The following is a 288,358-nucleotide window of genomic DNA, read 5'->3' as shown; positions in this document are numbered from 1 at the left end:
TTAGTGTTGAAAAACGACTTTTCGCACTTGTGTTGGTGCAGGAAACCACTTTTGCACTTGTATTAGTGTGGAAAAACCGCTTTTCAAACTTGTGTTAGTGTTGAAAAACCACTTTTCGCACTTATGTTAGTGTTGAAAAACCACTTTTCGCACTTGTGTTGGTGCAGGAAACCACTTTTGCACTTGTATTAGTGTGGAAAAAACACTTTTTGCACTTGTGATAGTGTTGAAAAACCACTTTTCGCACTTGTGTTAGTGTTGAAAAACCACTTTTCGCACTTGTGTTGGTGCAGGAAACCACTTTTGCACTTGTATTAGTATGGAAAAACCACTTTTCGCACTTGTGTTAGTGTTGAAAAACCACTTTTCGCACTTGTGTTAGTGTTGAAAAACCACTTTTCGCACTTGTGTTAGTGTTGAAAAACCACTTTTCGCACTTGTGTTGGTGCAGGAAACCACTTTTGCACTTGTATTAGTGTGGAAAAACAACTTTTCGCACTTGTGTTAGTGTTGAAAAACCACTTTTCGCACTTGTGTTGGTGCAGGAAACCACTTTTGCACTTGTATTAGTGTGGAAAAACCACTTTTTGCACTTGTGTTAGTGTTGAAAAACCACTTTTCGCACTTGTGTTAGTGTTGAAAAACCACTTTTCGCACTTCTGTTAGTGTTGAAAAACCACTTTTTGCACTTGTGTTAGTGTTGAAAAACCACTTTTCGCACTTGTGTTAGTGTTGAAAAACCACTTTTCGCACTTGTGTTAGTGTTGAAAAACCACTTTTCGCACTTGTGTTAGTGTTGAAAAACCACTTTTCGCACTTGTGTTAGTGTTGAAAAACCACTTTTCGCACTTGTGTTGGTGCAGGAAACCACTTTTGCACTTGTATTAGTGTGGAAAAACCACTTTTCGCACTTGTGTTAGTGTTGAAAAACCACTTTTCGCACTTGTGTTAGTGTTGAAAAACCACTTTTCGCACTTGTGTTGGTGCAGGAAACCACTTTTGCACTTGTATTAGTGTGGAAAAACCACTTTTTGCACTTGTGTTAGTGTTGAAAAACGACTTTTCGCACTTGTGTTAGTGTTGAAAAACCACATTTCGCACTTGTGTTAGTGTTGAAAAACCACTTTTCGCACTTGTGTTAGTGTTGAAAAACCACTTTTCGCACTTGTGTTAGTGTTGAAAAACCACTTTTCGCACTTGTGTTGGTGCAGGAAACCACTTTTGCACTTGCATTAGTGTGGAAAAAACACTTTTTGCACTTGTGATAGTGTTGAAAAACCACTTTTCGCCCTTGTGTTAGTGTTGAAAAAACACTTTTCACACTTGTGTTAGTGTTGGAAACCACTTTTCGCAATTGTGTTGGTGCAGGAAACCACTTTTGCACTTGTATTAGTGTGGAAAAAACACTTTTCGCACTTGTGTTAGTGTTGAAAAACCACTTTTCGCACTTGTGTTAGTGTTGAAAAACCACTTTTCGCACTTGTGTTGGTGCAGGAAACCACTTTTGCACTTGTATTAGTGTGGAAAAAACACTTTTTGCACTTGTGATAGTGTTGAAAAACCACTTTTCGCACTTGTGTTAGTGTTGAAAAACCACTTTTCACACTTGTGTTAGTGTTGGAAACCACTTTTCGCAATTGTGTTGGTGCAGGAAACCACTTTTGCACTTGTATTAGTGTGGAAAAAACACTTTTCGCACTTGTGTTAGTGTTGAAAAACCACTTTTCGCACTTGTGTTAGTGTTGAAAAACCACTTTTCGCACTTGTGTTGGTGCAGGAAACCACTTTTGCACTTGTATTAGTGTGGAAAAAACACTTTTTGCACTTGTGATAGTGTTGAAAAACCACTTTTCGCACTTGTGTTAGTGTTGAAAAACCACTTTTCGCACTTGTGTTGGTGCAGGAAATCACTTTTGCACTTGTATTAGTGTGGAAAAAACACTTTTTGCACTTGTGATAGTGTTGAAAAACCACTTTTCGCACTTGTGTTAGTGTTCAAAAACCACTTTTCGCACTTGTGTTGGTGCAGGAAACCACTTTTGCACTTGTATTAGTCTGGAAAATACACTTTTCGCACTTGTGTTAGTGTTGAAAACCACTTTTCGCACTTGCACCTGTGTTGAAAACCACAATTCCCATTTGTCTTCGTGTTGCAAAAGCACTTATCGCACTTGTGCTCATGTTGAAAACCACTTTCCACACATGTTTTAGTGTTGCAAACCACTTTCTGCACTCATGCTGGTGTTGTAAACCATTATTCGCATTTGCGTTAGTGTTGCAAAAACCAATTTCCACACAGGCTGGCATTGAAAACCACTTTCAGCACTCATGCTGGTGTTGAAAAGCACTTTTCCCATTTGGTTTGGTGTTGCAAAACCACTTTTCGCACCCGTGCTGGCATTGAAAACCACTTTATGCACAAGTGTTTGTGTTGAAAACCACTTTTCGCAATTGGTTTAGTGTTGCAAAACCACATATCGCACTTGTGCTCATGTTGAAAAACACTTTCCACACTTGTGTTAGTGTTGCAAACCACTTTCGGCACTCGCGCTACTGTTGTAATCCATTATTCGCATTTGTGTTAATGTTGCAAAACCACTTATCGCACTTGTGCTCGTGTTGAAAACCACGTTCCACACTTGTGTTAGTGCTGCGAAACCGCTTAACATACTTGCGCTCATGTTGAAAAGCACGTTCTGCACTTGTGCCTTTGTTGCAAAACCACTTTCCACACTCGTCCTAGTGTTGAAAACGACTTTTCGCATTTGGTTTAGTATTGCAAAACCACTTTCCACGCCGGTGATGGTGTTGAAAACCACTTTCCGCGCCCGTGTTGGTGTTGAAAACCACTTATCACACTTGTGTTAGTGTTGCAAAACCAATTTTCGCACTTGTGTTAGTGTTGAAAAACCACTTTCGCACTTCTGTTAGTGTTGAAAAACCACTTTTTGCACTTGTGTTAGTGTGGAAAAACCACTTTTCGCACTTGTGTTAGTGTTGAAAAACCACTTTTCGCACTTCTGTTAGTGTTGAAAAACCACTTTTTGCACTTGTGTTAGTGTTGAAAAACCACTTTTCGCACTTGTGTTAGTGTTGAAAAACCACTTTTCGCACTTGTGTTAGTGTTGAAAAACCACTTTTCGCACTTGTGTTAGTGTTGAAAAACCACTTTTCGCACTTGTGTTAGTGTTGAAAAACCACTTTTCGCACTTGTGTTGGTGCAGGAAACCACTTTTGCACTTGTATTAGTGTGGAAAAACCACTTTTCGCACTTGTGTTAGTGTTGAAAAACCACTTTTCGCACTTGTGTTAGTGTTGAAAAACCACTTTTCGCACTTGTGTTGGTGCAGGAAACCACTTTTGCACTTGTATTAGTGTGGAAAAACCACTTTTTGCACTTGTGTTAGTGTTGAAAAACCACTTTTCGCACTTGTGTTAGTGTTGAAAAACCACATTTCGCACTTGTGTTAGTGTTGAAAAACCACTTTTCGCACTTGTGTTAGTGTTGAAAAACCACTTTTCGCACTTGTGTTAGTGTTGAAAAACCACTTTTCGCACTTGTGTTAGTGTAGAAAAACCACTTTTCGCACTTGTGTTAGTGTTGAAAAACCACTTTTCGCACTTGTGTTGGTGCAGGAAACCACTTTTGCACTTGTATTAGTGTGGAAAAAACACTTTTTGCACTTGTGATAGTGTTGAAAAACCACATTTCGCACTTGTGTTAGTGTTGAAAAACCACTTTTCACACTTGTGTTAGTGTTGGAAACCACTTTTCGCAATTGTGTTGGTGCAGGAAACCACTTTTGCACTTGTATTAGTGTGGAAAAAACACTTTTCGCACTTGTGTTAGTGTTGAAAAACCACATTTCGCACTTGTGTTAGTGTTGAAAAACCACTTTTCGCACTTGTGTTAGTGTTGAAAAACCACTTTTCGCACTTGTGTTAGTGTTGAAAAACCACTTTTCGCACTTGTGTTGGTGCAGGAAACCACTTTTGCACTTGTATTAGTGTGGAAAAAACACTTTTTGCACTTGTGATAGTGTTGAAAAACCACTTTTCGCACTTGTGTTAGTGTTGAAAAACCACTTTTCACACTTGTGTTAGTGTTGGAAACCACTTTTCGCAATTGTGTTGGTGCAGGAAACCACTTTTGCACTTGTATTAGTGTGGAAAAAACACTTTTCGCACTTGTGTTAGTGTTGAAAAACCACTTTTCGCACTTGTGTTAGTGTTGAAAAACCACTTTTCGCACTTGTGTTGGTGCAGGAAACCACTTTTGCACTTGTATTAGTGTGGAAAAAACACTTTTTGCACTTGTGATAGTGTTGAAAAACCACTTTTCGCACTTGTGTTAGTGTTGAAAAACCACTTTTCGCACTTGTGTTGGTGCAGGAAATCACTTTTGCACTTGTATTAGTGTGGAAAAAACACTTTTTGCACTTGTGATAGTGTTGAAAAACCACTTTTCGCACTTGTGTTAGTGTTCAAAAACCACTTTTCGCACTTGTGTTGGTGCAGGAAACCACTTTTGCACTTGTATTAGTCTGGAAAATACACTTTTCGCACTTGTGTTAGTGTTGAAAACCACTTTTCGCACTTGCACCTGTGTTGAAAACCACAATTCCCATTTGTCTTCGTGTTGCAAAAGCACTTATTGCACTTGTGCTCATGTTGAAAACCACTTTCCACACATGTTTTAGTGTTGCAAACCACTTTCTGCACTCATGCTGGTGTTGTAAACCATTATTCGCATTTGCGTTAGTGTTGCAAAAACCAATTTCCACACAGCTGGCATTGAAAACCACTTTCAGCACTCGTGCTGGTGTTGAAAAGCACTTTTCCCATTTGGTTTGGTGTTGCAAAACCACTTTTCGCACCCGTGCTGGCATTGAAAACCACTTTATGCACAAGTGTTGGTGTTGAAAACCACTTTTCGCAATTGGTTTAGTGTTGCAAAACCACATATCGCACTTGTGCTCATGTTGAAAAACACTTTCCACACTTGTGTTAGTGTTGCAAACCACTTTCGGCACTCGCGCTACTGTTGTAATCCATTATTCGCATTTGTGTTAATGTTGCAAAACCACTTATCGCACTTGTGCTCGTGTTGAAAACCACGTTCCACACTTGTGTTAGTGCTGCGAAACCGCTTAACATACTTGCGCTCATGTTGAAAAGCACGTTCTGCACTTGTGCCTTTGTTGCAAAACCACTTTCCACACTCGTGCTAGTGTTGAAAACGACTTTTCGCATTTGGTTTAGTATTGCAAAACCACTTTCCACGCCGGTGATGGTGTTGAAAACCACTTTCCACGCCCGTGTTGGTGTTGAAAACCACTTATCACACTTGTGTTAGTGTTGCAAAACCAATTTTCGCACTTGTGTTAGTGTTGAAAAACCACTTTCGCACTTGTGTTCGTGTTGCAAAACCACTTTTCACACTTGTGTTAGTGTTGCAAAACAACTTTCAGCAGTCGTGCTTGTGTTGAAAACCACTTTCCGCACTTGAGCTGGTGTTGCAGAACCACTTTGTGCCGTTGTGCTTGCGTTGAAAACCACTTTCCGCACTTGATCTGGTGTTGCAGAACCACTTTTCGCACTTGTACTGGCATTGAAAACCACTTTTTGCACTTGTGTTGGTGTTGCAAAACCACTTTTCGCACTTGTGCTGGCATTGAAAACCACTCTCCGCACTTGAGGTAGTGTGCTAAACCACTTTCCACACTTGCGCTCGTGTTGAAAAGCACGTTCTACACTTGTGCCTGTGTTGCAAAACCACTTCGCGCACTTGTGTAGGTGTTGAAAACAACTTTTCGCACTTTGGTTGGTGTTGAAAACCACTTTTTGCAATTGTGTTGGTGTTGGAAATGACTTTTCGCACTTGTGTTGGTGTTGAAAAACACAATTCGCATTTGTCTTCGTGTTGCAAAACCACTCATCGCAGTTGTGCTCGTGTTGAAAACCACTTTCCACACTTGTGTTAGTGTTGCGAAACAGCTTTACATACTTGCGCTCGTGTTGAAAAGCACGTTCTACACTTGTGCCTGTGTTGCAAAACCACTTTCCGCACTTCTGCTAGTGTTGAAAACAACTTTTCACAATTTGGTTTATTATTGCAAAACCACTTTCCGCGCCCTTGCTGGTGTTGAAAAACCACTTTTGCACTTGTGTTAGTGTTGCAAATCCACTTTTCGCACTAGCGCTGGTGTTGAAAACCACAATTCGCATTTGTCTTGGTGTTGCAAAACCACTTTTCGCACTTGTGTTAGTGTTGCAAAACGACTTTTCGTACTTGTGTTAGTGTTGAAAACCACAATTCCGCAATTGGGTTTGTGTTGCAAAACCACTTATCGCAATTGTGTTATTGTTGCAAAAACCACTTTCTGCACTCGTACTGGCATTGAAAACCACTTTTTGCACTTGTGATAGTGTTGAAAAACCACTTTTCGCACTTGTGTTAGTGTTGAAAAACCACTTTTCGCACTTGTGTTGGTGCAGGAAATCACTTTTGCACTTGTATTAGTGTGGAAAAAACACTTTTTGCACTTGTGATAGTGTTGAAAAACCACTTTTCGCACTTGTGTTAGTGTTCAAAAACCACTTTTCGCACTTGTGTTGGTGCAGGAAACCACTTTTGCACTTGTATTAGTCTGGAAAATACACTTTTCGCACTTGTGTTAGTGTTGAAAACCACTTTTCGCACTTGCACCTGTGTTGAAAACCACAATTCCCATTTGTCTTCGTGTTGCAAAAGCACTTATCGCACTTGTGCTCATGTTGAAAACCACTTTCCACACATGTTTTAGTGTTGCAAACCACTTTCTGCACTCATGCTGGTGTTGTAAACCATTATTCGCATTTGCGTTAGTGTTGCAAAAACCAATTTCCACACAGGCTGGCATTGAAAACCACTTTCAGCACTCATGCTGGTGTTGAAAAGCACTTTTCCCATTTGGTTTGGTGTTGCAAAACCACTTTTCGCACCCGTGCTGGCATTGAAAACCACTTTATGCACAAGTGTTTGTGTTGAAAACCACTTTTCGCAATTGGTTTAGTGTTGCAAAACCACATATCGCACTTGTGCTCATGTTGAAAAACACTTTCCACACTTGTGTTAGTGTTGCAAACCACTTTCGGCACTCGCGCTACTGTTGTAATCCATTATTCGCATTTGTGTTAATGTTGCAAAACCACTTATCGCACTTGTGCTCGTGTTGAAAACCACGTTCCACACTTGTGTTAGTGCTGCGAAACCGCTTAACATACTTGCGCTCATGTTGAAAAGCACGTTCTGCACTTGTGCCTTTGTTGCAAAACCACTTTCCACACTCGTCCTAGTGTTGAAAACGACTTTTCGCATTTGGTTTAGTATTGCAAAACCACTTTCCACGCCGGTGATGGTGTTGAAAACCACTTTCCGCGCCCGTGTTGGTGTTGAAAACCACTTATCACACTTGTGTTAGTGTTGCAAAACCAATTTTCGCACTTGTGTTAGTGTTGAAAAACCACTTTCGCACTTGTGTTGGTGTTGCAAAACCACTTTTCACACTTGTGTTAGTGTTGCAAAACAACTTTCAGCAGTCGTGCTTGTGTTGAAAACCACTTTCCGCACTTGAGCTGGTGTTGCAGAACCACTTTGTGCCCTTGTGCTTGCGTTGAAAACCACTTTCCGCACTTGATCTGGTGTTGCAGAACCACTTTTCGCACTTGTACTGGCATTGAAAACCACTTTTTGCACTTGTGTTGGTGTTGCAAAACCACTTTTCGCACTTGTGCTGGCATTGAAAACCACTCTCCGCACTTGAGGTAGTGTGCTAAACCACTTTCCACACTTGCGCTCGTGTTGAAAAGCACGTTCTACACTTGTGCCTGTGTTGCAAAACCACTTCGCGCACTTGTGTAGGTGTTGAAAACAACTTTTCGCACTTTGGTTGGTGTTGAAAACCACTTTTTGCAATTGTGTTGGTGTTGGAAATGACTTTTCGCACTTGTGTTGGTGTTGAAAAACACAATTCGCATTTGTCTTCGTGTTGCAAAACCACTCATCGCAGTTGTGCTCGTGTTGAAAACCACTTTCCACACTTGTGTTAGTGTTGCGAAACAGCTTTACATACTTGCGCTCGTGTTGAAAAGCACGTTCTACACTTGTGCCTGTGTTGCAAAACCACTTTCCGCACTTCTGCTAGTGTTGAAAACAACTTTTCGCAATTTGGTTTATTATTGCAAAACCACTTTCCGCGCCCTTGCTGGTGTTGAAAAACCACTTTTGCACTTGTGTTAGTGTTGCAAATCCACTTTTCGCACTAGCGCTGGTGTTGAAAACCACAATTCGCATTTGTCTTGGTGTTGCAAAACCACTTTTCGCACTTGTGTTAGTGTTGCAAAACGACTTTTTGTACTTGTGTTAGTGTTGAAAACCACAATTCCGCAATTGGGTTTGTGTTGCAAAACCACTTATCGCAATTGTGTTATTGTTGCAAAAACCACTTTCTGCACTCGTACTGGCATTGAAAACCACTTATCGCACTTGTGTTAGTGTTGCAAAACCACTTTTGGCACTCGTGCTAGTGTTGAAAAGCACTTTCCGCACTTGAGCTGGTGTTGCAGAACTACTTTACGCACTTGTGCTGGCATTGAATACCACTTTTTGCACTTGTTTTAGTGTTGAAAAACCACTTTTCGCACTTGTGTTGGTGCAGGAAACCACTTTTGCACTTGTATTAGTGTGGAAAAACCACTTTTCGCACTTGTGTTAGTGTTGAAAAACCACTTTTTGCACGGGTGTTGGTGAAGGAAACCACTTTTCGCACTTGTGTTAGTGTTGAAAACCCACTTTTCGCACTTGTGTTGGTGCAGGAAACCACTTTTGCACTTGTATTAGTGTGGAAAAAATACTTTTTGCACTTGTGATAGTGTTGAAAAACCACTTTTTGCACTTGTGTTAGTGTTGAAAAACGACTTTTCGCACTTGTGTTGGTGCAGGAAACCACTTTTGCACTTGTATTAGTGTGGAAAAACCGCTTTTCAAACTTGTGTTAGTGTTGAAAAACCACTTTTCGCACTTATGTTAGTGTTGAAAAACCACTTTTCGCACTTGTGTTGGTGCAGGAAACCACTTTTGCACTTGTATTAGTGTGGAAAAAAACACTTTTTGCACTTGTGATAGTGTTGAAAAACCACTTTTCGCACTTGTGTTAGTGTTGAAAAACCACTTTTCGCACTTGTGTTGGTGCAGGAAACCACTTTTGCACTTGTATTAGTATGGAAAAACCACTTTTCGCACTTGTGTTAGTGTTGAAAAACCACTTTTCGCACTTGTGTTAGTGTTGAAAAACCACTTTTGCACTTGTATTAGTGTGGAAAAAACACTTTTTGCACTTGTGATAGTGTTGAAAAACCACTTTTCGCACTTGTGTTAGTGTTGAAAAACCACTTTTCGCACTTGTGTTGGTGCAGGAAATCACTTTTGCACTTGTATTAGTGTGGAAAAAACACTTTTTGCACTTGTGATAGTGTTGAAAAACCACTTTTCGCACTTGTGTTAGTGTTCAAAAACCACTTTTCGCACTTGTGTTGGTGCAGGAAACCACTTTTGCACTTGTATTAGTCTGGAAAATACACTTTTCGCACTTGTGTTAGTGTTGAAAACCACTTTTCGCACTTGCACCTGTGTTGAAAACCACAATTCCCATTTGTCTTCGTGTTGCAAAAGCACTTATCGCACTTGTGCTCATGTTGAAAACCACTTTCCACACATGTTTTAGTGTTGCAAACCACTTTCTGCACTCATGCTGGTGTTGTAAACCATTATTCGCATTTGCGTTAGTGTTGCAAAAACCAATTTCCACACAGGCTGGCATTGAAAACCACTTTCAGCACTCATGCTGGTGTTGAAAAGCACTTTTCCCATTTGGTTTGGTGTTGCAAAACCACTTTTCGCACCCGTGCTGGCATTGAAAACCACTTTATGCACAAGTGTTTGTGTTGAAAACCACTTTTCGCAATTGGTTTAGTGTTGCAAAACCACATATCGCACTTGTGCTCATGTTGAAAAACACTTTCCACACTTGTTAGTGTTGCAAACCACTTTCGGCACTCGCGCTACTGTTGTAATCCATTATTCGCATTTGTGTTAATGTTGCAAAACCACTTATCGCACTTGTGCTCGTGTTGAAAACCACGTTCCACACTTGTGTTAGTGCTGCGAAACCGCTTAACATACTTGCGCTCATGTTGAAAAGCACGTTCTGCACTTGTGCCTTTGTTGCAAAACCACTTTCCACACTCGTCCTAGTGTTGAAAACGACTTTTCGCATTTGGTTTAGTATTGCAAAACCACTTTCCACGCCGGTGATGGTGTTGAAAACCACTTTCCGCGCCCGTGTTGGTGTTGAAAACCACTTATCACACTTGTGTTAGTGTTGCAAAACCCATTTTCGCACTTGTGTTAGTGTTGAAAAACCACTTTCGCACTTGTGTTGGTGTTGCAAAACCACTTTTCACACTTGTGTTAGTGTTGCAAAACAACTTTCAGCAGTCGTGCTTGTGTTGAAAACCACTTTCCGCACTTGAGCTGGTGTTGCAGAACCACTTTGTGCCCTTGTGCTTGCGTTGAAAACCACTTTCCGCACTTGATCTGGTGTTGCAGAACCACTTTTCGCACTTGTACTGGCATTGAAAACCACTTTTTGCACTTGTGTTGGTGTTGCAAAACCACTTTTCGCACTTGTGCTGGCATTGAAAACCACTCTCCGCACTTGAGGTAGTGTGCTAAACCACTTTCCACACTTGCGCTCGTGTTGAAAAGCACGTTCTACACTTGTGCCTGTGTTGCAAAACCACTTCGCGCACTTGTGTAGGTGTTGAAAACAACTTTTCGCACTTTGGTTGGTGTTGAAAACCACTTTTTGCAATTGTGTTGGTGTTGGAAATGACTTTTCGCACTTGTGTTGGTGTTGAAAAACACAATTCGCATTTGTCTTCGTGTTGCAAAACCACTCATCGCAGTTGTGCTCGTGTTGAAAACCACTTTCCACACTTGTGTTAGTGTTGCGAAACAGCTTTACATACTTGCGCTCGTGTTGAAAAGCACGTTCTACACTTGTGCCTGTGTTGCAAAACCACTTTCCGCACTTCTGCTAGTGTTGAAAACAACTTTTCGCAATTTGGTTTATTATTGCAAAACCACTTTCCGCGCCCTTGCTGGTGTTGAAAAACCACTTTTGCACTTGTGTTAGTGTTGCAAATCCACTTTTCGCACTAGCGCTGGTGTTGAAAACCACAATTCGCATTTGTCTTGGTGTTGCAAAACCACTTTTCGCACTTGTGTTAGTGTTGCAAAACGACTTTTTGTACTTGTGTTAGTGTTGAAAACCACAATTCCGCAATTGGGTTTGTGTTGCAAAACCACTTATCGCAATTGTGTTATTGTTGCAAAAACCACTTTCTGCACTCGTACTGGCATTGAAAACCACTTATCGCACTTGTGTTAGTGTTGCAAAACCACTTTTGGCACTCGTGCTAGTGTTGAAAAGCACTTTCCGCACTTGAGCTGGTGTTGCAGAACTACTTTACGCACTTGTGCTGGCATTGAATACCACTTTTTGCACTTGTTTTAGTGTTGAAAAACCACTTTTCGCACTTGTGTTGGTGCAGGAAACCACTTTTGCACTTGTATTAGTGTGGAAAAACCACTTTTCGCACTTGTGTTAGTGTTGAAAAACCACTTTTTGCACGGGTGTTGGTGAAGGAAACCACTTTTCGCACTTGTGTTAGTGTTGAAAACCCACTTTTCGCACTTGTGTTGGTGCAGGAAACCACTTTTGCACTTGTATTAGTGTGGAAAAAATACTTTTTGCACTTGTGATAGTGTTGAAAAACCACTTTTTGCACTTGTGTTAGTGTTGAAAAACGACTTTTCGCACTTGTGTTGGTGCAGGAAACCACTTTTGCACTTGTATTAGTGTGGAAAAACCGCTTTTCAAACTTGTGTTAGTGTTGAAAAACCACTTTTCGCACTTATGTTAGTGTTGAAAAACCACTTTTCGCACTTGTGTTGGTGCAGGAAACCACTTTTGCACTTGTATTAGTGTGGAAAAAAACACTTTTTGCACTTGTGATAGTGTTGAAAAACCACTTTTCGCACTTGTGTTAGTGTTGAAAAACCACTTTTCGCACTTGTGTTGGTGCAGGAAACCACTTTTGCACTTGTATTAGTATGGAAAAACCACTTTTCGCACTTGTGTTAGTGTTGAAAAACCACTTTTCGCACTTGTGTTAGTGTTGAAAAACCACTTTTCGCACTTGTGTTAGTGTTGAAAAACCACTTTTCGCACTTGTGTTGGTGCAGGAAACCACTTTTGGACTTGGATTAGTGTGGAAAAACAACTTTTCGCACTTGTGTTAGTGTTGAAAAACCACTTTTCGCACTTGTGTTGGTGCAGGAAACCACTTTTGCACTTGTATTAGTGTGGAAAAACCACTTTTTGCACTTGTGTTAGTGTTGAAAAACCACTTTTCGCACTTGTGTTAGTGTTGAAAAACCACTTTTCGCACTTCTGTTAGTGTTGAAAAACCACTTTTTGCACTTGTGTTAGTGTGGAAAAACCACTTTTCGCACTTGTGTTAGTGTTGAAAAACCACTTTTCGCACTTCTGTTAGTGTTGAAAAACCACTTTTTGCACTTGTGTTAGTGTTGAAAAACCACTTTTCGCACTTGTGTTAGTGTTGAAAAACCACTTTTCGCACTTGTGTTAGTGTTGAAAAACCACTTTTCGCACTTGTGTTAGTGTTGAAAAACCACTTTTCGCACTTGTGTTAGTGTTGAAAAACCACTTTTCGCACTTGTGTTGGTGCAGGAAACCACTTTTGCACTTGTATTAGTGTGGAAAAACCACTTTTCGCACTTGTGTTAGTGTTGAAAAACCACTTTTCGCACTTGTGTTAGTGTTGAAAAACCACTTTTCGCACTTGTGTTGGTGCAGGAAACCACTTTTGCACTTGTATTAGTGTGGAAAAACCACTTTTTGCACTTGTGTTAGTGTTGAAAAACCACTTTTCGCACTTGTGTTAGTGTTGAAAAACCACATTTCGCACTTGTGTTAGTGTTGAAAAACCACTTTTCGCACTTGTGTTAGTGTTGAAAAACCACTTTTCGCACTTGTGTTAGTGTTGAAAAACCACTTTTCGCACTTGTGTTAGTGTAGAAAAACCACTTTTCGCACTTGTGTTAGTGTTGAAAAACCACTTTTCGCACTTGTGTTGGTGCAGGAAACCACTTTTGCACTTGTATTAGTGTGGAAAAAACACTTTTTGCACTTGTGATAGTGTTGAAAAACCACTTTTCGCACTTGTGTTAGTGTTGAAAAACCACTTTTCACACTTGTGTTAGTGTTGGAAACCACTTTTCGCAATTGTGTTGGTGCAGGAAACCACTTTTGCACTTGTATTAGTGTGGAAAAAACACTTTTCGCACTTGTGTTAGTGTTGAAAAACCACATTTCGCACTTGTGTTAGTGTTGAAAAACCACTTTTCGCACTTGTGTTAGTGTTGAAAAACCACTTTTCGCACTTGTGTTAGTGTTGAAAAACCACTTTTCGCACTTGTGTTGGTGCAGGAAACCACTTTTGCACTTGTATTAGTGTGGAAAAAACACTTTTTGCACTTGTGATAGTGTTGAAAAACCACTTTTCGCACTTGTGTTAGTGTTGAAAAACCACTTTTCACACTTGTGTTAGTGTTGGAAACCACTTTTCGCAATTGTGTTGGTGCAGGAAACCACTTTTGCACTTGTATTAGTGTGGAAAAAACACTTTTCGCACTTGTGTTAGTGTTGAAAAACCACTTTTCGCACTTGTGTTAGTGTTGAAAAACCACTTTTCGCACTTGTGTTGGTGCAGGAAACCACTTTTGCACTTGTATTAGTGTGGAAAAAACACTTTTTGCACTTGTGATAGTGTTGAAAAACCACTTTTCGCACTTGTGTTAGTGTTGAAAAACCACTTTTCGCACTTGTGTTGGTGCAGGAAATCACTTTTGCACTTGTATTAGTGTGGAAAAAACACTTTTTGCACTTGTGATAGTGTTGAAAAACCACTTTTCGCACTTGTGTTAGTGTTCAAAAACCACTTTTCGCACTTGTGTTGGTGCAGGAAACCACTTTTGCACTTGTATTAGTCTGGAAAATACACTTTTCGCACTTGTGTTAGTGTTGAAAACCACTTTTCGCACTTGCACCTGTGTTGAAAACCACAATTCCCATTTGTCTTCGTGTTGCAAAAGCACTTATTGCACTTGTGCTCATGTTGAAAACCACTTTCCACACATGTTTTAGTGTTGCAAACCACTTTCTGCACTCATGCTGGTGTTGTAAACCATTATTCGCATTTGCGTTAGTGTTGCAAAAACCAATTTCCACACAGGCTGGCATTGAAAACCACTTTCAGCACTCGTGCTGGTGTTGAAAAGCACTTTTCCCATTTGGTTTGGTGTTGCAAAACCACTTTTCGCACCCGTGCTGGCATTGAAAACCACTTTATGCACAAGTGTTGGTGTTGAAAACCACTTTTCGCAATTGGTTTAGTGTTGCAAAACCACATATCGCACTTGTGCTCATGTTGAAAAACACTTTCCACACTTGTGTTAGTGTTGCAAACCACTTTCGGCACTCGCGCTACTGTTGTAATCCATTATTCGCATTTGTGTTAATGTTGCAAAACCACTTATCGCACTTGTGCTCGTGTTGAAAACCACGTTCCACACTTGTGTTAGTGCTGCGAAACCGCTTAACATACTTGCGCTCATGTTGAAAAGCACGTTCTGCACTTGTGCCTTTGTTGCAAAACCACTTTCCACACTCGTGCTAGTGTTGAAAACGACTTTTCGCATTTGGTTTAGTATTGCAAAACCACTTTCCACGCCGGTGATGGTGTTGAAAACCACTTTCCGCGCCCGTGTTGGTGTTGAAAACCACTTATCACACTTGTGTTAGTGTTGCAAAACCAATTTTCGCACTTGTGTTAGTGTTGAAAAACCACTTTCGCACTTGTGTTCGTGTTGCAAAACCACTTTTCACACTTGTGTTAGTGTTGCAAAACAACTTTCAGCAGTCGTGCTTGTGTTGAAAACCACTTTCCGCACTTGAGCTGGTGTTGCAGAACCACTTTGTGCCGTTGTGCTTGCGTTGAAAACCACTTTCCGCACTTGATCTGGTGTTGCAGAACCACTTTTCGCACTTGTACTGGCATTGAAAACCACTTTTTGCACTTGTGTTGGTGTTGCAAAACCACTTTTCGCACTTGTGCTGGCATTGAAAACCACTCTCCGCACTTGAGGTAGTGTGCTAAACCACTTTCCACACTTGCGCTCGTGTTGAAAAGCACGTTCTACACTTGTGCCTGTGTTGCAAAACCACTTCGCGCACTTGTGTAGGTGTTGAAAACAACTTTTCGCACTTTGGTTGGTGTTGAAAACCACTTTTTGCAATTGTGTTGGTGTTGGAAATGACTTTTCGCACTTGTGTTGGTGTTGAAAAACACAATTCGCATTTGTCTTCGTGTTGCAAAACCACTCATCGCAGTTGTGCTCGTGTTGAAAACCACTTTCCACACTTGTGTTAGTGTTGCGAAACAGCTTTACATACTTGCGCTCGTGTTGAAAAGCACGTTCTACACTTGTGCCTGTGTTGCAAAACCACTTTCCGCACTTCTGCTAGTGTTGAAAACAACTTTTCACAATTTGGTTTATTATTGCAAAACCACTTTCCGCGCCCTTGCTGGTGTTGAAAAACCACTTTTGCACTTGTGTTAGTGTTGCAAATCCACTTTTCGCACTAGCGCTGGTGTTGAAAACCACAATTCGCATTTGTCTTGGTGTTGCAAAACCACTTTTCGCACTTGTGTTAGTGTTGCAAAACGACTTTTCGTACTTGTGTTAGTGTTGAAAACCACAATTCCGCAATTGGGTTTGTGTTGCAAAACCACTTATCGCAATTGTGTTATTGTTGCAAAAACCACTTTCTGCACTCGTACTGGCATTGAAAACCACTTATTGCACTTGTGTTAGTGTTGCAAAACCACTTTTGGCACTCGTGCTAGTGTTGAAAAGCACTTTCCGCACTTGAGCTGGTGTTGCAGAACTACTTTACGCACTTGTGCTGGCATTGAATACCACTTTTTGCACTTGTTTTAGTGTTGAAAAACCACTTTTCGCACTTGTGTTGGTGCAGGAAACCACTTTTGCACTTGTATTAGTGTGGAAAAACCACTTTTCGCACTTGTGTTAGTGTTGAAAAACCACTTTTTGCACGGGTGTTGGTGAAGGAAACCACTTTTCGCACTTGTGTTAGTGTTGAAAACCCACTTTTCGCACTTGTGTTGGTGGAAACCACTTTTGCACTTGTATTAGTGTGGAAAAAATACTTTTTGCACTTGTGATAGTGTTGAAAAACCACTTTTTGCACTTGTGTTAGTGTTGAAAAACGACTTTTCGCACTTGTGTTGGTGCAGGAAACCACTTTTGCACTTGTATTAGTGTGGAAAAACCGCTTTTCAAACTTGTGTTAGTGTTGAAAAACCACTTTTCGCACTTATGTTAGTGTTGAAAAACCACTTTTCGCACTTGTGTTGGTGCAGGAAACCACTTTTGCACTTGTATTAGTGTGGAAAAACCGCTTTTCGCGCTTGTGTTAGTGTTGAAAAACCACTTTTCGCACTTGTCTTAGTTGTGAAAAACCACTTTTCGCACTTGTGTTAGTGTTGAAAAACCACTTTTCGCACTTGTGTTGGTGCAGGAAACCACTTTTGCACTTGTATTAGTGTGGAAAAAACACTTTTCGCACTTGTGTTGGTGCAGGAAACCACTTTTGCACTTGTATTAGTGTGGAAAAAACACTTTTCGCACTTGTGTTAGTGTTGAAAAACCACTTTTTGCACTTGTGTTAGTGTTGAAAAACCACTTTTCGCACTTGTGTTGGTGCAGGAAACCACTTTTGCACTTGTATTAGTGTGGAAAAACCACTTTTCGCACTTGTGTTAGTGTTGAAAAACCACTTTTCGCACTTGTGTTAGTGTTGAAAAACCACTTTTCGCCCTTGTGTTAGTGTTGAAAAACCACTTTTCGCACTTGTGTTAGTGTTGAAAAACCACTTTTCGCACTTGTGTTAGTGTTGAAAAACCACTTTTCGGACGTGTGTTGGTGCAGGAAACCACTTTTGCATTTGTATTAGTGTGGAAAAAACACTTTTCGCGCTTGTGTTAGTGTTGAAAAACAACTTTTCGCACTTGTGTTAGTGTTGAAAAACCACTTTTCGCACTTGTGTTAGTGTTGAAAAACCACTTTTCGCACTTGTGTTGGTGCAGGAAACCACTTTTGCACTTGTATTAGTGTGGAAAAAACACTTTTCGCACTTGTGTTAGTGTTGAAAAACCACTTTTCGCACTTGTGTTAGTGTTGAAAAACCACTTTTCGCACTTGTGTTAGTGTTGAAAAACCACATTTCGCACTGGTGTTGGTGCAGGAAACCACTTTTGCACTTGTATTAGTGTGGAAAAACAACTTTTCGCACTTGTGGTAGTGTTGAAAAACCACTTTTCGCACTTGTGTTGGTGCAGGAAACCACTTTTGCACTTGTATTAGTGTGGAAAAACCACTTTTTGCACTTGTGTTAGTGTTGAAAAACCACTTTTTGCACTTGTGTTGGTGCAGGAAACCACTTTTGCACTTGTATTAGTGTGGAAAAAACACTTTTCGCACTTGTGTTAGTGTTGAAAAACCACTTTTCGCACTTGTGTTAGTGTTGAAAAACCACTTTTCGCACTTGTGTTGGTGCAGGAAACCACTTTTGCACTTGTATTAGTGTGGAAAAAACACTTTTCGCACTTGTGTTAGTGTTGAAAAACCACTTTTCGCACTTGTGTTAGTGTTGAAAAACCACTTTTCGCACTTGTGTTGGTGCAGGAAACCACTTTTTCACTTGTATTAGTGTGGAAAAACCACTTTTCGCACTTGTGTTAGTGTTGAAAAACCACTTTTCGCACTTGTGTTAGTGTTGAAAAACCACTTTTCGCACTTGTGTTAGTGTTGAAAAACCACTTTTCGCACTTGTGTTAGTGTTGAAAAACCACTTTTCGCACGTGTGTTGGTGCAGGAAACCACTTTTGCATTGGTATTAGTGTGGAAAAAACACTTTTCGCGCTTGTGTTAGTGTTGAAAAACATCTTTTCGCACTTGTGTTAGTGTTGAAAGACCACTTTTCGCACTTGTGTTAGTGTTGAAAAACCACTTTTCGCACTTGTGTTGGTGCAGGAAACCACTTTTGCACTTGTATTAGTGTGGAAAAAACACTTTTCGCACTTGTGTTAGTGTTGAAAAACCACTTTTCGCACTTGTGTTAGTGTTGAAAAACCACTTTTCGCACTTGTGTTGGTGCAGGAAACCACTTTTCCACTTGTATTAGTGTGGAAAAAATACTTTTTGCACTTGTGATAGTGTTGAAAAACCACTTTTCGCACTTGTGTTAGTGTTGAAAAACCAGTTTTCGCACCTGTGTTGGTGCAGGAAACCACTTTTGCACTTGTATCAGTGTGGGAAAACCACTTTTCAAACTTGTGTTAGTGTTGAAAAACCACTTTTTGCACGTGTTGGTGTTGAAAAACCACTTTTCGCACTTGTGTTAGTGTTGAAAAACCACCGTTTCGCACTTGTGTTGGTGCAGGAAACCACTTTTGCACTTGTATTAGTGTGGAAAAAACACTTTTCGCATTTGTGTTGGTGCAGGAAACCACTTTTGCACTTGTATTAGTGTGGAAAAAACACTTTTTGCATTTGTGATAGTGTTGAAAAACCACTTTTCGCACTTGTGTTAGTGTTGAAAAACCACTTTTCGCACTTGTGTTGGTGCAGGAAACCACTTTTGTATTTGTATTAGTGTGGAAAAACCACTTTTCGCACTTGTGTTAGTGTTGAAAAACCACTTTTCGCACTTATGTTAGTGTTGAAAAACCACTTTTCGCACTTGTGTTAGTGTTGAAAAACCACTTTTCGCACTTGTGTTGGTGCAGGAAACCACTTTTGTATTTGTATTAGTGTGGAAAAACCACTTTTCGCACTTGTGTTAGTGTTGAAAAACCACTTTTCGCACTTATGTTAGTGTTGAAAAACCACTTTTCGCACTTGTGTTTGTGTTGAAAAACCACTTTTCGCACTTGTGTTAGTGTTGAAAAACCACTTTTCGCACTTGTGTTGGTGCAGGAAACCACTTTTGCACTTGTATTAGTGTGGAAAAAACACTTTTCGCACTTGTGTTGGTGCAGGAAACCACTTTTGCACTTGTATTAGTGTGGAAAAAACACTTTTCGCACTTGTGTTAGTGTTGAAAAACCACTTTTTGCACTTGTGTTAGTGTTGAAAAACCACTTTTCGCACTTGTGTTGGTGCAGGAAACCACTTTTGCACTTGTATTAGTGTGGAAAAACCACTTTTCGCACTTGTGTTAGTGTTGAAAAACCACTTTTCGCACTTGTGTTAGTGTTGAAAAACCACTTTTCGCACTTGTGTTAGTGTTGAAAAACCACTTTTCGCACTTGTGTTAGTGTTGAAAAACCACTTTTCGCACTTGTGTTAGTGTTGAAAAACCACTTTTCGGACGTGTGTTGGTGCAGGAAACCACTTTTGCATTTGTATTAGTGTGGAAAAAACACTTTTCGCGCTTGTGTTAGTGTTGAAAAACAACTTTTCGCACTTGTGTTAGTGTTGAAAAACCACTTTTCGCACTTGTGTTAGTGTTGAAAAACCACTTTTCGCACTTGTGTTGGTGCAGGAAACCACTTTTGCACTTGTATTAGTGTGGAAAAAACACTTTTCGCACTTGTGTTAGTGTTGAAAAACCACTTTTCGCACTTGTGTTAGTGTTGAAAAACCACTTTTCGCACTTGTGTTAGTGTTGAAAAACCACATTTCGCACTGGTGTTGGTGCAGGAAACCACTTTTGCACTTGTATTAGTGTGGAAAAACAACTTTTCGCACTTGTGGTAGTGTTGAAAAACCACTTTTCGCACTTGTGTTGGTGCAGGAAACCACTTTTGCACTTGTATTAGTGTGGAAAAACCACTTTTTGCACTTGTGTTAGTGTTGAAAAACCACTTTTTGCACTTGTGTTGGTGCAGGAAACCACTTTTGCACTTGTATTAGTGTGGAAAAAACACTTTTCGCACTTGTGTTAGTGTTGAAAAACCACTTTTCGCACTTGTGTTAGTGTTGAAAAACCACTTTTCGCACTTGTGTTGGTGCAGGAAACCACTTTTTCACTTGTATTAGTGTGGAAAAACCACTTTTCGCACTTGTGTTAGTGTTGAAAAACCACTTTTCGCACTTGTGTTAGTGTTGAAAAACCACTTTTCGCACTTGTGTTAGTGTTGAAAAACCACTTTTCGCACTTGTGTTAGTGTTGAAAAACCACTTTTCGCACGTGTGTTGGTGCAGGAAACCACTTTTGCATTGGTATTAGTGTGGAAAAAACACTTTTCGCGCTTGTGTTAGTGTTGAAAAACATCTTTTCGCACTTGTGTTAGTGTTGAAAGACCACTTTTCGCACTTGTGTTAGTGTTGAAAAACCACTTTTCGCACTTGTGTTGGTGCAGGAAACCACTTTTGCACTTGTATTAGTGTGGAAAAAACACTTTTCGCACTTGTGTTAGTGTTGAAAAACCACTTTTCGCACTTGTGTTAGTGTTGAAAAACCACTTTTCGCACTTGTGTTGGTGCAGGAAACCACTTTTCCACTTGTATTAGTGTGGAAAAAATACTTTTTGCACTTGTGATAGTGTTGAAAAACCACTTTTCGCACTTGTGTTAGTGTTGAAAAACCAGTTTTCGCACCTGTGTTGGTGCAGGAAACCACTTTTGCACTTGTATTAGTGTGGGAAAACCACTTTTCAAACTTGTGTTAGTGTTGAAAAACCACTTTTTGCACGTGTTGGTGTTGAAAAACCACTTTTCGCACTTGTGTTAGTGTTGAAAAACCACCGTTTCGCACTTGTGTTGGTGCAGGAAACCACTTTTGCACTTGTATTAGTGTGGAAAAAACACTTTTCGCATTTGTGTTGGTGCAGGAAACCACTTTTGCACTTGTATTAGTGTGGAAAAAACACTTTTTGCATTTGTGATAGTGTTGAAAAACCACTTTTCGCACTTGTGTTAGTGTTGAAAAACCACTTTTCGCACTTGTGTTGGTGCAGGAAACCACTTTTGTATTTGTATTAGTGTGGAAAAACCACTTTTCGCACTTGTGTTAGTGTTGAAAAACCACTTTTCGCACTTATGTTAGTGTTGAAAAACCACTTTTCGCACTTGTGTTAGTGTTGAAAAACCACTTTTCGCACTTGTGTTGGTGCAGGAAACCACTTTTGTATTTGTATTAGTGTGGAAAAACCACTTTTCGCACTTGTGTTAGTGTTGAAAAACCACTTTTCGCACTTATGTTAGTGTTGAAAAACCACTTTTCGCACTTGTGTTTGTGTTGAAAAACCACTTTTCGCACTTGTGTTAGTGTTGAAAAACCACTTTTCGCACTTGTGTTGGTGCAGGAAACCACTTTTGCACTTGTATAGTGTGGAAAAAATACTTTTTGCACTTGTGATAGTGTTGAAAAACCACTTTTCGCACTTGTGTTAGTGTTGAAAAACCACTTTTCGCACTTGTGTTGGTGCAGGAAACCACTTTTGCACTTGTATTAGTGTGGAAAAACCACTTTTCAAACTTGTATTAGTGTGGAAAAACCACTTTTCGCACATGTGTTAGTGTTGAAAAACCACTTTTCGCACTTGTGTTAGTGAAGGAAACCACTTTTCGCACTTGTGTTAGTGTTGAAAACCCACTTTTCGCACTTGTGTTAGTGTTGAAAAACCACTTTTCGCACTTGTGTTGGTGCAGGAAACCACTTTTGCACTTGTATTAGTGTGGAAAAACCACTTTTCCCATTTGTGTTAGTGTTGAAAAACCACTTTTCGCACTTGTGTTCGTGTTGAAAAACCACTTTTCGCACTTGTGTTAGTGTTGAAAAACCACCGTTTTGCACTTGTGTTGGTGCAGGAAACCACTTTTGCACTTGTATTAGTGTGGAAAAAACACTTTTCGCACTTGTGTTCGTGCAGGAAACCACTTTTGCACTTGTATTAGTGTGGAAAAAACACTTTTTGCATTTGTGATAGTGTTGAAAACCCACTTTTCGCACTTGTGTTAGTGTTGAAAAACCACTTTTCACACTTGTGTTGGTGCAGGAAACCACTTTTGCATTTGTATTAGTGTGGAAAAACCACTTTTCGCACTTGTGTTAGTGTTGAAAAACCACTTTTCGCACTTGTGTTAGTGTTGAAAAACCACTTTTCGCACTTGTGTTAGTGTTGAAAAACCACTTTTCGCACTTGTGTTAGTGTTGAAAAACCACTTTTCGCACTTGTGTTAGTGTTGAAAAACCACTTTTCACACTTGTGTTGGTGCAGGAAACCACCTTTGCACTTGTATTAGTGTGGAAAAACCACTTTTCGCACTTGTGTTAGTGTTGAAAAACCACTTTTCGCACTTGTGTTAGTGTTGAAAAACCACCGTTTCGCACTTGTGTTGGTGCAGGAAACCACTTTTGCACTTGTATTAGTGTGGAAAAAACACTTTTCGCACTTGTGTTCATGCAGGAAACCACTTTTGCACTTGTATTAGTGTGGAAAAAACACTTTTTGCATTTGTGATAGTGTTGAAAACCCACTTTTCGCACTTGTGTTAGTGTTGAAAAACCACTTTTCACACTTGTGTTGGTGCAGGAAACCACTTTTGCACTTGTATTAGTGTGGAAAAACCACTTTTCGCGCTTGTGTTAGTGTTGAAAAAACACTTTTCGCACTTGTGTTAGTGTTGAAAAACCACTTTTCGCACTTGTGTTAGTGTTGAAAAACCACTTTTCGCACTTGTTAGTGTTGAAAAACCACTTTTCACACTTGTGTTGGTGCAGGAAACCACTTTTGCACTTGTATTAGTGTGGAAAAACCACTTTTCGCACTTGTGTTAGTGTTGAAAATCCACTTTTCGCACTTGTGTTAGTGTTGAAAAACCACTTTTCGCACTTGTGTTAGTGTTGAAAAACCACTTTTCGCACTTGTGTTGGTGCAGGAAACCACTTTTGCACTTGTATTAGTGTGGAAAAACCACTTTTCGCACTTGTGTTAGTGTTGAAAAACCACTTTTCGCACTTGTGTTAGTGTTGAAAAACCACATTTCGCACTTGTGTTAGTGTTGAAAAACCACTTTTTGCACTTGTGTTAGTGTTGAAAAACCACTTTTCGCACTTGTGTTAGTGTTGAAAAACCACTTTTCGCACTTGTGTTGGTGCAGGAAACCACTTTTCCACTTGTATTAGTGTGGAAAAAATACTTTTTGCACTTGTGATAGTGTTGAAAAACCACTTTTCGCACTTGTGTTAGTGTTGAAAAACCAGTTTTCGCACCTGTGTTGGTGCAGGAAACCACTTTTGCACTTGTATTAGTGTGGAAAAACCACTTTTCAAACTTGTGTTAGTGTTGAAAAACCACTTTTTGCACGTGTTGGTGTTGAAAAACCACTTTTCGCACTTGTGTTAGTGTTGAAAAACCACCGTTTCGCACTTGTGTTGGTGCAGGAAACCACTTTTGCACTTGTATTAGTGTGGAAAAAACACTTTTCGCATTTGTGTTGGTGCAGGAAACCACTTTTGCACTTGTATTAGTGTGGAAAAAACACTTTTTGCATTTGTGATAGTGTTGAAAAACCACTTTTCGCACTTGTGTTAGTGTTGAAAAACCACTTTTCGCACTTGTGTTGGTGCAGGAAACCACTTTTGTATTTGTATTAGTGTGGAAAAACCACTTTTCGCACTTGTGTTAGTGTTGAAAAACCACTTTTCGCACTTATGTTAGTGTTGAAAAACCACTTTTCGCACTTGTGTTAGTGTTGAAAAACCACTTTTCGCACTTGTGTTGGTGCAGGAAACCACTTTTGTATTTGTATTAGTGTGGAAAAAACCACTTTTCGCACTTGTGTTAGTGTTGAAAAACCACTTTTCGCACTTATGTTAGTGTTGAAAAACCACTTTTCGCACTTGTGTTAGTGTTGAAAAACCACTTTTCGCACTTGTGTTAGTGTTGAAAAACCACTTTTCGCACTTGTGTTGGTGCAGGAAACCACTTTTCCACTTGTATTAGTGTGGAAAAAATACTTTTTGCACTTGTGATAGTGTTGAAAAACCACTTTTCGCACTTGTGTTAGTGTTGAAAAACCAGTTTTCGCACCTGTGTTGGTGCAGGAAACCACTTTTGCACTTGTATTAGTGTGGAAAAACCACTTTTCAAACTTGTGTTAGTGTTGAAAAACCACTTTTTGCACGTGTTGGTGTTGAAAAACCACTTTTCGCACTTGTGTTAGTGTTGAAAAACCACCGTTTCGCACTTGTGTTGGTGCAGGAAACCACTTTTGCACTTGTATTAGTGTGGAAAAAACACTTTTCGCATTTGTGTTGGTGCAGGAAACCACTTTTGCACTTGTATTAGTGTGGAAAAAACACTTTTTGCATTTGTGATAGTGTTGAAAAACCACTTTTCGCACTTGTGTTAGTGTTGAAAAACCACTTTTCGCACTTGTGTTGGTGCAGGAAACCACTTTTGTATTTGTATTAGTGTGGAAAAACCACTTTTCGCACTTGTGTTAGTGTTGAAAAACCACTTTTCGCACTTATGTTAGTGTTGAAAAACCACTTTTCGCACTTGTGTTAGTGTTGAAAAACCACTTTTCGCACTTGTGTTGGTGCAGGAAACCACTTTTGTATTTGTATTAGTGTGGAAAAAACCACTTTTCGCACTTGTGTTAGTGTTGAAAAACCACTTTTCGCACTTATGTTAGTGTTGAAAAACCACTTTTCGCACTTGTGTTTGTGTTGAAAAACCACTTTTCGCACTTGTGTTAGTGTTGAAAAACCACTTTTCGCACTTGTGTTGGTGCAGGAAACCACTTTTGCACTTGTATAGTGTGGAAAAAATACTTTTTGCACTTGTGATAGTGTTGAAAAACCACTTTTCGCACTTGTGTTAGTGTTGAAAAACCACTTTTCGCACTTGTGTTGGTGCAGGAAACCACTTTTGCAGTTGTATTAGTGTGGAAAAACCACTTTTCAAACTTGTATTAGTGTGGAAAAACCACTTTTCGCACATGTGTTAGTGTTGAAAAACCACTTTTCGCACTTGTGTTAGTGAAGGAAACCACTTTTCGCACTTGTGTTAGTGTTGAAAACCCACCTTTCGCACTTGTGTTAGTGTTGAAAAACCACTTTTCGCACTTGTGTTGGTGCAGGAAACCACTTTTGCACTTGTATTAGTGTGGAAAAACCACTTTTCCCATTTGTGTTAGTGTTGAAAAACCACTTTTCGCACTTGTGTTCGTGTTGAAAAACCACTTTTCGCACTTGTGTTAGTGTTGAAAAACCACCGTTTCGCACTTGTGTTGGTGCAGGAAACCACTTTTGCACTTGTATTAGTGTGGAAAAAACACTTTTCGCACTTGTGTTCGTGCAGGAAACCACTTTTGCACTTGTATTAGTGTGGAAAAAACACTTTTTGCATTTGTGATAGTGTTGAAAACCCACTTTTCGCACTTGTGTTAGTGTTGAAAAACCACTTTTCACACTTGTGTTGGTGCAGGAAACCACTTTTGCACTTGTATTAGTGTGGAAAAACCACTTTTCAAACTTGTATTAGTGTGGAAAAACCACTTTTCGCACATGTGTTAGTGTTGAAAAACCACTTTTCGCACTTGTGTTAGTGAAGGAAACCACTTTTCGCACTTGTGTTAGTGTTGAAAACACACTTTTCGCACTTGTGTTAGTGTTGAAAAACCACTTTTCGCACTTGTGTTGGTGCAGGAAACCACTTTTGCACTTGTATTAGTGTGGAAAAACCACTTTTCCCATTTGTGTTAGTGTTGAAAAACCACTTTTCGCACTTGTGTTCGTGTTGAAAAACCACTTTTCGCACTTGTGTTAGTGTTGAAAAACCACCGTTTCGCACTTGTGTTGGTGCAGGAAACCACTTTTGCACTTGTATTAGTGTGGAAAAAACACTTTTCGCACTTGTGTTCGTGCAGGAAACCACTTTTGCACTTGTAGTAGTGTGGAAAAAACACTTTTTGCATTTGTGATAGTGTTGAAAACCCACTTTTCGCACTTGTGTTAGTGTTGAAAAACCACTTTTCACACTTGTGTTGGTGCAGGACACCACTTTTGCATTTGTATTAGTGTGGAAAAACCACTTTTCGCACTTGTGTTAGTGTTGAAAAACCACTTTTCGCACTTGTGTTAGTGTTGAAAAACCACTTTTCGCACTTGTGTTAGTGTTGAAAAACCACTTTTCGCACTTGTGTTAGTGTTGAAAAACCACTTTTCGCACTTGTGTTAGTGTTGAAAAACCACTTTTCACACTTGTGTTGGTGCAGGAAACCACCTTTGCACTTGTATTAGTGTGGAAAAACCACTTTTCGCACTTGTGTTAGTGTTGAAAAACCACTTTTCGCACTTGTGTTAGTGTTGAAAAACCACCGTTTCGCACTTGTGTTGGTGCAGGAAACCACTTTTGCACTTGTATTAGTGTGGAAAAAACACTTTTCGCACTTGTGTTCATGCAGGAAACCACTTTTGCACTTGTATTAGTGTGGAAAAAACACTTTTTGCATTTGTGATAGTGTTGAAAACCCACTTTTCGCACTTGTGTTAGTGTTGAAAAACCACTTTTCACACTTGTGTTGGTGCAGGAAACCACTTTTGCACTTGTATTAGTGTGGAAAAACCACTTTTCGCGCTTGTGTTAGTGTTGAAAAAACACTTTTCGCACTTGTGTTAGTGTTGAAAAACCACTTTTCGCACTTGTGTTAGTGTTGAAAAACCACTTTTCGCACTTGTTAGTGTTGAAAAACCACTTTTCACACCTGTGTTGGTGCAGGAAACCACTTTTGCACTTGTATTAGTGTGGAAAAACCACTTTTCGCACTTGTGTTAGTGTTGAAAATCCACTTTTCGCACTTGTGTTAGTGTTGAAAAACCACTTTTCGCACTTGTGTTAGTGTTGAAAAACCACTTTTCGCACTTGTGTTGGTGCAGGAAACCACTTTTGCACTTGTATTAGTGTGGAAAAACCACTTTTCGCACTTGTGTTAGTGTTGAAAAACCACTTTTCGCACTTGTGTTAGTGTTGAAAAACCACATTTCGCACTTGTGTTAGTGTTGAAAAACCACTTTTCGCACTTGTGTTAGTGTTGAAAAACCACTTTTCGCACTTGTGTTAGTGTTGAAAAACCACTTTTCGCACTTGTGTTGGTGCAGGAAACCACTTTTCCACTTGTATTAGTGTGGAAAAAATACTTTTTGCACTTGTGATAGTGTTGAAAAACCACTTTTCGCACTTGTGTTAGTGTTGAAAAACCAGTTTTCGCACCTGTGTTGGTGCAGGAAACCACTTTTGCACTTGTATTAGTGTGGAAAAACCACTTTTCAAACTTGTGTTAGTGTTGAAAAACCACTTTTTGCACGTGTTGGTGTTGAAAAACCACTTTTCGCACTTGTGTTAGTGTTGAAAAACCACCGTTTCGCACTTGTGTTGGTGCAGGAAACCACTTTTGCACTTGTATTAGTGTGGAAAAAACACTTTTCGCATTTGTGTTGGTGCAGGAAACCACTTTTGCACTTGTATTAGTGTGGAAAAAACACTTTTTGCATTTGTGATAGTGTTGAAAAACCACTTTTCGCACTTGTGTTAGTGTTGAAAAACCACTTTTAGCACTTGTGTTGGTGCAGGAAACCACTTTTGTATTTGTATTAGTGTGGAAAAACCACTTTTCGCACTTGTGTTAGTGTTGAAAAACCACTTTTCGCACTTATGTTAGTGTTGAAAAACCACTTTTCGCACTTGTGTTAGTGTTGAAAAACCACTTTTCGCACTTGTGTTGGTGCAGGAAACCACTTTTGTATTTGTATTAGTGTGGAAAAACCACTTTTCGCACTTGTGTTAGTGTTGAAAAACCACTTTTCGCACTTATGTTAGTGTTGAAAAACCACTTTTCGCACTTGTGTTTGTGTTGAAAAACCACTTTTCGCACTTGTGTTAGTGTTGAAAAACCACTTTTCGCACTTGTGTTGGTGCAGGAAACCACTTTTGCACTTGTATAGTGTGGAAAAAATACTTTTTGCACTTGTGATAGTGTTGAAAAACCACTTTTCGCACTTGTGTTTGTGTTGAAAAACCACTTTTCGCACTTGTGTTGGTGCAGGAAACCACTTTTGCACTTGTATTAGTGTGGAAAAACCACTTTTCAAACTTGTATTAGTGTGGAAAAACCACTTTTCGCACATGTGTTAGTGTTGAAAAACCACTTTTCGCACTTGTGTTAGTGAAGGAAACCACTTTTCGCACTTGTGTTAGTGTTGAAAACCCACTTTTCGCACTTGTGTTAGTGTTGAAAAACCACTTTTCGCACTTGTGTTGGTGCAGGAAACCACTTTTGCACTTGTATTAGTGTGGAAAAACCACTTTTCCCATTTGTGTTAGTGTTGAAAAACCACTTTTCGCACTTGTGTTCGTGTTGAAAAACCACTTTTCGCACTTGTGTTAGTGTTGAAAAACCACCGTTTCGCACTTGTGTTGGTGCAGGAAACCACTTTTGCACTTGTATTAGTGTGGAAAAAACACTTTTCGCACTTGTGTTCGTGCAGGAAACCACTTTTGCACTTGTATTAGTGTGGAAATAAACACTTTTTGCATTTGTGATAGTGTTGAAAACCCACTTTTCGCACTTGTGTTAGTGTTGAAAAACCACTTTTCACACTTGTGTTGGTGCAGGAAACCACTTTTGCATTTGTATTAGTGTGGAAAAACCACTTTTCGCACTTGTGTTAGTGTTGAAAAACCACTTTTCGCACTTGTGTTAGTGTTGAAAAACCACTTTTCGCACTTGTGTTAGTGTTGAAAAACCACTTTTCGCACTTGTGTTAGTGTTGAAAAACCACTTTTCGCACTTGTGTTAGTGTTGAAAAACCACTTTTCACACTTGTGTTGGTGCAGGAAACCACCTTTGCACTTGTATTAGTGTGGAAAAACCACTTTTCGCACTTGTGTTAGTGTTGAAAAACCACTTTTCGCACTTGTGTTAGTGTTGAAAAACCACCGTTTCGCACTTGTGTTGGTGCAGGAAACCACTTTTGCACTTGTATTAGTGTGGAAAAAACACTTTTCGCACTTGTGTTCATGCAGGAAACCACTTTTGCACTTGTATTAGTGTGGAAAAAACACTTTTTGCATTTGTGATAGTGTTGAAAACCCACTTTTCGCACTTGTGTTAGTGTTGAAAAACCACTTTTCACACTTGTGTTGGTGCAGGAAACCACTTTTGCACTTGTATTAGTGTGGAAAAACCACTTTTCGCGCTTGTGTTAGTGTTGAAAAAACACTTTTCGCACTTGTGTTAGTGTTGAAAAACCACTTTTCGCACTTGTGTTAGTGTTGAAAAACCACTTTTCGCACTTGTTAGTGTTGAAAAACCACTTTTCACACTTGTGTTGGTGCAGGAAACCACTTTTGCACTTGTATTAGTGTGGAAAAACCACTTTTCGCACTTGTGTTAGTGTTGAAAATCCACTTTTCGCACTTGTGTTAGTGTTGAAAAACCACTTTTTGCACTTGTGTTAGTGTTGAAAAACCACTTTTCGCACTTGTGTTGGTGCAGGAAACCACTTTTGCACTTGTATTAGTGTGGAAAAACCACTTTTCGCACTTGTGTTAGTGTTGAAAAACCACTTTTCGCACTTGTGTTAGTGTTGAAAAACCACTTTTCGCACTTGTGTTGGTGTAGGAAACCACTTTTGCACTTGTATTAGTGTGGAAAAACCACTTTTCGCACTTGTGTTAGTGTTGAAAAACCACTTTTCGCACTTGTGTTAGTGTTGAAAAACCACTTTTCGCACTTGTGTTAGTGTTGAAAAACCACTTTTCGCACTTGTGTTGGTGCAGGAAACCACTTTTGCACTTGTATTAGTGTGGAAAAAACACTTTTCGCACTTGTGTTAGTGTTGAAAAACCACTTTTCGCACTTGTGTTAGTGTTGAAAAACCACTTTTCGCACTTGTGTTAGTGTTGAAAAACCACATTTCGCACTGGTGTTGGTGCAGGAAACCACTTTTGCACTTGTATTAGTGTGGAAAAACAACTTTTCGCACTTGTGTTAGTGTTGAAAAACCACTTTTCACACTTGTGTTGGTGCAGGAAACCACTTTTCGCACTTGTGTTAGTGTTGAAAAACCACTTTTCGCACTTGTGTTAGTGTTGAAAAACCACTTTTCGCACTTGTGTTAGTGTTGAAAAACCACTTTTCGCACTTGTGTTAGTGTTGAAAAACCACTTTTCGCACTTGTGTTGGTGCAGGAAACCACTTTTGCACTTGTATTAGTGTGGAAAAACCACTTTTCGCACTTGTGTTAGTGTTGAAAAACCACTTTTCGCACTTGTGTTAGTGTTGAAAAACCACTTTTCGCACTTGTGTTGGTGCAGGAAACCACTTTTGCACTTGTATTAGTGTGGAAAAACCACTTTTTGCACTTGTGTTAGTTAGTGTTGAAAAACCACTTTTCGCACTTGTGTTAGTGTTGAAAAACCACATTTCGCACTTGTGTTTGTGTTGAAAAACCACTTTTCGCACTTGTGTTAGTGTTGAAAAACCATTATTCGCATTTGTGTTAATGTTGCAAAACCACTTATCGCACTTGTGCTCGTGTTGAAAACCACGTTCCACACTTGTGTTAGTGCTGCGAAACCGCTTAACATACTTGCGCTCATGTTGAAAAGCACGTTCTGCACTTGTGCCTTTGTTGCAAAACCACTTTCCACACTCGTCCTAGTGTTGAAAACGACTTTTCGCATTTGGTTTAGTATTGCAAAACCACTTTCCACGCCGGTGATGGTGTTGAAAACCACTTTCCGCGCCCGTGTTGGTGTTGAAAACCACTTATCACACTTGTGTTAGTGTTGCAAAACCAATTTTCGCACTTGTGTTAGTGTTGAAAAACCACTTTCGCACTTGTGTTGGTGTTGCAAAACCACTTTTCACACTTGTGTTAGTGTTGCAAAACAACTTTCAGCAGTCGTGCTTGTGTTGAAAACCACTTTCCGCACTTGAGCTGGTGTTGCAGAACCACTTTGTGCCCTTGTGCTTGCGTTGAAAACCACTTTCCGCACTTGATCTGGTGTTGCAGAACCACTTTTCGCACTTGTACTGGCATTGAAAACCACTTTTTGCACTTGTGTTGGTGTTGCAAAACCACTTTTCGCACTTGTGCTGGCATTGAAAACCACTCTCCGCACTTGAGGTAGTGTGCTAAACCACTTTCCACATTTGCGCTCGTGTTGAAAAGCACGTTCTACACTTGTGCCTGTGTTGCAAAACCACTTCGCGCACTTGTGTAGGTGTTGAAAACAACTTTTCGCACTTTGGTTGGTGTTGAAAACCACTTTTTGCAATTGTGTTGGTGTTGGAAATGACTTTTCGCACTTGTGTTGGTGTTGAAAAACACAATTCGCATTTGTCTTCGTGTTGCAAAACCACTCATCGCAGTTGTGCTCGTGTTGAAAACCACTTTCCACACTTGTGTTAGTGTTGCGAAACAGCTTTACATACTTGCGCTCGTGTTGAAAAGCACGTTCTACACTTGTGCCTGTGTTGCAAAACCACTTTCCGCACTTCTGCTAGTGTTGAAAACAACTTTTCGCAATTTGGTTTATTATTGCAAAACCACTTTCCGCGCCCTTGCTGGTGTTGAAAAACCACTTTTGCACTTGTGTTAGTGTTGCAAATCCACTTTTCGCACTAGCGCTGGTGTTGAAAACCACAATTCGCATTTGTCTTGGTGTTGCAAAACCACTTTTCGCACTTGTGTTAGTGTTGCAAAACGACTTTTCGTACTTGTGTTTGTGTTGAAAACCACAATCCGCAATTGGGTTTGTGTTGCAAAACCACTTATCGCAATTGTGTTATTGTTGCAAAAACCACTTTCTGCACTCGTACTGGCATTGAAAACCACTTATCGCACTTGTGTTAGTGTTGCAAAACCACTTTTGGCACTCGTGCTAGTGTTGAAAAGCACTTTCCGCACTTGAGCTGGTGTTGCAGAACTACTTTACGCACTTGTGCTGGCATTGAATACCACTTTTTGCACTTGTTTTAGTGTTGAAAAACCACATTTCGCACTTGTGTCGGTGCAGGAAACCACTTTTGCACTTGTATTAGTGTGGAAAAACCACTTTTCGCACTTGTGTTAGTGTTGAAAAACCACTTTTTGCACGGGTGTTGGTGAAGGAAACCACTTTTCGCACTTGTGTTAGTGTTGAAAACCCACTTTTCGCACTTGTGTTGGTGCAGGAAACCACTTTTGCACTTGTATTAGTGTGGAAAAAATACTTTTTGCACTTGTGATAGTGTTGAAAAACCACTTTTTGCACTTGTGTTAGTGTTGAAAAACGACTTTTCGCACTTGTGTTGGTGCAGGAAACCACTTTTGCACTTGTATTAGTGTGGAAAAACCGCTTTTCAAACTTGTGTTAGTGTTGAAAAACCACTTTTTGCACTTATGTTAGTGTTGAAAAACCACTTTTCGCACTTGTGTTGGTGCAGGAAACCACTTTTGCACTTGTATTAGTGTGGAAAAAACACTTTTTGCACTTGTGATAGTGTTGAAAAACCACTTTTCGCACTTGTGTTAGTGTTGAAAAACCACTTTTCGCACTTGTGTTGGTGCAGGAAACCACTTTTGCACTTGTATTAGTATGGAAAAACCACTTTTCGCACTTATGTTAGTGTTGAAAAACCACTTTTCGCACTTGTGTTAGTGTTGAAAAACCACTTTTCGCACTTGTGTTAGTGTTGAAAAACCACTTTTCGCACTTGTGTTGGTGCAGGAAACCACTTTTGCACTTGTATTAGTGTGGAAAAACAACTTTTCGCACTTGTGTTAGTGTTGAAAAACCACTTTTCGCACTTGTGTTGGTGCAGGAAACCACTTTTGCACTTGTATTAGTGTGGAAAAACCACTTTTTGCACTTGTGTTAGTGTTGAAAAACCACTTTTCGCACTTGTGTTAGTGTTGAAAAACCACTTTTCGCACTTCTGTTAGTGTTGAAAAACCAGTTTTTGCACTTGTGTTAGTGTTGAAAAACCACTTTTCGCACTTGTGTTAGTGTTGAAAAACCACTTTTCGCACTTGTGTTAGTGTTGAAAAACCACTTTTCGCACTTGTGTTAGTGTTGAAAAACCACTTTTCGCACTTGTGTTAGTGTTGAAAAACCACTTTTCGCACTTGTGTTGGTGCAGGAAACCACTTTTGCACTTGTATTAGTGTGGAAAAACCACTTTTCGCACTTGTGTTAGTGTTGAAAAACCACTTTTCGCACTCGTGTTAGTGTTGAAAAACCACTTTTCGCACTTGTGTTGGTGCAGGAAACCACTTTTGCACTTGTATTAGTGTGGAAAAACCACTTTTTGCACTTGTGTTAGTGTTGAAAAACGACTTTTCGCACTTGTGTTAGTGTTGAAAAACCACATTTCGCACTTGTGTTAGTGTTGAAAAACCACTTTTTGCACTTGTGTTAGTGTTGAAAAACCACTTTTCGCACTTGTGTTAGTGTTGAAAAACCACTTTTCGCACTTGTGTTGGTGCAGGAAACCACTTTTGCACTTGTATTAGTGTGGAAAAAACACTTTTTGCACTTGTGATAGTGTTGAAAAACCACTTTTCGCACTTGTGTTAGTGTTGAAAAAACACTTTTCACACTTGTGTTAGTGTTGGAAACCACTTTTCGCAATTGTGTTGGTGCAGGAAACCACTTTTGCACTTGTATTAGTGTGGAAAAAACACTTTTCGCACTTGTGTTAGTGTTGAAAAACCACTTTTCGCACTTGTGTTAGTGTTGAAAAACCACTTTTCGCACTTGTGTTGGTGCAGGAAACCACTTTTGCACTTGTATTAGTGTGGAAAAAACACTTTTTGCACTTGTGATAGTGTTGAAAAACCACTTTTCGCACTTGTGTTAGTGTTGAAAAACCACTTTTCACACTTGTGTTAGTGTTGGAAACCACTTTTCGCAATTGTGTTGGTGCAGGAAACCACTTTTGCACTTGTATTAGTGTGGAAAAAACACTTTTCGCACTTGTGTTAGTGTTGAAAAACCACTTTTCGCACTTGTGTTAGTGTTGAAAAACCACTTTTCGCACTTGTGTTGGTGCAGGAAACCACTTTTGCACTTGTATTAGTGTGGAAAAAACACTTTTTGCACTTGTGATAGTGTTGAAAAACCACTTTTCGCACTTGTGTTAGTGTTGAAAAACCACTTTTCGCACTTGTGTTGGTGCAGGAAATCACTTTTGCACTTGTATTAGTGTGGAAAAAACAATTTTTGCACTTGTGATAGTGTTGAAAAACCACTTTTCGCACTTGTGTTAGTGTTCAAAAACCACTTTTCGCACTTGTGTTGGTGCAGGAAACCACTTTTGCACTTGTATTAGTCTGGAAAATACACTTTTCGCACTTGTGTTAGTGTTGAAAACCACTTTTCGCACTTGCACCTGTGTTGAAAACCACAATTCCCATTTGTCTTCGTGTTGCAAAAGCACTTATCACACTTGTGCTCATGTTGAAAACCACTTTCCACACATGTTTTAGTGTTGCAAACCACTTTCTGCACTCATGCTGGTGTTGTAAACCATTATTCGCATTTGCGTTAGTGTTGCAAAAACCAATTTCCACACAGGCTGGCATTGAAAACCACTTTCAGCACTCATGCTGGTGTTGAAAAGCACTTTTCCCATTTGGTTTGGTGTTGCAAAACCACTTTTCGCACCCGTGCTGGCATTGAAAACCACTTTATGCACAAGTGTTGGTGTTGAAAACCACTTTTCGCAATTGGTTTAGTGTTGCAAAACCACATATCGCACTTGTGCTCATGTTGAAAAACACTTTCCACACTTGTGTTAGTGTTGCAAACCACTTTCGGCACTCGCGCTACTGTTGTAATCCATTATTCGCATTTGTGTTAATGTTGCAAAACCACTTATCGCACTTGTGCTCGTGTTGAAAACCACGTTCCACACTTGTGTTAGTGCTGCGAAACCGCTTAACATACTTGCGCTCATGTTGAAAAGCACGTTCTGCACTTGTGCCTTTGTTGCAAAACCACTTTCCACACTCGTCCTAGTGTTGAAAACGACTTTTCGCATTTGGTTTAGTATTGCAAAACCACTTTTCACGCCGGTGATGGTGTTGAAAACCACTTTCCGCGCCCGTGTTGGTGTTGAAAACCACTTATCACACTTGTGTTAGTGTTGCAAAACCAATTTTCGCACTTGTGTTAGTGTTGAAAAACCACTTTCGCACTTGTGTTGGTGTTGCAAAACCACTTTTCACACTTGTGTTAGTGTTGCAAAACAACTTTCAGCAGTCGTGCTTGTGTTGAAAACCACTTTCCGCACTTGAGCTGGTGTTGCAGAACCACTTTGTGCCCTTGTGCTTGCGTTGAAAACCACTTTCCGCACTTGATCTGGTGTTGCAGAACCACTTTTCGCACTTGTACTGGCATTGAAAACCACTTTTTGCACTTGTGTTGGTGTTGCAAAACCACTTTTCGCACTTGTGCTGGCATTGAAAACCACTCTCCGCACTTGAGGTAGTGTGCTAAACCACTTTCCACACTTGCGCTCGTGTTGAAAAGCACGTTCTACACTTGTGCCTGTGTTGCAAAACCACTTCGCGCACTTGTGTAGGTGTTGAAAACAACTTTTCGCACTTTGGTTGGTGTTGAAAACCACTTTTTGCAATTGTGTTGGTGTTGGAAATGACTTTTCGCACTTGTGTTGGTGTTGAAAAACACAATTCGCATTTGTCTTCGTGTTGCAAAACCACTCATCGCAGTTGTGCTCGTGTTGAAAACCACTTTCCACACTTGTGTTAGTGTTGCGAAACAGCTTTACATACTTGCGCTCGTGTTGAAAAGCACGTTCTACACTTGTGCCTGTGTTGCAAAACCACTTTCCGCACTTCTGCTAGTGTTGAAAACAACTTTTCGCAATTTGGTTTATTATTGCAAAACCACTTTCCGCGCCCTTGCTGGTGTTGAAAAACCACTTTTGCACTTGTGTTAGTGTTGCAAATCCACTTTTCGCACTAGCGCTGGTGTTGAAAACCACAATTCGCATTTGTCTTGGTGTTGCAAAACCACTTTTCGCACTTGTGTTAGTGTTGCAAAACGACTTTTCGTACTTGTGTTAGTGTTGAAAACCACAATTCCGCAATTGGGTTTGTGTTGCAAAACCACTTATCGCAATTGTGTTATTGTTGCAAAAACCACTTTCTGCACTCGTACTGGCATTGAAAACCACTTATCGCACTTGTGTTAGTGTTGCAAAACCACTTTTGGCACTCGTGCTAGTGTTGAAAAGCACTTTCCGCACTTGAGCTGGTGTTGCAGAACTACTTTACGCACTTGTGCTGGCATTGAATACCACTTTTTGCACTTGTTTTAGTGTTGAAAAACCACTTTTCGCACTTGTGTTGGTGCAGGAAACCACTTTTGCACTTGTATTAGTGTGGAAAAACCACTTTTTGCACTTGTGTTAGTGTTGAAAAACCACTTTTTGCACGGGTGTTGGTGAAGGAAACCACTTTTCGCACTTGTGTTAGTGTTGAAAACCCACTTTTCGCACTTGTGTTGGTGCAGGAAACCACTTTTGCACTTGTATTAGTGTGGAAAAAATACTTTTTGCACCTGTGATAGTGTTGAAAAACCACTTTTTGCACTTGTGTTAGTGTTGAAAAACGACTTTTCGCACTTGTGTTGGTGCAGGAAACCACTTTTGCACTTGTATTAGTGTGGAAAAACCGCTTTTCAAACTTGTGTTAGTGTTGAAAAACCACTTTTCGCACTTATGTTAGTGTTGAAAAACCACTTTTCGCACTTGTGTTGTTGCAGGAAACCACTTTTGCACTTGTATTAGTGTGGAAAAAACACTTTTTGCACTTGTGATAGTGTTGAAAAAACACTTTTCGCACTTGTGTTAGTGTTGAAAAACCACTTTTCGCACTTGTGTTGGTGCAGGAAACCACTTTTGCACTTGTATTAGTATGGAAAAACCACTTTTCGCACTTGTGTTAGTGTTGAAAAACCACTTTTCGCACTTGTGTTAGTGTTGAAAAACCACTTTTCGCACTTGTGTTAGTGTTGAAAAACCACTTTTCGCACTTGTGTTGGTGCAGGAAACCACTTTTGGACTTGTATTAGTGTGGAAAAACAACTTTTCGCACTTGTGTTAGTGTTGAAAAACCACTTTTCGCACTTGTGTTGGTGCAGGAAACCACTTTTGCACTTGTATTAGTGTGGAAAAACCACTTTTTGCACTTGTGTTAGTGTTGAAAAACCACTTTTCGCACTTGTGTTAGTGTTGAAAAACCACTTTTCGCACTTCTGTTAGTGTTGAAAAACCACTTTTTGCACTTGTGTTAGTGTGGAAAAACCACTTTTCGCACTTGTGTTAGTGTTGAAAAACCACTTTTCGCACTTCTGTTAGTGTTGAAAAACCACTTTTTGCACTTGTGTTAGTGTTGAAAAACTACTTTTCGCACTTGTGTTAGTGTTGAAAAACCACTTTTCGCACTTGTGTTAGTGTTGAAAAACCACTTTTCGCACTTGTGTTAGTGTTGAAAAACCACTTTTCGCACTTGTGTTAGTGTTGAAAAACCACTTTTCGCACTTGTGTTGGTGCAGGAAACCACTTTTGCACTTGTATTAGTGTGGAAAAACCACTTTTCGCACTTGTGTTAGTGTTGAAAAACCACTTTTCGCACTTGTGTTAGTGTTGAAAAACCACTTTTCGCACTTGTGTTGGTGCAGGAAACCACTTTTGCACTTGTATTAGTGTGGAAAAACCACTTTTTGCACTTGTGTTAGTGTTGAAAAACCACTTTTCGCACTTGTGTTAGTGTTGAAAAACCACATTTCGCACTTGTGTTAGTGTTGAAAAACCACTTTTCGCACTTGTGTTAGTGTTGAAAAACCACTTTTCGCACTTGTGTTAGTGTTGAAAAACCACTTTTCGCACTTGTGTTAGTGTTGAAAAACCACTTTTCGCACTTGTGTTGGTGCAGGAAACCACTTTTGCACTTGTATTAGTGTGGAAAAAACACTTTTTGCACTTGTGATAGTGTTGAAAAACCACTTTTCGCACTTGTGTTAGTGTTGAAAAACCACTTTTCACACTTGTGTTAGTGTTGGAAACCACTTTTCGCAATTGTGTTGGTGCAGGAAACCACTTTTGCACTTGTATTAGTGTGGAAAAAACACTTTTCGCACTTGTGTTAGTGTTGAAAAACCACATTTCGCACTTGTGTTAGTGTTGAAAAACCACTTTTCGCACTTGTGTTAGTGTTGAAAAACCACTTTTCGCACTTGTGTTAGTGTTGAAAAACCACTTTTCGCACTTGTATTGGTGCAGGAAACCACTTTTGCACTTGTATTAGTGTGGAAAAAACACTTTTTGCACTTGTGATAGTGTTGAAAAACCACTTTTCGCACTTGTGTTAGTGTTGAAAAACCACTTTTCACACTTGTGTTAGTGTTGGAAACCACTTTTCGCAATTGTGTTGGTGCAGGAAACCACTTTTGCACTTGTATTAGTGTGGAAAAAACACTTTTCGCACTTGTGTTAGTGTTGAAAAACCACTTTTCGCACTTGTGTTAGTGTTGAAAAACCACTTTTCGCACTTGTGTTGGTGCAGGAAACCACTTTTGCACTTGTATTAGTGTGGAAAAAACACTTTTTGCACTTGTGATAGTGTTGAAAAACCACTTTTCGCACTTGTGTTAGTGTTGAAAAACCACTTTTCGCACTTGTGTTGGTGCAGGAAATCACTTTTGCACTTGTATTAGTGTGGAAAAAACACTTTTTGCACTTGTGATAGTGTTGAAAAACCACTTTTCGCACTTGTGTTAGTGTTCAAAAACCACTTTTCGCACTTGTGTTGGTGCAGGAAACCACTTTTGCACTTGTATTAGTCTGGAAAATACACTTTTCGCACTTGTGTTAGTGTTGAAAACCACTTTTCGCACTTGCACCTGTGTTGAAAACCACAATTCCCATTTGTCTTCGTGTTGCAAAAGCACTTATCGCACTTGTGCTCATGTTGAAAACCACTTTCCACACATGTTTTAGTGTTGCAAACCACTTTCTGCACTCATGCTGGTGTTGTAAACCATTATTCGCATTTGCGTTAGTGTTGCAAAAACCAATTTCCACACAGGCTGGCATTGAAAACCACTTTCAGCACTCGTGCTGGTGTTGAAAAGCACTTTTCCCATTTGGTTTGGTGTTGCAAAACCACTTTTCGCACCCGTGCTGGCATTGAAAACCACTTTATGCACAAGTGTTGGTGTTGAAAACCACTTTTCGCAATTGGTTTAGTGTTGCAAAACCACATATCGCACTTGTGCTCATGTTGAAAAACACTTTCCACACTTGTGTTAGTGTTGCAAACCACTTTCGGCACTCGCGCTACTGTTGTAATCCATTATTCGCATTTGTGTTAATGTTGCAAAACCACTTATCGCACTTGTGCTCATGTTGAAAACCACGTTCCACACTTGTGTTAGTGCTGCGAAACCGCTTAACATACTTGCGCTCATGTTGAAAAGCACGTTCTGCACTTGTGCCTTTGTTGCAAAACCACTTTCCACACTCGTGCTAGTGTTGAAAACGACTTTTCGCATTTGGTTTAGTATTGCAAAACCACTTTCCACGCCGGTGATGGTGTTGAAAACCACTTTCCGCGCCCGTGTTGGTGTTGAAAACCACTTATCACACTTGTGTTAGTGTTGCAAAACCAATTTTCGCACTTGTGTTAGTGTTGAAAAACCACTTTCGCACTTGTGTTCGTGTTGCAAAACCACTTTTCACACTTGTGTTAGTGTTGCAAAACAACTTTCAGCAGTCGTGCTTGTGTTGAAAACCACTTTCCGCACTTGAGCTGGTGTTGCAGAACCACTTTGTGCCCTTGTGCTTGCGTTGAAAACCACTTTCCGCACTTGATCTGGTGTTGCAGAACCACTTTTCGCACTTGTACTGGCATTGAAAACCACTTTTTGCACTTGTGTTGGTGTTGCAAAACCACTTTTCGCACTTGTGCTGGCATTGAAAACCACTCTCCGCACTTGAGGTAGTGTGCTAAACCACTTTCCACACTTGCGCTCGTGTTGAAAAGCACGTTCTACACTTGTGCCTGTGTTGCAAAACCACTTCGCGCACTTGTGTAGGTGTTGAAAACAACTTTTCGCACTTTGGTTGGTGTTGAAAACCACTTTTTGCAATTGTGTTGGTGTTGGAAATGACTTTTCGCACTTGTGTTGGTGTTGAAAAACACAAATCGCATTTGTCTTCGTGTTGCAAAACCACTCATCGCAGTTGTGCTCGTGTTGAAAACCACTTTCCACACTTGTGTTAGTGTTGCGAAACAGCTTTACATACTTGCGCTCGTGTTGAAAAGCACGTTCTACACTTGTGCCTGTGTTGCAAAACCACTTTCCGCACTTCTGCTAGTGTTGAAAACAACTTTTCACAATTTGGTTTATTATTGCAAAACCACTTTCCGCGCCCTTGCTGGTGTTGAAAAACCACTTTTGCACTTGTGTTAGTGTTGCAAATCCACTTTTCGCACTAGCGCTGGTGTTGAAAACCACAATTCGCATTTGTCTTGGTGTTGCAAAACCACTTTTCGCACTTGTGTTAGTGTTGCAAAACGACTTTTCGTACTTGTGTTAGTGTTGAAAACCACAATTCCGCAATTGGGTTTGTGTTGCAAAACCACTTATCGCAATTGTGTTATTGTTGCAAAAACCACTTTCTGCACTCGTACTGGCATTGAAAACCACTTATTGCACTTGTGTTAGTGTTGCAAAACCACTTTTGGCACTCGTGCTAGTGTTGAAAAGCACTTTCCGCACTTGAGCTGGTGTTGCAGAACTACTTTACGCACTTGTGCTGGCATTGAATACCACTTTTTGCACTTGTTTTAGTGTTGAAAAACCACTTTTCGCACTTGTGTTGGTGCAGGAAACCACTTTTGCACTTGCATTAGTGTGGAAAAACCACTTTTCGCACTTGTGTTAGTGTTGAAAAACCACTTTTTGCACGGGTGTTGGTGAAGGAAACCACTTTTCGCACTTGTGTTAGTGTTGAAAACCCACTTTTCGCACTTGTGTTGGTGCAGGAAACCACTTTTGCACTTGTATTAGTGTGGAAAAAATACTTTTTGCACTTGTGATAGTGTTGAAAAACCACTTTTTGCACTTGTGTTAGTGTTGAAAAACGACTTTTCGCACTTGTGTTGGTGCAGGAAACCACTTTTGCACTTGTATTAGTGTGGAAAAACCGCTTTTCAAACTTGTGTTAGTGTTGAAAAACCACTTTTCGCACTTATGTTAGTGTTGAAAAACCACTTTTCGCACTTGTGTTGGTGCAGGAAACCACTTTTGCACTTGTATTAGTGTGGTAAAACCGCTTTTCGCGCTTGTGTTAGTGTTGAAAAACCACTTTTCGCACTTGTCTTAGTTGTGAAAAACCACTTTTCGCACTTGTGTTAGTGTTGAAAAACCACTTTTCGCACTTGTGTTGGTGCAGGAAACCACTTTTGCACTTGTATTAGTGTGGAAAAAACACTTTTCGCACTTGTGTTGGTGCAGGAAACCACTTTTGCACTTGTATTAGTGTGGAAAAAACACTTTTCGCACTTGTGTTAGTGTTGAAAAACCACTTTTTGCACTTGTGTTAGTGTTGAAAAACCACTTTTCGCACTTGTGTTGGTGCAGGAAACCACTTTTGCACTTGTATTAGTGTGGAAAAACCACTTTTCGCACTTGTGTTAGTGTTGAAAAACCACTTTTCGCACTTGTGTTAGTGTTGAAAAACCACTCTTCGCACTTGTGTTAGTGTTGAAAAACCACTTTTCGCACTTGTGTTAGTGTTGAAAAACCACTTTTCGCACTTGTGTTAGTGTTGAAAAACCACTTTTCGGACGTGTGTTGGTGCAGGAAACCACTTTTGCATTTGTATTAGTGTGGAAAAAACACTTTTCGCGCTTGTGTTAGTGTTGAAAAACAACTTTTCGCACTTGTGTTAGTGTTGAAAAACCACTTTTCGCACTTGTGTTAGTGTTGAAAAACCACTTTTCGCACTTGTGTTGGTGCAGGAAACCACTTTTGCACTTGTATTAGTGTGGAAAAAACACTTTTCGCACTTGTGTTAGTGTTGAAAAACCACTTTTCGCACTTGTGTTAGTGTTGAAAAACCACTTTTCGCACTTGTGTTAGTGTTGAAAAACCACATTTCGCACTGGTGTTGGTGCAGGAAACCACTTTTGCACTTGTATTAGTGTGGAAAAACAACTTTTCGCACTTGTGGTAGTGTTGAAAAACCACTTTTCGCACTTGTGTTGGTGCAGGAAACCACTTTTGCACTTGTATTAGTGTGGAAAAACCACTTTTTGCACTTGTGTTAGTGTTGAAAAACCACTTTTTGCACTTGTGTTGGTGCAGGAAACCACTTTTGCACTTGTATTAGTGTGGAAAAAACACTTTTCGCACTTGTGTTAGTGTTGAAAAACCACTTTTCGCACTTGTGTTAGTGTTGAAAAACCACTTTTCGCACTTGTGTTGGTGCAGGAAACCACTTTTGCACTTGTATTAGTGTGGAAAAACACTTTTCGCACTTGTGTTAGTGTTGAAAAACCACTTTTCGCACTTGTGTTAGTGTTGAAAAACCACTTTTCGCACTTGTGTTGGTGCAGGAAACCACTTTTTCACTTGTATTAGTGTGGAAAAACCACTTTTCGCACTTGTGTTAGTGTTGAAAAACCACTTTTCGCACTTGTGTTAGTGTTGAAAAACCACTTTTCGCACTTGTGTTAGTGTTGAAAAACCACTTTTCGCACTTGTGTTAGTGTTGAAAAACCACTTTTCGCACGTGTGTTGGTGCAGGAAACCACTTTTGCATTGGTATTAGTGTGGAAAAAACACTTTTCGCGCTTGTGTTAGTGTTGAAAAACATCTTTTCGCACTTGTGTTAGTGTTGAAAGACCACTTTTCGCACTTGTGTTAGTGTTGAAAAACCACTTTTCGCACTTGTGTTGGTGCAGGAAACCACTTTTGCACTTGTATTAGTGTGGAAAAAACACTTTTCGCACTTGTGTTAGTGTTGAAAAACCACTTTTCGCACTTGTGTTAGTGTTGAAAAACCACTTTTGCACTTGTATTAGTGTGGAAAAAATACTTTTTGCACTTGTGATAGTGTTGAAAAACCACTTTTCGCACTTGTGTTAGTGTTGAAAAACCAGTTTTCGCACCTGTGTTGGTGCAGGAAACCACTTTTGCACTTGTATTAGTGTGGAAAAACCACTTTTCAAACTTGTGTTAGTGTTGAAAAACCACTTTTTGCACGTGTTGGTGTTGAAAAACCACTTTTCGCACTTGTGTTAGTGTTGAAAAACCACCGTTTCGGACGTGTGTTGGTGCAGGAAACCACTTTTGCATTTGTATTAGTGTGGAAAAAACACTTTTCGCGCTTGTGTTAGTGTTGAAAAACAACTTTTCGCACTTGTGTTAGTGTTGAAAAACCACTTTTCGCACTTGTGTTAGTGTTGAAAAACCACTTTTCGCACTTGTGTTGGTGCAGGAAACCACTTTTGCACTTGTATTAGTGTGGAAAAAACACTTTTCGCACTTGTGTTAGTGTTGAAAAACCACTTTTCGCACTTGTGTTAGTGTTGAAAAACCACTTTTCGCACTTGTGTTAGTGTTGAAAAACCACATTTCGCACTGGTGTTGGTGCAGGAAACCACTTTTGCACTTGTATTAGTGTGGAAAAACAACTTTTCGCACTTGTGGTAGTGTTGAAAAACCACTTTTCGCACTTGTGTTGGTGCAGGAAACCACTTTTGCACTTGTATTAGTGTGGAAAAACCACTTTTTGCACTTGTGTTAGTGTTGAAAAACCACTTTTTGCACTTGTGTTGGTGCAGGAAACCACTTTTGCACTTGTATTAGTGTGGAAAAAACACTTTTCGCACTTGTGTTAGTGTTGAAAAACCACTTTTCGCACTTGTGTTAGTGTTGAAAAACCACTTTTCGCACTTGTGTTGGTGCAGGAAACCACTTTTGCACTTGTATTAGTGTGGAAAAACACTTTTCGCACTTGTGTTAGTGTTGAAAAACCACTTTTCGCACTTGTGTTAGTGTTGAAAAACCACTTTTCGCACTTGTGTTGGTGCAGGAAACCACTTTTTCACTTGTATTAGTGTGGAAAAACCACTTTTCGCACTTGTGTTAGTGTTGAAAAACCACTTTTCGCACTTGTGTTAGTGTTGAAAAACCACTTTTCGCACTTGTGTTAGTGTTGAAAAACCACTTTTCGCACTTGTGTTAGTGTTGAAAAACCACTTTTCGCACGTGTGTTGGTGCAGGAAACCACTTTTGCATTGGTATTAGTGTGGAAAAAACACTTTTCGCGCTTGTGTTAGTGTTGAAAAACATCTTTTCGCACTTGTGTTAGTGTTGAAAGACCACTTTTCGCACTTGTGTTAGTGTTGAAAAACCACTTTTCGCACTTGTGTTGGTGCAGGAAACCACTTTTGCACTTGTATTAGTGTGGAAAAAACACTTTTCGCACTTGTGTTAGTGTTGAAAAACCACTTTTCGCACTTGTGTTGGTGCAGGAAACCACTTTTCCACTTGTATTAGTGTGGAAAAAATACTTTTTGCACTTGTGATAGTGTTGAAAAACCACTTTTCGCACTTGTGTTAGTGTTGAAAAACCAGTTTTCGCACCTGTGTTGGTGCAGGAAACCACTTTTGCACTTGTATTAGTGTGGAAAAACCACTTTTCAAACTTGTGTTAGTGTTGAAAAACCACTTTTTGCACGTGTTGGTGTTGAAAAACCACTTTTCGCACTTGTGTTAGTGTTGAAAAACCACCGTTTCGCACTTGTGTTGGTGCAGGAAACCACTTTTGCACTTGTATTAGTGTGGAAAAAACACTTTTCGCATTTGTGTTGGTGCAGGAAACCACTTTTGCACTTGTATTAGTGTGGAAAAAACACTTTTTGCATTTGTGATAGTGTTGAAAAACCACTTTTCGCACTTGTGTTAGTGTTGAAAAACCACTTTTCGCACTTGTGTTGGTGCAGGAAACCACTTTTGTATTTGTATTAGTGTGGAAAAACCACTTTTCGCACTTGTGTTAGTGTTGAAAAACCACTTTTCGCACTTATGTTAGTGTTGAAGAACCACTTTTCGCACTTGTGTTAGTGTTGAAAAACCACTTTTCGCACTTGTGTTGGTGCAGGAAACCACTTTTGTATTTGTATTAGTGTGGAAAAAACCACTTTTCGCACTTGTGTTAGTGTTGAAAAACCACTTTTCGCACTTATGTTAGTGTTGAAAAACCACTTTTCGCACTTGTGTTTGTGTTGAAAAACCACTTTTCGCACTTGTGTTAGTGTTGAAAAACCACTTTTCGCACTTGTGTTGGTGCAGGAAACCACTTTTGCACTTGTATAGTGTGGAAAAAATACTTTTTGCACTTGTGATAGTGTTGAAAAACCACTTTTCGCACTTGTGTTAGTGTTGAAAAACCACTTTTCGCACTTGTGTTGGTGCAGGAAACCACTTTTGCAGTTGTATTAGTGTGGAAAAACCACTTTTCAAACTTGTATTAGTGTGGAAAAACCACTTTTCGCACATGTGTTAGTGTTGAAAAACCACTTTTCGCACTTGTGTTAGTGAAGGAAACCACTTTTCGCACTTGTGTTAGTGTTGAAAACCCACTTTTCGCACTTGTGTTAGTGTTGAAAAACCACTTTTCGCACTTGTGTTGGTGCAGGAAACCACTTTTGCACTTGTATTAGTGTGGAAAAACCACTTTTCCCATTTGTGTTAGTGTTGAAAAACCACTTTTCGCACTTGTGTTCGTGTTGAAAAACCACTTTTCGCACTTGTGTTAGTGTTGAAAAACCACCGTTTCGCACTTGTGTTGGTGCAGGAAACCACTTTTGCACTTGTATTAGTGTGGAAAAAACACTTTTCGCACTTGTGTTCGTGCAGGAAACCACTTTTGCACTTGTATTAGTGTGGAAAAAACACTTTTTGCATTTGTGATAGTGTTGAAAACCCACTTTTCGCACTTGTGTTAGTGTTGAAAAACCACTTTTCACACTTGTGTTGGTGCAGGAAACCACTTTTGCACTTGTATTAGTGTGGAAAAACCACTTTTCAAACTTGTATTAGTGTGGAAAAACCACTTTTCGCACATGTGTTAGTGTTGAAAAACCACTTTTCGCACTTGTGTTAGTGAAGGAAACCACTTTTCGCACTTGTGTTAGTGTTGAAAACACACTTTTCGCACTTGTGTTAGTGTTGAAAAACCACTTTTCGCACTTGTGTTGGTGCAGGAAACCACTTTTGCACTTGTATTAGTGTGGAAAAACCACTTTTCCCATTTGTGTTAGTGTTGAAAAACCACTTTTCGCACTTGTGTTCGTGTTGAAAAACCACTTTTCGCACTTGTGTTAGTGTTGAAAAACCACCGTTTCGCACTTGTGTTGGTGCAGGAAACCACTTTTGCACTTGTATTAGTGTGGAAAAAACACTTTTCGCACTTGTGTTCGTGCAGGAAACCACTTTTGCACTTGTAGTAGTGTGGAAAAAACACTTTTTGCATTTGTGATAGTGTTGAAAACCCACTTTTCGCACTTGTGTTAGTGTTGAAAAACCACTTTTCACACTTGTGTTGGTGCAGGAAACCACTTTTGCATTTGTATTAGTGTGGAAAAACCACTTTTCGCACTTGTGTTAGTGTTGAAAAACCACTTTTCGCACTTCTGTTAGTGTTGAAAAACCACTTTTCGCACTTGTGTTAGTGTTGAAAAACCACTTTTCGCACTTGTGTTAGTGTTGAAAAACCACTTTTCGCACTTGTGTTAGTGTTGAAAAACCACTTTTCACACTTGTGTTGGTGCAGGAAACCACCTTTGCACTTGTATTAGTGTGGAAAAACCACTTTTCGCACTTGTGTTAGTGTTGAAAAACCACTTTTCGCACTTGTGTTAGTGTTGAAAAACCACCGTTTCGCACTTGTGTTGGTGCAGGAAACCACTTTTGCACTTGTATTAGTGTGGAAAAAACACTTTTCGCACTTGTGTTCATGCAGGAAACCACTTTTGCACTTGTATTAGTGTGGAAAAAACACTTTTTGCATTTGTGATAGTGTTGAAAACCCACTTTTCGCACTTGTGTTAGTGTTGAAAAACCACTTTTCACACTTGTGTTGGTGCAGGAAACCACTTTTGCACTTGTATTAGTGTGGAAAAACCACTTTTCGCGCTTGTGTTAGTGTTGAAAAAACACTTTTCGCACTTGTGTTAGTGTTGAAAAACCACTTTTCGCACTTGTGTTAGTGTTGAAAAACCACTTTTCGCACTTGTTAGTGTTGAAAAACCACTTTTCACACTTGTGTTGGTGCAGGAAACCACTTTTGCACTTGTATTAGTGTGGAAAAACCACTTTTCGCACTTGTGTTAGTGTTGAAAATCCACTTTTCGCACTTGTGTTAGTGTTGAAAAACCACTTTTCGCACTTGTGTTAGTGTTGAAAAACCACTTTTCGCACTTGTGTTGGTGCAGGAAACCACTTTTGCACTTGTATTAGTGTGGAAAAACCACTTTTCGCACTTGTGTTAGTGTTGAAAAACCACTTTTCGCACTTGTGTTAGTGTTGAAAAACCACATTTCGCACTTGTGTTAGTGTTGAAAAACCACTTTTCGCACTTGTGTTAGTGTTGAAAAACCACTTTTCGCACTTGTGTTAGTGTTGAAAAACCACTTTTCGCACTTGTGTTGGTGCAGGAAACCACTTTTCCACTTGTATTAGTGTGGAAAAAATACTTTTTGCACTTGTGATAGTGTTGAAAAACCACTTTTCGCACTTGTGTTAGTGTTGAAAAACCAGTTTTCGCACCTGTGTTGGTGCAGGAAACCACTTTTGCACTTGTATTAGTGTGGAAAAACCACTTTTCAAACTTGTGTTAGTGTTGAAAAACCACTTTTTGCACGTGTTGGTGTTGAAAAACCACTTTTCGCACTTGTGTTAGTGTTGAAAAACCACCGTTTCGCACTTGTGTTGGTGCAGGAAACCACTTTTGCACTTGTATTAGTGTGGAAAAAACACTTTTCGCATTTGTGTTGGTGCAGGAAACCACTTTTGCACTTGTATTAGTGTGGAAAAAACACTTTTTGCATTTGTGATAGTGTTGAAAAACCACTTTTCGCACTTGTGTTAGTGTTGAAAAACCACTTTTAGCACTTGTGTTGGTGCAGGAAACCACTTTTGTATTTGTATTAGTGTGGAAAAACCACTTTTCGCACTTGTGTTAGTGTTGAAAAACCACTTTTCGCACTTATGTTAGTGTTGAAAAACCACTTTTCGCACTTGTGTTAGTGTTGAAAAACCACTTTTCGCACTTGTGTTGGTGCAGGAAACCACTTTTGTATTTGTATTAGTGTGGAAAAACCACTTTTCGCACTTGTGTTAGTGTTGAAAAACCACTTTTCGCACTTATGTAAGTGTTGAAAAACCACTTTTCGCACTTGTGTTTGTGTTGAAAAACCACTTTTCGCACTTGTGTTAGTGTTGAAAAACCACTTTTCGCACTTGTGTTGGTGCAGGAAACCACTTTTGCACTTGTATAGTGTGGAAAAAATACTTTTTGCACTTGTGATAGTGTTGAAAAACCACTTTTCGCACTTGTGTTAGTGTTGAAAAACCACTTTTCGCACTTGTGTTGGTGCAGGAAACCACTTTTGCACTTGTATTAGTGTGGAAAATCCACTTTTCAAACTTGTATTAGTGTGGAAAAACCACTTTTCGCACATGTGTTAGTGTTGAAAAACCACTTTTCGCACTTGTGTTAGTGAAGGAAACCACTTTTCGCACTTGTGTTAGTGTTGAAAACCCACTTTTCGCACTTGTGTTAGTGTTGAAAAACCACTTTTCGCACTTGTGTTGGTGCAGGAAACCACTTTTGCACTTGTATTAGTGTGGAAAAACCACTTTTCCCATTTGTGTTAGTGTTGAAAAACCACTTTTCGCACTTGTGTTCGTGTTGAAAAACCACTTTTCGCACTTGTGTTAGTGTTGAAAAACCACCGTTTCGCACTTGTGTTGGTGCAGGAAACCACTTTTGCACTTGTATTAGTGTGGAAAAAACACTTTTCGCACTTGTGTTCGTGCAGGAAACCACTTTTGCACTTGTATTAGTGTGGAAAAAACACTTTTTGCATTTGTGATAGTGTTGAAAACCCACTTTTCGCACTTGTGTTAGTGTTGAAAAACCACTTTTCACACTTGTGTTGGTGCAGGAAACCACTTTTGCATTTGTATTAGTGTGGAAAAACCACTTTTCGCACTTGTGTTAGTGTTGAAAAACCACTTTTCGCACTTGTGTTAGTGTTGAAAAACCACTTTTCTCACTTGTGTTAGTGTTGAAAAACCACTTTTCGCACTTGTGTTAGTGTTGAAAAACCACTTTTCGCACTTGTGTTAGTGTTGAAAAACCACTTTTCACACTTGTGTTGGTGCAGGAAACCACCTTTGCACTTGTATTAGTGTGGAAAAACCACTTTTCGCACTTGTGTTAGTGTTGAAAAACCACTTTTCGCACTTGTGTTAGTGTTGAAAAACCACCGTTTCGCACTTGTGTTGGTGCAGGAAACCACTTTTGCACTTGTATTAGTGTGGAAAAAACACTTTTCGCACTTGTGTTCATGCAGGAAACCACTTTTGCACTTGTATTAGTGTGGAAAAAACACTTTTTGCATTTGTGATAGTGTTGAAAACCCACTTCTCGCACTTGTGTTAGTGTTGAAAAACCACTTTTCACACTTGTGTTGGTGCAGGAAACCACTTTTGCACTTGTATTAGTGTGGAAAAACCACTTTTCGCGCTTGTGTTAGTGTTGAAAAAACACTTTTCGCACTTGTGTTAGTGTTGAAAAACCACTTTTCGCACTTGTGTTAGTGTTGAAAAACCACTTTTCACACTTGTTAGTGTTGAAAAACCACTTTTCACACTTGTGTTGGTGCAGGAAACCACTTTTGCACTTGTATTAGTGTGGAAAAACCACTTTTCGCACTTGTGTTAGTGTTGAAAATCCACTTTTCGCACTTGTGTTAGTGTTGAAAAACCACTTTTCGCACTTGTGTTAGTGTTGAAAAACCACTTTTCGCACTTGTGTTGGTGCAGGAAACCACTTTTGCACTTGTATTAGTGTGGAAAAACCACTTTTCGCACTTGTGTTAGTGTTGAAAAACCACTTTTCGCACTTGTGTTAGTGTTGAAAAACCACTTTTCGCACTTGTGTTGGTGTAGGAAACCACTTTTGCACTTGTATTAGTGTGGAAAAACCACTTTTCGCACTTGTGTTCGTGTTGAAAAACCACTTTTCGCACTTGTGTTAGTGTTGAAAAACCACTTTTCGCACTTGTGTTAGTGTTGAAAAACCACTTTTCGCACTTGTGTTGGTGCAGGAAACCACTTTTGCACTTGTATTAGTGTGGAAAAAACACTTTTCGCACTTGTGTTAGTGTTGAAAAACCACTTTTCGCACTTGTGTTAGTGTTGAAAAACCACTTTTCGCACTTGTGTTAGTGTTGAAAAACCACATTTCGCACTGGTGTTGGTGCAGGAAACCACTTTTGCACTTGTATTAGTGTGGAAAAACAACTTTTCGCACTTGTGTTAGTGTTGAAAAACCACTTTTCACACTTGTGTTGGTGCAGGAAACCACTTTTCGCACTTGTGTTAGTGTTGAAAAACCACTTTTCGCACTTGTGTTAGTGTTGAAAAACCACTTTTCGCACTTGTGTTAGTGTTGAAAAACCACTTTTCGCACTTGTGTTAGTGTTGAAAAACCACTTTTCGCACTTGTGTTGGTGCAGGAAACCACTTTTGCACTTGTATTAGTGTGGAAAAACCACTTTTCGCACTTGTGTTAGTGTTGAAAAACCACTTTTCGCACTTGTGTTAGTGTTGAAAAACCACTTTTCGCACTTGTGTTGGTGCAGGAAACCACTTTTGCACTTGTATTAGTGTGGAAAAACCACTTTTTGCACTTGTGTTAGTTAGTGTTGAAAAACCACTTTTCGCACTTGTGTTAGTGTTGAAAAACCACATTTCGCACTTGTGTTAGTGTTGAAAAACCACTTTTCGCACTTGTGTTAGTGTTGAAAAACCACTTTTCGCACTTGTGTTAGTGTTGAAAAACCACTTTTCACACTTGTGTTGGTGCAGGAAACCACCTTTGCACTTGTATTAGTGTGGAAAAACCACTTTTCGCACTTGTGTTAGTGTTGAAAAACCACTTTTCGCACTTGTGTTAGTGTTGAAAAACCACCGTTTCGCACTTGTGTTGGTGCAGGAAACCACTTTTGCACTTGTATTAGTGTGGAAAAAACACTTTTCGCACTTGTGTTCATGCAGGAAACCACTTTTGCACTTGTATTAGTGTGGAAAAAACACTTTTTGCATTTGTGATAGTGTTGAAAACCCACTTTTCGCACTTGTGTTAGTGTTGAAAAACCACTTTTCACACTTGTGTTGGTGCAGGAAACCACTTTTGCACTTGTATTAGTGTGGAAAAACCACTTTTCGCGCTTGTGTTAGTGTTGAAAAAACACTTTTCGCACTTGTGTTAGTGTTGAAAAACCACTTTTCGCACTTGTGTTAGTGTTGAAAAACCACTTTTCGCACTTGTTAGTGTTGAAAAACCACTTTTCACACTTGTGTTGGTGCAGGAAACCACTTTTGCACTTGTATTAGTGTGGAAAAACCACTTTTCGCACTTGTGTTAGTGTTGAAAATCCACTTTTCGCACTTGTGTTAGTGTTGAAAAACCACTTTTCGCACTTGTGTTAGTGTTGAAAAACCACTTTTCGCACTTGTGTTGGTGCAGGAAACCACTTTTGCACTTGTATTAGTGTGGAAAAACCACTTTTCGCACTTGTGTTAGTGTTGAAAAACCACTTTTCGCACTTGTGTTAGTGTTGAAAAACCACTTTTCGCACTTGTGTTGGTGTAGGAAACCACTTTTGCACTTGTATTAGTGTGGAAAAACCACTTTTCGCACTTGTGTTAGTGTTGAAAAACCACTTTTCGCACTTGTGTTAGTGTTGAAAAACCACTTTTCGCACTTGTGTTAGTGTTGAAAAACCACTTTTTGCACTTGTGTTGGTGCAGGAAACCACTTTTGCACTTGTATTAGTGTGGAAAAAACACTTTTCGCACTTGTGTTAGTGTTGAAAAACCACTTTTCGCACTTGCGTTAGTGTTGAAAAACCACTTTTCGCACTTGTGTTAGTGTTGAAAAACCACATTTCGCACTGGTGTTGGTGCAGGAAACCACTTTTGCACTTGTATTAGTGTGGAAAAACAACTTTTCGCACTTGTGTTAGTGTTGAAAAACCACTTTTCACACTTGTGTTGGTGCAGGAAACCACTTTTCGCACTTGTGTTAGTGTTGAAAAACCACTTTTCGCACTTGTGTTAGTGTTGAAAAACCACTTTTCGCACTTGTGTTAGTGTTGAAAAACCACTTTTCGCACTTGTGTTAGTGTTGAAAAACCACTTTTCGCACTTGTGTTGGTGCAGGAAACCACTTTTGCACTTGTATTAGTGTGGAAAAACCACTTTTCGCACTTGTGTTAGTGTTGAAAAACCACTTTTCGCACTTGTGTTAGTGTTGAAAAACCACTTTTCGCACTTGTGTTGGTGCAGGAAACCACTTTTGCACTTGTATTAGTGTGGAAAAACCACTTTTTGCACTTGTGTTAGTTAGTGTTGAAAAACCACTTTTCGCACTTGTGTTAGTGTTGAAAAACCACATTTCGCACTTGTGTTAGTGTTGAAAAACCACTTTTCGCACTTGTGTTAGTGTTGAAAAACCACTTTTCGCACTTGTGTTAGTGTTGAAAAACCACTTTTCGCACTTGTGTTGGTGCAGGAAACCACTTTTGCACTTGTATTAGTGTGGAAAAAACACTTTTTGCACTTGTGATAGTGTTGAAAAACCACTTTTCGCACTTGTGTTAGTGTTGAAAAACCACTTTTCACACTTGTGTTAGTGTTGGAAACCACTTTTCGCAATTGTGTTGGTGCAGGAAACCACTTTTGCACTTGTATTAGTGTGGAAAAAACACTTTTCGCACTTGTGTTAGTGTTGAAAAACCACTTTTCGCACTTGTGTTAGTGTTGAAAAACCACTTTTCGCACTTGTGTTGGTGCAGGAAACCACTTTTGCACTTGTATTAGTGTGGAAAAAACACTTTTTGCACTTGTGATAGTGTTGAAAAACCACTTTTCGCACTTGTGTTAGTGTTGAAAAACCACTTTTCGCACTTGTGTTGGTGCAGGAAATTACTTTTGCACTTGTATTAGTGTGGAAAAACCACTTTTCGCACTTGTGTTAGTGTTGAAAAACCACTTTTCGCACTTATGTTAGTGTTGAAAAACCACTTTTCGCACTTGTGTTTGTGTTGAAAAACCACTTTTCGCACTTGTGTTAGTGTTGAAAAACCACTTTTCGCACTTGTGTTGGTGCAGGAAACCACTTTTGCACTTGTATAGTGTGGAAAAAATACTTTTTGCACTTGTGATAGTGTTGAAAAACCACTTTTCGCACTTGTGTTAGTGTTGAAAAACCACTTTTCGCACTTGTGTTGGTGCAGGAAACCACTTTTGCACTTGTATTAGTGTGGAAAAACCACTTTTCAAACTTGTATTAGTGTGGAAAAACCACTTTTCGCACATGTGTTAGTGTTGAAAAACCACTTTTCGCACTTGTGTTAGTGAAGGAAACCACTTTTCGCACTTGTGTTAGTGTTGAAAACCCACTTTTCGCACTTGTGTTAGTGTTGAAAAACCACTTTTCGCACTTGTGTTGGTGCAGGAAACCACTTTTGCACTTGTATTAGTGTGGAAAAACCACTTTTCCCATTTGTGTTAGTGTTGAAAAACCACTTTTCGCACTTGTGTTCGTGTTGAAAAACCACTTTTCGCACTTGTGTTAGTGTTGAAAAACCAACGTTTCGCACTTGTGTTGGTGCAGGAAACCACTTTTGCACTTGTATTAGTGTGGAAAAAACACTTTTCGCACTTGTGTTCGTGCAGGAAACCACTTTTGCACTTGTATTAGTGTGGAAAAAACACTTTTTGCATTTGTGATAGTGTTGAAAACCCACTTTTCGCACTTGTGTTAGTGTTGAAAAACCACTTTTCACACTTGTGTTGGTGCAGGAAACCACTTTTGCATTTGTATTAGTGTGGAAAAACCACTTTTCGCACTTGTGTTAGTGTTGAAAAACCACTTTTCGCACTTGTGTTAGTGTTGAAAAACCACTTTTCTCACTTGTGTTAGTGTTGAAAAACCACTTTTCGCACTTGTGTTAGTGTTGAAAAACCACTTTTCGCACTTGTGTTAGTGTTGAAAAACCACTTTTCACACTTGTGTTGGTGCAGGAAACCACCTTTGCACTTGTATTAGTGTGGAAAAACCACTTTTCGCACTTGTGTTAGTGTTGAAAAACCACTTTTCGCACTTGTGTTAGTGTTGAAAAACCACCGTTTCGCACTTGTGTTGGTGCAGGAAACCACTTTTGCACTTGTATTAGTGTGGAAAAAACACTTTTCGCACTTGTGTTCATGCAGGAAACCACTTTTGCACTTGTATTAGTGTGGAAAAAACACTTTTTGCATTTGTGATAGTGTTGAAAACCCACTTTTCGCACTTGTGTTAGTGTTGAAAAACCACTTTTCACACTTGTGTTGGTGCAGGAAACCACTTTTGCACTTGTATTAGTGTGGAAAAACCACTTTTCGCGCTTGTGTTAGTGTTGAAAAAACACTTTTCGCACTTGTGTTAGTGTTGAAAAACCACTTTTCGCACTTGTGTTAGTGTTTAAAAACCACTTTTCGCACTTGTTAGTGTTGAAAAACCACTTTTCACACTTGTGTTGGTGCAGGAAACCACTTTTGCACTTGTATTAGTGTGGAAAAACCACTTTTCGCACTTGTGTTAGTGTTGAAAATCCACTTTTCGCACTTGTGTTAGTGTTGAAAAACCACTTTTCGCACTTGTGTTAGTGTTGAAAAACCACTTTTCGCACTTGTGTTGGTGCAGGAAACCACTTTTGCACTTGTATTAGTGTGGAAAAACCACTTTTCGCACTTGTGTTAGTGTTGAAAAACCACTTTTCGCACTTGTGTTAGTGTTGAAAAACCACTTTTCGCACTTGTGTTGGTGTAGGAAACCACTTTTGCACTTGTATTAGTGTGGAAAAACCACTTTTCGCACTTGTGTTAGTGTTGAAAAACAACTTTTCGCACTTGTGTTAGTGTTGAAAAACCACTTTTCGCACTTGTGTTAGTGTTGAAAAACCACTTTTCGCACTTGTGTTGGTGCAGGAAACCACTTTTGCACTTGTATTAGTGTGGAAAAAACACTTTTCGCACTTGTGTTAATGTTGAAAAACCACTTTTCGCACTTGTGTTAGTGTTGAAAAACCACTTTTCGCACTTGTGTTAGTGTTGAAAAACCACATTTCGCACTGGTGTTGGTGCAGGAAACCACTTTTGCACTTGTATTAGTGTGGAAAAACAACTTTTCGCACTTGTGTTAGTGTTGAAAAACCACTTTTCACACTTGTGTTGGTGCAGGAAACCACTTTTCGCACTTGTGTTAGTGTTGAAAAACCACTTTTCGCACTTGTGTTAGTGTTGAAAAACCACTTTTCGCACTTGTGTTAGTGTTGAAAAACCACTTTTCGCACTTGTGTTAGTGTTGAAAAACCACTTTTCGCACTTGTGTTGGTGCAGGAAACCACTTTTGCACTTGTATTAGTGTGGAAAAACCACTTTTCGCACTTGTGTTAGTGTTGAAAAACCACTTTTCGCACTTGTGTTAGTGTTGAAAAACCACTTTTCGCACTTGTGTTGGTGCAGGAAACCACTTTTGCACTTGTATTAGTGTGGAAAAACCACTTTTTGCACTTGTGTTAGTTAGTGTTGAAAAACCACTTTTCGCACTTGTGTTAGTGTTGAAAAACCACATTTCGCACTTGTGTTAGTGTTGAAAAACCACTTTTCGCACTTGTGTTAGTGTTGAAAAACCACTTTTCGCACTTGTGTTAGTGTTGAAAAACCACTTTTCACACTTGTGTTGGTGCAGGAAACCACCTTTGCACTTGTATTAGTGTGGAAAAACCACTTTTCGCACTTGTGTTAGTGTTGAAAAACCACTTTTCGCACTTGTGTTAGTGTTGAAAAACCACCGTTTCGCACTTGTGTTGGTGCAGGAAACCACTTTTGCACTTGTATTAGTGTGGAAAAAACACTTTTCGCACTTGTGTTCATGCAGGAAACCACTTTTGCACTTGTATTAGTGTGGAAAAAACACTTTTTGCATTTGTGATAGTGTTGAAAACCCACTTTTCGCACTTGTGTTAGTGTTGAAAAACCACTTTTCACACTTGTGTTGGTGCAGGAAACCACTTTTGCACTTGTATTAGTGTGGAAAAACCACTTTTCGCGCTTGTGTTAGTGTTGAAAAAACACTTTTCGCACTTGTGTTAGTGTTGAAAAACCACTTTTCGCACTTGTGTTAGTGTTGAAAAACCACTTTTCGCACTTGTTAGTGTTGAAAAACCACTTTTCACACTTGTGTTGGTGCAGGAAACCACTTTTGCACTTGTATTAGTGTGGAAAAACCACTTTTCGCACTTGTGTTAGTGTTGAAAATCCACTTTTCGCACTTGTGTTAGTGTTGAAAAACCACTTTTCGCACTTGTGTTAGTGTTGAAAAACCACTTTTCGCACTTGTGTTGGTGCAGGAAACCACTTTTGCACTTGTATTAGTGTGGAAAAACCACTTTTCGCACTTGTGTTAGTGTTGAAAAACCACTTTTCGCACTTGTGTTAGTGTTGAAAAACCACTTTTCGCACTTGTGTTGGTGTAGGAAACCACTTTTGCACTTGTATTAGTGTGGAAAAACCACTTTTCGCACTTGTGTTAGTGTTGAAAAACCACTTTTCGCACTTGTGTTAGTGTTGAAAAACCACTTTTCGCACTTGTGTTAGTGTTGAAAAACCACTTTTCGCACTTGTGTTGGTGCAGGAAACCACTTTTGCACTTGTATTAGTGTGGAAAAAACACTTTTCGCACTTGTGTTAGTGTTGAAAAACCACTTTTCGCACTTGTGTTAGTGTTGAAAAACCACTTTTCGCACTTGTGTTAGTGTTGAAAAACCACATTTCGCACTGGTGTTGGTGCAGGAAACCACTTTTGCACTTGTATTAGTGTGGAAAAACAACTTTTCGCACTTGTGTTAGTGTTGAAAAACCACTTTTCACACTTGTGTTGGTGCAGGAAACCACTTTTCGCACTTGTGTTAGTGTTGAAAAACCACTTTTCGCACTTGTGTTAGTGTTGAAAAACCACTTTTCGCACTTGTGTTAGTGTTGAAAAACCACTTTTCGCACTTGTGTTAGTGTTGAAAAACCACTTTTCGCACTTGTGTTGGTGCAGAAAACCACTTTTGCACTTGTATTAGTGTGGAAAAACCACTTTTCGCACTTGTGTTAGTGTTGAAAAACCACTTTTCGCACTTGTGTTAGTGTTGAAAAACCACTTTTCGCACTTGTGTTGGTGCAGGAAACCACTTTTGCACTTGTATTAGTGTGGAAAAAACACTTTTCGCACTTGTGTTAGTGTTGAAAAACCACTTTTCGCACTTGTGTTAGTGTTGAAAAACCACTTTTCGCACTTGTGTTAGTGTTGAAAAACCACATTTCGCACTGGTGTTGGTGCAGGAAACCACTTTTGCACTTGTATTAGTGTGGAAAAACAACTTTTCGCACTTGTGTTAGTGTTGAAAAACCACTTTTCACACTTGTGTTGGTGCAGGAAACCACTTTTCGCACTTGTGTTAGTGTTGAAAAACCACTTTTCGCACTTGTGTTAGTGTTGAAAAACCACTTTTCGCACTTGTGTTAGTGTTGAAAAACCACTTTTCGCACTTGTGTTAGTGTTGAAAAACCACTTTTCGCACTTGTGTTGGTGCAGGAAACCACTTTTGCACTTGTATTAGTGTGGAAAAACCACTTTTCGCACTTGTGTTAATGTGGAAAAACCACTTTTGGCACTTGTGTTAGTGTGGAAAAACCACTTTTCGCACTTGTGTTAGTATGGAAAAACCACTTTTCGCACTTGTGTTGGTGTAGGAAACCACTTTTCGCACTTGTGTTGGTATCGGAAACCACTTTTCGCACTTGTGTTAGTGTTGAAAACCCACTTTTCGCACTTGTGTTGGTGCAGGAAACCACTTGTCGCACTTGTATTCGTGTGGAAAAACCACTTTTCGCACTTGTGTTGGTGTTGGAAACCACTTTTCGCACTTGTATTAGTGTTTGAAAAAGCACTTTTCGCACTTGTTCGTGTTGAAAAACCACTTTTCACACATGTCTTGGTTTAGGAAACCACTTCTCGCACTTGTGTTCGTGTTGATTAACCACTTGCCTCACTTTGCCCACTTTTGAAAACAACTTTTTGCACTTGTGTTTGTGTGGGAAAACCACTTTTCACACGTATTGGTGTAGGAAACCACTTATCGCACTTGTGTTGGTGTATGAAAACACTTTTTGCACTTGTGTTGGTGAAGGAAACCACTTTTGGCACTTGTATTGGTGTGGAAAAACACTTTTCGCACTTAAGTTAGTGTTGAAAAACCACTTTTCGCACTTATGTTAGTGTGGAAAAACCACTTTTCACACTTGTGTTGGTATCGGAAACCACTTTTCGCACTTGTGTTGGTGTCGGAAACCACTTTTCGCACTTGTGTTAGTGTGGAAAACCACTTTTTGCACTTGTGTTAGTGTGGGAAAACCACTTTTCACACTTGTATTGGTGTAGGAAACCACTTTTGGCACTTGTATTGGTGTGGCAAAACCACTTTTCGCACTTGTGTTAGTCTTGAAAAAACAGTTTTCGCACTTAAGTTAGTGTTGAAAAACCACTTTTCGCACTTGTGTTAGTGTTGAAAAAACACTTTTCGCACTTGTGTTAGTGTTGAAAAACCACTTTTAGCACTTGTGCTAGTGTGGAAAAACCACTTTTCGCACTTGTGTTGGTGTAGGAAACCACTTTTCGCACTTGTGTTGGTGAAGGAAACCACTTTTCGCACTTATATTAGTGTGGAAAACCACTTTTCGCACATGTGTTGGTGTGGAAAAACCACTTTTCACACTTGTAATGGTGTAGGAAACCACTTTTCGCACTTGTGTTGGTGGAGGAAAACACCTTTTGCACTTGTGTTGGTGAAGGAAACCACTTTTCGCACTTGTATTAGTGTGGAAAAACCACTTTTCGCACTTGTGTTGGTGTAGGAAACCACTTTTGGCACTTGTATTGGTGTGGAAAAACCACTTTTCGCACTTGTGTTAGCGTGGAAAAAACACTTTTCGCACTTAAGTTAGTGTTGAAAAAGCACTTTTCGCACTTGTTCGTGTTGAAAAACCACTTTTCACACATGTCTTGGTTTAGGAAACCACTTTTCGCACTTGTGTTCGTGTGGAAAAACCACTTTTCGCACTTAAGTTAGTGTTGAAAAATCACTTTTCGCACTTGTGCTAGTGTGGAAAAACCACTTTTCGCACTTGTGTTAGTGTGGAAAAACCACTTTTCGCACTTGTGTTAGTGTGGAAAACCACTTTTCGCACTTGTGTTGGTGTAGGAAACCACTTTTCGCACTTGTGTTGGTATCGGAAACCACTTTTCGCATTTGTGTTGGTGTAGGAAACCACTTTTCGCACTTGTGTTGGTGTCGGAAACCACTTTTCGCATTTGTGTTGGTGAAGGAAACCACTTTTCGCACTTGTATTAGTGTGGAAAACTACTTTTTACACTTGTGTTCGTGTGGAAAAACAACTTTTCACACTTAAGTTAGTGTTGAAAACCACTTTTCGCACTTGTGTTAGTGTGGAAAAACCACTTTTCGCACTTGTGTTAGTGTGAAAAAACCACTTTTCGCACTTGTGTTAGTGTGGAAAAACCACTTTTCGCACTTGTGTTCGTGTAGGAAACCACTTTTCCCACTTGTGTTAGTGTGGAAAAACTACTTTTTGCACTTGTGTTAGTGTGGCAAAACCACATTTTGCACTTGTGTTGGTGTAGGAAACCACATTTCGCACTTGTGTTGGTATCGGAAAACCACTTTTCGCACTTGTGTTCGTGTTGAAAACCCACTTTTCACACTTGTGTTGGTGCAGGAAACCACTTTTCGCACTTGTATTCGTGTGGTAAAACCACTTTTCGCACTTGTGTTCGTGTTGGAAACCACTTTTCGCACTTGTGTTAGTGTGGAAAAACCACTTTTCGCACTTGTGTTAGTGTGGAAAAACCACTTTTCGCACTTGTGTTGGTGTGGAAAAACCACTTTTCGCACTTGTGTTGGTGTAGGAAACCACTTTTCGCACTTGTGTTTGTATCGGAAACCACTTTTCGCACATGTGTTGGTGAAGGAAACCACTTTTCGCACTTGTGTTCGTGTGGAAAAAACACTTTTCGCACTTGTGTTGGTGTAGGAAACCACTTTTCGCACTTGTGTTGGTGTCGGAAACCACTTTTGGCACTTGTGTTGGTGTCGGAAACCACTTTTCGCACTTGTGTTCGTGTGGAAAAACCACTTTTCGCACTTAAGTTAGTGTTGAAAAATCACTTTTCACACTTGTGTTAGTGTGGAAAAACCACTTTTCACACTTGTGTTAGTGTGGAAAAACCACTTTTCGCACTTGTGTTAGTGTGGAAAAACCACTTTTCGCACTTGTGTTGGTGTAGGAAACCACTTTTCGCACTTGTGTTGGTGTAGGAAACCACTTTTCGCATTTGTGTTGGTGTAGGAAACCACTTTTCGCACTTGTGTTGGTGTCGGAAACCACTTTTCGCACTTGTGTTGGTGAAGGAAACCACTTTTCGCACTTATGTTAGTGTGGAAAAACCACTTTTCGACCTGGTGTTAGTGTGGAAAACCCACTTTTCGCACTTGTGTTGGTGAAGGAAACCACTTTTCGCACTGGTATTAGTGTGGCAAAACCACTTTTTGCACTTGTGTTAGTGTTGAAAACCCACTTTTCGCACTTGTGTTGGTGAAGGAAACTACTTTTGGCACTTGGATTGGTGTGGAAAAACCACTTTTTGCACTTGAGTTAGTATGGAAAAACAACTTTTCGCACTTATGTTAGTGTTGAAAAACCACTTTTCGCACTTGTGTTAGTGTGGAAAACCACTTTTCGCACTTGTGTTAGTGTGGCAAAACCACTTTTCGCACTTGTGTTGGTGTAGGAAACCACTTTTCGCACTTGTGTTGGTGTCGGAAACCACTTTTCGCACTTGTGTTGGTCGGAAACCACTTTTCGCACTTGTGTTCGTGTGGAAAAACCACTTTTCACACTTAAGTTAGTGTTGAAAAACAACTTTTCGCACTTGTGTCGTGTGGAAAAACCACTTTTCGCACTTGTGTTAGTGTGGAAAAACCACTTTTCGCACTTGTGTTAGTGTGGAAAAACCACTTTTCGCACTTGTGTTGGTGTAGGAAACCACTTTTCGCACTTGTGTTGGTATCGGAAACCACTTTTCGCACTTGTGTTGGTGTTGAAAACCCACTTTTCGCACTTGTGTTGGTGCAGGAAACCACTTCTCGCACTTGTGTTCGTGTGGGCAAAACCACTTTTCGCACTTGTGTTGGTGTAGGAAACCACTTTTCGCACTTGTGTTGGTGTCGGAAACCACTTTTGGCACTTGTGTTGGTGTCGGAAACCACTTTTCGCACTTGTGTTCGTGTGGAAAAACCACTTTTCGCACTTAAGTTAGTGTTGAAAAATCACTTTTCACACTTGTGTTAGTGTGGAAAAACCACTTTTCACACTTGTGTTAGTGTGGAAAAACCACTTTTCGCACTTGTGTTAGTGTGGAAAAACCACTTTTCGCACTTGTGTTGGTGTAGGAAACCACTTTTCGCACTTGTGTTGGTGTAGGAAACCACTTTTCGCATTTGTGTTGGTGTAGGAAACCACTTTTCGCACTTGTGTTGGTGTCGGAAACCACTTTTCGCACTTGTGTTGGTGAAGGAAACCACTTTTCGCACTTATGTTAGTGTGGAAAAACCACTTTTCGACCTGGTGTTAGTGTGGAAAACCCACTTTTCGCACTTGTGTTGGTGAAGGAAACCACTTTTCGCACTGGTATTAGTGTGGCAAAACCACTTTTTGCACTTGTGTTAGTGTTGAAAACCCACTTTTCGCACTTGTGTTGGTGAAGGAAACTACTTTTGGCACTTGGATTGGTGTGGAAAAACCACTTTTTGCACTTGAGTTAGTATGGAAAAACAACTTTTCGCACTTATGTTAGTGTTGAAAAACCACTTTTCGCACTTGTGTTAGTGTGGAAAACCACTTTTCGCACTTGTGTTAGTGTGGCAAAACCACTTTTCGCACTTGTGTTGGTGTAGGAAACCACTTTTCGCACTTGTGTTGGTGTCGGAAACCACTTTTCGCACTTTTGTTGGTCGGAAACCACTTTTCGCACTTGTGTTCGTGTGGAAAAACCACTTTTCACACTTAAGTTAGTGTTGAAAAACAACTTTTCGCACTTGTGTCGTGTGGAAAAACCACTTTTCGCACTTGTGTTAGTGTGGAAAAACCACTTTTCGCACTTGTGTTAGTGTGGAAAAACCACTTTTCGCACTTGTGTTGGTGTAGGAAACCACTTTTCGCACTTGTGTTGGTATCGGAAACCACTTTTCGCACTTGTGTTGGTGTTGAAAACCCACTTTTCGCACTTTTGTTGGTGCAGGAAACCACTTCTCGCACTTGTGTTCGTGTTGAATAACCACCTGCCTCACTTTGCCCACTTTTGAAAACCACTTTTCGCACTTGTGTTGGTGTTGAAAAACCACTTTTCGCACTTGTATTAGTGTTGAAGAACCACTTTTCGCACTTGTGTTGGTGTCGGAAACCACTTTTCGCACTTGTGTTGGTGTCGGAAACCACTTTTACCACTTGTGTTAGTGTTGAAACCCCACTTTTCGCACTTGTGTTGGTGCAGGAAACCACTTTTCGCACTTGCATTCGTGTGGAAAAACCACTTTTCGCACTTGTATTGGTGTAGGAAACCACTTTTCGCACTTGTGTTGGTGAAGGAAACCACTTTTCGCACTTGTATTAGGGTGGAAAACCACTTTTTGCACTTGTGTTAGTGTGGAAAAACCACTTTTCACACTTGTATTGGTGTAGGAAACCACTTTTCGCACTTGTGTTGGTGTAGGAAAACACTTTTTGCACTTGTGTTGGTGTGGAAAAACCACTTTTCGCACTTAAGTTAGTGTTGAAAAACCACTTTTCGCACTTATGTTAGTGTGGAAAAACCACTTTTCGCACTGGTGTTAGTGTGGAAAAACCACTTTTCGCACTTGTGTTGGTGTAGGAAACCACTTTTCACACTTGTATTAGTGTGGCAAAACCACATTTTGCACTTGTGTTAGTGTTGAAAACCCACTTTTCGCACTTGTGTTGGTGAAGGAAACCACTTTTGGCACTTGGATTGGTGTGGAAAAACCACTTTTTGCACTTGTGTTAGTGTGGAAAAACCACTTTTCGCACTTATGTTAGTGTTGAAAAACCACTTTTCGCACTTGTGTTAGTGTGGAAAACCACTTTTCGCACTTGTGTTAGTGTGGAAAAACCACTTTTCGCACTTGTGTTAGTGTGGAAAAACCACTTTTGGCATTTGTGTTGGTGACGGAAACCACTTTTCGCACTTGTGTTGGTATCGGAAACCACTTTTCGCACTTGTGTTAGTGTTGAAAACCCACTTTTCGCACTTGTGTTGGTGCAGGAAACCACTTTTCGCACTTGTATTCGTGTGGAAAAACCACTTTTCGCACTTGTGTTGGTGAAGGAAACCACTTTTCGCACTTGTGTTAGTGTGGAAAAAACACTTTTCGCACTTGTGTTAGTGTTGAAAAACCACTTTTCGCACTTGTGTTAGTGTGGAAAAACCACTTTTCGCACTTGTGTTGGTGTAGGCAACCACTTTTCGCACTTGTATTGGTGTGGAAAAACAGCTTTTCGCACTTAAGTTAGTGTTGAAAAACCACTTTTCGCACTTATGTTAGTGTGGAAAAACCACTTTTCGCACTGGTGTTAGTGTGGAAAAACCACTTTTGGCACTTGTGTTGGTGTTGGAAACCACTTTTCGCACTTGTATTAGTGTGGAAAAACCACTTTTTGCACTTGTGTTAGTGTTGAAAACCCACTTTTCGCACTTGTGTTGGTGAAGGAAACCACTTTTCACACTTGTGTTCGTGTGGAAAAACCACTTTTCACACTTAGTTTAGTGTTGAAAAACCACTTTTCGCACTTGTGTTAGTGTGGAAAAATCACTTTTCGCACTTGTGTTAGTGTGGAAAAACCACTTTTCGCACTTGTGTTAGTGTGGAAAAACCACTTTTCGCACTTGTGTTGATGTAGGAAACCACTTTTCGCACTTGTGTTGGTGTCGGAAACCACTTTTCGCACTTGTGTTAATGTGGAAAAACCACTTTTGGCACTTGTGTTAGTGTGGAAAAACCACTTTTCGCACTTGTGTTAGTATGGAAAAACCACTTTTCGCACTTGTGTTGGTGTAGGAAACCACTTTTCGCACTTGTGTTGGTATCGGAAACCACTTTTCGCACTTGTGTTAGTGTTGAAAACCCACTTTTCGCACTTGTGTTGGTGCAGGAAACCACTTGTCGCACTTGTATTCGTGTGGAAAAATCACTTTTCGCACTTGTGTTGGTGTTGGAAACCACTTTTCGCACTTGTATTAGTGTTTGAAAAAGCACTTTTCGCACTTGTTCGTGTTGAAAAACCACTTTTCACACATGTCTTGGTTTAGGAAACCACTTCTCGCACTTGTGTTCGTGTTGATTAACCACTTGCCTCACTTTGCCCACTTTTGAAAATCACTTTTCGCACTTAAGTTAGTGTTGAAAAATCACTTTTCACACTTGTGTTAGTGTGGAAAAACCACTTTTCACACTTGTGTTAGTGTGGAAAAACCACTTTTCGCACTTGTGTTGGTGTAGGAAACCACTTTTCGCACTTGTGTTGGTGTAGGAAACCACTTTTCGCATTTGTGTTGGTGTAGGAAACCACTTTTCGCACTTGTGTTGGTGTCGGAAACCACTTTTCGCACTTGTGTTGGTGAAGGAAACCACTTTTCGCACTTATGTTAGTGTGGAAAAACCACTTTTCGACCTGGTGTTAGTGTGGAAAACCCACTTTTCGCACTTGTGTTGGTGAAGGAAACCACTTTTCGCACTGGTATTAGTGTGGCAAAACCACTTTTTGCACTTGTGTTAGTGTTGAAAACCCACTTTTCGCACTTGTGTTGGTGAAGGAAACTACTTTTGGCACTTGGATTGGTGTGGAAAAACCACTTTTTGCACTTGAGTTAGTATGGAAAAACAACTTTTCGCACTTATGTTAGTGTTGAAAAACCACTTTTCGCACTTGTGTTAGTGTGGAAAACCACTTTTCGCACTTGTGTTAGTGTGGCAAAACCACTTTTCGCACTTGTGTTGGTGTAGGAAACCACTTTTCGCACTTGTGTTGGTGTCGGAAACCACTTTTCGCACTTGTGTTGGTCGGAAACCACTTTTCGCACTTGTGTTCGTGTGGAAAAACCACTTTTCACACTTAAGTTAGTGTTGAAAAACAACTTTTCGCACTTGTGTCGTGTGGAAAAACCACTTTTCGCACTTGTGTTAGTGTGGAAAAACCACTTTTCGCACTTGTGTTAGTGTGGAAAAACCACTTTTCGCACTTGTGTTGGTGTAGGAAACCACTTTTCGCACTTGTGTTGGTATCGGAAACCACTTTTCGCACTTGTGTTGGTGTTGAAAACCCACTTTTCGCACTTGTGTTGGTGCAGGAAACCACTTCTCGCACTTGTGTTCGTGTGGGCAAAACCACTTTTCGCACTTGTGTTGGTGTAGGAAACCACTTTTCGCACTTGTGTTGGTGTCGGAAACCACTTTTGGCACTTGTGTTGGTGTCGGAAACCACTTTTCGCACTTGTGTTCGTGTGGAAAAACCACTTTTCGCACTTAAGTTAGTGTTGAAAAATCACTTTTCACACTTGTGTTAGTGTGGAAAAACCACTTTTCACACTTGTGTTAGTGTGGAAAAACCACTTTTCGCACTTGTGTTAGTGTGGAAAAACCACTTTTCGCACTTGTGTTGGTGTAGGAAACCACTTTTCGCACTTGTGTTGGTGTAGGAAACCACTTTTCGCATTTGTGTTGGTGTAGGAAACCACTTTTCGCACTTGTGTTGGTGTCGGAAACCACTTTTCGCACTTGTGTTGGTGAAGGAAACCACTTTTCGCACTTATGTTAGTGTGGAAAAACCACTTTTCGACCTGGTGTTAGTGTGGAAAACCCACTTTTCGCACTTGTGTTGGTGAAGGAAACCACTTTTCGCACTGGTATTAGTGTGGCAAAACCACTTTTTGCACTTGTGTTAGTGTTGAAAACCCACTTTTCGCACTTGTGTTGGTGAAGGAAACTACTTTTGGCACTTGGATTGGTGTGGAAAAACCACTTTTTGCACTTGAGTTAGTATGGAAAAACAACTTTTCGCACTTATGTTAGTGTTGAAAAACCACTTTTCGCACTTGTGTTAGTGTGGAAAACCACTTTTCGCACTTGTGTTAGTGTGGCAAAACCACTTTTCGCACTTGTGTTGGTGTAGGAAACCACTTTTCGCACTTGTGTTGGTGTCGGAAACCACTTTTCGCACTTTTGTTGGTCGGAAACCACTTTTCGCACTTGTGTTCGTGTGGAAAAACCACTTTTCACACTTAAGTTAGTGTTGAAAAACAACTTTTCGCACTTGTGTCGTGTGGAAAAACCACTTTTCGCACTTGTGTTAGTGTGGAAAAACCACTTTTCGCACTTGTGTTAGTGTGGAAAAACCACTTTTCGCACTTGTGTTGGTGTAGGAAACCACTTTTCGCACTTGTGTTGGTATCGGAAACCACTTTTCGCACTTGTGTTGGTGTTGAAAACCCACTTTTCGCACTTTTGTTGGTGCAGGAAACCACTTCTCGCACTTGTGTTCGTGTTGAATAACCACCTGCCTCACTTTGCCCACTTTTGAAAACCACTTTTCGCACTTGTGTTGGTGTTGAAAAACCACTTTTCGCACTTGTATTAGTGTTGAAGAACCACTTTTCGCACTTGTGTTGGTGTCGGAAACCACTTTTCGCACTTGTGTTGGTGTCGGAAACCACTTTTACCACTTGTGTTAGTGTTGAAACCCCACTTTTCGCACTTGTGTTGGTGCAGGAAACCACTTTTCGCACTTGCATTCGTGTGGAAAAACCACTTTTCGCACTTGTATTGGTGTAGGAAACCACTTTTCGCACTTGTGTTGGTGAAGGAAACCACTTTTCGCACTTGTATTAGGGTGGAAAACCACTTTTTGCACTTGTGTTAGTGTGGAAAAACCACTTTTCACACTTGTATTGGTGTAGGAAACCACTTTTCGCACTTGTGTTGGTGTAGGAAAACACTTTTTGCACTTGTGTTGGTGTGGAAAAACCACTTTTCGCACTTAAGTTAGTGTTGAAAAACCACTTTTCGCACTTATGTTAGTGTGGAAAAACCACTTTTCGCACTGGTGTTAGTGTGGAAAAACCACTTTTCGCACTTGTGTTGGTGTAGGAAACCACTTTTCACACTTGTATTAGTGTGGCAAAACCACATTTTGCACTTGTGTTAGTGTTGAAAACCCACTTTTCGCACTTGTGTTGGTGAAGGAAACCACTTTTGGCACTTGGATTGGTGTGGAAAAACCACTTTTTGCACTTGTGTTAGTGTGGAAAAACCACTTTTCGCACTTATGTTAGTGTTGAAAAACCACTTTTCGCACTTGTGTTAGTGTGGAAAACCACTTTTCGCACTTGTGTTAGTGTGGAAAAACCACTTTTCGCACTTGTGTTAGTGTGGAAAAACCACTTTTGGCATTTGTGTTGGTGACGGAAACCACTTTTCGCACTTGTGTTGGTATCGGAAACCACTTTTCGCACTTGTGTTAGTGTTGAAAACCCACTTTTCGCACTTGTGTTGGTGCAGGAAACCACTTTTCGCACTTGTATTCGTGTGGAAAAACCACTTTTCGCACTTGTGTTGGTGAAGGAAACCACTTTTCGCACTTGTGTTAGTGTGGAAAAAACACTTTTCGCACTTGTGTTAGTGTTGAAAAACCACTTTTCGCACTTGTGTTAGTGTGGAAAAACCACTTTTCGCACTTGTGTTGGTGTAGGCAACCACTTTTCGCACTTGTATTGGTGTGGAAAAACAGCTTTTCGCACTTAAGTTAGTGTTGAAAAACCACTTTTCGCACTTATGTTAGTGTGGAAAAACCACTTTTCGCACTGGTGTTAGTGTGGAAAAACCACTTTTGGCACTTGTGTTGGTGTTGGAAACCACTTTTCGCACTTGTATTAGTGTGGAAAAACCACTTTTTGCACTTGTGTTAGTGTTGAAAACCCACTTTTCGCACTTGTGTTGGTGAAGGAAACCACTTTTCACACTTGTGTTCGTGTGGAAAAACCACTTTTCACACTTAGTTTAGTGTTGAAAAACCACTTTTCGCACTTGTGTTAGTGTGGAAAAATCACTTTTCGCACTTGTGTTAGTGTGGAAAAACCACTTTTCGCACTTGTGTTAGTGTGGAAAAACCACTTTTCGCACTTGTGTTGATGTAGGAAACCACTTTTCGCACTTGTGTTGGTGTCGGAAACCACTTTTCGCACTTGTGTTAATGTGGAAAAACCACTTTTGGCACTTGTGTTAGTGTGGAAAAACCACTTTTCGCACTTGTGTTAGTATGGAAAAACCACTTTTCGCACTTGTGTTGGTGTAGGAAACCACTTTTCGCACTTGTGTTGGTATCGGAAACCACTTTTCGCACTTGTGTTAGTGTTGAAAACCCACTTTTCGCACTTGTGTTGGTGCAGGAAACCACTTGTCGCACTTGTATTCGTGTGGAAAAATCACTTTTCGCACTTGTGTTGGTGTTGGAAACCACTTTTCGCACTTGTATTAGTGTTTGAAAAAGCACTTTTCGCACTTGTTCGTGTTGAAAAACCACTTTTCACACATGTCTTGGTTTAGGAAACCACTTCTCGCACTTGTGTTCGTGTTGATTAACCACTTGCCTCACTTTGCCCACTTTTGAAAATCACTTTTCGCACTTGTGTTGGTGTTGAAAAACCACTTTTCGCACTTGTATTAGTGTTGAAGAACCACTTTTCGCACTTGTGTTGGTGTAGGAAACCACTTTTCGCACTTGTGTTGAAGGAAACCACTTTTCGCACTTGTATTAGTGTGGAAAAACAACTTTTTGCACTTGTGTTTGTGTGGGAAAACCACTTTTCACACGTATTGGTGTAGGAAACCACTTATCGCACTTGTGTTGGTGTATGAAAACACTTTTTGCACTTGTGTTGGTGAAGGAAACCACTTTTGGCACTTGTATTGGTGTGGAAAAACCACTTTTCGCACTTAAGTTAGTGTTGAAAAACCACTTTTCGCACTTATGTTAGTGTGGAAAAACCACTTTTCACACTTGTGTTGGTATCGGAAACCACTTTTCGCACTTGTGTTGGTGTCGGAAACCACTTTTCGCACTTGTGTTAGTGTGGAAAACCACTTTTTGCACTTGTGTTAGTGTGGGAAAACCACTTTTCACACTTGTATTGGTGTAGGAAACCACTTTTGGCACTTGTATTGGTGTGGCAAAACCACTTTTCGCACTTGTGTTAGTCTTGAAAAAACAGTTTTCGCACTTAAGTTAGTGTTGAAAAACCACTTTTCGCACTTGTGTTAGTGTTGAAAAAACACTTTTCGCACTTGTGTTAGTGTTGAAAAACCACTTTTAGCACTTGTGCTAGTGTGGAAAAACCACTTTTCGCACTTGTGTTGGTGTAGGAAACCACTTTTCGCACTTGTGTTGGTGAAGGAAACCACTTTTCGCACTTATATTAGTGTGGAAAACCACTTTTCGCACATGTGTTGGTGTGGAAAAACCACTTTTCACACTTGTAATGGTGTAGGAAACCACTTTTCGCACTTGTGTTGGTGGAGGAAAACACCTTTTGCACTTGTGTTGGTGAAGGAAACCACTTTTCGCACTTGTATTAGTGTGGAAAAACCACTTTTCGCACTTGTGTTGGTGTAGGAAACCACTTTTGGCACTTGTATTGGTGTGGAAAAACCACTTTTCGCACTTGTGTTAGTGTGGAAAAAACACTTTTCGCACTTAAGTTAGTGTTGAAAAAGCACTTTTCGCACTTGTTCGTGTTGAAAAACCACTTTTCACACATGTCTTGGTTTAGGAAACCACTTTTCGCACTTGTGTTCGTGTGGAAAAACCACTTTTCGCACTTAAGTTAGTGTTGAAAAATCACTTTTCGCACTTGTGCTAGTGTGGAAAAACCACTTTTCGCACTTGTGTTAGTGTGGAAAAACCACTTTTCGCACTTGTGTTAGTGTGGAAAACCACTTTTCGCACTTGTGTTGGTGTAGGAAACCACTTTTCGCACTTGTGTTGGTATCGGAAACCACTTTTCGCATTTGTGTTGGTGTAGGAAACCACTTTTCGCACTTGTGTTGGTGTCGGAAACCACTTTTCGCATTTGTGTTGGTGAAGGAAACCACTTTTCGCACTTGTATTAGTGTGGAAAACCACTTTTTACACTTGTGTTCGTGTGGAAAAACAACTTTTCACACTTAAGTTAGTGTTGAAAACCACTTTTCGCACTTGTGTTAGTGTGGAAAAACCACTTTTCGCACTTGTGTTAGTGTGAAAAAACCACTTTTCGCACTTGTGTTAGTGTGGAAAAACCACTTTTCGCACTTGTGTTCGTGTAGGAAACCACTTTTCCCACTTGTGTTAGTGTGGAAAAACTACTTTTTGCACTTGTGTTAGTGTGGCAAAACCACATTTTGCACTTGTGTTGGTGTAGGAAACCACATTTCGCACTTGTGTTGGTATCGGAAAACCACTTTTCGCACTTGTGTTCGTGTTGAAAACCCACTTTTCACACTTGTGTTGGTGCAGGAAACCACTTTTCGCACTTGTATTCGTGTGGTAAAACCACTTTTCGCACTTGTGTTGGTGTTGGAAACCACTTTTCGCACTTGTGTTAGTGTGGAAAAACCACTTTTCGCACTTGTGTTAGTGTGGAAAAACCACTTTTCGCACTTGTGTTGGTGTGGAAAAACCACTTTTCGCACTTGTGTTGGTGTAGGAAACCACTTTTCGCACTTGTGTTTGTATCGGAAACCACTTTTCGCACATGTGTTGGTGAAGGAAACCACTTTTCGCACTTGTGTTCGTGTGGAAAAAACACTTTTCGCACTTGTGTTGGTGTAGGAAACCACTTTTCGCACTTGTGTTGGTGTCGGAAACCACTTTTGGCACTTGTGTTGGTGTCGGAAACCACTTTTCGCACTTGTGTTCGTGTGGAAAAACCACTTTTCGCACTTAAGTTAGTGTTGAAAAATCACTTTTCACACTTGTGTTAGTGTGGAAAAACCACTTTTCACACTTGTGTTAGTGTGGAAAAACCACTTTTCGCACTTGTGTTAGTGTGGAAAAACCACTTTTCGCACTTGTGTTGGTGTAGGAAACCACTTTTCGCACTTGTGTTGGTGTAGGAAACCACTTTTCGCATTTGTGTTGGTGTAGGAAACCACTTTTCGCACTTGTGTTGGTGTCGGAAACCACTTTTCGCACTTGTGTTGGTGAAGGAAACCACTTTTCGCACTTATGTTAGTGTGGAAAAACCACTTTTCGACCTGGTGTTAGTGTGGAAAACCCACTTTTCGCACTTGTGTTGGTGAAGGAAACCACTTTTCGCACTGGTATTAGTGTGGCAAAACCACTTTTTGCACTTGTGTTAGTGTTGAAAACCCACTTTTCGCACTTGTGTTGGTGAAGGAAACTACTTTTGGCACTTGGATTGGTGTGGAAAAACCACTTTTTGCACTTGAGTTAGTATGGAAAAACAACTTTTCGCACTTATGTTAGTGTTGAAAAACCACTTTTCGCACTTGTGTTAGTGTGGAAAACCACTTTTCGCACTTGTGTTGGTGTAGGAAACCACTTTTCGCACTTGTGTTGGTATCGGAAACCACTTTTCGCATTTGTGTTGGTGTAGGAAACCACTTTTCGCACTTGTGTTGGTGTCGGAAACCACTTTTCGCATTTGTGTTGGTGAAGGAAACCACTTTTCGCACTTGTATTAGTGTGGAAAACCACTTTTTACACTTGTGTTCGTGTGGAAAAACAACTTTTCACACTTAAGTTAGTGTTGAAAACCACTTTTCGCACTTGTGTTAGTGTGGAAAAACCACTTTTCGCACTTGTGTTAGTGTGAAAAAACCACTTTTCGCACTTGTGTTAGTGTGGAAAAACCACTTTTCGCACTTGTGTTCGTGTAGGAAACCACTTTTCCCACTTGTGTTAGTGTGGAAAAACTACTTTTTGCACTTGTGTTAGTGTGGCAAAACCACATTTTGCACTTGTGTTGGTGTAGGAAACCACATTTCGCACTTGTGTTGGTATCGGAAAACCACTTTTCGCACTTGTGTTCGTGTTGAAAACCCACTTTTCACACTTGTGTTGGTGCAGGAAACCACTTTTCGCACTTGTATTCGTGTGGTAAAACCACTTTTCGCACTTGTGTTGGTGTTGGAAACCACTTTTCGCACTTGTGTTAGTGTGGAAAAACCACTTTTCGCACTTGTGTTGGTGTAGGAAACCACTTTTCGCACTTGTGTTGGTGTCGGAAACCACTTTTCGCATTTGTGTTGGTGAAGGAAACCACTTTTCGCACTTGTATTAGTGTGGAAAACCACTTTTTACACTTGTGTTCGTGTGGAAAAACAACTTTTCACACTTAAGTTAGTGTTGAAAACCACTTTTCGCACTTGTGTTAGTGTGGAAAAACCACTTTTCGCACTTGTGTTAGTGTGAAAAAACCACTTTTCGCACTTGTGTTAGTGTGGAAAAACCACTTTTCGCACTTGTGTTCGTGTAGGAAACCACTTTTCCCACTTGTGTTAGTGTGGAAAAACTACTTTTTGCACTTGTGTTAGTGTGGCAAGACCACATTTTGCACTTGTGTTGGTGTAGGAAACCACATTTCGCACTTGTGTTGGTATCGGAAAACCACTTTTAGCACTTGTGTTCGTGTTGAAAACCCACTTTTCACACTTGTGTTGGTGCAGGAAACCACTTTTCGCACTTGTATTCGTGTGGTAAAACCACTTTTCGCACTTGTGTTGGTGTTGGAAACCACTTTTCGCACTTGTGTTAGTGTGGAAAAACCACTTTTCGCACTTGTGTTAGTGTGGAAAAACCACTTTTCGCACTTGTGTTGGTGTGGAAAAACCACTTTTCGCACTTGTGTTGGTGTAGGAAACCACTTTTCGCACTTGTGTTTGTATCGGAAACCACTTTTCGCACATGTGTTGGTGAAGGAAACCACTTTTCGCACTTGTGTTCGTGTGGAAAAAACACTTTTCGCACTTGTGTTGGTGTAGGAAACCACTTTTCGCACTTGTGTTGGTGTCGGAAACCACTTTTGGCACTTGTGTTGGTGTCGGAAACCACTTTTCGCACTTGTGTTCGTGTGGAAAAACCACTTTTCGCACTTATGTTAGTGTGGAAAAACCACTTTTCGACCTGGTGTTAGTGTGGAAAACCCACTTTTCGCACTTGTGTTGGTGAAGGAAACCACTTTTCGCACTGGTATTAGTGTGGCAAAACCACTTTTTGCACTTGTGTTAGTGTTGAAAACCCACTTTTCGCACTTGTGTTGGTGAAGGAAACTACTTTTGGCACTTGGATTGGTGTGGAAAAACCACTTTTTGCACTTGAGTTAGTATGGAAAAACAACTTTTCGCACTTATGTTAGTGTTGAAAAACCACTTTTCACACTTGTGTTAGTGTGGAAAACCACTTTTCGCACTTGTGTTAGTGTGGCAAAACCACTTTTCACACTTGTGTTGGTGTAGGAAACCACTTTTCGCACTTGTGTTGGTGTCGGAAACCACTTTTCGCACTTGTGTTGGTGTCGGAAACCACTTTTCGCACTTGTGTTGGTCGGAAACCACTTTTCGCACTTGTGTTCGTGTGGAAAAACCACTTTTCACACTTAAGTTAGTGTTGAAAAACAACTTTTCGCACTTGTGTCGTGTGGAAAAACCACTTTTCGCACTTGTGTTAGTGTGGAAAAACCACTTTTCGCACTTGTGTTAGTGTGGAAAAACCACTTTTCGCACTTGTGTTGGTGAAGGAAACCACTTTTCGCACTTGTGTTGGTATCGGAAACCACTTTTCGCACTTGTGTTGGTGTTGAAAACCCACTTTTCGCACTTGTGTTGGTGCAGGAAACCACTTTTCGCACTTGTATTCGTGTGGGCAAAACCACTTTTCGCACATGTGTTGGTGAAGGAAACGACTTTTCGCACTTGTGTTAGTGTGGAAAAACCACTTTTCGCACTTGTGTTAGTGTTGTAAAACCACTTTTAGCACTTGTGTTAGTGTGGAAAAACCAATTTTCGCACTTGTGTTGGTGTAGGAAACCACTTTTCGCACTTGTGTTGGTGAAGGAAACCACTTTTCGCACTTATATTAGTGTGGAAAACCACTTTTCGCACATGTGTTGGTGTGGAAAAACCACTTTTCACACTTGTAATGGTGTAGGAAACCACTTTTCGCACTTGTGTTGGTGGAGGAAAACACCTTTTGCACTTGTGTTGGTGAAGGAAACCACTTTTCGCACTTGTATTAGTGTGGAAAATCCACTTTTCGCACTTGTGTTGGTGTAGGAAACCACTTTTGGCACTTGTATTGGTGTGGAAAAACCACTTTTCGCACTTGTGTTAGTGTTGAAAAAGCACTTTTCGCACTTGTGTTGGTGTAGGAAACCACTTTTCGCACTTGTGTTGGTGTAGGAAACCACTTTTCGCATTTGTGTTGGTGTAGGAAACCACTTTTCGCACTTGTGTTGGTGTCGGAAACCACTTTTCGCACTTGTGTTGGTGAAGGAAACCACTTTTCGCACTTATGTTAGTGTGGAAAAACCACTTTTCGACCTGGTGTTAGTGTGGAAAACCCACTTTTCGCACTTGTGTTGGTGAAGGAAACCACTTTTCGCACTGGTATTAGTGTGGCAAAACCACTTTTTGCACTTGTGTTAGTGTTGAAAACCCACTTTTCGCACTTGTGTTGGTGAAGGAAACTACTTTTGGCACTTGGATTGGTGTGGAAAAACCACTTTTTGCACTTGAGTTAGTATGGAAAAACAACTTTTCGCACTTATGTTAGTGTTGAAAAACCACTTTTCGCACTTGTGTTAGTGTGGAAAACCACTTTTCGCACTTGTGTTAGTGTGGCAAAACCACTTTTCGCACTTTAGTCTAGTAGGAAGACTAGGTCCCCCTGCACCCCACGGAGATATACTTCTAATCAGTGTTTCTAGATTGGAAAAAATGTGTAGAAAATGACTAGCTATGGCCCCAAGCTGAAAGAATGTCCCACATACCATTTGTATGCAAATTACTGCTGCCATTATCAAAAAAACGATTTTTGACATATCTCAGCCAATATTGCAGATAATTGAAAAATGAAGGTGTCTAGACCCATGTTTTGAAGGGCATAGATCATGATAGAACTATTCATAACATGATTACATGTGTCTATGGTATACTAGTATGCTAATTAGTGCTTTATTTACAAAATAATCACAGTTTTACGAAATAATAGACTCATATTAAGGTCCGTCTACACAGACGTTAACACAAAGTTTTATTTTTCTAAATATTACAACTGTCAAAATAGTCCTAGCACTCAATGTGACCACTCTTCTCTTGCTTGTTTTAGATAAACATCATTAGCATTAGTGATTCTACACTGAGTCAGTCATCATCATTTTCATCGAAATCGTCAGAGTCAAACTCTTCTTCTCCTTCCTCTTCCTCCTCCTCTTCGTGCTCTCCTGTGTTCAGAAGATCCACCAGTGAGGTTGGTAGGATGGGACCACTGGACCACATTGGTTTCAACAGTCCTTCATCAGTCCTTATCCATCCTTGCTCCTCATAAGGTTTTGGCTTTTCGATGATAGGTTGATCGGCTCTTTTGTACAATGCTACGCGGTGGTTCACACGCTGGATGTGCGGCTTCAGGGCAGACTGGCATGGAGGAAGGCGAGCCAGATCAACCTTGGACTTGGATGTGAGGGTCTTGTCCTCTCCCACCATTTTTCGTAGCAGCTTGGCACGGACAATGTCCACTGATGACTCGCGACTCTGGCCGTACATCACACAGGTGAATTTTTCTAACTGCCTCTCCACCTCAGGGTTGGCATCCCAGTTGTCACCCAGTTCACCGAATGCCCTGTGAAACCTGGGATTCTTCTCCAGCTTTTTCAAGGGCCCGACTTTTCCCTTCCCTTTGAAGGCACTGGTGCAGTCTTCTCCGCTGAACACATAGTACCCCAGGAGAGTGGCACAGTAGTCCTCTCCCAGGGATTCTGCCAGCTCAGAGACGTTGACAAGTTGGCGATGCTTCCCTGACCCTGTATCCAGGTACACCGTCAGCTTGATGTTGTGGGCATGGTGGAGCAGGATCAGGAGGATGTCTGTGTCCGGTGTTCTGACTACAGCGTTCTTGTATCCGATGGTAGCAGCATGATGGAGGTACAGAACCACCCTGGTATCAGTCTCTTCCTGGTTGCTGTAGATCGTGGGGAGTTCACGTACCTCGACCTGAAACACAAAAAGGCACCGCATTTCAATCACCAGTCACTGCCAGTTTCAGATCTAGACAAACATCACAGGTAATCACCTTTTTTTCAGGAAAAATTACAAATTGAATCGCCATTCACGAAGGGCTTTCAATTTTACCTTGCCATTCGTTGAGGCAAGTTGGTGGGCCTTCCCCTCCACGATCAGCACAGCCATCTCTGTTCTCTCCAGCCTGGTAGCTGCCTCTTGTCCACTCCACACTTTCAGAAGAAGCTGGCACATCTGCTTTTTGTTGTCGTCATTTGCAAGGAACATTTTGAAGTCATATGGCTTCCTGGTTGCTGGTCCAGCCAGAATGATCTTCTCTGAGCTGCCCCGCCTCAGCCTTTCCTGCGCTTTGATTGACTCAGGATGGTAACTGTCAGTGGAGAACAGAAAGTGCTGCTTGGCCACCATCTGATCAAGCACCTGCAAGCATATCTCACCACATGTTGGGGGAAGGTTGGCAAGGGTATGCAGCAGCGCCATTCCATCCTGGATGAACAGGGCATCCTTGGGGTATTGCAGATCTTGTGGTGTGGTGTCCTCTAAAAGGTAGTGCAGAATGGAGGCTTTGTTGGTTTTGCAGAAGAACCCATCTGGTGTCCCAAGGCTAGGAGGCACTGGCATCAGGCAGTACTTCATGAGTTCTCCCAGGTCTAATGGCTCATCTTGACTCTGAGACTTGACAAGGAGCAGGAATGCAAGGTTGCTTTGCTCCTGATACTGGATGACCTGGAATGTCTACCATCACTGTTAAATGACAAATAAGAAATCACGAATGATGTTAAAAGTGCCTGTGAAAGGAGGCTCTGAGTTTTCAGTGAGGTAACAGAGGTTCTGAGTCATGTTCTACACTAGGGTACTTTTTAGCTGACTAAACCATGTTTAGTGGCATCAAAAGTGCTAATAGCTAAAACATCTAAATTCTTCCACACTAACGTTAGCTATCTAGGCCAATGAAACATTGTGCTAAGTTACTGTAGCTAGCTCAGCTGTCGTGCCTCTTTCTGGTTCAATTCATATACAGAAGTCAACAGATATGTCTCATGTTTGGCATTAACAAAAGTTTAAGTTACACCGACATTAGGAACATACTGTACATAGATGAGGCTAGCTTTAACGTTAGCTAACATGGTGCTAGCTGGCTCAGCTGTTATTCTGCCTGTTTATGATTTCATGCAGAAACTGAAGTCAAGAGTGTGAGTAACATTATAGTTAGCATCTTACCTGGCTAGATTGGAGGATGAATACCAAGAACAACACACAGATGGAATGGAAGACTGAACTTTCAACTGAGGTATTCAATAACATCAACGTTACCAATTGATACGAGCGCGCGACATTACCAATTGATACGAGCGCGCGAGCGCGCATGTTACATGGATGGAAATGTAAAATGGCAGCTATAGCAGCACTAATTTGGATCTCTAGTCTGTCATTTCTGCACTGTGATTGGATAACATAAAAAAATATGTTTGGGAGTTAACAGCAGGAGTTGGTAGATTTTACGTGGGCTGGGTGAGAAACCTTTAAATAAGCAAGTGAAAATCTCTCGCAATACAAAGTCAATGGTGGGAAGAAAAGTTGAGTGGTACCAATGTTACTGCCAATGTCCCGCCCCTATGCAAGACTCAGGAGCATCTTGTTGACATTTAACCTTGAAAATACCTGGGTTTAGACCCCTTATGTACCATGTTAAGTTATCTGCAGTATTAACGTATCCTTATCATTTGTAAAACTGATTATTTTGTAATTACAGCATTAATATGCATACTAGTATACCATAGACACATGTAATCATGTTATGAATAGTTCTATCATGATCTATGCCCTTCAAAACATGGGTCTAGACACCTTCATTTTTCAATTATCTGCAATATTGGCTGAGATATGTCAAAAATCGTTTTTTTGATAATGGCAGCAGTAATTTGCATAAAAATGGTATGTGGGACATGTTTTCAGCTTGGGGCCATAGCTAGTCATTTTCTACACATTTTTTCCAATCTAGAAACACTGATTAGAAGTATATCTCCGGGGGGTGCAGGGGGACCTAGTCTTCCTACTAGACTACTTGTGTTGGTGTAGGAAACCACTTTTCGCACTTGTGTTGGTGTCGGAAACCACTTTTCGCACTTGTGTTGGTCGGAAACCACTTTTCGCACTTGTGTTCGTGTGGAAAAACCACTTTTCACACTTAAGTTAGTGTTGAAAAACAACTTTTCGCACTTGTGTCGTATGAAAAAACCACTTTTCGCACTTGTGTTAGTGTGGAAAAACCACTTTTCGCACTTGTGTTAGTGTGGAAAAACCACTTTTCGCACTTGTGTTGGTGTAGGAAACCACTTTTCGCACTTGTGTTGGTATCGGAAACCACTTTTCGCACTTGTGTTGGTGTTGAAAACCCACTTTTCGCACTTGTGTTGGTGCAGGAAACCACTTTTCGCACTTGTATTCGTGTGGGCAAAACCACTTTTCGCACATGTGTTGGTGAAGGAAACGACTTTTCGCACTTGTGTTAGTGTGGAAAAAACACTTTTCGCACTTGTGTTAGTGTTGAAAAACCACTTTTAGCACTTGTGTTAGTGTGGAAAAACCAATTTTCGCACTTGTGTTGGTGTAGGAAACCACTTTTCGCACTTGTGTTGGTGAAGGAAACCACTTTTCGCACTTGTGTTGGTGTCGGAAACCACTTTTCGCACTTGTGTTGGTCGGAAACCACTTTTCGCACTTGTGTTCGTGTGGAAAAACCACTTTTCACACTTAAGTTAGTGTTGAAAAACAACTTTTCGCACTTGTGTCGTATGAAAAAACCACTTTTCGCACTTGTGTTAGTGTGGAAAAACCACTTTTCGCACTTGTGTTAGTGTGGAAAAACCACTTTTCGCACTTGTGTTGGTGTAGGAAACCACTTTTCGCACTTGTGTTGGTATCGGAAACCACTTTTCGCACTTGTGTTGGTGTTGAAAACCCACTTTTCGCACTTGTGTTGGTGCAGGAAACCACTTTTCGCACTTGTATTCGTGTGGGCAAAACCACTTTTCGCACATGTGTTGGTGAAGGAAACGACTTTTCGCACTTGTGTTAGTGTGGAAAAAACACTTTTCGCACTTGTGTTAGTGTTGAAAAACCACTTTTAGCACTTGTGTTAGTGTGGAAAAACCAATTTTCGCACTTGTGTTGGTGTAGGAAACCACTTTTCGCACTTGTGTTGGTGAAGGAAACCACTTTTCGCACTTATATTAGTGTGGAAAACCACTTTTCGCACATGTGTTGGTGTGGAAAAACCACTTTTCACACTTGTAATGGTGTAGGAAACCACTTTTCGCACTTGTGTTGGTGGAGGAAAACACCTTTTGCACTTGTGTTGGTGAAGGAAACCACTTTTCGCACTTGTATTAGTGTGGAAAAACCACTTTTCGCACTTGTGTTGGTGTAGGAAACCACTTTTGGCACTTGTATTGGTGTGGAAAAACCACTTTTCGCACTTGTGTTAGTGTTGAAAAAGCACTTTTCGCACTTGTGTTGGTGTAGGAAACCACTTTTCGCATTTGTGTTGGTGTAGGAAACCACTTTTCGCACTTGTGTTGGTGTCGGAAACCACTTTTCGCACTTGTGTTGGTATCGGAAACCACTTTTCGCATTTGTGTTGGTGTAGGAAACCACTTTTCGCACTTGAGCTAGTGTTGCAAAACCACTTTCCACCCTTGCGATCATGTTGAAAACCATGTTCTACACTTGTGCCTGTGTTGCAAAACCACTTTCCGCACTTTGATTCGTGTTGAAAACCGCTTTTTGCAATTGTGTTCATGTTGAAAACCACTTTTTACACTTGTGTTAGTGTTGCAGAACCACTTTTCGCACTTGCTCTAGTGTTGAAAACCACAATTCGCATTTGTCTTTGTGTTGCAAAAACAATTTCCACACTTGCGCTGGCATTGAAAACCACTTTCCGCACACGTGCTCATGTTGAAAACCACTTTTCGCAATTGGGTTAGTGTTGCAAAAACCACATCCGTGCTCGTGCTCCTGTTGAAAACCACTGATTGCACTTGTGTTAGTGTTGCAAAACCACTTTCACATTTGTGTTAGTGTTGCAAAACCACTTTTTGCACTTGTGTTATTGTTGCAAAACCACTTTTCGCACTTGTGCTGGCATTGAAAACCACTCTCCGCACTTGAGCTAGTGTTGCAAAACCACTTTCCACACGCGATTATGTTGAAAACCACATTCTTCACTTGTGCCTGTGTTGCAAAACCACTTTCCGCACTTTGATTAGTGTGGAAAAACCACTTTTCGCACTTGTGTTGGTGTAGGAAACCACTTTTCGCACTTGTGTTGGTGAAGGAAACCACTTTTCGCACTTGTATTAGTGTGGAAAAACAACTTTTCGCACTTGTGTTAGTGTGGAAAAACCACTTTTCGCACTTGTGTTGGTGTAGGAAACCACTTTTCGCACTTGTGTATGTGTCGGAAACCACTTTTGGCACTTGTGTTGGTGTCGGAAACCACTTTTAGCACTTGTGTTCGTATGGAAAAATCACTTTTCGCACTTAAGTTAGTGTTGAAAAATCACTTTTCGCACTTGTGTTAGTGTGGAAAAACCACTCTTCACACTTGTGTTAGTGTGGAAAAACCACTTTTCGCAGTTGTGTTAGTGTGGAAAAACCACTTTTCGCACTTGTGTTGGTGTAGGAAATCACTTTTCGCACTTGTGTTGGTATCGGAAACCACTTTTCGCATTTGTGTTGGTGTAGGAAACCACTTTTCGCACTTGTGTTGGTGTCGGAAACCACTTTTCGCACTTGTGTTGGTGAAGGAAACCACTTTTCGCACTTGTGTTGGTCGGAAACCACTTTTCGCACTTGTGTTCGTGTGGAAAAACCACTTTTCACACTTAAGTTAGTGTTGAAAAACAACTTTTCGCACTTGTGTCGTGTGGAAAAACCACTTTTCGCACTTGTGTTAGTGTGGAAAAACCACTTTTCGCACTTGTGTTAGTGTGGAAAAACCACTTTTCGCACTTGTGTTGGTGTAGGAAACCACTTTTCGCACTTGTGTTGGTATCGGAAACCACTTTTCGCACTTGTGTTGGTGTTGAAAACCCACTTTTCGCACTTGTGTTGGTGCAGGAAACCACTTTTCGCACTTGTATTCGTGTGGGCAAAACCACTTTTCGCACATGTGTTGGTGAAGGAAACGACTTTTCGCACTTGTGTTAGTGTGGAAAAACCACTTTTCGCACTTGTGTTGGTGTAGGAAACCACTTTTCGCACTTGTGTTGGTGTAGGAAACCACTTTTCGCATTTGTGTTGGTGTAGGAAACCACTTTTCGCACTTGTGTTGGTGTCGGAAACCACTTTTCGCACTTGTGTTGGTGAAGGAAACCACTTTTCGCACTTATGTTAGTGTGGAAAAACCACTTTTCGACCTGGTGTTAGTGTGGAAAACCCACTTTTCGCACTTGTGTTGGTGAAGGAAACCACTTTTCGCACTGGTATTAGTGTGGCAAAACCACTTTTTGCACTTGTGTTAGTGTTGAAAACCCACTTTTCGCACTTGTGTTGGTGAAGGAAACTACTTTTGGCACTTGGATTGGTGTGGAAAAACCACTTTTTGCACTTGAGTTAGTATGGAAAAACAACTTTTCGCACTTATGTTAGTGTTGAAAAACCACTTTTCGCACTTGTGTTAGTGTGGAAAACCACTTTTCGCACTTGTGTTGGTGTAGGAAACCACTTTTCGCACTTGTGTTGGTATCGGAAACCACTTTTCGCATTTGTGTTGGTGTAGGAAACCACTTTTCGCACTTGTGTTGGTGTCGGAAACCACTTTTCGCATTTGTGTTGGTGAAGGAAACCACTTTTCGCACTTGTATTAGTGTGGAAAACCACTTTTTACACTTGTGTTCGTGTGGAAAAACAACTTTTCACACTTAAGTTAGTGTTGAAAACCACTTTTCGCACTTGTGTTAGTGTGGAAAAACCACTTTTCGCACTTGTGTTAGTGTGAAAAAACCACTTTTCGCACTTGTGTTAGTGTGGAAAAACCACTTTTCGCACTTGTGTTCGTGTAGGAAACCACTTTTCCCACTTGTGTTAGTGTGGAAAAACTACTTTTTGCACTTGTGTTAGTGTGGCAAAACCACATTTTGCACTTGTGTTGGTGTAGGAAACCACATTTCGCACTTGTGTTGGTATCGGAAAACCACTTTTCGCACTTGTGTTCGTGTTGAAAACCCACTTTTCACACTTGTGTTGGTGCAGGAAACCACTTTTCGCACTTGTATTCGTGTGGTAAAACCACTTTTCGCACTTGTGTTGGTGTTGGAAACCACTTTTCGCACTTGTGTTAGTGTGGAAAAACCACTTTTCGCACTTGTGTTGGTGTAGGAAACCACTTTTCGCACTTGTGTTGGTGTCGGAAACCACTTTTCGCATTTGTGTTGGTGAAGGAAACCACTTTTCGCACTTGTATTAGTGTGGAAAACCACTTTTTACACTTGTGTTCGTGTGGAAAAACAACTTTTCACACTTAAGTTAGTGTTGAAAACCACTTTTCGCACTTGTGTTAGTGTGGAAAAACCACTTTTCGCACTTGTGTTAGTGTGAAAAAACCACTTTTCGCACTTGTGTTAGTGTGGAAAAACCACTTTTCGCACTTGTGTTCGTGTAGGAAACCACTTTTCCCACTTGTGTTAGTGTGTAAAAACTACTTTTTGCACTTGTGTTAGTGTGGCAAGACCACATTTTGCACTTGTGTTGGTGTAGGAAACCACATTTCGCACTTGTGTTGGTATCGGAAAACCACTTTTAGCACTTGTGTTCGTGTTGAAAACCCACTTTTCACACTTGTGTTGGTGCAGGAAACCACTTTTCGCACTTGTATTCGTGTGGTAAAACCACTTTTCGCACTTGTGTTGGTGTTGGAAACCACTTTTCGCACTTGTGTTAGTGTGGAAAAACCACTTTTCGCACTTGTGTTAGTGTGGAAAAACCACTTTTCGCACTTGTGTTGGTGTGGAAAAACCACTTTTCGCACTTGTGTTGGTGTAGGAAACCACTTTTCGCACTTGTGTTTGTATCGGAAACCACTTTTCGCACATGTGTTGGTGAAGGAAACCACTTTTCGCACTTGTGTTCGTGTGGAAAAAACACTTTTCGCACTTGTGTTGGTGTAGGAAACCACTTTTCGCACTTGTGTTGGTGTCGGAAACCACTTTTGGCACTTGTGTTGGTGTCGGAAACCACTTTTCGCACTTGTGTTCGTGTGGAAAAACCACTTTTCGCACTTATGTTAGTGTGGAAAAACCACTTTTCGACCTGGTGTTAGTGTGGAAAACCCACTTTTCGCACTTGTGTTGGTGAAGGAAACCACTTTTCGCACTGGTATTAGTGTGGCAAAACCACTTTTTGCACTTGTGTTAGTGTTGAAAACCCACTTTTCGCACTTGTGTTGGTGAAGGAAACTACTTTTGGCACTTGGATTGGTGTGGAAAAACCACTTTTTGCACTTGAGTTAGTATGGAAAAACAACTTTTCGCACTTATGTTAGTGTTGAAAAACCACTTTTCACACTTGTGTTAGTGTGGAAAACCACTTTTCGCACTTGTGTTAGTGTGGCAAAACCACTTTTCACACTTGTGTTGGTGTAGGAAACCACTTTTCGCACTTGTGTTGGTGTCGGAAACCACTTTTCGCACTTGTGTTGGTGTCGGAAACCACTTTTCGCACTTGTGTTGGTCGGAAACCACTTTTCGCACTTGTGTTCGTGTGGAAAAACCACTTTTCACACTTAAGTTAGTGTTGAAAAACAACTTTTCGCACTTGTGTCGTGTGGAAAAACCACTTTTCGCACTTGTGTTAGTGTGGAAAAACCACTTTTCGCACTTGTGTTAGTGTGGAAAAACCACTTTTCGCACTTGTGTTGGTGAAGGAAACCACTTTTCGCACTTGTGTTGGTATCGGAAACCACTTTTCGCACTTGTGTTGGTGTTGAAAACCCACTTTTCGCACTTGTGTTGGTGCAGGAAACCACTTTTCGCACTTGTATTCGTGTGGGCAAAACCACTTTTCGCACATGTGTTGGTGAAGGAAACGACTTTTCGCACTTGTGTTAGTGTGGAAAAACCACTTTTCGCACTTGTGTTAGTGTTGTAAAACCACTTTTAGCACTTGTGTTAGTGTGGAAAAACCAATTTTCGCACTTGTGTTGGTGTAGGAAACCACTTTTCGCACTTGTGTTGGTGAAGGAAACCACTTTTCGCACTTATATTAGTGTGGAAAACCACTTTTCGCACATGTGTTGGTGTGGAAAAACCACTTTTCACACTTGTAATGGTGTAGGAAACCACTTTTCGCACTTGTGTTGGTGGAGGAAAACACCTTTTGCACTTGTGTTGGTGAAGGAAACCACTTTTCGCACTTGTATTAGTGTGGAAAATCCACTTTTCGCACTTGTGTTGGTGTAGGAAACCACTTTTGGCACTTGTATTGGTGTGGAAAAACCACTTTTCGCACTTGTGTTAGTGTTGAAAAAGCACTTTTCGCACTTGTGTTGGTGTAGGAAACCACTTTTCGCACTTGTGTTGGTGTAGGAAACCACTTTTCGCATTTGTGTTGGTGTAGGAAACCACTTTTCGCACTTGTGTTGGTGTCGGAAACCACTTTTCGCACTTGTGTTGGTGAAGGAAACCACTTTTCGCACTTATGTTAGTGTGGAAAAACCACTTTTCGACCTGGTGTTAGTGTGGAAAACCCACTTTTCGCACTTGTGTTGGTGAAGGAAACCACTTTTCGCACTGGTATTAGTGTGGCAAAACCACTTTTTGCACTTGTGTTAGTGTTGAAAACCCACTTTTCGCACTTGTGTTGGTGAAGGAAACTACTTTTGGCACTTGGATTGGTGTGGAAAAACCACTTTTTGCACTTGAGTTAGTATGGAAAAACAACTTTTCGCACTTATGTTAGTGTTGAAAAACCACTTTTCGCACTTGTGTTAGTGTGGAAAACCACTTTTCGCACTTGTGTTAGTGTGGCAAAACCACTTTTCGCACTTTAGTCTAGTAGGAAGACTAGGTCCCCCTGCACCCCACGGAGATATACTTCTAATCAGTGTTTCTAGATTGGAAAAAATGTGTAGAAAATGACTAGCTATGGCCCCAAGCTGAAAGAATGTCCCACATACCATTTGTATGCAAATTACTGCTGCCATTATCAAAAAAACGATTTTTGACATATCTCAGCCAATATTGCAGATAATTGAAAAATGAAGGTGTCTAGACCCATGTTTTGAAGGGCATAGATCATGATAGAACTATTCATAACATGATTACATGTGTCTATGGTATACTAGTATGCTAATTAGTGCTTTATTTACAAAATAATCACAGTTTTACGAAATAATAGACTCATATTAAGGTCCGTCTACACAGACGTTAACACAAAGTTTTATTTTTCTAAATATTACAACTGTCAAAATAGTCCTAGCACTCAATGTGACCACTCTTCTCTTGCTTGTTTTAGATAAACATCATTAGCATTAGTGATTCTACACTGAGTCAGTCATCATCATTTTCATCGAAATCGTCAGAGTCAAACTCTTCTTCTCCTTCCTCTTCCTCCTCCTCTTCGTGCTCTCCTGTGTTCAGAAGATCCACCAGTGAGGTTGGTAGGATGGGACCACTGGACCACATTGGTTTCAACAGTCCTTCATCAGTCCTTATCCATCCTTGCTCCTCATAAGGTTTTGGCTTTTCGATGATAGGTTGATCGGCTCTTTTGTACAATGCTACGCGGTGGTTCACACGCTGGATGTGCGGCTTCAGGGCAGACTGGCATGGAGGAAGGCGAGCCAGATCAACCTTGGACTTGGATGTGAGGGTCTTGTCCTCTCCCACCATTTTTCGTAGCAGCTTGGCACGGACAATGTCCACTGATGACTCGCGACTCTGGCCGTACATCACACAGGTGAATTTTTCTAACTGCCTCTCCACCTCAGGGTTGGCATCCCAGTTGTCACCCAGTTCACCGAATGCCCTGTGAAACCTGGGATTCTTCTCCAGCTTTTTCAAGGGCCCGACTTTTCCCTTCCCTTTGAAGGCACTGGTGCAGTCTTCTCCGCTGAACACATAGTACCCCAGGAGAGTGGCACAGTAGTCCTCTCCCAGGGATTCTGCCAGCTCAGAGACGTTGACAAGTTGGCGATGCTTCCCTGACCCTGTATCCAGGTACACCGTCAGCTTGATGTTGTGGGCATGGTGGAGCAGGATCAGGAGGATGTCTGTGTCCGGTGTTCTGACTACAGCGTTCTTGTATCCGATGGTAGCAGCATGATGGAGGTACAGAACCACCCTGGTATCAGTCTCTTCCTGGTTGCTGTAGATCGTGGGGAGTTCACGTACCTCGACCTGAAACACAAAAAGGCACCGCATTTCAATCACCAGTCACTGCCAGTTTCAGATCTAGACAAACATCACAGGTAATCACCTTTTTTTCAGGAAAAATTACAAATTGAATCGCCATTCACGAAGGGCTTTCAATTTTACCTTGCCATTCGTTGAGGCAAGTTGGTGGGCCTTCCCCTCCACGATCAGCACAGCCATCTCTGTTCTCTCCAGCCTGGTAGCTGCCTCTTGTCCACTCCACACTTTCAGAAGAAGCTGGCACATCTGCTTTTTGTTGTCGTCATTTGCAAGGAACATTTTGAAGTCATATGGCTTCCTGGTTGCTGGTCCAGCCAGAATGATCTTCTCTGAGCTGCCCCGCCTCAGCCTTTCCTGCGCTTTGATTGACTCAGGATGGTAACTGTCAGTGGAGAACAGAAAGTGCTGCTTGGCCACCATCTGATCAAGCACCTGCAAGCATATCTCACCACATGTTGGGGGAAGGTTGGCAAGGGTATGCAGCAGCGCCATTCCATCCTGGATGAACAGGGCATCCTTGGGGTATTGCAGATCTTGTGGTGTGGTGTCCTCTAAAAGGTAGTGCAGAATGGAGGCTTTGTTGGTTTTGCAGAAGAACCCATCTGGTGTCCCAAGGCTAGGAGGCACTGGCATCAGGCAGTACTTCATGAGTTCTCCCAGGTCTAATGGCTCATCTTGACTCTGAGACTTGACAAGGAGCAGGAATGCAAGGTTGCTTTGCTCCTGATACTGGATGACCTGGAATGTCTACCATCACTGTTAAATGACAAATAAGAAATCACGAATGATGTTAAAAGTGCCTGTGAAAGGAGGCTCTGAGTTTTCAGTGAGGTAACAGAGGTTCTGAGTCATGTTCTACACTAGGGTACTTTTTAGCTGACTAAACCATGTTTAGTGGCATCAAAAGTGCTAATAGCTAAAACATCTAAATTCTTCCACACTAACGTTAGCTATCTAGGCCAATGAAACATTGTGCTAAGTTACTGTAGCTAGCTCAGCTGTCGTGCCTCTTTCTGGTTCAATTCATATACAGAAGTCAACAGATATGTCTCATGTTTGGCATTAACAAAAGTTTAAGTTACACCGACATTAGGAACATACTGTACATAGATGAGGCTAGCTTTAACGTTAGCTAACATGGTGCTAGCTGGCTCAGCTGTTATTCTGCCTGTTTATGATTTCATGCAGAAACTGAAGTCAAGAGTGTGAGTAACATTATAGTTAGCATCTTACCTGGCTAGATTGGAGGATGAATACCAAGAACAACACACAGATGGAATGGAAGACTGAACTTTCAACTGAGGTATTCAATAACATCAACGTTACCAATTGATACGAGCGCGCGACATTACCAATTGATACGAGCGCGCGAGCGCGCATGTTACATGGATGGAAATGTAAAATGGCAGCTATAGCAGCACTAATTTGGATCTCTAGTCTGTCATTTCTGCACTGTGATTGGATAACATAAAAAAATATGTTTGGGAGTTAACAGCAGGAGTTGGTAGATTTTACGTGGGCTGGGTGAGAAACCTTTAAATAAGCAAGTGAAAATCTCTCGCAATACAAAGTCAATGGTGGGAAGAAAAGTTGAGTGGTACCAATGTTACTGCCAATGTCCCGCCCCTATGCAAGACTCAGGAGCATCTTGTTGACATTTAACCTTGAAAATACCTGGGTTTAGACCCCTTATGTACCATGTTAAGTTATCTGCAGTATTAACGTATCCTTATCATTTGTAAAACTGATTATTTTGTAATTACAGCATTAATATGCATACTAGTATACCATAGACACATGTAATCATGTTATGAATAGTTCTATCATGATCTATGCCCTTCAAAACATGGGTCTAGACACCTTCATTTTTCAATTATCTGCAATATTGGCTGAGATATGTCAAAAATCGTTTTTTTGATAATGGCAGCAGTAATTTGCATAAAAATGGTATGTGGGACATGTTTTCAGCTTGGGGCCATAGCTAGTCATTTTCTACACATTTTTTCCAATCTAGAAACACTGATTAGAAGTATATCTCCGGGGGGTGCAGGGGGACCTAGTCTTCCTACTAGACTACTTGTGTTGGTGTAGGAAACCACTTTTCGCACTTGTGTTGGTGTCGGAAACCACTTTTCGCACTTGTGTTGGTCGGAAACCACTTTTCGCACTTGTGTTCGTGTGGAAAAACCACTTTTCACACTTAAGTTAGTGTTGAAAAACAACTTTTCGCACTTGTGTCGTATGAAAAAACCACTTTTCGCACTTGTGTTAGTGTGGAAAAACCACTTTTCGCACTTGTGTTAGTGTGGAAAAACCACTTTTCGCACTTGTGTTGGTGTAGGAAACCACTTTTCGCACTTGTGTTGGTATCGGAAACCACTTTTCGCACTTGTGTTGGTGTTGAAAACCCACTTTTCGCACTTGTGTTGGTGCAGGAAACCACTTTTCGCACTTGTATTCGTGTGGGCAAAACCACTTTTCGCACATGTGTTGGTGAAGGAAACGACTTTTCGCACTTGTGTTAGTGTGGAAAAAACACTTTTCGCACTTGTGTTAGTGTTGAAAAACCACTTTTAGCACTTGTGTTAGTGTGGAAAAACCAATTTTCGCACTTGTGTTGGTGTAGGAAACCACTTTTCGCACTTGTGTTGGTGAAGGAAACCACTTTTCGCACTTATATTATTGTGGAAAACCACTTTTCGCACATGTGTTGGTGTGGAAAAACCACTTTTCACACTTGTAATGGTGTAGGAAACCACTTTTCGCACTTGTGTTGGTGGAGGAAAACACCTTTTGCACTTGTGTTGGTGAAGGAAACCACTTTTCGCACTTGTATTAGTGTGGAAAAACCACTTTTCGCACTTGTGTTGGTGTAGGAAACCACTTTTGGCACTTGTATTGGTGTGGAAAAACCACTTTTCGCACTTGTGTTAGTGTTGAAAAAGCACTTTTCGCACTTGTGTTGGTGTAGGAAACCACTTTTCGCATTTGTGTTGGTGTAGGAAACCACTTTTCGCACTTGTGTTGGTGTCGGAAACCACTTTTCGCACTTGTGTTGGTATCGGAAACCACTTTTCGCATTTGTGTTGGTGTAGGAAACCACTTTTCGCACTTGAGCTAGTGTTGCAAAACCACTTTCCACCCTTGCGATCATGTTGAAAACCATGTTCTACACTTGTGCCTGTGTTGCAAAACCACTTTCCGCACTTTGATTCGTGTTGAAAACCGCTTTTTGCAATTGTGTTCATGTTGAAAACCACTTTTTACACTTGTGTTAGTGTTGCAGAACCACTTTTCGCACTTGCTCTAGTGTTGAAAACCACAATTCGCATTTGTCTTTGTGTTGCAAAAACAATTTCCACACTTGCGCTGGCATTGAAAACCACTTTCCGCACACGTGCTCATGTTGAAAACCACTTTTCGCAATTGGGTTAGTGTTGCAAAAACCACATCCGTGCTCGTGCTCCTGTTGAAAACCACTGATTGCACTTGTGTTAGTGTTGCAAAACCACTTTCACATTTGTGTTAGTGTTGCAAAACCACTTTTTGCACTTGTGTTATTGTTGCAAAACCACTTTTCGCACTTGTGCTGGCATTGAAAACCACTCTCCGCACTTGAGCTAGTGTTGCAAAACCACTTTCCACACGCGATTATGTTGAAAACCACATTCTTCACTTGTGCCTGTGTTGCAAAACCACTTTCCGCACTTTGATTAGTGTGGAAAAACCACTTTTCGCACTTGTGTTGGTGTAGGAAACCACTTTTCGCACTTGTGTTGGTGAAGGAAACCACTTTTCGCACTTGTATTAGTGTGGAAAAACAACTTTTCGCACTTGTGTTAGTGTGGAAAAACCACTTTTCGCACTTGTGTTGGTGTAGGAAACCACTTTTCGCACTTGTGTATGTGTCGGAAACCACTTTTGGCACTTGTGTTGGTGTCGGAAACCACTTTTAGCACTTGTGTTCGTATGGAAAAATCACTTTTCGCACTTAAGTTAGTGTTGAAAAATCACTTTTCGCACTTGTGTTAGTGTGGAAAAACCACTCTTCACACTTGTGTTAGTGTGGAAAAACCACTTTTCGCAGTTGTGTTAGTGTGGAAAAACCACTTTTCGCACTTGTGTTGGTGTAGGAAATCACTTTTCGCACTTGTGTTGGTATCGGAAACCACTTTTCGCATTTGTGTTGGTGTAGGAAACCACTTTTCGCACTTGTGTTGGTGTCGGAAACCACTTTTCGCACTTGTGTTGGTGAAGGAAACCACTTTTCGCACTTGTGTTGGTCGGAAACCACTTTTCGCACTTGTGTTCGTGTGGAAAAACCACTTTTCACACTTAAGTTAGTGTTGAAAAACAACTTTTCGCACTTGTGTCGTGTGGAAAAACCACTTTTCGCACTTGTGTTAGTGTGGAAAAACCACTTTTCGCACTTGTGTTAGTGTGGAAAAACCACTTTTCGCACTTGTGTTGGTGTAGGAAACCACTTTTCGCACTTGTGTTGGTATCGGAAACCACTTTTCGCACTTGTGTTGGTGTTGAAAACCCACTTTTCGCACTTGTGTTGGTGCAGGAAACCACTTTTCGCACTTGTATTCGTGTGGGCAAAACCACTTTTCGCACATGTGTTGGTGAAGGAAACGACTTTTCGCACTTGTGTTAGTGTGGAAAAACCACTTTTCGCACTTGTGTTGGTGTAGGAAACCACTTTTCGCACTTGTGTTGGTGTAGGAAACCACTTTTCGCATTTGTGTTGGTGTAGGAAACCACTTTTCGCACTTGTGTTGGTGTCGGAAACCACTTTTCGCACTTGTGTTGGTGAAGGAAACCACTTTTCGCACTTATGTTAGTGTGGAAAAACCACTTTTCGACCTGGTGTTAGTGTGGAAAACCCACTTTTCGCACTTGTGTTGGTGAAGGAAACCACTTTTCGCACTGGTATTAGTGTGGCAAAACCACTTTTTGCACTTGTGTTAGTGTTGAAAACCCACTTTTCGCACTTGTGTTGGTGAAGGAAACTACTTTTGGCACTTGGATTGGTGTGGAAAAACCACTTTTTGCACTTGAGTTAGTATGGAAAAACAACTTTTCGCACTTATGTTAGTGTTGAAAAACCACTTTTCGCACTTGTGTTAGTGTGGAAAACCACTTTTCGCACTTGTGTTGGTGTAGGAAACCACTTTTCGCACTTGTGTTGGTATCGGAAACCACTTTTCGCATTTGTGTTGGTGTAGGAAACCACTTTTCGCACTTGTGTTGGTGTCGGAAACCACTTTTCGCATTTGTGTTGGTGAAGGAAACCACTTTTCGCACTTGTATTAGTGTGGAAAACCACTTTTTACACTTGTGTTCGTGTGGAAAAACAACTTTTCACACTTAAGTTAGTGTTGAAAACCACTTTTCGCACTTGTGTTAGTGTGGAAAAACCACTTTTCGCACTTGTGTTAGTGTGAAAAAACCACTTTTCGCACTTGTGTTAGTGTGGAAAAACCACTTTTCGCACTTGTGTTCGTGTAGGAAACCACTTTTCCCACTTGTGTTAGTGTGGAAAAACTACTTTTTGCACTTGTGTTAGTGTGGCAAAACCACATTTTGCACTTGTGTTGGTGTAGGAAACCACATTTCGCACTTGTGTTGGTATCGGAAAACCACTTTTCGCACTTGTGTTCGTGTTGAAAACCCACTTTTCACACTTGTGTTGGTGCAGGAAACCACTTTTCGCACTTGTATTCGTGTGGTAAAACCACTTTTCGCACTTGTGTTGGTGTTGGAAACCACTTTTCGCACTTGTGTTAGTGTGGAAAAACCACTTTTCGCACTTGTGTTGGTGTAGGAAACCACTTTTCGCACTTGTGTTGGTGTCGGAAACCACTTTTCGCATTTGTGTTGGTGAAGGAAACCACTTTTCGCACTTGTATTAGTGTGGAAAACCACTTTTTACACTTGTGTTCGTGTGGAAAAACAACTTTTCACACTTAAGTTAGTGTTGAAAACCACTTTTCGCACTTGTGTTAGTGTGGAAAAACCACTTTTCGCACTTGTGTTAGTGTGAAAAAACCACTTTTCGCACTTGTGTTAGTGTGGAAAAACCACTTTTCGCACTTGTGTTCGTGTAGGAAACCACTTTTCCCACTTGTGTTAGTGTGGAAAAACTACTTTTTGCACTTGTGTTAGTGTGGCAAGACCACATTTTGCACTTGTGTTGGTGTAGGAAACCACATTTCGCACTTGTGTTGGTATCGGAAAACCACTTTTAGCACTTGTGTTCGTGTTGAAAACCCACTTTTCACACTTGTGTTGGTGCAGGAAACCACTTTTCGCACTTGTATTCGTGTGGTAAAACCACTTTTCGCACTTGTGTTGGTGTTGGAAACCACTTTTCGCACTTGTGTTAGTGTGGAAAAACCACTTTTCGCACTTGTGTTAGTGTGGAAAAACCACTTTTCGCACTTGTGTTGGTGTGGAAAAACCACTTTTCGCACTTGTGTTGGTGTAGGAAACCACTTTTCGCACTTGTGTTTGTATCGGAAACCACTTTTCGCACATGTGTTGGTGAAGGAAACCACTTTTCGCACTTGTGTTCGTGTGGAAAAAACACTTTTCGCACTTGTGTTGGTGTAGGAAACCACTTTTCGCACTTGTGTTGGTGTCGGAAACCACTTTTGGCACTTGTGTTGGTGTCGGAAACCACTTTTCGCACTTGTGTTCGTGTGGAAAAACCACTTTTCGCACTTATGTTAGTGTGGAAAAACCACTTTTCGACCTGGTGTTAGTGTGGAAAACCCACTTTTCGCACTTGTGTTGGTGAAGGAAACCACTTTTCGCACTGGTATTAGTGTGGCAAAACCACTTTTTGCACTTGTGTTAGTGTTGAAAACCCACTTTTCGCACTTGTGTTGGTGAAGGAAACTACTTTTGGCACTTGGATTGGTGTGGAAAAACCACTTTTTGCACTTGAGTTAGTATGGAAAAACAACTTTTCGCACTTATGTTAGTGTTGAAAAACCACTTTTCACACTTGTGTTAGTGTGGAAAACCACTTTTCGCACTTGTGTTAGTGTGGCAAAACCACTTTTCACACTTGTGTTGGTGTAGGAAACCACTTTTCGCACTTGTGTTGGTGTCGGAAACCACTTTTCGCACTTGTGTTGGTGTCGGAAACCACTTTTCGCACTTGTGTTGGTCGGAAACCACTTTTCGCACTTGTGTTCGTGTGGAAAAACCACTTTTCACACTTAAGTTAGTGTTGAAAAACAACTTTTCGCACTTGTGTCGTGTGGAAAAACCACTTTTCGCACTTGTGTTAGTGTGGAAAAACCACTTTTCGCACTTGTGTTAGTGTGGAAAAACCACTTTTCGCACTTGTGTTGGTGAAGGAAACCACTTTTCGCACTTGTGTTGGTATCGGAAACCACTTTTCGCACTTGTGTTGGTGTTGAAAACCCACTTTTCGCACTTGTGTTGGTGCAGGAAACCACTTTTCGCACTTGTATTCGTGTGGGCAAAACCACTTTTCGCACATGTGTTGGTGAAGGAAACGACTTTTCGCACTTGTGTTAGTGTGGAAAAACCACTTTTCGCACTTGTGTTAGTGTTGTAAAACCACTTTTAGCACTTGTGTTAGTGTGGAAAAACCAATTTTCGCACTTGTGTTGGTGTAGGAAACCACTTTTCGCACTTGTGTTGGTGAAGGAAACCACTTTTCGCACTTATATTAGTGTGGAAAACCACTTTTCGCACATGTGTTGGTGTGGAAAAACCACTTTTCACACTTGTAATGGTGTAGGAAACCACTTTTCGCACTTGTGTTGGTGGAGGAAAACACCTTTTGCACTTGTGTTGGTGAAGGAAACCACTTTTCGCACTTGTATTAGTGTGGAAAATCCACTTTTCGCACTTGTGTTGGTGTAGGAAACCACTTTTGGCACTTGTATTGGTGTGGAAAAACCACTTTTCGCACTTGTGTTAGTGTTGAAAAAGCACTTTTCGCACTTGTGTTGGTGTAGGAAACCACTTTTCGCACTTGTGTTGGTGTAGGAAACCACTTTTCGCATTTGTGTTGGTGTAGGAAACCACTTTTCGCACTTGTGTTGGTGTCGGAAACCACTTTTCGCACTTGTGTTGGTGAAGGAAACCACTTTTCGCACTTATGTTAGTGTGGAAAAACCACTTTTCGACCTGGTGTTAGTGTGGAAAACCCACTTTTCGCACTTGTGTTGGTGAAGGAAACCACTTTTCGCACTGGTATTAGTGTGGCAAAACCACTTTTTGCACTTGTGTTAGTGTTGAAAACCCACTTTTCGCACTTGTGTTGGTGAAGGAAACTACTTTTGGCACTTGGATTGGTGTGGAAAAACCACTTTTTGCACTTGAGTTAGTATGGAAAAACAACTTTTCGCACTTATGTTAGTGTTGAAAAACCACTTTTCGCACTTGTGTTAGTGTGGAAAACCACTTTTCGCACTTGTGTTAGTGTGGCAAAACCACTTTTCGCACTTTAGTCTAGTAGGAAGACTAGGTCCCCCTGCACCCCACGGAGATATACTTCTAATCAGTGTTTCTAGATTGGAAAAAATGTGTAGAAAATGACTAGCTATGGCCCCAAGCTGAAAGAATGTCCCACATACCATTTGTATGCAAATTACTGCTGCCATTATCAAAAAAACGATTTTTGACATATCTCAGCCAATATTGCAGATAATTGAAAAATGAAGGTGTCTAGACCCATGTTTTGAAGGGCATAGATCATGATAGAACTATTCATAACATGATTACATGTGTCTATGGTATACTAGTATGCTAATTAGTGCTTTATTTACAAAATAATCACAGTTTTACGAAATAATAGACTCATATTAAGGTCCGTCTACACAGACGTTAACACAAAGTTTTATTTTTCTAAATATTACAACTGTCAAAATAGTCCTAGCACTCAATGTGACCACTCTTCTCTTGCTTGTTTTAGATAAACATCATTAGCATTAGTGATTCTACACTGAGTCAGTCATCATCATTTTCATCGAAATCGTCAGAGTCAAACTCTTCTTCTCCTTCCTCTTCCTCCTCCTCTTCGTGCTCTCCTGTGTTCAGAAGATCCACCAGTGAGGTTGGTAGGATGGGACCACTGGACCACATTGGTTTCAACAGTCCTTCATCAGTCCTTATCCATCCTTGCTCCTCATAAGGTTTTGGCTTTTCGATGATAGGTTGATCGGCTCTTTTGTACAATGCTACGCGGTGGTTCACACGCTGGATGTGCGGCTTCAGGGCAGACTGGCATGGAGGAAGGCGAGCCAGATCAACCTTGGACTTGGATGTGAGGGTCTTGTCCTCTCCCACCATTTTTCGTAGCAGCTTGGCACGGACAATGTCCACTGATGACTCGCGACTCTGGCCGTACATCACACAGGTGAATTTTTCTAACTGCCTCTCCACCTCAGGGTTGGCATCCCAGTTGTCACCCAGTTCACCGAATGCCCTGTGAAACCTGGGATTCTTCTCCAGCTTTTTCAAGGGCCCGACTTTTCCCTTCCCTTTGAAGGCACTGGTGCAGTCTTCTCCGCTGAACACATAGTACCCCAGGAGAGTGGCACAGTAGTCCTCTCCCAGGGATTCTGCCAGCTCAGAGACGTTGACAAGTTGGCGATGCTTCCCTGACCCTGTATCCAGGTACACCGTCAGCTTGATGTTGTGGGCATGGTGGAGCAGGATCAGGAGGATGTCTGTGTCCGGTGTTCTGACTACAGCGTTCTTGTATCCGATGGTAGCAGCATGATGGAGGTACAGAACCACCCTGGTATCAGTCTCTTCCTGGTTGCTGTAGATCGTGGGGAGTTCACGTACCTCGACCTGAAACACAAAAAGGCACCGCATTTCAATCACCAGTCACTGCCAGTTTCAGATCTAGACAAACATCACAGGTAATCACCTTTTTTTCAGGAAAAATTACAAATTGAATCGCCATTCACGAAGGGCTTTCAATTTTACCTTGCCATTCGTTGAGGCAAGTTGGTGGGCCTTCCCCTCCACGATCAGCACAGCCATCTCTGTTCTCTCCAGCCTGGTAGCTGCCTCTTGTCCACTCCACACTTTCAGAAGAAGCTGGCACATCTGCTTTTTGTTGTCGTCATTTGCAAGGAACATTTTGAAGTCATATGGCTTCCTGGTTGCTGGTCCAGCCAGAATGATCTTCTCTGAGCTGCCCCGCCTCAGCCTTTCCTGCGCTTTGATTGACTCAGGATGGTAACTGTCAGTGGAGAACAGAAAGTGCTGCTTGGCCACCATCTGATCAAGCACCTGCAAGCATATCTCACCACATGTTGGGGGAAGGTTGGCAAGGGTATGCAGCAGCGCCATTCCATCCTGGATGAACAGGGCATCCTTGGGGTATTGCAGATCTTGTGGTGTGGTGTCCTCTAAAAGGTAGTGCAGAATGGAGGCTTTGTTGGTTTTGCAGAAGAACCCATCTGGTGTCCCAAGGCTAGGAGGCACTGGCATCAGGCAGTACTTCATGAGTTCTCCCAGGTCTAATGGCTCATCTTGACTCTGAGACTTGACAAGGAGCAGGAATGCAAGGTTGCTTTGCTCCTGATACTGGATGACCTGGAATGTCTACCATCACTGTTAAATGACAAATAAGAAATCACGAATGATGTTAAAAGTGCCTGTGAAAGGAGGCTCTGAGTTTTCAGTGAGGTAACAGAGGTTCTGAGTCATGTTCTACACTAGGGTACTTTTTAGCTGACTAAACCATGTTTAGTGGCATCAAAAGTGCTAATAGCTAAAACATCTAAATTCTTCCACACTAACGTTAGCTATCTAGGCCAATGAAACATTGTGCTAAGTTACTGTAGCTAGCTCAGCTGTCGTGCCTCTTTCTGGTTCAATTCATATACAGAAGTCAACAGATATGTCTCATGTTTGGCATTAACAAAAGTTTAAGTTACACCGACATTAGGAACATACTGTACATAGATGAGGCTAGCTTTAACGTTAGCTAACATGGTGCTAGCTGGCTCAGCTGTTATTCTGCCTGTTTATGATTTCATGCAGAAACTGAAGTCAAGAGTGTGAGTAACATTATAGTTAGCATCTTACCTGGCTAGATTGGAGGATGAATACCAAGAACAACACACAGATGGAATGGAAGACTGAACTTTCAACTGAGGTATTCAATAACATCAACGTTACCAATTGATACGAGCGCGCGACATTACCAATTGATACGAGCGCGCGAGCGCGCATGTTACATGGATGGAAATGTAAAATGGCAGCTATAGCAGCACTAATTTGGATCTCTAGTCTGTCATTTCTGCACTGTGATTGGATAACATAAAAAAATATGTTTGGGAGTTAACAGCAGGAGTTGGTAGATTTTACGTGGGCTGGGTGAGAAACCTTTAAATAAGCAAGTGAAAATCTCTCGCAATACAAAGTCAATGGTGGGAAGAAAAGTTGAGTGGTACCAATGTTACTGCCAATGTCCCGCCCCTATGCAAGACTCAGGAGCATCTTGTTGACATTTAACCTTGAAAATACCTGGGTTTAGACCCCTTATGTACCATGTTAAGTTATCTGCAGTATTAACGTATCCTTATCATTTGTAAAACTGATTATTTTGTAATTACAGCATTAATATGCATACTAGTATACCATAGACACATGTAATCATGTTATGAATAGTTCTATCATGATCTATGCCCTTCAAAACATGGGTCTAGACACCTTCATTTTTCAATTATCTGCAATATTGGCTGAGATATGTCAAAAATCGTTTTTTTGATAATGGCAGCAGTAATTTGCATAAAAATGGTATGTGGGACATGTTTTCAGCTTGGGGCCATAGCTAGTCATTTTCTACACATTTTTTCCAATCTAGAAACACTGATTAGAAGTATATCTCCGGTGGGTGCAGGGGGACCTAGTCTTCCTACTAGACTACTTGTGTTGGTGTAGGAAACCACTTTTCGCACTTGTGTTGGTGTCGGAAACCACTTTTCGCACTTGTGTTGGTCGGAAACCACTTTTCGCACTTGTGTTCGTGTGGAAAAACCACTTTTCACACTTAAGTTAGTGTTGAAAAACAACTTTTCGCACTTGTGTCGTATGAAAAAACCACTTTTCGCACTTGTGTTAGTGTGGAAAAACCACTTTTCGCACTTGTGTTAGTGTGGAAAAACCACTTTTCGCACTTGTGTTGGTGTAGGAAACCACTTTTCGCACTTGTGTTGGTATCGGAAACCACTTTTCGCACTTGTGTTGGTGTTGAAAACCCACTTTTCGCACTTGTGTTGGTGCAGGAAACCACTTTTCGCACTTGTATTCGTGTGGGCAAAACCACTTTTCGCACATGTGTTGGTGAAGGAAACGACTTTTCGCACTTGTGTTAGTGTGGAAAAAACACTTTTCGCACTTGTGTTAGTGTTGAAAAACCACTTTTAGCACTTGTGTTAGTGTGGAAAAACCAATTTTCGCACTTGTGTTGGTGTAGGAAACCACTTTTCGCACTTGTGTTGGTGAAGGAAACCACTTTTCGCACTTATATTAGTGTGGAAAACCACTTTTCGCACATGTGTTGGTGTGGAAAAACCACTTTTCACACTTGTAATGGTGTAGGAAACCACTTTTCGCACTTGTGTTGGTGGAGGAAAACACCTTTTGCACTTGTGTTGGTGAAGGAAACCACTTTTCGCACTTGTATTAGTGTGGAAAAACCACTTTTCGCACTTGTGTTGGTGTAGGAAACCACTTTTGGCACTTGTATTGGTGTGGAAAAACCACTTTTCGCACTTGTGTTAGTGTTGAAAAAGCACTTTTCGCACTTGTGTTGGTGTAGGAAACCACTTTTCGCATTTGTGTTGGTGTAGGAAACCACTTTTCGCACTTGTGTTGGTGTCGGAAACCACTTTTCGCACTTGTGTTGGTATCGGAAACCACTTTTCGCATTTGTGTTGGTGTAGGAAACCACTTTTCGCACTTGAGCTAGTGTTGCAAAACCACTTTCCACCCTTGCGATCATGTTGAAAACCATGTTCTACACTTGTGCCTGTGTTGCAAAACCACTTTCCGCACTTTGATTCGTGTTGAAAACCGCTTTTTGCAATTGTGTTCATGTTGAAAACCACTTTTTACACTTGTGTTAGTGTTGCAGAACCACTTTTCGCACTTGCTCTAGTGTTGAAAACCACAATTCGCATTTGTCTTTGTGTTGCAAAAACAATTTCCACACTTGCGCTGGCATTGAAAACCACTTTCCGCACACGTGCTCATGTTGAAAACCACTTTTCGCAATTGGGTTAGTGTTGCAAAAACCACATCCGTGCTCGTGCTCCTGTTGAAAACCACTGATTGCACTTGTGTTAGTGTTGCAAAACCACTTTCACATTTGTGTTAGTGTTGCAAAACCACTTTTTGCACTTGTGTTATTGTTGCAAAACCACTTTTCGCACTTGTGCTGGCATTGAAAACCACTCTCCGCACTTGAGCTAGTGTTGCAAAACCACTTTCCACACGCGATTATGTTGAAAACCACATTCTTCACTTGTGCCTGTGTTGCAAAACCACTTTCCGCACTTTGATTAGTGTGGAAAAACCACTTTTCGCACTTGTGTTGGTGTAGGAAACCACTTTTCGCACTTGTGTTGGTGAAGGAAACCACTTTTCGCACTTGTATTAGTGTGGAAAAACAACTTTTCGCACTTGTGTTAGTGTGGAAAAACCACTTTTCGCACTTGTGTTGGTGTAGGAAACCACTTTTCGCACTTGTGTATGTGTCGGAAACCACTTTTGGCACTTGTGTTGGTGTCGGAAACCACTTTTAGCACTTGTGTTCGTATGGAAAAATCACTTTTCGCACTTAAGTTAGTGTTGAAAAATCACTTTTCGCACTTGTGTTAGTGTGGAAAAACCACTCTTCACACTTGTGTTAGTGTGGAAAAACCACTTTTCGCAGTTGTGTTAGTGTGGAAAAACCACTTTTCGCACTTGTGTTGGTGTAGGAAATCACTTTTCGCACTTGTGTTGGTATCGGAAACCACTTTTCGCATTTGTGTTGGTGTAGGAAACCACTTTTCGCACTTGTGTTGGTGTCGGAAACCACTTTTCGCACTTGTGTTGGTGAAGGAAACCACTTTTCGCACTTGTGTTGGTCGGAAACCACTTTTCGCACTTGTGTTCGTGTGGAAAAACCACTTTTCACACTTAAGTTAGTGTTGAAAAACAACTTTTCGCACTTGTGTCGTGTGGAAAAACCACTTTTCGCACTTGTGTTAGTGTGGAAAAACCACTTTTCGCACTTGTGTTAGTGTGGAAAAACCACTTTTCGCACTTGTGTTGGTGTAGGAAACCACTTTTCGCACTTGTGTTGGTATCGGAAACCACTTTTCGCACTTGTGTTGGTGTTGAAAACCCACTTTTCGCACTTGTGTTGGTGCAGGAAACCACTTTTCGCACTTGTATTCGTGTGGGCAAAACCACTTTTCGCACATGTGTTGGTGAAGGAAACGACTTTTCGCACTTGTGTTAGTGTGGAAAAAACACTTTTCGCACTTGTGTTAGTGTTGAAAAACCACTTTTAGCACTTGTGTTAGTGTGGAAAAACCAATTTTCGCACTTGTGTTGGTGTAGGAAACCACTTTTCGCACTTGTGTTGGTGAAGGAAACCACTTTTCGCACTTATATTAGTGTGGAAAACCACTTTTCGCACATGTGTTGGTGTGGAAAAACCACTTTTCACACTTGTAATGGTGTAGGAAACCACTTTTCGCACTTGTGTTGGTGGAGGAAAACACCTTTTGCACTTGTGTTGGTGAAGGAAACCACTTTTCGCACTTGTATTAGTGTGGAAAAACCACTTTTCGCACTTGTGTTGGTGTAGGAAACCACTTTTGGCACTTGTATTGGTGTGGAAAAACCACTTTTCGCACTTGTGTTAGTGTTGAAAAAGCACTTTTCGCACTTGTGTTGGTGTAGGAAACCACTTTTCGCATTTGTGTTGGTGTAGGAAACCACTTTTCGCACTTGTGTTGGTGTCGGAAACCACTTTTCGCACTTGTGTTGGTATCGGAAACCACTTTTCGCATTTGTGTTGGTGTAGGAAACCACTTTTCGCACTTGAGCTAGTGTTGCAAAACCACTTTCCACCCTTGCGATCATGTTGAAAACCATGTTCTACACTTGTGCCTGTGTTGCAAAACCACTTTCCGCACTTTGATTCGTGTTGAAAACCGCTTTTTGCAATTGTGTTCATGTTGAAAACCACTTTTTACACTTGTGTTAGTGTTGCAGAACCACTTTTCGCACTTGCTCTAGTGTTGAAAACCACAATTCGCATTTGTCTTTGTGTTGCAAAAACAATTTCCACACTTGCGCTGGCATTGAAAACCACTTTCCGCACACGTGCTCATGTTGAAAACCACTTTTCGCAATTGGGTTAGTGTTGCAAAAACCACATCCGTGCTCGTGCTCCTGTTGAAAACCACTGATTGCACTTGTGTTAGTGTTGCAAAACCACTTTCACATTTGTGTTAGTGTTGCAAAACCACTTTTTGCACTTGTGTTATTGTTGCAAAACCACTTTTCGCACTTGTGCTGGCATTGAAAACCACTCTCCGCACTTGAGCTAGTGTTGCAAAACCACTTTCCACACGCGATTATGTTGAAAACCACATTCTTCACTTGTGCCTGTGTTGCAAAACCACTTTCCGCACTTTGATTAGTGTGGAAAAACCACTTTTCGCACTTGTGTTGGTGTAGGAAACCACTTTTCGCACTTGTGTTGGTGAAGGAAACCACTTTTCGCACTTGTATTAGTGTGGAAAAACAACTTTTCGCACTTGTGTTAGTGTGGAAAAACCACTTTTCGCACTTGTGTTGGTGTAGGAAACCACTTTTCGCACTTGTGTATGTGTCGGAAACCACTTTTGGCACTTGTGTTGGTGTCGGAAACCACTTTTAGCACTTGTGTTCGTATGGAAAAATCACTTTTCGCACTTAAGTTAGTGTTGAAAAATCACTTTTCGCACTTGTGTTAGTGTGGAAAAACCACTCTTCACACTTGTGTTAGTGTGGAAAAACCACTTTTCGCAGTTGTGTTAGTGTGGAAAAACCACTTTTCGCACTTGTGTTGGTGTAGGAAATCACTTTTCGCACTTGTGTTGGTATCGGAAACCACTTTTCGCATTTGTGTTGGTGTAGGAAACCACTTTTCGCACTTGTGTTGGTGTCGGAAACCACTTTTCGCACTTGTGTTGGTGAAGGAAACCACTTTTCGCACTTATGTTAGTGTGGAAAACCCACTTTTCGACCTGGTGTTAGTGTGGAAAAACCACTTTTCGCACTTGTGTTGGTGAAGGAAACCACTTTTCGCACTTGTATTAGTGTGGCAAAACCACTTTTTGCACTTGTGTTAGTGTTGAAAACCCACTTTTCGCACTTGTGTTGGTGAAGGAAACCACTTTTGGCACTTGTGTTGGAATCGGAAACCACTTTTCGCATTTGTGTTGGTGTAGGAAACCACTTTTCGCACTTGAGCTAGTGTTGCAAAACCACTTTCCACCCTTGCGATCATGTTGAAAACCATGTTCTACACTTGTGCCTGTGTTGCAAAACCACTTTCCGCACTTTGATTCGTGTTGAAAACCGCTTTTTGGAATTGTGTTCATGTTGAAAACCACTTTTTACACTTGTGTTAGTGTTGCAGAACCACTTTTCGCACTTGCTCTAGTGTTGAAAACCACAATTCGCATTTGTCTTTGTGTTGCAGAACCAATTTCCACACTTGCGCTGGCATTGAAAACCACTTTCCGCACACGTGCTCATGTTGAAAACCACTTTTCGCAATTGGGTTAGTGTTGCAAAAACCACATCCGTGCTCGTGCTCCTGTTGAAAACCACTGATTGCACTTGTGTTAGTGTTGCAAAACCACTTTCACATTTGTGTTAGTGTTGCAAAACCACTTTTTGCACTTGTGTTATTGTTGCAAAACCACTTTTCGCACTTGTGCTGGCATTGAAAACCACTCTCCGCACTTGAGCTAGTGTTGCAAAACCACTTTCCACACGCGATTATGTTGAAAACCACATTCTTCACTTGTGCCTGTGTTGCAAAACCACATTCTTCACTTGTGCCTGTGTTGCAAAACCACTTTCCGCACTTTGATTAGTGTGGAAAAACCACTTTTCGCACTTGTGTTGGTGTAGGAAACCACTTTTCGCACTTGTGTTGGTGTAGGAAACCACTTTTCGCACTTGTATTAGTGTGGAAAAACAACTTTTCGCACTTGTGTTAGTGTGGAAAAACCACTTTTCGCACTTGTGTTGGTGTAGGAAACCACTTTTCGCACTTGTGTATGTGTCGGAAACCACTTTTGGCACTTGTGTTGGTGTCGGAAACCACTTTTAGCACTTGTGTTCGTGTGGAAAAATCACTTTTCGCACTTAAGTTAGTGTTGAAAAATCACTTTTCGCACTTGTGTTAGTGTGGAAAAACCACTTTTCACACTTGTGTTAGTGTGGAAAAAACACTTTTCGCAGTTGTGTTAGTGTGGAAAAACCACTTTTCGCACTTGTGTTGGTGTAGGAAATCACTTTTCGCACTTGTGTTGGTATCGGAAACCACTTTTCGCATTTGTGTTGGTGTAGGAAACCACTTTTCGCACTTGTGTTGGTGTCGGAAACCACTTTTCGCACTTGTGTTGGTGAAGGAAACCACTTTTCGCACTTATGTTAGTGTGGAAAACCCACTTTTCGACCTGGTGTTAGTGTGGAAAAACCACTTTTCGCACTTGTGTTGGTGAAGGAAACCACTTTTCGCACTTGTATTAGTGTGGCAAAACCACTTTTTGCACTTGTGTTAGTGTTGAAAACCCACTTTTCGCACTTGTCTTGGTGAAGGAAACCACTTTTGGCACTTGGATTGGTGTGGCAAAACCACTTTTTGCACTTGTGTTAGTGTGGAAAAACCACTTTACGCACTTATGTTAGTGTTGAAAAACCACTTTTCGCACTTGTGTTAGTGTGGAAAACCACTTTTCGCACTTGTGTTAGTGTGGCAAAACCACTTTTCGCACTTGTGTTGGTGTAGGAAACCACTTTTCGCACTTGTGTTGGTGTCGGAAACCACTTTTCGCACTTGTGTTGGTGTCGGAAACCACTTTTCGCACTTGTGTTCGTGTGGAAAAACCACTTTTCACACTTAAGTTAGTGTTGAAAAACCACTTTTCGCACTTGTGTTAGTGTGGAAAAACCACTTTTCGCACTTGTGTTAGTGTGGCAAAACCACTTTTCGCACTTGTGTTGGTGTAGGAAACCACTTTTCGCACTTGTGTTGGTATCAGAAACCACTTTCCGCACTTGTGTTGGTGTTGAAAACCCACTTTTCGCACTTGTGTTGGTGCAGGAAACAACTTTTCGCACTTGTATTCGTGTGGGAAAACCACTTTTCGCACATGTGTTGGTGCAGGAAACAACTTTTCGCACTTGTATTCGTGTGGGAAAACCACTTTTCGCACATGTGTTGGTGAAGGAAACCACTTTTCGCACTTGTGTTAGTGTTGAAAAACCACTTTTAGCACTTGTGTTAGTGTGGAAAAACCACTTTTCGCACTTATGTTGGTGTATGAAACCACTTTTCGCACTTGTGTTGGTGAAGGAAACCACTTTTCGCACTGTATTAGCGTGGAAAACCACTTTCGCACTTGTGTTAGTGTGGAAAAACCACTTTTCACACTTGTATTGGTGTAGGAAACCACTTTTCGCACTTGTGTTGGTGGAGGAAAACACCTTTTGCACTTGTGTTGGTGAAGGAAACCACTTTTCGCACTTGTATTGGTGTGGAAAAACCACTTTTCGCACTTGTGTTGGTGTAGGAAGCCACTTTTGGCACTTGTATTGGTGTGGAAAAACCACTTTTAGCACTTGTGTTAGTGTGGAAAAAACAATTTTCGCACTTAAGTTAATGTTGAAAAAGCACTTTTCGCACTTGTTCGTGTTGAAAAACCACTTTTCACACATGTCTTGGTTTAGGAAACCACTTCTCGCACTTGTGTTCGTGTTGAACAACCACCTGCCTCACTTTGCCCACTTTTGAAAACCACTTTTCGCACTTGTGTTGGTGTTGAAAAACTACTTTTCGCACTTGTATTAGTGTTGAAGAACCACTTTTCGCACTTGTGTTAGTGTGGAAAAACCACTTTTCGCACTTGTGTTGGTGTAGGAAACCACTTTTCGCACTTGTGTTGGTGTAGGTAACCACTTTTCGCACTTGTATTAGTGTGGAAAAACAACTTTTCGCACTTGTGTTAGTGTGGAAAAACCACTTTTCGCACTTGTGTTGGTGTAGGAAACCACTTTTGGCACTTGTATTGGTGTGGAAAAACCACTTTTCGCACTTGTGTTAGTCTTGAAAAAACACTTTTCGCACTTAAGTTAGTGTTGAAAAACCACTTTTCGCACTTGTGTTAGTGTGGAAAAACCACTTTTCGCACTTATGTTAGTGTGGAAAACCACTTTTCGCACTTGTGTTAGTGTGGAAAAACCACTTTTCGCACTTCTGTTGGTGTAGGAAACCACTTTTCGCACTTGTGTTGGTATCGGAAACCACTTTTGGCACTTGTGTTGGTGTCGGAAACCACTTTTCGCACTTGTGTTCGTGTGGAAAAACCACTTTTCGCACTTAAGTTAGTGTTGAAAAATCACTTTTCGCACTTGTGCTAGTGTGGAAAAACCACTTTTCGCACTTGTGTTAGTGTGGTAAAACCACTTTTCGCACTTGTGTTAGTGTGGAAAAACCACTTTTCGCACTTGTGTTGGTGTAGGAAACCACTTTTCGCACTTGTGTTGGTATCAGAAACCACTTTTCGCATTTGTGTTGGTGTAGGAAACCACTTTTCGCACTTGTGTTGGTGTCGGAAACCACTTTTCGCACTTGTGTTGGTGAAGGAAACCACTTTTCGCACTTGTATTAGTGTGGAAAACCACTTTTTACACTTGTGTTCGTGTGGAAAAACCACTTTTCACACTTAAGTTAGTGTTGAAAAACCACTTTTCGCACTTGTATTAGTGTGGAAAAACCACTTTTCGCACTTGTGTTAGTGTGGAAAAACCACTTTTCGCATTTGTGTTAGTGTGGAAAAACCACTTTTCGCACTTGTGTTGGTGTAGGAAACCACTTTTCCCACTTGTGTTGGTGTCGGAAACCACTTTTCGCACTTGTGTTAATGTGGAAAAACCACTTTTCGCACTTGTGTTAGTGTGGAAAAACTACTTTTCGCACTTGTGTTAGTGTGGCAAAACCACTTTTCGCACTTGTGTTGGTGTAGGAAACCACTTTTCGCACTTGTGTTGGTATCGGAAACCACTTTTCGCACTTGTGTTAGTGTTGAAAACCCACTTTTCGCACTTGTGTTGGTGCAGGAAACCACTTCTCGCACTTGTGTTCGTGTTGAATAACCACCTGCCTCACTTTGCCCACTTTTGAAAACCACTTTTCGCACTTGTGTTGGTGTTGAAAAACCACTTTTCGCACTTGTGTTGGTGTCGGAAACCACTTTTCGCACTTGTGTTGGTGTCGGAAACCACTTTTACCACTTGTGTTAGTGTTGAAACCCCACTTTTCGCACTTGTGTTGGTGCAGGAAACCACTTTTCGCACTTGCATTCGTGTGGAAAAACCACTTTTCGCACTTGTATTGGTGTAGGAAACCACTTTTCGCACTTGTGTTGGTGAAGGAAACCACTTTTCGCACTTGTATTAGGGTGGAAAACCACTTTTTGCACTTGTGTTAGTGTGGAAAAACCACTTTTCACACTTGTATTGGTGTAGGAAACCACTTTTCGCACTTGTGTTGGTGTAGGAAAACACTTTTTGCACTTGTGTTGGTGTGGAAAAACCACTTTTCGCACTTAAGTTAGTGTTGAAAAACCACTTTTCGCACTTATGTTAGTGTGGAAAAACCACTTTTCGCACTGGTGTTAGTGTGGAAAAACCACTTTTCGCACTTGTGTTTGTGTAGGAAACCACTTTTCACACTTGTATTAGTGTGGCAAAACCACATTTTGCACTTGTGTTAGTGTTGAAAACCCACTTTTCGCACTTGTGTTGGTGAAGGAAACCACTTTTGGCACTTGGATTGGTGTGGAAAAACCACTTTTTGCACTTGTGTTAGTGTGGAAAAACCACTTTTCACACTTATGTTAGTGTTGAAAAACCACTTTTCGCACTTGTGTTAGTGTGGAAAACCACTTTTCGCACTTGTGTTAGTGTGGAAAAACCACTTTTCGCACTTGTGTTAGTGTGGAAAAACCACTTTTGGCATTTGTGTTGGTGACGGAAACCACTTTTCGCACTTGTGTTGGTATCGGAAACCACTTTTCGCACTTGTGTTAGTGTTGAAAACCCACTTTTCGCACTTGTGTTGGTGCAGGAAACCACTTTTCGCACTTGTATTCGTGTGGAAAAACCACTTTTCGCACTTGTGTTGGTGAAGGAAACCACTTTTCGCACTTGTGTTAGTGTGGAAAAAACACTTTTCGCACTTGTGTTAGTGTTGAAAAACCACTTTTCGCACTTGTGTTAGTGTGGAAAAACCACTTTTCGCACTTGTGTTGGTGTAGGCAACCACTTTTCGCACTTGTATTGGTGTGGAAAAACAGCTTTTCGCACTTAAGTTAGTGTTGAAAAACCACTTTTCGCACTTATGTTAGTGTGGAAAAACCACTTTTCGCACTGGTGTTAGTGTGGAAAAACCACTTTTGGCACTTGTGTTGGTGTTGGAAACCAGTTTTCGCACTTGTATTAGTGTGGAAAAACCACTTTTTGCACTTGTGTTAGTGTTGAAAACCCACTTTTCGCACTTGTGTTGGTGAAGGAAACCACTTTTCACACTTGTGTTCGTGTGGAAAAACCACTTTTCACACTTAGGTTAGTGTTGAAAAACCACTTTTCGCACTTGTGTTAGTGTGGAAAAATCACTTTTCGCACTTGTGTTAGTGTGGAAAAACCACTTTTCGCACTTGTGTTAGTGTGGAAAAACCACTTTTCGCACTTGTGTTGATGTAGGAAACCACTTTTCGCACTTGTGTTGGTGTCGGAAACCACTTTTCGCACTTGTGTTAATGTGGAAAAACCACTTTTGGCACTTGTGTTAGTGTGGAAAAACCACTTTTCGCACTTGTGTTAGTATGGAAAAACCACTTTTCGCACTTGTGTTGGTGTAGGAAACCACTTTTCGCACTTGTGTTGGTATCGGAAACCACTTTTCGCACTTGTGTTAGTGTTGAAAACCCACTTTTCACACTTGTGTTGGTGCAGGAAACCACTTGTCGCACTTGTATTCGTGTGGAAAAACCACTTTTCGCACTTGTGTTGGTGTTGGAAACCACTTTTCGCACTTGTATTAGTGTTTGAAAAAGCACTTTTCGCACTTGTTCGTGTTGAAAAACCACTTTTCACACATGTCTTGGTTTAGGAAACCACTTCTCGCACTTGTGTTCGTGTTGAATAACCACTTGCCTCACTTTGCCCACTTTTGAAAACCACTTTTCGCACTTGTGTTGGTGTTGAAAAACCACTTTTCGCACTTGTATTAGTGTTGAAGAACCACTTTTCGCACTTGTGTTGGTGTAGGAAACCACTTTTCGCACTTGTGTTGAAGGAAACCACTTTTCGCACTTGTATTAGTGTGGAAAAACAACTTTTTGCACTTGTGTTTGTGTGGGAAAACCACTTTTCACACGTATTGGTGTAGGAAACCACTTATCGCAATTGTGTTGGTGTATGAAAACACTTTTTGCACTTGTGTTGGTGAAGGAAACCACTTTTGGCACTTGTATTGGTGTGGAAAAACCACTTTTCGCACTTAAGTTAGTGTTGAAAAACCACTTTTCGCACTTATGTTAGTGTGGAAAAACCACTTTTCACACTTGTGTTGGTATCGGAAACCACTTTTCGCACTTGTGTTGGTGTCGGAAACCACTTTTCGCACTTGTGTTAGTGTGGAAAACCACTTTTTGCACTTGTGTTAGTGTGGGAAAACCACTTTTCACACTTGTATTGGTGTAGGAAACCACTTTTCGCACTTGTGTTGGTGTAGGGAAACACTTTTTGCACTTGTGTTGGTGAAGGAAACCACTTTTGGCACTTGTATTGGTATGGAAAACCACTTTTTGCACTTGTGTTAGTGTGGAAAAACCACTTTTCACACTTGTATTGGTGTAGGAAACCACTTTTCGCACTTGTGTTGGTGTAGGAAAACACTTTTTGCACTTGTGTTGGTGAAGGAAACCACTTTTGGCACTTGTATTGGTGTGGAAAAACCACTTTTCGCACTTAAGTTAGTGTTGATAAATCCACTTTTCGCACTTATGTTAGTGTGGAAAAACCACTTTTCGCACTGGTGTTAGTGTGGAAAAACCACTTTTCGCACTTGTGTTGGTTTTGGAAACCACTTTTCGCACTTGCATTAGTGTGGCATAAACACTTTTTGCACTTGTGTTAGTGTTGAAAAATCACTTTTCGCACTTGTGTTAGTGTGGAAAACCACTTTTCGCACTTGCGTTAGTGTGGAAAAACCACTCTTCGCACTTGTGTTAGTGTTGAAAAACCACTTTTCGCACTTGTGTTGGTGTAGGAAACCACTTTTGGCACTTGGATTGGTGTGGAAAAACCACTTTTTGCACTTGTGTTAGTGTGGAAAAACCACTTTTCGCACTTATGTTAGTGTTGAAAAACGACTTTTCGCACTTGTGTTAGTGTGGAAAACCACTTTTCGCACTTGCGTTAGTGTGGAAAAACCACTCTTCGCACTTGTGTTAGTGTGGATAAACCACTTTCGCACTTGTGTTACTGTGGAAAAACCACTTTTGGCACTTGTGTTGGTGTCGGAAACCACTTTTCGCACTTGTGTTCGTGTTGAAAACCCACTTTTCACACTTGTGTTGGTGCAGGAAACCACTTTTCGCACTTGTATTCGTGTGGTAAAACCACTTTTCGCACTTGTGTTGGTGTTGGAAACCACTTTTCGCAATTGTATTCGTATGGAAAAACCACTTTTCGCACTTGTGTTGGTGAAGGAAACCACTTTTCGCACTTGTGTTAGTGTGGAAAAAACACTTTTCGCACTTGTGTTAGTGTGGAAAAACCACTTTTCGCACTTGTGTTGGTGTAGGAAACCACTTTTCGCCCTTGTATTGGTGTGGAAAAACCACTTTTCGCACTTAAGTTAGTGTTGAAAAACCACTTTTCGCACTTATGTTAGTGTGGAAAAACCACTTTTCACACTGGTGTTAGTGTGGAAAACCACTTTTCGCACTTGTGTTGGTGTTGGAAAACACTTTTCGCACTTGTATTAGTGTGGCAAAAACACTTTTTGCACTTGTGTTAGTGTTGAAAAACCACTTTTCGCACTTGTGTTGGTGTAGGAAAAACGACTTTTTGCACTTAAGTTAGTGTTGAAAAACCACTTTTCGCACTTATGTTAGTGTGGAAAAACCACTTTTCGCACTAGTGTTAGTGTGGAAAAACCACTTTTCGCACTTGTGTTGGTGTTGGAAACCACTTTTCGCACTTGTATTAGTGTGGCATAAACACTTTTTGCACTTGTGTTAGTGTTGAAAAACCACTTTTCGCACTTGTGTTAGTGTGGAAAACCACTTTTCGCACTTGTGTTAGTGTGGAAAAACCACTTTTCGCACTTGTGTTGGTGTAGGAAACCACTTTTCGCACTTGTGTTGGTGTCGGAAACCACTTTTCGCACTTGTGTTGGTGTCGGAAACCACTTTTCGCACTTGTGTTCTTGTGGAAAAACCACTTTTCACACTTAAGTTAGTGTTGCAAAACCACTTTCGCACTTGTGCTGGCATTGTAAACCACTCTCCGCACTTGAGCTCTTGTTGCAAAACCACTTTCCACACTTGCAATCATGTTGAAAACAACGTTCTACACTTGTGCGTGTGTTGCAAAAGCACTTTCTGCACATGTGCTCGTGGTGAAAACAACTTTTCGCACTTTGGTTAGTGTTGAAAACCACTTTTTCCAATTGTGTTCGTGTTGAAAACCACTTTTCACACTTGTGTTAGTGTTGCAAAACGACTTTTCGCACTTGCTCTTGTGTTGGAAACCACAATTCGCATATGTCTTAGTGTTGCAAAACCAATTTCCACACTTGTGCTGGCATTGAAAACCTCTTTCCGCACACGTGCTGATGTTGAAAATCACTTTTTGCAATTGGGTTAGTGTTGCAAAAACCACATTCCGCGCTCGTGCTCGTGTTGAAAACGACTTATCGCACTTGTGTTAGTGTTGCAAAACCACTTTCACATTTGTGTTAGTGTTGCAAAACCACTTTTCGCACTTGTGTTAGTGTTGCAAAACCATTTTCCGCACTTGTGCGCGTGTTGAAAACCAGTTTCCACACTCGAGCTAGTGTTGCAGAACTACTTTCCGCACTTGTGTTGTTGTTGCAAAAACCAATTTCCACACTCGTACTGGCATTGAAAACCACTTTTCGCAATTGGGTTGGTGTTGCTAACCACTTTCCGCATTCGTCCTTCTGTTGTAAACCACTTTTCGCGCTTGTGTTGGTGTTGCAAAAGCATTTTCCACACTTGTGCTGGTGATGAAAGCCACTTTCCACACTTGAGCTTGTGTTGCAGAACTACTTTCCACACTTGTGCTGGCATTGAAAACCACTTTCGGCACTTGAGCTGGTGTTGCAGAACCACTTTTCGCACTTGTGCTGCCATTGAAAACCACTTTTCGCACTTGTGTTAGTGTTGCAAAACCATTTCCGCACTTGCGCTGGCATTGAAAACCACTTTCCACACATGTGCTCGTATTGCAATACAACTTTTCACACATGTGCTCGTATTGCAAAACAACTTTTGGCACTTGTGCTGGCATGGAAAACCACTTTTTGCACTTGTGTTATTGTTGCAAAACCACTTTTCGCACTTGTGCTGGCATTGAAAACCACTCTCCGCACTTGAGCTAGTGTTGCAAAACCACTTTCCACCCTTGCGTTCATGTTGAAAACCACGTTCTACACTTGTGCCTGTGTTGCAAAACCACTTTCCGCACTTTGATTAGTGTTGAAAACCACTTTTTGCAATGTTGTTACTGTTGAAAACCACTTTTTACACTTGTGTTAGTGTTGCAGAACCACTTTTCGCACTTGCTGTAGTGTTGAAAACCACAAGTCGCATATGTCTTTGTGTTGCAACACCAATTTCCACACTTGTGCTGGCATTGAAAACCACTTTCCGCACACGTGCTCATGTTGAAAACCACTTTTCGCAATTGGGTTAGTGTTGCAAAAACCACATTCTGCACTCGTGCTCGTGTTGAAAACCACTGATTGCACTTGTGCTAGTGTTGCAAAACAACTTTCACATTTGTGTTAGTGTTGCAAAACCACTTTTTGCACTTGTGTTATTGTTGCAAAACCACTTTTCGCACTTGTGCTGGCATTGAAAACCACTCTCCGCACTTGAGCAAGTGTTGCAAAACCACTTTCCACACGCGATCATGTTGAAAACCACATTCTTCACTTGTGCCTGTGTTGCAAAACCACTTTCCGCACTTTGATTAGTGTTGAAAACCACTTTTTGCAATTGTGTTCGTGTTGAAAGCCGCTTTTTACACTTGTGTTAGTGTTGCAAAACCACTTTTCGCACTTGCTCTAGTGTTGAAAACCACAATTCGCATTTGTCTTTGTGTTGCAAAACCAATTTCCACACTTGTGCTGGCATTGAAAACCACTTTCCGCACACGTGCTCATGTTGAAAACCACTTTTCGCAATTGGGTTAGTGTTGCAAACCACTTTCTGCACTCGTCCTACTATTGTAAACCACTTTTCGCACTTGTGCTGGCATTGAAAAACACTTTTTGCACTTGTGTTAGTGTTGCAAAACCACTTTCCACACTTGTGCTGGCATTTAAAACCACTTTTCACACATGTGCCAGGATTGCAAAACCCCTTTCCGCACTTGTGCTGGCGTTGAAAACAACTTTTTGCACTTCTGCTAGTGTTGAAAACCACTTTTCGTGCTCCTGTTTGTGTTCAAAACCACTTTTTGCACTTGTGTCAGTGTTGCAAAACCATTTTTCTCACTTGTGTTAGTGTTGCAAAACCACTTTTCGCACTTCTGCTGGCATTGAAAACCACTCTCTGCACTTGAGCTCTTGTTGCAAAACCACTTTCCACACTTGCAATCATGTTGAAAACTACGTTCTACACTTGTGCGTGTGTTGCAAAACCACTTTCCGCACATGTGCTCGTGTTGAAAACAACTTTTCGCACTTTGGTTAGTGTTGAAAACCACTCTTTGCAATTGTGTTCGTGTGGAAACCACTTTTCTCACTTGTGTTAGTGTTGCAAAACGACGTTTCGCACTTGCTCTTGTGTTGGAAACCACAATTCGCATATGTCTTAGTGTTGCAAAACCAATTTCCACACTTGTGCTGGCATTGAAAACCTCTTTCCGCACACGTGCTAATGTTGAAAATCACTTGTTGCAATTGGGTTAGTGTTGCAAAAACCACATTCCGCGTTCGTCCTCGTGTTGAAAACCACTTATCGCACTTGTGTTGTAGTGTTGCAAAACCACTTTCACATTTGTGTTAGTGTTGCAAAACCACTTTTCGCACTTGTGTTAGTGTTGCACAACCATTTTCCGCACTTGTGCTGGCATTGAAAACCACTTTCTGCACTTGTGTTAGTGTTGCAAAACCACTGTCCACACTTGTGCTGGCATTGAAAACCACATTTCCACACATGTGCTCGTATTGCAAAACAACTTTTCACACATGTGCTCGTATTGCAAAAGAACTTTCGGCACTTTTGCTGCCGTGGAAAACCACTTTTTGCACTTGTGTTATTGTTGCAAAACCACTTTTCGCACTTGTGCTGGCATTGAAAACCACTCTCCGCACTTGAGCTGGTGTTGCAAAACCACTTTCCACCCTTGCGATCATGTTGAAAACCACGTTCTACACTTTTGCCTGTGTTGCAAAACCACTTTCCGCACTTTGATTAGTGTTGAAAATCACTTTTTGCAATTGTGTTCGTGTTGAAAACCACTTTTTACACTTGTGTTCGTGTTGCAAAACCACTTTTCGCACTTGCTCTAGTGTTGAAAACCACAATTTGCATTTGTCTTTGTGTTGCAAAACCAATTTCCACACTTGTGCTGGCATTGAAAACCACTTTCCGCACACGTGCTCCTGTTGAAAACCACTTTTCGCAATTGGGTTAGTGTTGCAAACACCACAATTCCGCGCTCGTGCTCGTGTTGAAAACAACTTATTGCACTTGTGCTAGTGTTGCAAAACCACTTCCACATTTGTGTTAGTGTTGCAAAACCACTTTTCGCACATGTTTTGGTGTTGCAAAAACCACTTTCCACACTCGTACTGGCATTGAAAACCACTTTTCGCAATTGGGTTGGTGATGCAAACCACTTTCCACACTTGTCCTACTGTTGTAAACCACTTTTCGCGCTTGTGTTGGTGTTGCAAAAGCATTTTCCACACTTGTGCTGGTGTTGAAAGCCACTTTCCGCACTTGAGCTTGTGTTGCAGAACCACTTTTCGCATTTGTGCTGGCATTGAAAAACACATTTTGCACTTGTGTTAGTGTTGAAAACCACTTTTCGTGCTCCTGTTAGTGTTCAAAACCACTTTTCGCACTTGTGCTGGCATTGAAAACCACTTTTCGCACTTGTTTTAGTGTTGCAAAACCACTTTTCGCACTTGAGCTAGTGTTGCAAAACCACTTTTCGCACTTGTGCTGGCATTGAAAACCACTGTCCGCACTTGAGCTCTTGTTGCAAAACCATTTTCCACACTTGCAATCATGTTGAAAACCACGTTCTACACTTGTGCGTGTGTTGCAAAACCACTTTCCGCACATGTGTTCGTGTTGAAAACAACATTTCGCACTTTGGTTAGTGTTGAAAACCACTTTTTGCAATTGTGTTCGTGTTGGAAACCACTTTTCACACTTGTGTTAGTGTTGTAAAACGACTTTTCGCACTTGCTCTTGTGCTGGAAACCACAATTCGCATATGTCTTAGTGTTGCAAAACCAATTTCCACACTTGTGCTGGCATTGAAAACCTCTTTCCGCACACGTGCTAATGTTGAAAACCACTTTCACATTTGTGTTAGTGTTGCAAAACCACTTTTCGCACTTGTGTTAGTGTTGCAAAACCATTTTCCGCACTTGTGCTGGTGTTGAAAACCACTTTCCACACTCGAGCTAGTGTTGCAGAACTACTTTCCGCACTTGTGTTGTTGTTGCAAAAACCACTTTCCACACTCGTACTGGCATTGAAAACCACTTTTCGCACTTGTGTTAGTGTTGCAAAATCATTTTCCGCACTTGTGCTGGTGTTGAAAACCACTTTCCACACTTGAGCTAGCGTTGCAGAACTACTTTCCGCACTTGTGCTGGCATTGAAAACCACTTTCTGCACTTGTGTTAGTGTTGCAAAACCAATGTCCACACTTGTGCTGGCATTGAAAACCACTTTCCACACATGTGCTCGTATTGAAAAACAACTTTTCACACATGTGCTCGTAATGCAAAACAACTTTCGGCACTTGTGCTGGCGTGGAAAACCACTTTTTGCCCTTGTGTTATTGTTGCAAAACCACTTTTCGCACTTGTGCTGGCATTGAAAACCACTCTCCGCACTTGAGCTAGTGTTGCAAAACCACTTTCCACCCTTGCGATCATGTTGAAAACCACGTTCTACACTTGTGCCTGTGTTGCAAAACCACTTTCCGCACTTTGATTAGTGTTGAAAACCACCTTCCGCACATGTGCTCATGTTGAAAACCACTTTTCCCAATTGGGTTAGTGTTGCAAAAACCACATGCCGCGCTCGAGCTCGTGTTGAAAACCACTGATTGCACTTGTGTTATTGTTGCAAAACCACTTTCACATTTGTGTTAGTGTTGCAAAACCACTTTTTGCACTTGTGTTATTGTTGCAAAACCACTTTTCGCACTTGTGCTGGCATTGAAAACCACTCTCCCCACTTGAGCCAGTGTTGCAAAACCACTTTCCACACGCGTCCATGTTGAAAACCACGTTCTTCACTTGTGCCTGTGTTGCAAAACCACTTTCCGCACTTTGATTAGTGTTGAAAACCACTTTTTGCAATTGTGTTCGAGTTGAAAACCGCTTTTTACACTTGTGTTAGTGTTGCAGAACCACTTTTCGCACTTGCTCTAGTGTTGAAAACCACAATTCGCATTTGTCTTTGTGTTGCAAAACCAATTTCCACAATTGTGCTAGCATTGAAAACTACTTTCCGCACACGTGCTCATGTTGAAAACCACTTTTCGCAATTGGGTTAGTGTTGCAAACCACTTTCTGCACTCGTCCTACTGTTGTAAACCACTTTTCGCACTTGTGTTGGTGTTGCAAAACCATTTTCCACACTTGTGCTGGTGTTGAAAACCACTTTCCGCACTTGAGCTAGTGTTGCAGAACCACTTTTCGCACATGTGCTGGCATTGAAAAACACTTTTTGCACTTGTGTTAGTGTTGAAAACCACTTTTCGTGCTCCTGTTAGTGTTCAAAACCACTTTTTGCACTTCCGTCAGTGTTGCAAAACCATTTTTCTCACTTGTGTTAGTGTTGCAAAACCACTTTTCGCACTTGTGCTGCCATTGAAAACCACTCTCCGCACTTGAGCTCTTGTTGCAAAACCACTTTCCACACTTGCAATCATGTTGAAAACTACGTTCTACACTTGTGCGTGTGTTGCAAAACCACTTTCCGCACATGTGCTCGTGTTGAAAACAACTTTTCGCACTTTGGTTAGTGTTGAAAACCACTTTTTGCAATTGTGTTCGTGTTGGAAACCACTTTTCACACATGTGTTAGTGTTGCAAAACGACGTTTCGCACTTGCTCTTGTGTTGGAAACCACAATTCGCATATGTCTTAGTGTTGCAAAACCAATTTCCACACTTGTGCTGGCATTGAAAACCTCTTTCCGCACACGTGCTAATGTTGAAAATCACTTGTTGCAATTGGGTTAGTGTTGCAAAAACCACATTCCGCGCTCGTCCTCGTGTTGAAAACCACTTATCGCACTTGTGTTGTAGTGTTGCAAAACCACTTTCACATTTGTGTTAGTGTTGCAAAACCACTTTTCGCACTTGTGTTAGTGTTGCAAAACCACTGTCCACACTTGTGCTGGCATTGAAAACCACATTTCCACACATGTGCTCGTATTGCAAAACAACTTTTCACACATGTGCTCGTATTGCAAAACAACTTTCGGCACTTTTGCTGGCGTGTAAAACCACTTTTTGCACTTGTGTTATTGTTGCAAAACCACTTTTCGCACTTGTGCTGCCATTGAAAACCACTCTCCGCACTTGAGCTGGTGTTGCAAAACCACTTTCCACCCTTGCGATCATGTTGAAAACCACGTTCTACACTTTTGCCTGTGTTGCAAAACCACTTTCCGCACTTTGATTAGTGTTGAAAACCACTTTTTGCAATTGTGTTCGTGTTGAAAACCACTTTTTACACTTGTGTTCCTGTTGCAAAACCACTTTTCGCACTTGCTCTAGTGTTGAAAACCACAATTCGCATTTGTCTTTGTGTTGCAAAACCAATTTCCACACTTGTGCTGGCATTGAAAACCACTTTCTGCACACGTGCTCCTGTTGAAAACCACTTTTCGCAATTGGGTTAGTGTTGCAAACACCACAATTCCGCGCTCGTGCTCGTGTTGAAAACTACTTATTGCACTTGTGCTCGTGTTGCAAAACCACTTTCGCATTTGTGTTAGTGTTGCAAAACCACTTTTCGCACATGTTTTGGTGTTGCAAAACCAATTTCCGCACTTGTGCTGCTGTTGAAAACCACTTTCCACACTCGAGCTAGTGTTGCAGAACTACTTTCCGCACTTGTGTTATTGTTGCAAAAACCACTTTCCACACTCGTACTGGCATTGAAAACCACTTTTCGCAATTGGGTTGGTGTTGCAAACCACTTTCCACACTCGTCCTACTGTTGTAAACCACTTTTCGCGCTTGTGTTGGTGTTGCAAAAGCATTTTCCACACTTGTGCTGGTGTTGAAAGCCACTTTCCGCACTTGAGCTTGTGTTGCAGAACTACTTTCCACACTTGTGCTGGCATTGAAAACCACTTTCGGCACTTGAGCTGGTGTTGCAGAACCACTTTTCGCACTAGTGCTGGCATTGAAAACCACTTTTCGCACTTGTTTTAGTGTTGCAAAACCACTTTTCGCATTTGTGCTGGCATTGAAAAACACTTTTTGCACTTGTGTTAGTGTTGAAAACCACTTTTCGTGCTCCTGTTAGTGTTCAAAACCACTTTTCGCACTTGTGCTGGCATTGAAAACCACTTTTCGCACTTGTTTTAGTGTTGCAAAACCACTTTTCGCACTTGAGCTAGTGTGGCAAAACCACATTTCGCACTTGTGCTGGCATTGAAAACCACTGTCCGCACTTGAGCTCTTGTTGCAAAACCATTTTCCACACTTGCAATCATGTTGAAAACCACGTTCTACACTTGGCGTGTGTTGCAAAACCACTTTCCGCACATGTGCTCGTGTTGAAAACAACTTTTCGCACTTTGGTTAGTGTTGAAAACCACTTTTCACACTTGTGTTAGTGTTGCAAAACGACTTTTCGCACTTGCTCTTGTGTTGGAAACCACAATTCGCATATGTCTTGGTGTTGCAAAACCAATTTCCACACTTGTGCTGGCATTGAAAACCTCTTTCCGCACACGTGCTAATGTTGAAAATCACTTTTTGCAATTGGGTTAGTGTTGCAAAAACCACATTCCGCGCTCGTGCTCGTGTTGAAAACCACTTATCGCACTTGTGTTAGTGTTGCAAAACCACTTTCACATTTGTGTTAGTGTTGCAAAACCACTTTTCGCACTTGTGTTAGTGTTGCAAAACCATTTTCCGCACTTGTGCTGGTGTTGAAAACCACTTTCCACACTTGAGCTAGTGTTGCAGAACTACTTTCCGCACTTGTGCTGGCAAAGAAAACCACTTTCTGCACTTGTGTTAGTGTTGCAAAACCACTGTCCACACTTGTGCTGGTGTTAAAAACCACTTTCCACACTCGAGCTAGTGTTGCAGAACTACTTTCCGCACTTGTGTTGTTGTTGCAAAAACCACTTTCCACACTCGTACTGGCATTGAAAACCACTTTTCGCACTTGTGTTAGTGTTGCAAAACCATTTTCCGCACTTGTGCTGGTGTTGAAAACCACTTTCCACACTTCAGCTAGCGTTGCAGAACTACTTTCTGCACTTGTGCTGGCATTGAAAACCACTTTCTGCACTTGTGTTAGTGTTGCAAAACCACTGTCCACACTTGTGCTGGCATTGAAAACCACTTTCCACACATGTGCTCGTATTGAAAAACAACTTTTCACACATGTGCTCGTATTGCAAAACAACTTTCGGCACTTGTGCTGGCGTGGAAAACCACTTTTTGCCCTTGTGTTATTGTTGCAAAACCACTTTTCGCACTTGTGCTGGCATTGAAAACCACTCTCCGCACTTGAGCTAGTGTTGCAAAACCACTTTCCACCCTTGCGATCATGTTGAAAACCACGTTCTACACTTGTGCCTGTGTTGCAAAACCACTTTCCGCACTTTGATTCGTGTTGAAAACCGCTTTTTCCAATTGTGTTCATGTTGAAAACCACTTTTTACACTTGTGTTAGTGTTGCAGAACCACTTTTCGCACTTACTCTAGTGTTGAAAACCACAATTCGCATTTGTCTTTGTGTTGCAAAACCAATTTCCACAATTGTGCTGGCATTAAAAACCACTTTCCGCACACGTGCTCATGTTGAAAACCACTTTTCGCAATTGGGTTAGTGTTGCAAAAACCACAAATCCGCGCTCGTGCTCGTGTTGAAAACCACTGATTGCACTTGTGTTAGTGTGCAAAACCACTTTCACATTTGTGTTAGTGTTGCAAAACCACTTTTTGCACTTGTGTTATTGTTGCAAAACAACTTTTCGCACTTGTGCTGGCATTGAAAACCACTCTCCGCACTTGAGCTAGTGTTGCAAAACCACTTTCCACACGCGATCATGTTGAAAACCACGTTCTTCACTTGTGCCTGTGTTGCAAAACCACTTTCCGCACTTTGATTAGTGTTGAAAACCACTTTTTGCAATTGTGTTCGTGTTGAAAACCACTTTTTACACTTGTGTTAGTGTTGCAAAACCACTTTTCGCACTTGCTCTAGTGTTGAAAACCACAATTCGCATTTGTCTTTGTGTTGCAAAACCAATTTCCACACTTGTGCTGGCATTGAAAACCACATTTCCACACATGTGCTCGTATTGCAAAACAACTTTTCACACATGTGCTCGTATTGCAAAACAACTTTCGGCACTTTTGCTGGCGTGTAAAACCACTTTTTGCACTTGTGTTATTGTTGCAAAACCACTTTTCGCACTTGTGCTGCCATTGAAAACCACTCTCCGCACTTGAGCTGGTGTTGCAAAACCACTTTCCACCCTTGCGATCATGTTGAAAACCACGTTCTACACTTTTGCCTGTGTTGCAAAACCACTTTCCGCACTTTGATTAGTGTTGAAAACCACTTTTTGCAATTGTGTTCGTGTTGAAAACCACTTTTTACACTTGTGTTCCTGTTGCAAAACCACTTTTCGCACTTGCTCTAGTGTTGAAAACCACAATTCGCATTTGTCTTTGTGTTGCAAAACCAATTTCCACACTTGTGCTGGCATTGAAAACCACTTTCTGCACACGTGCTCCTGTTGAAAACCACTTTTCGCAATTGGGTTAGTGTTGCAAACACCACAATTCCGCGCTCGTGCTCGTGTTGAAAACTACTTATTGCACTTGTGCTCGTGTTGCAAAACCACTTTCGCATTTGTGTTAGTGTTGCAAAACCACTTTTCGCACATGTTTTGGTGTTGCAAAACCAATTTCCGCACTTGTGCTGCTGTTGAAAACCACTTTCCACACTCGAGCTAGTGTTGCAGAACTACTTTCCGCACTTGTGTTATTGTTGCAAAAACCACTTTCCACACTCGTACTGGCATTGAAAACCACTTTTCGCAATTGGGTTGGTGTTGCAAACCACTTTCCACACTCGTCCTACTGTTGTAAACCACTTTTCGCGCTTGTGTTGGTGTTGCAAAAGCATTTTCCACACTTGTGCTGGTGTTGAAAGCCACTTTCCGCACTTGAGCTTGTGTTGCAGAACTACTTTCCACACTTGTGCTGGCATTGAAAACCACTTTCGGCACTTGAGCTGGTGTTGCAGAACCACTTTTCGCACTAGTGCTGGCATTGAAAACCACTTTTCGCACTTGTTTTAGTGTTGCAAAACCACTTTTCGCATTTGTGCTGGCATTGAAAAACACTTTTTGCACTTGTGTTAGTGTTGAAAACCACTTTTCGTGCTCCTGTTAGTGTTCAAAACCACTTTTCGCACTTGTGCTGGCATTGAAAACCACTTTTCGCACTTGTTTTAGTGTTGCAAAACCACTTTTCGCACTTGAGCTAGTGTGGCAAAACCACATTTCGCACTTGTGCTGGCATTGAAAACCACTGTCCGCACTTGAGCTCTTGTTGCAAAACCATTTTCCACACTTGCAATCATGTTGAAAACCACGTTCTACACTTGGCGTGTGTTGCAAAACCACTTTCCGCACATGTGCTCGTGTTGAAAACAACTTTTCGCACTTTGGTTAGTGTTGAAAACCACTTTTCACACTTGTGTTAGTGTTGCAAAACGACTTTTCGCACTTGCTCTTGTGTTGGAAACCACAATTCGCATATGTCTTGGTGTTGCAAAACCAATTTCCACACTTGTGCTGGCATTGAAAACCTCTTTCCGCACACGTGCTAATGTTGAAAATCACTTTTTGCAATTGGGTTAGTGTTGCAAAAACCACATTCCGCGCTCGTGCTCGTGTTGAAAACCACTTATCGCACTTGTGTTAGTGTTGCAAAACCACTTTCACATTTGTGTTAGTGTTGCAAAACCACTTTTCGCACTTGTGTTAGTGTTGCAAAACCATTTTCCGCACTTGTGCTGGTGTTGAAAACCACTTTCCACACTTGAGCTAGTGTTGCAGAACTACTTTCCGCACTTGTGCTGGCAAAGAAAACCACTTTCTGCACTTGTGTTAGTGTTGCAAAACCACTGTCCACACTTGTGCTGGTGTTAAAAACCACTTTCCACACTCGAGCTAGTGTTGCAGAACTACTTTCCGCACTTGTGTTGTTGTTGCAAAAACCACTTTCCACACTCGTACTGGCATTGAAAACCACTTTTCGCACTTGTGTTAGTGTTGCAAAACCATTTTCCGCACTTGTGCTGGTGTTGAAAACCACTTTCCACACTTCAGCTAGCGTTGCAGAACTACTTTCTGCACTTGTGCTGGCATTGAAAACCACTTTCTGCACTTGTGTTAGTGTTGCAAAACCACTGTCCACACTTGTGCTGGCATTGAAAACCACTTTCCACACATGTGCTCGTATTGAAAAACAACTTTTCACACATGTGCTCGTATTGCAAAACAACTTTCGGCACTTGTGCTGGCGTGGAAAACCACTTTTTGCCCTTGTGTTATTGTTGCAAAACCACTTTTCGCACTTGTGCTGGCATTGAAAACCACTCTCCGCACTTGAGCTAGTGTTGCAAAACCACTTTCCACCCTTGCGATCATGTTGAAAACCACGTTCTACACTTGTGCCTGTGTTGCAAAACCACTTTCCGCACTTTGATTCGTGTTGAAAACCGCTTTTTCCAATTGTGTTCATGTTGAAAACCACTTTTTACACTTGTGTTAGTGTTGCAGAACCACTTTTCGCACTTACTCTAGTGTTGAAAACCACAATTCGCATTTGTCTTTGTGTTGCAAAACCAATTTCCACAATTGTGCTGGCATTAAAAACCACTTTCCGCACACGTGCTCATGTTGAAAACCACTTTTCGCAATTGGGTTAGTGTTGCAAAAACCACAAATCCGCGCTCGTGCTCGTGTTGAAAACCACTGATTGCACTTGTGTTAGTGTGCAAAACCACTTTCACATTTGTGTTAGTGTTGCAAAACCACTTTTTGCACTTGTGTTATTGTTGCAAAACAACTTTTCGCACTTGTGCTGGCATTGAAAACCACTCTCCGCACTTGAGCTAGTGTTGCAAAACCACTTTCCACACGCGATCATGTTGAAAACCACGTTCTTCACTTGTGCCTGTGTTGCAAAACCACTTTCCGCACTTTGATTAGTGTTGAAAACCACTTTTTGCAATTGTGTTCGTGTTGAAAACCACTTTTTACACTTGTGTTAGTGTTGCAAAACCACTTTTCGCACTTGCTCTAGTGTTGAAAACCACAATTCGCATTTGTCTTTGTGTTGCAAAACCAATTTCCACACTTGTGCTGGCATTGAAAACCACCTTCCGCACATGTGCTCATGTTGAAAACCACTTTTCCCAATTGGGTTAGTGTTGCAAAAACCACATTCCGCGCTCCTGCTCATGTTGAAAACCACTGATTGCACTTGTGTTAGTGTTGCAAAACCACTTTCACATATGTGTCAGTGTTGCAAAACCACTTTTTGCACTTGTGTTATTGTTGCAAAACCACTTTCCACACTTGTGCTGGCATTTAAAACCACTTTTCACACATGTGCTGGCGTTGTAAACAACTTTTTGCACTTCTGCTAGTGTTGAAAACCACTTTTCGTGCTCCTGTTAGTGTTCAAAACCATTTTCCACACTTGTGCTGGTGTTGAAAGCCACTTTCCGCACTTGAGCTTGTGTTGCAGAACTACTTTCCGCACTTGTGCTGGCATTGAAAACCACTTGCCGCACTTGAGCTAGTGTTGCAGAACCACTTTTCGCACTTGTGCTGGCATTGAAAAACACTTTTTGCACTTGTGTTAGTGTTGCAAAACCACTTTTCGCACTTGTGTTAGTGTTGCAAAACCATTTTCCGCACCTGTGCTAGTGTTGCAGAACTACTTTCCGCACTTGTGTTGTTGTTGCAAAAACCACTTTCCACACTCGTACTGGCATTGAAAACCACTTTTCGCACTTGTGTTAGTGTTGCAAAATCATTTTCCGCACTTGTGCTGGTGTTGAAAACCACTTTCCACACTTGAGCTAGCGTTGCAGAACTACTTTCCGCACTTGTGCTGGCATTGAAAACCACTTTCTGCACTTGTGTTAGTGTTGCAAAACCAATGTCCACACTTGTGCTGGCATTGAAAACCACTTTCCACACATGTGCTCGTATTGAAAAACAACTTTTCACACATGTGCTCGTAATGCAAAACAACTTTCGGCACTTGTGCTGGCGTGGAAAACCACTTTTTGCCCTTGTGTTATTGTTGCAAAACCACTTTTCGCACTTGTGCTGGCATTGAAAACCACTCTCCGCACTTGAGCTAGTGTTGCAAAACCACTTTTCACCCTTGCGATCATGTTGAAAACCACGTTCTACACTTGTGCCTGTGTTGCAAAACCACTTTCCGCACTTTGATTAGTGTTGAAAACCACCTTCCGCACATGTGCTCATGTTGAAAACCACTTTTCCCAATTGGGTTAGTGTTGCAAAAACCACATGCCGCGCTCGTGCTCGTGTTGAAAACCACTGATTGCACTTGTGTTATTGTTGCAAAACCACTTTCACATTTGTGTTAGTGTTGCAAAACCACTTTTTGCACTTGTGTTATTGTTGCAAAACCACTTTTCGCACTTGTGCTGGCATTGAAAACCACTCTCCCCACTTGAGCCAGTGTTGCAAAACCACTTTCCACACGCGATCATGTTGAAAACCACGTTCTTCACTTGTGCCTGTGTTGCAAAACCACTTTCCGCACTTTGATTAGTGTTGAAAACCACTTTTTGCAATTGTGTTCGAGTTGAAAACCGCTTTTTACACTTGTGTTAGTGTTGCAGAACCACTTTTCGCACTTGCTCTAGTGTTGAAAACCACAATTCGCATTTGTCTTTGTGTTGCAAAACCAATTTCCACAATTGTGCTAGCATTGAAAACCACTTTCCGCACACGTGCTCATGTTGAAAACCACTTTTCGCAATTGGGTTAGTGTTGCAAACCACTTTCTGCACTCGTCCTACTGTTGTAAACCACTTTTCGCACTTGTGTTGGTGTTGCAAAACCATTTTCCACACTTGTGCTGGTGTTGAAAACCACTTTCCGCACTTGAGCTAGTGTTGCAGAACCACTTTTCGCACATGTGCTGGCATTGAAAAACACTTTTTGCACTTGTGTTAGTGTTGCAAAACCACTTTCCACACTTGTGCTGGCATTTAAAACCACTTTTCACACATGTGCCAGGATTGCAAAACCCCTTTCCTCACTTGTGCTGGCGTTGAAAACAACTTTTTGCACTTCTGCTAGTGTTGAAAACCACTTTTCGTGCTCCTGTTAGTGTTCAAAACCACTTTTTGCACTTCCGTCAGTGTTGCAAAACCATTTTTCTCACTTGTGTTAGTGTTGCAAAACCACTTTTCGCACTTGTGCTGGCATTGAAAACCACTCTCCGCACTTGAGCTCTTGTTGCAAAACCACTTTCCACACTTGCAATCATGTTGAAAACTACGTTCTACACTTGTGCGTGTGTTGCAAAACCACTTTCCGCACATGTGCTCGTGTTGAAAACAACTTTTCGCACTTTGGTTAGTGTTGAAAACCACTTTTTGCAATTGTGTTCGTGTTGGAAACCACTTTTCACACATGTGTTAGTGTTGCAAAACGACGTTTCGCACTTGCTCTTGTGTTGGAAACCACAATTCGCATATGTCTTAGTGTTGCAAAACCAATTTCCACACTTGTGCTGGCATTGAAAGCCTCTTTCCGCACACGTGCTAATGTTGAAAATCACTTGTTGCAATTGGGTTAGTGTTGCAAAAACCACATTCCGCGCTCGTCCTCGTGTTGAAAACCACTTATCGCACTTGTGTTGTAGTGTTGCAAAACCACTTTCACATTTGTGTTAGTGTTGCAAAACCACTTTTCGCACTTGTGTTAGTGTTGCACAACCATTTTCCGCACTTGTGCTGGCATTGAAAACCACTTTCTGCACTTGTGTTAGTGTTGCAAAACCACTGTCCACACTTGTGCTGGCATTGAAAACCACATTTCCACACATGTGCTCGTATTGCAAAACAACTTTTCACACATGTGCTCGTATTGCAAAACAACTTTCGGCACTTTTGCTGGCGTGTAAAACCACTTTTTGCACTTGTGTTATTGTTGCAAAACCACTTTTCGCACTTGTGCTGGCATTGAAAACCACTCTCCGCACTTGAGCTGGTGTTGCAAAACCACTTTCCACCCTTGCGATCATGTTGAAAACCACGTTCTACACTTTTGCCTGTGTTGCAAAACCACTTTCCGCACTTTGATTAGTGTTGAAAACCACTTTTTGCAATTGTGTTCGTGTTGAAAACCACTTTTTACACTTGTGTTCCTGTTGCAAAACCACTTTTCGCACTTGCTCTAGTGTTGAAAACCACAATTCGCATTTGTCTTTGTGTTGCAAAACCAATTTCCACACTTGTGCTGGCATTGAAAACCACTTTCTGCACACGTGCTCCTGTTGAAAACCACTTTTCGCAATTGGGTTAGTGTTGCAAACACCACAATTCCGCGCTCGTGCTCGTGTTGAAAACTACTTATTGCACTTGTGCTAGTGTTGCAAAACCACTTTCGCATTTGTATTAGTGTTGCAAAACCACTTTTCGCACATGTTTTGGTGTTGCAAAACCAATTTCCGCACTTGTGCTGCTGTTGAAAACCACTTTCCACACTCGAGCTAGTGTTGCAGAACTACTTTCCGCACTTGTGTTATTGTTGCAAAAACCACTTTCCACACTCGTACTGGCATTGAAAACCACTTTTCGCAATTGGGTTGGTGATGCAAACCACTTTCCACACTCGTCCTACTGTTGTAAACCACTTTTCGCGCTTGTGTTGGTGTTGCAAAAGCATTTTCCACACTTGTGCTGGTGTTGAAAGCCACTTTCCGCACTTGAGCTTGTGTTGCAGAACTACTTTCCACACTTGTGCTGGCATTGAAAACCACTTTTCGCACTTGTTTTAGTGTTGCAAAACCACTTTTCGCATTTGTGCTGGCATTGAAAAACACTTTTTGCACTTGTGTTAGTGTTGAAAACCACTTTTCGTGCTCCTGTTGGTGTTCAAAACCACTTTTCGCACTTGTGCTGGCATTGAAAACCACTTTTCGCACTTGTTTTAGTGTTGCAAAACCACTTTTCGCACTTGAGCTAGTGTTGCAAAACCACATTTCGCACTTGTGCTGGCATTGAAAACCACTGTCCGCACTTGAGCTCTTGTTGCAAAACCATTTTCCACACTTGCAATCATGTTGAAAACCACGTTCTACACTTGGCGTGTGTTGCAAAACCACTTTCCGCACATGTGCTCGTGTTGAAAACAACTTTTCGCACTTTGGTTAGTGTTGAAAACCACTTTTTGCAATTGTGTTCGTGTTGGAAACCACTTTTCACACTTGTGTTAGTGTTGCAAAACGACTTTTCGCACTTGCTCTTGTGTTGGAAACCACAATTCGCATATGTCTTGGTGTTGCAAAACCAATTTCCACACTTGTGCTGGCATTGAAAACCTCTTTCCGCACACGTGCTAATGTTGAAAACCACTTATCGCACTTGTGTTAGTGTTGCAAAACCACTTTCACATTTGTGTTAGTGTTGCAAAACCACTTTTCGCACTTGTGTTAGTGTTGCAAAACCATTTTCCGCACTTGTGCTGGTGTTGAAAACCACTTTCCACACTTGAGCTAGTGTTGCAGAACTACTTTCCGCACTTGTGCTGGCAATGAAAACCACTTTCTGCACTTGTGTTATTGTTGCAAAACCACTGTCCACACTTGTGCTGGTGTTGAAAACCACTTTCCACACTCGAGCTAGTGTTGCAGAACTACTTTCCGCACTTGTGTTGTTGTTGCAAAAACCACTTTCCACACTCGTACTGGCATTGAAAACCACTTTTCGCACTTGTGTTAGTGTTGCAAAACCATTTTCCGCACTTGTGCTGGTGTTGAAAACCACTTTCCACACTTCAGCTAGCGTTGCAGAACTACTTTCTGCACTTGTGCTGGCATTGAAAACCACTTTCTGCACTTGTGTTAGTGTTGCAAAACCACTGTCCACACTTGTGCTGGCATTGAAAACCACTTTCCACACATGTGCTCGTATTGAAAAACAACTTTTCACACATGTGCTCGTATTGCAAAACAACTTTCGGCACTTGTGCTGGCGTGGAAAACCACTTTTTGCCCTTGTGTTATTGTTGCAAAACCACTTTTCGCACTTGTGCTGGCATTGAAAACCACTCTCCGCACTTGAGCTAGTGTTGCAAAACCACTTTCCACCCTTGCGATCATGTTGAAAACCACGTTCTACACTTGTGCCTGTGTTGCAAAACCACTTTCCGCACTTTGATTCGTGTTGAAAACCGCTTTTTCCAATTGTGTTCATGTTGAAAACCACTTTTTACACTTGTGTTAGTGTTGCAGAACCACTTTTCGCACTTGCTCTAGTGTTGAAAACCACAATTCGCATTTGTCTTTGTGTTGCAAAACCAATTTCCACAATTGTGCTGGCATTAAAAACCACTTTCCGCACACGTGCTCATGTTGAAAACCACTTTTCGCAATTGGGTTAGTGTTGCAAAAACCACAAATCCGCGCTCGTGCTCGTGTTGAAAACCACTGATTGCACTTGTGTTAGTGTGCAAAACCACTTTCACATTTGTGTTAGTGTTGCAAAACCACTTTTTGCACTTGTGTTATTGTTGCAAAACAACTTTTCGCACTTGTGCTGGCATTGAAAACCACTCTCCGCACTTGAGCTAGTGTTGCAAAACCACTTTCCACACGCGATCATGTTGAAAACCACGTTCTTCACTTGTGCCTGTGTTGCAAAACCACTTTCCGCACTTTGATTAGTGTTGAAAACCACTTTTTGCAATTGCGTTCGTGTTGAAAACCACTTTTTACACTTGTGTTAGTGTTGCAAAACCACTTTTCGCACTTGCTCTAGTGTTGAAAACCACAATTCGCATTTGTCTTTGTGTTGCAAAACCAATTTCCACACTTGTGCTGGCATTGAAAACCACCTTCCGCACATGTGCTCATGTTGAAAACCACTTTTCCCAATTGGGTTAGTGTTGCAAAAACCACATTCCGCGCTCGTGCTCATGTTGAAAACCACTGATTGCACTTGTGTTAGTGTTGCAAAACCACTTTCACATATGTGTCAGTGTTGCAAAACCACTTTTTGCACTTGTGTTATTGTTGCAAAACCACTTTCCACACTTGTGCTGGCATTTAAAACCACTTTTCACACATGTGCTGGCGTTGTAAACAACTTTTTGCACTTCTGCTAGTGTTGAAAACCACTTTTCGTGCTCCTGTTAGTGTTCAAAACCACTTTTTGCACTTCCGTCAGTGTTGCAAAACCATTTCTCTCACTTGTGTTAGTGTTGCAAAACCACTTTTCGCACTTGTGCTGGCATTGAAAACCACTCTCCGCACTTGAGCTCTTGTTGCAAAATCACTTTCCACACTTGCAATCATGTTGAAAACTACGTTCTACACTTGTGCGTGTGTTGCAAAACCACTTTCCGCACATGTGCTCGTGTTGAAAACAACTTTTCGCACTTTGGTTAGTGTTGAAAACCACTTTTTGCAATTGTGTTCGTGTTGGAAACCACTTTTCACACATGTGTTAGTGTGCAAAACGACGTTTCGCACTTGCTCTTGTGTTGGAAACCACAATTCGCATATGTCTTAGTGTTGCAAAACCAATTTCCACACTTGTGCTGGCATTGAAAACCTCTTTCCGCACACGTGCTAATGTTGAAAATCACTTGTTGCAATTGGGTTAGTGTTGCAAAAACCACATTCCGCGCTCGTCCTCGTGTTGAAAACCACTTATCGCACTTGTGTTGTAGTGTTGCAAAACCACTTTCACATTTGTGTTAGTGTTGCAAAACCACTTTTCGCACTTGTCTTTGTGTTGCAAAACCAATTTCCACACTTGTGCTGGCATTGAAAACCACCTTCCGCACATGTGCTCATGTTGAAAACCACTTTTCCCAATTGGGTTAGTGTTGCAAAAAGCACATTCCGCGCTCGTGCTCATGTTGAAAACCACTGATTGCACTTGTTTAGTGTTGCAAAACCACTTTCACATATGTGTCAGTGTTGCAAAACCACTTTTTGCACTTGTGTTATTGTTGCAAAACCACTTTCCACACTTGTGCTGGCATTTAAAACCACTTTTCACACATGTGCTGGCGTTGTAAACAACTTTTTGCACTTCTGCTAGTGTTGAAAACCACTTTTCGTGCTCCTGTTAGTGTTCAAAACCATTTTCCACACTTGTGCTGGTGTTGAAAGCCACTTTCCGCACTTGAGCTTGTGTTGCAGAACTACTTTCCGCAATTGTGCTGGCATTGAAAACCACTGCCCGCACTTGAGCTAGTGTTGCAGAACCACTTTTCGCACTTGTGCTGGCATTGAAAAACACTTTTTGCACTTGTGTTAGTGTTGCAAAACATTTTGTCTCACTTGTGTTAGTGTTGCAAAACCACTTTTCGCACTTGTGCTGGCATTGAAAACCACTCTCCGCACTTGAGCTCTTGTTGCAAAACCACTTTCCACACTTGCAATCATGTTGGAAACAACGTTCTACACTTGTGCGTGTGTTGCAAAACCACTTTCCGCACATGTGCTCGTGTTGAAAACATCTTTTTGCACTTTGGTTAGTGTTGATAACCACTTTTTGCAATTGTGTTCGTGTTGAAAACCACTCTTCACACTTCTGTTATTGTTGCAAAACAACTTTTCGCACTTGTGCTGGCATTGAAAACCACTCTCCGCACTTGAGCTAGTGTTGCAAAACCACTTTCCACACGCGATCATGTTGAAAACCACGTTCTTCACTTGTGCCTGTGTTGCAAAACCACTTTCCGCACTTTGATTACTGTTGAAACCCACTTTTTGCAATTGTGTTCGTGTTGAAAACCACTTTTTACACTTGTGTTAGTGTTGCAAAACCACTTTTCGCACTTGCTCTCGTGTTGAAAACCACAATTCGCATTTGTCTTTGTGTTGCAAAACCAATTTCCACACTTGTGCTGGCATTGAAAACCACCTTCCGCACATGTGCTCATGTTGAAAACCACTTTTCCCAATTGGGTTAGTGTTGCAAAAACCACATGCCGCGCTCGTGCTCGTGTTGAAAACCACTGATTGCACTTGTGTTAGTGTTGCAAAACCACTTTCACATTAGTGTTGCAAAACTTGCAAAACCACAAAACCACTTGCAAAACCACGTTAGTGTTGCAAAACCACTTTTTGCACTTGTATTATTGTTGCAAAACCACTTTTCGCACTTGTGCTGGCATTGAAAACCACTCTCCCCACTTGAGCTAGTGTTGCAAAACCACTTTCCACACGCGATCATGTTGAAAACCACGTTCTTCACTTGTGCCTGTGTTGCAAAACCACTTTCCGCACTTTGATTAGTGTTGAAAACCACTTTTTGCAATTGTGTTCGAGTTGAAAACCGCTTTTTACACTTGTGTTAGTGTTGCAAAACCACTTTTCGCACTCGCTCTAGTGTTGAAAACCACAATTCGCATTTGTCTTTGTGTTGCAAAACCAATTTCCACACTTGTGCTGGCATTGAAAACCACTTTCCGCACACGTGCTCATGTTGAAAACCACTTTTCGCAATTGGGTTAGTGTTGCAAACCACTTTCTGCACTCGTCCTACTGTTGTAAACCACCTTTCGCACTTGTGTTGGTGTTGCAAAACCATTTTCCACACTTGTGCTGGTGTTGAAAACCACTTTCCGCACTTGAGCTAGTGTTGCAGAACCACTTTTCGCACATGTGCTGGCATTGAAAAACACTTTTTGCACTTGTGTTAGTGTTGCAAAACCACTTTCCACACTTGTGCTGGCATTTAAGACCACTTTTCACACATGTGCCAGGATTGCAAAACCCCTTTCCGCACTTGTGCCGGCGTTGAAAACAACTTTTTGCACTTCTGCTAGTGTTGAAAACCACTTTTCGTGCTCCTGTTAGTGTTCAAAACAACTTTTTGCACTTCCGTCAGTGTTGCAAAACCATTTTTCGCACTTGTGTTAGTGTTGCAAAACCACTTTTCGCACTTGTGCTGGCATTGAAAACCACTCTCCGCACTTGAGCTCTTGTTGCAAAACCACTTTCCGCACATGTGCTCGTGTTGAAAACAACTTTTCGCACTTTGGTTAGTGTTGAAATCCACTTTTTGCAATTGTGTTCGTGTTGAAACCCACTGATTGCACTTGTGTTAGTGTTGCAAAAACCACTTTCACATTTGTGTTAGTGTTGCAAAACCACTTTTTGCACTTGTGTTATTGTTGCAAAACCACTTTTCGCACTTGTGCTGGTATTGAAAACCACTCTCCGCACTTCTGCTCGTGTTGAAAACCACTTTTCGTGCTCCTGTTAGTGTTCAAAACCACTTTTTGCACTTCCGTCAGTGTTGCAAAACCATTTTTCTCACTTGTGTTAGTGTTGCAAAACCACTTTTCGCACTTGTGCTGCCATTGAAAACCACTCTCCGCACTTGAGCTCTTGTTGCAAAACCACTTTCCACACTTGCAATCATGTTGAAAACTACGTTCTACACTTGTGCGTGTGTTGCAAAACCACTTTCCGCACATGTGCTCGTGTTGAAAACAACTTTTCGCACTTTGGTTAGTGTTGAAAACCACTTTTTGCAATTGTGTTCGTGTTGGAAACCACTTTTCACACATGTGTTAGTGTTGCAAAACGACGTTTCGCACTTGCTCTTGTGTTGGAAACCACAATTCGCATATGTCTTAGTGTTGCAAAACCAATTTCCACACTTGTGCTGGCATTGAAAACCTCTTTCCGCACACGTGCTAATGTTGAAAATCACTTGTTGCAATTGGGTTAGTGTTGCAAAAACTACATTCCGCGCTCGTCCTCGTGTTGAAAACCACTTATCGCACTTGTGTTGTAGTGTTGCAAAACCACTTTCACATTTGTGTTAGTGTTGCAAAACCACTTTTCACACTTTTGTTAGTGTTGCACAACCATTTTCCGCACTTGTGCTGGCATTGAAAACCACTTTCTGCACTTGTGTTAGTGTTGCAAAACCACTGTCCACACTTGTGCTGGCATTGAAAACCACATTTCCACAAATGTGCTCGTATTGCAAAACAACTTTTCACACATGTGCTCGTATTGCAAAACAACTTTCGGCACTTTTGCTGGCGTGTAAAACCACTTTTTGCACTTGTGTTATTGTTGCAAAACCACTTTTCGCACTTGTGCTGGCATTGAAAACCACTCTCCGCACTTGAGCTGGTGTTGCAAAACCACTTTCCACCCTTGCGATCATGTTGAAAACCACGTTCTACACTTTTGCCTGTGTTGCAAAACCACTTTCCGCACTTTGATTAGTGTTGAAAACCACTTTTTCCAATTGTGTTCGTGTTGAAAACCACTTTTTACACTTGTGTTCCTGTTGCAAAACCACTTTTCGCACTTGCTCTAGTGTTGAAAACCACAATTCGCATTTGTCTTTGTGTTGCAAAACCAATTTCCACACTTGTGCTGGCATTGAAAACCACTTTCTGCACACGTGCTCCTGTTGAAAACCACTTTTCGCAATTGGGTTAGTGTTGCAAACACCACAATTCCGCGCTCGTGCTCGTGTTGAAAACTACTTATTGCACTTGTGCTAGTGTTGCAAAACCACTTTCGCATTTGTGTTAGTGTTGCAAAACCACTTTTCGCACATGTTTTGGTGTTGCAAAACCAATTTCCGCACTTGTGCTGCTGTTGAAAACCACTTTCCACACTCGAGCTAGTGTTGCAGAACTACTTTCCGCACTTGTGTTATTGTTGCAAAAACCACTTTCCACACTCGTACTGGCATTGAAAACCACTTTTCGCAATTGGGTTGGTGTTGCAAACCACTTTCCACACTCGTCCTACTGTTGTAAACCACTTTTCGCGCTTGTGTTGGTGTTGCAAAAGCATTTTCCACACTTGTGCTGGTGTTGAAAGCCACTTTCCGCACTTGAGCTTGTGTTGCAGAACTACTTTCCACACTTGTGCTGGCATTGAAAACCACTTTCGGCACTTGAGCTGGTGTTGCAGAACCACTTTTCGCACTAGTGCTGGCATTGAAAACCACTTTTCGCACTTGTTTTAGTGTTGCAAAACCACTTTTCGCATTTGTGCTGGCATTGAAAAACACTTTTTGCACTTGTGTTAGTGTTGAAAACCACTTTTCGTGCTCCTGTTAGTATTCAAAACCACTTTTCGCACTTGTGCTGGCATTGAAAACCACTTTTCGCACTTGTTTTAGTGTTGCAAAACCACTTTTCGCACTTGAGCTAGTGTGGCAAAACCACATTTCGCACTTGTGCTGGCATTGAAAACCACTGTCCGCACTTGAGCTCTTGTTGCAAAACCATTTTCCACACTTGCAATCATGTTGAAAACCACGTTCTACACTTGGCGTGTGTTGCAAAACCACTTTCCGCACATGTGCTCGTGTTGAAAACAACTTTTCGCACTTTGGTTAGTGTTGAAAACCACTTTTTGCAATTGTGTTCGTGTTGGAAACCACTTTTCACACTTGTGTTAGTGTTGCAAAACGACTTTTCGCACTTGCTCTTGTGTTGGAAACCACAATTCGCATATGTCTTGGTGTTGCAAAACCAATTTCCACACTTGTGCTGGCATTGAAAACCTCTTTCCGCACACGTGCTAATGTTGAAAATCACTTTTTGCAATTGGGTTAGTGTTGCAAAAACCACATTCCGCGCTCGTGCTCGTGTTGAAAACCACTTATCGCACTTGTGTTAGTGTTGCAAAACCACTTTCACATTTGTGTTAGTGTTGCAAAACCACTTTTCGCACTTGTGTTAGTGTTGCAAAACCATTTTCCGCACTTGTGCTGGTGTTGAAAACCACTTTCCACACTTGAGCTAGTGTTGCAGAACTACTTTCCGCACTTGTGCTGGCAATGAAAACCACTTTCTGCACTTGTGTTAGTGTTGCAAAACCACTGTCCACACTTGTGCTGGTGTTAAAAACCACTTTCCACACTCGAGCTAGTGTTGCAGAACTACTTTACACACTTGTGTTGTTGTTGCAAAAACCACTTTCCACACTCGTACTGGCATTGAAAACCACTTTTCGCACTTGTGTTAGTGTTGCAAAACCATTTTCCGCACTTGTGCTGGTGTTGAAAACCACTTTCCACACTTCAGCTAGCGTTGCAGAACTACTTTCTGCACTTGTGCTGACATTGAAAACCACTTTCTGCACTTGTGTTAGTGCTGCAAAACCACTGTCCACACTTGTGCTGGCATTGAAAACCACTTTCCACACATGTGCTCGTATTGAAAAACAACTTTTCACACATGTGCTCGTATTGCAAAACAACTTTCGGCACTTGTGCTGGCGTGGAAAACCACTTTTTGCCCTTGTGTTATTGTTGCAAAACCACTTTTCGCACTTGTGCTGGCATTGAAAACCACTCTCCGCACTTGAGCTAGTGTTGCAAAACCACTTTCCACCCTTGCGATCATGTTGAAAACCACGTTCTACACTTGTGCCTGTGTTGCAAAACCACTTTCCGCACTTTGATTCGTGTTGAAAACCGCTTTTTCCAATTGTGTTTATGTTGAAAACCACTTTTTACACTTGTGTTAGTGTTGCAGAACCACTTTTCGCACTTACTCTAGTGTTGAAAACCACAATTCGCATTTGTCTTTGTGTTGCAAAACCAATTTCCACAATTGTGCTGGCATTAAAAACCACTTTCCGCACACGTGCTCATGTTGAAAACCACTTTTCGCAATTGGGTTAGTGTTGCAAAAACCACAAATCCGCGCTCGTGCTCGTGTTGAAAACCACTGATTGCACTTGTGTTAGTGTGCAAAACCACTTTCACATTTGTGTTAGTGTTGCAAAACCACTTTTTGCACTTGTGTTATTGTTGCAAAACAACTTTTCGCACTTGTGCTGGCATTGAAAACCACTCTCCGCACTTGAGCTAGTGTTGCAAAACCACTTTCCACACGCGATCATGTTGAAAACCACGTTCTTCACTTGTGCCTGTGTTGCAAAACCACTTTCCGCACTTTGATTAGTGTTGAAAACCACTTTTTGCAATTGTGTTCGTGTTGAAAACCACTTTTTACACTTGTGTTAGTGTTGCAAAACCACTTTTCGCACTTGCTCTAGTGTTGAAAACCACAATTCGCATTTGTCTTTGTGTGGCAAAACCAATTTCCACACTTGTGCTGGCATTGAAAACCACCTTCCACACATGTGCTCATGTTGAAAACCACTTTTCCCAATTGGGTTAGTGTTGCAAAAACCACATTCCGCGCTCCTGCTCATGTTGAAAACCACTGATTGCACTTGTGTTAGTGTTGCAAAACCACTTTCACATATGTGTCAGTGTTGCAAAACCACTTTTTGCACTTGTGTTATTGTTGCAAAACCACTTTCCACACTTGTGCTGGCATTTAAAACCACTTTTCACACATGTGCTGGCGTTGTAAACAACTTTTTGCACTTCTGCTAGTGTTGAAAACCACTTTTCGTGCTCCTGTTAGTGTTCAAAACCATTTTCCACACTTGTGCTGGTGTTGAAAGCCACTTTCCGCACTTGAGCTTGTGTTGCAGAACTACTTTCCGCACTTGTGCTGGCATTGAAAACCACTTTCCGCACTTGAGCTAGTGTTGCAGAACCACTTTTCGCACTTGTGCTGGCATTGAAAAACACTTTTTGCACTTGTGTTAGTGTTGCAAAACCACTTTTCGCACTTGTGTTAGTGTTGCAAAACCATTTTCCGCACCTGTGCTGGTGTTGAAAACCACTTTCCACACTCGAGCTAGTGTTGCAGAACTACTTTCCGCACTTGTGTTGTTGTTGCAAAAACCACTTTCCACACTCGTACTGGCATTGAAAACCACTTTTCGAACTTGTGTTAGTGTTGCAAAATCATTTTCCGCACTTGTGCTGGTGTTGAAAACCACTTTCCACACTTGAGCTAGCGTTGCAGAACTACTTTCCGCACTTATGCTGGCATTGAAAACCACTTTCTGCACTTGTGTTAGTGTTGCAAAACCAATGTCCACACTTGTGCTGGCATTGAAAACCACTTTCCACACATGTGCTCGTATTGAAAAACAACTTTTCACACATGTGCTCGTAATGCAAAACAACTTTCGGCACTTGTGCTGGCGTGGAAAACCACTTTTTGCCCTTGTGTTATTGTTGCAAAACCACTTTTCGCACTTGTGCTGGCATTGAAAACCACTCTCCGCACTTGAGCTGGTGTTGCAAAACCACTTTTCACCCTTGCGATCATGTTGAAAACCACGTTCTACACTTGTGCCTGTGTTGCAAAACCACTTTCCGCACTTTGATTAGTGTTGAAAACCACCTTCCGCACATGTGCTCATGTTGAAAACCACTTTTCCCAATTGGGTTAGTGTTGCAAAAACCACATGCCGCGCTCGTGCTCGTGTTGAAAACCACTGATTGCACTTGTGTTATTGTTGCAAAACCACTTTCACATTTGTGTTAGTGTTGCAAAACCACTTTTTGCACTTGTGTTATTGTTGCAAAACCACTTTTCGCACTTGTGCTGGCATTGAAAACCACTCTCCCCACTTGAGCCAGTGTTGCAAAACCACTTTCCACACGCGATCATGTTGAAAACCACGTTCTTCACTTGTGCCTGTGTTGCAAAACCACTTTCCGCACTTTGATTAGTGTTGAAAACCACTTTTTGCAATTGTGTTCGAGTTGAAAACCGCTTTTTACACTTGTGTTAGTGTTGCAGAACCACTTTTCGCACTTGCTCTAGTGTTGAAAACCACAATTCGCATTTGTCTTTGTGTTGCAAAACCAATTTCCACAATTGTGCTAGCATTGAAAACCACTTTCCGCACACGTGCTCATGTTGAAAACCACTTTTCGCAATTGGGTTAGTGTTGCAAACCACTTTATGCACTCGTCCTACTGTTGTAAACCACTTTTCGCACTTGTGTTGGTGTTGCAAAACCATTTTCCACACTTGTGCTGGTGTTGAAAACCACTTTCCGCACTTGAGCTAGTGTTGCAGAACCACTTTTCGCACATGTGCTGGCATTGAAAAACACTTTTTGCACTTGTGTTAGTGTTGCAAAACCACTTTCCACACTTGTGCTGGCATTTAAAACCACTTTTCACACACGTGCCAGGATTGCAAAACCCCTTTCCTCACTTGTGCTGGAGTTGAAAACAACTTTTTGCACTTCTGCTAGTGTTGAAAACCACTTTTCGTGCTCCTGTTAGTGTTCAAAACCACTTTTTGCACTTCCGTCAGTGTTGCAAAACCATTTTTCTCACTTGTGTTAGTGTTGCAAAACCACTTTTCGCACTTGTGCTGGCATTGAAAACCACTCTCCGCACTTGAGCTCTTGTTGCAAAACCACTTTCCACACTTGCAATCATGTTGAAAACTACGTTCTACACTTGTGCGTGTGTTGCAAAACCACTTTCCGCACATGTGCTCGTGTTGAAAACAACTTTTCGCACTTTGGTTAGTGTTGAAAACCACTTTTTGCAATTGTGTTCGTGTTGGAAACCACTTTTCACACATGTGTTAGTGTTGCAAAACGACGTTTCGCACTTGCTCTTGTGTTGGAAACCACAATTCGCATATGTCTTAGTGTTGCAAAACCAATTTCCACACTTGTGCTGGCATTGAAAACCTCTTTCCGCACACGTGCTAATGTTGAAAATCACTTGTTGCAATTGGGTTAGTGTTGCAAAAACCACATTCCGCGCTCGTCCTCGTGTTGAAAACCACTTATCGCACTTGTGTTGTAGTGTTGCAAAACCACTTTCACATTTGTGTTAGTGTTGCAAAACCACTTTTCGCACTTGTGTTAGTGTTGCACAACCATTTTCCGCACTTGTGCTGGCATTGAAAACCACTTTCTGCACTTGTGTTAGTGTTGCAAAACCACTGTCCACACTTGTGCTGGCATTGAAAACCACATTTCCACAAATGTGCTCGTATTGCAAAACAACTTTTCACACATGTGCTCGTATTGCAAAACAACTTTCGGCACTTTTGCTGGCGTGTAAAACCACTTTTTGCACTTGTGTTATTGTTGCAAAACCACTTTTCGCACTTGTGCTGGCATTGAAAACCACTCTCCGCACTTGAGCTGGTGTTGCAAAACCACTTTCCACCCTTGCGATCATGTTGAAAACCACGTTCTACACTTTTGCCTGTGTTGCCAAACCACTTTCCGCACTTTGATTAGTGTTGAAAACCACTTTTTGCAATTGTGTTCGTGTTGAAAACCACTTTTTACACTTGTGTTCCTGTTGCAAAACCACTTTTCGCACTTGCTCTAGTGTTGAAAACCACAATTCGCATTTGTCTTTGTGTTGCAAAACCAATTTCCACACTTGTGCTGGCATTGAAAACCACTTTCTGCACACGTGCTCCTGTTGAAAACCACTTTTCGCAATTGGGTTAGTGTTGCAAACACCACAATTCCGCGCTCGTGCTCGTGTTGAAAACTACTTATTGCACTTGTGCTAGTGTTGCAAAACCACTTTCGCATTTGTGTTAGTGTTGCAAAACCACTTTTCGCACATGTTTTGGTGTTGCAAAACCAATTTCCGCACTTGTGCTGCTGTTGAAAACCACTTTCCACACTCGAGCTAGTGTTGCAGAACTACTTTCCGCACTTGTGTTATTGTTGCAAAAACCACTTTCCACACTCGTACTGGCATTGAAAACCACTTTTCGCACTTGTGTTAGTGTTGCAAAACCATTTTCCGCACTTGTGCTGGTGTTGAAAGCAGAACTACTTTACACACTTGTGTTGTTGTTGCAAAAACCACTTTCCACACTCGTCCTACTGTTGTAAACCACTTTTCGCGCTTGTGTTGGTGTTGCAAAAGCATTTTCCACACTTGTGCTGGTGTTGAAAGCAGAACTACTTTACACACTTGTGTTGTTGTTGCAAAAACCACTTTCCACACTCGTACTGGCATTGAAAACCACTTTTCGCACTTGTGTTAGTGTTGCAAAACCATTTTCCGCACTTGTGCTGGTGTTGAAAACCACTTTCCACACTTCAGCTAGCGTTGCAGAACTACTTTCTGCACTTGTGCTGACATTGAAAACCACTTTCTGCACTTGTGTTAGTGCTGCAAAACCACTGTCCACACTTGTGCTGGCATTGAAAACCACTTTCCACACATGTGCTCGTATTGAAAAACAACTTTTCACACATGTGCTCGTATTGCAAAACAACTTTCGGCACTTGTGCTGGCGTGGAAAACCACTTTTTGCCCTTGTGTTATTGTTGCAAAACCACTTTTCGCACTTGTGCTGGCATTGAAAACCACTCTCCGCACTTGAGCTAGTGTTGCAAAACCACTTTCCACCCTTGCGATCATGTTGAAAACCACGTTCTACACTTGTGCCTGTGTTGCAAAACCACTTTCCGCACTTTGATTCGTGTTGAAAACCGCTTTTTCCAATTGTGTTTATGTTGAAAACCACTTTTTACACTTGTGTTAGTGTTGCAGAACCACTTTTCGCACTTACTCTAGTGTTGAAAACCACAATTCGCATTTGTCTTTGTGTTGCAAAACCAATTTCCACAATTGTGCTGGCATTAAAAACCACTTTCCGCACACGTGCTCATGTTGAAAACCACTTTTCGCAATTGGGTTAGTGTTGCAAAAACCACAAATCCGCGCTCGTGCTCGTGTTGAAAACCACTGATTGCACTTGTGTTAGTGTGCAAAACCACTTTCACATTTGTGTTAGTGTTGCAAAACCACTTTTTGCACTTGTGTTATTGTTGCAAAACAACTTTTCGCACTTGTGCTGGCATTGAAAACCACTCTCCGCACTTGAGCTAGTGTTGCAAAACCACTTTCCACACGCGATCATGTTGAAAACCACGTTCTTCACTTGTGCCTGTGTTGCAAAACCACTTTCCGCACTTTGATTAGTGTTGAAAACCACTTTTTGCAATTGTGTTCGTGTTGAAAACCACTTTTTACACTTGTGTTAGTGTTGCAAAACCACTTTTCGCACTTGCTCTAGTGTTGAAAACCACAATTCGCATTTGTCTTTGTGTGGCAAAACCAATTTCCACACTTGTGCTGGCATTGAAAACCACCTTCCGCACATGTGCTCATGTTGAAAACCACTTTTCCCAATTGGGTTAGTGTTGCAAAAACCACATTCCGCGCTCCTGCTCATGTTGAAAACCACTGATTGCACTTGTGTTAGTGTTGCAAAACCACTTTCACATATGTGTCAGTGTTGCAAAACCACTTTTTGCACTTGTGTTATTGTTGCAAAACCACTTTCCACACTTGTGCTGGCATTTAAAACCACTTTTCACACATGTGCTGGCGTTGTAAACAACTTTTTGCACTTCTGCTAGTGTTGAAAACCACTTTTCGTGCTCCTGTTAGTGTTCAAAACCATTTTCCACACTTGTGCTGGTGTTGAAAGCCACTTTCCGCACTTGAGCTTGTGTTGCAGAACTACTTTCCGCACTTGTGCTGGCATTGAAAACCACTTTCCGCACTTGAGCTAGTGTTGCAGAACCACTTTTCGCACTTGTGCTGGCATTGAAAAACACTTTTTGCACTTGTGTTAGTGTTGCAAAACCACTTTTCGCACTTGTGTTAGTGTTGCAAAACCATTTTCCGCACCTGTGCTGGTGTTGAAAACCACTTTCCACACTCGAGCTAGTGTTGCAGAACTACTTTCCGCACTTGTGTTGTTGTTGCAAAAACCACTTTCCACACTCGTACTGGCATTGAAAACCACTTTTCGCACTTGTGTTAGTGTTGCAAAATCATTTTCCGCACTTGTGCTGGTGTTGAAAACCACTTTCCACACTTGAGCTAGCGTTGCAGAACTACTTTCCGCACTTGTGCTGGCATTGAAAACCACTTTCTGCACTTGTGTTAGTGTTGCAAAACCAATGTCCACACTTGTGCTGGCATTGAAAACCACTTTCCACACATGTGCTCGTATTGAAAAACAACTTTTCACACATGTGCTCGTAATGCAAAACAACTTTCGGCACTTGTGCTGGCGTGGAAAACCACTTTTTGCCCTTGTGTTATTGTTGCAAAACCACTTTTCGCACTTGTGCTGGCATTGAAAACCACTCTCCGCACTTGAGCTAGTGTTGCAAAACCACTTTTCACCCTTGCGATCATGTTGAAAACCACGTTCTACACTTGTGCCTGTGTTGCAAAACCACTTTCCGCACTTTGATTAGTGTTGAAAACCACCTTCCGCACATGTGCTCATGTTGAAAACCACTTTTCCCAATTGGGTTAGTGTTGCAAAAACCACATGCCGCGCTCGTGCTCGTGTTGAAAACCACTGATTGCACTTGTGTTATTGTTGCAAAACCACTTTCACATTTGTGTTAGTGTTGCAAAACCACTTTTCGCACTTGTGCTGGCATTGAAAACCACTCTCCCCACTTGAGCCAGTGTTGCAAAACCACTTTCCACACGCGATCATGTTGAAAACCACGTTCTTCACTTGTGCCTGTGTTGCAAAACCACTTTCCGCACTTTGATTAGTGTTGAAAACCACTTTTTGCAATTGTGTTCGAGTTGAAAACCGCTTTTTACACTTGTGTTAGTGTTGCAGAACCACTTTTCGCACTTGCTCTAGTGTTGAAAACCACAATTCGCATTTGTCTTTGTGTTGCAAAACCAATTTCCACAATTGTGCTAGCATTGAAAACCACTTTCCGCACACGTGCTCATGTTGAAAACCACTTTTCGCAATTGGGTTAGTGTTGCAAACCACTTTCTGCACTCGTCCTACTGTTGTAAACCACTTTTCGCACTTGTGTTGGTGTTGCAAAACCATTTTCCACACTTGTGCTGGTGTTGAAAACCACTTTCCGCACTTGAGCTAGTGTTGCAGAACCACTTTTCGCACATGTGCTGGCATTGAAAAACACTTTTTGCACTTGTGTTAGTGTTGCAAAACCACTTTCCACACTTGTGCTGGCATTTAAAACCACTTTTCACACATGTGCCAGGATTGCAAAACCCCTTTCCTCACTTGTGCTGGCGTTGAAAACAACTTTTTGCACTTCTGCTAGTGTTGAAAACCACTTTTCGTGCTCCTGTTAGTGTTCAAAACCACTTTTTGCACTTCCGTCAGTGTTGCAAAACCATTTTTCTCACTTGTGTTAGTGTTGCAAAACCACTTTTCGCACTTGTGCTGGCATTGAAAACCACTCTCCGCACTTGAGCTCTTGTTGCAAAACCACTTTCCACACTTGCAATCATGTTGAAAACTACGTTCTACACTTGTGCGTGTGTTGCAAAACCACTTTCCGCACATGTGCTCGTGTTGAAAACAACTTTTCGCACTTTGGTTAGTGTTGAAAACCACTTTTTGCAATTGTGTTCGTGTTGGAAACCACTTTTCACACATGTGTTAGTGTTGCAAAACGACGTTTCGCACTTGCTCTTGTGTTGGAAACCACAATTCGCATATGTCTTAGTGTTGCAAAACCAATTTCCACACTTGTGCTGGCATTGAAAACCTCTTTCCGCACACGTGCTAATGTTGAAACTCACTTGTTGCAATTGGGTTAGTGTTGCAAAAACCACATTCCGCGCTCGTCCTCGTGTTGAAAACCACTTATCGCACTTGTGTTGTAGTGTTGCAAAACCACTTTCACATTTGTGTTAGTGTTGCAAAACCACTTTTCGCACTTGTGTTAGTGTTGCACAACCATTTTCCGCACTTGTGCTGGCATTGAAAACCACTTTCTGCACTTGTGTTAGTGTTGCAAAACCACTGTCCACACTTGTGCTGGCATTGAAAACCACATTTCCACACATGTGCTCGTATTGCAAAACAACTTTTCACACATGTGCTCGTATTGCAAAACAACTTTCGGCACTTTTGCTGGCGTGTAAAACCACTTTTTGCACTTGTGTTATTGTTGCAAAACCACTTTTCGCACTTGTGCTGGCATTGAAAACCACTCTCCGCACTTGAGCTGGTGTTGCAAAACCACTTTCCACCCTTGCGATCATGTTGAAAACCACGTTCTACACTTTTGCCTGTGTTGCAAAACCACTTTCCGCACTTTGATTAGTGTTGAAAACCACTTTTTGCAATTGTGTTCGTGTTGAAAACCACTTTTTACACTTGTGTTCCTGTTGCAAAACCACTTTTCGCACTTGCTCTAGTGTTGAAAACCACAATTCGCATTTGTCTTTGTGTTGCAAAACCAATTTCCACACTTGTGCTGGCATTGAAAACCACTTTCTGCACACGTGCTCCTGTTGAAAACCACTTTTCGCAATTGGGTTAGTGTTGCAAACACCACAATTCCGCGCTCGTGCTCGTGTTGAAAACTACTTATTGCACTTGTGCTAGTGTTGCAAAACCACTTTCGCATTTGTGTTAGTGTTGCAAAACCACTTTTCGCACATGTTTTGGTGTTGCAAAACCAATTTCCGCACTTGTGCTGCTGTTGAAAACCACTTTCCACACTCGAGCTAGTGTTGCAGAACTACTTTCCGCACTTGTGTTATTGTTGCAAAAACCACTTTCCACACTCGTACTGGCATTGAAAACCACTTTTCGCAATTGGGTTGGTGATGCAAACCACTTTCCACACTCGTCCTACTGTTGTAAACCACTTTTCGCGCTTGTGTTGGTGTTGCAAAAGCATTTTCCACACTTGTGCTGGTGTTGAAAGCCACTTTCCGCACTTGAGCTTGTGTTGCAGAACTACTTTCCACACTTGTGCTGGCATTGAAAACCACTTTCGGCACTTGAGCTGGTGTTGCAGAACCACTTTTCGCACTAGTGCTGGCATTGAAAACCACTTTTCGCACTTGTTTTAGTGTTGCAAAACCACTTTTCGCATTTGTGCTGGCATTGAAAAACACTTTTTGCACTTGTGTTAGTGTTGAAAACCACTTTTCGTGCTCCTGTTAGTGTTCAAAACCACTTTTCGCACTTGTGCTGGCATTGAAAACCACTTTTCGCACTTGTTTTAGTGTTGCAAAACCACTTTTCGCACTTGAGCTAGTGTTGCAAAACCACATTTCGCACTTGTGCTGGCATTGAAAACCACTGTCCGCACTTGAGCTCTTGTTGCAAAACCATTTTCCACACTTGCAATCATGTTGAAAACCACGTTCTACACTTGGCGTGTGTTGCAAAACCACTTTCCGCACATGTGCTCGTGTTGAAAACAACTTTTCGCACTTTGGTTAGTGTTGAAAACCACTTTTTGCAATTGTGTTCGTGTTGGAAACCACTTTTCACACTTGTGTTAGTGTTGCAAAACGACTTTTCGCACTTGCTCTTGTGTTGGAAACCACAATTCGCATATGTCTTGGTGTTGCAAAACCAATTTCCACACTTGTGCTGGCATTGAAAACCTCTTTCCGCACACGTGCTAATGTTGAAAATCACTTTTTGCAATTGGGTTAGTGTTGCAAAAACCACATTCCGCGCTCGTGCTCGTGTTGAAAACCACTTATCGCACTTGTGTTAGTGTTGCAAAACCACTTTCACATTTGTGTTAGTGTTGCAAAACCACTTTTCGCACTTGTGTTAGTGTTGCAAAACCATTTTCCGCACTTGTGCTGGTGTTGAAAACCACTTTCCACACTTCAGCTAGCGTTGCAGAACTACTTTCTGCACTTGTGCTGGCATTGAAAACCACTTTCTGCACTTGTGTTAGTGTTGCAAAACCACTGTCCACACTTGTGCTGGTGTTGAAAACCACTTTCCACACTCGAGCTAGTGTTGCAGAACTACTTTCCGCACTTGTGTTGTTGTTGCAAAAACCACTTTCCACACTCGTACTGGCATTGAAAACCACTTTTCGCACTTGTGTTAGTGTTGCAAAACCATTTTCCGCACTTGTGCTAGTGTTGAAAACCACTTTCCACACTTCAGCTAGCGTTGCAGAACTACTTTCTGCACTTGTGCTGGCATTGAAAACCACTTTCTGCACTTGTGTTAGTGTTGCAAAACCACTGTCCACACTTGTGCTGGCATTGAAAACCACTTTCCACACATGTGCTCGTATTGAAAAACAACTTTTCACACATGTGCTCGTATTGCAAAACAACTTTCGGCACTTGTGCTGGCGTGGAAAACCACTTTTTGCCCTTGTGTTATTGTTGCAAAACCACTTTTCGCACTTGTGCTGGCATTGAAAACCACTCTCCGCACTTGAGCTAGTGTTGCAAAACCACTTTCCACCCTTGCGATCATGTTGAAAACCACGTTCTACACTTGTGCCTGTGTTGCAAAACCACTTTCCGCACTTTGATTCGTGTTGAAAACCGCTTTTTCCAATTGTGTTCATGTTGAAAACCACTTTTTACACTTGTGTTAGTGTTGCAGAACCACTTTTCGCACTTGCTCTAGTGTTGAAAACCACAATTCGCATTTGTCTTTGTGTTGCAAAACCAATTTCCACAATTGTGCTGGCATTAAAAACCACTTTCCGCACACGTGCTCATGTTGAAAACCACTTTTCGCAATTGGGTTAGTGTTGCAAAAACCACAAATCCGCGCTCGTGCTCGTGTTGAAAACCACTGATTGCACTTGTGTTAGTGTTGCACAACCATTTTCCGCACTTGTGCTGGCATTGAAAACCACTTTCTGCACTTGTGTTAGTGTTGCAAAACCACTGTCCACACTTGTGCTGGCATTGAAAACCACATTTCCACACATGTGCTCGTATTGCAAAACAACTTTTCACACATGTGCTCGTATTGCAAAACAACTTTCGGCACTTTTGCTGGCGTGTAAAACCACTTTTTGCACTTGTGTTATTGTTGCAAAACCACTTTTTGCACTTGTGCTGGCATTGAAAACCACTCTCCGCACTTGAGCTGGTGTTGCAAAACCACTTTCCACCCTTGCGATCATGTTGAAAACCACGTTCTACACTTGTGCCTGTGTTGCAAAACCACTTTCCGCACTTTGATTAGTGTTGAAAACCACCTTCCGCACATGTGCTCATGTTGAAAACCACTTTTCCCAATTGGGTTAGTGTTGCAAAAACCACATGCCGCGCTCGTGCTCGTGTTGAAAACCACTGATTGCACTTGTGTTATTGTTGCAAAACCACTTTCACATTTGTGTTAGTGTTGCAAAACCACTTTTCGCACTTGTGCTGGCATTGAAAACCACTCTCCCCACTTGAGCCAGTGTTGCAAAACCACTTTCCACACGCGATCATGTTGAAAACCACGTTCTTCACTTGTGCCTGTGTTGCAAAACCACTTTCCGCACTTTGATTAGTGTTGAAAACCACTTTTTGCAATTGTGTTCGAGTTGAAAACCGCTTTTTACACTTGTGTTAGTGTTGCAGAACCACTTTTCGCACTTGCTCTAGTGTTGAAAACCACAATTCGCATTTGTCTTTGTGTTGCAAAACCAATTTCCACAATTGTGCTAGCATTGAAAACCACTTTCCGCACACGTGCTCATGTTGAAAACCACTTTTCGCAATTGGGTTAGTGTTGCAAACCACTTTCTGCACTCGTCCTACTGTTGTAAACCACTTTTCGCACTTGTGTTGGTGTTGCAAAACCATTTTCCACACTTGTGCTGGTGTTGAAAACCACTTTCCGCACTTGAGCTAGTGTTGCAGAACCACTTTTCGCACATGTGCTGGCATTGAAAAACACTTTTTGCACTTGTGTTAGTGTTGCAAAACCACTTTCCACACTTGTGCTGGCATTTAAAACCACTTTTCACACATGTGCCAGGATTGCAAAACCCCTTTCCTCACTTGTGCTGGCGTTGAAAACAACTTTTTGCACTTCTGCTAGTGTTGAAAACCACTTTTCGTGCTCCTGTTAGTGTTCAAAACCACTTTTTGCACTTCCGTCAGTGTTGCAAAACCATTTTTCTCACTTGTGTTAGTGTTGCAAAACCACTTTTCGCACTTGTGCTGGCATTGAAAACCACTCTCCGCACTTGAGCTCTTGTTGCAAAACCACTTTCCACACTTGCAATCATGTTGAAAACTACGTTCTACACTTGTGCGTGTGTTGCAAAACCACTTTCCGCACATGTGCTCGTGTTGAAAACAACTTTTCGCACTTTGGTTAGTGTTGAAAACCACTTTTTGCAATTGTGTTCGTGTTGGAAACCACTTTTCACACATGTGTTAGTGTTGCAAAACGACGTTTCGCACTTGCTCTTGTGTTGGAAACCACAATTCGCATATGTCTTAGTGTTGCAAAACCAATTTCCACACTTGTGCTGGCATTGAAAACCTCTTTCCGCACACGTGCTAATGTTGAAACTCACTTGTTGCAATTGGGTTAGTGTTGCAAAAACCACATTCCGCGCTCGTCCTCGTGTTGAAAACCACTTATCGCACTTGTGTTGTAGTGTTGCAAAACCACTTTCACATTTGTGTTAGTGTTGCAAAACCACTTTTCGCACTTGTGTTAGTGTTGCACAACCATTTTCCGCACTTGTGCTGGCATTGAAAACCACTTTCTGCACTTGTGTTAGTGTTGCAAAACCACTGTCCACACTTGTGCTGGCATTGAAAACCACATTTCCACACATGTGCTCGTATTGCAAAACAACTTTTCACACATGTGCTCGTATTGCAAAACAACTTTCGGCACTTTTGCTGGCGTGTAAAACCACTTTTTGCACTTGTGTTATTGTTGCAAAACCACTTTTCGCACTTGTGCTGGCATTGAAAACCACTCTCCGCACTTGAGCTGGTGTTGCAAAACCACTTTCCACCCTTGCGATCATGTTGAAAACCACGTTCTACACTTTTGCCTGTGTTGCAAAACCACTTTCCGCACTTTGATTAGTGTTGAAAACCACTTTTTGCAATTGTGTTCGTGTTGAAAACCACTTTTTACACTTGTGTTCCTGTTGCAAAACCACTTTTCGCACTTGCTCTAGTGTTGAAAACCACAATTCGCATTTGTCTTTGTGTTGCAAAACCAATTTCCACACTTGTGCTGGCATTGAAAACCACTTTCTGCACACGTGCTCCTGTTGAAAACCACTTTTCGCAATTGGGTTAGTGTTGCAAACAGCACAATTCCGCGCTCGTGCTCGTGTTGAAAACTACTTATTGCACTTGTGCTAGTGTTGCAAAACCACTTTCGCATTTGTGTTAGTGTTGCAAAACCACTTTTCGCACATGTTTTGGTGTTGCAAAACCAATTTCCGCACTTGTGCTGCTGTTGAAAACCACTTTCCACACTCGAGCTAGTGTTGCAGAACTACTTTCCGCACTTGTGTTATTGTTGCAAAAACCACTTTCCACACTCGTACTGGCATTGAAAACCACTTTTCGCAATTGGGTTGGTGATGCAAACCACTTTCCACACTCGTCCTACTGTTGTAAACCACTTTTCGCGCTTGTGTTGGTGTTGCAAAAGCATTTTCCACACTTGTGCTGGTGTTGAAAGCCACTTTCCGCACTTGAGCTTGTGTTGCAGAACTACTTTCCACACTTGTGCTGGCATTGAAAACCACTTTCGGCACTTGAGCTGGTGTTGCAGAACCACTTTTCGCACTAGTGCTGGCATTGAAAACCACTTTTCGCACTTGTTTTAGTGTTGCAAAACCACTTTTCGCATTTGTGCTGGCATTGAAAAACACTTTTTGCACTTGTGTTAGTGTTGAAAACCACTTTTCGTGCTCCTGTTAGTGTTCAAAACCACTTTTCGCACTTGTGCTGGCATTGAAAACCACTTTTCGCACTTGTTTTAGTGTTGCAAAACCACTTTTCGCACTTGAGCTAGTGTTGCAAAACCACATTTCGCACTTGTGCTGGCATTGAAAACCACTGTCCGCACTTGAGCTCTTGTTGCAAAACCATTTTCCACACTTGCAATCATGTTGAAAACCACGTTCTACACTTGGCGTGTGTTGCAAAACCACTTTCCGCACATGTGCTCGTGTTGAAAACAACTTTTCGCACTTTGGTTAGTGTTGAAAACCACTTTTTGCAATTGTGTTCGTGTTGGAAACCACTTTTCACACTTGTGTTAGTGTTGCAAAACGACTTTTCGCACTTGCTCTTGTGTTGGAAACCACAATTCGCATATGTCTTGGTGTTGCAAAACCAATTTCCACACTTGTGCTGGCATTGAAAACCTCTTTCCGCACACGTGCTAATGTTGAAAATCACTTTTTGCAATTGGGTTAGTGTTGCAAAAACCACATTCCGCGCTCGTGCTCGTGTTGAAAACCACTTATCGCACTTGTGTTAGTGTTGCAAAACCACTTTCACATTTGTGTTAGTGTTGCAAAACCACTTTTCGCACTTGTGTTAGTGTTGCAAAACCATTTTCCGCACTTGTGCTGGTGTTGAAAACCACTTTCCACACTTCAGCTAGCGTTGCAGAACTACTTTCTGCACTTGTGCTGGCATTGAAAACCACTTTCTGCACTTGTGTTAGTGTTGCAAAACCACTGTCCACACTTGTGCTGGTGTTGAAAACCACTTTCCACACTCGAGCTAGTGTTGCAGAACTACTTTCCGCACTTGTGTTGTTGTTGCAAAAACCACTTTCCACACTCGTACTGGCATTGAAAACCACTTTTCGCACTTGTGTTAGTGTTGCAAAACCATTTTCCGCACTTGTGCTAGTGTTGAAAACCACTTTCCACACTTCAGCTAGCGTTGCAGAACTACTTTCTGCACTTGTGCTGGCATTGAAAACCACTTTCTGCACTTGTGTTAGTGTTGCAAAACCACTGTCCACACTTGTGCTGGCATTGAAAACCACTTTCCACACATGTGCTCGTATTGAAAAACAACTTTTCACACATGTGCTCGTATTGCAAAACAACTTTCGGCACTTGTGCTGGCGTGGAAAACCACTTTTTGCCCTTGTGTTATTGTTGCAAAACCACTTTTCGCACTTGTGCTGGCATTGAAAACCACTCTCCGCACTTGAGCTAGTGTTGCAAAACCACTTTCCACCCTTGCGATCATGTTGAAAACCACGTTCTACACTTGTGCCTGTGTTGCAAAACCACTTTCCGCACTTTGATTCGTGTTGAAAACCGCTTTTTCCAATTGTGTTCATGTTGAAAACCACTTTTTACACTTGTGTTAGTGTTGCAGAACCACTTTTCGCACTTGCTCTAGTGTTGAAAACCACAATTCGCATTTGTCTTTGTGTTGCAAAACCAATTTCCACAATTGTGCTGGCATTAAAAACCACTTTCCGCACACGTGCTCATGTTGAAAACCACTTTTCGCAATTGGGTTAGTGTTGCAAAAACCACAAATCCGCGCTCGTGCTCGTGTTGAAAACCACTGATTGCACTTGTGTTAGTGTGCAAAACCACTTTCACATTTGTGTTAGTGTTGCAAAACCACTTTTTGCACTTGTGTTATTGTTGCAAAACAACTTTTCGCACTTGTGCTGGCATTGAAAACCACTCTCCGCACTTGAGCTAGTGTTGCAAAACCACTTTCCACACGCGATCATGTTGAAAACCACGTTCTACACTTGTGCCTGTGTTGCAAAACCACTTTCCGCACTTTGATTAGTGTTGAAAACCACTTTTTGCAATTGCGTTCGTGTTGAAAATCACTTTTTACACTTGTGTTAGTGTTGCAAAACCACTTTTCGCACTTGCTCTAGTGTTGAAAACCACAATTCGCATTTGTCTTTGTGTTGCAAAACCAATTTCCACACTTGTGCTGGCATTGAAAACCACCTTCCGCACATGTGCTCATGTTGAAAACCACTTTTCCCAATTGGGTTAGTGTTGCAAAAAGCACATTCCGCGCTCGTGCTCATGTTGAAAACCACTGATTGCACTTGTGTTAGTGTTGCAAAACCACTTTCACATATGTGTCAGTGTTGCAAAACCACTTTTTGCACTTTTGTTATTGTTGCAAAACCACTTTCCACACTTGTGCTGGCATTTAAAACCACTTTTCACACATGTGCTGGCGTTGTAAACAACTTTTTGCACTTCTGCTAGTGTTGAAAACCACTTTTCGTGCTCCTGTTAGTGTTCAAAACCACTTTTTGCACTTCCGTCAGTGTTGCAAAACCATTTCTCTCACTTGTGTTAGTGTTGCAAAACCACTTTTCGCACTTGTGCTGGCATTGAAAACCACTTTCCACACTTGCAATCATGTTGAAAACTACGTTCTACACTTGTGCGTGTGTTGCAAAACCACTTTCCGCACATGTGCTCGTGTTGAAAACAACTTTTCGCACTTTGGTTAGTGTTGAAAACCACTTTTTGCAATTGTGTTCGTGTTGGAAACCACTTTTCACACATGTGTTAGTGTGCAAAACGACGTTTCGCACTTGCTCTTGTGTAGGAAACCACAATTCGCATATGTCTTAGTGTTGCAAAACCAATTTCCACAATTGTGCTAGCATTGAAAACCACTTTCCGCACACGTGCTCATGTTGAAAACCACTTTTCGCAATTGGGTTAGTGTTGCAAACCACTTTCTGCACTCGTCCTACTGTTGTAAACCACTTTTCGCACTTGTGTTGGTGTTGCAAAACCATTTTCCACACTTGTGCTGGTGTTGAAAACCACTTTCCGCACTTGAGCTAGTGTTGCAGAACCACTTTTCGCACATGTGCTGGCATTGAAAAACACTTTTTGCACTTGTGTTAGTGTTGCAAAACCACTTTCCACACTTGTGCTGGCATTTAAAACCACTTTTCACACATGTGCCAGGATTGCAAAACCCCTTTCCTCACTTGTGCTGGCGTTGAAAACAACTTTTTGCACTTCTGCTAGTGTTGAAAACCACTTTTCGTGCTCCTGTTAGTGTTCAAAACCACTTTTTGCACTTCCGTCAGTGTTGCAAAACCATTTTTCTCACTTGTGTTAGTGTTGCAAAACCACTTTTCGCACTTGTGCTGGCATTGAAAACCACTCTCCGCACTTGAGCTCTTGTTGCAAAACCACTTTCCACACTTGCAATCATGTTGAAAACTACGTTCTACACTTGTGCGTGTGTTGCAAAACCACTTTCCGCACATGTGCTCGTGTTGAAAACAACTTTTCGCACTTTGGTTAGTGTTGAAAACCACTTTTTGCAATTGTGTTCGTGTTGGAAACCACTTTTCACACATGTGTTAGTGTTGCAAAACGACGTTTCGCACTTGCTCTTGTGTTGGAAACCACAATTCGCATATGTCTTAGTGTTGCAAAACCAATTTCCACACTTGTGCTGGCATTGAAAACCTCTTTCCGCACACGTGCTAATGTTGAAAATCACTTGTTGCAATTGGGTTAGTGTTGCAAAAACCACATTCCGCGCTCGTCCTCGTGTTGAAAACCACTTATCGCACTTGTGTTGTAGTGTTGCAAAACCACTTTCACATTTGTGTTAGTGTTGCAAAACCACTTTTCGCACTTGTGTTAGTGTTGCACAACCATTTTCCGCACTTGTGCTGGCATTGAAAACCACTTTCTGCACTTGTGTTAGTGTTGCAAAACCACTGTCCACACTTGTGCTGGCATTGAAAACCACATTTCCACAAATGTGCTCGTATTGCAAAACAACTTTTCACACATGTGCTCGTATTGCAAAACAACTTTCGGCACTTTTGCTGGCGTGTAAAACCACTTTTTGCACTTGTGTTATTGTTGCAAAACCACTTTTCGCACTTGTGCTGGCATTGAAAACCACTCTCCGCACTTGAGCTGGTGTTGCAAAACCACTTTCCACCCTTGCGATCATGTTGAAAACCACGTTCTACACTTTTGCCTGTGTTGCAAAACCACTTTCCGCACTTTGATTAGTGTTGAAAACCACTTTTTGCAATTGTGTTCGTGTTGAAAACCACTTTTTACACTTGTGTTCCTGTTGCAAAACCACTTTTCGCACTTGCTCTAGTGTTGAAAACCACAATTCGCATTTGTCTTTGTGTTGCAAAACCAATTTCAACACTTGTGCTGGCATTGAAAACCAGTTTCTGCACACGTGCTCCTGTTGAAAACCACTTTTCGCAATTGGGTTAGTGTTGCAAACACCACAATTCCGCGCTCGTGCTCGTGTTGAAAACTACTTATTGCACTTGTGCTAGTGTTGCAAAACCACTTTCGCATTTGTGTTAGTGTTGCAAAACCACTTTTCGCACATGTTTTGGTGTTGCAAAACCAATTTCCGCACTTGTGCTGCTGTTGAAAACCACTTTCCACACTCGAGCTAGTGTTGCAGAACTACTTTCCGCACTTGTGTTATTGTTGCAAAAACCACTTTCCACACTCGTACTGGCATTGAAAACCACTTTTCGCAATTGGGTTGGTGTTGCAAACCACTTTCCACACTCGTCCTACTGTTGTAAACCACTTTTCGCGCTTGTGTTGGTGTTGCAAAAGCATTTTCCACACTTGTGCTGGTGTTGAAAGCAGAACTACTTTACACACTTGTGTTGTTGTTGCAAAAACCACTTTCCACACTCGTACTGGCATTGAAAACCACTTTTCGCACTTGTGTTAGTGTTGCAAAACCATTTTCCGCACTTGTGCTGGTGTTGAAAACCACTTTCCACACTTCAGCTAGCGTTGCAGAACTACTTTCTGCACTTGTGCTGACATTGAAAACCACTTTCTGCACTTGTGTTAGTGCTGCAAAACCACTGTCCACACTTGTGCTGGCATTGAAAACCACTTTCCACACATGTGCTCGTATTGAAAAACAACTTTTCACACATGTGCTCGTATTGCAAAACAACTTTCGGCACTTGTGCTGGCGTGGAAAACCACTTTTTGCCCTTGTGTTATTGTTGCAAAACCACTTTTCGCACTTGTGCTGGCATTGAAAACCACTCTCCGCACTTGAGCTAGTGTTGCAAAACCACTTTCCACCCTTGCGATCATGTTGAAAACCACGTTCTACACTTGTGCCTGTGTTGCAAAACCACTTTCCGCACTTTGATTCGTGTTGAAAACCGCTTTTTCCAATTGTGTTTATGTTGAAAACCACTTTTTACACTTGTGTTAGTGTTGCAGAACCACTTTTCGCACTTACTCTAGTGTTGAAAACCACAATTCGCATTTGTCTTTGTGTTGCAAAACCAATTTCCACAATTGTGCTGGCATTAAAAACCACTTTCCGCACACGTGCTCATGTTGAAAACCACTTTTCGCAATTGGGTTAGTGTTGCAAAAACCACAAATCCGCGCTCGTGCTCGTGTTGAAAACCACTGATTGCACTTGTGTTAGTGTGCAAAACCACTTTCACATTTGTGTTAGTGTTGCAAAACCACTTTTTGCACTTGTGTTATTGTTGCAAAACAACTTTTCGCACTTGTGCTGGCATTGAAAACCACTCTCCGCACTTGAGCTAGTGTTGCAAAACCACTTTCCACACGCGATCATGTTGAAAACCACGTTCTTCACTTGTGCCTGTGTTGCAAAACCACTTTCCGCACTTTGATTAGTGTTGAAAACCACTTTTTGCAATTGTGTTCGTGTTGAAAACCACTTTTTACACTTGTGTTAGTGTTGCAAAACCACTTTTCGCACTTGCTCTAGTGTTGAAAACCACAATTCGCATTTGTCTTTGTGTGGCAAAACCAATTTCCACACTTGTGCTGGCATTGAAAACCACCTTCCGCACATGTGCTCATGTTGAAAACCACTTTTCCCAATTGGGTTAGTGTTGCAAAAACCACATTCCGCGCTCCTGCTCATGTTGAAAACCACTGATTGCACTTGTGTTAGTGTTGCAAAACCACTTTCACATATGTGTCAGTGTTGCAAAACCACTTTTTGCACTTGTGTTATTGTTGCAAAACCACTTTCCACACTTGTGCTGGCATTTAAAACCACTTTTCACACATGTGCTGGCGTTGTAAACAACTTTTTGCACTTCTGCTAGTGTTGAAAACCACTTTTCGTGCTCCTGTTAGTGTTCAAAACCATTTTCCACACTTGTGCTGGTGTTGAAAGCCACTTTCCGCACTTGAGCTTGTGTTGCAGAACTACTTTCCGCACTTGTGCTGGCATTGAAAACCACTTTCCGCACTTGAGCTAGTGTTGCAGAACCACTTTTCGCACTTGTGCTGGCATTGAAAAACACTTTTTGCACTTGTGTTAGTGTTGCAAAACCACTTTTCGCACTTGTGTTAGTGTTGCAAAACCATTTTCCGCACCTGTGCTGGTGTTGAAAACCACTTTCCACACTCGAGCTAGTGTTGCAGAACTACTTTCCGCACTTGTGTTGTTGTTGCAAAAACCACTTTCCACACTCGTACTGGCATTGAAAACCACTTTTCGCACTTGTGTTAGTGTTGCAAAATCATTTTCCGCACTTGTGCTGGTGTTGAAAACCACTTTCCACACTTGAGCTAGCGTTGCAGAACTACTTTCCGCACTTGTGCTGGCATTGAAAACCACTTTCTGCACTTGTGTTAGTGTTGCAAAACCAATGTCCACACTTGTGCTGGCATTGAAAACCACTTTCCACACATGTGCTCGTATTGAAAAACAACTTTTCACACATGTGCTCGTAATGCAAAACAACTTTCGGCACTTGTGCTGGCGTGGAAAACCACTTTTTGCCCTTGTGTTATTGTTGCAAAACCACTTTTCGCACTTGTGCTGGCATTGAAAACCACTCTCCGCACTTGAGCTAGTGTTGCAAAACCACTTTTCACCCTTGCGATCATGTTGAAAACCACGTTCTACACTTGTGCCTGTGTTGCAAAACCACTTTCCGCACTTTGATTAGTGTTGAAAACCACCTTCCGCACATGTGCTCATGTTGAAAACCACTTTTCCCAATTGGGTTAGTGTTGCAAAAACCACATGCCGCGCTCGTGCTCGTGTTGAAAACCACTGATTGCACTTGTGTTATTGTTGCAAAACCACTTTCACATTTGTGTTAGTGTTGCAAAACCACTTTTTGCACTTGTGTTATTGTTGCAAAACCACTTTTCGCACTTGTGCTGGCATTGAAAACCACTCTCCCCACTTGAGCCAGTGTTGCAAAACCACTTTCCACACGCGATCATGTTGAAAACCACGTTCTTCACTTGTGCCTGTGTTGCAAAACCACTTTCCGCACTTTGATTAGTGTTGAAAACCACTTTTTGCAATTGTGTTCGAGTTGAAAACCGCTTTTTACACTTGTGTTAGTGTTGCAGAACCACTTTTCGCACTTGCTCTAGTGTTGAAAACCACAATTCGCATTTGTCTTTGTGTTGCAAAACCAATTTTCCACAATTGTGCTAGCATTGAAAACCACTTTCCGCACACGTGCTCATGTTGAAAACCACTTTTCGCAATTGGGTTAGTGTTGCAAACCACTTTCTGCACTCGTCCTACTGTTGTAAACCACTTTTCGCACTTGTGTTGGTGTTGCAAAACCATTTTCCACACTTGTGCTGGTGTTGAAAACCACTTTCCGCACTTGAGCTAGTGTTGCAGAACCACTTTTCGCACATGTGCTGGCATTGAAAAACACTTTTTGCACTTGTGTTAGTGTTGCAAAACCACTTTCCACACTTGTGCTGGCATTTAAAACCACTTTTCACACATGTGCCAGGATTGCAAAACCCCTTTCCTCACTTGTGCTGGCGTTGAAAACAACTTTTTGCACTTCTGCTAGTGTTGAAAACCACTTTTCGTGCTCCTGTTAGTGTTCAAAACCACTTTTTGCACTTCCGTCAGTGTTGCAAAACCATTTTTCTCACTTGTGTTAGTGTTGCAAAACCACTTTTCGCACTTGTGCTGGCATTGAAAACCACTCTCCGCACTTGAGCTCTTGTTGCAAAACCACTTTCCACACTTGCAATCATGTTGAAAACTACGTTCTACACTTGTGCGTGTGTTGCAAAACCACTTTCCGCACATGTGCTCCTGTTGAAAACAACTTTTCGCACTTTGGTTAGTGTTGAAAACCACTTTTTGCAATTGTGTTCGTGTTGGAAACCACTTTTCACACATGTGTTAGTGTTGCAAAACGACGTTTCGCACTTGCTCTTGTGTTGGAAACCACAATTCGCATATGTCTTAGTGTTGCAAAACCAATTTCCACACTTGTGCTGGCATTGAAAACCTCTTTCCGCACACGTGCTAATGTTGAAAATCACTTGTTGCAATTGGGTTAGTGTTGCAAAAACCACATTCCGCGCTCGTCCTCGTGTTGAAAACCACTTATCGCACTTGTGTTGTAGTGTTGCAAAACCACTTTCACATTTGTGTTAGTGTTGCAAAACCACTTTTCGCACTTGTGTTAGTGTTGCACAACCATTTTCCGCACTTGTGCTGGCATTGAAAACCACTTTCTGCACTTGTGTTAGTGTTGCAAAACCACTGTCCACACTTGTGCTGGCATTGAAAACCACATTTCCACACATGTGCTCGTATTGCAAAACAACTTTTCACACATGTGCTCGTATTGCAAAACAACTTTCGGCACTTTTGCTGGCGTGTAAAACCACTTTTTGCACTTGTGTTATTGTTGCAAAACCACTTTTCGCACTTGTGCTGGCATTGAAAACCACTCTCCGCACTTGAGCTGGTGTTGCAAAACCACTTTCCACCCTTGCGATCATGTTGAAAACCACGTTCTACACTTTTGCCTGTGTTGCAAAACCACTTTCCGCACTTTGATTAGTGTTGAAAACCACTTTTTGCAATTGTGTTCGTGTTGAAAACCACTTTTTACACTTGTGTTCCTGTTGCAAAACCACTTTTCGCACTTGCTCTAGTGTTGAAAACCACAATTCGCATTTGTCTTTGTGTTGCAAAACCAATTTCCACACTTGTGCTGGCATTGAAAACCACTTTCTGCACACGTGCTCCTGTTGAAAACCACTTTTCGCAATTGGGTTAGTGTTGCAAACACCACAATTCCGCGCTCGTGCTCGTGTTGAAAACTACTTATTGCACTTGTGCTAGTGTTGCAAAACCACTTTCGCATTTGTGTTAGTGTTGCAAAACCACTTTTCGCACATGTTTTGGTGTTGCAAAACCAATTTCCGCACTTGTGCTGCTGTTGAAAACCACTTTCCACACTCGAGCTAGTGTTGCAGAACTACTTTCCGCACTTGTGTTATTGTTGCAAAAACCACTTTCCACACTCGTACTGGCATTGAAAACCACTTTTCGCAATTGGGTTGGTGATGCAAACCACTTTCCACACTCGTCCTACTGTTGTAAACCACTTTTCGCGCTTGTGTTGGTGTTGCAAAAGCATTTTCCACACTTGTGCTGGTGTTGAAAGCCACTTTCCGCACTTGAGCTTGTGTTGCAGAACTACTTTCCACACTTGTGCTGGCATTGAAAACCACTTTCGGCACTTGAGCTGGTGTTGCAGAACCACTTTTCGCACTAGTGCTGGCATTGAAAACCACTTTTCGCACTTGTTTTAGTGTTGCAAAACCACTTTTCGCATTTGTGCTGGCATTGAAAAACACTTTTTGCACTTGTGTTAGTGTTGAAAACCACTTTTCGTGCTCCTGTTAGTGTTCAAAACCACTTTTCGCACTTGTGCTGGCATTGAAAACCACTTTTCGCACTTGTTTTAGTGTTGCAAAACCACTTTTCGCACTTGAGCTAGTGTTGCAAAACCACATTTCGCACTTGTGCTGGCATTGAAAACCACTGTCCGCACTTGAGCTCTTGTTGCAAAACCATTTTCCACACTTGCAATCATGTTGAAAACCACGTTCTACACTTGGCGTGTGTTGCAAAACCACTTTCCGCACATGTGCTCGTGTTGAAAACAACTTTTCGCACTTTGGTTAGTGTTGAAAACCACTTTTTGCAATTGTGTTCGTGTTGGAAACCACTTTTCACACTTGTGTTAGTGTTGCAAAACGACTTTTCGCACTTGCTCTTGTGTTGGAAACCACAATTCGCATATGTCTTGGTGTTGCAAAACCAATTTCCACACTTGTGCTGGCATTGAAAACCTCTTTCCGCACACGTGCTAATGTTGAAAATCACTTTTTGCAATTGGGTTAGTGTTGCAAAAACCACATTCCGCGCTCGTGCTCGTGTTGAAAACCACTTATCGCACTTGTGTTAGTGTTGCAAAACCACTTTCACATTTGTGTTAGTGTTGCAAAACCACTTTTCGCACTTGTGTTAGTGTTGCAAAACCATTTTCCGCACTTGTGCTGGTGTTGAAAACCACTTTCCACACTTCAGCTAGCGTTGCAGAACTACTTTCTGCACTTGTGCTGGCATTGAAAACCACTTTCTGCACTTGTGTTAGTGTTGCAAAACCACTGTCCACACTTGTGCTGGTGTTGAAAACCACTTTCCACACTCGAGCTAGTGTTGCAGAACTACTTTCCGCACTTGTGTTGTTGTTGCAAAAACCACTTTCCACACTCGTACTGGCATTGAAAACCACTTTTCGCACTTGTGTTAGTGTTGCAAAACCATTTTCCGCACTTGTGCTGGTGTTGAAAACCACTTTCCACACTTCAGCTAGCGTTGCAGAACTACTTTCTGCACTTGTGCTGGCATTGAAAACCACTTTCTGCACTTGTGTTAGTGTTGCAAAACCACTGTCCACACTTGTGCTGGCATTGAAAACCACTTTCCACACATGTGCTCGTATTGAAAAACAACTTTTCACACATGTGCTCGTATTGCAAAACAACTTTCGGCACTTGTGCTGGCGTGGAAAACCACTTTTTGCCCTTGTGTTATTGTTGCAAAACCACTTTTCGCACTTGTGCTGGCATTGAAAACCACTCTCCGCACTTGAGCTAGTGTTGCAAAACCACTTTCCACCCTTGCGATCATGTTGAAAACCACGTTCTACACTTGTGCCTGTGTTGCAAAACCACTTTCCGCACTTTGATTCGTGTTGAAAACCGCTTTTTCCAATTGTGTTCATGTTGAAAACCACTTTTTACACTTGTGTTAGTGTTGCAGAACCACTTTTCGCACTTGCTCTAGTGTTGAAAACCACAATTCGCATTTGTCTTTGTGTTGCAAAACCAATTTCCACAATTGTGCTGGCATTAAAAACCACTTTCCGCACACGTGCTCATGTTGAAAACCACTTTTCGCAATTGGGTTAGTGTTGCAAAAACCACAAATCCGCGCTCGTGCTCGTGTTGAAAACCACTGATTGCACTTGTGTTAGTGTGCAAAACCACTTTCACATTTGTGTTAGTGTTGCAAAACCACTTTTTGCACTTGTGTTATTGTTGCAAAACAACTTTTCGCACTTGTGCTGGCATTGAAAACCACTCTCCCCACTTGAGCCAGTGTTGCAAAACCACTTTCCACACGCGATCATGTTGAAAACCACGTTCTTCACTTGTGCCTGTGTTGCAAAACCACTTTCCGCACTTTGATTAGTGTTGAAAACCACTTTTTGCAATTGTGTTCGAGTTGAAAACCGCTTTTTACACTTGTGTTAGTGTTGCAGAACCACTTTTCGCACTTGCTCTAGTGTTGAAAACCACAATTCGCATTTGTCTTTGTGTTGCAAAACCAATTTCCACAATTGTGCTAGCATTGAAAACCACTTTCCGCACACGTGCTCATGTTGAAAACCACTTTTCGCAATTGGGTTAGTGTTGCAAACCACTTTCTGCACTCGTCCTACTGTTGTAAACCACTTTTCGCACTTGTGTTGGTGTTGCAAAACCATTTTCCACACTTGTGCTGGTGTTGAAAACCACTTTCCGCACTTGAGCTAGTGTTGCAGAACCACTTTTCGCACATGTGCTGGCATTGAAAAACACTTTTTGCACTTGTGTTAGTGTTGCAAAACCACTTTCCACACTTGTGCTGGCATTTAAAACCACTTTTCACACATGTGCCAGGATTGCAAAACCCCTTTCCTCACTTGTGCTGGCGTTGAAAACAACTTTTTGCACTTCTGCTAGTGTTGAAAACCACTTTTCGTGCTCCTGTTAGTGTTCAAAACCACTTTTTGCACTTCCGTCAGTGTTGCAAAACCATTTTTCTCACTTGTGTTAGTGTTGCAAAACCACTTTTCGCACTTGTGCTGGCATTGAAAACCACTCTCCGCACTTGAGCTCTTGTTGCAAAACCACTTTCCACACTTGCAATCATGTTGAAAACTACGTTCTACACTTGTGCGTGTGTTGCAAAACCACTTTCCGCACATGTGCTCCTGTTGAAAACAACTTTTCGCACTTTGGTTAGTGTTGAAAACCACTTTTTGCAATTGTGTTCGTGTTGGAAACCACTTTTCACACATGTGTTAGTGTTGCAAAACGACGTTTCGCACTTGCTCTTGTGTTGGAAACCACAATTCGCATATGTCTTAGTGTTGCAAAACCAATTTCCACACTTGTGCTGGCATTGAAAACCTCTTTCCGCACACGTGCTAATGTTGAAAATCACTTGTTGCAATTGGGTTAGTGTTGCAAAAACCACATTCCGCGCTCGTCCTCGTGTTGAAAACCACTTATCGCACTTGTGTTGTAGTGTTGCAAAACCACTTTCACATTTGTGTTAGTGTTGCAAAACCACTTTTCGCACTTGTGTTAGTGTTGCACAACCATTTTCCGCACTTGTGCTGGCATTGAAAACCACTTTCTGCACTTGTGTTAGTGTTGCAAAACCACTGTCCACACTTGTGCTGGCATTGAAAACCACATTTCCACACATGTGCTCGTATTGCAAAACAACTTTTCACACATGTGCTCGTATTGCAAAACAACTTTCGGCACTTTTGCTGGCGTGTAAAACCACTTTTTGCACTTGTGTTATTGTTGCAAAACCACTTTTCGCACTTGTGCTGGCATTGAAAACCACTCTCCGCACTTGAGCTGGTGTTGCAAAACCACTTTCCACCCTTGCGATCATGTTGAAAACCACGTTCTACACTTTTGCCTGTGTTGCAAAACCACTTTCCGCACTTTGATTAGTGTTGAAAACCACTTTTTGCAATTGTGTTCGTGTTGAAAACCACTTTTTACACTTGTGTTCCTGTTGCAAAACCACTTTTCGCACTTGCTCTAGTGTTGAAAACCACAATTCGCATTTGTCTTTGTGTTGCAAAACCAATTTCCACACTTGTGCTGGCATTGAAAACCACTTTCTGCACACGTGCTCCTGTTGAAAACCACTTTTCGCAATTGGGTTAGTGTTGCAAACACCACAATTCCGCGCTCGTGCTCGTGTTGAAAACTACTTATTGCACTTGTGCTAGTGTTGCAAAACCACTTTCGCATTTGTGTTAGTGTTGCAAAACCACTTTTCGCACATGTTTTGGTGTTGCAAAACCAATTTCCGCACTTGTGCTGCTGTTGAAAACCACTTTCCACACTCGAGCTAGTGTTGCAGAACTACTTTCCGCACTTGTGTTATTGTTGCAAAAACCACTTTCCACACTCGTACTGGCATTGAAAACCACTTTTCGCAATTGGGTTGGTGATGCAAACCACTTTCCACACTCGTCCTACTGTTGTAAACCACTTTTCGCGCTTGTGTTGGTGTTGCAAAAGCATTTTCCACACTTGTGCTGGTGTTGAAAGCCACTTTCCGCACTTGAGCTTGTGTTGCAGAACTACTTTCCACACTTGTGCTGGCATTGAAAACCACTTTCGGCACTTGAGCTGGTGTTGCAGAACCACTTTTCGCACTAGTGCTGGCATTGAAAACCACTTTTCGCACTTGTTTTAGTGTTGCAAAACCACTTTTCGCATTTGTGCTGGCATTGAAAAACACTTTTTGCACTTGTGTTAGTGTTGAAAACCACTTTTCGTGCTCCTGTTAGTGTTCAAAACCACTTTTCGCACTTGTGCTGGCATTGAAAACCACTTTTCGCACTTGTTTTAGTGTTGCAAAACCACTTTTCGCACTTGAGCTAGTGTTGCAAAACCACATTTCGCACTTGTGCTGGCATTGAAAACCACTGTCCGCACTTGAGCTCTTGTTGCAAAACCATTTTCCACACTTGCAATCATGTTGAAAACCACGTTCTACACTTGGCGTGTGTTGCAAAACCACTTTCCGCACATGTGCTCGTGTTGAAAACAACTTTTCGCACTTTGGTTAGTGTTGAAAACCACTTTTTGCAATTGTGTTCGTGTTGGAAACCACTTTTCACACTTGTGTTAGTGTTGCAAAACGACTTTTCGCACTTGCTCTTGTGTTGGAAACCACAATTCGCATATGTCTTGGTGTTGCAAAACCAATTTCCACACTTGTGCTGGCATTGAAAACCTCTTTCCGCACACGTGCTAATGTTGAAAATCACTTTTTGCAATTGGGTTAGTGTTGCAAAAACCACATTCCGCGCTCGTGCTCGTGTTGAAAACCACTTATCGCACTTGTGTTAGTGTTGCAAAACCACTTTCACATTTGTGTTAGTGTTGCAAAACCACTTTTCGCACTTGTGTTAGTGTTGCAAAACCATTTTCCGCACTTGTGCTGGTGTTGAAAACCACTTTCCACACTTCAGCTAGCGTTGCAGAACTACTTTCTGCACTTGTGCTGGCATTGAAAACCACTTTCTGCACTTGTGTTAGTGTTGCAAAACCACTGTCCACACTTGTGCTGGTGTTGAAAACCACTTTCCACACTCGAGCTAGTGTTGCAGAACTACTTTCCGCACTTGTGTTGTTGTTGCAAAAACCACTTTCCACACTCGTACTGGCATTGAAAACCACTTTTCGCACTTGTGTTAGTGTTGCAAAACCATTTTCCGCACTTGTGCTGGTGTTGAAAACCACTTTCCACACTTCAGCTAGCGTTGCAGAACTACTTTCTGCACTTGTGCTGGCATTGAAAACCACTTTCTGCACTTGTGTTAGTGTTGCAAAACCACTGTCCACACTTGTGCTGGCATTGAAAACCACTTTCCACACATGTGCTCGTATTGAAAAACAACTTTTCACACATGTGCTCGTATTGCAAAACAACTTTCGGCACTTGTGCTGGCGTGGAAAACCACTTTTTGCCCTTGTGTTATTGTTGCAAAACCACTTTTCGCACTTGTGCTGGCATTGAAAACCACTCTCCGCACTTGAGCTAGTGTTGCAAAACCACTTTCCACCCTTGCGATCATGTTGAAAACCACGTTCTACACTTGTGCCTGTGTTGCAAAACCACTTTCCGCACTTTGATTCGTGTTGAAAACCGCTTTTTCCAATTGTGTTCATGTTGAAAACCACTTTTTACACTTGTGTTAGTGTTGCAGAACCACTTTTCGCACTTGCTCTAGTGTTGAAAACCACAATTCGCATTTGTCTTTGTGTTGCAAAACCAATTTCCACAATTGTGCTGGCATTAAAAACCACTTTCCGCACACGTGCTCATGTTGAAAACCACTTTTCGCAATTGGGTTAGTGTTGCAAAAACCACAAATCCGCGCTCGTGCTCGTGTTGAAAACCACTGATTGCACTTGTGTTAGTGTGCAAAACCACTTTCACATTTGTGTTAGTGTTGCAAAACCACTTTTTGCACTTGTGTTATTGTTGCAAAACAACTTTTCGCACTTGTGCTGGCATTGAAAACCACTCTCCGCACTTGAGCTAGTGTTGCAAAACCACTTTCCACACGCGATCATGTTGAAAACCACGTTCTTCACTTGTGCCTGTGTTGCAAAACCACTTTCCGCACTTTGATTAGTGTTGAAAACCACTTTTTGCAATTGCGTTCGTGTTGAAAATCACTTTTTACACTTGTGTTAGTGTTGCAAAACCACTTTTCGCACTTCCTCTAGTGTTGAAAACCACAATTCGCATTTGTCTTTGTGTTGCAAAACCAATTTCCACACTTGTGCTGGCATTGAAAACCACCTTCCGCACATGTGCTCATGTTGAAAACCACTTTTCCCAATTGGGTTAGTGTTGCAAAAAGCACATTCCGCGCTCGTGCTCATGTTGAAAACCACTGATTGCACTTGTGTTAGTGTTGCAAAACCACTTTCACATATGTGTCAGTGTTGCAAAACCACTTTTTGCACTTGTGTTATTGTTGCAAAACCACTTTCCACACTTGTGCTGGCATTTAAAACCACTTTTCACACATGTGCTGGCGTTGTAAACAACTTTTTGCACTTCTGCTAGTGTTGAAAACCACTTTTCGTGCTCCTGTTAGTGTTCAAAACCACTTTTTGCACTTCCGTCAGTGTTGCAAAACCATTTCTCTCACTTGTGTTAGTGTTGCAAAACCACTTTTCGCACTTGTGCTGGCATTGAAAACCACTTTCCACACTTGCAATCATGTTGAAAACTACGTTCTACACTTGTGCGTGTGTTGCAAAACCACTTTCCGCACATGTGCTCGTGTTGAAAACAACTTTTCGCACTTTGGTTAGTGTTGAAAACCACTTTTTGCAATTGTGTTCGTGTTGGAAACCACTTTTCACACATGTGTTAGTGTGCAAAACGACGTTTCGCACTTGCTCTTGTGTTGGAAACCACAATTCGCATATGTCTTAGTGTTGCAAAACCAATTTCCACACTTGTGCTGGCATTGAAAACCTCTTTCCGCACACGTGCTAATGTTGAAAATCACTTGTTGCAATTGGGTTAGTGTTGCAAAAACCACATTCCGCGCTCGTCCTCGTGTTGAAAACCACTTATCGCACTTGTGTTGTAGTGTTGCAAAACCACTTTCACATTTGTGTTAGTGTTGCAAAACCACTTTTCGCACTTGTCTTTGTGTTGCAAAACCAATTTCCACACTTGTGCTGGCATTGAAAACCACCTTCCGCACATGTGCTCATGTTGAAAACCACTTTTCCCAATTGGGTTAGTGTTGCAAAAAGCACATTCCGCGCTCGTGCTCATGTTGAAAACCACTGATTGCACTTGTTTAGTGTTGCAAAACCACTTTCACATATGTGTCAGTGTTGCAAAACCACTTTTTGCACTTGTGTTATTGTTGCAAAACCACTTTCCACACTTGTGCTGGCATTTAAAACCACTTTTCACACATGTGCTGGCGTTGTAAACAACTTTTTGCACTTCTGCTAGTGTTGAAAACCACTTTTCGTGCTCCTGTTAGTGTTCAAAACCATTTTTCACACTTGTGCTGGTGTTGAAAGCCACTTTCCGCACTTGAGCTTGTGTTGCAGAACTACTTTCCGCACTTGTGCTGGCATTGAAAACCACTGCCCGCACTTGAGCTAGTGTTGCAGAACCACTTTTCGCACTTGTGCTGGCATTGAAAAACACTTTTTGCACTTGTGTTAGTGTTGCAAAACATTTTGTCTCACTTGTGTTAGTGTTGCAAAACCACTTTTCGCACTTGTGCTGGCATTGAAAACCACTCTCCGCACTTGAGCTCTTGTTGCAAAACCACTTTCCACACTTGCAATCATGTTGGAAACAACGTTCTACACTTGTGCGTGTGTTGCAAAACCACTTTCCGCACATGTGCTCGTGTTGAAAACATCTTTTTGCACTTTGGTTAGTGTTGATAACCACTTTTTGCAATTGTGTTCGTGTTGAAAACCACTCTTCACACTTCTGTTATTGTTGCAAAACAACTTTTCGCACTTGTGCTGGCATTGAAAACCACTCTCCGCACTTGTGCCTGTGTTGCAAAACCACTTTCCGCACTTTGATTACTGTTGAAACCCACTTTTTGCAATTGTGTTCGTGTTGAAAACCACTTTTTACACTTGTGTTAGTGTTGCAAAACCACTTTTCGCACTTGCTCTCGTGTTGAAAACCACAATTCGCATTTGTCTTTGTGTTGCAAAACCAATTTCCACACTTGTGCTGGCATTGAAAACCACTTTCCACACATGTGCTCGTATTGAAAAACAACTTTTCACACATGTGCTCGTATTGCAAAACAACTTTCGGCACTTGTGCTGGCGTGGAAAACCAGTTTTTGCCCTTGTGTTATTGTTGCAAAACCACTTTTCGCACTTGTGCTGGCATTGAAAACCACTCTCCGCACTTGAGCTAGTGTTGCAAAACCACTTTCCACCCTTGCGATCATGTTGAAAACCACGTTCTACACTTGTGCCTGTGTTGCAAAACCACTTTCCGCACTTTGATTCGTGTTGAAAACCGCTTTTTCCAATTGTGTTCATGTTGAAAACCACTTTTTACACTTGTGTTAGTGTTGCAGAACCACTTTTCGCACTTGCTCTAGTGTTGAAAACCACAATTCGCATTTGTCTTTGTGTTGCAAAACCAATTTCCACAATTGTGCTGGCATTAAAAACCACTTTCCGCACACGTGCTCATGTTGAAAACCACTTTTCGCAATTGGGTTAGTGTTGCAAAAACCACAAATCCGCGCTCGTGCTCGTGTTGAAAACCACTGATTGCACTTGTGTTAGTGTGCAAAACCACTTTCACATTTGTGTTAGTGTTGCAAAACCACTTTTTGCACTTGTGTTATTGTTGCAAAACAACTTTTCGCACTTGTGCTGGCATTGAAAACCACTCTCCGCACTTGAGCTAGTGTTGCAAAACCACTTTCCACACGCGATCATGTTGAAAACCACGTTCTTCACTTGTGCCTGTGTTGCAAAACCACTTTCCGCACTTTGATTAGTGTTGAAAACCACTTTTTGCAATTGCGTTCGTGTTGAAAATCACTTTTTACACTTGTGTTAGTGTTGCAAAACCACTTTTCGCACTTGCTCTAGTGTTGAAAACCACAATTCGCATTTGTCTTTGTGTTGCAAAACCAATTTCCACACTTGTGCTGGCATTGAAAACCACCTTCCGCACATGTGCTCATGTTGAAAACCACTTTTCCCAATTGGGTTAGTGTTGCAAAAAGCACATTCCGCGCTCGTGCTCATGTTGAAAACCACTGATTGCACTTGTGTTAGTGTTGCAAAACCACTTTCACATATGTGTCAGTGTTGCAAAACCACTTTTTGCACTTGTGTTATTGTTGCAAAACCACTTTCCACACTTGTGCTGGCATTTAAAACCACTTTTCACACATGTGCTGGCGTTGTAAACAACTTTTTGCACTTCTGCTAGTGTTGAAAACCACTTTTCGTGCTCCTGTTAGTGTTCAAAACCACTTTTTGCACTTCCGTCAGTGTTGCAAAACCATTTCTCTCACTTGTGTTAGTGTTGCAAAACCACTTTTCGCACTTGTGCTGGCATTGAAAACCACTTTCCACACTTGCAATCATGTTGAAAACTACGTTCTACACTTGTGCGTGTGTTGCAAAACCACTTTCCGCACATGTGCTCGTGTTGAAAACAACTTTTCGCACTTTGGTTAGTGTTGAAAACCACTTTTTGCAATTGTGTTCGTGTTGGAAACCACTTTTCACACATGTGTTAGTGTGCAAAACGACGTTTCGCACTTGCTCTTGTGTTGGAAACCACAATTCGCATATGTCTTAGTGTTGCAAAACCAATTTCCACACTTGTGCTGGCATTGAAAACCTCTTTCCGCACACGTGCTAATGTTGAAAATCACTTGTTGCAATTGGGTTAGTGTTGCAAAAACCACATTCCGCGCTCGTCCTCGTGTTGAAAACCACTTATCGCACTTGTGTTGTAGTGTTGCAAAACCACTTTCACATTTGTGTTAGTGTTGCAAAACCACTTTTCGCACTTGTCTTTGTGTTGCAAAACCAATTTCCACACTTGTGCTGGCATTGAAAACCACCTTCCGCACATGTGCTCATGTTGAAAACCACTTTTCCCAATTGGGTTAGTGTTGCAAAAAGCACATTCCGCGCTCGTGCTCATGTTGAAAACCACTGATTGCACTTGTTTAGTGTTGCAAAACCACTTTCACATATGTGTCAGTGTTGCAAAACCACTTTTTGCACTTGTGTTATTGTTGCAAAACCACTTTCCACACTTGTGCTGGCATTTAAAACCACTTTTCACACATGTGCTGGCGTTGTAAACAACTTTTTGCACTTCTGCTAGTGTTGAAAACCACTTTTCGTGCTCCTGTTAGTGTTCAAAACCATTTTTCACACTTGTGCTGGTGTTGAAAGCCACTTTCCGCACTTGAGCTTGTGTTGCAGAACTACTTTCCGCACTTGTGCTGGCATTGAAAACCACTGCCCGCACTTGAGCTAGTGTTGCAGAACCACTTTTCGCACTTGTGCTGGCATTGAAAAACACTTTTTGCACTTGTGTTAGTGTTGCAAAACATTTTGTCTCACTTGTGTTAGTGTTGCAAAACCACTTTTCGCACTTGTGCTGGCATTGAAAACCACTCTCCGCACTTGAGCTCTTGTTGCAAAACCACTTTCCACACTTGCAATCATGTTGGAAACAACGTTCTACACTTGTGCGTGTGTTGCAAAACCACTTTCCGCACATGTGCTCGTGTTGAAAACATCTTTTTGCACTTTGGTTAGTGTTGATAACCACTTTTTGCAATTGTGTTCGTGTTGAAAACCACTCTTCACACTTCTGTTATTGTTGCAAAACAACTTTTCGCACTTGTGCTGGCATTGAAAACCACTCTCCGCACTTGTGCCTGTGTTGCAAAACCACTTTCCGCACTTTGATTACTGTTGAAACCCACTTTTTGCAATTGTGTTCGTGTTGAAAACCACTTTTTACACTTGTGTTAGTGTTGCAAAACCACTTTTCGCACTTGCTCTCGTGTTGAAAACCACAATTCGCATTTGTCTTTGTGTTGCAAAACCAATTTCCACACTTGTGCTGGCATTGAAAACCACCTTCCGCACATGTGCTCATGTTGAAAACCACTTTTCCCAATTGGGTTAGTGTTGCAAAAACCACATGCCGCGCTCGTGCTCGTGTTGAAAACCACTGATTGCACTTGTGTTAGTGTTGCAAAACCACTTTCACATTAGTGTTGCAAAACTTGCAAAACCACAAAACCACTTGCAAAACCACGTTAGTGTTGCAAAACCACTTTTTGCACTTGTATTATTGTTGCAAAACCACTTTTCGCACTTGTGCTGGCATTGAAAACCACTCTCCCCACTTGAGCTAGTGTTGCAAAACCACTTTCCACACGCGATCATGTTGAAAACCACGTTCTTCACTTGTGCCTGTGTTGCAAAACCACTTTCCGCACTTTGATTAGTGTTGAAAACCACTTTTTGCAATTGTGTTCGAGTTGAAAACCGCTTTTTACACTTGTGTTAGTGTTGCAAAACCACTTTTCGCACTCGCTCTAGTGTTGAAAACCACAATTCGCATTTGTCTTTGTGTTGCAAAACCAATTTCCACACTTGTGCTGGCATTGAAAACCACTTTCCGCACACGTGCTCATGTTGAAAACCACTTTTCGCAATTGGGTTAGTGTTGCAAACCACTTTCTGCACTCGTCCTACTGTTGCAAAACCACTTTCCGCACTTTGATTCGTGTTGAAAACCGCTTTTTCCAATTGTGTTTATGTTGAAAACCACTTTTTACACTTGTGTTAGTGTTGCAGAACCACTTTTCGCACTTACTCTAGTGTTGAAAACCACAATTCGCATTTGTCTTTGTGTTGCAAAACCAATTTCCACAATTGTGCTGGCATTAAAAACCACTTTCCGCACACGTGCTCATGTTGAAAACCACTTTTCGCAATTGGGTTAGTGTTGCAAAAACCACAAATCCGCGCTCGTGCTCGTGTTGAAAACCACTGATTGCACTTGTGTTAGTGTGCAAAACCACTTTCACATTTGTGTTAGTGTTGCAAAACCACTTTTTGCACTTGTGTTATTGTTGCAAAACAACTTTTCGCACTTGTGCTGGCATTGAAAACCACTCTCCGCACTTGAGCTAGTGTTGCAAAACCACTTTCCACACGCGATCATGTTGAAAACCACGTTCTTCACTTGTGCCTGTGTTGCAAAACCACTTTCCGCACTTTGATTAGTGTTGAAAACCACTTTTTGCAATTGTGTTCGTGTTGAAAACCACTTTTTACACTTGTGTTAGTGTTGCAAAACCACTTTTCGCACTTGCTCTAGTGTTGAAAACCACAATTCGCATTTGTCTTTGTGTGGCAAAACCAATTTCCACACTTGTGCTGGCATTGAAAACCACCTTCCGCACATGTGCTCATGTTGAAAACCACTTTTCCCAATTGGGTTAGTGTTGCAAAAACCACATTCCGCGCTCCTGCTCATGTTGAAAACCACTGATTGCACTTGTGTTAGTGTTGCAAAACCACTTTCACATATGTGTCAGTGTTGCAAAACCACTTTTTGCACTTGTGTTATTGTTGCAAAACCACTTTCCACACTTGTGCTGGCATTTAAAACCACTTTTCACACATGTGCTGGCGTTGTAAACAACTTTTTGCACTTCTGCTAGTGTTGAAAACCACTTTTCGTGCTCCTGTTAGTGTTCAAAACCATTTTCCACACTTGTGCTGGTGTTGAAAGCCACTTTCCGCACTTGAGCTTGTGTTGCAGAACTACTTTCCGCACTTGTGCTGGCATTGAAAACCACTTTCCGCACTTGAGCTAGTGTTGCAGAACCACTTTTCGCACTTGTGCTGGCATTGAAAAACACTTTTTGCACTTGTGTTAGTGTTGCAAAACCACTTTTCGCACTTGTGTTAGTGTTGCAAAACCATTTTCCGCACCTGTGCTGGTGTTGAAAACCACTTTCCACACTCGAGCTAGTGTTGCAGAACTACTTTCCGCACTTGTGTTGTTGTTGCAAAAACCACTTTCCACACTCGTACTGGCATTGAAAACCACTTTTCGCACTTGTGTTAGTGTTGCAAAATCATTTTCCGCACTTGTGCTGGTGTTGAAAACCACTTTCCACACTTGAGCTAGCGTTGCAGAACTACTTTCCGCACTTGTGCTGGCATTGAAAACCACTTTCTGCACTTGTGTTAGTGTTGCAAAACCAATGTCCACACTTGTGCTGGCATTGAAAACCACTTTCCACACATGTGCTCGTATTGAAAAACAACTTTTCACACATGTGCTCGTAATGCAAAACAACTTTCGGCACTTGTGCTGGCGTGGAAAACCACTTTTTGCCCTTGTGTTATTGTTGCAAAACCACTTTTCGCACTTGTGCTGGCATTGAAAACCACTCTCCGCACTTGAGCTAGTGTTGCAAAACCACTTTTCACCCTTGCGATCATGTTGAAAACCACGTTCTACACTTGTGCCTGTGTTGCAAAACCACTTTCCGCACTTTGATTAGTGTTGAAAACCACCTTCCGCACATGTGCTCATGTTGAAAACCACTTTTCCCAATTGGGTTAGTGTTGCAAAAACCACATGCCGCGCTCGTGCTCGTGTTGAAAACCACTGATTGCACTTGTGTTATTGTTGCAAAACCACTTTCACATTTGTGTTAGTGTTGCAAAACCACTTTTTGCACTTGTGTTATTGTTGCAAAACCACTTTTCGCACTTGTGCTGGCATTGAAAACCACTCTCCCCACTTGAGCCAGTGTTGCAAAACCACTTTCCACACGCGATCATGTTGAAAACCACGTTCTTCACTTGTGCCTGTGTTGCAAAACCACTTTCCGCACTTTGATTAGTGTTGAAAACCACTTTTTGCAATTGTGTTCGAGTTGAAAACCGCTTTTTACACTTGTGTTAGTGTTGCAGAACCACTTTTCGCACTTGCTCTAGTGTTGAAAACCACAATTCGCATTTGTCTTTGTGTTGCAAAACCAATTTTCCACAATTGTGCTAGCATTGAAAACCACTTTCCGCACACGTGCTCATGTTGAAAACCACTTTTCGCAATTGGGTTAGTGTTGCAAACCACTTTCTGCACTCGTCCTACTGTTGTAAACCACTTTTCGCACTTGTGTTGGTGTTGCAAAACCATTTTCCACACTTGTGCTGGTGTTGAAAACCACTTTCCGCACTTGAGCTAGTGTTGCAGAACCACTTTTCGCACATGTGCTGGCATTGAAAAACACTTTTTGCACTTGTGTTAGTGTTGCAAAACCACTTTCCACACTTGTGCTGGCATTTAAAACCACTTTTCACACATGTGCCAGGATTGCAAAACCCCTTTCCTCACTTGTGCTGGCGTTGAAAACAACTTTTTGCACTTCTGCTAGTGTTGAAAACCACTTTTCGTGCTCCTGTTAGTGTTCAAAACCACTTTTTGCACTTCCGTCAGTGTTGCAAAACCATTTTTCTCACTTGTGTTAGTGTTGCAAAACCACTTTTCGCACTTGTGCTGGCATTGAAAACCACTCTCCGCACTTGAGCTCTTGTTGTAAAACCACTTTCCACACTTGCAATCATGTTGAAAACTACGTTCTACACTTGTGCGTGTGTTGCAAAACCACTTTCCGCACATGTGCTCGTGTTGAAAACAACTTTTCGCACTTTGGTTAGTGTTGAAAACCACTTTTTGCAATTGTGTTCGTGTTGGAAACCACTTTTCACACATGTGTTAGTGTTGCAAAACGACGTTTCGCACTTGCTCTTGTGTTGGAAACCACAATTCGCATATGTCTTAGTGTTGCAAAACCAATTTCCACACTTGTGCTGGCATTGAAAACCTCTTTCCGCACACGTGCTAATGTTGAAAATCACTTGTTGCAATTGGGTTAGTGTTGCAAAAACCACATTCCGCGCTCGTCCTCGTGTTGAAAACCACTTATCGCACTTGTGTTGTAGTGTTGCAAAACCACTTTCACATTTGTGTTAGTGTTGCAAAACCACTTTTCGCACTTGTGTTAGTGTTGCACAACCATTTTCCGCACTTGTGCTGGCATTGAAAACCACTTTCTGCACTTGTGTTAGTGTTGCAAAACCACTGTCCACACTTGTGCTGGCATTGAAAACCACATTTCCACACATGTGCTCGTATTGCAAAACAACTTTTCACACATGTGCTCGTATTGCAAAACAACTTTCGGCACTTTTGCTGGCGTGTAAAACCACTTTTTGCACTTGTGTTATTGTTGCAAAACCACTTTTCGCACTTGTGCTGGCATTGAAAACCACTCTCCGCACTTGAGCTGGTGTTGCAAAACCACTTTCCACCCTTGCGATCATGTTGAAAACCACGTTCTACACTTTTGCCTGTGTTGCAAAACCACTTTCCGCACTTTGATTAGTGTTGAAAACCACTTTTTGCAATTGTGTTCGTGTTGAAAACCACTTTTTACACTTGTGTTCCTGTTGCAAAACCACTTTTCGCACTTGCTCTAGTGTTGAAAACCACAATTCGCATTTGTCTTTGTGTTGCAAAACCAATTTCCACACTTGTGCTGGCATTGAAAACCACTTTCTGCACACGTGCTCCTGTTGAAAACCACTTTTCGCAATTGGGTTAGTGTTGCAAACACCACAATTCCGCGCTCGTGCTCGTGTTGAAAACTACTTATTGCACCTGTGCTAGTGTTGCAAAACCACTTTCGCATTTGTGTTAGTGTTGCAAAACCACTTTTCGCACATGTTTTGGTGTTGCAAAACCAATTTCCGCACTTGTGCTGCTGTTGAAAACCACTTTCCACACTCGAGCTAGTGTTGCAGAACTACTTTCCGCACTTGTGTTATTGTTGCAAAAACCACTTTCCACACTCGTACTGGCATTGAAAACCACTTTTCGCAATTGGGTTGGTGATGCAAACCACTTTCCACACTCGTCCTACTGTTGTAAACCACTTTTCGCGCTTGTGTTGGTGTTGCAAAAGCATTTTCCACACTTGTGCTGGTGTTGAAAGCCACTTTCCGCACTTGAGCTTGTGTTGCAGAACTACTTTCCACACTTGTGCTGGCATTGAAAACCACTTTCGGCACTTGAGCTGGTGTTGCAGAACCACTTTTCGCACTAGTGCTGGCATTGAAAACCACTTTTCGCACTTGTTTTAGTGTTGCAAAACCACTTTTCGCATTTGTGCTGGCATTGAAAAACACTTTTTGCACTTGTGTTAGTGTTGAAAACCACTTTTCGTGCTCCTGTTAGTGTTCAAAACCACTTTTCGCACTTGTGCTGGCATTGAAAACCACTTTTCGCACTTGTTTTAGTGTTGCAAAACCACTTTTCGCACTTGAGCTAGTGTTGCAAAACCACATTTCGCACTTGTGCTGGCATTGAAAACCACTGTCCGCACTTGAGCTCTTGTTGCAAAACCATTTTCCACACTTGCAATCATGTTGAAAACCACGTTCTACACTTGGCGTGTGTTGCAAAACCACTTTCCGCACATGTGCTCGTGTTGAAAACAACTTTTCGCACTTTGGTTAGTGTTGAAAACCACTTTTTGCAATTGTGTTCGTGTTGGAAACCACTTTTCACACTTGTGTTAGTGTTGCAAAACGACTTTTCGCACTTGCTCTTGTGTTGGAAACCACAATTCGCATATGTCTTGGTGTTGCAAAACCAATTTCCACACTTGTGCTGGCATTGAAAACCTCTTTCCGCACACGTGCTAATGTTGAAAATCACTTTTTGCAATTGGGTTAGTGTTGCAAAAACCACATTCCGCGCTCGTGCTCGTGTTGAAAACCACTTATCGCACTTGTGTTAGTGTTGCAAAACCACTTTCACATTTGTGTTAGTGTTGCAAAACCACTTTTCGCACTTGTGTTAGTGTTGCAAAACCATTTTCCGCACTTGTGCTGGTGTTGAAAACCACTTTCCACACTTCAGCTAGCGTTGCAGAACTACTTTCTGCACTTGTGCTGGCATTGAAAACCACTTTCTGCACTTGTGTTAGTGTTGCAAAACCACTGTCCACACTTGTGCTGGTGTTGAAAACCACTTTCCACACTCGAGCTAGTGTTGCAGAACTACTTTCCGCACTTGTGTTGTTGTTGCAAAAACCACTTTCCACACTCGTACTGGCATTGAAAACCACTTTTCGCACTTGTGTTAGTGTTGCAAAACCATTTTCCGCACTTGTGCTGGTGTTGAAAACCACTTTCCACACTTCAGCTAGCGTTGCAGAACTACTTTCTGCACTTGTGCTGGCATTGAAAACCACTTTCTGCACTTGTGTTAGTGTTGCAAAACCACTGTCCACACTTGTGCTGGCATTGAAAACCACTTTCCACACATGTGCTCGTATTGAAAAACAACTTTTCACACATGTGCTCGTATTGCAAAACAACTTTCGGCACTTGTGCTGGCGTGGAAAACCACTTTTTGCCCTTGTGTTATTGTTGCAAAACCACTTTTCGCACTTGTGCTGGCATTGAAAACCACTCTCCGCACTTGAGCTAGTGTTGCAAAACCACTTTCCACCCTTGCGATCATGTTGAAAACCACGTTCTACACTTGTGCCTGTGTTGCAAAACCACTTTCCGCACTTTGATTCGTGTTGAAAACCGCTTTTTCCAATTGTGTTCATGTTGAAAACCACTTTTTACACTTGTGTTAGTGTTGCAGAACCACTTTTCGCACTTGCTCTAGTGTTGAAAACCACAATTCGCATTTGTCTTTGTGTTGCAAAACCAATTTCCACAATTGTGCTGGCATTAAAAACCACTTTCCGCACACGTGCTCATGTTGAAAACCACTTTTCGCAATTGGGTTAGTGTTGCAAAAACCACAAATCCGCGCTCGTGCTCGTGTTGAAAACCACTGATTGCACTTGTGTTAGTGTGCAAAACCACTTTCACATTTGTGTTAGTGTTGCAAAACCACTTTTTGCACTTGTGTTATTGTTGCAAAACAACTTTTCGCACTTGTGCTGGCATTGAAAACCACTCTCCGCACTTGAGCTAGTGTTGCAAAACCACTTTCCACACGCGATCATGTTGAAAACCACGTTCTTCACTTGTGCCTGTGTTGCAAAACCACTTTCCGCACTTTGATTAGTGTTGAAAACCACTTTTTGCAATTGCGTTCGTGTTGAAAATCACTTTTTACACTTGTGTTAGTGTTGCAAAACCACTTTTCGCACTTGCTCTAGTGTTGAAAACCACAATTCGCATTTGTCTTTGTGTTGCAAAACCAATTTCCACACTTGTGCTGGCATTGAAAACCACCTTCCGCACATGTGCTCATGTTGAAAACCACTTTTCCCAATTGGGTTAGTGTTGCAAAAAGCACATTCCGCGCTCGTGCTCATGTTGAAAACCACTGATTGCACTTGTGTTAGTGTTGCAAAACCACTTTCACATATGTGTCAGTGTTGCAAAACCACTTTTTGCACTTGTGTTATTGTTGCAAAACCACTTTCCACACTTGTGCTGGCATTTAAAACCACTTTTCACACATGTGCTGGCGTTGTAAACAACTTTTTGCACTTCTGCTAGTGTTGAAAACCACTTTTCGTGCTCCTGTTAGTGTTCAAAACCACTTTTTGCACTTCCGTCAGTGTTGCAAAACCATTTCTCTCACTTGTGTTAGTGTTGCAAAACCACTTTTCGCACTTGTGCTGGCATTGAAAACCACTTTCCACACTTGCAATCATGTTGAAAACTACGTTCTACACTTGTGCGTGTGTTGCAAAACCACTTTCCGCACATGTGCTCGTGTTGAAAACAACTTTTCGCACTTTGGTTAGTGTTGAAAACCACTTTTTGCAATTGTGTTCGTGTTGGAAACCACTTTTCACACATGTGTTAGTGTGCAAAACGACGTTTCGCACTTGCTCTTGTGTTGGAAACCACAATTCGCATATGTCTTAGTGTTGCAAAACCAATTTCCACACTTGTGCTGGCATTGAAAACCTCTTTCCGCACACGTGCTAATGTTGAAAATCACTTGTTGCAATTGGGTTAGTGTTGCAAAAACCACATTCCGCGCTCGTCCTCGTGTTGAAAACCACTTATCGCACTTGTGTTGTAGTGTTGCAAAACCACTTTCACATTTGTGTTAGTGTTGCAAAACCACTTTTCGCACTTGTCTTTGTGTTGCAAAACCAATTTCCACACTTGTGCTGGCATTGAAAACCACCTTCCGCACATGTGCTCATGTTGAAAACCACTTTTCCCAATTGGGTTAGTGTTGCAAAAAGCACATTCCGCGCTCGTGCTCATGTTGAAAACCACTGATTGCACTTGTTTAGTGTTGCAAAACCACTTTCACATATGTGTCAGTGTTGCAAAACCACTTTTTGCACTTGTGTTATTGTTGCAAAACCACTTTCCACACTTGTGCTGGCATTTAAAACCACTTTTCACACATGTGCTGGCGTTGTAAACAACTTTTTGCACTTCTGCTAGTGTTGAAAACCACTTTTCGTGCTCCTGTTAGTGTTCAAAACCATTTTTCACACTTGTGCTGGTGTTGAAAGCCACTTTCCGCACTTGAGCTTGTGTTGCAGAACTACTTTCCGCACTTGTGCTGGCATTGAAAACCACTGCCCGCACTTGAGCTAGTGTTGCAGAACCACTTTTCGCACTTGTGCTGGCATTGAAAAACACTTTTTGCACTTGTGTTAGTGTTGCAAAACATTTTGTCTCACTTGTGTTAGTGTTGCAAAACCACTTTTCGCACTTGTGCTGGCATTGAAAACCACTCTCCGCACTTGAGCTCTTGTTGCAAAACCACTTTCCACACTTGCAATCATGTTGGAAACAACGTTCTACACTTGTGCGTGTGTTGCAAAACCACTTTCCGCACATGTGCTCGTGTTGAAAACATCTTTTTGCACTTTGGTTAGTGTTGATAACCACTTTTTGCAATTGTGTTCGTGTTGAAAACCACTCTTCACACTTCTGTTATTGTTGCAAAACAACTTTTCGCACTTGTGCTGGCATTGAAAACCACTCTCCGCACTTGTGCCTGTGTTGCAAAACCACTTTCCGCACTTTGATTACTGTTGAAACCCACTTTTTGCAATTGTGTTCGTGTTGAAAACCACTTTTTACACTTGTGTTAGTGTTGCAAAACCACTTTTCGCACTTGCTCTCGTGTTGAAAACCACAATTCGCATTTGTCTTTGTGTTGCAAAACCAATTTCCACACTTGTGCTGGCATTGAAAACCACCTTCCGCACATGTGCTCATGTTGAAAACCACTTTTCCCAATTGGGTTAGTGTTGCAAAAACCACATGCCGCGCTCGTGCTCGTGTTGAAAACCACTGATTGCACTTGTGTTAGTGTTGCAAAACCACTTTCACATTAGTGTTGCAAAACTTGCAAAACCACAAAACCACTTGCAAAACCACGTTAGTGTTGCAAAACCACTTTTTGCACTTGTATTATTGTTGCAAAACCACTTTTCGCACTTGTGCTGGCATTGAAAACCACTCTCCCCACTTGAGCTAGTGTTGCAAAACCACTTTCCACACGCGATCATGTTGAAAACCACGTTCTTCACTTGTGCCTGTGTTGCAAAACCACTTTCCGCACTTTGATTAGTGTTGAAAACCACTTTTTGCAATTGTGTTCGAGTTGAAAACCGCTTTTTACACTTGTGTTAGTGTTGCAAAACCACTTTTCGCACTCGCTCTAGTGTTGAAAACCACAATTCGCATTTGTCTTTGTGTTGCAAAACCAATTTCCACACTTGTGCTGGCATTGAAAACCACTTTCCGCACACGTGCTCATGTTGAAAACCACTTTTCGCAATTGGGTTAGTGTTGCAAACCACTTTCTGCACTCGTCCTACTGTTGCAAAACCACTTTCCGCACTTTGATTCGTGTTGAAAACCGCTTTTTCCAATTGTGTTTATGTTGAAAACCACTTTTTACACTTGTGTTAGTGTTGCAGAACCACTTTTCGCACTTACTCTAGTGTTGAAAACCACAATTCGCATTTGTCTTTGTGTTGCAAAACCAATTTCCACAATTGTGCTGGCATTAAAAACCACTTTCCGCACACGTGCTCATGTTGAAAACCACTTTTCGCAATTGGGTTAGTGTTGCAAAAACCACAAATCCGCGCTCGTGCTCGTGTTGAAAACCACTGATTGCACTTGTGTTAGTGTGCAAAACCACTTTCACATTTGTGTTAGTGTTGCAAAACCACTTGTTGCACTTGTGTTATTGTTGCAAAACAACTTTTCGCACTTGTGCTGGCATTGAAAACCACTCTCCGCACTTGAGCTAGTGTTGCAAAACCACTTTCCACACGCGATCATGTTGAAAACCACGTTCTTCACTTGTGCCTGTGTTGCAAAACCACTTTCCGCACTTTGATTAGTGTTGAAAACCACTTTTTGCAATTGTGTTCGTGTTGAAAACCACTTTTTACACTTGTGTTAGTGTTGCAAAACCACTTTTCGCACTTGCTCTAGTGTTGAAAACCACAATTCGCATTTGTCTTTGTGTGGCAAAACCAATTTCCACACTTGTGCTGGCATTGAAAACCACCTTCCGCACATGTGCTCATGTTGAAAACCACTTTTCCCAATTGGGTTAGTGTTGCAAAAACCACATTCCGCGCTCCTGCTCATGTTGAAAACCACTGATTGCACTTGTGTTAGTGTTGCAAAACCACTTTCACATATGTGTCAGTGTTGCAAAACCACTTTTTGCACTTGTGTTATTGTTGCAAAACCACTTTCCACACTTGTGCTGGCATTTAAAACCACTTTTCACACATGTGCTGGCGTTGTAAACAACTTTTTGCACTTCTGCTAGTGTTGAAAACCACTTTTCGTGCTCCTGTTAGTGTTCAAAACCATTTTCCACACTTGTGCTGGTGTTGAAAGCCACTTTCCGCACTTGAGCTTGTGTTGCAGAACTACTTTCCGCACTTGTGCTGGCATTGAAAACCACTTTCCGCACTTGAGCTAGTGTTGCAGAACCACTTTTCGCACTTGTGCTGGCATTGAAAAACACTTTTTGCACTTGTGTTAGTGTTGCAAAACCACTTTTCGCACTTGTGTTAGTGTTGCAAAACCATTTTCCGCACCTGTGCTGGTGTTGAAAACCACTTTCCACACTCGAGCTAGTGTTGCAGAACTACTTTCCGCACTTGTGTTGTTGTTGCAAAAACCACTTTCCACACTCGTACTGGCATTGAAAACCACTTTTCGCACTTGTGTTAGTGTTGCAAAATCATTTTCCGCACTTGTGCTGGTGTTGAAAACCACTTTCCACACTTGAGCTAGCGTTGCAGAACTACTTTCCGCACTTGTGCTGGCATTGAAAACCACTTTCTGCACTTGTGTTAGTGTTGCAAAACCAATGTCCACACTTGTGCTGGCATTGAAAACCACTTTCCACACATGTGCTCGTATTGAAAAACAACTTTTCACACATGTGCTCGTAATGCAAAACAACTTTCGGCACTTGTGCTGGCGTGGAAAACCACTTTTTGCCCTTGTGTTATTGTTGCAAAACCACTTTTCGCACTTGTGCTGGCATTGAAAACCACTCTCCGCACTTGAGCTAGTGTTGCAAAACCACTTTTCACCCTTGCGATCATGTTGAAAACCACGTTCTACACTTGTGCCTGTGTTGCAAAACCACTTTCCGCACTTTGATTAGTGTTGAAAACCACCTTCCGCACATGTGCTCATGTTGAAAACCACTTTTCCCAATTGGGTTAGTGTTGCAAAAACCACATGCCGCGCTCGTGCTCGTGTTGAAAACCACTGATTGCACTTGTGTTATTGTTGCAAAACCACTTTCACATTTGTGTTAGTGTTGCAAAACCACTTTTTGCACTTGTGTTATTGTTGCAAAACCACTTTTCGCACTTGTGCTGGCATTGAAAACCACTCTCCCCACTTGAGCCAGTGTTGCAAAACCACTTTCCACACGCGATCATGTTGAAAACCACGTTCTTCACTTGTGCCTGTGTTGCAAAACCACTTTCCGCACTTTGATTAGTGTTGAAAACCACTTTTTGCAATTGTGTTCGAGTTGAAAACCGCTTTTTACACTTGTGTTAGTGTTGCAGAACCACTTTTCGCACTTGCTCTAGTGTTGAAAACCACAATTCGCATTTGTCTTTGTGTTGCAAAACCAATTTCCACAATTGTGCTAGCATTGAAAACCACTTTCCGCACACGTGCTCATGTTGAAAACCACTTTTCGCAATTGGGTTAGTGTTGCAAACCACTTTCTGCACTCGTCCTACTGTTGTAAACCACTTTTCGCACTTGTGTTGGTGTTGCAAAACCATTTTCCACACTTGTGCTGGTGTTGAAAACCACTTTCCGCACTTGAGCTAGTGTTGCAGAACCACTTTTCGCACATGTGCTGGCATTGAAAAACACTTTTTGCACTTGTGTTAGTGTTGCAAAACCACTTTCCACACTTGTGCTGGCATTTAAAACCACTTTTCACACATGTGCCAGGATTGCAAAACCCCTTTCCTCACTTGTGCTGGCGTTGAAAACAACTTTTTGCACTTCTGCTAGTGTTGAAAACCACTTTTCGTGCTCCTGTTAGTGTTCAAAACCACTTTTTGCACTTCCGTCAGTGTTGCAAAACCATTTTTCTCACTTGTGTTAGTGTTGCAAAACCACTTTTCGCACTTGTGCTGGCATTGAAAACCACTCTCCGCACTTGAGCTCTTGTTGCAAAACCACTTTCCACACTTGCAATCATGTTGAAAACTACGTTCTACACTTGTGCGTGTGTTGCAAAACCACTTTCCGCACATGTGCTCGTGTTGAAAACAACTTTTCGCACTTTGGTTAGTGTTGAAAACCACTTTTTGCAATTGTGTTCGTGTTGGAAACCACTTTTCACACATGTGTTAGTGTTGCAAAACGACGTTTCGCACTTGCTCTTGTGTTGGAAACCACAATTCGCATATGTCTTAGGGTTGCAAAACCAATTTCCACACTTGTGCTGGCATTGAAAACCTCTTTCCGCACACGTGCTAATGTTGAAAATCACTTGTTGCAATTGGGTTAGTGTTGCAAAAACCACATTCCGCGCTCGTCCTCGTGTTGAAAACCACTTATCGCACTTGTGTTGTAGTGTTGCAAAACCACTTTCACATTTGTGTTAGTGTTGCAAAACCACTTTTCGCACTTGTGTTAGTGTTGCACAACCATTTTCCGCACTTGTGCTGGCATTGAAAACCACTTTCTGCACTTGTGTTAGTGTTGCAAAACCACTGTCCACACTTGTGCTGGCATTGAAAACCACATTTCCACACATGTGCTCGTATTGCAAAACAACTTTTCACACATGTGCTCGTATTGCAAAACAACTTTCGGCACTTTTGCTGGCGTGTAAAACCACTTTTTGCACTTGTGTTATTGTTGCAAAACCACTTTTCGCACTTGTGCTGGCATTGAAAACCACTCTCCGCACTTGAGCTGGTGTTGCAAAACCACTTTCCACCCTTGCGATCATGTTGAAAACCACGTTCTACACTTTTGCCTGTGTTGCAAAACCACTTTCCGCACTTTGATTAGTGTTGAAAACCACTTTTTGCAATTGTGTTCGTGTTGAAAACCACTTTTTACACTTGTGTTCCTGTTGCAAAACCACTTTTCGCACTTGCTCTAGTGTTGAAAACCACAATTCGCATTTGTCTTTGTGTTGCAAAACCAATTTCCACACTTGTGCTGGCATTGAAAACCACTTTCTGCACACGTGCTCCTGTTGAAAACCACTTTTCGCAATTGGGTTAGTGTTGCAAACACCACAATTCCGCGCTCGTGCTCGTGTTGAAAACTACTTATTGCACTTGTGCTAGTGTTGCAAAACCACTTTCGCATTTGTGTTAGTGTTGCAAAACCACTTTTCGCACATGTTTTGGTGTTGCAAAACCAATTTCCGCACTTGTGCTGCTGTTGAAAACCACTTTCCACACTCGAGCTAGTGTTGCAGAACTACTTTCCGCACTTGTGTTATTGTTGCAAAAACCACTTTCCACACTCGTACTGGCATTGAAAACCACTTTTCGCAATTGGGTTGGTGATGCAAACCACTTTCCACACTCGTCCTACTGTTGTAAACCACTTTTCGCGCTTGTGTTGGTGTTGCAAAAGCATTTTCCACACTTGTGCTGGTGTTGAAAGCCACTTTCCGCACTTGAGCTTGTGTTGCAGAACTACTTTCCACACTTGTGCTGGCATTGAAAACCACTTTCGGCACTTGAGCTGGTGTTGCAGAACCACTTTTCGCACTAGTGCTGGCATTGAAAACCACTTTTCGCACTTGTTTTAGTGTTGCAAAACCACTTTTCGCATTTGTGCTGGCATTGAAAAACACTTTTTGCACTTGTGTTAGTGTTGAAAACCACTTTTCGTGCTCCTGTTAGTGTTCAAAACCACTTTTCGCACTTGTGCTGGCATTGAAAACCACTTTTCGCACTTGTTTTAGTGTTGCAAAACCACTTTTCGCACTTGAGCTAGTGTTGCAAAACCACATTTCGCACTTGTGCTGGCATTGAAAACCACTGTCCGCACTTGAGCTCTTGTTGCAAAACCATTTTCCACACTTGCAATCATGTTGAAAACCACGTTCTACACTTGGCGTGTGTTGCAAAACCACTTTCCGCACATGTGCTCGTGTTGAAAACAACTTTTCGCACTTTGGTTAGTGTTGAAAACCACTTTTTGCAATTGTGTTCGTGTTGGAAACCACTTTTCACACTTGTGTTAGTGTTGCAAAACGACTTTTCGCACTTGCTCTTGTGTTGGAAACCACAATTCGCATATGTCTTGGTGTTGCAAAACCAATTTCCACACTTGTGCTGGCAATGAAAACCTCTTTCCGCACACGTGCTAATGTTGAAAATCACTTTTTGCAATTGGGTTAGTGTTGCAAAAACCACATTCCGCGCTCGTGCTCGTGTTGAAAACCACTTATCGCACTTGTGTTAGTGTTGCAAAACCACTTTCACATTTGTGTTAGTGTTGCAAAACCACTTTTCGCACTTGTGTTAGTGTTGCAAAACCATTTTCCGCACTTGTGCTGGTGTTGAAAACCACTTTCCACACTTGAGCTAGTGTTGCAGAACTACTTTCCGCACTTGTGCTGGCAATGAAAACCACTTTCTGCACTTGTGTTAGTGTTGCAAAACCACTGTCCACACTTGTGCTGGTGTTGAAAACCACTTTCCACACTCGAGCTAGTGTTGCAGAACTACTTTCCGCACTTGTGTTGTTGTTGCAAAAACCACTTTCCACACTCGTACTGGCATTGAAAACCACTTTTCGCACTTGTGTTAGTGTTGCAAAACCATTTTCCGCACTTGTGCTGGTGTTGAAAACCACTTTCCACACTTCAGCTAGCGTTGCAGAACTACTTTCTGCACTTGTTCTGGCATTGAAAACCACTTTCTGCACTTGTGTTAGTGTTGCAAAACCACTGTCCACACTTGTGCTGGCATTGAAAACCACTTTCCACACATGTGCTCGTATTGAAAAACAACTTTTCACACATGTGCTCGTATTGCAAAACAACTTTCGGCACTTGTGCTGGCGTGGAAAACCACTTTTTGCCCTTGTGTTATTGTTGCAAAACCACTTTTCGCACTTGTGCTGGCATTGAAAACCACTCTCCGCACTTGAGCTAGTGTTGCAAAACCACTTTCCACCCTTGCGATCATGTTGAAAACCACGTTCTACACTTGTGCCTGTGTTGCAAAACCACTTTCCGCACTTTGATTCGTGTTGAAAACCGCTTTTTCCAATTGTGTTCATGTTGAAAACCACTTTTTACACTTGTGTTAGTGTTGCAGAACCACTTTTCGCACTTGCTCTAGTGTTGAAAACCACAATTCGCATTTGTCTTTGTGTTGCAAAACCAATTTCCACAATTGTGCTGGCATTAAAAACCACTTTCCGCACACGTGCTCATGTTGAAAACCACTTTTCGCAATTGGGTTAGTGTTGCAAAAACCACAAATCCGCGCTCGTGCTCGTGTTGAAAACCACTGATTGCACTTGTGTTAGTGTGCAAAACCACTTTCACATTTGTGTTAGTGTTGCAAAACCACTTTTTGCACTTGTGTTATTGTTGCAAAACAACTTTTCGCACTTGTGCTGGCATTGAAAACCACTCTCCGCACTTGAGCTAGTGTTGCAAAACCACTTTCCACACGCGATCATGTTGAAAACCACGTTCTTCACTTGTGCCTGTGTTGCAAAACCACTTTCCGCACTTTGATTAGTGTTGAAAACCACTTTTTGCAATTGCGTTCGTGTTGAAAATCACTTTTTACACTTGTGTTAGTGTTGCAAAACCACTTTTCGCACTTGCTCTAGTGTTGAAAACCACAATTCGCATTTGTCTTTGTGTTGCAAAACCAATTTCCACACTTGTGCTGGCATTGAAAACCACCTTCCGCACATGTGCTCATGTTGAAAACCACTTTTCCCAATTGGGTTAGTGTTGCAAAAAGCACATTCCGCGCTCGTGCTCATGTTGAAAACCACTGATTGCACTTGTGTTAGTGTTGCAAAACCACTTTCACATATGTGTCAGTGTTGCAAAACCACTTTTTGCACTTGTGTTATTGTTGCAAAACCACTTTCCACACTTGTGCTGGCATTTAAAACCACTTTTCACACATGTGCTGGCGTTGTAAACAACTTTTTGCACTTCTGCTAGTGTTGAAAACCACTTTTCGTGCTCCTGTTAGTGTTCAAAACCACTTTTTGCACTTCCGTCAGTGTTGCAAAACCATTTCTCTCACTTGTGTTAGTGTTGCAAAACCACTTTTCGCACTTGTGCTGGCATTGAAAACCACTTTCCACACTTGCAATCATGTTGAAAACTACGTTCTACACTTGTGCGTGTGTTGCAAAACCACTTTCCGCACATGTGCTCGTGTTGAAAACAACTTTTCGCACTTTGGTTAGTGTTGAAAACCACTTTTTGCAATTGTGTTCGTGTTGGAAACCACTTTTCACACATGTGTTAGTGTGCAAAACGACGTTTCGCACTTGCTCTTGTGTTGGAAACCACAATTCGCATATGTCTTAGTGTTGCAAAACCAATTTCCACACTTGTGCTGGCATTGAAAACCTCTTTCCGCACACGTGCTAATGTTGAAAATCACTTGTTGCAATTGGGTTAGTGTTGCAAAAACCACATTCCGCGCTCGTCCTCGTGTTGAAAACCACTTATCGCACTTGTGTTGTAGTGTTGCAAAACCACTTTCACATTTGTGTTAGTGTTGCAAAACCACTTTTCGCACTTGTCTTTGTGTTGCAAAACCAATTTCCACACTTGTGCTGGCATTGAAAACCACCTTCCGCACATGTGCTCATGTTGAAAACCACTTTTCCCAATTGGGTTAGTGTTGCAAAAAGCACATTCCGCGCTCGTGCTCATGTTGAAAACCACTGATTGCACTTGTTTAGTGTTGCAAAACCACTTTCACATATGTGTCAGTGTTGCAAAACCACTTTTTGCACTTGTGTTATTGTTGCAAAACCACTTTCCACACTTGTGCTGGCATTTAAAACCACTTTTCACACATGTGCTGGCGTTGTAAACAACTTTTTGCACTTCTGCTAGTGTTGAAAACCACTTTTCGTGCTCCTGTTAGTGTTCAAAACCATTTTCCACACTTGTGCTGGTGTTGAAAGCCACTTTCCGCACTTGAGCTTGTGTTGCAGAACTACTTTCCGCACTTGTGCTGGCATTGAAAACCACTGCCCGCACTTGAGCTAGTGTTGCAGAACCACTTTTCGCACTTGTGCTGGCATTGAAAAACACTTTTTGCACTTGTGTTAGTGTTGCAAAACATTTTGTCTCACTTGTGTTAGTGTTGCAAAACCACTTTTCGCACTTGTGCTGGCATTGAAAACCACTCTCCGCACTTGAGCTCTTGTTGCAAAACCACTTTCCACACTTGCAATCATGTTGGAAACAACGTTCTACACTTGTGCGTGTGTTGCAAAACCACTTTCCGCACATGTGCTCGTGTTGAAAACATCTTTTTGCACTTTGGTTAGTGTTGATAACCACTTTTTGCAATTGTGTTCGTGTTGAAAACCACTCTTCACACTTCTGTTATTGTTGCAAAACAACTTTTCGCACTTGTGCTGGCATTGAAAACCACTCTCCGCACTTGAGCTAGTGTTGCAAAACCACTTTCCACACGCGATCATGTTGAAAACCAAGTTCTTCACTTGTGCCTGTGTTGCAAAACCACTTTCCGCACTTTGATTACTGTTGAAACCCACTTTTTGCAATTGTGTTCGTGTTGAAAACCACTTTTTACACTTGTGTTAGTGTTGCAAAACCACTTTTCGCACTTGCTCTCGTGTTGAAAACCACAATTCGCATTTGTCTTTGTGTTGCAAAACCAATTTCCACACTTGTGCTGGCATTGAAAACCACCTTCCGCACATGTGCTCATGTTGAAAACCACTTTTCCCAATTGGGTTAGTGTTGCAAAAACCACATGCCGCGCTCGTGCTCGTGTTGAAAACCACTGATTGCACTTGTGTTAGTGTTGCAAAACCACTTTCACATTAGTGTTGCAAAACTTGCAAAACCACAAAACCACTTGCAAAACCACGTTAGTGTTGCAAAACCACTTTTTGCACTTGTATTATTGTTGCAAAACCACTTTTCGCACTTGTGCTGGCATTGAAAACCACTCTCCCCACTTGAGCTAGTGTTGCAAAACCACTTTCCACACGCGATCATGTTGAAAACCACGTTCTTCACTTGTGCCTGTGTTGCAAAACCACTTTCCGCACTTTGATTAGTGTTGAAAACCACTTTTTGCAATTGTGTTCGAGTTGAAAACCGCTTTTTACACTTGTGTTAGTGTTGCAAAACCACTTTTCGCACTCGCTCTAGTGTTGAAAACCACAATTCGCATTTGTCTTTGTGTTGCAAAACCAATTTCCACACTTGTGCTGGCATTGAAAACCACTTTCCGCACACGTGCTCATGTTGAAAACCACTTTTCGCAATTGGGTTAGTGTTGCAAACCACTTTCTGCACTCGTCCTACTGTTGTAAACCACCTTTCGCACTTGTGTTGGTGTTGCAAAACCATTTTCCACACTTGTGCTGGTGTTGAAAACCACTTTCCGCACTTGAGCTAGTGTTGCAGAACCACTTTTCGCACATGTGCTGGCATTGAAAAACACTTTTTGCACTTGTGTTAGTGTTGCAAAACCACTTTCCACACTTGTGCTGGCATTTAAGACCACTTTTCACACATGTGCCAGGATTGCAAAACCCCTTTCCGCACTTGTGCTGGCGTTGAAAACAACTTTTTGCACTTCTGCTAGTGTTGAAAACCACTTTTCGTGCTCCTGTTAGTGTTCAAAACAACTTTTTGCACTTCCGTCAGTGTTGCAAAACCATTTTTCTCACTTGTGTTAGTGTTGCAAAACCACTTTTCGCACTTGTGCTGGCATTGAAAACCACTCTCCGCACTTGAGCTCTTGTTGCAAAACCACTTTCCGCACATGTGCTCGTGTTGAAAACAACTTTTCGCACTTTGGTTAGTGTTGAAATCCACTTTTTGCAATTGTGTTCGTGTTGAAACCCACTGATTGCACTTGTGTTAGTGTTGCAAAAACCACTTTCACATTTGTGTTAGTGTTGCAAAACCACTTTTTGCACTTGTGTTATTGTTGCAAATCCACTTTTCGCACTTGTGCTGGTATTGAAAACCACTCTCCGCACTTGAGCTAGTGTTGCAAAACCACTTTCCACCCTTGCGATCATGTTGAAAACCACGTTCTACACTTGTGCCTGTGTTGCAAAACCACTTTCCGCACTTTGATTAGTGTTGAAAACCGCTTTTTGCAATTGTGTTCATGTTGAAAACCACTTTTTACACTTGTGTTAGTGTTGCAGAACTACTTTTCGCACTTGCTCTAGTGTTGAAATCCACAATTCGCATTTGTCTTTGTGTTGCAAAACCAATTTCCACACTTGTGCTGGCATTGAAAACCACTTTCCGCACACGTGCTCATGTTGAAAACCACTTTTCGCAATTGGGTTAGTGTTGCAAAAACCACATTCCGCGCTCGTGCTCGTGTTGAAAACCACTGATTGCACTTGTGTTAGTGTTGCAAAACCACTTTCACATTTGTGTTAGTGTTGCATAACCACTTTTTGCACTTGTGTTATTGTTGCAAAACCACTTTTCGCACTTGTGCTGGCATTGAAAACCACTCTCCGCACTTGAGCTAGTGTTGCAAAACCACTTTCCACACGCGATCATGTTGAAAACCACGTTCTTCACTTGTTCCTGTGTTGCAAAACCACTTTCCGCACTTTGATTAGTGTTGAAAACCACTTTTTGCAATTGTGTTCGTGTTGAAAACCACTTTTTACACTTGTGTTAGTGTTGCAAAACCACTTTTCGCACTTGCTCTAGTGTTGAAAACCACAATTCGCATTTGTCTTTGTGTTGCAAAACCAATTTCCACACTTGTGCTGGCATTGAAAACCACTTTCCGCACACGTGCTCATGTTGAAAACCACTTTTCGCAATTGGGAAATTTCGCAAATTTCGCAAAAACCACTTTCCCCTCCCACTCCCATGTACATCCTCAGACCCCAATTTTTCCATTGCCTTGAACAAACATTGGTACATCGACGAAGATGAAGGTTGTGGTGAAGTTTCATCTGAATTATGTGTTCTGAGAATGAGCCATTCTGAGAAAAAAGCAAATAACTGTATTTGGGGGGGGGGGAGACCCCCCACCGCCCCCCCCACATAGACCACCTTGGACCCCGATTTTTTAAATGCCAGGAACAAACCATGGTACAACACAGGTGATTCAGGTTGTGGTCAAGTTTCATCGGAATTGTGTGTGCAGGTTCAGAGAAAAAGCAAATTCCTATTTTGGCGGCTCAAACCTGGATCCACTTTGACCCCTGGTAAACCCCCTTATACCCCGACTTTTTTTTAATGCCGTGAACAAACTTTAGTCACAACACAACAAATATAATTTGTGCCAAATTTGGTCACTATCCCATCAGTGGTTTCGGCGAAGAAGTTTCAAGTGTTTACTGACGGACTGACGGACGGACGACGCGCCATCACACAAGCTCCCCTGAACTTCGTTCCAGGTGAGCTAAAAAAAAAGGTAAAACATGAAAGAGCAATCAGAGATTGCAAACCCTCGACAGCATGCATTTTCAGTGGTTTTTAAGGCTTTTGTATTAAAACAAATATGGCGTCAGAACCACGTGACCGATGACGTCATCATTATTATTTTTCTCCACTAATTTATTCCTGGACTAGCAGAGGTACCCGGCGATGCCCGGGTATTGTATCAAAGTAACACCATGCAGTAATGTGCAGATTTTGGCACACATTACAAACTATTTGACTAATAAAATAGGATCTCTGTGTATTTTCACTAAAGTAGGAATTACAGCAAAATTTTCTTGTTCACTTACTTATTCATTCCAAAGCTTCAGGATAAACAATATTCTTGGTTTTGCCCTGTGGTTCTATGATGAAGAGACCATCAGGGTTCCCAACTCTTGAAGTACCAACATCAACCTGACCATGTGAAAAGACAGGATCTGCCAGGTTCAGTCCAACAACTTTCAATGATTGCCCTTGAGATTTATTGATGGTCATGGCAAAGCTGAGTCTGACAGGAAATTGAAGCCTTTTTAATTCAAATGGCAAATCAGTTGGCTTCAGAGGTATTCTGGGAATGAAACAATTATTGTCTCCAGCAAAATTTCCTGACATGATTGTGACCTCCAGGACATGGGGCATCATATTTTTGATGGTGAGTCTTGTGCCATTGCAAAGTTTTGGAGGATCTAGGTTACGGAGTAGCATGATCGATGCTCCAAGCTTCAGCATCAGATTGTGTGTTCAGCATCAGGAGGGGTTCCTGTTGGTTCAAGGCTGTTCAGAAACTCGGTTGGATAATTTACAACCTGGTCCTGGGAACTGACTGTGTCTACTGACTTGTAGCATCTTTTCTCTCCAGGTAGCATCTCCAGTAGCCTTCTGTTAATTTCTCTCACAGCAACATTTTTTGGTGCTCAGATTGCTCGCTCGCAGAGCCAGTTGGGATCAGATTGTCGGATGTGAATGTTTGGAAAGACTCTGTCAATCAGTTCCTGCTCTGTTTGAATGATTTGGCCAAAGGACAATTGAATTTGGTCATTGGAATCCCTTTCAAGAAGTCCATTTCCCACCTGGAGTAGCTGGATGGAAAACTCACCAACAGCATCATCACTATTCAAGTGCACTCGCATATTGGTGGTAAGGCTCAGTCGCTGAACATGGGGCCAAAGATAAGATGTTTTCAGACAGGCATTGATCTGATCAGCTCGGGTCCCTCGAGGAATTACAGGCAGGGTTTGTCTGAAATCACCAGCAAGAACCATGTTCACTCCTCCCATTATCTGTGTGTTGTCTTTCAGATCCTGCATTGTCCAATCCAAGGCTTCAACTGCTCGTTTGTGGCTCATGGTGGCTTCATCCCAAATGATCAATTTGCATTTTTGCAGGATCTTGGCCTCGGGTGAGTTCTTCTTGATGTTACACAGAGGTCGTTCATGTCGTGTGAGGTCTAGGGGCAGCTTAAACATGGAGTGTGCAGTTCTTCCTCCATCCAGAAGTGTTGCTGTGTTGCCAGAATTTTGGCCACTTGATGCCACTGCAAGGGCAATATGCTGTCTTTGGCGAACTTTTGCAAACAGGAGGTTTGTAAGGAAGGTCTTGCCTGTGCCACCAGGGTCATCAATAAAGAAGAGTCCTCCCTTGTCATTTTCAATGCTGTTCATGATGCTGTGATAAGCATACTTCTGGTCCTCCACCAATCGAGGTTCATTTTCATCCACAAACTGATCCAAGGCTTGAATATCATAGTTGGTTTCCCGAAACATTTCTTGTGCTACCTCCATTTCTTCATCTGGCCCTGGCATCCCACAGTTAGCCGATGTGCTATTAAGAGCCTGAACTCGACGGGACAGGTCGCAGAGAGCTTGGTTGTAGATTTCAGGGCAAAATTCAATGTAAACATTTTCATTCTGTCTTCTGGCTTGGTTCAAGAAGTCTTCTGACATATTGTTTTTGTACTCATCCCAGAGTAGATGGGGTTGATCAATTTCACAGGCTGTGAGCATAATAGCAAACAACTGTCTTATCTGACTGGCCACTCGAGTGACTGCTGCTTCCTCCAGAGTCTGTTTCCAATGTTCATCGTCTTGTAGGAGTCCATGTTGTCCACATGCTTCTTGGTATGTAGTGCACACCCTGCCTGCAAAGCACCCGAGATCCTCAAATGATGTCGGTCCTTGAACAGTGTGGAGAAGTAGCCGCAGGTAAAAACACTCGCTGTTGTTGGGGTGGACAGTATAAACATGCCCAATAGCATCGCTTGCCTTGACTTCTTCGTGTCCTTCAACTGGTTGACCCTGCTTCCGTCGATTCCATTTCTTTTGATTAGTCCAGGTGTAGCAGGTTGGGACCTCTGCATACAGGAGGGATCGAGCAAATTCGTCATCCTGCCAGAGCTTGAAAAAAGCAGTTAGAGTAGTCTCGGGTGGTGCCTGTGCCAACTGATGAGCTGTGGCCTCGGTGAAGTGCACTCTCTGTCCATTCTCCAGATGGACTGCTAGGTTGACCACTGTTGGGTAGCGTTGGTGGATGTCAAATCCAAAGATCCTCCAGATAGCCTCATTACTGGAGATGTACCAGCCTATCTGATATCGTTTGACTTCATCCAGCCCGCCCTCATTGAGCTCCATCTCAATAGCAAAGGTAGCCATGTCACTGCCCTTGTTGACATACTTTGTGACATATATGATTGCTTTGACAGAGCTGCAGTACTCAACATTGATGTGTGCCTTTAGAAGCTTGCACAACAATTTGTTGTGTGGGACTACCCATCGATTGTCCAAAGTAAGCACCTCTCCTCGAACTTTTAGGGTTGTTGTCTTGCCTCCATCTTCTGGCTTACGCCTGCGGTAAAGGGGGAATCCATCATTGTCGGTCTGAGTTTCCTGAAGAAAGTCTTTAGGATATCTTTTGGTGCATTTTCGATATTGCATGCAGGGTGAGGCTGGATTAATGACTCCACATGGACCTTGGATGAGTTGAGTCTTGATGGTTTCAAAGAGCTCTGGATCGTCATCTTTATCAGGCAGTTCAGCTGAAATGATCTTATCAACATCATCTGGTCTTATCTTCTCCTTGCACCAGATCAGTGTGTGAGAGTGAGGAAGTCCTCTCTTCTGCCATTCAATAGTGGTCATCCAGGCACTAAGTTCACCAAAGATTCTTCCTTCTTTTAGGAGCCAGAGGAGTTTATTTTGCTTTTCATGGAACACCCGAGCAATGAGGTCATGTCGTCATTGGGTTTTTGATGTCGAAAAAGTTCATCGGAGATTTCAGTCCATTTTGAGTTACAGGTGAATGTAATGAAGAGATCCGGCCGGCCAAACTTTCTGACATAGGCCATTGCATCTTGAGTTTGTTCATGCATGTAATGGGGTCCTCCTGTGAAGCTTGATGGCAGTATGATTGGCTGGCCAATATTTATTGGGTCACCGTCAGAATTGATGGCATCTCGAAGGTGGATGTAGTCCTCTGCCGTTAACTTGTCTTGATTTCTTCGTATGAAGCCCAACCTTTCTGTCTCAATTTTGGCATACATGTTCACCATCAACTGGCTGGTTAAGGTACTTCTTTGAATCACAAAACTTGGTTAAACTGATCCCGTACCATGAAATGATAGGAGTAGAAGTCTTTGCAACTGATTGATCAACCGGTTTCTTGTCCTGTTCCTGGGTTGATCTGCCGTAGCTGAAAATGGTGTCCATCTTGACCATTCCAGAAGATGAGAGGGCATTGGAGTGAGTCATAGGCCCTGTGAGTTTCAGAAATTCGCTCCAAATGTCCACTTCTTTGTTGCAAAACAATGTCACATCGTTCGTGCTGTTCATCAACCATTATGATTGCAATTTCATCAGTGACAGGTGCGTTGTATCTCCGTTCATGTTCTGCAGCTGGACGTTTGTCTGCTCTGATGATGATTTTTTGATTCCTGGTGTCTTCCATGTGCTCCAGTGCATATTTGAAGACATTGACAAACTTGTGGTTTTGGTGAAGCATTTCCTGTAACTTCATGAGTATGTCCAACTTCAATCCGCCATGGACATTGGTGCATCTTTGTTGTGCATCTGTTTGATTGCCACCCATGAAGTAAACCTGCACAAATTTGTGAGGCTCTTCAGTTAGTGGAAGAAGGCCGCCCATTAAGTGGTAGCACTGTCCCTGAATTATATAAGTCATAAAAAATCCAAAGTCTGTCATGTTCTTGTCAGCTCCAAATGATGTCATTTGAAATGCTGAATTGTATTTTTTTAAGGGAGCTATTGAAGTGTGATACTTCCGGAGTATCCTGGAGGAGCAGATTCTTGAGAAATTCAGGAGGCTCTTGTATTGTTGGGAGGTTGACTTTGCCTCCTGAGCAGCATAGACCTGGTGCTTCTGCAGGCCACTTCTTGGCACCACAATGTTGACAGCATTTGCTCATTTTTCCAATGGTGATTTTTGGGTTTCTGCTGTAGTCCTTTTGGGGGTCATAGGAGAAAGCACCCATCAGCCAATTTAAATTTCTTGTGGTTCTTGTTTTTGCTCGGGCTGTAGAACGGTCTGCTTGATCAGTATTTCTCCTAATTTGTCGTTGTTCTTCAGTTTCTTGTTCTCTTGCAGCAGCAGTCCTTTGGCTGTTTTGATCCAAACTGTATTGTCTTTCCACTCCTGATTCCTGCGCTCGTGCCACAGCAGTTTGAATCCTGTTAGCAGCTAAACGGGCTTGTCGAGCTTCTTCAGTTTCTTCAGCTCGCTGTGCTTTCTTTCTCCTGGCCTCAGCAGTTTGAATCCTGTTAGCAGATAAACGGGCCTGTCGAGCTTCTTCAGTTTCTTCAGATCGCTGTGCTTTCTTTCTGCTGGCCTCAGCAGTTTGTATCCTGTTAGCAGCTAAACGGGCCTGTCGAGCTTCTTCAGTTTCTTCAGATCGCTGTGCTTTCTTTCTCCTGGCCTCAGCAGTTTGAATCCTGTTAGCAGCTAAACGGGCCTGTCGAGCTTCTTCAGTTTCTTCAGCTCGCTGTGCTTTCTTTCTCCTGGCCTCAGCAGTTTGAATCCTGTTAGCAGCTAAACGGGCCTGTCGAGCTTCTTCAGTTTCTTCAGATCGCTGTGCTTTCTTTCTCCTGGCCTCAGCAGTTTGAATCCTGTTAGCAGCTAAACGGGCCTGTTGAGCTTTTTCAGTTTCCTCAGATCGCTGTGCTTTCTTTCTCCTGGCCTCAGCAGTTTGTATCCTGTTAACAGCTAAACGGACCTGTCGAGCTTCTTCAGTTTCTTCAGATCGCTGTGCTTTCTTTCTCCTGGCCTCAGCAGTTTGTATCCTGTTAACAGCTAAACGGGCCTGTCGAGCTTCTTCAGTTTCCTCAGATCGCTGTGCTTTCTTTCTGCTGGCCTCAGCAGTTTGAATCCTGTTAGCAGCTAAACGGGCTTGTCGAGCTTCTTCAGTTTCTTCAGCTCGCTGTGCTTTCTTTCTCCTGGCCTCAGCAGTTTGTATCCTGTTAACAGCTAAACGGACCTGTCGAGCTTCTTCAGTTTCTTCAGATCGCTGTGCTTTCTTTCTCCTGGCCTCAGCAGTTTGAATCCTGTTAGCAGCTAAACGGGCCTGTCGAGCTTCTTCAGTTTCCTCAGATCGCTGTGCTTTCTTTCTCCTGGCCTCAGCAGTTTGAATCCTGTTAGCAGCTAAACGGGCCTGTCGAGCTTCTTCAGTTTCCTCAGATCGCTGTGCTTTCTTTCTGCTGGCCTCAGCAGTTTGAATCCTGTTAGCAGCTAAACGGGCTTGTCGAGCTTCTTCAGTTTCTTCAGCTCGCTGTGCTTTCTTTCTCCTGGCCTCAGCAGTTTGAATCCTGTTAGCAGCTAAACGGGCCTGTCGAGCTTCTTCAGTTTCTTCAGATCGCTGTGCTTTCTTTCTCCTGGCCTCAGCAGTTTGAATCCTGTTAGCAGCTAAACGGGCCTGTCGAGCTTCTTCAGTTTCCTCAGATCGCTGTGCTTTCTTTCTCCTGGCCTCAGCAGTTTGAATCCTGTTAGCAGCTAAACGGGCTTGTCGAGCTTCTTCAGTTTCCTCAGATCACTGTGCTTTCTTTCTGCTGGCCTCAGCAGTTTGAATCCTGTTAGCAGCTAAACGGGCTTGTCGAGCTTCTTCAGTTTCCTCAGATCGCTGTGCTTTCTTTCTGCTGGCCTCAGCAGTTTGAATCCTGTTAACAGCTAAACGGGCCTGTCGAGCTTCTTCAGTTTCTTCAGATCGCTGTGCTTTCTTTCTCCTGGCCTCTGAAGAGGACCTTCCAGATGAGGATCTCTTTGAACTTTTCGGAGGCAATTTGGGGTTGTAAAAACTATACATATAGATCTAGATCTAGACTGAAGAATAGGCCAACGTAACGGAGGCTACGTCTTGATATTCGTAGAATCAATAGCAGCCGACAGAAAACTGACGTTTTCAGATGACGCTCTGACCGAGAATGTAGGACGTTCCTTCCAAAACCTACAAAAACGAATGGAGGACGTTCTGACCACACTCCTTCCAAAACCTTCAAAAACAAAAATGAATGGAGGACGTTCTGACCACACTCCTTCCAAAACCTTCAAAAACAAAAACGAATGGAGGACGTTCTGACCACACTCCTTCCAAAACCTTCAAAAACAAAAACGAATGGAGGACGTTCTGACCACACTCCTTCCAAAATTAAATCCACTATATAATAACTTGGAAGTTCACTCAATAAGGTGGTTGTGTAGCGGTTACCGGAAGCATGACACAATTACCTTGCACCGGCCGATGACGCAACCGGCGAGCGGTCACTTGTCCGGACTCGCCCGGGCGTGTCCAGACTTGCCTTTCCCGGGCGAACACTTGGCTTACCTATTTGCATACCACGCCCCGCCTGAGAGGCGTGGCTTTTGTGTGTTGAACTTTACTTATAAATTGCCGCCCTTTCGATGGGCTGATTCAGTGCTTTTGAGTTCTTTCGAGTGAGCTGGAAATAAATAGCTCAGTGAAACTTCATTCCTGGCGTCGTTCATTTTGTCCGGTTTTATCGTGCGAGCATAGCTCCCACAATTGGTGACCCCTTTTCAAGAACATGGCGATGGAGTCATCTGTAGCTTTGAAGTTGCCGGGCTTTTGGGAATCGCACGCGGCCGTCTGGTTCGCCCAAGCGGATTCTCAATTCGCCGTAGGGAACATTACGGAAGACACAACGCGCTACCACCATGTGGTCTCCGTGCTCAACGCCTCCATCGCGGCCTGGGTCCTGAGCTTCCTACAGAACCTGCCGAACGCCGACAAATACAGCGCGCTCAAAGGCCTACTCCTCGGTGCGTTTGGACTCACGGAGACCGAATGCGCACGACAACTACTCGACCTCCCGGAGCTGGGTGAGGCCCATCCATCCGAGCGCATGGACCACATGCTGGCTCTACTCAGCGACCCCGGCCCAGATTTCCTCTTCCGCGAGCTGTTCCTCCGGCAGCTACCCGGACAGGTACGGTTAGCTTTGGCTAACTCGCCCATCACGGACCCTCGCGCCCTGGCCAAGGAGGCCGATAAATTTTTCTCAGCCAGGTGACACGTCGGAGTGGCCGCCTGGAACCCTGGGCCGACCGAGGCAACGCCCGCGCCACGACCGGCGCCACCACCGGCCAAGTCAGCGCCACTGGCGGCAGCGGCCGCCGCGACGCCCCGTCGACCTAACCCGACGCGACCGCCGGAGCCTCCCCCAGAGTGGACCATGTGCTATTACCATGCCAGGTTCGGGCAGAAGGCCAGAACGTGCCGCCCACCATGCACTTTCAGCAGGTCGGGAAACGACCAGGCCGGCGCTCGCTGCCTGCCATGAGTGTCGGCCATTCAGGCAACCTTCTGTTTATCACGGACACGGAGTCCGGGCGGCGTTTTTTGTGTGACACCGGCACTCAGCTGAGCGTGATACCTGCCTCGGTGCAGGACAAACAAGCCGCGCTTTGCGGCCCCGCCTTGGTCACCGCAAAAAACAGCTCCTCCATCCGCACCTTCGGTTCGCGCAGCGTTGCATTCTGCTTCGGGGGCCAGCGCTTCAGGTGGGACTTCATCACGGCGAACGTGCCCATGGCCTTGCTGGGTGCAGATTTTCTTTGCACGCATGGGCTTTTGGTCGATGTCAAACGGCGTCGGCTCATCAACACGAAGACCTTCAGCTCGCTCGCTTGCTCATTGAGCGGCTCCACTCCGACCAAGCTAGCCTGCGCGCTCCCGGCCATGGACGATTTCACCCGCCTACTCGCCGAGTTTCCCGCCCTCACGCAGCCGACGTTTTCGGCCGTCGCCGTCGAGCACGGCGTCGAACACCACATCCCGACCACAGGTCCACCGGTCTACGCCAGGGCTCGCCGCCTCGACCCGGCCAAACTCGCCGTGGCGAAGGCGGAATTCGACGTGCTGGAGCGATTGGGCATTGTGCGGCGCTCGAATAGCGTGTGGGCCTCGCCCCTGCACATCGTGCCCAAACCGGGTGGCGGATGGCGACCATGTGGCGATTACCGCCACCTCAACGACGCCACCACCCCCGACCGGTACCCGATACCACACATACAGGACTTTTCCGCCCGTTTGGTGGGGCGGGTGATCTTTTCCAAGGTCGACCTCATTCGGGGCTACCACCAGGTACCCGTCCGGCCGGCCGACGTGCCGAAGACAGCGGTAATTACACCTTTTGGCCTCTTCAAATTCCTTTGCATGCTGTTCGGCCTTAAGAACACGGCCCAGGCCTTCCAGCGGCTGATGCACAGCGTGCTGCGCGACCTCACCTTCCTTTTCGTCTACTTGGACGACATTCTCGTCGCCAGCACTTCCCGGGCGGAGCACCTCATCCACCTGCGCACGCTTTTTGAGTGCCTCGGCCAGCACGGCCTCATCATCAACCCGGCGAAATGCCAGTTTGGCGTAACGGCCGTCGACTTCCTGGGGCACCGCATCACGAAGCGTGAGGCCGTCCCGCTGCTTACCAAGGTGGAGGCAGTCACAAGTTTCCCGCGCCCCGGCTCCATCAAGGCCTTACAAGAATTTTTGGGGATGGTAAATTTCTACCACCGGTTCGTGCCTCGCGCCGTCCAACTCATGCGCCCCCTGTACGAAGCCCTCCGGGGCAAGCCGGCCAAGCACGACGTCGCCTGGACCACAGAGATGGACGCGGCGTTCACAGGCGCTAAGCTGGCCCTCGCCAACGCGACCATGCTGGCGCACCCGGCGCTCGACACACCCATCGCCCTCACCATGGACGCTTCCGACTACACGGTGAGCGCCGTGCATGAACATGGGTGAACGGGGCTTGGCAACCGCTGGCCTTCTTCAGCCGGCAGCTTCGCCCTAACGAGCGCAAGTATAGCGCTTTCGACCGCGAGCTCCTCGGCCTTTACCTGGCCGTTCGCCACTTCCGCCATCTTTTAGAGGGCCGCCCGTTCACGGCGTTTGTGAACCACAAACCCCTTCTCTTCGCCATAGCCAAGGTTATGGAGCCGTTGTCGGCCCGCCAGCAGCGCCACCTCTCCGCCATGTCCGAATTTACGACGGACATCCGGCACATCGCAGGCAAGGACAATGCTATGGCCGATTGCCTCTCCCGGTCCGGCGCGAATGCCGTCCACCTGGGTGTGGACTTCGCCCGCATGGTGGCCGACCAGACTGCCGATCCCACGGTGCAAGCCCTCCGGACAGCGGACACAGGCCTGCAGTTGGCCGACATCCCCTTCGAGGACACAGGCACAGTTCTCCTGTGCGACGTTTCCCTGGGCCAACCTCGCCCCATCGTGCCCACCAGATGGCAGCGGCACATTTTTGACGCCCTCCACGGCCTTTCCCACCCAGGCCGGAAAGCATCACAGAAGCTCGTGGCAGCAAAGTTCGTCTGGCACGGGCTCCGTAAGGACGTCCGCGACTGGGCCAACGCCTGTGTCGCCTGCCAGCGCGCGAAGGTCCACCGGCACACCCAGGCCCCATTGGCACCATTCGACGTGCCCGCGCCGCACTTCGACCACGTCAATGTGGACCTGGTGGGACCCCTTCCCTCCTCACGGGGCTTCACCCACCTCCTCACGATGGTGGACAGGACCACCAGGTGGCCGGAGGCCGTCCCGCTGGCATCAACGACATCCGCCGACGTGGCGCAGGCCTTCATTGGCACCTGGATTGCCTGTTTCGGCGCGCCCTCAGACATCTCCTCCGACAGAGGCCCGCAATTCGCCTCCGAGCTTTGGGGCGCGGTCGCCCAGGCCTTGGGGGTCAAGCTACACCGCAGCACGGCCTACCACCCCCAAGCCAATGGCTTGTGCGAGCGGTTCAACCGCTCGATGAAGGCCGCTCTCAGGGCCAGCCTCCAGGACGACGGTTGGGCCGGCAGGCTCCCGTGGGTCCTATTGGGCCTCCGATCCGCTCCTAAAGAGGACCTCCAGGCTTCCACCGCCGAGCTGGTCTACGGCCAGCCACTGCGCGTGCCGGGCGAATTCATCCCTGACGCCACTGGCCCCTGGTCCGCGGTTCGCCAATGCTCGGTCCTCCAGGAGGCCGCCAGGAGATTTGCCCCCGTGCCCACGTCCCACCACGGCTGCCCCCAACCCCACGTCCGCCCAGCACTTCGCACTGTGGAGTACGTTTTTATCCGGCACGACGCACAGCGGGGATCGCTCTGGCCGCCGTACGATGGACCTTTCCGGGTCCTGAAGAGAGACGACAAGTCGTTCATCATCGACATCGGCGGCAAGCCGGACCGCATCTCCGTGGACCGCCTCAAGCCGGCCCATTTGGACCTCGACCAACCTCCACGGTTGGCCCTTCCTCCACGACGGGGCCGACCCCGTCAACCAAGCCCCCCGCCCGACCGTCCACCGCCACGCCACCTACCACCCCCACACGAATCGCCAGGGGTCGTTTCGGCCGGGTCATGAGGACCCCCCTCAAACTGACTCTCCCGGTGCTTGTTAATTCTGGGGGGGCGCATGTAGCAGTTACCGGAAGCATGACACAATTACCTTGCACCGGCCGATGACGCAACCGGCGAGCGGTCACTTGTCCGGACTCGCCCGGGCGTGTCCAGACTTGCCTTTCCCGGGCGAACACTTGGCTTACCTATTTGTATACCACGCCCCGCCTGAGAGGCGTGGCTTTTGTGTATTGAACTTTTACTTATAATTGCCGCCCGTTCGATGGGCTGATTCAGTGCTTTTGAGTTCTTTCGAGTGAGCTGGAAATAAATAGCTCAGTGAAACTTCATTCCTGGCGTCGTTCATTTTGTCCGGTTTTATCGTGCGAGCATAGCTCCCACAGTTGCAACAAACTGTTTATTTGTTTTTTAGTGAATATATGATATATTTATACATAAAATGTGGGTTTTTTAGTGCACATTGCAAAGCGCAGCATTCGTTGTGCATTATGTATGTATGTTTTATCTTAACAACAATGTGCTCTGCATATTAATTATTTTGCAATTGTACCTCAGGGAGCTAATCAATGGAGCTAGTTCTCATATGTCACGGTTGTTTCCCGTGTTTTTTGTTTTTTAAACATTTAAACACCCTGTCGATCCAAATAAGTGATACCAAAACCTTCCGATGCCCGGGTATTGTATCAAAGTAACACCATGCACTCGTGTGCAGATTTTGGCACACATTGCAAACTATTTCACTTTCTTTCTTTCTTCTTTCTTTCCCCTTCCTTAACTCCGTCCTACATTCCTCGTTCATGCGTCTTTCTCTTCCACCCCCTTCCATACTTTATATTTCTTACTTTCTTCTGATCGTCTTTTCTTTCTGTCTTTTTTTCTTTCGGTCACTCACCCTCACCCTCACCCTCACATTCATTCATTCAGTAATTCATGCATTCATTCATTTGTCACTCTTTGTTTTTTCTTCAATAACCTACTGTGGAGGCCACATGAACAGACTACGACTCTATGATCTCTCACCAATTCTGATTCACTCTCCTATGGTGCGCACTGCGCATGTGTGCGGGACTTGTAGTGAACAGTATATACATATACGTCACAGGCTAATGGCTTCGTGGCCTTCACAGTATTTTGCTCTTTGTCTCTCTTGCAACTTTTTTTTTTTTACATTTTAAACAACCTGTCGGTCCAAATAAGTGATATCAAAACCTTCCTTGGGTGATGCTGAATCAGAATATATATTGTTACAGACGCGGTTTTGGATGTTAGTTTACCGAGCGGTTTGGTATGACCGCGTCTGCACAGTTTACCCGATTATACTCGAACGTTGGCCGAGTCGCGCTACGCTAGATCAATGAAGGAAAGGACACAACGGCTGGGTTAGATGACACGACACCAGGGGTACAGTTCTCAAGACCTCCGGAGGAGGTTATAATATTTGTATGCGGAACGTTTAGATTACAAGGACAAGAGGGACAGCATAGGAAGGTGGGCACTTAAACACACTTATCTTATTCCCGACAGACCACAGATAAACGGGACAAGACTGACTCACACAGGGATTGATGGCAAGGAAGGGCAGGTAGTCGATGGACAGCACAAGGTGCACCTTGGCTCAGGGACAGGATCCACACGGTCCGGTCCAGATATGCGGGGAGGTATCGTCGCGCTGGAGGTGGCGTCTGGTTCTCTTCAAGCTGGGGGCGCGTCTCTGACGTCACCTCCGGTAAGTGGCTGCGTATATCCAGCGGGGAGTGACACGCCCTCGGCTCGTTAGCTCCGTCCCAGATGGAATCGGCCTGCCGCTTCTTATTGGGTGCGGGGGGGTTACCGGGCTCCGCCCTTGACGAGGAGCTGACAGTCAGCCCCTTCGTGGTAACCCCGTCGGAGCACATGGGCAATGGCGGCTAACCAAGCCGGAGTGAGGACGCGCACTCCCCGCGCGCTGTTGTTGTAGTTGTTGTTGTTGTAGTTTCATGAGGAAGATGGGAGGAGGTATGGGGAGGTCCTAAACTCACTACTGGTGCCATACAATCACATTCTGGTGCAACGAAGAGTCAGAATTAATGGAAACGAGTCCTTAACTGACATAGACTAAGAATAACTAGCAAGATGTCCTATAGTTGTCTACGTGAGATGCGGTGAACCTGGGCACGACATTTAATGGGGGAAAAAGGGGAAGGTCGGGGCTACAGAGTGTTGTTTACAGACAATGGGACTAGGGAATGGGGGATTGGGGATAGTTGGGGAGTATTGGGGAAATAGGGGAATATTTACAAGCGGATATGGAGGCCAAATCCCATATCCGCAACATTGCACCCTTCTCTACCTCGGGGCGTCCCGACCCGATAAATTTTTACCTACTTTAGTGTGGCACTCAGATGTAGTTCCCTCTACTATTAACTCTACCCTGAGTGCGACAGTTTTACAGATGTTCACAATTGAGTAAATATGTCCCCCTGCGACGTTGCACCCTTCTCCTCACAGAAACACACCCACAGGATAACCGAATCGCGGAAAGAATCCTCAAACTAAACACACAGCCGGTAGGGAGCATCATTTATACAAGACTACACTGATATTTACACTACGATCCAGGACCTGTTTTTGGAGGAACACATGCAGATGTTATGCATAGAGAGAGCACGCATGCCAGCATCGATACACCAACCCACGAGTGCTCTGCGGCCTTACGGCCTTTAATAATGTGCAGAGCACCCCATCCAAACACCAAAAGCACCACCCCATAACACAGTCAGCACCATCCGGTGCACCAATAAAGTGTTCAATAATCACCGGTGGTGTCGCAGCCGGCCGATGTTCTGCCGCTGGTCTTGCCTTCGTGTGGTGCACTTGGCCTTCTGGCTTCTTTCAAAAATAAAGAAAGGCGCCAACCGCGTCCATTTCTAAATTGTGGCCGTCAGGGGGCCAACTAAAAGTGGTTCACCTGTATGGCATAGGTGCCACGTTGACCCATAGGTCCATCAACGGGTGGTGCTTGCCCGCAAAAGACTGCGGTCCATGGTGGGCGGCCACAAACATTGCGGTCCATATGGTGTATCGATCCCGGCAGCAAGCAGCGAAAGTGCAGGCCCACAACTGCGGAGCCAGCACCTCTCTCTCCTCTCTCTCTGCCCCAAAGCCAGATCCTCGGAGGTGGGAGACAAAAGAAGAAGACAAGTGAGTAAGGTGGTAAGGGCGCAAAAGTGCACGCAACATTAGGTAATGCACACTAGGGGCACATGGGAACCAGGTGAGACAGGTACGTTCCTACCGTACGCCCCCCCCCCCCACCAGGTAACCTACATTGCCCCTCCCTTACCCCTTACTGTATCCACAAAACACAACACTACCCATAAACATCTACTTTACAAATCAACAACCGTCCCTACTGTCTTCCCCGTTCCTCCCATAAACCAAATTCGTCTTCTCTCCCTCCTAACCAATCAAATTTGCCATTTTCAACTCTCATCAAAATTTGCCATCTCCAACTCAACATCAAAATTTGCCATCACCAATTCATCATCAGTCCCTCCTAAGGAGGGAGAGACGGAATCACCCCAATGTCTCATCCACGTCGTGATGCGTCTCACCCATCCACACAGCAATTCTCATTTCCTGCAACACAGAACAAAGGAACACAGGTGTGGAGTCATCATCATCACCACAGGTAAGTGGCTGCGTATGGTGCGACAGGTTCATCAATCCTAACTATTTCCTAAATGACTTTTACAACTTTACATTACCCGGGGTCTTTCCCTGCCAATCCATTGGCCAACTTACACTATGGGTTCTAAAAACCAATTCCCATTGACCAAACTGTGGTGCTTTTCAATTTGGGGTCTCACTCCCCCGATTCATCTCTCGGTGCCCTCGTACAATTTCTGGGCTGCGACGTTTAGCTCGCCTAGCCGGTCTACCCACCTGCACACCTCCACCACTGTAGTTGCCTCCGAGCTTACCTGCTCCTTACCCTAACCTACTACCTGGGGAAGGCCCTCTGGCGCTCTCCCCACTCGGTGCCCTCTCTGGCACTGGGCTACCCGGGTCCGTCCTCCGGATCCTCGGGCCCCACTGACACTAACGGCTCCCAGAGCCCACCTGCGGCCTCAACTGGCCGACATCCTCACAGTGGTGGAGTGCCCAACCAACTACACACGCTAACAGGCTACACGCCCAGCCATTTCCACAACACTAATGCACCCATCCACAATACCATTCTGCAACCGCACCACAAATGCCAATATCCAACCACAATTTACCTATACCCTCTACCTAACACTTACACTACCCGCCCCGGGTACTCGTGAAAGGGGTCCACTCTTCCCCCATTCACACCTTCGCACCATGCACACCACTCCGTACCACTTACTCCAACTCTCTCCACACCACTCATTCTCTGCTCCATATATTCCACACACCTGCACTTGCACACCTGTGCTCTCACACCTGGTGCCACCTGCACCCTTCTCTCCCCAAGCGCATTCGCGCTGATCCACAACACTCACTACTCACACACTGCTCCACACACCTGTCCAGCTCTCACACAGCATCATCTCATCTAACTACTCCCCTCTGAAACTTGCGCTTCCCAGTCGTCCCTTTAAACTATTGCGCTCCCACGTCATTATCATCCACACTAATCTACCTGCGTCCCCACTACAGGTATCAGTCACTAACTAACCTTAACGTCACCTAATGTCATCTTCGCTAGATCCCTACCAATATCCTAACCCACCCGGGCTAGTTTTCACTGCCATACACCCCATAAGCTATTGCTCCTTTGCCCCACCTTTGTGAGGGATGACAGAGTTGCCATCCCACCACATCGGGCATCTCCCACTACCAATTTTGCACATCAAATTTCAACAAATCAAAAATTTGCCAATCACTACCCATCATCTGCCAATCATTACTGCCAATCCTTTGCCAATCATCAAATTTTTGTTTTTCTCTAATTTTGGGGCCAGAACACTATCCTCATCAGCCAGTCTACTCACTAATGCCTCTCGGTGCGCCAATTCCTGTCCAAAGCCCGGCTTCGTACAGCCAAGCCATGAATGCGGGTTGTTTGGTGCCAGCGGCTGGACACGTCCCGCATTCGGTGCAGGGCAGGAGGTTTACCCGGGCCGAGATCCCACGCACCATCTCGGCACGGAGCCATCCCATGGCTCGATCTCGACCTGCCGGAATGCCTCAACAACAAGTGGTCGCCATGACGACCCTTCCTATCCAGCCGCCCGCTCCGCCTAGTGGAGCACGGACGCGGCCGTTCAAAGCACGCACCGAGGCCCAGCACGCACCGAGGGCCCGATTCGGCTAAAAGTCGCTCTAACCTCTAAACCGGTTACCGTCGATGCTTCACCTGGACGCTTACACCCCGCAGCCCGTTCCTTGCTCACACATCCAGCCGTTCCCATGCTCCTTGTACCTTTCCTTACACACCCAGGTACACTCATTCCACTCACAGCCTTGGTCACACACCTGACCACCGAACACTTTGGCACACATTCGTTGGTCGCACACCTCACCAACACACCTCTTCGCGCCCCCTCCTCTGTCACCTCCTCTGTGACAATCACAAGTGTGCTCTCATTCGCACACCCAACCACGTGCCTCACTACCAATTCCAGCGTGCATTCCCACTCACGCTCTACCATTCCAGGTGTGCATCCTTTCTCACCTGTCACAACCAACTCACGCTCCTTGTCACTCTCACTACTCTCACCTCCATTCTTGACAGCGCACTCACCCTTACTCTTGACAGCGCACTCTTTCCTCATGCACCCGTCCGTTACACACCTCTCTCGCGCACACTCTTGCGCACACTCTCCCGTCACACCCTCTGTAACACTCACCACAGGCGTGCATTCTTCCTTGCCTTTGACAGCGCACTCTTTCCCCATGCACCTGTCCGTCACACACCTTTCTCGCGCACACTCCTGCGCACACTCTCCTGTCACACCCTCTGTAACACTTACCACACCGCGCTTCCATGTGCTCCCTCGCACAAGCGCTACGACCGACTCACTCTCGCCAGCACCCTCACTCCTTGGCACGCACTTTTTCCTCACACACCCCAGAGTCTGACTTTCTCGCACACCTCTTTTTTCGCACACCAGACCTGTCGCACACTTCACCAACGGCCTCTCACGAACACCCGGGTCCATCTCGACCCCCAAGCTCATTAAATCACCTGGCGCATCATACGCACGACCATATTGGTCACCACTTACACCGGGTCCTCTTCCTCTTCGCTTCTCCTCCATCACCTGCGAATCCCTCATCCGGTTAATGAGCACATCATCACGATCCGAACACAGACTTCGGACCAATTCTTTTATCTCCTCCTTTATCTCTTTCTTATCCCCTCTCCGTCGCTTCTTAATTTCGCTCACCCCTTCTTCCACTTCTTCTAATTTCTGCTTCACCTCTTTTATCTCCCGGTGCGTCTCCTCAAGTTCGTCCTCTAAGGCTACCTTGACCGTTTCTATGTGCGTCCTCACCTGCCGGTCCTTCGTCTCCATTACCTCTACCACCTCGTCCAACCTCGCTGTCAGTCCCTCACGTACCATCTGACATTCCCTCTTCGTCGCTATCAAGTCATCTTTTAGTTCTTTCTGTGTCGCCTTTAACCCTCCTAATACCGCAGTGTTCCTTCGAACCTGCTCCGTTAGTCCTTTTTGTCCCTCCGTCAGCTGTTCCACCTCCTGTGTCAGGTCCTCTATGCCCCCTTGCAATTTTACAGTCCCCTTTCCCACCTCCTTCTCCATGCGCTCCTTACAGTGCCTCACCTCCTCGCGCACTCCTCCGACCTCCTCACTCACACCTCTTCTGATCTCCTCTCCCATCACTTGCATCTCCTGCCCAGATGCCACCCTCATCTGCTCCATTTCCTCCCTGTGAGCATCCAGTTTGGTTTCTACCCCCATTCTGACCCCCTCTATCTGCTGCCCCATTTGTTTAACTTCCCTTTCCGCTTGGTCCCTCATGTCCCTCAATTTGCCTTCCATCCTGTTTTCTAACCCCTCTAACCCCTTTTGCATCCCTTCCATTTGATTCTCTTGAGCGGCCATTCTGTTTTCTACCCCCATTAACCCCTCCTGTATTTCCCCTAATCTATTGTCTAATTTCCCAAATTTCTTGTCTAATCCCTTAAAATTATTGTCTAACCCCTCACTGGTACCCCTCGCTTCGTCCCTCATTACCCCCATTTGGTTTCCCATTACCCCTAATTGCTCACTCTGAGCCCTCATTTCCTCCCTCATTTTCTCGCTATTCTGGGCCATAAGGGCCTTCATTTGTATGAAAAAAAGGTCCAAATCTACCAGCGGCGCTACTACGGTTGTGGGCGTGGGCGCCGTGGCCATGTGCGAGGCGCCATTTCGCGCGCCCGTAACCTCGTGCGCGACGACGCTATTTTGCGAATCTGCTACCCTCACTGCTTCGCTCTCCTCTTGTCCCTCAATTTGGTCCTCGATCGACCCTGCCTCACTCTCTTCTACCGGAACCCAGCCGTCTTGGTCTGCCATAGCGCGACTTTCAAAATTCGGTTTTTTTTTTTTTTTTTTAAACACAATTAAATTTCGCTGTTATAATTTCGAGCGCGTGAAACGCGCTCCGGATCGAATCCCACTTCCCGACACCAAATGTTACTCTAATAGTACAATTGGTGTCCAAAATTTGGGCCTAACAAATTTAGTCCCAGGTCCGAATCCAACTCCTCGACACCAAATGTTACAGACGCGGTTTTGGATGTTAGTTTACCGAGCGGTTTGGTATGACCGCGTCTGCACAGTTTACCCGATTATACTCGAACGTTGGCCGAGTCGCGCTACGCTAGATCAATGAAGGAAAGGACACAACGGCTGGGTTAGATGACATGACACCAGGGGTACAGTTCTCAAGACCTCCGGAGGAGGTTATAATATTTGTATGCGGAACGTTTAGATTACAAGGACAAGAGGGACAGCATAGGAAGGTGGGCACTTAAACACACTTATCTTATTCCTGACAGACCACAGATAAACGGGACAAGACTGACTCACACAGGGATTGATGGCAAGGAAGGGCAGGTAGTCGATGGACAGCACAAGGTGCACCTTGGCTCAGGGACAGGATCCACACGGTCCGGTCCAGATATGCGGGGAGGTATCGTCGCACTGGAGGTGGCGTCTGGTTCTCTTCAAGCTGGGGGCGCGTCTCTGACGTCACCTCCGGTAAGTGGCTGCGTATATCCAACGGGGAGTGACACGCCCTCGGCTCGTTAGCTCCGCCCCAGATGGAATCGGCCCGCCGCTTCTTATTGGGTGCGGGGGGGTTACCGGGCTCCGCCCTTGACGAGGAGCTGACAGTCAGCCCCTTCGTGGTAACCCCGTCGGAGCACATGGGCAATGGCGGCTAACCAAGCCGGAGTGAGGACGCGCACTCCCCGTGCACTGTTGTTGTAGTTGTTGTTGTTGTTGTAGTTTCATGAGGAAGATGGGAGGAGGTATGGGGAGGTCCTAAACTCACTACTGGTGCCATACAATCACATTCTGGTGCAACGAAGAGTCAGATTTAATGGAAACGAGTCCTTAACTGACATAGACTAAGAATAACTAGCAAGATGTCCTATAGTTGTCTACGTGAGATGCGGTGAACCTGGGCACGACATTTAATGGGGGAAAAAGGGGAAGGTCGGGGCTACAGAGTGTTGTTTACAGACAATGGGACTAGGGAATGGGGGATTGGGGATAGTTGGGGAGTATTGGGGAAATAGGGGAATATTTACAAGCGGATATGGAGGCCAAATCCCATATCCGCAACAATATCTTTGGAGTGGAGGCCTATATGTATATACCTATGTATATAGGAGACACCTATGTATATATATAGTGGGGCGGCTTAGCCCAAATATTCAAAAGAATTGTGCATTTTGTGATACAAGCACCAAATTTGGCACAAATGTACATTAATATGTTGCGAACATTTTCAGATATTGGGCCACTTGAAATTCCGTAATTTATTTTTCAATTTTTTTCAAATTTCGTAATTTCAAATTTTTCGGGTGACACCGTCACAATTTCGGTCTTCGAGGCCGGCCGATAGGCAAAGTGTGACCGGAAGGGACGAGGTTCTCCTGACCACGTGGCCCTCGATCTGGGAAGCGAGAGGCGTTCCATTAGTGGACTCGCCCCTCACGCCCGACTTTTGGGCGGCCCCGGCAGGCCGTTTGTTTTGACGTTCCGTGACAGGCCCCGCACCCCCACCTCCGGGCCGACCGGAAGCTTGTGCTGAGTACATCATACCTGAACAACTCAGTGAGGCAGAACACAGCAGTGCACACCAGGGTGACCCCTTCAGTGCATAAACCAATTAACCTGTCCACTGCAGGGCATATAGAAATGAAGTTATTTTCTGCATATAATAATAATATAAGTTCAGTTCTATATAACAATTTCTGTTATCACCACTACCACTACAACTACCACTACTACAAGCTTTGTCTGGAATTTTGTGGACTAACAGACAAACAGACATACAGACAAGCTGGGATCAAAACATTACCTCCTTCCACCATTGAGTGTAGAGGTAAACATCATGGAAATTATATCATGCCCTAGATTTAATTCATGCTTACCCGTGTATTTGCTTCACTGGTTCACAAGGTCTTTTGCATACATGTAATTCAGACTCTCGTCTTCATTGCTGACCACACAATGTTCGCAACATATTAATGTACATTTGTGCCAAATTTGGTGCTTGTATCACAAAATGCACAATTCTTTTGAATATTTGGGCTAAGCCGCCCCACTATATCGGCCGGCCTCGAAGACCGAAATTGTGACGGTGTCACCCGAAAAATTTGAAATTACGAAATTAGAAAAAATTTGAAAAAAAAAATTACGGAATTTCAAGTGGCCCAATATCTGAAAATGTTCGCAACATATTAATGTACATTTGTGCCAAATTTGGTGCTTGCATCACAAAATGCACAACAGGTTTGCTATGCTGCTACACTAATACAGACACCTAATATATGGTCTTAGGTGTCTAACTCTTGTAGTTTCTGAATAAAACGCAGACACACAAAAACTGGACACACACACAGACAACTCGCGTTTATATATATAGAAGATAGCAGAAGTACCCGGTGTTGCCGGGCGGAGGAAGGTGGCGGAGGGGAGGATGGGGGCGGGGGGTAAGGGGGTTGGGGGGAATGGGGAAGGGGGGAAGGGGGGAGGGGGGCAAGGAGGAGGAAGGGGGGAAGAGGTTAGGGGGTGGGGGGGTTTGGGGGGGGAGATGGTATGGGGTATGGGGAGGAGGGGGAGGGCATTCATCACCTTTTCCTTTCATATATGCTGGTGAATGTGGCGTTCATCACGTTTCTGCGTTAAGTGTGATGCCGAACAGGAAGAAGAAGAAGCCGTACTTCCAACTTTGTACACTTCTGGAATTGATTGATTTATTTGTATTCAAATGTCTGGTGATTGTTTTGTATTTATTTATGCGAATGCGTACTTGTATATAACTGTCATTAATTTAAAAGGCTTCTTTTTTTTTAACAACAAAAAAAGGAACTTTTTTTTTTCAATTTTTTCCCTTTTTCTTTTTTGCCGAAAACACTCCCAGGCACTCACTGATGAACCTCTGAAAGTTTGATGAAGATCCGTTCAGCCATCTCTGAATAAAACGCGGCATACACACACACACACACACACACACACACACACACACACACACACACACACACACACACACACACACAGACAACTCACGTTTATATATACAGATTATGCAATTTCATCTTGATCGGATGAAGTTTTGTACTTGTGGAATTATGACGTCATAATGGAGACACCTATGACATCATCATTACCATATTTTATTCCCCATGGAGAGTTCTTTACATTGAGCCATGTCTCAGTTTTTCTGATGCAAGGCTTTTAGTCTACTTGCCAGCAATGTGAACCCGGAAATGTTGAGTACCCCAAAGTTTTAAGTTAGAAATGTACAGTATGGGTCCCCAGCACTTAGAAGCTGCCGGATGCTAACTTGCATATGTTGGGCAATTAGCAAAATTAGCATTAATAGCATTAACCCTATCAAACATAGGCCTGGGACACTGAAATTTCTGTTTCGCTCTATTACTCCACTTTTATTCACAGGTATTAGAGGTAACAAAGGCAAGTACCATACTGAAGGAGCTGGGGCTCCCACGTCGATCGGAAGAATGGACGCGACAAAAAGCTGGAATTCGTCCGAGTTGCTTTAATCAAACCAAACACTCAGGCACTCTGAAAAGCCCGTTTATCGGGCAGCAATATATATATATACATATTATCCCGGAGCGTTTGCCCAGGAAAGGCGAGAGGGGGCGTGGCCCAGCGTCCTGGCTGCGGCCTGGCAAGTTGAGGGCGAGCCTGCCCGGGCATGCCCGGGCATGCCCTGGCGTCCCGACCGAGGCCTGGCAAGTTGAGCGCGGGCCTGCCCGGGCATCCTGGACGAGCCCGGCATGGTGATCGCTCCGCGTCCTTGATAGGTGCAAGGCGATTGTGAAAACCCAGCGGTAGCCGCTACACACGTCCCCCCAGAATCGACTTGCACCGGCAGGGTCAATTTGAGGGGGGTCCTGATGACCCGGCCGAAGCGACCCCTGGCGGGTCGTGGGAGGGGGTCCGGTGTGGTGGTGGGCGGTCGAGTGGGGGGCACCGTGGACTGGGGGCGGCCTCGCCACGGCGGAAGGGCCACCCGTGGTGGGTGGTCGACGTCCACGTGCGCCGGCTTGAGGCGGTCCACCGCAATCCGGTCCGACCTGCCGCCGATGTCGATGACGAACGACTTGTCGTCCCGTCGCAGCACCCGGAAGGGCCCGTCGTACGGCGGCCAGAGTGGCCCCCGATGTGCGTCGTGACGCACAAAAACATACTCCGCTGTGCGAAGTGCTGGGGGGACGTAGGACTGGGGGTCACCGTGGTGGGATGTTGGCACGGGGGCAAACCGTCGGGCGGCCTCCTGGAGGTCCGAGCGCTGGTGAGCTGCGGACCAGGGACTGGTAGCGTCGGGCACGAATTCGCCCGGGACGCGTAGCGCCTGGCCATAGACAAGCTCGGCGGTGGATGCCTGGAGGTCCTCCTTGGGGGCCGTGCGGAGGCCCAAAAGGACCCACGGCAGCCGGTCGGCCCAACCGCCGTCTTGAAGGCCGGCCATGAGCGCGGCCTTCATGGAGCGGTGGAATCGCTCGCACAACCAGTTTGCTTGGGGGTGGTAGGCCGTAGTACGGTGGAGCTTGACCCCCAGGTTGCGGGCGACCGCGCCCCACAGCTCGGAGGTGAACTGTGGTCCGCGGTCTGACGAGATGTCCGCCGGTGCGCCGAAGCGGGCGACCCAGGTGGCGATGAAAGCCTGCGCCACGTCGGCTGTGGTGGTGGAGACGAGGGGAACGGCCTCCGGCCACCTGGTGGTCCTGTCCACCATGGTGAGCAGGTGTGTGAACCCCCGTGACGGGGGGAGGGGGCCCACCAGATCCACGTTGACGTGGTCGAAACGTCGTTTGGGCACGGTGAAAGGTGCCAGCGGGGCCTGGGTGTGTCGGTGGACTTTGGCCCGTTGGCAGGCCGTGCAGGTGCTGGTCCAATCGCGGACGTCCTGACGAAGGCCGTGCCAGACGAATCGCGCCGACACCAGCTTCTGGGAAGCTTTCCGGCCCGGGTGGGAAAGGCCGTGGAGGGAGGCGAAGATGCGGCGTTGCCAGGTGATGGGCACGATGGGGCGAGGCTGGCCTTGGGAGACGTCGCAGAGCAGGACAGTGTCCGCGAAGGGGATGTCGGCCAGGCGGAGGCCCGTGTCCGCCGCCCGGAGGGCTTGCACCGTGGTGTCGGTGGTTTGGTCCGCCGCCATAAGCGCAAAGTCCACGCTCAGGTGGACCACGTTCGCGCTGGCCCGAGAAAGACAGTCGGCCACGGCGTTGTTTTTGCCGGCGACGTGCCGGATGTCCATGGTAAACTCCGACACGGCGGAGAGGTGGCGCTGTTGGCGGGCTGACCACGGCTCCGTGACCTTGGCCATGGCGTAAACCAACGGCTTGTGGTCGACGAACGCCGTGAAAGGTCGGCCCTCCAGGAGGTGGCGGAAATGGCGGACGGCCAGGTGTAGACCGAGGAGCTCCCGGTCAAACGTGCTGTATTTGAGCTCGTTTGGCCAGAGCTGCCGGCTGAAAAAAGCGAGTGGCTGCCAAACCCCGTTCACCCATTGCTCATGTACGGCGCCCACCGCGTAGTCGGAGGCATCCGTGGTGAGGGCGATGGGAGCGTTGAGCACCGGGTGAGCGAGCAGTGTTGCGTCGGCGAGGGCCCGCTTTGAGCTTTGGAAGGCCGCATCCATTGCTGCGGACCAGGCGATGTCGTGCTTGGCCGGCTTGCCCCGGAGGGCTTCGTAGAGGGGCCGCATTAGTTGAGCGGCGCGGGGCACGAAGCGGTGATAAAAATTCACCATTCCCAGGAATTCCTGCAGGGCCTTTATGGTGCGGGGACGCGGGAACGTGGTGATGGCCTCGACCTTGGTTGGCAGCGGCACGGCCCCGTTCTTGGTGATGTGGTGGCCCAAAAAATCAACGGCCGTCGTGCCGAAGTGGCATTTGGCCGGGTTGACGATGAGGCCGTGCTCGCTGAGGCGCCCGAACAGTGTTCGGAGGTGGAGGAGGTGCTCGGCCCAGGACGTGCTGGCGACGAGGATGTCGTCCAGGTAAACGAAAAGGAACGGCAGGTCACGCAGCACGCCGTCCATCAAGCGCTGGAACGCCTGAGCCGCGTTCTTGAGACCAAACGGCATCCGCAAGAATTCGAATAAGCCGAACGGCGTGATGACTGCCGTTTTAGGGACGTCGGCCGCCCTGACAGGTACCTGGTGATATCCCCGTATGAGATCAATTTTCGAAAAAATGACCCGTCCCGCCAGATGGGCGGAGAAGTCTTGGATATGCGGGATCGGGTACCTGTCGGGGGTGGTAGCGTCATTGAGACGGCGGTAGTCACCACACGGGTGCCATCCACCCCCCGGCTTTGGCACGATGTGCAGTGGCGAGGCCCACGCGCTATCGGAGCGCCGCACGATGCCGAGGTGCTCCAACGCGTCGAATTCGGCCTTCGCCACGGCGAGCTTGGCTGGGTCGAGGCGGCGGGCCCTGGCGTAGACCGGCGGGCCCGTGGTTGGTATGTGGTGCTCGATACCATGCCGTACTGCGACGGCCGAAAACGTCGGCCGCGTGAGGGCCGGGAACTCCGTGAGCAGGCGAGCAAACTCGTTCGCCGCCGGGACGGCGCATGCCAGCTCGGTCGGCGCGGAGCTGCTCAATGTGCATACCAGGGAGCTGAAGGTTTCGGCGTTGATTAAACGACGCCGTTGGACGTCCACCAGCAGTCCGTGTGCGCAGAGGAAGTCGGCGCCTAGCAGAGCCATGGGCACGTTTGCGGTTACAAACGTCCAAGTAAAGCATTGGCCGCCGAAGCAGAGGGTGACGTTGCGCGGGCCGAAGGTGCGGATGGTCGATCCGTGGGCCGCAACCAAGGAGGGGCCGCAAACCGCGGATTGCCTATCCTGGTCAGAGGCGGGTATGATGCTCAGTTGGGCGCCGGTGTCACACAGGAAGCGCCGTCCGGACGCTTTATCCGTGATGAACAGTAAGTTGCCCGTGTGGCCGGCGCTCATGGCTGGTAATGAACGCCGGCCCGGCCGTTTCCCGGCCTGCCGAAGGTGCACGGGGGTCGGCATGTCCGGGCCTTCTGTCCGAACCTGGCATGATAGTAACACCACGCTTGGTCAGGTGGAGGCCCCGGTCGTCGTGCTGGAGGTGGTCGGCTCGGTGTAGCGGCCGCCAATTGCGTCGGCAGTTCGGTCGTCGACCATGCCGGGTGCTCGGGCGCCATGGGTGTTGCGTCGGACGGCGGTGGGTCCCATGTCGCCGCTGCGATGCGCTGTCCTGCGGCGGAGATCTTGTCGGCTTCTCTGGCAAGGGCCCGGGGATCTGTGATCGTCGTGCTTGCCAGGGCGAGGCGTACCGGGTTAGGCAGCTGACGGAGGAACAGCTCCCGGAACAGGAATGCCGGAGAGTGCTCGCCGAGCAGTGAAAGCATGTAGTCCATTCGCTCGGAAGGGCGCGTGTCGCCGAGCTCGGGCAGGTCGAGCAGGCGCCGTGCGCGCTCCGCCGATGGGAGGGCGAAAGCGTCGAGGAGAAGCTTCTTAATCGCACCGTATTTGTCAGCGGCTGGCGGGCTCTCGAGGAGGCTCAGGGCGCGGGCCACGGTGGCCGAACCGAGCGCTGCTACCACATGGTGGAAGCGGGTGTCGTCGGCCATGATGCCTCGCAGGGCGAACAGGGAATCCGCCTGTGCAAACCAAACCGCCGCGTGAGCCTCCCAGAAGGTAGGCAGTTTAAGGGCGACTGCTGTGTCCATGTCGGTAGGTCACCAATGAAGGAGCTGGGGCTCCCACGTCGATCGGAAGAATGGACTCGACAAAAAGCTGGAATTCGTCCGAGTTGCTTTAATCAAACCAAACACTCAGGCACTCTGAAAAGCCCGTTTATCGGGCAGCAATATATATACATATTATCCCGGAGCGTTTGCCCAGGAAAGGCGAGAGGGGGCGTGGCCCAGCGTCCTGGCTGCGGCCTGGCAAGTTGAGGGCGAGCCTGCCCGGGCGTCCTGGACGAGCCCGGCATGGTGATCGCTCCGCGTCCTTGATAGGTGCAAGGCGATTGTGAAAACCCAGCGGTAGCCGCTACAATACCAAACTAGAATAATATGACTATGGGTAAATAATATCCTCAAAATTAAAACACAAGTATACCCAAAATTATCAGAGCTGAAAAATATGTGCACTTGTTACACAACATAAAACTTCCATCAAGAAAGAGCGTCTTGCACTTCTACTACTCTGCACTGTTATAAAGCATATCCTCATCATAAAACTCATCCTCATCGTCTTCATCTTCTTCTCCTGACTCTACATTCTTGTCATATTGCTCCTCTTGCTGTGAGTGTGTGAGTGTGTTGCAACATGTACTATCAGAGCCTTTGCGGAAGCAGTAGCTGGTACAGGCCAGGCCTGCAGCTACGCAGCTGCACTTTGCTGTTAAACAGGGCTTTAACCCAGCTTTGCAGCTACAGCTGATCATTTCCAACACGGCAGGAGGAGCAACGGGGCTTGCATCCAGGATGGGCATGATGACTTCCTCTCCCTTTTCGCCTTCCTTCTTATTCCATCCAAACTCTGTTATGTCCACAGCTGGTGGGTCAGGGCAGTCTGCTGCTTTCCAAAGCAGCACCTGTAGATGGGCACGCCGTCCATGGAGGAGAGCGTTGCGCTCTGTAGGAGGCAGTGTCTTCAGTGCTGGGGGGGTTTTGCACTTTCGGTAGATGCCATATCTGGCGACGTTCAGAGATGCCGACTCCCTCTCGTTGTACAGAGCCAGGAAGAAACCACTCACTGCCTCTGTAATCTGTAAATCAGTAGCTCCCTCCTCTCCGATGAAGTGAAGCAGGTCACCAGGTACTACTCTCATGGCCTTGAGTGCGGACACCTTCCCTTTCCCCGCGGGATAGGAGGTGGTGTCACATCCGGAGAGAGCATGCATAGCCAGGATGGAGCGACACTGCTCACCGAGATTCTCTACTGTCGAATTGATGTTGAGAATAGTGCCATCCCATCTCTCCATCTGCAGGTTACATGTGATACCCACCTTCCAGCACCAATAGACCATGAGTACGAAAACATCAGTGTCATCGCTGAGAATGCGGACAGTTTCAGCTCCGCGGCTGGCTGCATCCAACATGTATGAGATGAGGGAGACGTCAGCCTCGTCATGAGTGACAATACTGTCTGCTTTGCTGACCATCTTGATGTGATCTCCTATGCTGTGTGTGCACAGGAGCTCACCCAGTCTCCGTTTGTTTGTCTTGTTCTTCATCACTTTGTCGCGGCTAGGTAGAGGGGTTGTCAGTGAGAGTCGGTACTCTGTTGAGCTCTCCCCAGCTCTTCTCTGCCTCTCGTGGTCTTTGGCAGAGACTTGCTCATACCGGTCAAAGATGACAAATGTTTCGGTGATGTAGCGATTAAGCCGGCGCCCCATGCTGGCTGCGAGGTCAGCCACAGTGCCTGACGATGGCCACACCACGTGGTAGATGAGCTGCGATGCATCAACGAGTACAACATGTGGTGGGTGGGGATTGGGGGCAAGGATTCAAAGACGCTGGACGATCACAGACTTGTTACCCTTCCTGAGGCATCCATACTCATCGATGATGGATGCAGGGACTGGGCCGAGCTCATAGTCAAAGAGGGCAGAGAGCTCCATTCTTCTCTTGCTCCCAACCACCAGCAGCCGAGCAAACAACGCCTCAAGGTCACATATGATCTTCGCATTGACCTTCTCTCTTTTTTTGGTGAATGTCATTGTCACCACCTTATTTGAGATGGGCGCATGAAATCTCTCAGGAAGTGATGAAGAGAACAGTGTGCTCATGTCCTGTCCGATCTTCAATGCATCTTGCACATTCACCTTTTCATCTGCCACCTGGCCATTTATGATATGGTGGAGGGTCGCGGTCTCTATGGTGAGTGGATGGGAGTTTTCCTGTAGCACTCTCAGGATTTTAGCCCGGTCCTCCGCGTCCAATTCCTGCCGTCCTTTACCCTCTTCTTTGTGTCTGTTGGGCTTCATTGTCTTATCCGGTGCTTCAGCATCGTCGTAAATCTCATCCAATGACTTGGAGAGATAGGAGCAGATGCCGAAAGATTGGATCCACACGGCGACCTGCTTAGGGTTGGTGGAGATGCCCTTCATGCCTCCTACTCCCTTCCCTTGCTTGATGCATGTCTGCTCCCCAAACATGTCTCCACTCACTGCAGCTGCACCATCAGAGTGGCGGCACACATGGCTTCCAGCGTAAAGGTCATCCTTGGCAGTAGCAGGAAGGTATTGCATGTCGCGCAGATGCCATGTGATCCATCTTGCGTAGTGGTGATGACCGGCAGCAAAGAAATAGGGCAGCATCTCTTCAAGGCAGTGTTGTTGCAGCATCCAATCACCCTCTCTTTCTGCTCGCCAGAACCTGTGAGCTATTAGGGTAGGGGTGAGGAAAATCATAGTTATTCTGTGTGGACAAACAAACGGACTCAAATGCAATACCTACTCCTCTGGCGAAGGTAAAAAACGATTTAAAAAAAACATCCTTCTACCTTTATGATTGCCACATGTCATTTACTTATCGTTCTACACCTTAGATCTTTCTTCGAGTTGTTTTGAATCAATAAAGTACTATCTCCTTTGATCACCATTTCATCGAGTTAGTTGGTCCTTCACTCCGCTCGCCGAGTCCTCGAGCATCATCCCGAATAGACCCCGAAAGCCAATGAAACTCACGATCCACCTGTGGGCCATGAGTCAATGGGGTTAGTCGGTCTCAGTCAGAGGGAGCAAGGCTAATTGTGATTTTTAACAAGGCTAGGTCGGGTTCCTAGAGATGGGAAATGTGTGATACCAGTGTGAGCTCTTTTCCTTCTCTGTTTTATCGTTCAATTTTTAGCTCACTTGGAACAAAGTTCAGGTGAGCTTATGCAATGGCGCTTGTCTGTCCGTCAGTCAGTCCATCTCTAAACATTTGAAACTTCTTCTCCGAAACCGCTGATGGGATTGCGACCAAATTTGGCACAAATGATATTTGTTGTGTTGTGACTAAATTCTGTTCACGGCATAAAAAAAAAATCAGGGACTAAGGGGTTTACCGGGGGTCAAAGTGCATCCAGGTTTGACTCCCCAAAAATAGGAATTTGCTTTTTTCTCTGAAACAACACACACTATTCCGATGAAACTTCACCACAATCTTCATCACCCGTGATGTACCAAAGTTTGTTCCTGGCATTGAAAAAATTGGGGTCTAAGGTCGTCTATGGGGGGCTTGCCCCCCAAAATAGGTATTTACTTTTTTCTCAGAACTTGCACACAATTTTGATGAAACTTCACCACAACCTTCATTATCCGTGATGTACCAACGTTTGTTCAAGGCATTGGAAAAATTGGGGTCTGACGAGGTACACGGGGTGGCAGGTGGTTGTGGGGGGGGGGGGTGGGGGGTGGAGGGTTGCCCCCCCAAAATAGGTATTTTTTTGTTTGTTTAAAGTCTTATGATTATGTTAGTGTGATTGTACATGTTGCCCTGTCTTCTCGCAACCATTGAAATTGGTTTAAAATACCAAGATACTGTTAAAAATATCTTTAGTCAGTGTAGTATATCCTGCTTTATTCTACCAGGTGAGCGCCCAGGGGTATCGCCCCTCTTTTTTTCGTTCCGGTCCCTCCACCTCTGTAAAGTCCTTACGAGATTGATGGCATCGCAAATTGAGGGATTCAGAGACACAGAGAAAACTTCCAAAAAGCGGTTTATTCCCGGAAATGATGACACAGGAAAAAGACCTCGGGGCGCCCAACAGGTGGCGAAGCCCATAAAAGGAAATGACATCACAGTATATTACAATTCCCACCTTAAATATCAAGGCGCGACGGCGCACGACATTTGCGGCTCGAATGCCCAACAGCAACCGGTAGTTCGGTAATGACACCGCTCACAGTGGGTGAAACGTCCTCGACTGGACATCCATTGGTCGGGGACGTTTCTGGTATCGGGGACGTTTTTTTTTTTTTGATTTTTTGTATACAAGATCGAGGCTCGTGTAAGAGCCAACATTAATCACAAAAAGACAAACTGACACATGCAACATATGATAAATAAAGGGAGCGGGAGACAAGATGGGGAGAGAGAGGGAAGCACACAAGTACAACATTTGAGAGCAGGGACATCAGGAGATCTGTGGGAGGGAGAGAGCTTGGGGGGAGGAGGAGGTATGGGAGGGGGTTATTGGGGGAGGTGGGAAAGGTATAAAACATAAGGACACTGCAAGGACTTCCAGAAAAGAAGTCGGTATTTCAGAAAAGTGGATCTGGGGTGAATTAACGGGGGTAGAAATGATCAAGGTTTTGGATGGGGGAATATAAGAGATGGTGGTGAACCGCTGTTTTAAAGACCTGGGGGGATGAGTGGAATTGAAGAGAGTGAGGGAGTTTGTTCCAGAGGCGGGAGAAAAGAGGAATGAAGGTGAGCAGAGGGTCTTGATTTTTGCAGTTTAACCATAAGAGGGTTGCTGGCAGTTCTTGTGCGACCTGTAGGAATATTTGGGGGACAGAGCACAGACAGAGCTGGGGGAGCAAGGCCGGAGAGGAGTCGGTAGAAGACAGAAAGGCCACCAACCTGCCCGTGGTGAGTGAGTGAAAGGTCCTCGGGGTTAGCTTCATCGCAGGAGATTCCAATGATTCTGAAAGCTTTGGTTTCAACAGCGTGAAGTTGAGCTAGGTGTGAGGCAGGAGCACTGGCCCAGAGGGGGGAACAGTATTCCATTGAGCTGTGGATGAAAGCCTTGTATATGGTGAGGAGCTCAGGTATGCCAAGGAAGGACTTCTCCCGACGGAGGATGCCCAGTGATGGGAGTGGCTTTGACGACGGATGATGCCCAGACGACGGCGGATGACTGGCTTTGGAGGCCAGCTTGGAAATGTGGTTTTCCCAGGAAAGATCATGGCAGATAGTGAGACCCAAAAGCTTGAGTGACAGAACTTCTTGGAGAGGATTGTTCAGAAAGTAGATGGGAGGGTTGTCCAGTCGGTCTTTTCAGAGAGACATAGTAAGAGTGTGAGATTTGTCAGGCTTGAAAGACATGTTCCACTTGTTTGACCAGTCTGTGATTTTGTCCAGATCTGCAGAGAGTGAGGAGGCTGCAGGATGAGGTATAGAGCGGCAGAGAGTGGAGTCATCAGCAAAGAGATAGAGAGGATTTTCCAGAGAGTGGGAGAGATCATTGATGAAGACCAGAAAAAGCACAGGGCCCAGAACACTTTCTTGAGGAACTCTAGCCTGAACAAGAAGGGGAGATGACAGAAATCCATTCAGGGCCACACGTTGATTACGACCAGAGAGGAAGTCCGCAAGCCATGCATAGATATTTCCATGGATACCATAGGAGGAGAGTATGGTGAGCAGAGCAGGGTGCCAGACCATATCGAAGGCACGCAATATGTCAAGGGAGACAGCTCTGAATTCCTGTTTGGCTTTAAGGACCTCCATCCATTGTTGAGACAGCAGAAGCAACATGTCCAGAGTAGAATGACCTGGTCTGAATCCAAGTTGATGATCCGAGATGAATGCAGAATCAGAGTCGAGGTTTGACAAAAACTTCTCCACCTTGTCAGGAGAGAAGGACACAGAGTCCAGGAGCAGATGGGTTCGACTGAGAAAGGTGGGTACAGAGAGAGACGGGTTCAGGACACAAGATTTTGAGGCAAACACAGAGTTGACCATTCGGCTTTTTGACGTGCGGTGTCAGCTGTTTAGACATTTGAGGTAAGTGAGGGGATGGAAGGGGAACAAACACCAGAAACGGATTTGACCAGACGCCACCAGGATTTGGAGGAGGGAAACAGGTTTGAGAGTTCAGTTTTCAGAGTAGAGAGATTGTGTTTACTGACTCTCCTGAGGGTGGACACACACTTGTTCCAAGCTTCGTGAAAGGAACTGAGATTACCTTCAGTTGGATTAGCCTTCCATGAGGTGAAGGCAAATTGTTTCAGGGCAACTGCCTCACCACAAGATTCAGTGTACCATGGATGGGAGGAAGGGTAAGACAACTGAAGACGAGATGGGATAAATCTGTGCATGAGAGAGAGCAGTTTGCTTTGGAAGAAGTCCCAGGAAGAGTTGATGTCAGAGGCAGTGGAGATGGGAGACCAGTCCAGATGATTGACGGCTGCTTGAAGACCGTGCCAGTCAGCCTGAGTGAAATGCCAGACTCGTCGGCGCTGAGGAGGCTCTCTGAGAATAGCCAGAGAGATGTCCACTTTAACAAGCACATGATCAGAAGAACTGATTGGAGCAGAAGAAGAGCAGCAGACATTTGCAGGGAAGTTTGTCATAACCAAGTCCAGAAGAAAAGACACTCCGTTGATTGAGATCCGGGTCGGGAAATTGACAGACTGTGTCAGTCCCAGTGAGTCGCATAAGTCCTTTGCTGAGATGCCATGGATGGTATGAGAGGAACCCACACCCAGCCAGCTGGCATGATGACAGTTGTAGTCGCCACATATTAAGAAGAGAGAGTTGGGATGAGTGCATAGAAGTTGGTCCATGTTTTCAGACAAAGAAATGTAAATGGAGTCATCACTGTTTGGAGGACGGTACAGAACACATATGAACAAAAGGTGGGAGTGGAGAGGAAGCCGTAGCCTGAGGTACTCCTGGGGGTTGGGTGGAGAGAGGGCAGTGCAGGGAGAGTGAGGAAGAGAGTCACCACCAGGACGAGGCTCAGGTCTATCATACCAGAGGATGGAGTAACCAGGAAGATAAATTAAGGAATCAGAGACATCTTGAAGGAGGAAAGATTCTGTGAGGCAGATTACGTTTGGTTTGTCAGAAGCAACCTGTATGGAGAGATCAATCAGGTTTGAGCGAAGGCCCCGGATGTTTGAGGTCCATACCATTAATGAGGAGAGAGGGGGATCATCGGGTGCAGGACAGGGGAGGGGTAGGGTCAGATGAAGGATGAGAGGGGGAGGTAGGGAGAGTCGTTGATAGTGTGTCAGAGATTACTGAAGAGTTAGGAGAAAGGGAAGGATGAGGAGGACAAAAGGTTTGATGGTGATGGGAAGAGGTACAGTGAGGGGTTGTTTGAGGGGGGGGGGGGTTGGGGGGGGTAGAGCAAAGTCGAACGTTGGAGGAGGTGGAGGTATGTGATGGAAAGGAGAGGAAGTGGGGAGGAGGCAGCATTGAGGAGGAGGGGGGGGGGGAGAGGGGGGAAAATTGGAGAAAGATAGTAGGGGAGGGAGATTAGAAAGGGAGGGGTGGGGGGAGGGAGTTCTGAAGGGGATGGGTGAGGGGGGAGTTTAGAAATTGGATGATTAATGAAAAACGAACATTTATTACAAACTTTGTTTATTGTGATTTTAATGTGATTTTAATTTAATTTTTATATTATGCGGTATTCTACAGGTGCAGGTGCGGTTACGAAGGGCGATAAAAGCACTCTCAGATGGTTGAACAGGTAGAGGTATACAGGTGGTTCTGCTGGTTTGGTGTGACGCAACCTGAGTTGATCAAGGTGCTTCCGCTGAAGTTTACCATCAGACAGTTTTACACTCTGACTACAAACACTCTCGATAATTACCCCAGACAACCACTTCTCACCCAGGCCTGGAATTGAGAACAAAAACAGGACCATTTACATTAATTTCACGATTCACAGACGTACGGTAGTGATTTTGCTTCTGCTGGAATTTCTTCAATTCTACATCGCCCACCGTATCTGGGTGCACAAGTGACAACCTTGTCTTTAACTCGTGGCCCATTAACATTGACGCAGGAGAACGACCAGTAGCATGATGAGGTCATGTGCGATAACTCAATAGGACTCGGGCCAAGCTAGTTTGTTTGGTCCCTTCCGTAACACGCTTTAGTCCACTCTTCACGATCTGAATGGCCCTCTTCACCTGGCAGTTGCTGGCAGGCTTGTATGGAGCAGAGGGTATAATGCTTGATGCCATTTTGCTTGCAAAAGCTCAGGAACTCTGCACTGGTATAAGATGAGCCGTTGTCCGATACAATGCAATCAGGAATACCATGAATGGCGAACATACAGGCAGTCCCCGGGTTACGAACGCCCGACTTACGAACGCCCGTACTTACGAACCGACCTTCGTAAAGCCTATGATAAAAAAAAAAAATTTTTTTTTTTTTGTATACAGATTCATACATTCATATTATATACGTTCGTGAAAGAGCTAACATTTATCACACAGAGAAAAAATCAAACAGACACACAAAGTATATAATAAGGGGAGCGGTAGACAAGAGAAATATGAGAAAAGCTCTGTTCAAGCCACCCTTGATGTTTACTTTAAGAAAATTGACCAGCACCAGGTCCATCCTCTCTAGCACCAGGTCCATCCTCTCCAACACCAGGCCCATCATCTCAGAGAGATATATATCAAGGTATGATCGTTTCAAGGTTTGCAAGACATCAATTGGAACGAGAGTAAGCGTTAACCTTTAATCATTATCTTTTCTTTTCCATCTAAACAGTTTAAGAAATATTTATTTCATGTCTTTTATACCTATAGATGTTTTAGGTAAAATATATACTATATACTAAGACAAACATTTGACTAATTGACGCTAGATGTGAACCGTACGCAACTGTTCCGACTTACATACAAATTCGACTTACAGACAGACTTAAAAACGGAACTCGTTCGTAACCCGGGGACTGCCTGTACTGCATAGGGCTTCGATTGTAATACCCGAGCCTGTGGAGGGTACAACAACAGCCTCAATCCACTTTGAGTGGACATCAACGACGACAAGGAACAAAAGGTCCAGCATGATCAATGTGTAACCTCGACCAAGGTTTAACTGGCCATGACCACATTTCAAGTGGTGCTTCTGGTGGTGACTTAGCATTAACCTGACATGTGTGACAATGACGTACACAGGTTTCTATATCATCGTCTAACTTTGGACACCACACGCGAGCTCTGGCTATAGTTTTCATAGTGACCATCCCAGGGTGAGCATCATGTAGTTCTGACAATATTGTCTCACGTAGTTTAGGTGGGATGATGATACGACTCCCCCAAAGGAGGCAATCCACGTCAACTGACAAATCGTCCTTCCTGTTTAGATAAGGTTTAGCTTCACTTGCACAAGATGACCAATCACCCGACAGGACACAGCGTCTGACATGCGACGATGTAGGATCGTCACTCGTACCTCTTGCAATTTGCTTTGCAGTGACAGGTGCTTTCTCATGAACAACCTGAGACAGCAGATGGACAACATTACCAGGTAGAGGTTGTTCCTCAATTGTTTTCGGAAGCGGTAGACGACTCAATGCGTCTGCACAATACATTTCATGTCCTGGCCTGTACATAAGCTTGCAGTCATAACCAGAAATGGTTGGAGCCCAACTTTGCACCCGACCAGATGAAGTCAGTGATACTGCCTTATCCTCCCCCAACAGACCGAGGAGGGGTTTGTGGTCAGTTTCCAATATGAAATTTCGTTCATAAAAGTACTGGTGCATTTTACCTACTCCAAGAATGCAAGAAAGTGCTGCGCGGTCAACCTGCCCGTACCGACGTTCCGTACTTGACAGTTTCCTCGATGCATATGCAACAAGTTTCAAAAGACCAGCATCGTTGGTTTGCAATAGGGCACAACCTACTCCGTACGATGAACTGTCCAGCTCAACGTGAGCTCTTTCGTAGGGTCGTTATATACAAGGAACGGTGATGTACATAACAGGGTTTTTGCATCCCCTGAAAACCTTCTCGAGCAGAACCCCATTTCCAATGAATGCCTTTGCACAACAAAATGTGCAACGGTTCCAAGACAGTACACAGGTTTTGTAGAAAATTACCAAAGTAGGTTAACATTCCGAGAAAAGCCCAAAGCTCGGACACATTGGTGGGAGCGGGAGCGTTCTTGATAGCTTCCACTTTACCTGATGAGGGCAAAATGCCTTTCCGCGTGATGCGATGACCCAAGTACTCAACCTCAGGGGCCATGAAGACACATTTCGCACGGCGGAGACAAAGACCTGCACTAGAGAGACGGCTTATCACTTCATTCAGGTTCTGGAGGTGTTCCTGGGCTGACCGACCGGTCACCAATAAATCATCCTGAAACACAACCGTGTTGGGTACGGTTCTTAATAAGTTCTCCATTTTTCGCTGGAAAATGGGGCGCGGCGGACTGAATGCCAAAAGGGCATCGATTGCACATGAACAGTCCATGGTGTGTATTGAATTGATACAGGTGAAAGTTTTAGATTCGTCTGAAAGTTCATTTGTGCATAAGCATTAGTCAGGTCTAACCTTGTAAATGTCTCACCTCCCATGAGAGCCATGACCAGGTCATCGGTCTTGAGCAGAGGATATCCATTCAGTTTTGAATGACGATTTATGGTAGTCTTGTAGTCACCACAGATACGCAAGCTCCCATCAGCTTTCAGCACGGGTACAATTGGAGCAGCCCAGTTGGAGTATTCAACTGGGGCGATTATTCCTTCATCCAGAAGACGATCGAGCTCCTGCTCAATTTTTGCTCGCATCATGTACGGTACAGGTCTTGCCCTATGCAAAATAGGCCTTGCCTCGGCATCCACATGAATCTTAACCTTGGTGCCTTTAAAAGTGCCCACTATCACAAAATAGATCAGGATACTTGTCGACAATCGATGCACATCCAGCACTGGTGGACACACGGTTCACTTTATGCCAGTCGAGTCTGATGACCTTGAACCATTCTCTGCCAAACAAAGCAGGAACCTTGCCCTTTGTGACAAGCAACGGTAAAGCATGGGACGCACCATCGTACTCAACAGACACAATGGCCGAGCCGATCATAGGCACAATTTCTCTGGTATATGTCTTCAGTTTATTCGACACAGGTGTGATCTCCGGAAACCCACCCTGTGGATACAGCGAGGTGAACATGCCTTCACACATGATAGATCTCGAAGCACCAGTATCGATCTTCATTTCCACAGGGGAATGATCTATTGTCATCGTCACAACAAACCGAGGTTCAGTATTCCTGGTGTCCCCAGAGAAAACTGAATAATTCTCACCTTCAACTGTGGTAGCACCTGATGTGCTGTTGGTTACATGAAGCATGCAATCAGTTAGCTCTGCATTGTCATTGTCGACATTGACATGGTGAGTGGAAGAGGTGGGTCTGGGACATCGGGCTTGCAGATTCCCCCTCTTCCCACAGCTGTGGAATGTGAATTGTTTATACCGACATCTGAATGCGCCATGTCCTCCACCGCAACGCCAGCCAGTCATCCCGCCAGTCTTCTTGAGGCGGTACGTCTCACGGGCAGATGGAGGTGGAGAAATCCGATACTTCTCTTTGTAAGCTGTGACTCTGCGCACATCGGGTGTTGACCTTGTGATGACCCATAGACTCTAATCAGTTTGCATACACTCATGTCGGTAACCGGTAACCGGTAGTCGGTAACCTTCTTGAGGTCTGGATCTGTCTCCGAGAGCAGTTTATGCAAGATGGAATCGCTGTTAATTCCAATCACAAAAAAGTCTCTCAGCATCTCGTCCAGTCTTGCGCCAAACTCACAGTGTTGAGCCAGACATCTGAGATCAGCTACAAACTCACAGTGTTCAGCCAGACATCTGAGATCAGCTACAAACTCAGTGTTCAGCCAGACGTCTGAGATCAACTCGGTGTTCAGCCAGACGTCTGAGATCAGCTACAAACTCAGTGTTCAGCCAGACGTCAGAGATCAGCTACGAACTCAGTGTTCAGCCAGACGTCTGAGATCAGCTACAAACTCAGTGTTCAGCCAGACGTCTGAGATCAGCTACAAACTCAGTGTTCAGCCAGACGTCTGAGATCAGCTACAAACTCAGTGTTCAGCCAGACATCTGAGATCAGCTACAAACTCAGTGTTCAGCCAGACGTCTGAGATCAGCTACAAACTCACAGTGTTCAGCAAGACGTCCGAGATCAGCTACAAACTCAGTGTTCAGCCAGACGTCTGAGATCAACTACAAACTCGGTGTTCAGCCAGACGTCTGAGATCAGCTACAAACTCAGTGTTCAGCCAGACGTCTGAGATCAGCTACAAACTCAGTGTTTAGCCAGACGTCTGAGATCAACTACAAACTCGGTGTTCAGCCAGACGTCTGAGATCAGCTACAAACTCAGTGTTCAGCCAGACGTCTGAGATCAGCTACAAACTCAGTGTTCAGCCAGACATCTAAGATCAGCTACAAACTCAGTATTCAGCCAGACGTCTGAGATCAGCTACACACAGTGTTCATCCAGACGTCTGAGATCAGCTACAAACTCAGTGTTCAGCCAGACGTCTGAGATCAGCTACAAACTCAGTGTTCAGCCAGACATCTGAGATCAGCGACAAACTCACTCACCAATTGGCCCTCACTTCTTTGGTCTTTATAAAACTTGTACCTTGACACGATTTCCCCGGCTTGGGTGTGCAGTGTCTCTGCACCAACTCAACCAGTGCAGTGTATGACTTGTCGTGGGGTTTTTCAGGTGATAGATCCTTCATCAGAGACTGTTCAGAGACACAAAGCAAGCGTCCAAAAAGCGGTTTATTCCCGGAAGTTATGACACAGGAAAAAGCCCTCTGGGCGCCCAACAAGTCGGGGAGCCCGGAAAAGGTTATGACATCACAGTATGTTACAACCTCAACCCCATCAGCACTCTCACCTGCCCTCCTTCAGTGCACGACTCTTCAGCATCCTCACCTGCATCCTTTTCAGAGGAGTTCACTGGATTGTATCTCATCATCATCACATCAAAAGTAAATAAAAATTGTTAACTGTATCTACTGTTGTTGTTGTTTTTATTTTTTGTAAGCATTTTGAAATGTAATTTTGTGCATTTGTGTACTGAGACTTTAAAAAATTTCCCTCATTAATCATGAACTGCCATGAACCGATCCAATCCCGCTTTTTACCTCCGAATGTGGATGGAGGGTGTTTCCACCCCTGTCTGTCTGTTTGTGAACATCAGAACAGGATATCTCAAAAACTTGTGGGCAGATTCGGACGAAATTTGGTGGAGAAGTTGGATGTGTGACAAGGAAGAAATGATTCGATTTTGGTGAAGATCCGGATCCGATCATTGCCAGGGGTATCTTCCCATTTTGCTGCAGTATCAAAGTCCTTCTCCATCTTCAGTGCGCTCGGGTTGTTGCATTTCCATATACACTTAAATACAGCATCTTTATATCATCAGTGTAAATCTGGACAAACTTCTGATCATCGTAAATTTAATTTGACCCGACTATATAAAACAAACCAAAGTTTGTGATATAGACGTATCTATTCGCCATTTGAAGTTATACTCACGACGGACAACTTGTATAGCTACTGAAAGCCATGACGAAGTAGTTAGCGATAGTGCACAGCGTTAAGGTCCGCTTTCTTTAAAAACTATCCACAGCGTAAAGAAGTAATGTAAAAGCGCTTCCTTTGAGGAATCATTTCGATTTGGAAATTATTACATTTCGGAATTGAAGATGTTTGCTTTAAGGCGGTTTTCCCTTTTTCACTTCCTTTTCTGTCCAAAGCCGTCAACATGGTGAGTGCTGGTTTTTCATTCCTGGCAGAGGATCCGTTCCCATCAGCGGTGGAATTGTCATTTAGCGCCGCATTCTTCATTCATGGTGTAGTTCGATGATTGTGACATTCTGTCCTTGCGATAGTTTACGCCGGATTCGTTTGTGGGTGCTCACACTACGCCATTATTATACCACACATGATACCACAGGCACGGCCGCTTCTCGTCGGTGCGGAATTATTTACTTATTCTCATTGGGTATTTGGTCACGTGGTATGAACTTGGTACAACAACTCTCTGCCTGAATCCTGTCTTGATCTCTCCTTATTTGCCCTCACTTTGTGCTTCTTCTGCTTCACTGTAAATCTTGGTTAAAAGGGCCCACTATTGTTCCTCGTTCGTGTCGATGACCTGTGACGCTCCAGAAAACCTTCATCCTTGTTGCCGACAGTGGGACAAGCTTCAACCGTTGCATTAGGAGAAGTTAATGGGGGTAATAAAGATATTGCGTCAGAATTGGTTGATCATGAGAGATGGGGTGTACTGCTTGCTGGGAGAGTGAGACAGAAGAGTCTTTGTAAGTTGCGTTAGGTGAGGAATGGAGAGGTTGAGGTGTTTAATCAGCCTGGATTTTGGAAGTTGAACCGGGAGGGGGTTGCTCGAAGAACGTGTGAATCCTGGAGTAGATGGGAGGACAGAGAGAAGAGGGGAGTGATCAATGTTGGCGAATAGATGTTTAATTAAAAACAAAACAAAAAAACACGCCTGCGATGTGAGTATAACTAACCTCTGCTGTAGCCTCACTGACCCCTGCTGTAGCCTCACTGACCCCTGCTGTAGCCTCACTGACCCCTGCTGTAGCCTCACTGACCCCTGCTGTAGCCTCACTGACCCCTGCTGTAGCCTCACTGACCTCTGCTTCAGCCTCACTGCCATCTGCTGTAGCCTCACTGACCCCTGCTTCAGCCTCACGGACCCCTGCTTCAGCCTCACTGACCCCTGCTGTAGCCTCACGGACCCCTGCTGTAGCCTCACGGACCCCTGCTGCAGCCTCACGGACCCCTGCTGCAGCCTCACGGACCCCTGCTGCAGCCTCACGGACCCCTGCTGCAGCCTCACGGACCCCTGCTGCAGCCTCACGGACCCCTGCTGCAGCCTCACGGACCCCTGCTTCATTCTCAGCACAGGAGATTCCAATAATTTTGAGAGTTTTCGATTCCACAGAATTCAGGAGACCGATGTGACGCTCGGGCACTCGTCCATTTGATGGGAGGGGGTGTAGGAGCATACTCTATATAGCACCGTGTAAGCTGTTACTAGTTCTGATTTTCCAAGGGAAGACTTGCATCAACAGAGGATACCCAGTCTGCAGCTGGGATTAGAGACCAGCTTGTGGTCAGCCAAGGGAAGCTTAGAAGTTCAAGAGACTGAACCTCTTCCATACCAAATAAATATGTGGGCCTGCTTGAGGGTCCTCTTGGATTGACATCGTAAGATTTTACATGGTTGAACGTGTTCCTTTTGTCAGACCAATGTCTCATGAGAGAAAAGCTTGGCTCCTGTTTGCTTAGCAGAAGGATGCAGTAGTGTATGTCATGATGTGAGGTCTGGAAAAGGGACGCGGGTTTCCAGAGCATCAGAGAGGTCATTGACATGAACGAGGAGTAAGAGTGGGTCCAAAACACTGCCTTGGGGAAAACTAGCCTCCATGAGTTTAAAATTCCCAAACAGGTGAGCTTGATAGAGAAATTTAACGTTCCTTTTCGACTTGCTTTTTTCCTCAACTCGCGGAGCTTCCAATCCTGCGCTCCCCCACATCAGGAGCCTGGTAACGGCAATTTATTAATCTCACTTTTGCAAACCTCTACCCACTCATTTCCTGCCTATTAATGATTTACCCATATTGTTACTTCTCCGGTCATTATAGGTGTTACCTGTTTGGTGTATGTACGAGACCGATTGTATTATCCGTGTGTATGTACACGTGTAACTTGAATGTACTGCGTTTGCATACAGGGTCGTGTGAGAACCAAGACCGTGAAGAAGGCGGCACGTGTGATCATAGAGAAGTACTACACCCGCCTGGGGAGCGACTTCCACACCAACAAGCGCGTGTGCGAAGAAATTGCGATCATTCCGAGCAAGCCTCTCAGGAACAAGATCGCAGGGTTTGTCTTTTTCTCCCTTGAACTGCGAGTATAATTGACCCGGAAGTGAATGTGTCAAATTGGTTTACCGACATGATTAAACATCAATGCTGTGTAACAACAACAACAACAACAGGCATTTTAAGGCCATTTTCCCTGCTAGAGCGGGGGTTAGCCTTGCGGTCCCCATGACAATCTTCTCCATTTTGCCCTATTTTCTGCATCTCTCCTTGTTAACCCCCTTGCCCGCATTTCTTCTTCCACCATCTTTAGCCAAGTCTTTCTCGGTCTTCCCCATCCTCTACTTCCTTCTACATTCATTTCCATCACTCTTCTCAACCAGTCACTTTCATCCTTCCTCAACACATGACCAAACCATCTCAACCTGTTCCTCTTCACAGCATCAATCACAGGATCTACTCCCATCATCTTTCGCAATTCATCATTTGTCTTCCTCTCTCTCAACGATACTCCGCATATCCACCGAACCATTCGCATTTCCACCCTTTCCAGCCTTCGTTGCTGCTCAATCGATTTGTCCTCGTCAGACACCCAACCGGTCCACCAAGTTTCATCCAAATCCATCCATAACTTTTTGAGATATCCTGCTATGTATCCGTTTTGGCCCTATCTCCCAATGGTGAAAAATCACTTTAAAAATTAAAGTAGACGAATCTAAATCTTCACCAAAATCTAATGATTTGGTCCTTGTCAAATACACTACATCTCCGCCAAATTTCGTCGAAATGCATCCACAACTTTTTGAGATACCTTGTTCACCGACAAACAAACAAAGGAACAGACAAAACAGACAGGGGTGAAAACATAACCTCCATCCACACCTTTGGTGGTGGAGGTAACAACCTTTCCTTCATAAGGAGTAACAATGTTCTGACTTAATTCATCGAGAGCAATCGCTTATGCTCCAGGAGTGCGCGGGTGCCTTTAAACCCCCCCCCCACCCCCTCCAAAATAAAAAAAATCCTAAACATTTGCATAGCAGTTAATTGTATATCTTGTGCCACTCCTGCAGGTATGTTACACATCTTATGAAGCGAATCCAGCGTGGGCCAGTGCGCGGAATCTCCATAAAGCTGCAGGAGGAGGAACGGGAAAGGAGGGACAACTATGTTCCCGAGGTACTGCTTGTAACTGATTATAGTTAATTGTCAGTTTGACATTTTTTATGACGCTGTTAATTTGTTTTCCTGTCTACCTGCATCATTATTGTAACATCGCCCTTTATTAGTAGTGGTAGTGGTACAACTGCTGCAAAAGTCTGCAGGCCTCAATTTGAAACAGAAAAGTGGAACTTAGGAATTAGGAACAATGGAAAAAAATTAGCTTAAAAACAACTTTTTGGTGTTTCAAACTCAAAACAGACCACCATCTACATTTTGTCATTGGTTCACTTCCACCGATCGTCTTGTGCCCTGATTTTTCCTCCATTAGGTGTCTGCTCTTGATCAAGAAGCCATTGAGATTGATCCGGACACCAAGGAGATGCTGAAGCTATTGGTGAGTTCGAGTTTTGCTATTTTGGAATATTGTCGATGAAAGGCTGTTCCAGAAACTAGCTGATTTCACCATTTTCCACACAACCTTACTCTCACTGCCCATTCAAACCACCTCTTGGCCAAAGCAATTATCAGGAGGCTTTTCAGGATCATCACACGTAACATGCATTGCATTGAAATGTTTAACACACGTGATTACCTCCACCACCGAAGGTGGATGGACGTTATGTTTTCACCCCTGTCTGGCTGTTTGTTTGTGAACAAGATATCTCAAAAAGTTGTGAACGGGTTGAAACGAAATTTGGCAGCGATGTAGCGTATGTGATACGGACGGAATGATTCGATTTTGGTGAAGATTCGGATCCAGCTACTAGAATTTTTAAAGCGATTTTTCACCATTCCGAGATGGGGCCAAAAACGATACATAGCAGGATATCTCAAAATGTAATGTATGGATTTAGATGGAACTTGGTGGAGAGGTTGGGTGTGTGACAAGGAAGATTCGATTTTGGTGATCTGAATATGGATTCGGATATGAGAATTATTAAATTTTTTAAAGTAAATCGTCACCATTGGGAGGTTGGTCCAAAAACGATACATAGCAGGATATCTCAAAGTTGGGGATGAATTTGGACGAAACTTAGAGAGGTTGTGTGTGGGACAGCTTAGATTTTGGTTCAGGTCCGAATCCAGATCCAGCCTATCAGTGGGTTACAAAATGTAAACTGGTCAGCCTGGCGGAGGTATGCACTCCACCGAGTGCCGTTCTAGTTTCAGTTGCTTTTTATTTATTTTTTTGTATACAAGATCGAGGCTCGTGAAAGCTCACATTAATCACACAAAAAGTCAAACCGACACATAACACATAATAAGGGGAGTGGTAGACAAGATGGGGAGAGAGGGGGAAGGACACAAACACAACATTTGAGAGCAGGGACATCGGGAGATTTGTGGGAGGGAGAGGGCTTGGGTGGGGGTGGGAGAGGTATAAAATATATGAACACTGCAAGGACTTCCAGGAAAGAAGTTGGAATTTCAAAAAAGTGGATCTGGGGTGAATTAGCGGGGGTAGAAAAGATCAACGTTTTGGATGGGGGAAGATAAGAGATGGTGGTGAACAGCTGTTTTAAAGACTTGGACAGAGGAGTGGGATTGAACGGAGTGGGGGGTGGGGGGTTGTTCCAAATGCAGGAGAAAAGAGGATTTGAGCTTTGGCTCAAATGATCACTTATCAGACCAATTGTGGTATCTTTTCTTTTACGTGGCATTTTATGTCAATGGTGAACAAGATAGAGCAGCCACCACAGTTTACAAAATCCTGTTACAGTTGCTGCTTAATGTTCAAATGGTCTGGTAATGAACATGTCTAGTAATTTTAAAACTTGCTTTATTGCATCTGACTTCAGCACCAACTTTTTTTTTTTTTTCCTCCAGGACTTTGGCAACCTGCCGAACCTGCAAGTAAACCAGCCTCTTGTTGGAATGGCTTTCCGGCAGCCTCGTGTGTAAAGCAAACCAAAGTATGAGAGTTCACATTTCTGGTGAAAGGCCGTGTCCCCGTTGTGATATTTTCCAAACATGGAATTCTAAAAGTGCAAGGTTTCTGATACGTTTTATTTGACTTGTGTCGAAAACGGGCCAAATAAACTTCACAATAAAGCACCTGGCTTCCTGACTGAGCAGCGTGGAACACAACTTGCTTTGTGTCGAGTACTCTATTGCATTGCACTGGAGTATGGGCAAGTGAAATTGATCCTCAAGAGATTACACAATAGACAATGGAAAGTTTGTATAATTGGATTGAGAGTCAGGGTTGAGTTTTAGAAAGGCAGCTTTTGCATTTGAGGCACTTGTGTGCACATAGTAGTAATTCCCTGTGCTGAGCTTATGATCTGGGTGGTCATCAAATCTGCCTGTTTTGAAGCTGAAAGAACGAAGATCTTTCACACACAAACAATGGATGCAGTTAGTCATAGATGTGAAAACTTATCCTAATTTGTTGAAATGTGAAATGCAAGTTAAGACCTTGAACTCTTCCTCGTTTAATACCTTGGACATTATGATTCAATCCAAGTTTAGTCCAACTTGTGCCTTCAGAAAGTATTCACATTTTGTTTGAATTTAAAATAGATTGCATTAAAAAAAAAATTCACCAACACAAAATAACCCATTAAGTGAAAACGTGTTTTTTTAAAATAAATTTATTGAAAATGAAATACTGTACACAAGTATTCAGCCCCCTGAGTCAGTACTTTGAAGAAGCTCCTTTGGCAGTGATTATAGCTTCAAGTCTTCTTGGGTATGTCTATATCAACTTTGCACATCTGGGTTTGGGGAGTTTCTCCCATTCTTCCTTTCAGATTTGCTCAAGCTCTGTCAAGTTGGAGGGTGAGCATCAATCGACAAGTATTTCCACAGATTCTCAATGGGATTCAAGTCTGGGCTTTGGCTGAGCCACTTAGAACACATTTTGCAGTAATAGACGCTCACGTCCTTCTGAAGACATTCCAGTGTTGCTTTGGCTGTATGATTGGGGTCACTGTCCGGTTGGAACGTAAAACTTCGCTGCAGCCAGGTGTTTTGCATTCTTTTAGGCAGGTTCTCCAAGGATTTGCCTGTATTTGCTTCATTCATTGTTCCCTCAATCCTTACAAGTCTCCTCATACTTACTGTTGAAAAGCATCCCCACAGCATGGTGCTGCCACCACCATGCTTCATGGTGGTAGATGGGTGATGAGCGGTGCTCAGTTTTCACCAGATGTAGCACTTTGCTTTAAGGCCAGAGTTCCATTTTCGTCTCGTAAGACCACAAATGGTCTGTCTTTCACTTTCCTTTTTTTCAAACTCCAGGTGTGCTGCCTGTTGTCATGTGCCTTTTTCTGAGGAGTGGTTTCTGTCTGACAACTCTCTCATAAAGCCTTGATTTGCAAAGGGCTGCAGGGACTTGTCCTTCTGGCAGGTTCTCCCCTATCACCCAAGGAATTCTGTAGTTCTGTCAGTGATCATTTGGGTGCATGGTCACCTTCAGATGAAGGTCCTTGCTCAGTTTGGTTGGACAGTCAGCTCTGGGAAGTCTGGGTAGTTCCATATTCTTTCCATTTCCTAATGATCACTGTGCCTCTAGGGAACTTTCAACACTATAAATTGTTTTTATACCCCTCCCCAGATCTATACCTCCTCAGAATTGTATCTTGGAGTTCTACGGACAGTTGCTCTTCATGGTATAGTTTCTGTTCCGATATGTGCACTGTCATCTGTGGGATGTTGTATAGAAAGGTATGTTTCTTTCAAAATTATGTCATCAATTGAATTGGCCACAGGTGGACTCCAAGTTGAGATGGCTCAAGGCTGATGAAAGGAAATTGGATGTACCTGAGCTCAATTTGGAGTATCATAGCAAAGGGGCTGAATACTTGTTGACCCAAGACATTTCAGCTTTTCATTTTTAATTTTCTAAAAAAAAAAAAATTCCACTGTGACATCATTCGGTATTTTGTGTAGATCAGTTACAAAAATATCTCAAATCAATTTTAAAAGCGGGCTGTAACTCAACAAAATGTGAAAAAGTCAAAGGGGTGTGAATACTTTCTGAAGGCAGTGTCTCTCGTTTCCAAGTAGCTAGTGCCGTGTTATCATATTTTTGTGGCCATATGCGTGTGTGATACCATAAGCATGCCTTGATGCTTATCTGTATGCAATAGTACACCTTGCTATTCTCAATCAACAACCCCACCTTGATTACAGATAAAGTTCAGCATGACAACCATGAGACACATGAGGTTGGATGTACAAGTCAAGGAGTTTTTGCAGCAAAATCCATGACTCGAGAGCTGGCAGGGCAAGCACCAACGGAGAAACTCCCTATCGGAGACCAAATGTGAAAGTTAGATCTCTCAATTTCTCGAGTCGTCCAGACTGTTAGTGGCATAATTGTTAGAGCAAATGCTTCGAGGCAGAGGTTTGCGATTCATTTCCGAGCATGACGTAGGGCACAGCTAATGATGGCACCTGGCATTATACCAACTGTGCTGCTTCCTTGATTGGCAACTTTTAAAGGATGAAGCACGGACAAACTCTCGAGGTTGGCTTCCATAGGGAAGAAGAAGTTCCCCAATTGGGCCGCAAGCAGAGAGAAAACTGGAAGATAGTGTTGGTATCCTGGCCTCGGGGAAGTGACATCACTCGTTCCCCACACTCAGTGACTGTGTTTGTCTAAAGTTGGGTCAGTCAAGTCCGCCACGGGCCTTAAACTTTAAAAAATAAATAAAAGTCAGATATTTGAATGGTATGAATGAAAGTCTAACAATTCCCCCATTGGAATGACATCTTTTGGTTTAGTACAACATGGATTGGAGCCGAAAGCATCCTTTACGTAGACATGTTCATTTTAGGAAAGTTCGAAGCCCGAGTCAATATTTGTTCCATAGCAATCGACATTTATTTTTTTTCCCTGGACATTCTGACGATATCTCAGTCTGTACATGTTCAGTGTCATGAAGGTTTTAAACACGAAGCAGTTACATGTCATTTCAGCATCTAATGAACAAAGACAAGATAAATATCAGTTACATTGCCACCAAAATGTTCAACAACGTACTCATTAAAGGGTAGCGATACTGTACTACAAGGAAATGTCATCATATGGACATTGATCTTTACACTACAGGGTGAGGAGAGGAGGTAGGAAGGTGAGATGGAATATCGAGTGGAACGGATAGAAGGTTGTTGGAGTGCTTGCAAACACGAGTCTTCAAGAGAAAGCAAACCTAGATTATACGATTAAAAATACATATGGCGCCCGGATATTGTGGAAGGGGACTGAACCAACGATGCCAGGCTATGACCTCGAGACAAATGAAGGACCGTCCCATGCTGTCGCTAATCCAACTGAGGGAATGATCAGAACACATGAAGCATCAGCTCCTTCAATGTAAGCTCTTGTGCAGTTAAACAAAGCTTCGGCTCCACATGTGAGGAGGTCCAAACCTGACCGTATGACGGACTGGGTCCATTCTTAAAAAAGAAAAGAAAAAAAAGGTGAATGAATTTGCAGTAGAATTTAATCTCTCATTGGTCGAACCAGCAAATGAACATTTGTTCCTCCATGAGCATTTAACGCACCGTCACGATGCGCAGGTTTCAGTAATACGAGCGGGTCTCATTTCACAGGCGAAAAGCAAAGTGCAGAAATTAACTTGAATACTGGCGCACTCAAAGAGCAGCTACTTATGCTCACGTTGAATCGTTATTAAAAAAAAAAAATCGATACATTAAGCATCTTGTAGTATTTGAACTTCAACATAAATACGTTTACATATAAACACGCAGTGCTTTAGAAATCGGAAAGATGAGGTGCCGCTGTGGAAGAAACTATTTGGAACAAGTGCAGCTGGACCGCCAGAGATCTCAAACACTCGCCCTCGAGTCGAGCCATTCATTCATTCGAACAAAGATGGGGGAACGGATTTCAGGGTGAACGGGACAACCAGGTGGGAAGCGATGTGATACGTCCAAGCAAAGTGTAAATAAATACATGCTTTGATTAATGTTTGGGAACACGTACGTATGTACGTACGTACACAGACACACACACACACACACACACACACACACACACACACACACACACACACACACACACACACACCCAGTGCAGGATACGACTGTGCCCATGTAAAAGAAAACCTTGGTAAGGACAATCCAAGGTGAATAGATTCCACAAGCTGCATCTCATTCCTCCAGGTGAAGAGCCTCGTGACCTTGGGCCACGTACAAGTGCTCCCTCGAATGCTTCGCCCGTCTTAATTGGACGCCAAGTTTGAGCCGAGGGTGTGATAATGTCATGATGTATAACGATTGTGGCACAAACAAAACTAATAATAACGAAATCGGCCACCTCCCTGTAAACAAAACGCACTCGTGAAAAAAGGAATTCCGGTTACCGGTTGTTCGAAGACGAGCGATTGCAACTCTCACATATAGTGTACACAAGGAGTGCTTGGATTTTTGTACAAAGGCTACCTCGGTTAGTCTCACTCACAAAAGGTTCATAAACATTGGAGATCAAGTACAGTTAGATGTATAGCAAAAGTGCCTGGCACCTGAACAAGTACATCCTCAATATAAATTACATTTTTCTTATCGCTAATGCTCAACTCAAACCACGGGTGGACTCTCACATCTATCGGAGATACCGCTCCACATACAAGTCACATATCACGTGTGTACAACCTGCAATAATAAAGTACACTGCAGCACGACGGTAAATCAAGATACCACTACCCAGAGATAGCTGGAATTAGTGCAGTAGTTTAGACATGCACCTGACCGTGCACCGGGCAAGGCTCGGACGAGGAAATGCTAGGTTTGTTGCGGCCTTAGTAGGTCTCAGACGAGGTTGATGAAGGACAGGCTGAGACTAACGGGGATCTGGATGGTTTCCAAGCCGAGAGGTGAAGGGTTGAAGGGGAAGGTGACTGGGTACATGTGCTTGACATCCAGCAGCAGATGAGGCGATTCTTTACGTTCGCGCAACCGCACCTGGAAGAAAAAAAATTTAAGCCACTCCTAGAATTTACTCCCAGAATCCCAGAATTATAGCCACTCCCAGAATTATAGCCACTCCCAGAATCCCAGAATTATAGCCACTCCCAGAATTTACTCCCAAAATCCCAGAATTATAGCCACTCCCAGAATTATAGCCACTCCCAGAATCCCAGAATTATAGCCACTCCCAGAATTATAGCCACTCCCAGAATCCCAGAATTATAGCCACTCCCAGAATCCCAGAATTATAGCCACTCCCAGAATTCCAGAATTATAGCCACTCCCAGAATCCCAGAATTATAGCCACTCCCAGAATCCCAGAATTATAGCCACTCCCAGAATCCCAGAATTAGAACCACTCCCAGAATTCCAGAATTATAGCCACTCCCAGAATTTACTCGCCAGCGATTTCCATTTCACAAAATACATCCTGTTTCACGTCATCTCCGAGCTTCTTCCCCAGATAGTTTTCGAGGGTGGTGGCCCATCACGCCTCGCCGAACGTCTCGGCCCCTTTTTATCGGCAGAACCACTGGACGGTGCGTTTCCCAATTAGTCCCATGTCAGGATCGGTTTTTCCATTTCAAGACGGTTTTCCACGAATTGCATCCGTTTTCCGCAACAGCACAAAATCATTGCCTCTAGAATTAAAATCGCAAGCCACTCGAGCTTCCTTTGCCTTCTCCAATACTTTGGGTCGTTAACCCAATGAAGATGCTCCAAAGACGCAGGGCACCTGCTCACCTGGATATTCTTGATGAAAGACACCGAGACACGCTCCTCAAACTCGTTCATAGGTGTGTACAGGTTAAGAATCTTGATAATCTGAACACAACATACCACAAAGATTTAACTTTTAAAAGCACTGGTAACAACAGTCATTTTGCTCTTAAAAGCACATTTTCAAGAAAGTGCAACAGGTGAGTGTCAAAGATATCCACATCCCCAGTGAATAGTGAGCTGCCTCCAAGTCAGGTGTGAGAGAGCAAACGATTACAAACCCAGGGTGGTCTATTTAGATAAAGCGATACCTCGTGAGTAGAGAGGAGGGATCTACAGGGTGCACGTACTTGTGGCGTGGTAAGTGCGCTGCACATCGAGCAGATGGCCTCGGCATCCTCGTCGGTCTTCTTTTTCATTTGCAGCAACTGTGCGGCCTGGACGAGCGGTTGCAAAGCCTCTTTGGCACCACTTTGTTGGAGCCGAGCCTCCCGTAACCATTCCTCCAGCTGGCTCACGTTGTAACTGTGAAACAAAGTATAGGTGCTCCACATCCAGAACATAGGCCATTTGCACCTTCAGGGTCGTGCGAATCAGTATAATCACACGACTCAAAATGAGAAGAGCACATTCGTGTTTATGAGACATCGGTGTACATACAGGCCTTCATGATTTCATCAATCTTTAAAATATAGGGGGAAGCAACCAGAAAAACAAGCCTAAGTTTTACAACTCACCGGATCTGCATCCCCTTGCTCCAGGAGCACATGTCTTTGCGCAGGAGCAGACTATTGAGGGCCACGGCTCCCAGCAAGAAGAAAATTTGCCGGACGACCTGCTTGAGCAGCTCAGGGTCGACGCCGTGTTGCAGAAGGGTCTCGCGGAAGGCGTCCAGCTGCCTGATCACGTTGTCCAGCGTGTGCGCACAGGCTTCTCCGTCAATGCTGCTCGTACGTCTCCGCAGTCCCGTGGGTTTCATGCCTGACATCACCCCTTGAATGCTTTCGTCTTCAAGCATGGCCGGCACTGCGGGAGCAGGAAAGTGGTGGATCCTCTATGCATGTCGCTTCAAACGAAGGAAGAATGCGAACAGCTGTATTATACCAACTAGTGAGGTACCTGTGCTACACATGGGTGGGAGGCCAGAAGCAAACAGACAATGCAGAAACGGCGAATGCTAAAGCATGAAACCAATAAATTCCACATTCCTGTAGCACTTTCAGTCGCACGTCAGACATGGACAGCAAGTTAGTGAAGGACTTCTATGAAAAACGTACCCGTTCGCAAACAAACGGGTACATTTGTTCTATACCCAGTCAATGACGAATCTGCAGATGGTGATCCGCGAATTTCATGTTTAGAAAGTAGAAACCATCATGGCATTCCGTCATTCACTTGAACTCGATATCTCTTTTTTTCATTCCAAACAGCATAACTCTAATCACAAATTAAATAACATTAATATAAATAAAAAAAACTTTTCCAACATTCTTGACAAACAAATATTTAAATCCTGATTTGACGTTCCGTACGGTTGGGTGAACACAATTACGAATTCAAAAGCGTACTTGTATTCACTCAATTCCAATCATCAATTGATACTTTAACAAAACGATTAACACGATTAACGTTTAATGATTTAACATTAGAAATGAATGACGGTTGTATTTGGATATTATCAAACCCGCGCATTTCCGTCTGTCCACTTCCGGATTCGCTGCAGGTTCGTAATTCTCATCAAAATCTAAACAGTATTTGTAGGATTTCAATAAAAGCCACATCACTGTTCATATCGGTAAATATTATTCCATCGTGTTTGGAAAAACTGGAAAATTGGAAAAATTGGAAAAACAATATAGCCAATTTTACTCCAGGGGGTCCCAGGATTACCCACCCAAAATATTCCAATTCGACCTGGACTTTCGATGATAAATGGCAAAACCTCATGTATGTAGTTTTACAATTCGTGGCAAAAATGTATTTACAGTATACATAAGCGATATCTTCTGCAATTTGGCTTATTTTAGGAATCTTGAGGTGTAAAGAGCACATCGACATCACCAACATATAGATAACAGCGAGTCTCTTCGAAGCAAAGAGTATTCTCAATGCTCACCGATGCCATTGTGCAGCGTATTCTCAATGACCTTGATGAGCTGTTGGTAGATCTGGATGGCCAAGTCACTTATTACCTGACGGTATTCCGTAAGGTCAAAGTTACGCAGGCAGTGGTCGTTCTGCCGTGGAGTGTTGAACTTCATGAAGGCCTGATGGATGGGGAGGCAAATAAGGCCGCTCATGAGTTATTGCAGGTAACAAGTGCTGAAAACTCGTTAGGACGATGAGCCCTTGTATTATGAAAACAGGGGTTTTATTTCTTCACTATTATTATTACTCCCACAGCGATAAAAGGTTCAGGGAGTAGCATGCATGCAAATCACATACCACAGGCATGAGGAGACATTGGTGTCATTTTATGAGAATTACAGGGATAGTCAGACGATGGACAAATTCATGTGGGATTTGAACCTGGGTGCCTGTGTATCATTAGACAGGAAGTTCAGGTGGGAACACTAACAGGCCAAGCCCTTTATTTAATTTTTTTTTTTTTTTTTTTAAGATAAATGCAAATTCAATTTTTTATTTATTTAAATATTTACCAATATTTTGCTAAAAATAAAATTTCAATAAATGATTACTCCAAAACACAACCTGAAAAGCTGGATGTCAATGAACCCATGTATAGGTACAGGTAAATAAGACAAATTTGTGGCCTACCTCTTCCCCACTGTACTGCTTCAGACAGTGCAGGAAACGACACGTGTTTGCCAACCAGAAGGAGACCGTCTCAAAGTCATCGCCGCGCTTCTGCAGGACATGAAAAAATTAAAACATTTCACAGTAGTTAATGCATGGAATGCTAGTGGCAGCAGAAACGGTAGACAGGTTGAAATTTGAGTTGGACAGGTAACGAGAAGCATTGGAGATAGAGATATTGGCAGGTAAGGCAGGTTGCTGAGGTATGGATGTGTGTTCTGATACCTGTGTTGTCTGTGAGAAGGTCTCGTCAAAAGGGTGAATAAGTTGTCTGTGTTCGTTCATTCCTCACCTTATAACCGTGCTCACTCTCCCTGCTTCCCCCACCTCCAATATTTTTGTGATACATTATTATTTATATACGTGTATAAAACACCCTGGTTATGCTTTGGACGTGTCCCACTGTTCTCTCACCCACACCTCCCACTCCCGAGCGAATCCAGCTTTGTAAACCGTTGGATTGAATCGATATAGCCATATGTCCTCCTCCAGTATCCAAGTTGATTGTGTAAATCCCAGTCAGCTTACCTTGAGCACCTTCTTGATGCTGTTTATGGAGGACGTGAGCATTGTCCGCACACGCTGATCGTCATTGGTGAAGTCCGCGTGCCGCACGCACATAAACAGGATGTACGCCGGAAGTCCCGGGATGAGATTCACAGCCACGCCACGTGGTTTCAGTTCTGCACCCCGTGCACCAATCACACGACACAGGTGATGCATGTGTGAACACGTGGACAGATACAGACGTCAAGCAGACAACAGTAGAACAGGTATAAATAACCCAGGCAGGGATCACCTAGCTCATGGTACTGGCATCTCGGGTTAAATCCAATGTTCTGTGTTGATTTGTCCCTTGTCCACCAATAGCCATGCAGCCATTGGACATGCCCACGTAGGTCTCCTAATATTGTCTTACATTTGAATTGTGTACTCAAATCCGCACACCCACGGAACATCACATGACCACACGGACACACTCATCCTCACAGACAAACCAACTGATCGGCCTTTCTGCTCCACTGCTTGGCCTGCTTCCATCGACTTCAAATCCACTCGTCATCTTACCTCAACTTGCGAAACTTCCTCATGCACCTCCCACCTCACCACCACACACATCTCAACTTAACAAAGTCACAAAGGGATTTACCAATATATCCTTGGCACCCCACCTCAAATGCCTGGTGTTGGCTTCACGGTTAACGTGGCTGGCTTTAGATCTTAGGGTCATGAGTTTGAGCCCCTGTCCTGCTGTTGAAATAACACCAGGTGGGTTGACTCAGCCTGTCATCCTTCCGAGGTCGGCAAAATGAGTACCAGCTTACTGGAGTGATAGGCCATTCGAGTATCCTGCGTTGGAGTGGCGACCCATCCAGGCTCGACAGCCCCATTCGCCTCACGGCACGAAAGGAATGGTTATTGTTATTACCCAACTTCAAACAGCATGCACCTAATGCGCCATCTTTTCTCCCTGAACTCAGCCTCCCTCTCATTGTACCTTTCCATCTCTCGCATGCACGTCCTCCACATTATCCTCCAAATGGTGCAGAAAATTATCCCAGCATCACTTGCCTTTTGAACCAGACCAAATGAAAATGTCGGCTCCCAATCAGACCAAACTTCACAATGTGAAGGTATGAAATTTTGAAATCCCAAACCTATTTTGAAATCCGAATGCGATCTCGGTGGGATAACCTTTTTTTCTTTCTTCCTTGAGCTTCGCTTGGGCAGAGTTGCAATTGCTTGCGAGATCACTCACCGATACATCTGAACCAAAATTACCAACGTTCGAATGCAGTTGCAATGTTTGTTGTAAAAACACAGCAAAGTAGCACAGATTTCATGAATATAAAATCGAGGCCTCTGGAAAACTAAAGTCACGGGCAGTGGTGAGAGGGATGACAAGACATGCATGAACACCTACCCAAGATGAGGTTCTTCATGAGTTTGCTTTCATCCTCCTTTTTGTAATCCAACATCCCCTGGAATTCCTTCTCCTTCCTCTGAATGGCAGGCTGCTGAGAACTTTCTTCTGGCTGTCTGTCCGCCGCACCCACTACTGGTTCACGGAAACAAACACACAAGTGTGCCTCACATTACAGCTCTGGGAATGGCTACCAAGGTAGCTCGAGTAAGACAGAATGCAGGTCAAACTGGTCAATACATTGAAATGGAGAAGGGAGTGGTGCAAGGCGGTACAGTACGCATACAGTTTATAAAAAGATTGCACAGAATGACAAAACCTGTTTAGAGTACAAGGTTAGAAGTAATTTTTGGGCCATTTGGCAAATCATACCTGCGTCAGATCCGACTCCAATACCCCTACGTACTACGAGGAGGTGCAAAAATTACAAAGCTCACCCCGAGTAGCTAATTAATTTATCTTTACAAAGGGCATGACATACAATGGTTTACTCTTTTTCAGAAGAGATTGTGGGATCTTTAACTTCCACAACCTACCAATGCACACTGGGAAACAGCCGCCACCCACTGGACGGCAACCTCGGTGATGCAGCACGTACCAATTATTCATTTGTGTTTATTAAAAATCAGGTTTATCTCTTCATTTCTTATCTTTAGCTTGCACTGACCATTCTTTTTTGTTGTTTTAATACAGGATTATAAGTGCATCTGTGTGTCTGCCTGTGTGTTTATGTCTGTGTTTGTGCCTGTGCGCGTGTCTGTCGTTGCCTGTCGGTGTGTCTGTCGGTGTGTCTGTCGGTGTGTCTGTCTGTGTGTCTGTCTGTGTGTCTGTCTGTGTGTCTGTCTGTCTGTGTGTCTGTCTGTGTGTCTGTCTGTGTGTCTGTCTGTGTGTCTGTCTGTGTGTGTGTCAGTCTGTGTGTCTGTCTGTGTGTGTGTCAGTCTGTGTGTCCGTCTGTGTGTCCGTCTGTGTGTCCGTCTGTGTGTCCGTCTGTGTGTCCGTCTGTGTGTCCGTCTGTGTCCGTCTGTATCCGTCTGTATCCATCTGTGTCCGTCTGTGTCCGTCTGTATCCGTCTGTGTCCGTCTGTATCCGTCTGTGTCCGTCTGTATCCGTCTGTATCCGTCTGTGAGCAGGATATCTCAAAAGGTTATGGATTCGGCTGAAACTTGGTGCACAGGTTGGGTGTGTGACACGGACAAATTTATTAGATTTGGTGAAGATCTGGATACGGATCCAAGACTTTTTTAATTTCTCAAGTGATTCGTCACCATTGAGTGATGGGGCCAAACTGGATATATAGCACGATATTTCAAAAAGTTGTGAACAAGTTATGACGAAACTTTGGGGATGAGTTGTGTAGGCGACAAAAACAAGCCAATTAGATTTTATTTCAGGTCCGAATTCAGATCCAGCCTATCAGTGGGATACAAAATGTAAAGTGTTCAGCCTGGAGGAGGTATGCGCTTTACTGAGTGGAGTTCTAGTTAGACTGTGTGTTTCATATAGTTGGTAGAGAAAGTCAAATAGGGGAAAGGGTTAAGATTGAAGATCAGAAACTGTGGGACTTGGAGTGGGCAGATGATACGGTGTTGCTGGATGTGATGGTTACAGCACTTGCAACACTCTCCAGAAGGATAAGTGATGAAACTGATAATTTTTTTTTTTTAAGGTACTCCTAAGGTAAAATGGATGATGGTGACAAGGCAGAAACAAAGGAGAGATGAGTAATTGAAGATAAGGGATGAAGTGATTGAGAAAGTAGATTACTTGGAAAGCAACATAATAATAATAAGGGCACTAGTGACCAGGAAGTGAAGAGAACGCTGGCATTGGCAGGAGGGGTGTTCAATAGTCTGAACAGAGATCTCTGGAGGAGAATGGATGTGAGCCTGCATACCAAGGATGAAGGTGTGCAATGCAGCTGCAACCTCTGTGGTGCTGTACAGGTGGGAGAGTTGGACTTGGATGAAGGAAGAGGAAATGAGACTTGATAGTTTTAATCATGGATACTTGGAATTTGTTTGATGCAGAGTAACCAACGAGTAAGTGAGGATAAAAACTGGACAGAGGAAGTTAAGTGAGCCGGCCGAAGAGTGGTGTCTGACGTGGGCTGGGCATGTGTGGGCATGGGGGGGGGGGGGAGGGGGAGGAGATTGCGGGCATGGGGTGGTGTCCGACGTGGGCATGGGGAGGGGAGAATGAATAGCCAGAAAGGTAGTGAAGATGGAACAAGCAGGCCAAATCAGCATGTGTATCAGGGTCAAACACGCACTTGATAGAGAGAGATTTGAAGATTCCGTGATTATCTCCACTTAAGTGGGAAATAAAGGTTAAGATACAACTCCCTAAAAAGTTGCATCAGTGAGTGTGCCGCTCTTCAGTTGATTCATTAAGCGGAGATGGAGTTACCTTCCATGTCACCAACTTTCCTCGCAAAGAACTTGAGCTGTTTCTTCAGCTTGCGGATGGTCTTGTCTTGTTTCTCAAGCTGCTGCATGAGCTCCTGAGTAGGACACAGACAATGCACAGGGACAGGCCCGGATGAGACCAAGGACAGCACGAGTACTGTGGGTATTTGGGAAAATGTTGCAGCAAAGAACTGGTAGCCAAGCAAAAAGGTAGAGGACACATGTTCTCCCTCTGGCAAAGGTTGTTAGTAAGGCCTGTGAAAAATTAGTGTAGAACAAGGATGTTGTGGCAATGGGATATTGATGCTTGCAACGAGTAAAGATAGGTGGACGTCGAGATAAATAGAGATCTGAGACGGAGACAAAGATTTGACAAAGATATTTGATTTTTTCAGAAGTTCCGGGTAAAAATAAAAAATAAAACAAAACCAAGCCAAAGCAGAACATGCACCGCGACCTGAAGCTACCAGCTGATAAAAAGTCAGAAATATGCTGAAGAGGAGGATTAGACACCAGCAAGCAACCTGGTAAGTTCTCCAATGGAGCAGTGGAAATACAGGTTAGCTTGATACCTACAAGAATACGCCTGAAAATGGAAATTCTGTACGCCTGATACTGCATTGGATCATCTGCATAGAGTTCCTCAAAGTACTGGAATAAAGAAAAAGTGTAAGTACGAGTTAGAAATGGAAATGGTTCATGGGAATCAGTTGATTACAAATACAAAGAAGTGAAGCAGGTCGATCCTCGGCCTGATTTAGAATGATACTCAAATGCACTGAACCTTCGCGTTGTATTTGCTGCCGAGTTGTGCTCCTTTTATTTTATTAATGCAAGTCTCTTCTTCATTTTGAGTGGCATCGCAGCTATGTGTGAAGAGGAAGATTTTCACTTTTAATCGCAAAATTACCGACTTTATAAATCGGAAAAAGACTCGAGGGATAGATTGGCTTCAAGGTGGTCTGAGCGTTTGGATTCCCACTTAAGCGATGTCAGGGGATGTAAAAAACGATATCAAATGTGCGGGCGCAGTCAATATAAAGCCGTGAGCGAGGCAGAAAACGCGAGAATTGTAAAGTTCCATTTATCAAAGCAAATTAATCCTTTACAGAGTTATACAATGCTATTTTTGAAACCATACATCTTCAAGGGAAGGCATGGCGATTGCAAATAGGTAAGTTCTGTACATCTCTTACCGTAGCAGATGGCTTTGGCTTATCGCAGCACGAAAATGGTGAACGTATTATTTAGTTAGTTAGATTCTAATTGTGCATGGACTCAGGACAGCTGTGCAGCGAGTTAATGGGTGGAAGAGATAGCTCGGTTAATTAGATATGCTGGCCTTTGCCTGTGTTGTGTCACATGATAGCTGTTAACCAATGAGATTGCATATATAGGGCGTTTAAAAAAAAAAGTAGACTATTTGAGCAGGCTGATATTCTGTCGTTTCTAATGCTATACATCTAATGCATACTCTCTTGCAGGTTATGGTGGTGCTGGTGGTGGTATACCATTTCTAACAAAGTAGTCAGTAGGACCCTACATCAACTATGGTGTTCCAAGTGGAACAAAAAGTGAAAATTGTGACTTTGTGGTTTGACACAAAATCTTCCGTGCAGGTGTGCCGACGATACTGTCAGTATTACAATGTTCACACCTGTAATGGACCTTCCAATGGGAGCATTCAGCGGATTGTGGAGCACTTCCAAATACATGGAAGTGTGAAAAATCAAAATAAAGGCTACAGTGGCCGCCCACCAAGTATTACCAACGACCAAGAGAACATTGATCTTGTGAGAGATTCTGCTATCGAAAGTCCCAAGAAATCCTACTGTCGCGTTCCCGCGAAATGGCGATCTCAGCCTCATCTGTGTGCTGCATCTCACTTCTGAAATTTCTGAACACAAGCTCTACCCCAACAGTCGTGGCCAAAAATGTTGGCACCCTTGCACTTTTTTCAAATAATGCACCATTTCTTCGAGAAAATCGTTGAATTTAAAAAATCTTTTGATATCCACATACAGTCGTGGCCAAAATTATTGGCACCCTTTCACTTTTTTCAAATAACTAACAAATTTCTCTAAAAAAAAAAAAAAAGGATTCTCCAAAGATAAGTTGAAATTGCCAAAAATATTTGGTCTCCACAATTCTTTATTTCACTGGTAATATTACAGAACCTTTTGTTTTTGATTCAGAACTTAATATTTCCTTTTAAATCAGAAAAGAAAAAGAAAAGGCATTGACAAAATTATTGACACCCTCGACTTAATATTTGGGAGCACGGACTTTGGACAAAATAACGGCAGACAAGCGCTTCCTATAGCCATGAATGAGCTTCCTACACCACACTACTGGCAGTTTGGCCCACTCTTCTTGTGCAAACTGCTCCATTTCTCCCAGATATGAAGGGTGCCTAATCCCAACTGCTGTTTTCAGATCTCCAAACAGGTGTTCAATGGGATTTAGATCTGGACTCATTGCTGGCCACTTCAGAACAGTCCAGCCTTTTGTCTTTAACCATTCCTGGGTGCTTTTTGAAGTGTGTTTAGGGTCATTGTCCTGCTGCAAGACCCATGACCTTCGATGGAGACACAGCTTTCTGACACTGGGTTGAACATTGTGTAAAATGCCTTGGTAATCTCCTGATTTCATGATACCATACACACATTCAAGGTACTCAGTTCCAGAGGCAGCATAGCAACCCCAAAACATCACTGAACCTCCTCCATGTTTGACTGTAGGGAAGGTGTTCCTTTCTTTGAAGGCTTTATTTTGTTTTCTGCAAACATAGAGATGATGTGCTTTAAGAAAAAGCTCTAATTTGGTCTCATCTGTCCACAGGACATTCTCCCAGAAGGATTATGGCTTGTTCGGGTGTGTTTTGGAAAACTCCAGTCGGGCTTTCTCAGCAGTGGGGACCTCCTGGGTCTTCTACCATAGAATCCTCTTCCATCGAGTTGGCGAAAGATGGTGCGAGTTGAAACTGTCGTACCTTGTGTCTGAAATTCAGCTTGAACTTGTTTGGCAGTTGATCGAAGTGCTTTCTCCATCATTTGAACAATCGTTCGCTACAATCTTCGATCAAGTTTTCCCTTGCGGCCACGTCCAGGGAGGTTAGCTACAGTGCCAGGGGCTTAAACTTCCTGATAACATTGCGTACAGTGGACACGGGAACATCAAGGTCTCTGGAGATGGACTTGTAGCCTTGAGATTGTCCATGCTTGGCTACAATCTTGTGTCTGACCTCCTCAGGCAATTCTCTGGTTTTCTTTCTTTTCTCTACGCTCAACAGTGACACAAAACAGCAGAATGACTCATTTTCTCCATTCAAACTGGTTAAATGAGTGATTTTTATATTATAGGAACCTGTAACTCATCACAGGTGAGTTCAATTCCAAAGTAAAGGAGAATCACCTGCTTGAAATCTAATTATTTCTAACAACTTCTAAAAGTTGCCAATAATATTGTCTAGGCCATTTTTGGATTTCTGTGTTATAAGCTAAGAATTAGTAATTTTTTCAGCTTTTTTTGTTTTGTTCCACTGCAAACCAAATTAATACATATGTGGATACCAAAATATGTTTTAATTTCAACAATTTTCTGGAAGAAATGGTGCACTATTTGAAAAAGGTGCAAGGGTGCCGATATTTTTGGCCACGACTGTATGTATTTCTTCCCAAGTCCACTTGTTTCTGTGGATTGAATGCCAGATGCTGGGACGGTATGCTGGGACAGTATTGGTTCGAGGATGCCAATGGTAAAACGGTGACAGTTAACAGCGAGCGGTACCGCGGAGTCTTACTCCGATTCCCCACTGACCTCACTCGACTACTGTCCCCAAACCAACTCAGACTTGCATGGTTCATGCAGGATGGTGCCTGAGGATAAACCAGTATAGCTGAGGATAAAATTAAACGTGCAAAAAAAAACAACTCCCGTTAGCAGGTGGGGCAATGTGTGGACTGCAGCCTCAAAAAGCGTCAATGGAAGCGTTTTGCGCTTCAATGGACTAGCACAAGCCATGGTTGTGAAGTCAGCTGTAGAGCCCTGGAGAAGGACAATAAACTTTTTTATTGGAGCCACCCCGCAGAACAGCGTGGAAGATGGCAGCAGGCAACCAATCACAGGAATCGCTACAGGCGAAGGAGGTCCAAGAGTTCATGAGGGCTGTGTCTGCACAAGAGTGCAGGAGTTGGAGTGGGTCCTTTGTGAGAATAACATCGCTCTCTGTCTGTCTCCCTGCATTATTATTGGAACAGGGATGACGGCTCGCTGGAGACATGGACACCAGCTCACAATCCCTTACCTACACCGCATCGCTCCTGCCACCTTTCCGGTCCCCGAGGCACACGGCACACGTTGCCTGTGTGCCAGTGACCTGCAGTCCTGGCCTGCTTCCCTTTTGTCAATCAGAATGTGGTGTGAGACGCTATGATTATTTATTCCTTCATCACTGTATACAAGTTTGCAAATCTCCCCTCTCCCTATACGTGTCTGCAGTGTCGATCCATATATTCTGTTCCCTACATCACATCCACCTCTTTTCCGCATATGCACTCCACCGTCCGAATTTGGTTTACTTGGGAATAAACTTGGGGAACTTTAAGTCAATAATTCAGTGTCGATTTATTCAATTGAATACAGTCTTGTTTGACACCTTTCGCCTGTTAACGGAGGCGGTCTTACGTGACAATATATATATATATATATATATATATATATATATATATATATATATATATATATATATATATATATATATATATACATATGTAATCACATCCTGGGAAAAGAGCACTTGGCATGAAAATGCAATATTTCTTGTGAAACACTTGATAGGTGATGCCATGGTATGAGTGGAAGGAATGTAAGGAAGAAGAGGATAAAAATAAGAAATGAAAAACTCACGAGTTCTAAACTTGCCAGCACGACTGCTGGGAATCTCAAATATGTGAGTACTAGACATTAAAATTAAGAGCAGTGAAGAAAGCAACATGAATCCAGGCCTCACCAGGTTCTCGTTGGTGAGTCGTGTGATCTCGTGCTGCAGACTAGCCTCAATACGAGCCTCTGGCGGGAGCTGCAGGTTCTGCGAAAGAAGCTGCTGTTGTCGTCCGCTCTCCTCCCGCACAGCTTGAAGCTCACTGCGAAGACCCTTTACCTCAATCTCGTGGTTCCGGCGTTGCACGTTCAGCTGAGTCTCCACCACACTGCAATACAATGCCATCATGGCATCACAACAATACCAGCACATATGGTGTGCAGAGTGTCTGTTACAGTCCTTTTGTCATCAGATAACTCAGACAGGATTTTTTGCAGATGACAATGCCAAAGTACACTTTTCCTGGACCTGGAATACATGCTTCACCGGGAAAGCTCCTCTGGGGCAACACTGATATATCCTCTGCTTTGCTCCACTCAAACAACACGAGACCAAATTAAGATAAACCTATGGTTAAAAAATATATTGCAAGGTTTGATCAGACACCATTTTGGAACCTTGGTTTTCTCAAACCTCTAACACATTCTCAAAGCTCAAAGCAATGGTATGCAGTTCACAGATACCTTAGCAAAACAACTTAGGGTGTGTGTTGATCATACAACCAATCAAATTGGCATTGTTACACAGTGAGGTATAGAGTAATAATAGCTGATAAAATAAACAGTGAAGGTATAAAAAAGCAACAGAATGAGGCTGATAAAAAGCAAGGTGAATGAAGATGAAAAATGAATCCTGTGGGGAAATACTGCTGTGGTGATGGAATGGAATATGATGGTGAAATACTGCTGTGGTGCTTTAACCTGTTGGCTTGTTTTAGGCCTTCATAGGCCATACCCAGCTCCCCGTCCTCGTTTAGTAATTGCCAGTCTGTGTGGCCACTGCAATGGTATAACATGGTGGGGAATGGAAGGGAGGTAGTGTGTCGGGGGATGGGGTGGAGGGGGGATATACAGCCACGCACCCACAGCAAGCAAATAAAAGAAAGGGTTAAAATGGAATGCAACCAAAGAAAGGGAAACAAATCAAAAACAATGACAAAAAACATGTTTTTTCACTTCAAACTTTCACTTTCACTTCAAAGGGATTTCAAACACTTTTTTTTTCCATTCTCAGACATCCACAACTAAAATGGATAGTTATCTTCTGGTCACAGTTACCTCCATGGAAAAGAACCAGGGTATTGCACCTTAATGTTTAACAAAACGAAAGAGTTCATAGAACACTTTACCCTGCACACTTGAGAAAAAGGACATGGGAGGGGTGCACTGAGGAATGCTCAATTTGGCTCGACAGGCTGATTCATCCTGGAAATTACAGCATTCTTACACCATCTTCTGTGGAAAGCAACGACTTGCTTGTTTGCTGTTCAATCCTTCAAATAGAGCATGGCATTGATCTGGTGGAAGTTGCACTTTTAGTCTCCGCACTAAACCACTGAAGCACGAGCGGAAAATTTGATTGGTCGAGACAGCGTACAATTCTGCCAACTTGAGAACCAAAGTACTGCTAATCTGAACTTTTTGGAAGTGCCAACAAGCCGATTCATGTTCTACGATGTTCAAAATATATTGTTGCGGTTTTTAGAACCCTTCACGAGTAAATTTTTGTAAATGTTCCCTTATAAATAATCCCCTGTAAATACCCCCATTGTTGGTGTAAAGGTCAAAGGTCGCACCCTAGTTAGGCCATATTGCAACACATAGGACACCATAGGATCTTCTTTAGTTATTTCATTAGTCTATGTTTCAGTTAAGGATCTGTTTTCCAATAGTTTGACTCTGCATTGTATTAATCAAATGACATAGCCCCCTTCTCAAATTCCCATCCTATTCATTTTGCGGCTTTACCCTCTCCAAATTGTATGGCCCCAAGCCGCCATTGCCAGCAGCGTTCGCTGCCTTTGAGCTGAAGCTGGCCCCAAGCTGCCATAAGCCACGTGGCAGAGTGGGAGAAAAAGGGAGGAGCGGCCAGGAACATAGGCGTGGCCCCATCAACGCGTCACGAGGGGAGGTACCAATGAACCCTCGTGACCAATCCGGGCCGAGGCGTGTTCACCGGTAGGCGGAGCGAAGCGGACGCGGCTTGATACGCGAGGCTTGTGATAAAAGCGCGAGCGCGAAGCCCTTTCACGGAGATGCGGGGGAGAGAGCAGATGATCAAGAGAGGAGAGAAGATCGGCAGATGATCGGCAAACTTGAGCGAACAGCGCAGGGGCGGCGAATGATAAGAACCTTGCGTGGAGGATCGCTTGGGACGATCGTGTGGTGTGATATGAACTGCCGTGGTTTTGAGAGCGTTCGGCATGCCATACGTACGGAGATCCCCCGCCCCTCGCATTTGTAAGGTCCGGTCGCGCGCCAACGACACCAGCTGCGTGCCATTCTTCGCGGTGGACCCGGAGCCTGGAACCATCTGCTTGGACCCTTCTCTTCCTTCCCACCACCACCACCCCATTCGTGTAAGTGTGTTTGTATTGTCATGGGCGTGTTATATAAGAGTGTATAAGGTTGCCCTATGTCCTTTTATTTCCTCTTCTTGTATATTCCCTTTTTTCGTTTCCTCTTTTAGGTAGTTAATAAATCATATTTGTTCGTCCTTCACCCTTCTTATTCTTTGGTTCCTCTCATCCGATCGCTTGCGTCCTGTCCCCAATTGAGTACCTGTGGCACGATTTGGCTAACCGTTTTAAATCGGGTTTAGTCCTTTTGTTAACGGCTTGGATTGTGGATTGCTAAACCGCTCGGCAATTACCATCACATCCGCGGTTCGAGCAGGGACTCATCTCCCTGCTTTGCGGAGAGATTGGTGAAGGTATTTGGGAAACCTTTGACCAATCACCCTGGCCAATCTCATCCCATAAAGGAGCGGGATAGTTCCAGGACTGGAGATGGCCAGCTTAACAAGACAAGGGGATTAACCCCCCCTTGCTAACGGGAGTGCCGTACTCTGAGATCCGTAACAATATAATAAAATTACTGAATTTACAGAAAAGTTTTAAAGGCTGCAGAACGGAAATCCCTAACAATTGAATGGGAAGTTCACCGCCGCTGATGCATTTGGGAAACGCCGTCTTATACACCATCTTATTTAGCACATTAAATTAATTATTCGTGCCTGGTGTTTGTGTCCTTTGTGAAGTTCCTAAAAGCAGTAAGTTTCGTCTGGAATGATTTTCAAATATTCTTTGGACAGACTCAAGCAATCGCTTTACCCCGCTGTGCACATGCACACGTGGGGTAACGAAATGGCGTACAAGTCTTTCCAACTGCAGAGCCAAAGTACTGCTAAAATACAGATTTTTGGAAGCGATTTGTGTTCTACAGTGTTCAATTGAAATAAAGTAGTTCCTCGATCATAGACCAAGACAGACTGAAGCAATTGCTTTCCCCACCTTGCGTCTACGTGTGCGGGGGTAACAACCCAGGCATAAAACTTTCACTCCTTGTAGAAAAATTACCAAAACTCTAAATTATGTGAACTTGGATAAAAACGCACAAGAAGGATGAGAGGGATAAAATTCTGCATCCATTTTGCACATACCTAACAAATACCACAACATATTTAAGGAAAACATGCATGTTCAATGAATCCAAAGATTAATGAGAGAAAATTAATTGATTAATAAAATCCATGTACCCAAGGTAAAGTTAACTAAGTTAGGTGGAACATAGTTATCATGGACAGCATCAGATCATCAAAGATGACAATGCACTGAAGGAGTACCAATACTAGAGTGGGACTTACCCCTTGCCTCGAGCCTTTCTGGCCTCGGAACTTCCTGCCAGGGTTGCCTGGAGTGATGATGACAACAAGGACACATTATCCATTCCACATGTCAATCTGAAATCGGGCATTTCAATACCCAAGTAGTGTGAACAGATATTTCAGGTTTTCAGCCTAGAAACATTTGCGTTTGTGGACAAAAATAGTTCACATCAAAGCTCTCCTGTTTTCCCTTAAAATGGCAATTTGTACCTTGGCATACTGCTGGTCGTCAGTAAGCTGTGCCCGCATCATTAGATTCTCCTCACGGATGACCTCCAGTTCGTGGTTGGCATCCGTCAGACGGCGCAAGAGAGACTGCTGAAGGCGCTCAGCCGCACCTTCCGGCCCCTTGAGGAGACCCTCGCGCAGCTCATTTAGGTCGATCTTCAGCCGCTCGTTCTCCTTCTCAATCGTTTGAAGCTGTGGCCACAAAATAAATTTATACGTCAATGGTCGTCACACAACCACCATTTTGATAAATAGTGAAATATATCAATTACCCATTCCTCGGTCTGCACTTCAAAAAGACAAAAGAAACATTCTACAGGTAACGGAGGAGTCCGTTTTAACCGATGTCTACCTGACCAAGTAATTTAATTGCAATGAACAGCTGGGAGCATGGGTGCAAATTTTTCCGGATCACAAATTCTTCCAATCTTAAGTCTGCTCATTCTGTTAGCTTTTCATTTTTACTTTTTTGCAGGTTATTCTGCATGACTATGGCTTTAAATTTTTCCTGTAACTTTTGAAAAAAACAAACAAATAAAGGCAGGAATCCAAATGTAGTGCCGATTCGAAAAACGGGCCTATTTATCCTGTGGGCAGCAGTAAAAGTAAATAAGCATATCAACCTTGAGTATCTTGTACATTTCCACAGGTTCGTGCATCCTTTCTTCTTCTGCATCATCCTCATTTCGTATACCATCTCTTACATCCTGGATATGAGGATAAAATAAACAATAACAGATGTGGATACATATTAAATAAATGATTAATTAATGAGATTGGCACAGAGCTCATTTGCATAACATGTCTGCCTGAGCTTTCTTGCACACTGAGCGCAAGCCTCGAAAGCCTTTCCAACAACAGAACGACTAGAACTAGAACTAGAACTACTAGAACTGGAACTACTAGAACTAGAACTACTAGAACTAGAACTAGAACAACTAGAACTAGAACAACTACAACTAGAACAACTAGAACTAGAACTACTAAAACTAGAACTAGAACTAGAACAACTAGAACTAGAACAACTAGAACTAGAACTAGAACTACTAGAACTAGAACTAGAACTACTAGAACTAGAACAACTAGAACTAGAACAACTAGAACTAGAACTACTAGAACTAGTACAACTAGAACTACTACAACTAGAACTACTACAACTAGAACTACTACAACTAGAACTACTACAACTAGAACTACTACAACTAGAACTACTACAACTAGAACAACTACGACTACTACAAAACAACCACCACCACCACCACCACCACCACCACTACTACTACTACTACTACTACTACTACTACTACTACTACTACTACCACTGCAACCATTTTCCCATTGTAAGGGAAGTTTTTAACCGATGTCAACACAGTTGACACCGCACGTGACAAAGCTGAATGCCTCAACTCTGTGTTTGCCTCAAATTATTGTGTCCCAAACCCATCTCTCTCTGTACCCACCTTACCCAGTCGAACCCAGCTGCTCCTGGACACTGTGTCCTTCTCTCCTGACAAAGTGGAGAAGTTTTTGTCAAACCTCAACTCTGATTCTGCAACTGGACCAGACGGCATCAGCCCACGGGTCCAAAAATCCTGCTCTGCCGCTCTATCTCACCCTCTCTCTGTTCTTTTCACCCTCTCTTTTGTTCAACGTCATCTGCCAGCATCTTGGAAATCAGCAAACATTACCGCTTTACACAAAAAGGTACAAAAACAGATCCTTGCAACTACAGACCAATCAGCCTGTTCCCAATTATCAGCAAAGTCATGGAATCCATCATTGTTTCGGATATCAAATCCTTCCTCTTCTCCAATGGCTTGATCTCCGATCAACAATTTGGATTCAGACCAGGTCATTCTACTCTGGACATGTTGCTTCTGCTGTCTCACAATGGATGGAGGTCCTCAATGCCAAACAGGAAATCAGAGCTGTCTCCCTTGACATATCACGTGCCTTCGATACGGTCTGGCACCCAGCTCTGCTCACCAAACTCTCCTCCTATGGTATCCATGGAAATCTCCTCGCATGGCTTGCGGACTTCCTCTCTGGTCGTAGTCAACTTGTGGCCCTGAATGGGTTTCTCTCATCTCCCCTTCCTGTTCTGGCTGGAGTTCCCCAAGGCAGTGTTCTGGGCCCTGTGCTATTTCTGGTCTTTATCAATGATCTCTCCGACTCTCTGGAAAATCCTCTCTATCTCTTTGCTGATGACTCCACTCTCTGTCGCTCCATTCCTCATCCCTCAGATCGGCAGCCTGCAGCCTCCTCACTCTCTGCAGACCTGGACAAAATCACAGACTGGTCAAACAAGTGGACCATGTCTTTCAAGCCTGACAAATCTCACACTCTTACTATGTCTCTCCAAAAAGACCGACGAGAAAACCCTCCCATCTACTTTCTCAACAATCCTCTCCAAGAAGTTCTGTCGCTCAAGCTTTTGGGTCTCACTATCTGCCATGATCTTTCTTGGGAAAACCATATTTCCAAGCTGGCCTCCAAAGCCAGTCGCCGTCTGGGCATCCTCCGTCGTGCGAAGTCCTTCCTTAGCACACCTGAGCTCCTCACCACATACAAGGCTTTCATCCGCAGCTCAATGGAATACTGTTCCCCCCTCTGGGCCGGTGCTCCTGCCTCACACCTAGCTCGGCTTCACGCTGTTGAAACCAAAGCTTTCAGAATCATTGGAATCTCCTGCGATGAAGCTAACTCCGAGGGCCTTTCACTCACTCACCACAGGCAGGTTGGTGGCCTTTCTGTCTTCTACCGACTCTTCTCCGGCCTTGCCCCCCCCAGCTCTCTCTGTGCTCTGTCCCCCAAATATTCCTACAGGTCGCACAAGATCTGCCAGCAACCCTCTTATGGTTAAACTGCTAAAATGAAGACTCTCTATTCACCTTCACTCTTTCATTCCCCTTTTCTCCCGCCTCTGGAACAAACTCCCCCAGTCCCTTCAATCCCACTCCTCCCTCCAGGTCTTTAAAACAGCTGTTCACCACCATCTCTTATCTTCTCCCATCCAAAACCTTAACCTTTTCTACCCCTGCTAATTTTCACCCCAGATACACTTTTCTGAAATTCCAACTTCTTTCCTGGAAGTCCTTGCAGTGTCCATATGTTTTATACCTCTCCCACCTCCCCCCAAGCCCTCTCCCTCCCACAGATCTCTCAATGTCCCTGCTTTCAAATGTTGTGTTTGTGTCCTTCCCCCTCTCTCCCCATCTTGTCTACCGCTCCCCTTATTTTGTGTTTTGTGTGTCGGTTTGACTTTTTGTGTGATTAATGTTAGCTCTTTCACGAGCCTCGATCTTGTATACAAAAAAAAAAACAAAAGTTGACGTTGATGGCCCCTCTCCAAATAATCGTGTCAAAAGCCTCCTGCCCCATTAACCCACAACTACAAGTCTCCACTAATCGCATCCTTCCAGATCTTTTTGGTCTACCTCTTGGTGTTTTCCCATCAACTACTGCACTCATGACTTTCTTGGTAGACCCAAACCACCTTAGTCATGCCACAGGCCTCCTGAGCAACCTTCTTCTCTGCATCCCTCATTTTCCCCCAAAAAGCATCTACTTCAGTTGCATTCACTTATTCTTTTTCTAGCTCGTCTTCCCCTGAAATCTCTCCCTAATCTTTCAATCCTTCAATTTCCAAACTTTCAGTCTGGCTCTGCTTTTCACACACTTCACCTTCTCTTCAGTCTTGCATGAGACACATGAAAATAAAAACACAAACCCTACACTGTTTTTTTTACAAGCAGAGTAAGCAGAGGGCCACGTAAACCACAATCTGTAGGTCGTTATCCAAACCAAATCTAATGGGCAATGCAATCAAGCAATGATCGAGGAATAGTCTCAAATGAAAACATAACCGCAGATAACTAAACTGTTTCATCCACTCTTTATGCGTGTTTATGGAAGTCAATTTTGAGGAAATAAAGTTTCTCGTTGCAATGTAGATGTTAATATCAAAATTGCACCCCTCTGGAGCAGTGACTTATATGAAGGAGAAACAAATACAAATGGCTCCACTAAAAAGCATGAAAAAGGTGAAGATTAGTGTGCGTAACATCTTAATACATGTTCATATAAATATAGATATTTTACAAGACAAACCAGAGGCTTTGTTTAAAAAAAAATCAACAGGATAACAAGCAAACGAGGTGTAAGTAAACAAGAATGACAGCACACTGTAGTCACAACCTGTGATAAAATCCGGTAACGGGCTGATTGGGAAACGCACGTTTAAAGTACTCTTAAAAGATGAACAGCACAATTGGGAAACTCACATTTAATGTGTCTGTGGTATTAAAAAATTAACTCGATACCTCTCATCCATGGCAGCCTCCACTACGCTTATAGCAGAACGAGCTGATTTGTTACACGGTCACGGATTGTTTAACCCCAATATGGAGCCGTTCAAAATTTCCGTAACACTATTTTTTTTAGGGAGATGCGTACAGTGCATGATGACAGGTTGGATTAAACCTTACAAATAATTTTTACTTGACATAGATTCATTTTTGGGGTCCTTCATCATGAATAACACTTAACCCAAACAAAGCCAATGGAAATCTGACGCAACAAACCTGGACAGTGTATAATCAACAGAGGCCTCCATGCCTGATGCCTTAGGCCCACCAGAAAACCACAATGGTGGCCATATTTTGTCTGGGTGACATGGTGGGTGGAGTCAAGCAACAAATGTGGGTGGTGTGCGGCAGCTGTCCGACCAATGGGTTCACATTTCAAAAATCGACCCCTAACAAGAACCACAACAACAACAACAACCATGTGCAGTTCTTGTAGAAACAGCAAACTAGGCCATTGCACTTCTGGTATCCAACATGTTGGACTGTCTAACCTTGACGGCACTTTCTGCTTCTGCCTCATCGTGGCTATCCAGCTCCTCTTGCAGGCTCTTCTTCTCCTGCTCAAGCTCCCGTACTCGTTTCCACAGCTTCAGTGACAATGTTGTGTCAAGTGAGCCCTTATCTTCATCAAGTGCCTGTTAAAAAGATACATGGACAGGTTCAGATTAAATGAGGAAGAAGAATAAGAATGAGTGCAATAAGGGCTGTGAGGTACAAAATGAAATGACTGAAGCAAGAAGACATACCTGGAGTTGTTTTAATAAGCTTTCTGAATCTGTTGAATCTGAAGACAACAGGGATGCACAAGTCTCCTCTGCCAAAGCAGTACCTTCTTTGCTGGATGGTTCAGGGCTTATCTGTAGCATATTAAATAGGCCCAGAGAGAAAGAAAATAAAGAAAAATAAACTTGTAATGATCTCCAAGGTCAGGAGCATACTTATAGGTGAATAAAATGAGAAAGAAATAACATTCCTCAGGATAGAAATAACCTCATAGAATATTTTTGGTAGTTATCATTTTGAACAATATAGGAATCACAAGTTAACAGAGCACAGCATACATTGCCTTCCACCTCCTCACACAGCCCGTCATATTTCTCCTCGAGAGATGAGAATTGCATGATCAACGCCTGATAACGTGAACGCTCCTCGTCCAGGTCATTCTGCAGCTGCTTTGCTTCAACGGCCTTCTCGCTTAGTTTCTCTATATGCACGCGGACACATGGGTAAACACAACCAATCTGTACAACATGCATCAGTAATTTGTCGTGTCATCACATACCAAGCTTATCGAAAAGGAAAGCTATGATGGAAGGGATGGAAGAAGAAAGGTAACAGAGGTACCACAGGTGCACACTGGAGGAAATTTATATGAATAAGAAAAACAAATATGTAAGGAGACAAAAGGTAGAGAGGAAGAAAGAATATGGCAGAGAATACAAAATTATCAAAAGAGCCGTCTCATGCCCAAAGTTCTTAAAGCATGTGGTGCCGACCCCTGGCTCACATGTGGTAAGCCCTGACTCACAATGTCCTAAGCCTCACCTTTCAACTCCCTGCTCTGCTGCTGGATCTGTAGATTCAATTCATCCTTCTCACACTTTAACAACCCGTTCTGCTCCTTCAGCTCACCAAGAATCTGCCATCACAATATAGTTAATACACATAATGGTTGTACTTCAGAAGATAAAAGTCATCAAAACTCATCAGCAATTCAGAAAGAAGGCCTTTTATGAAAACTTGCGAGGCAAATACGCAAGATAGAACAAAAAAATGCATCCTTCTTTTTAACACACTACTAGTGGTGTTGTGCAAAATGGAAATGTGATAGAAAAATAAGTAAACCAGATTGTATTCATAGAATACTTATCGTGCGCAGTCAACTTGTTGCGAGCCAACTCTTCTGTTTTTGAACGTTTTTTTTCTTTTCTTTGATCCAATATGGCTCCCAGGCCACGTGAGCGATTACGTCAAAAATTTATAGTCTCTAATATAATTTTTGCATAGATCACGCTGAATAAATTTCAAACTGATCAGACTAAGTGTTGGCCCTGTCGAATTATGACGTCATAAATATGGCACCAATGACGTCATCGTTAACAACACCTATTCCCCATATGGAGTTCTTTACATTGAGTCACGTTTCAATTTTTTTGCATGGTGCGGTTTTGGAGATATGGAAGTGCAACCTTTTTCGATTTTTCCAAGATGGCGCCTGTAGCACGTGACCTATGACGGCGTAATTATCTATAAAAAAAATTATAGAGGAGGAGCCGCTCATATTCTGAAAATTTAGTGTCCATCGGACTAACAGTTTGAGAGGAATTTTTTTTCATACTGAGCAGATCAAGTATTGCACTTGTCGAATTATGACGTCATAATGAAGGAAGGAATTGGCGCCAAGAAGGGTATCCGGCCATAAAACATTGCCTCAAACAGGGAACCATGATTGTCATGGGGCCCGCAAGGCGAACCCCTGCTCTAGCGAGGAAAATGGCCTTAAAACGATCATTCATTCATATATAATGAAGGCACTGATGACATCAACATATCTTATTCCCCATGGGGGTACTTGACAATTAGCCATGTTTCAAAATTTTTCATTGAGCGGTTTGAGAGATGGAGGTGTAACGTTTTTCCAAGATGGTGTCCGTACCACGTAACCAATGACATCATAATTATGAATAAAAAAATTATACAGGCGGAGGCACTCCTATGGTAAAATTTGGTGCCAATCAGACCAACGGTTGCCACGAAAATGAATTTTAAAAGTGCAGACACGTACACAACCGAATGTTTAACTCTGCTTTTCGCTTCGTGAGCGCAGGGTAATAAAAGAATGTCCAGAGCATTCAATACTATTAGCGTCCACCAGGCGGCATCTGCCATTACCTGTTGTGTCTCAATGCGATCGGCATCAGACTGCTTCTGCAGGGAGTGGTTCTGAGCCTGTGCATTAAGTAGCTGTGCACGCAGCGCGGCAAGCTCTTCCTCCAAGCTTAAAATTCGATTTGAGGCATGCTGCACCTCATCTCGGCTCTTCTTTAGTAACTCAACCTCTGTAGCAAGCCGCTCCACCTCGACTGAACGGCTCGCCTCCACCGTGGTGAGACGTAACGCCAATAAACGACCTTCTTTGGTCTGCAGACATTACGCAATTTCACGAACATTGCAATGTTAACACTGTAAAGTTGAAAGCACCAAAACTAACGAAGACAAAAAAAATGTACTCGATAACGAATCCCGCATCTCATCATGGAACTAAAGTTTAAAATTAGGGTGCACCTGCTGTTCACCTGCTCATCAAGCTTGTGCTGAAGCTGGATTATCTTGTTCTCCATGCCCTGGTTGAGTTTCTTGTAGCGCTCCACAGAACGTGCTTCGATCTTTAGTAACTTAAACTCACGGCGAGCCATCATGCGGCGCACGCAACACTGCAGCAGCACGATGGCTGCATGTGCACGCGCGTACCATCGGCGTGCCAGCCATCCACGCACCCAACGCTGCAACTGTATTGCCATGTGCTCACGCAGCATCTGGGAACAAAAACACCATGAAACAGGCAAAATCACAAATATGAGACTGCCAACTTGACATTGGATTGATTTTCAACCATAGTGCTGTTGTTAACAATAATAGTTGTAAACAATAATAATTGTACACAAAATGAATCAATATGAAAAAGGAAATGGATTGACTTGTGGGTGGAGGCAACAGGCAAACTACCTTTGTAAATCGAAAGAACAGATTGAAGTTACAGTGAGCTCACCAGGTGGAAGGTACGCCGTGCCAGTGCACCACGTAGGTACCTCTGAATGGTGATGACAGCAGCGTGCATACGTAAGTAGCGCTTCCTTTGGGTGTATCGACGGAAATACTTTTGTATGATGGTGGCTGCACGTGTCTGACGTAGAAACTTGGTGTAACTGAGGAAAGAGAGTAGGAGGAGGAGAGAGGGTGAGAGAGGGAGGGTGAGAGAGAGAGGGAGAGAGAAAGAGAGAAGACACAAAGACTGAGGGAGGAAATCAAAAAATAAAAAGGGCCTGTGAGGCAGAGGGTGCGCAAAGCAGAGGGCGCGCAGACTTGAGGCAGAGGGCGTGCAAACGCGAGGCAGAGGGCGCGCAAACGCGAGGCAGAGGGCGCGCAAACGCGAGGCAGAGGGTGCGCAAACGCGAGGCAGAGGGCGCGCAAACGCGAGGCAGAGGGCACGCAAACGCGAGGCAGAGTGCGCGCAAACGCGAGGCAGAGGGCGCGCAAACTCGAGGGCATAGGGCGCGCAAACTCGAGGGCATAGGGCGCGCAATCTCGAGGCAGAGGGCACACAAACTCGAGGGCATAGGGCGCGCAAACTCGAGGGCATAGGGCGCGCAAACTCGAGGGCATAGGGCGCGCAAACTCGAGGGCATAGGGCGCGCAAACTCGAGGGCATAGGGCGCGCAAACTCGAGGGCATAGGGCGCGCAAACTCGAGGGCATAGGGCGCGCAAACTCGAGGGCATAGGGCGCGCAAACTCGAGGGCATAGGGCGTGCAAACTCGAGGGCATAGGGCGCGCAAACTCGAGGGCATAGGGCACGCAAACTCGAGGGCATAGGGCGCGCAAACTCGAGGGCATAGGGCGCGCAAACTCGAGGGCATAGGGCGCGTAAACTCGAGGGCAAAGGGCACGCAAACTCGGGGGCAAAGGGCGCGCAAACTCGAGGGCAAGGGGCGCGCAAACTCGAGGGCAAAGGGCGCGCAAACTCGAGAGCAAAGGGCGCGCAAACTCGAGGGCAGAGGGCGTGCAAACTCGAGGGCAAAGGGCACGCAAATTTGATGCAGAGGGTGCGCAAACCCGAGGCAGAGGGCGCGAAAACTCGAGGCAGAGAGCACACGTGGCAGGCAGAGCACACGAGGCAGGCAGCATGCGAGGCAGGTAGGTTGGCCTTCCCACATGTACTACAAAATTGTGGATAAAAATCTTCCTACACATACTATCTACATACATGCTCAATTTGAAGAAGGCACAATGACACGGTGGTTTTACCATCTCGCTTGATGCCCACGGGCAAAGCGCTGAATAGTGATGGTGGCACTTCGCACACGGGTATATCTGCAACGTTGTAGCCACCCACGAATGGTCTTCTGCATGCGGATGCATGCGGCGCGCAGTTTGTCTGCACGTAATTTCTCCATATACGCAACCTGGCCTGCTCGGAAGAAAATCTTTGTCTTCCCAAATTGGTACTTATCGGAATCCTGGGGTAGGTGGCACATGCCAGTTTTGTTCATTGCATTTGAATATTTTACTTTCTTCCTTCATTATCATTTGTCAGTCTCAAGTAAAGCTTTTCCAAGAAAGCTATTAAACAGTTTTTAGTCTCCAGAAACTAGAGTTGTCCTGGCCATGAGTATAACCTTCGGCGAAAGCAACTGCACAACTTTACAATTTACAGCAAGAATTGTGCAGAATTTGGAAGGCAGGTTGTACACTCGTAAATCACTATTGTTTGCAATTTGCCCAATGTGCAGTATTTTTACCTTTCTCCAAATTAAGACTAAATAAGAAAAGCTCCATAATGGAGAGTAAATTACAAAAACACATGGAAAAGAATGAAGTTCAGCAATGTACGTGTTCCATCATGAGCGTATTTGCATGGACAATATGAATAGAAATCCGTGTAAATAAAATTTTGTCTCAACTGTTAAAAATCGTCGTGTACATATCATAATTGTGGCAAGCAAAGATGCACATGCTGCATTGCTGCAGTCTAGAGATGAGGTGTGGAGCAATTAGCTCATTGTGCAATTAGGATGGTGTGGGTTAGAATTCAACTTGGCAGAACTAATCTTGCCATCATGTAGAGGGGGCTTTGACTGGTGTCAGATACTGCTCATCCTTCTGGCCCAAAAACAAGGTCCCAAACTTATCATTTTGGAAGACAACACCCATTCATGCAATGCACTTGTTATCAACACTGCACTTCAGGGCCATAGTATCAATAGTTTTGATTGTCTAGCATGATCACGAGACTTAAATCGACATAAACATAATTGGATGTCTGAAGGAGGCAGGTTTGTACTGACAAAGTCCACTCAAAATCTCTATCAATTGGAAGTGGCTCTGGTAGACGAATAGTGAAACATCTCACAGTGAGAGCAGGATCAGTCTGATTTTATTGCCAACAAGATGCATATCAAGCTTGTTTACATCTTTAAATATAACATAATTGACCATCTTTCACTTGCCTCACTCATCGAGCATTTGCGGAACAAACTATTTAAGTCGGTCTCCTGGTTCTCAAGGGGCCTGCTCATACACACACGACACTTCACCCGACTAACATTTGTGATCTACAGGCACTCATTACTTCTTTTTTTTCTATACCAAGTCAAGGCTCCCACAAAAAAAACTAGAGGTTCCAGGGAACCTGAACTCAACTGGTCTATATCAATATGGTTAGAATATGCATAATAGAACCACAAACTATATAGTTTATATGTGCTAAAAAATATATGACAAAAATTGATTTTTTCAATATGGCCACCCTGCCGCGCCCATTTTTGGGCGTGCAACGCCCAAATGCAATCACAAACTAGTTTATGTCTTAAAGATGCTGCATAACAAGTTTCATCAAATTTAATCAATATTTGTGACTTTTAGAGCGTAGACGTCGAATTGTTTACAGACGACAGACAGACAGACGACAGACGGATGACGGACACTAGGTGTCGACAAAAACTCAGCTGGACATAGTCGAGTTGAGTTTAAAAAAGGCTAATGCAAGATCTAACACACAAAACATATACCAAATAGAGCAGGAGACAAGAGGGGAAGAGAGAGGGAAACACAACAGTAGAGAACAGGGACATCGGGAGATCTGTGGGAGAGAGAGGGCTGGGGCGGAGTACACGGGATAAACAAGGTGGACACTACAAGGACTTTCAGGAAAGAAAACGGAATTTGAAGGAGGTAGTTTGCGGTGGATTAACGGGGATAGAAAATATCAAGGTTTTGGATGGAGGAAGATAAGAGATGGTGGTGGACAGATGTTTTGAAAACCTGGAGGGAGAAGTGGGATTGAAGAGAGTGAGGGAGATTGTTCCAAAGGTGGGGAAAAAGAGGAATGAAAGTGTGAAGGTGAACAGAGAGTTTTGATTTTGTCAGTTTCACCAGAAGAGGGTTGCTGACAGACCTTGGCGTCCTGCATGAATATTTGGGAGACAGATGACCTTGAGCAAAGGAGAGGGTGAATTGAACAGAGAGGGTGAGATAGAGCGGCAGAGCAGGATTTTAGGACCCGTGGGCTGATGCCGTCTGGTCCAGTTGCAGAATCAGAGTCGAGGTTTGACAAAAACTTCTCCACCTTGTCAGGAGAGAAGGACACAGAGTCCATAAGCAGCTGGGTATGACTGGGTAAGGTGGGTACAGAAAGCGTTGGCTTTGGGACACAAGACGCTATATGCAGTTACGAACACTTTTCACAATATCCCACGAACTTTTGCTGACCCGCCACTGCGTCTAAAGGGATATCGTATGTGCTGCAGCTGTGAGAATGGATGAGGAAGTGGATGTGCTCTCGAGGATTATGGAAGGTAATTATTCCATTGCAAAGCGAAGGGTATGAGTATAATGCAGTATTATCATCCATTAAATCTGTTTGGGGGAGGAGGGGAAAGGGGGTGTCATTAAATGGATTTTTTTTTTTCAATCTGCATGTCATATTGTACTTGACACAGCACTACTTTGTACGCCATAATTGAGTGGTATCAAGTAACTTTCATTGTGAGTTATTTTTTTATAACTTCCCCAAACCCTACAATATGATGGAAAAACGACCTGTAACTACTCCAACAAACACTCGTGGTAAGACGTCTCGCCACTCTATCACTGAAGCTGTGAAATTCGATGTGGCAAAAATAATGAGTGTGGTGAGCGTTTGGTGGATATTTGTCGTGAGCAAGGCCTAGCTCCATCGACTGTGTAACCAATTCTCAATAATGCAGAGAAAACTGGAACTGCGCTTGATAGAGCGCATACCTCCATCAAGCTGAACAATTTACATTTTATATCCCATTGATAGGCCAGATCTGCATCAGGACATTAACCAACATCAAATCGGCTTGTTCTTGTCACGTACCCAACTCACTCACCATATTTTGTCATAACAGAGATGGAGTACTGCTCTCCCCTCTGGCCTGGCTCCCCTACCTCACATCTTGCTCAGCCTGACACCATGAAAACCAAGCAGCTTTCAGGATCATTGGAATTTCGAGTCTAAGGGTCTATCACTTCACAATCAACGACAGGTCGTTGGTCTCTGTCTTTTTACACCTCATTTCTTATCTTGCACCCTTCTGCTCTCTCCGTTCTCTGTCCCTCCCAAGTATTTGCTGGACGCACGAGGTCCACCAGCAACTTCCTCCAAGTGAAACTGCCTAAATCCAGCACCACTACTCACCCCCACTCATTTAATTCCTCTCTTTTCCTGCCTGTGGAACCGCCTTCCACATATTCTTCGATCCAATTCTTCCCTCCGGGTCTTCAAGACAGCTGTTCATCATAATCTCAGTTCATCCTCATTCAAAGTCATGACCTTTTCTACACCCATTAAACCACCCCCACCACTCTCAAAATTTTGCTTATGTATCTATCCATCTGTCCACCCCTTACACCCTCATCATTACCTGCATCTCTTGTTTGTCCATCACATTCTACCTTCTTTTTCTCGCTCAGTCCTGCCATTGGCGTTCATTATACATACCTGCACCAAATTTGACTTGGATCCCTTCAGCTGTTCTTAAGTTATCGTGGTAACGAAAACAAAGCTATCACGGCTATATGGACGGGCAGACAACCCGAAAACAATGCATTTGGCGACTTCGTCAACGGAGGCATTAAAAAAACAAGAACGACACTTCGACGTCACGACGTCGACCGATATGCCTCCACCCACATTATTACATCATTATACTTGTACAAAGTTTGATTTAAATCCATTTAGCTGTTCTCAAGTTATCACATTTTTACCTGACATGACCTTTGACCTCTTGATGCAATAATCCAATCAGTTCATCTTTGCATCATATATATTTATACCAGGTGTGCTAAAAATCCCATCACTTGTTCACAAGTTGGCACGGCAACATAATTTTTACTTAACATGACCTCTGACTTTGACCCCAAAATTTAATCAGTTCATGTTTACATCATTATACATACCTGTACCAAGTTTGATCTAAATCCCTTCAGCCGTTCTCAAGTTATAGACCTATTACAGTCTGTGTCCTTTGACCTCGTGACCCCAAAATCTAATCAGTTCATGTTTACATCATTATACATACCTGTACCAAGTTTGATCTAAATCCCTTCAGCCGTTCTCAAGTTATAGACCTATTACAGTCTGTGTCCTTTGACCTCGTGACCCCAAAATCTAATCAGTTCATCTTTACCTCATTATACATACCTGCACAAGATTGACTAAGATCCCTTCAGCCGTTCACAAGTTATCACGGTACCGAAAAGCTATCACGGATGGACAGACGGACGGACAACCTGAAAACATAATGCCTCTGGCGACTTCGTCGGCGGAGGCATAAAAAGATAATTGCAACATGTTATTATCAGCATTATATATTTTAATAATAAAAATGGTATGACTAGCTGAATAGAGATGAGAAAGAAGAAAAACAGTATACGGACAAGAAGCCTGAGATATAGCAAGATACCTTAATCACTTTTTCGAGCACATTGTGACATGTTTGTTTCTTGTCAGTGAAAATGATGTCCTTCTTTGCCATTAGCACTCGATAGCGGTTGAAAAACTCCTGATAAGTCCATCTGTGGAAAAAAAATATCATCAAACCCAGGGAAGTGGTACAAAATGAAAAACAAACGTGGAAAACAACATTAAAATTTTAATCAATAGATATTTTATTCTTTAGTGTGTGCCCTTGAACTGTCCATACAAACATCGTGTCATAAGAGAAGAACAAACAATAATGTCAAACTTTATAACAGACCTTTTTTGATGTAATAATCAATTAAAACTGTAACGGCAATCTTTGACATCATGACATCGACCGATATGCCTCCGCCCACATTATTACATCATCATAAATACTTGTACCAAGTTTGATATGAAATCCATTCAGCTGTTCTTGAGTATCACATTTTTACCTGGCATGACCTTTGACTTTTGATGCAGAAATCTAATCAGTTCATGTTTTCATTGTAATATATACTTAATACCAAGTTTGGTTAAAAAAAAACCCATCAATGGTTCACAAGTTATCACGGTAACAGGATTTTTACCTAACATGATATTTGGCCTTTGACCTCGTGACCCCAAAATCTAATCAGTTCATCTTCACATCATTACACATACCTTTACGAAGTTTGACTTGGATCCCTTCTGCCGTTCTCAAGTTATAAGCCCATTACAGACTCTGACCTATTGACCCTCAATAAAATCAGTTCATCATTGTATCATAATACATACTTGTACCAACTTTGGTCAACATCCCCTCACAGGTTCTGGTTTACCCAACATGGCATCTGACATAAACGGCTCACCCCCACTCATTTATTCTTCTCTTTTCCTGCCCGAGGAACCGCCTTCCACATATTCTTCGATCCAATTCTTCCCTCCGGGTCTTCAGTTTATGTTTGCCCAACATAAACTGAAGAATATATAACACTAGAGTTCATAGAACATTATACACCATGCAGTGTTCAAGTATATACAGTAGTTCAATGATGATAAAATGATGATTTTACCGATCATTCCCAATCGGAAAAGAAAATCCCGAAGTTTAGGGATATTGAAGTAGTTCTAGAAGCATTCCCAAATACCACCCTGAAAATAACACCCAATTGAACCTTAATTTAATTTGAAGTACTGCAAAACTGGAGGTGCTTGGAAGTATTATGACAGTCAATTTGTGTTCCATGGTGCTCATTTATATAGTTCAATTTAAATATTAAAAAATTAGTAAAAGTCGTATAAATAATTAATCCGCTTTTTGCCACCATTTTCCGCAGCGTCTATCACATTACTCTATCCAACATGTTACATTAGCTATTCGTGTCTGTTGTTTGTGTCCTTTATGACATCATTAAAAACAGTAAGTTTCTTGCTTGGAATGATTTTCAATTTTGTTTAACTGCCAGATAGGCTAGGATAGACAGGACAAATAGACAGGGGGAAAAAAATGTATCTCACTCCTCTCTGCGCATGTGCGATCAGGACGATTTCAAAGCCAAAGAACGTCAAACCAAAAGACTTGGCTTCCTATTCATGTTCCGTTTTGTGTTCCAAATATAACGTTCAGTTGAAATAAGTTGTTCATCGATCACAAACTGATAAGACAGACAGAACAAATTGCTTAACCCTGCTTTTTGCTTCGCATGTACAGGGTGATACTGGCCTACATTAGCTAGGTATACATCTGAAACAACTCTGAAGGAACAAGAAAGCTTCCACTCCAAACGTTAAATGTGTGTCCAATGCTAGAGAATACGTTTAAAAGTAATCGACAAAGTTCAGGTCGTGCTTGAAAGCACCCTCATAATATTTCTCATTTTTGAACAAAATCGGTATTCTTGACTACAATCAGATTCACTTCCATCATCTTCTGCCTTTATTTTTCTTATTTCTTATATTTTACCCTTTTGCTACCTTAGCCAGTTAAGGTTTATGGTCTGTTAGTACCCTTGCAATTCGGCATCCTTCAGATTTAAAGGATCATTTTCAAAAGCTTCATGTGAACTTTTATTTCCCACCTTCCCTCCCCTCCCCCTCCAGCTTTTGGGTGGTGCTCCAGATCTCTCCAGATGTAGAGATCTCTCCGGTCACCCCATTAATTGGCATATTCCTGCAAGACTGTTAGTAGGAAATGCAGCAAATGAAATCTTACCGGGAAGGATAGCCAGCTGCGCTGATTCGGATAGTCTCAAGTACACCACAAGCACGCAGTTGCTGAACTGCTCGATGGGGATCAAATCTAAGGGAGGAGGAAAAGGATGACAGGAGAAAAAGATCATGCATCTCAAGGTGGGGATTAAATCATCTCTGTGTTGGCAGGAAGGACCTTGCCTCCATTCTAAATTCCACTTTCCTCCCCTTTTATTTGCAGGATCGAGGCTCATGGAAGAGCAAGGTAGAACTGACACATAAAGGAAGTGAATGAACAGGAAAAGAAAGAGAAGAGGGAGGAGGGAAGGAAACACTGAAACTAGCAAGCAAGATGTTTGGGTAAGAAAAGGTGAATGGGGGTAATAAAGATCATGGGTCAGAATTGAGGTTAGAAATAAAATGAGAAGAGAAGGCAGTAAGTACACTGCTTGCTTGAAACTATGGTGAGAAGAGCGAGATAGAATAACCTCTGGAAGATGGTTCCATAGATAGGTGAAGTGAAGAATAAAATAATAGAGCTATGCAGTCCACCTGGATTTTAGAAGTTTAATCAGGAGAGTGTTACTGGAAGAATACATGCATCCATGAGAAGATAGGGAAGGTCAGAGGACTGAGAGGGTGGGAGAGAGAGAGGGAGAGGGGAAAAGACAGAGAGGAAGAGAGGGAAGAGAGGGAAGAGAGGGAAGAGAGGAAGAGAGGAAGAGAGGAAGAGAGGAGGAGAGAGAGCGAGGAGAACAATACCAGAAAAAAGAGGTTAGATAACAGACTCCTGACCTGCCTGCCATGTGAGAGAAGAAGACACAGTGCATCGGTATCATCACAGGATATGCCAATCATTTTAAGAGATTTAGATTCTGCAATGAAATTGTATCTAAGTTGAACCCAGGTGTTATGCTCTCTCCAACCACTGAGAGGCGTCTATAAGAACTCGGTCCAGTCATCGCTCCGGATCACTCCTGTGACATTTAATCTGCGACAGCGTAGACTCGAATGGTGCGTATATTTAGATGATCCCGGCTTGCTTGTACTGATTGATAATTGCTGGACTTCTCCTTGATTATATAATCCTGATATATTGCATGATCGTATTTTTACGGGATGTTGCCAGAGATCGAATTTTCATTAAACCTATTATTGGGACAATGTTGTGGATTTGACTTTCACTACAATAAATGAAAATTCGTCTCTCATCTTGAATGAGAACGGACACGAACGAGAGCGACATGACGACACATAAGATGATCCAAATGCCGATCTTTGCAGCCGACACTCAGGCGGCGGACGCGGCTGCAGAACTGACACATTGGCTGAAAATCTTGGACAACCAATTCAAGGCTCAGGAAGCCATCACCAATGAAACAAAACTCGAAGTGCTGCAAACAAAGGTACACCATACTGTGTACATGGCAATCGAACAATGTGAGACGTTCGATGCAGCTGTGGCTGAGCTGAAGCATATTTACATAAAAAAACGAAGCGTGGTCTATGCCTGACATTTGCTCGCAACACGACGACAACAGCCCACGGAGACTGTAGATCAATTTGCTCAAGACCTCCGACGCCTTCTGAAGGAGAGTACCCCTGAGGTACGTACTCATGAACAAGTCTGTGATGACCTTGTTCGCGATTCTTTCGTCGCAGGACTTAGGTCCTCAGTCGTCAGAGACTGCTTGAAGAAGCCAATTTGACACTAGCCGAAGCACTCCGGCTATCTCACGTGTATACCGAAGCACGGGAACAATCTGACGCGTATGAACATCCATACGTCACTGCGGGGACATCTCAACAGACTCGACCGGAGAGAGCTACCGCCGAGGTCGTGGAAGCAGCCTCGGCACCACCGCCAGAATCGGAGACCCCGGCCACTCCCGAGGATCCCGATCCGGGCTTGACGGCAGCCACTGCAGCGGGACCCAAGTCCGGAAGTAACGCTACGTGCTATTTCTGCGGGAATCAAAATCATCCCAGGTCTGTTTGCCCTGCTAAAAATGTGACGTGTCATTTGTGCTCAAAGCCGGGTCATTTTGCAAAAGTTTGCCGAGCGTCGCGGAGCAAACGAACCCGCTCGACGATGAATGTGCTTATCTCCGAGCCAGCGGTCCGAGCGGCGCGCGGAGTGCCTCGTACAACTTTGATGGGGATCGCCCCTCTCCGTGGGCCCCGAGCTGAGAGCTCGACCTTGGTGAGACTCGCCGCGCCGACTAAACAAGTGGTGCAAACACGACAGTACGCGGAGCGACCGTCCTTGGCCGGCATTCTTCCGACACCCTGCCAACTTCCGGGATCGGCCACCCGACCGGCTAATGTTGGCTTTGAAACTTCGCGCGTGGCACGAGCGCCCTCCGGAGGCTGCACGTATGATCTACAAGCTACTGCAACGGCACGAAAGCTGGGAACATCATGCGTGGCACGTGCGCCCTCTGGAGGCGGCACGACTGGTCTACAAACGACTTCAACGGCACAAAAGACTTTAGCTGGCGTTGGATCCACATGCGAGGCACGAGCGCCTCGCCTTGACGACTCGATAACTACAGGTCCACCTGGCCTGGCTCGTGTTATCATCCCACTCATGATCGAGGGAATTTTTGCTAATGCTTTGATCGATACGGGATCCACGGATAGTTATGTTGATTTTCGACTTGTGCAGAAACATGGATGGCCGATTCTTGGGACAAGACGCCGAATCTTTATGGCCTCTCAGGGGCTATGGCTTAGCACAAAAGGGGAATGTCGACTGAAGCTTGTGATTAAGGGCCGAATGTTTCCGGATGTGCATCTAATGGTCTTACCAGCATTATGTGCAGAAGTTTTGCTAGGACATGATTTTCTCAAGCGACATGGGCGTTTGGAAATGGAATTTGGTGGTACCGATACGCTTGCTGTGTGTGCTCTTGCAGGGATGGAAATTGAGCCGCTGTCGCTGTTCCCCAATATGACCACGGACTGTACACCTGTAGCGGTTAAATCGCGACGCTATTCACGGGCAGACGCGCAATTCATTGCGGAAGAAACGGCCCAGCTACTAAAGGAAGGTATCATCGAACCTAGTCGGTCGCCATGGCGGGCCCAAGTTCTGGTGGTACGGAGCGAAGTGCATCGCAAACGCATGGTAATCGACTATTCGCAGACGATTAATCGGTTTACACAGCTGGACGCCTACCCACTCCCGGGAATGGACTCCCTGGTCCGACAGGTGGCACAGTATTCGGTCGACAGCACTCTCGATCTGCGTAGTGCGTATCATCAAATCCCCATCTCCAAGGCCGATCGCATCTATACAGCGTTTGAATCAGGTCAGAGGTTATACCAGTTCACCCGGCTACCCTTCGGGGTCACGAACGGGGTCACTTGTTTTCAGAGGGCTATGGACGACCTCATCGCTAAGGAGAACTTGACCGATGTCTTTGTATATCTGGATAATCTCACGGTTTGCGGGTATGACCAGGACCATCATGATGCTAATCTGAAGCGCTTCCTCGAGGTCGCGCAGAGGTATCGCTTAACTATGAATGAGGCTAAATGTCGTTACTCTGCCCACACAATAGATCTTCTGGGGTACACCGTGACCCACGGCTCTGTTGCTCCGGATAAGGAGCGTCTGCGACCCTTGCTCGACATGGCCCCGCCCTGCAATCGTGCTTCGTTGAAGCGTGCTCTCGGGCTATTCGCTCATTATTCTAAGTGGGTACAAAATTTCTCCGCGAAACTCCGCCCACTTGTGGACTGCGAAACGTTCCCCATGAGCCTTGCCGCCAAGGCCGCTTTCCATGGCCTTAAGTCCGACATCGCTGGCGCCGCTGTGGCGACGATTGACGAAAATAAATCTTTTGTTTTGGAAAGTGATACATCGGATCATGCGATAGCTGCAACTCTCTCCCAAGGGGGGCGCCCTGTGGCCTTCTTTTCGCGAACTCTCTCCTCCGCTGAGCGGAGACATTCGTCTGTCAAAAAGGAGGCATATGCCATCGTCGAGGCGATTCGGCGTTGGCGTCCCCATTTGCTCGGGCGATGCTTCCAAATTATCACGGACCAACAGAGCGTTGCGTTTATGTACGACACCCAGCATGCTCAACGCATTAAGAATGAGAAAATCACTCGCTGGCGGATCAAACTCGCCGATTTCTACTACACAATCAAATATCGCCCTGGGAGGGATAACCTGGTTTCCGACACCTTATCGCGGCCGGTGACGTGTGCGAGTCTCATATCTATTGAGGATCTGCGCACTTTGCACGACACCTTGTGCCATCCCGGGGTGACGCGTTTCGCTCATTTTGTGCGTAGTCGTAACTTGCCCTACTCGGTTGAAGATATTCATCAGATCTGTCGCACTTCTTCTGTATGTACTGAACTCAAACCGCGTTTTTACAACCCTCCTATGGGAACGCTGGTCCGAGCGACTAGGCCGTGGGGGAGACTGGCGATGGATTTCAAAGGGCCACTGCCGGCGTCACCGGCATCGAGTAACTCTCGTTACCTGCTCACAATCGTTGAGGAGTTCTCGGGATTCCCTTTTGCTTTCCCGTGCGTAGATATGACAGCCGCCACGGTTATCCGGTGCCTGCAGAACTTGTTTTCTATGTTTGGGAATCCGGCCTACGTGCATACCGAGCAAGGTGCAGTGTTCCTGTCCCAGGAGGTGAGGAACTTCTTACTCCAACATAATGTCGCTTCTAGCTATACCACTCCGTATAGACCGCAGGCGAATGGACAGGTCGAACGCTTCAATGGTATTATATGGAGAGCCGTTACGCTGAGCCTTAAGTCCCTTGGCCGAGGCCTAGACAAATGGGCTTGGTCGCTACCTGTGGCACTGAACTAGATCAGGACTTTACTGTGTACGGCTACCAATCAAACCCCCCACGAACTGATGTTTCATCACCCGAGGAGTTCAGGTAGTACCCGATCTTTACCTAGTTGGCTTGCAGAGCCGGGACCGGATTACCTCAAACGTGCGGTTCGCATGAGTAAGTATGAACCACTAGTGGATAAGGTGCAAATACTCCAAGCTAATCCCGAGCATGCTCGTGTGTTTATGTCTGATTGACGCGAGTCAACTGTCTCCGTATGCCACCTGGCCCCTTACGGGGACATCGACGAACCAATTTACGAGTCTATGGACACTTCCGTTGCTCCGCCTGTGGAGTATCTGCCGGCCATCTCACCGCTAAATGCACCCCCACCTGTAGGCTCTGTGGTGCCACCTTCGTCACCTGACTTGGGCGGCTACTCAGACGCAGGGGACTCCGGTCTTGGGGATGTAGCACCCGGTAGTTTCCGGACCCATGCCGGAAGGGAAATTCGTCGCCCCGATCGCTACGGATGGACCGACTGACATGGACGGACAATCGCTGCCCCTACTAATATGCTGCTGCGTGCTTGATTCCTGCCTTAGCGGAAGTGTAGTTTTAACGGCGGGGAGAATGTAATGAAATTGTATCCAAGTTGAACCCAGGTGTTATGCTCTCTCCAACCACTGAGAGGCGTCTATAAGAACTCGGTCCAGTCATCGCTCCGGATCACTCCTGTGACATTTAATCTGTGACAGCGTAGACTCGAATGGTGCGTATATTTAGATGATCCCGGCTTGCTTGTACTGATTGATAATTGCTGGACTTCTCCTTGATTATATAATCCTGATATATTGCATGATCGTATTTTTACAGTATGTTGCCAGAGATCGAATTTTCATTAAACCTATTATTGGGACAATGTTGTGGATTTGACTTTCACGACAGATTCCACAGAACACAAGACGTACAAAAGTGATGTTAGGGCACCAGTCTTGTTCCCCGCCTCGTCAGGAATAGTCCGTACCCCCCGCCTCGTCACAAATAGTCCATTCCTCGCCTCGTCATGAATAGTCCGTCCCCCACCGTGTCACAAATAGTCCGTCCCCTGCATCGTCACGAATAGAGAAAACACTCAAATATCACGGGGTTCGACCAATGGCAGGCAGCCTATTGTGTCCAGATTCCATTATTGCGGTATTTCATTTTGACCAATCGCAGTGGTTGAGCTGAGATGAGATTGTTTGCGTCCGTGTGTATGATTACCTCCCATTACGAGCACGAGCCTTTTGTTGTTTCTCGCCCACCATTCATTGTAGTAATCAGACCAGCATACCGGAATGAATCTGAGCTTAAAAGATGAACAGCACGATTGGGAAACACATTTAATGCGCTAATAAAGCACTTAATAATGAATCATCATCGAACAGGAAATGACATATGGAAATCCTGTAAAACTAGATCTATAAGATCTAGTAGCCACACAACAGTTAATAATGGTGCCCAAACGTAAAACGATGGACAAAATTAATTGTGCCAAAAGGTTATGACATTGTGTGAAAGAATCGAGTTGTTAGATATGTTTGCAAAAGGTGAAAGTGCGGCATCTGTGGGCCACCATTACGAGATCAATGAATTGACTGTGCGGTAAATGCGAGTCAAATATCTGCATGTGTTCCTGCTAGCAAAGCGCAAAAGTCTCATTCCAGTCCTGTGATCCTCATATTGAAAGGATGGAAAAAGCGCTTGATGTTTGGATCGGTGATAGGGGAGAAACCGTTGTGGTTTTACCCCTTTGAGTGGACCTTTGGAGTGGATACGGGAGAAACAATTGCAGATTTACTAATGATTCCACGAGGCACCCGGGGCTGAAAGCTCAGCTTCAACCATTCAACCTTGACGCTGCTCAAAACTACCCATGGCAGCTCACCGAACTAAGCAAGGCAAAGGGATGTATGCCACAGCACGTTTTTAAGGCCGAAGAGACGGGATTTTTCTGGAAGAGAATGCCATCTTGTACCCTTCCTGTACAAGGAGGAAAAAACTGCTTCGGGGTTTAAGATGGCAAATGATCGTCTTATCCTTCTTTTATGTGTCAATGTAGCAGGCGGCTTTGTCATGCCAACGATGATCCAACAGCCATCATCATCATTCCGAGGTAAGTCTTGTGTTTTCTATTTATGGCAAATTACGTACTTGTGTTTTTGTTTATTTTATACTGTATTTATTTTATTTACATGTTTATTTGAATGTTAACATGCTTATATATATATATATATAAATAAATAAATATATATATATATATATATATATATATATATATATATATATAAATATATATATATATATATATATATATATATATATAAATATAAATATATATATATATATATATATATATATATATATATATATATATATATATATATTGTTGTGGATATGAGGATTGTGTTTTTTATTGCTGTATTCTGGACCCTCCTGCCTCCAGTCTGTGTATAAAGGTCAAAGGGCGTTCCCGTAGTTAATTCCATAAAGCATACACGAAGGACACCATATATCCCTGTTCAATAGTTATATCCTTATTATGTGTATTAGTGTAAGGCTGTGTCTCCCATTAATTTAAATACTCCATTGCACCAAGTGAAATAAGAGTAGATCCCCTTTCATTCACATTCCCCTTCCAACAATTGCCAACTGTTCCCTCCGCGACTCCATTCGCCACGAGGTCGGCTTGGAGAAGAAGGGGGAGGAGATGCCGACTCCTGGGCGTGCCCGCCCATCGTCATCAAGGGCGGAGCCAGAGGGCCGTGCCGACCAATCAGGGCCGAGGCGAGCTCACCGATGGGCGTGTCCTGGACACCAGTGGCTTGATCGCCTGAGGCGCTATATAGAGCGTGCGCGAAAGCCTGGAAGTTGTTGTTGGACTAAGAGTTGGACTGAGTGGGACTAAGAGTTGGACCAAGCAAGAGAGGAAGTTGTTGGACTGGGTTGGACTAAGAAAGAGTCCTGGAGTTTGTGAGAGAGGGAGAGAGAACCCGTCACACCACACCCCCCCACCAGCGGCGTTGGCTCCACCAAGCAGCTCCGACCCGTTACCCCGCGCACACGACAGGATCGGTGGCATCGGCGGCCGCCGAGGTCCAGCCCGACGTCCCGTGCGGGATCAAGCTCCAGCCAGCTCTGTGCCTTCCTCCCCCCTCCAGCCACCCACCTCCTGTCATTCCTGCCTGCAATTTCCCCATTCGTGTACGTGAGTTTGTTCTGTATGTCTTGTCCCTGGGTTAATTAAGCCTGTTTAGGTAAGCTAGCGATTTTCACTGTGTCTCTGATTTCTTCTGTAAATTATTTTATTATCCTTCCTTCTCCTTGGTTACTTTTGGTTGTAAATAGAAATAAATTATATTCGTATTCCCTACTTCTGTCTTCCTCTTCTTCACATCCGTGTCGCCTTTGTCTTTTCCCTCATTGAATATCTGTGGCACGATTCGGCCAACGTTCAGGAATCGGGTTAGTCGGGGTAACTGTTCGGGTGCGGCGGCCATCCGCTCGGCAAACAACATCCTCGCCGCGGTGCCGTAACAATTGGTGTCAGGAGTGGGATACGAGGCCCGAACCAAATTTTTAAGGCATCTAGAAAAAATTTGGTCAAAATTTGGAGCGGCCAAGATTTAGTTTTTAAAATCCGAAATTTGAAATCGCGCCATGGCTAGTCAAGGCGATCGGATGCAGGTGGGTGAGCTAGAAGAGGGGTTAGGGGTAACCCAGGACGAGAGGGAGGAAAAGGAGGAGAGCAATGGTGAGGTGGTTGAGGAGGTGTCAGGTGCACAAAATGGCGTCCTCGCGCACGTGGTTACAGCGGCACCAAATTTAGCGGCGCCCGTGACCGTAGCAGCACCGGTGGATTTGAACCTTTTTATGATGCAAATGGAGGCCCTTATGGCCAAGAATAGTGAGCAATTGGGAAACCAACTCGGAGGATTGGAAAACAGAATGGGGGAGCGGCTAGAAGCTAAATTTGAGGGGTTAGACAACAATTTAAAGGGGTTGGACAATAAATTTGAAGGGTTAGACAACGGGATAAAAGAGGTGAAGAAGGGGTTAATGGGGTTGGAAAATACAATGGACGACAAATTGCGGGAAGTAGGGGAGCAATCCGCCCGGGAAATCAAACGGATGGGGAACCAGATAGAGGAGGTGAAAATCGGGTTGGAGGTAAATTGGATGCTCAGAGGGATGAATTGGGACAGATGAGGGCGGAATCTACAAAAGAGATGGGGGAGATGGGGGAGATGGGGGAGATGGGGGAGATGGGGGAGATGGGGGAGATGGGGGAGATGGGGGAGATGGGGGAGATGGGGGAGATGGGGGAGATGGGGGAGATGGGGGAGATGGGGGAGGAAATACGACGAGGTGTAAGCGAGGAGGTCTCGGGGGTACGCGAGGAGGTAAAGCGAGGTGAGAAGCGTATGGAGAAAGAGGTGAGGAATAATACGGCTAGGTTACAGGGGGGCATAGAGGACCTGACGCAGGAGGTGGAACAGCTGACGGTGGGACAGACGGAGTTAGTGGAGCAGGTATAAAGGAACACTGCAGTACTAGGAGGGTTAAAGGCGACACAAAAAGAACTAAAAGACGACTTGATAGCGACGAAGAGGGAATGTCAGATGGTACGTGAGGGACTGACAACGAGGTTGGACGAGGTGACAGAAGTAATGGAGACAAAGGACCGGGAGGTGAGGACGCACATATAAACGGTCAAGGTAGCGTTAGAGGACGAAATTGAGGAAGCGCACCGGGAAATAAAAGAGGTGAAGCAAAAGTTAGAGGAAGTGGAAGAGGGGGTGAGTGAAATTAAGAAGAGACGGAGGGAAGCTAAGAGGGAGATAAAGGAGGAGGTGATGGAATATGTACAAGGTCGGTGCTCAAATCGTGATGGTGTGCTCGTTAACCAAATAAAGAGTTTGCAGGTGGCGAAGGAGGTGCGGAGACGAGATGCCAAGGTGAGTGGCGATATATTCGGAAATGTATATGATGTGAGGGAAGCTTCAGTCGGCTTGGGGGTTGATTTGGATCCGGGTGTTCGTGAGAGGCCGTTGGTGAAGTGTGCGACAGGTACGGAGTGCGAAGGAGGAGGTCTGCGAGAATGTCCGACTCTGGGGTGTGTGAGGAAAAAGTGCGCGCCGAGGAGTGAGTGTGCTGTCAAGAGTGAGTTGGTCGTAGCGCGTGTGCGAGGGGGCACATGGAAGCGCGTAGTGGGGAGTGTTACAGAGGATGTAACGAAAGAGTGCACGCCTGTGGTGAGTGTTACAGAGGATGTAACGAAAGAGTGCACACCGGTGGTGAGTGTTACAGAGGATGTAACGAAAGAGTGCACGCCTGTGGTGAATGTTACAGAGGATGTAACGAAAGAGTGCACACCTGTGGTGAGTGTTACAGAGGATGTAACGAAAGAGTGCACGCCTGTGGTAAGTGTTACGGAGTGTGTAACGGGAGAGAGTGCGCAAGAGGATGCGCGAGAAAGGTGTCTAACGGACGGGTGCATGAGGAAAGAGTGCGCTGTCGAGAGTAAGGGTGAGTGCGCGACCGAGTGTGGTGGTGAAAGTAGTGAGAGTGACATGGAGCGTGAGTTGGTTGTGGCAGGTGAGAGAGGATGTACACCTGGAATGGAAGGATGCACACCTGGAATGGTAGAGCGCGTATGGGAATGCACACTGGAGTTGGTAGTGAGGCACGTGGTTGGGTGTGCAAGTGAGAGCACACCTGTGGTTGTCACAGAGGAGGTGACCGAGGAGGGGGCGCGAAGAGGTGTGTTGGTGAGGTGTGCGAACGACGAGTGTGTGCAAAGGTGTGCGGTGGTCAGGTGTGTGACCAAGTCTGTAAGCGGATTGAGTGTACCTGGGTGTGTCAGGGAAGGTGCAATGACAAACAGCATGGAGACGGCTGGATGTATGAGCAAGGAACGGGCTGCGGGGTGTAAGCATGCGAATGTAAGCATGCATTCTACCGACTCCTCTCTGGCCTTGCCCCCCCAGCTCTCTCTGGGCTCTGTCCCGCAAATATTCCTACAGGTAGCACACGATCTGCCTGCAACCCTCTTATGGTCAAACTGCCAAAATCAAGACTCTCTGCTCACCTTCACTCCTTCATTCCTCTCTTCTCCCGCCTCTGGAACAAACTCCCTCACTCTCTTCAATCCCACTCCACCCTCCAGGTCTTTAAAACTGCTGTTCACCACCATCTCTTATCTTCCCCCATCCAAAAGCTTGATCTTTTCTACCCCCGCTAATTTCACCCCAATTCCACTTTTTTGAAATACCAACTTCTGTCCTGGAAGTCCTTGGTGTCCTTGTGTTTTATACTTCTCCCTCCACCCCCCCCACGCCTCCTCCCCCCAAGCCCTCTCCCTTCCACACATCTCCCTGCTCTCAAATGTTGTGTTTGTGTGCTTCCCCTTCACTCCCCATCTTGTTTTCCGCTCCCTCTTTTTGTGTGTTTTGTTTGTTTGGTTGATTTGTTTGTGAAGTAAATGTTAGCTCTTTCACGAGCCTCGATTCAGTATACAAAAAAAAAAAAAAAAATAAATAAAATAAAATGGAGCATCTACGCTAACCGGTTTAGCGATTAGAACGACGTTTAGCCGAACCGGACAGCTTTGCGTGCCGCGGGGATCCATGGCGGTTTCGAAAGAACCGCTGTGCGAGATCCACG

General features: G+C 43.5%; 5 protein-coding genes across 7 annotated transcripts in view; 1 reads left to right on the top strand and 4 right to left on the bottom strand.

Annotated features, from left to right (window-relative positions):
- Positions 1–76,126: 76,126 nt before the first annotated feature.
- On the bottom strand, positions 76,127–77,869 carry LOC144890949 (uncharacterized). The gene is made up of 2 exons (XM_078772833.1): positions 77,259–77,869; positions 76,127–77,120 (listed from the first exon to the last, which is right to left on the bottom strand). Exons 1-2 carry the CDS (start codon positions 77,781–77,783, stop codon positions 76,272–76,274), a joined length of 1,374 nt encoding a protein of 457 aa, XP_078628959.1. The 5' UTR covers positions 77,784–77,869; the 3' UTR covers positions 76,127–76,271.
- Positions 77,870–86,553: 8,684 nt separating this feature from the next.
- Positions 86,554–88,296, bottom strand: LOC144890948 (uncharacterized). Its single transcript, XM_078772832.1, has 2 exons — positions 87,686–88,296; positions 86,554–87,547 (listed from the first exon to the last, which is right to left on the bottom strand). The coding sequence occupies exons 1-2, from the start codon at positions 88,208–88,210 to the stop codon at positions 86,699–86,701; spliced, it is 1,374 nt and encodes a 457-aa protein (XP_078628958.1). The 5' UTR covers positions 88,211–88,296; the 3' UTR covers positions 86,554–86,698.
- An 8,118-nt stretch (positions 88,297–96,414) lies between these two features.
- Positions 96,415–193,501, bottom strand: LOC144890845 (uncharacterized). The gene is made up of 3 exons (XM_078772704.1): positions 193,490–193,501; positions 97,547–98,161; positions 96,415–97,408 (listed from the first exon to the last, which is right to left on the bottom strand). The coding sequence occupies exons 1-3, from the start codon at positions 193,499–193,501 to the stop codon at positions 96,560–96,562; spliced, it is 1,476 nt and encodes a 491-aa protein (XP_078628830.1). The 3' UTR covers positions 96,415–96,559.
- Positions 193,502–233,405: 39,904 nt separating this feature from the next.
- RPS17 (ribosomal protein S17) lies at positions 233,406–238,852 on the top strand. The gene is made up of 5 exons (XM_068106112.2): positions 233,406–233,547; positions 235,543–235,694; positions 236,707–236,812; positions 237,126–237,191; positions 238,625–238,852. Exons 1-5 carry the CDS (start codon positions 233,545–233,547, stop codon positions 238,697–238,699), a joined length of 402 nt encoding a protein of 133 aa, XP_067962213.1. The 5' UTR covers positions 233,406–233,544; the 3' UTR covers positions 238,700–238,852.
- Positions 238,853–241,605: 2,753 nt separating this feature from the next.
- MYO5A (myosin VA) overlaps positions 241,606–288,358 on the bottom strand; it is an 808,830-nt gene continuing 762,077 nt past the window's right edge. For all 3 annotated transcript variants that reach the window (XM_078772334.1, XM_068106107.2, XM_068106106.2), the window contains 25 exons: positions 276,862–276,948; positions 274,672–274,783; positions 269,990–270,201; positions 268,735–268,891; positions 268,262–268,501; positions 267,858–268,106; positions 266,511–266,604; positions 266,027–266,169; positions 265,712–265,822; positions 265,457–265,600; positions 261,222–261,305; positions 260,581–260,790; positions 260,350–260,396; positions 257,406–257,483; positions 256,615–256,813; positions 252,180–252,254; positions 251,605–251,698; positions 249,198–249,332; positions 247,802–247,956; positions 247,235–247,324; positions 246,573–246,723; positions 245,194–245,482; positions 244,807–244,981; positions 244,481–244,561; positions 241,606–243,730 (listed from right to left, as the gene is read on the bottom strand). In XM_078772334.1, coding sequence (XP_078628460.1) covers positions 243,578–243,730; positions 244,481–244,561; positions 244,807–244,981; positions 245,194–245,482; positions 246,573–246,723; positions 247,235–247,324; positions 247,802–247,956; positions 249,198–249,332; positions 251,605–251,698; positions 252,180–252,254; positions 256,615–256,813; positions 257,406–257,483; positions 260,350–260,396; positions 260,581–260,790; positions 261,222–261,305; positions 265,457–265,600; positions 265,712–265,822; positions 266,027–266,169; positions 266,511–266,604; positions 267,858–268,106; positions 268,262–268,501; positions 268,735–268,891; positions 269,990–270,201; positions 274,672–274,783; positions 276,862–276,948 — 3,565 coding nt within the window. In that variant the 3' untranslated portion in view covers positions 241,606–243,577. The remainder of the gene's footprint in view (positions 243,731–244,480; positions 244,562–244,806; positions 244,982–245,193; positions 245,483–246,572; positions 246,724–247,234; positions 247,325–247,801; positions 247,957–249,197; positions 249,333–251,604; positions 251,699–252,179; positions 252,255–256,614; positions 256,814–257,405; positions 257,484–260,349; positions 260,397–260,580; positions 260,791–261,221; positions 261,306–265,456; positions 265,601–265,711; positions 265,823–266,026; positions 266,170–266,510; positions 266,605–267,857; positions 268,107–268,261; positions 268,502–268,734; positions 268,892–269,989; positions 270,202–274,671; positions 274,784–276,861; positions 276,949–288,358) is intronic.

Source organism: Myxine glutinosa, chromosome 2 (genome assembly GCF_964187855.1).
Source record: "Myxine glutinosa chromosome 2, kmMyxGlut1.1, whole genome shotgun sequence".
Lineage (NCBI taxonomy): Eukaryota > Metazoa > Chordata > Myxini > Myxiniformes > Myxinidae > Myxine > Myxine glutinosa.
This window is presented reverse-complemented; position numbering and strand designations above follow the sequence as displayed.

Coding starts and splice junctions, on each gene's coding strand:
- LOC144890949 (XM_078772833.1), bottom strand. CDS start 77,783: ATGAAGTACTGCCTGATGCCAGTGCCTCCTAGCCTTGGGACACCAGAT. Junction 77,121..77,258: donor TTGCCTCAACGAATGGCAAG/GTAAAATTGAAA, acceptor TTTGTGTTTCAG/GTCGAGGTACGTGAACTCCC.
- LOC144890845 (XM_078772704.1), bottom strand. Junction 97,409..97,546: donor TTGCCTCAACGAATGGCAAG/GTAAAATTGAAA, acceptor TTTGTGTTTCAG/GTCGAGGTACGTGAACTCCC.
- RPS17 (XM_068106112.2), top strand. Junction 235,695..236,706: donor CTCAGGAACAAGATCGCAGG/GTTTGTCTTTTT, acceptor CCACTCCTGCAG/GTATGTTACACATCTTATGA. Junction 237,192..238,624: donor AGGAGATGCTGAAGCTATTG/GTGAGTTCGAGT, acceptor TTTTTCCTCCAG/GACTTTGGCAACCTGCCGAA.
- LOC144890948 (XM_078772832.1), bottom strand. CDS start 88,210: ATGAAGTACTGCCTGATGCCAGTGCCTCCTAGCCTTGGGACACCAGAT. Junction 87,548..87,685: donor TTGCCTCAACGAATGGCAAG/GTAAAATTGAAA, acceptor TTTGTGTTTCAG/GTCGAGGTACGTGAACTCCC.